Raw genomic sequence first — 250157 nt, 5'->3', positions numbered from 1 at the left:
CACTGCAGAGATTCAGACCAGATTTGGATTTATTTATTTATTTATTTTTGTCTGCCTATCAAGTTCTTCCCACAGATTTATAATTACGATCGGATGACAATGACGACAAGGGAGATTTGGCTCTGCTGAATTTGAGAATTTGAGTTTCTTGAATTTGAGAAAAAGTTAGGGTTTTTTTTGTTTGTTTGTTTGTTTCCCCCCCCCAAAATTTAGACACTTTTAAATCCGCCTTCGGTCTCGCTGGGAGATTATTTATTTAATTATACATGGCAGGCTCCAGCCTGTGATTGATGGCCTGACGGTAGGGTGAGTTTTCATCTTGCTGAACGCGAAATAAGTCATCCGTTAATGCTTTCCCGTCGGAAGGAAGAAAAGGCGTAGAAATTCTTTTAATAAACGAGATATTCTTACCAAAATGACTCAGGTCCTGTTTTTTTTTTACAAATGGCCAATTAAAAACATCCGCCGAGGATTAAAAAGGGCAACGGAGCGTCAAATCTCTTCCAGGCTTGATTGTGTATAGGCAGTCCCAACATGATCCTGAATAGTACAGTTGTTATAATACTTACCCGGTGCCAAAATGCCAGAATTTTGATCACATGGGACGCTACAATGGTCGTTAAGTGTGAAAACTGGACATAAGTTACGTTATTTAGTACGGGCAGTCCTCGACATACAACAGTTCAGTTCAGTGACCGTTCGAAGTTACAACAGCACTGAAAAACATGACTTAGGGCCGTTTTTCGCACTTACGACATTGGCCGCATCCTCGCGATCGTGTGATCAAAATTCAGACTCGTGGCAAGCGGTTCATATTTACGACGGTCGCAGCATCCGGGGGAGGGGGTGTCACGTGATCCCCTTTTGCGACCTTCCGACAAACGAAGCCAATGAGGGAAGCCGGATTCGCTTAACGACCGGGTGACTAAGTTAACAACTGAGATTCGCTTAACAACCGAAGCAAGAAAGGTTGTAAAATTTACTCAACAAACGTCTCTCTTATCAAGGGAAATGTTGAGTTCAGTTGCAGTCGTAAGTCGAGGACTACCTATTGTAACTTCGAACGGTTGTAAGTGGAAGACAGCCTGTATTGGGTGGGAAAATGCTTCACAAGATTCACGCCGGAAAAGTTGGCCACAGTGATTGAAAACCAGAAAGAGAAACTTCAGCAGATCTTCAGATAACGTGGAAAAGATCGGCTTGCTCTGACTACTAACCACCTCAGTTTCGGTGTGTTTTTATCCACAACCCGCAAACAACAGGAGTTGTTCCCACACACCTCCTTCAGACACTAGGAAGCAAGCCAAAGCAGATCCTTATCTAAACCGATTGACCTAATTCTTTGGATGACAACTTGCAACACAAAATCAGTGTTTGCGTCAAAGATCTCGATAAGAACTACGTGAATTCTAGCAAAGGGAAGGAAGGAATACAAAGTTGGCTTATTTGATCAAGATTAAAATACAGGTACGCCTTGACTTTCGACCCTCGTGGAGCCCAAAGTTTCCGTGGCTGAAGCGAGACAGCCGTGAAGTGAGTTTTGCCTCGTGGTACGACCTTTCCTGCCCCAGTTGTTAAGTGAATCACCTGAGCCGCTAAGTTAGTCAACACGGTCGCTAAGTGAATTTGGCTTCCCCGTTGACTTTGCTTGTCGGAAGGTCACAAAAGGGGATCGTGTGACACCCCCCACGCCCCGGGGACGCTGCAAATGTCATAAATATGAGTCAGTTGCCAACCATCAGAATTTTTATCGCATGGCCGCAGAGATACTGCAACGGTCGCAAGTGTGAAAAATGGTCACAAGTCACTTTTTTCAGTGAGGTGTGCTATGAGAAGGAAAGATTGTTGTATTTTAACAAAAAGTGAGAAGTTGCTGACCGATGGCAGTCCAGTCTCTTCTTGAAAGCCTCCAGGGATGAAGCTCCCACAACTTCCGAAGGCAACTTCTGTTCCATGGGTTGATTGTTCTCACTGTCAGAAAATTCCTCCTTATTTCCAGGTTGAATCTCTCCTTGGTCAGTTTCCATCCCTTGTTTCTTGTCTGGCCTTGGAAAATAGCTTGACCCCCTTCCTCCTCTCTGGGGCAGCCCCTCAAATATTGGAAGACTGTTATCCTGTCTCCCCTGGTCCTTCTCTTCCCTAGACCAGCCATGCCCAGTTCCTGCAACCGTTCATCCTATGTTTTAACCTCCAGTCCCCTCGTCATCTTGTTTGCTCTTCTCTGCACTCTTTCTAGAGTCTCGACATCTTTTTTATAGTGTGGTGACCAAAACTAGATTCAGTTTGGACTCTAGGTGTGGTCTTACTAAGCCTTTATAAAGTGGTGTTAGTCCCTCACTTGATCTTGATTGTATCCCTCTGTTAATGCAATTTAGGGTTGCAATGGCTTTTTTGCCTGCAGCAACACACTGCTGGCTCATATTTAGCTGGTTGTCCACTAAGACTCCAAGATCCCACTCACGGTCACTGCTATTCAGCCTGGTTTCACCCAATATATATATGCACTTTAGGTTTTTCTTACCTAAGTGTAAGTCTTTATTTTTCTCTACATTGAATTTCATTTTGTTAGATAGAGCCCAGGGTTCAAGTCTGTCAAGCTCCATCTGGCTCTTGAGCCTATCTTTTAGGGTCGCAACAGGCTAATGCAGCCTATTATTAACAGCAACTGCTTGCAATATTGCAGGTTCAAGTCCCACCAGGCCCAAGGTTGACTCAGCCTTCCATCCTTTATAAGATAGGTAAAATGAGGACCCAGATTGTTGGGGGGCAATAAGTTGACTTTGTATATAAGTATACAAATGGATGAAGACTATTGCTTAACACAATGTAAGCCGCCCTGAGTCTTCGGAGAAGGGCGGGATATAAATGCAAAAAAACCCAAAAACCTGCCAGCTTAACGTCAGGGTTCCAAGGAACACCCCCAACGAAATAAAGCTCTGAGGCTTGAGGTTCCTCAAAGTTCCAATTTATTACAGATGTCATGTTGGCACAGCTGGGAAAACCCGAAACTGAAAGCTTCCAGGTTTTCCGCATCCAGTTGACAGTTCACAGCCCTGCCCCACACCCACAAGTTCATCACATTGTCCAATCAACTCTTACACACTCAACTGGATACAATCTTCAGGCAGTCTCCATCAGACGCAGGCAAAAGACCTTGAATACGGAATGTTGTTATGACTAACTTTCTACCGCTCCAACAACAACCCCCTCCCAACTTCCCCAGCTAAAATATGTGGCAGTTAAGAAGCAAAACAGAAAATTGCCTTCCAAAACTGACACTCAGTATCATCTGCAAATTTGGTAAGTTCCCCTTCTATTCCTTCATCTAAGTCATTTATCTAAAGAGGGAACTTAAAACAAATAATCAAAATACAACAAAGACAGGAAAACCATCGATCAGTGAAAGCAGATGATTTATTGACAGAGTGCCACCTTGAAGGGTTGCACCGTATTTTAGGGAAAAAAAGGCCCTCTTACTCGTAAAAGTCTACAAACAAAAGGCAACTACATTTTGAGAGTATTTTAGAGACTGCACAATACTTTTCTTAAAAAACACGCACGAACCCAGACAGACAGCAGACCCATGCGAAGCGATTAAAATCCCAATTTGCTAGACTTCCAGATAACAAACAAACAAAAAAAAGTATTATTATTATTTTTTTAAAACAGACACGAGATCGCACAGGGGAGGAATGGCGGCTTGTGTGTTCTGTCTGGTTAGAGATTTTGCAATCCCTGTACAGTATCTTATCAAACAGAAAGAAAGAAACAAGAAATAATAATAATAAAAATAAAATAAAGTTGCACATGTAAAACGATGGGCTCAAAGCAATTCCTTTTATTTGTACCGGTATATCTAAATTGCCCATTCTTTTTACCTTTGGAGTTTCTTTATGACAAAATCTTTCAACGAAATTGCAGCTGGCAGAGATTCCAGCAGATTTGGTCCATTGGTTCTGAATATATAGATATGTGTGCCGCCAATTCTTTTCTTTCTTCATCACTAGTGCAAATCCAGGAATTTCCAAGATAGATTAGACGGATTTTGCAACCACTAGTGTTTATTTTGGACTGCGCCCACGCTTTTCAGAATAGGAAGAAATAACTGCACTGTAAATGCATGGACTGATTAGGAGGCTGGGAGACAATTTTTTTTTCTCCATTTCCAGGGGCAGCTACTCAAATAATCCAGTTTGGGTGAGTATATAGACGAATGGATTTTGCCAGGAGTGAAATCTAGCAGGTTCTGGAGAACCGGTTGTGGAAATTTTGAGCAGTTCGGAGAACTAGCAAATATCACCTCTGGCTGGCCCCAGAGTGGGGTGGGAATGGGGATTTTGCAATATCCTTTCTCCAGGAGTGGGGAAGGAATGGGGATTTTGCAGTATCCTTCCCCTGCCACGCCCACCAAGCCACACCCACAGAACCGGTAGTATAAAAATTTGGATTTCACCATTGGATTTTGCTCTGGGGCCAGGTTGAGCTTCCGACTCTGGTTTTGCAAGGGGTGATGGATCATCACTCGCTGATTCCCGCCCCCCCCAAAAAAAGTAAATCCTAAAATTGTGGGAAAATGAGGGGGGGGGGAAAACAAACATGCAGGCAGGTATAAATTTCAGATTAAAATTAAATTAAAAGTTAATCTAATTCAGGGTTTTTCAAACCGTGTAATTCCAGGAGGAGCTTTTTAAAAAGGGAAAAAAATAGAGTAGTAGTTACTTTCTACAGGTTTTTCCCTTTAAAAAAAAAAAAAAACTTACTGGATCCATTCTGGGGATGTTCCCCCCTCCCTTTTTATGAACAGATTTGAAAAAGTTTGAAATCCAATCATCTACTTTTGAATGGAGCTGACTGGATCAGCCTGTTTTGCATTGCAATATAAAAAAATATCTTTAGCACGAGATTCTCCAAACTGCCGTATTGCATTTGCAGCTGAATGAATACTGCTGTTTCCCACGCCTGCTACTGTTTGTTTTTTGTTTTTTACAAAAATCCTTTTTTCTTTAAAAAAAAAATTGTTGCTAAAGAGAGCCAGCCGAATCTTGCTCTCGAACGATCGGTGCATTTAAAGTATGGTAACTTATGTTTCTCTAATGCTCAGATCTTCTCTGAGTGCTGGTGGGTTGCCTTGAGGCAAGCAGGTTTTTTTCTCGCTCGGAATTTGGCTCTTTTATGACAAAAACACAGCTTGAGCTCCAGGCCTTAAAAAGCAAATAAATGCAATTTTTTCCTCAATTTTGCAAGGGAAAAACGTTCGCCCTTTAGGGGTGCGCTGAGCAGGCAGGCATCCAACGTGAACCCTCTGTTCACATCGGGCCAACCTTTGCTTGGATCAAATAAATATTTCAGGCAGGCTTACTTCGGAGTAGAGATTGATAAAAATCGCGCAGGTTGTATTTTCACGCAAGATCCGGCTGTTCGTCTGGAATGGTACAGGCAGGTCTCCTGCTCGAGTGGGGGGGTTGGACTAGATGACCTCCAAGGTCCCTTCCAACCCTGTTAACTCTATTCTTAATGTCGCCAAGGCTGCCCAGAAAGGTCTTTTACTTCTATAGTAGGCTGGCTCATTTCTACGGGAGCGTCGGAGTCAGGAAATAAACAATGAGGGTGACGTTTTAAGGATTCTGGGTTCGGCAGGCCAAATCTACCGTCTTTTGAGCGTGAAAAATCCCCATCCGTCATCCCTAAAAAGCAGGGGGGTTGGACTAGAAGACCTCCAAGGTCCCTTCCAACCCTCTTACTCTATTCTTAATGTTACCAAGGCTTGCCAGAAGAGTCTTTTTCTTCTTTAGCAGGCTGGCTCATTCCTACGGTAGCATCGGAGCCGGGAAATAAAGAATGAGGGTGACGTTTTAAGGATTGTGGGTTCAGGAGGCCAAATCTACCGCCTTTTGGGCGTGAAAAATCCCCATCTGTCACCCCTAAAAGGCGAAGGGTTTGGCCTGCCTCCTTGTTCGTGGGGTGGAGATGTCTGGATGGAGAAGGACGGATGGTCCTCATTGCTCGCCTTCCCCCCTTCTCTCTCTCCCCACCCCTAATCCCCACCCACCCACCCCCCGTCTCCGGCTCATATCAAAAGACCATCCCTGCTGGAAGAGCGCATCATCAGCACCGCACTCTTATACTGCCGGCTGTTTCCATCCTTCCAACGAAGCCCGGTGGGATCCGAGCAAGCCGAGGTGTAATTATGTGGATCGCAGTAGATTTGGGATCGGGAGCCTTTGACATTATCGACTTTGATCTGTTCGCAGCAGGGGTCTGGGTCAGAGTACACGGTGCTCCCTTTGGGGGGGTAGTAAGGCTCGGAGACCTCCCCTTGTTCCGAATCAGGGGGCGAAGGGATTTCGAGAGGCAGGACCACGCTGACATCACTGTCCGGAGGTGAGCTCATCTTGACCTGGACGATGGGAGGGGTGTACTTGCGGCCTTGAGGGTACGAGACGCCCTTCGTTTGATAGCCCAGCAAGGAGTGGAGGCTGCTTGCCCGACTGATGACCTGGCTGCAGGGTCGGCTGGGGGGGGCGTCAGCATCCACACTGGAGCGGGAAGGAGCATGGTCAGTCCAGGTAGAGAAAGGGGCAGAGAAAGGGATGCAAGGTCACTCCAGGGAGGGGAAAGGACCAGGATCAATCCAGGAGGAGGAAGGCCCACAGTCACTCCAGGGAGGGAAAAGACCACGGTTTAAGCCAGGGAGAAAACAATCATGATCCATCGAGGAGGAAAAAGGACCATGATCAACCCAGAAAGATAAAGGACCGTGATTATTCCAAGAAGCGAAAGGAACATAGCCCAGGGAAAGGAGAGCAAAGCTATAGAAAAAGGGGGTAATTTTCAGTCGAGACAGAGAAAGAGCTGCAACAGGTGCAGGAGCGGTTCACGAAGAGCCGGAAGCCTGTGGGAACTGCCACAAAATATTAAAAATGTAGTATATCCATTTCCAACCAGGAGCTCGTGTGCCTTTTTTCAGGGTGCTCCATTACATACCTTGGTCTCCCTGTCTGTCCGTCTGCCCCCCCCCCACATCCTTAAACTGCCACTTGGTCTCTATACCCACCGACTTTTCTCTTGGAGGTTATTTCTGGGACCCCCCTAAGGGTTACCTCTGGATGGGTGAGAAATGGGATTTTGTGGGGAGGCTGATGGGGGGCGGGAAATGCCAGCTCAGCATTTGCTGGGCTGCTAGCTACTTTTCAGGTGCCAGAACTGGTCTTGTTGTGCCTCACCTGCCCAGGTTGGAGAAGAGGGAAATAATTTTTGGAACTAGCAATGAAGTCAACAAATTTCTGCCATTTCCTCTTTTTGCAATAGGGTGCAAAGCTTGTATAATAGTTATGGACTGAATTAGGATCAGGGAGACCCAGATTCATTCCTCCCTCCCTTCCTCCCTCCCTCCCTCCCTCAGTTTTCTTCCTTCCCTCCCTCGCTTTTCTTTCTTTCTTTCTTTCTTTCTTTCTTTCTTTCTTTCTTTCTTTCTTTCTTTCTTTCTTTCTTTCTTTCTCTCTCTCTCTCTCTCTCTCTCTTTCTTTCTTTCTTTCTTTCCCTGCCTTCTCCTACCTCACAAAGGTGTTGTTGCAAACCTGGCAGGAGAAAAGTCATACTACGGTAGGTAGGACCAATTTTCTTTGTTCTTAAAAAAAAAAGAAGAAGTCCAGGATATAAACTGAACTAACAAAGTCGGCGTGAGTCATTTAGAATATAAAAAGGCACTCTATTTGGACCGAATTTGGATTCCACCTAGCCGGTCTTCTAGGCTTTTTCACCATCTCATGAGGCGGTGAGTTCCACAGATCCTTTAAATCCTCACCTTTGCTCCGAAGCAACCTCCTTCGTTGCCTTCTGGTGTTGGAAGTGACACAACTTTAAAGGCAGGTGTGTTTCCATTGGGGAAAGGTTGTTCCTTGGGTCACCCTGCGCATTTGTGCAGTGATGATATCCATCACTACGGGGGAAAAAAATAACCAGCGCATCTTGCCAGGTACCTATTATAACCTCTCCGAGGAAGGAAATTTAATTTTGCTAATGGTTCCCTTTCTGGAGCCTGCAAGAGCTTGGAGGAAACGGTGAAACTGGAATTGTGATTTAAGAATATACGTTTCGCCCTCTTCCGCGCCTGCAAGCCACGCCAAGTTAATGGCTTGTATTAGTCATCTGTTTATTCTACCATCTACTAGTTCAGGGGTCTCCAACCTTGGCAACTTTAAGACTTGTGGACTTCAACTCCCAGAATTCCGTGGAGGCTTTGGGTTTGATTAAGACCAGTGTGAGGCTGCAGCTCACACTGGGGGTGACTCTAAGTCACTCCCAGTTGTAGTCCCCCAAGGGAGGACTACAACTCCCATTGGCAAGGCACCCAGAAAGTGAGCTCCGAAGTAGCGCTTCCCAAAGGGAACTCATTGATGGAGAGGAGAAAAAAATGGAGGGAGGGAGAGAGAGAGGAAGGAAGAAAAGAGGGAAGAAGAAGGGTGGGAGGGAGGGATGAAGAAAGGAAGGAAGGAAGGGATTGGGAAGGAAAGAGAAGTGAGCAAATGAGGGAGGAAGGGAGAAAGGGAAGAAGGAAGGAAAAAGAAAGGAAGGAAGGAAGGAAGGAAGGAAGGAAGGAAGTATTGGGAAGGACGAGGAAGTGAGGGAGGGAGGAAAGAAGGAAGAAAATAAGGAAGGAAGGAATTGGGAAGGAAGGACAAGTGAGGAAATGAGGGAGGAAGGGAGAAGGGGAAGAAGGAAGAAAAAAGAAGGAAGGAAGGAAGGAGAAAGAAGGAAGGAGAGGAAGGAAAGAAAAAGAAGGAAGAAATTGGGAAGGAAGAGAAAGACGAAATGAGGGAGGGAGGAAAGAAGGAAGGAAGAGGAAAGAAAAGAAGGAAGAAAAGAAGGAAGGAGGGAAGGAATGAGACAAAGAGAAGGAAGAAAATAAGGAAGGATGGAATTGGGAAGGAAGGACAAGTGAGGAAACGAGGGAGGAAGGGAGAAAGGGAAGAAGGAAGGGGAAAAAAGGAAGGAAGGAAGGGAGGGAGGGAGGGAGGAAGGAAGGAGGAATTGGGAAGAAAGAGGAAACGAGGGAGGGAGGGAAGAAGGAAGAAAATAAGGAAGGAGAAAAAGAAGGAAAGAAGGAAGGAGAGGAAGAGAAGGAAGGAAGGAAGGAAGGAAAGACGGAAGGAAGGAAGGAAGGAAGGTTCTGGACCCTCGGAAGAGAGCTTTCGGTCCAGTGTAGACTAGAAGACGAGATCTCGGCTGGCCCCCTGGGGCTCTTGGGGGACCCCGTGCCCCTCCCCCCCCTCCCCGGGGGGCCGAGGGGCTCACCAGATGTCGCTGGCCTTGGTCTGGGAGTACTGCTGATGCTTCTCGGAGGTCTCGGAGCCGTAGTTACAGCAACAGTCCCAGCAATACTCCTTCCCGCAGTAGCAGCTGGGGCACTGGTCCCCACAGCAGCCCCCGCCTTTGCCCCAACAGCACCAGCAGCACCAGATGACGCCCCCGATGATGAGGGCCATGCTGAGCAGCGCGATGATGATGGCGCCCGTGATGATCCAGCCTCTGCTCCAACCTGCGGCAGAAAGGCAAGCGGGGCAACATGGGCTTCGGAGCGCCAGACGGGCGACCGTTTGCTTAGCGGCCGTCCGAAGCGACCTGGGAAAAAGGGACTTAGGAGCGGTTTTCACACTCACGACCGTTCGCTTAGTGACCGTTTGAACTCACAACGGCCCTGAAACAAAGGGACTTAGGAATGTTTTTCACACTTACGACCACAACACAGCCCTGAATTTCCATGCCTAAGCAAGGCAATTGTTAAGTGCCTTTCTCTCCTCCTCCTCCCACTCCGGTTTTTTCAATCTTTTTGCCACGGTTGCTAAGCGAACCACCTGCCGCCATTAAACAAATCCTGCGATCCTTAACGCCAATCTGGCCTTCCCTTATTGACTTGGCTCATCGGGAGGTTACAAAGGTCAAACACATGACCCCAGCACGCTGCGACCGTCATAAATACGAGTCAGTCGCCCAGCGCGTTCCAAATTTTGATCGCGGGCTGCTGCAAACGGTCATATGTGTGAGAAGCGGTCCTAAATTGCTTATTTTACCAGGACGGCACGTCGTAACTTCAAACGGTCACTAAGCAAATGGTTGTAAATGGAGGAACTTTTGAGCCGGGTGTGCTGCCAGCCTCCAGGATGGAAACGTTTCGAATTTGCCGGTTTTCCGCATCCCAACTTCGCCTTACCTCCTCCGAACTGAATTTCCACCGAACAATAAGCCACGCCCACGTTGTTGCCCACGCTGCATTGGTAGGTCCCCACGTGGTCATCGCACAGGTCGTGGATCTGGAGATCCCCTGGAATGACACCTGGAGGAGGGAGACATAAGAGATTTACAAGGTTGCGGGAACCAAGAGGTTGGATCTGGTTTGGTGTTTTTTTTTTTTTTTTTTTAAATCTTGGCATTAAAGCACAGCTCCTGAGCATGTACAGATAGATTTCCATCCATGCGCAAAGTGTTTGGGCTGACAGGGGATTCTGGGTATTGAAGTCCACCCGTCTTAAAGCACACTGGCTGGAGGATTCTGGGAGTTGAAGTCCACCCATCTTAAAGCACACTGACTGGGGGATTCTGGGAGCTGAAGTCCACTCATCTTAAAGCATGCTGACTGGGGGATTTTGGGTGTTGAAGTCCACCCATCTTAAAGCTTGCTGGCTGGGGGATTCTGGGAGTTGAAGTCCACCCATCTTAAAGCATGCTGGCTGGGGGATTCTGGGAGTAGGAGTCCACCCATATTAAAGCTGCCACGGTTGAGAAACACTGTCCTAGAGCCATCTTTGATATCTTTTTTGTCATGTGGTGACCAAAACTGGATGCAATAATCCAGCTGTGCTCTTACTAAGGTTTTTCTATCTAGTGGCAGGGTGTTCCATAAGCTGGATGTCTTATCTCCCCACCTTATTTCTTCTTTTTTTTTCCAACCACCCCAAGGTGCTGTGAAGGCTGACACTCACTTGCGGAGGGCATCCAATCGTGGTAATTGCCACTGGCCATGGACCAGTGGTAGCTGAGCGGCGGGGTTCCCGTCGAAGTGAAGCAACGGAGAGTGATGTCTCCCCCATAGGCGACCTCGCCGATGATCCAACAGCGGGGCATGGCTGGTTTTTCTGGATAGGTCAAGGAGAGAAAATAAATCGGTATTTTCTTTTTTTTCTAATTTGGGGGTTTTAGGGCCCCTTTGTAAATATGGCTGCCGTCGAGGGGTGGGGCTGCTGGGGGTTCGCAGGAGTTCGGGAGAACCTCTAGCTAAGATTCTGTGCAGTTTGGAGAATCCCCCAAATCTCACTCCTGACTGCCCCCCCCCGCCTCCATCCCCTCCCAGGAGTCCCCACACGGCCTGTTTTGGATGCAGGCAAGTGCAGGGCGCGCACGGAGACTCAGGGAGGGTGAAAAATGGGCCTCCGGCAGTTCAGGAAGGCCAAAAAAGGGCCTGTTTCCAGCCTCCAAAGGGCCTCCAGAGCCTGGGGAGGCCATTTTTACCCTCCCAGAGGTTCGAGGAAAACCTCCGGAGCCCAGAGAGGGCAGAAACGCTCCCCCCCCCACTATGGTGCAGGAGGCTGACTAGGCCACACCCACCTTGGCCACGCCCACCCAGCAACCGGGGAGAAAACCCCTTGTTTTGGGTCGCCAAAACACAAAGCACCCTCCGAGCCTTTTGCTGTCAATTCTAAAAATTCTTTGGATGAACTATCGATAAGCATTCCCTGCCCCAAACACCCCAATTCTCTCTTGCAATTCGACAACCGGGGATCCTCGTCTTTACGACCAGCGTACCCCGCGGTTCAACAAAGCCGCTGTTATGCGAGTGGCGCCCGAGTTTAGGGACCTACGGCGCGATTCGCTTGGTGGGCCGTATCGAAAAAGCCGTCGAACCGGGTGCGCGATTCGCTTGGCGGACCAAAGTCCTTCGCCGTCGGCCTTTTTTAGTCCCAACCGTGTTTGTAGGTCGAGGGCTCCCTGGATCGATCAGCGCATACCCTCCCATTCTCGACGAGGGGTTGCGAAACTTGTCGCATCACAAAAACTCTGCTGCGTGGGTATGGGTGCAATTGGTTCAGGGAGAAACCCAGAGTGAAAAGACACATTACTTTATGATCCTATAAAGTCTGGTGGTTCCCGCCCCCCCGCCTTCCACGGTTTTGCAAATGCCGGGAGTCCCATTAACGAATCGTCCCTCGTTAAATGAGGACTGAGGTGAAATGTTCATTCATGTTAATCCTGCCCCCAGCTTGGAAAGTCAGCCCGGCGCCTTCACAGGGGTGGGAGTTGGGGAAGCTGAGTCTTACTGAGTCATCTTTGGACTCAGAGCAACTAATAGATCGGGGGTCACCAACCTTTCGGACCTCAGGGACCACTAAATTCCCAATTTTTAAATCCCGCGGACCACGTATGAATTTTTTAAAAAGATAAATAGTATTTAGTGCGATATAAAAAATGCAAATAATTTTTCTGCGGACCACCAAAATTTTCTCACGGACCACTTGCAATAGATGATCAAAAGGCCTGGAGAGTAAAACAAGAGGAAAAACTCCTGCAGGATTTGGCCTTGGCTGGTCTAGAGAAAAAAAGGAATTAAGGGTGACACGATAGCAGTCTTCCAATATCTCAGGGGTTGCTACAAAGAAGAGGGACTCAAGCTATTCTCCAAAACCACCCGAAGGCAGGACAAGAAACAACGGCTGGAAACTAATCAAGGAAGGAAGCAATCTGGAATTAAGGAGAAACTTCCTAACAAGCAATTAGCCAGTGGAACAGCTTGCCACCAGAAATTGTGGGCGCTTCATCACTGCAGGTTTTTAAGAAGAGACTGGACAGTCATCTGTCTGAGATTCTGAGGTTCTCCTGCTTGAGCAGGCGGCTGGACTAGAAGACCTCCAAAGTCCCTTCCTATCCTATCCTATCCTATCCTATCCTATCCTATCCTATCCTATCCTATTCTTCTGTCCTGTCCTGTCCTGTCCTGTCCTGTCCTGTCCTGTCCTGTCCTATCCTGCTCTAATTCTATTCTATTCTATTCTATTCTATTCTATTCTATTCTATTCTATTCTATTCTATTCTATTCTATTCTATTCTATTCTATCCTGCTCTAATTCTCTTCTCTTCTCTTCTCTTCTCTTCTCTTCTCTTCTCTTCTCTTCTCCTCTCCTCTCCTCTCCTCTCCTCTCCTCTCCTCTCCTCTCCTCTCCTCTCCTCTCCTCTCCTCTCCCCTACCCTACCCTACCCAATCCTGCTCTAATTCTTTCTCTTCTCTCTTCTCTTCTCTTCTCTTCTCTTCTCTTCTCTTCTCTTCTCTTCTCTTCTCTTCTCTTCTCTTCTCTTCTCTTCTCTTCTCCTCTCCTCCTCTCCTCTACCCTACCCTACCCTACCCTATCCTATCCTGCTCTAATTCTCTTCTCTTCTCTTCTCTTCTCTTCTCTTCTCTTCTCTTCTCTTCTCTTCTCTTCTCTTCTCTTCTCTTCTCTTCTCTTCCCTTCCCTTCCCTACCCTACCCTACCCTACCCTACCCTACCCTACCCTACCCTTCTCCTCTATACTCTACTCTACTCTACTCTACCCTATTCTTACCTTGAACGGTGATGGTGACTTTGCGAGTTGCTTCCGTGGTCTTCTTCACCGTGCATTCGTACGTGGCGGAATCGCTCATCTGCAGATCCCGGAGTTGCATGGAGGCATCGTAGAGGCTGGGGTCGGAGGAGATGAACCCCACTCGTTTCTGGAGATCAGGGGGTCCCGGGTAGATGATACGGTGGTCGTGATAACCCAGGAGCTGGCGAAAACACCAGAGGAGAGAATAGAATAATGGAATTCTTTATGGGACAAGTGTGATTGGACACACAAGGAATTTGCCTTCGGTGCATAAACTCATGGTGTACTCATCAAGAATCGTAAGACACAACACTGAGTGATAGTCATAGGATACTAAATAAGCAATTATCTCAGACTAGGAAACTAAAACAATATAATTGTAAAGATACAAGCAACAAAGTTATAGTCAGAGATAGGTAATACGAAGGATGAGAAGGGTAATAGTAATATAGTCTTAGTAAATAGCTTGATAGTGTTGTGGGAATTAGTTGTTTAGCAGTGTGATGGCAGAGAGGAAGGAAAGAAGGAAGGAAAATTGGAGAGAAGAGAAGAGAAGAGGGAAGAGAAGAGAAGAGAAAATAGAACAGAGGAATATAACAGAACAGAACAGAACAGAATAGAATAGAATTCTTTATTGGCCAAGTGTGATTGGACACATACCAATTTGTATTTGGTGCATAAAGGTAAAGGTAAAGATTCCCCTTGCACATATGTGCTAGTCGTTCCCGACTCTAGGGAGCGGTGCTCATCTCCGTTTCAAAGCCGAAGAGCCAGCGCTGTCCGAAGACGTCTCCGTGGTCATGTGGCCGGCATGACTCAACGCTGAAGGCGCATGGAACACTGTTCCCTTCCCACCAAAGTTGGTCCCTATTTTTTTCTAGTTGCATTTTTTACCTGCTTTCGAACTGCTAGGTTGGCAGAAGCTGAGACAAGTAACGGGAGCTCACCCCGTTACACGGCAGCACTAGGGATTCGAACCGCTGAGCTGCCGACCTTCCAATCGACAAGCTCAACGTCCTAGCCCCTGAGCCACCGCATCCCAAAATTTGATGCATAAGTGTACATAAAAAATACATTCACCAAGAATCATAAGATAAAACACTTAGCGATAGTCATAGGATACTAAACAAGCAATCAAAATCATACTGGGAAACTAACTAAAACAATATAACTGTAAAGATAAAAGTAACAAAGTTATAGCCATAAGAAGGAAGGAAGGAAGGAAGGAAGGAAGGAAGGAAGGAAGGAAGGAAGGAAGGAAGGAAGGAGGGAGGGAGGAAGGGAGGGAGAAGTAAGGAAGGAAGGAAGGAAGGAGGGAGAAGGAAGGATGGAGGGAGGGAGGGAAGGAGGAGGAGGAGGGAGGGAGGGAGAAGGAAGGAAGGAGGGAGGGAGGAGGAGGGAGGGAGAAGGAAGGAAGGAGGGAGGGAGGAGGAGGGAGGGAGAAGGAAGGAAGGAGGGAGAAGGAGGGAGGGAGGGAGGAGAAATTTGGAAGGAAGAGGAAACGAGAGAGGGAGAAAAGGAAATAGAAGAGAAGAATAATAGTAATACAGTCTTAGTAAATAGTTTGTCAGTGTTGTGGGAATTAGTTGTCTAGCAGAACGATGGCATGCGGGGGAAAAAACTATCTTTGTGTCTAATTGTTCTGGTGTAAGGTAAAAGGAAATGCAGAATGCTGGATGCGTTTGGTGCCGAGGCGCGCAAGAACCAAGTCCCTAGTCCTCCTGAGTCAAAAAGGAAATTCCGGGCAACAGGTAATGCCTGCTTAAACTTCCAGCAGCCCAGCCAGGTGTTTCCAGACGAATTCCCCAGGATTGAGATAGCTCGTAGCAGTCCACCCACATTTATCACCAACCCCAAAATGATAATTATCTAATTGAAATTGCAGATTGCCAGATGCCAAGGAGAAGAGGCTGGAAATGTCACATTTTCCTATCTTCCCTATCTTTGCTCCATCGTTATTTTAAAAAAAGAGGACGCGGGTGTGCAGACGGCCTGCACTTTTCGCCTCGATCCCTTGCTTATCTCACCCAAACCAGGGAATCACCATATTCCCGGGTCGGTTCCTGGTCTGTTCGCAGGAACGGGACATTTTTTCTCCTTTTTTGGAACGAGAGATAAAAAATCCTGACGTGGCCCATCATTTTTTAATTTTTTTTTTAACGTATTAAAATTGTGCCTCCCCTCGCGCTACGCAACGACTCTGGACGGCTTGCTTACGATGCCAATTATTTTATAGGGGCCGGGATAGCTCAGGCAATAGAGAAGCCTGTTATTAGAACACAGCAGCCTGCAATTACTGCAGGTTCGAGCCCGGCCCAAGGTTGACTCAGCCTTCCACCCTTTATAAGGTAGGTAAAATGAGGACCCAGATTGTTGGGGGGGCAATAAGTTGACTTTGTAAAAAAATATACAAATAGAATGAGACTATTGCCTTATACAATGTAAGCCGCCCTGAGTCTTCGGAGAAGGGCGGGATATAAATGTAAACAAAAAATAAATAAATACAGGTACTCCTCGATGTACGACCACAGCCGACCTCCAAAATTTCCGTCGCCAAGCCGGACCAAGTTTACGATCTTTCTCGCCACGGTTGTTAAGTTAATCTGGCTTCCCCATTGACTGCCATCTGTCAGAAATGGTGTAGCGTCTCCTGCTTGGATGGGGGAGGTTGTGGGGTTGGACTAGATGACCTACAAGGTCCCTTCCAACGCTGTTTTTGTTTGTTTGTTTGTTTACATTTATACCCCGCCCTTCTCCGAAGACTCAGGGCGGCTTACAGTGTATAAGGCAATAGTCTCATTCTATTTGTATATTTACAAAGTCAACTTATTGCCCCCCCCAACAATCTGGGTCCTCATTTTACCTACCTTATAAAGGATGGAAGGCTGAGTCAACCTTGGACCTGGTGGGGCTTGAACCTGCAGTAATTGCAGGCAGCTGTGTTTTAATAACAGGCTTCTTACAGCCTGAGCCACACCGCGGCCCACCGCATTCACCTGTCTGACCCTACTTTGTCTGACTTTGCTTCTCAGAAGGTCGCATGAGGGCATCACGTGACCCCAGGGACACTGCCACTGTCATAAGTACATGCCAGTTTCCCAGCCTCTGAATTTTGATCACGTGACCAACGGCGAACGCTGCAACGGTCCTAAGTGTGAAAAACGGTCATAAGTCGCTTTTCCCCCCCCGAGACGTTTGTAATTTCCAACAATCACTAAACGAACGGTTGTAAGCGAAGGATTACCTGTATTCTATTAATAATTATACGGATTACAATTAGAATAACAAGAGTTGGAAGGTTACTAACAAGTAACAAGTAACAAGAGTTACTAAGGTTGGAGACCCCTTGGAGGTCTTCTAGTCCAGGGGTCTCCAACCTTAGTAACTTTAAGACTTGTGGACTTCAACTCCCAGAATTCCTCAGCCAGCTTTGCCAGCTTTGCTGGCTGAGGGATTCCGGGAGTTGAAGTCCACAAGTCTTAAAGTTTCCAAGGTTGGTGACCCCTGTTCTAATCCAACCCTTTGCTTAAGCAGGAAATCCTACACCGCTACACCACAATTATGCAAGGACTTCAAAAAGGATAAAATCTCCGACTTACCGGGTTGTACTGGGGATGTACTCCAGGTTTCACCTGCTTCCACTGGATGTCCCAGTCGTTTTCCGGGGTGTTATCTTCAGGGTCTGAAGAAAAAGGGCACCCCAATTTCACGGACTCCCCTTTAGGCAGATAAATGATTTTATGCCCATCTTCGTTTATCCTCACAGCAAGACCTGTCCCTGAAAAAAAAAGGAAGACGCACGCATTGTTGCAAATCGCACCTCGCTGTGCAATTCCTTCCCAAAATAAAGTTGCCTTCCCGACACAACTGCCTTCACGTTACCCGATTCGACTTCATTTCATTTCATTTATTAAATTTCTATACCGCCCTTCTCCCGAAGGACTCAGGGCGGTTCACGGCCAACGTAAAACAGAATTCATACAATATATATAAGATAAATTAAAAACACTGTAAAAATCTGATTCAATTTTGGCTAACAATTAAAATTAAGTTATTAAAATCAAATAATAAAACCCCAGTTGAAACACAACACATTAGGCTAGCCCTGCGCGATGAAACAAGAGAGTCTTGAGCTCGCGTCGGAAGGTCCGGAGGTCGGGGAGTGATCGTAACCCCAATGACTTACGACCGTCATTGAGTAGGGAATCACGGTTGTTAAGTGGAAGTCTACCTGTACGTTCATCCAGACTTTGGCATGAAACTGCAGGTCTGACTACTCAAAAAAAAAAAAAAAACCTAAATAAAAATGAACAAACCCATCTAAATTAGGTTGCATTCCTTTTTCCGGGGCGTGGCCCTACCTTGTCTGAATTAAGCGTCAAGTTTTTATTTTTATTTTTTTGGCTCCTGGCGTGTCTCTAAAGGTTATCACACCATTCCACTGCAGCATTGTGGGTTCTTGCAAAGCCATTTGAGTTGGTGTGTTGGCTCAGCATGCTGTGTGAACTCCTTATCACAAATGATCAGTCTTTGGAACTGCCACAAACAGGAGGGGGGGGGTGTTTGTCAACCTATTCTCAGAATTCCCCAGCCAACTTTGGGACTTGAAGTCCTCCAGGCTTAAAGTTGCCAAGGTTGGAGATCCCTGCTCCAAAGCACCAGAAGGCAGGAGAAGAAACAATGGATGGGAACCGATCAAGGAGAGAAGCAATCTAACTAAGGAGGAATTTCCTGACTGTGAAAACTATTAACCACGGAACGACTTGGCCTCCAGAAGTTGTGGCTGTTCCATCACTGGAGGTTTTTAAGAAGAGATTGGACAGTCCTTTTCCTGAAATGGTACTATAGAAAGTCTCCTGCTTGAGCAGAGGGGTTGGACTAGAAGACCTCCAAGGTCCCTTCCAATTCTGCTATTTTGTTCACGTAACATAATACGTTAAAATCCTGGCTGGGCTTCTGAAGCAAACCAAAATTCCTTGCTAGTGTGCGGCGTAAAATTTTGTGCACCTACATAAGGGGTAAAAGTTTTTTTTCTTTTTTTTTCTTTTACATTTTTTAAAATTGATTTTACAACAACACCAACATGCATAACGCAAACACATAACATGTGTTTTCTTTTTACATGTCGGTTTCATTACACATACTTTCTACTTTATATATCCCCCATTTTCCCCCTTCTTTTATTATCTTTATCGTCCCTTTATATCTAGTTTTCTTCGTTTACAATATTGTCCTACCCAGACTTTTATCGTTTGAGCTCTCCATCTTGCCCTTGCTCCTGCAGTTGCTTATCAAACAATATAATCAAATCAAGATAAACTACATCAACTAAATTCCTCCAATCTACCAGCAAGACAATTTATGGAAAAATAGAAGCTGGTGATATATTCAGATATACGACATATTCTTCCCACCTCTTCATAATCAATGCATGCTTTCCCAGATAATAAACAAGCCAGCAGTTTAATTATCAGTCCTACAACTTAAGCTAGCATTGAGTTAGCTTTCCGGTCTATAATTTCTCTTTCCCCTCCTCCCAATTCCCACCCATCTTCCTGTTTCGGGAAATCCTATGTCCATTTCTGGTTATTTGACATCTCTTAAAGTTCTCATATTCCTTCCTTATAATGGCGGGCTCTTTTTTTCTCACCGACAAACGGCTGATTTTGCTGCTAAAGCTGGTTATTCGGTGGCTTTTATCCCTGGTTTTTTTGTTTTTTTTTTTGGAGGGGAGGCTGATTTGGGTTGGTTTCAACTGGTTTACAATTCGATGAATGTCAGGTACAAGGAAACAAGTTCAGAGCCGTCACCGACGTTTTTTTAAAAAAATATTCAATGTTCCTTCAATTCCCCAGCCAGGTATATTTGAAACTGTACAAATCTGATTTATTCCGAGTCCGACATTGTAAAGTCCATCATCATCATCACCGTTGGAAGGGACCTTGGAGGTCTTCCAGTCCAACCCCCTACTCAAGCAGGAGACCCTATACCATTTGAGACAAGCGGCTGTCCAGTCTCTTTTTTAAAAACCTCCACTGATGATGGAGCACCTAGAACAACTTCTAGAGGCAAGTTGTTCCGTTGGTTAATTGTTCTCACTGTTAGGAAGTTTCTCCTTAGTTCTAAGTGGCTTCTCTCCTTGATTAGTTTCCACAGTCTTTGGATGATCCCGCCGCGATGGAGAAGAAGGCTGCGATTCTTGGCAAGGAGCAATTCGGGAGGTCCGGTTTCTTCCATCAGCTGCTCTTCTTCTTAAGTACGCCTTGTTTTATAATTGCACTTTGCCTTACAGTCTCTTGATTTATGACTTCTTACCTATTCTTACCTTCTTACCTTGCCATCACTCTGCTAAACAAATAATTCCCTCAACACTGTCAGACTATTTACTGAATCTGCACTACTATTAATCCTCCCATCGTTCCCATCACCAATCTCTTTCCACTTATGACTGTATGACTATAACTTGTTGCTGGCAATCCTTATGATTTATATTGATATATTGATCATCAATTGTGTTGTAAATGTTGTACCTTGATGAACGTATCTTTTCTTTTATGTACACTGAGAGCATATGCACCAAGACAAATTCCTTGTGTGTCCAATCACACTTGGCCAATAAAATTCTATTCTATTTTATTCTATTCTATTTTATAACCCCTTGCTGGATATCTCTGAAGGAGAAAAATTGATCAGTGTTTGTTTGAGTGTGAGCAACTCTCTTCTATCTGGAGAGAGTCAAATTTTGCTGGCTGTTTACGCATTGTTTACGCATTGCATTTAAGAGTCTCCCTTCCTTCCCCCCCTCTCTCCCCCAAATATTCCTTCCTTTTGCTCGATAAAAAAAATGGCCCTTCTCACCATCCGGATAATCTTGATCAAATATCTTCAAGGCTTTTTGAAACGAGGCCAGGTTGCTTATTTATTTATTATTACTTTTTAATCCCGTCTTTCCGTTAAAAGCCAAATCACTTGTGGGCTTGCCAAGCCAAATTAAAACCTTATCCCCGAATATGCCAATTATCTCGCTGCTCCAAAAAAGAAAAGGAAAAAAAAAATTCCAAGGGAGAAAACTCCACGCCTGTCGAGATTGTGGTTTTAGCTTGTCGGAGTGACGGATCTCCTTCTGTTCGTTTGTTTTGCTCCGCTTAGTCATTCCTGACTTCCACAAGCGAGATAAAGCTAATGCCAGCCTTACAACCGTCATTAGCGATTGCTCGCTAACTCATTTCTCCGTGTCTAATAATTAAGATGATGGCAGGGTATATCCCCTTCCAAAGCCTTTGTTTACAGGAATTCGGTCATTTTCTCCTTCGGTGACGGGTGAGGAAGGATCTGCGGCTTCCCCGAGGGCCTTAGCCCGTAAATGGAGAACTATGCTTGTTCTTTGTGGTTTATCTATTTAGCTTTATCTAGGTATCACAGTAGAATATTTGCAGCTCGGGATTGCAAGGAGGGGTCCTTGTGGAGAGGAGGAGGAGGAGGAGGAGGAGGAGGAGGAGGAGGAGGAAAACGAGAAGATGGAGGAAGAGAACTAAGGGGTTGTTTTCTTGCATGATGTTTCATGACCCAGCTAGGTAACTTCATCAGTGCTAGAAGGGAATGGAGTTAGGAAGAGGAGGAGGAGGAGGACTGTGGAGTCCTTGGTGCCCTCTGACCAGGGGTGGTATTTGCTTACTTTCCCTACTGGTTCGCAAATTTGAGCGCACGCGCCACGTCCGTGGCTGAATATCACTTCTGCCTCTGAGCTTTCCTTGTTTTCTTGCAGATGTTTCATGACTCAACTGGGTAACATCATCCGTGCTAAAAGGGAAGGGGGAGAAGGAGGACGAGGAATATTGTGAGGTCTTTAATGTTCTCTGAGCTTGGTTCGTTTTCTTCCAAACGTTCCATGACCCAACTAGGTAACATTATCAGTGCAAACCTTCTAGCACGGATGATGTTGATCTAGTTGGATCACGAAACCTCTGCAAGAAAGCGAGCGTAGATTGGACCCATTTCACAGAAGTCATGGAAAGTAGGAGGCAAATTTGGAGGTGGCAGCAGCAGCAACAACAACAGCAGGATTTGATGTCACACGCACAAAAAAAAGGACGGGAATAAAATCCACTCCGAACGGATGGTTGTGAATGGATCGTAGTTCATCCGTTGCGTGATTCTTAAAAACGCAATTTAAGGGATTTAACACAGTGAGGGCTCAGTCGGACCTGGTAGCTTTCACCTAGGATAAACCTCTGATAGATTCGAGAGGGAGAAAAAAAAACACGAGTAGGAAAATATTTCAATATCTGATCGTGGAATCGAAGCTGTTGGAATGAGGCAACATCCTAGCTAACCTCGGCTGACCTTGGGAAGGTAAACAGGGACAAACTTGGGAAGCTGCAACAGAGATTGAAAAAAAGCCAAGACAGAAGACACTTGCCAAGAAAACAAGAGGAACTAGCAGGATAATTAAAATAAGAAGAGTTTCCCCCAAAATAAGATATCCCCTCATAATAAGCCCAATCAGGCTTTTCAGTGCATGGCAATAAGGCTAAGCGCTTATTTCAGGGTTCAAAAAAATATAAGACGGGGTCTTATTTTAGGGGTAGAATAGAACAGAAATTAGAATAGAATAGAATAGAAATAAGAATAACAATAGACTAGTAAAATGAATAGAATAGAATATAGAATAGAATAGTAAAATGAATAAATAGAATAGAATAGAATAGAATAGAATAGAATAGAATAGAATAGAATAGAATAGAATAGAATATTCTTTATTGGCCAAGTGTAATTGGACACACAAGGGATTTGACTTAACTTTTTAAAAAGAAGAAAAGAGAGTTCAAAAGTTGCTTTTCTTTTCTTTTTTTCATCTACCCAAAGACAAACAAATCAAGGAAGGAAATGGCTGTGCCAGGAAAATTATGATATAATAATCCCGGCAGATTCAAGTAAGATATCGAAGGTTGAACATAACTAATCCCTTAAAATAGGGACAGCTATCAAGTTATTCCTCAATTATTTACTCCTAATTCTCTTGTCTAAACGTTCTCTGTATTTTGTCCGTGTCTCAGGTCCCAACGCGAAAAAGCACCGAATGTAATCATAATATGCAGACAATTGTTCTGGAATAACAATATTCACTATAATCGTCCTTTTGAGGGAGATAAAAGGAAATGGAATGAAATCTTTCTAATCTAGCACTCTAATCACTACTCCGCACTTTCTCCAATAACAGCCTTTCTTATTGCTTGTCCTAAGACAGGACCTTGGGGGTGTTGGCCCCATTCCATTCCAACCGTTTGCTCCTCTTTCCAGGTTTTGTTTGCAACCAAATAAAGGAATCCAAGCATGATTAAATTAGTGTTTTTCAAACTTGGCTATTTTAAGATGCGGAGGGGGGAGGACTTCATCTCCCAGGATCCCCCAGCCCGGATGCTGGATGGAGAATACTGGGAGTTGAAGTCCGACTATTTTTAAAGCATACTAGTTGGGGTTGTGTGGGAGTTGAAGTCCACCCATCTCGAATCAAACTGGGTGGAGGATTCTGGGAGTTGAAGTCCGCCCATCTCAAAGCATGCTGACTGGGGGATTCTGGGAATTGAAGTCAAACCATCTCAAAGCAAGCTTGATGAAGGATTCTGGGGATTGAAATCCACCCATCTTAAAGCGTGCTGGCTGGGGATTCTGGGAGTTGAAGTGCACCCATCTTGAACCATGCTGGCTGGGGGATTCTGGGAGTTGAAGTCAATCCATCTCAAAGCAAGCTCGATGGAGGATTCTGGGAATTGAAACCCACCCGTTTTAAAGCATGCAAGTTGGTGTGATGTGGGAGTCGAAGTCCACCCATCTCAAAGCAGACCTAGATGGAGGATTCTGGGAGTCGAAGTCCACCCGTCTCTAAAGCAAGCCGGGCAGAGGATTCTGGGAATTGAAGTCCACCCATCTCAAAGCTGCCATCTTTTGAAAAGCCCTGACTTCGGGAAATAGAGACATCACGAAGGCATGAATCCAGAACGACGCGTCTTACCTAAAAGCAGGCAGGAAATTAGAAACCGTAATCCTTTGCTGCTCCCCATGCCCAAAACTAGATGGTTGCTGGATCCAAGGCGGGTACGTTTCTTGGCACAGAAACCTGGAGCCCCACGACGTTTGCACTCCCCCAGTTCGGTCCCTTGTGCGCTGGTTTCGGACGGGCGAGGGAGGCACCTCCAAACTGCAAAAACTAAGCCACAGAGATCAGCCTCAGTTTCCTTTGATGTCGTTGACACACTCGGCAATTAAGCAAGACTTTCATCCCAACTGTTTTTTTTCCCACCCACAGCCAATCCGGTCCTCTGAGGTTTCCCACAGAGGGAAGACCAAATCTGTCAATTCCCTTTGGGTTGAGTCAGTCAATTCCCTTGGCCGGTCAGTCAATTCCCTTGGCCCGTCAGTCAATTTCAGTTTCTCGGTTTTTTTTTGTTTTTTTTTAAAGGATATGGTTAAGGGGAGGGAGGGTCTCTGCTTTTTGTTCATTTTTTTAAAAAAGAATTCTTCCTTTCTCCCCCCCCCCAATCTCCCTGCATGACTGACTTGGCGGGCATCGCAGCTTGCGAACTTCGAAAATGTCTGGATTGCACAGATCGTATGAGGTTCGGCCGTTTCGCGAAGCCATCGGTTGCTGGTGGTGCAGAGATCTGAACCGAACGGAGGTTTCGTGCGGTTTCGATTTTTTGGAAGGAAAAAAAAAAAAGTGGGTGGGCCCCAGTTTGGGAACATAATTTTCGTCGCTGTTAACCACTGGGATAAAAATACGAGGTGAAGTCAGATTGCATTGAAATGCAAATGATACCGGTTTCTCATACCACGCCTAGGTGAGAGAGAGAATTCGGCTGACAAGGTCCCAGATGTTGAGGGTTTGGGTAGTTTCATTTCGGAAGTTTAGGCGAAGTTGATGAAGAGACCCTGGCTTGTTGTGATTTCACACCAAGTCAGGGGCATTTCAAGGCAAATCTGCAACCAGGGTGAGTTTGGGCCAGTCCCGTCTTCCCTCCTGTCTCTCTTTCCCTCCCTCTCTCCCTCTCTCCCCCTCTCTCCCTCCTTCTCCCTCTCTCTCTCCCCCTCCCTTTTTCCTTCCCGATCTGTCCCCCTCTGTCCCCCCTGCTCTCCCTTGTTCTTTTCTTCTCTCCCATTCCTCTCTCTCCTTCCTCTCCCTCCCTCTCTCCTTCCCTTTCCTTCCTGTTCTGTCCCACTCTGCCTCTCCTCGCTCCCTCCTTCTCTCCTTCTCTCTCGCCTTCTTTCTCCTTCCCCTCTCCCTCTCCCTCTCTTCCTCTCTCTCCCTCCTTCCTCTCCCTCCCTCTCCCACCCTCCTTCCTCTCCCTCCCTCTCCCTCCTTCCCCCTCCTTCCCTTCCTCTCCCTCTCCCTCTCTCTTTCCCTCCCTCTTCCTCCCTCTCTCCCTCTCTTTCTCTCCCTCCTTCCCCCTCCCTCCCTTCCTCTGCCTCTCCCTCTCTTCCTCCCTCTTCCTCCCTCTCTCCTCTCCTTCTCTCCTCCTTCCCCTCCTTCCTTCCTCTCCCTCTCCCTCTCTCTTTCCCTCCCTCTTCCTCCCTCTCTCCCTCTCTTTCTCTCGCTCCTTCCCCCTCCTTCCCTTCCTCTGCCTCTCCCTCTCTCTTTCCCTCCCTCTTCCTCCCTCTCTCCCTCTCCTTCTCTCCCTCCTTCCCCCTCCTTCCCTTCCTCTCCCTCTCCCTCTCTCTTTCCCTCCCTCTTCCTCCCTCTCTCCCTCTCCTTCTCTCCCTCCTTCTCCCTCCTTCCCTTCCTCTGCCTCTCCCTCTCTCTTTCCTTCCCTCTCTCTCTTTTTCTCCCTCCCTCTCTCTCCCTCTCGCTCACACACGGCCCAGCCTACCTTGCAGGATGGGTCTGTTAGCAAAAACTTAGGAGGAAGGCATATTATTTATGCTGCCTTGATTTCCGGAAAGGAAATGAGCGATATTATAAACTAATGAATAACTATAACGGGCACATGGGCAACATTCTTTTCAATATGCATTTTCTCTTCCGTCCCAGCTAGTTTGATCCTTCTCAGTTCTTCTATTTAGTTTCACGTCATTTCGCTGACCAATGAATTTTTGTGGGGGTGGGTGGGGAGGGGAGGCAAAAATATTATTCGTGCGGGTGCAATAGAAGAATTGCACTGGACCCAAAAAATTCCTTTATGCCTCCTGTTATCTATATTTCGTTTCTAGATAGAAAGATAGTCCTCGACTTACAACCATTTGTTTAGTGACTGTTTGAAGTTACAACCGCCTAACAAAAGTGACTTATTTATTTATTAAATTTCTACGAAGTCATAAATATTTCTAAATTCCCATGACTTAGGACCGGTCGTCGCACTTAATGACCGCCGCAGCAATTCCCAAGGTCACCTGATCAAAATCTAGCAACCCTCGAGTATTTATGACGGTGGGGCGGCCTGGTCGCTATTTGAGAACTTTCCCAGATGGCTTCCGACAAACAAAACCAATGTTAACGTCTCATGCAACGACTATAGTGCTTCGCTTAAGGACCGCAGCAGAAAAGGTTGTAAAATTACGTGCAGTCACATGATGCCTTGTTTAACAACTGCACGTTTTCCAATCCCAAGTGTGGTCATAAGTCGAGGACTTATATATCCAGCTATCGATCAGCTGGGGAAATCGATTTGTCCCCAAACCGTCAAAATGTGGAAAAAAATAGAACTAAAAATTAAACCGGTTTCGTTCCTTATAGCATTAGCACACATCGGAATCTGGGTACCTAGAACAAAAAAAACCCCACCATACAGCTTTACGTCACAACCCCAAAACACTTGCGCCGTTGTTACGAAAAGTTGTGTCCGCTACAGGGACCATTTCTGAATAAACCGAATAAACAAAAACCGCCATTAAAATAAACCCAATTAACCTGGAAAGTGGAATCCCATTGGTTTAAATTTAGGTTTCCTGATGAATATACCCAGATCAAATTTCAGGATCAAATTACAAGAATGCCCGAAATAAAATTCTACCTACGCCTCCTTCCACACAAACACACACACACACACACATAAATGTACAAACGCACACCCTGTTTTAAAGAACCGGATTGCAGAGAATTAATTTGATTATATTTGCAGCAGCTCCACTAGCATCCATCATTAAATACGACTAATAAGTTTTTTAAGTGACTGCTCCTAAATCATATCAGCCCAGCCTGTTTGGGCTCAGCAGATCAACTCTTCCCCCGCCCCCACCCCAGTAATCAAAATTAATATCCAAAATCCTTGCAAGCAGAAAGCTAGAGTATCAGGGGAAAACGGCTCGCCTTGAGCTGCTGCGTTTCTACATCTCTTGCTCACAAGGGATTTTCTGCGCCCAACGTGCCTCGCCAGGATCGGCAAGCGGGTACCTTATTTCCACGCCGGCGATGCGGTGCTCAGCTTTCTGCCTTGCCAGGACGGATGCCACCAGCCTTCTAAGATCCTCATCAGGAAGGGAGACGGGAAAAACACACCTGCACCTTGCAATTAGCTCGACACCCTGGAGCGAAGAGGGCGGCGCCTTTAAAAAAAAAAACACACACCAAATCAAGATATGATTTATGGAGCAGCAGAGGAAATCGGGCGTTTTGAGGATGCTGGGCAAGCGGGATAAGGTGTGAAGCTATTTTTTTTTTTTTTTTTGGTCCAAGCCTTCCCCGTCATGTCACAAAACTGCACGCCAAATTTAGCAGGCGTGCGACACACTGGGCGCCCTACCCACGCCGCCCAGCCCTACCACTTGCAAATTAGACCGTGCCCTCCATCAGCCTCTCTCTCTCTCTTTCTTTCTGCTTACAACTGCCCTAACAGGTAGGCCCGAAATACAGGGTGTCACCGTTTCCTCGGCTGTGTTTGTGAACTTATGTCGGCCTCGGTAGGCAAAAAAAAATCGACTTGACCGATCAGTGCAGGAAAATGCACGAGGCGATCAAATTATCTGCATTGTCAAATGTCCGTCCGTCTAAACCCGGTTCCCTGGTTTAGAACTTCACACATTTGCATTCTTTTTCTTTCTTTCTTGAGGACTAGTAACTTGCTTGGTTTAAAAAAAAAAAGCCTTGTAAACGTACATGTTAAAGGCGCACGTTTCTCAACCTGCCAAATTCCAGGGCTCAGACTGCATGACTTGCTCTGTGCAATTTGAGGAAGGAAGGAAGTTAGCATGAATAAAAAATTGCTAGCCAGGTAAGCGATCCAGGATGTCTGGGAAACTGGAAAACAACTGTCCGTGCAAATGCTGCTACGGTAAATTAGCGTGGTACCCCGTTTGCTTCTGATGCCTACAATTGTCCAACAGGATGCAGTCCGCAAAATCAGGAAGAGAAGTTGAAGGGAAACGTTGATTAAAAGTCCTTCTCAACTTGCAACCGTTCATCTAGCATCCGTAAGAAGTTATTCATGGAGTTGAAAACAGCGGCTTATGACCGGTCCTCGTATTTACAACCGTCCCAGGCAGGGGTGGTATTCACTTATCTTCGCTGCCGGTTCGCCAGTGTGCGTGCGCGCATCTCCGCGCATGCGCAGATCGTCAAAAACGTGACGTGATTGACATCTGGGCAGGTGGGCGGAGCCTCCCGTAGCTGCTGCTACCAGTTTGCGCGAGCCGGATAGAATTGGTTGAATACCACCATTGGTTCCAAGGTCCCCGTGGTCGTGCGATTACGACTGGCGTGTAGTTATGACAGCTCTAGCATCCCGGGGTCATGTGATCCCTATTTGCGACTTCCGACAAGCGAAGTCAACCTGGGGAGGGGGAAGCTGGGTTTTGTTTACCGACCGCATCATTTACTGCAGGGGTCTCCAACCTTGGCAACTTTAAGCCTGGAGGACTTCAACTCCCAGAATTCTGGGAGTTGAAGTCCACCAGGCTTAAAGTTGCCAAGGTTGGAGACCCCTGATTTACTGAACAACTGCAGGATTGGTTTAACAACCACCCCACGACCACCACCACATCGTGGTCATAAGCCGAGGACTAGCTGCGCCCGCTTTCTCTCTAGATCTCAAGACCTCAAATGTCCGATGAAGCTAGTTTGGTTATTATCGGCGTACGTTTGCGGCGCGAGGATAACTTCCACAGCCGTTCATTTATTTAATTTGGTCCCGATTGTTCCCTTCTCCCTTCGTTACGGCACTCAAAAGGCCTTTAACCAAACCAAAAGTTAATTGTTTCATGGTTTGCAGGTTGTTTACACAATTGCACAACCGCCTCAGCCCTGTTTCCTAAGCCGTATATTTTCATGCGGTTCCCTTCGGCTTAATGATTTACATATGAATGTTGCTAAACGTCTGGCACAGCCTCACCAGGGCATAAACCTTTTGGGCTCTCTTCGTAGCTGACACATGTCACCATTCGAACACGACACTCCTATGTTTTTCTGCCTCTTGAGTTTTACACACACACAAAGGGGTGACAAATCTGAAGGTCCCACTCAAACTAACCGGGGTGTTTATGTGTCGAAGGGCCCAGAACTCAAAAACACAGAAAACGGCAAAGGTGCTTTATATTCGTCTTCTGTTACCACATGCCTCCCACCGACCGGTGCGCTCCCACAGAGAGGGTCTCCTCAGGGTGCCGTCAGCCAAACAATGTCGGCTGGCAGCCCCCAGGGCGAGAGCCTTCTCTGTGGGGGCACCTGCCCTCTGGAATGAGCTTCCCCCAGGACTTCGTCAACTTCCTGACCTCCGGACCTTCCGCCGCGAGCTGAAGACTTATTCTTTCGTGCGGGACTGGCATAAAATGGGTTTTATTTGGATTTTAATGGGGTTTTATATTGCTATGTATTTTATATTAATTATCAGCCAATTTGAATAAGTTTTTTAATTTTGATTTTATTGTATTATTTATTTATTTATTTATAATAATAATAATAATAATAATAATAATAATAATAATAATAATAATAATAATAATAATAAATTCCTATTTAAATTATTTATTTGATATGCCACCTCATCTCCTTGTTGACTGACTATGATATAAGAAGATCGTGGCCTGAATTAATTTTGAGCATAGAATCCTAGGGCTGGCCTGGAAAAAGGGACCTTAGAGGTCTTCTAGTCCAACCCTCTTTTTCAAGCAGGAGACCCTATACCAGGGGTCTGCAACCTTAAACACTCAAAAGAGCCATTTGGACCCATTTCCCACGGAAAAGAAAACACCGGGAGCCACAAAAAAACCTTCTTGTGCCTGTCTATTTCTTCAGCGGCCACAAAACTAGCAGATGTAGTTGAATTAAACGTTCTGTTTTCTTCTGAAACTTTTTCTTTTCTTGGATTTATCCATGGTTGGCCTACCGGGGGTTGAAAAGCTCAATAAATTGCTTGTCGGCGGGTGTGACACATATTTTTAGTGACAGGGCACCGCAGCAGAGGGGTGAAAGAACAACAATGTGGCTCCAGAGCTGCAGGTTGCGGCTCCAGAGCTGCAGGTTGCTGATCCCTACCCTATACCTTTCCAGTCAAATGGTTGTCCAAACTTTTCTTGAAAACCTTCAGTGATGGAGCTTTCACAACTTCTGGAGGCAAGGAGTTCCACTGGTTAATTGTTCTCACTGTCAGGAAATTTCTCCTTAGTTCTAGGTTGCTTCTCTCCTTGATTCCTTTCCATCCATTGCTTCTTCTCCTGCCTTCAGGTGCTTTGGAGAGTAAGTTAAGTTTTTGGGGGGCAGCTCCTCAAATATTAGCTGTTATCATGTCACCACCTTCTTTTCATTAATGTAGACATACCCAATTCCAGCAATCATTCTTCATATGTTTTCGCCTCCAGTCCCCTAATCGTCTTGGTTGCTCTTCTCTGCACTTTTTCCAGAGTCTCAATGACTTTTTTTTTCTATCGTGGTGACCAAAACTGGACACAGTATTTTCCAAGTTAGGTATTATAAAGTGGTATTAATTCTTCACGTGATCTTGATTCTATCCCTCTGTTTATTCAGCCTAGGATTGCGTTGGCTTATTGTGGCAGCTGCAGCACACACAGCTGGCTCATACGTAAGTGATTGTCCAATATGATAGAGAATTATCTACAGTTCATTGAATATTAGTTTGCTGATTAGGCAGAATTTATGCAACCCGCGCGGCTGACCACAACAGGAAATCTTAGCCGGACAGGAAGGCAGGCGGATCGCCTGCTAACAATGGCTAGATGTAAGATTTGGGCTGAGTGGCCATTGAGTTTGCATTTATACGATGCAAACAGGTACCTTGTTAGCTTGCGGAACTCATTGCCACAAGAGGCGGTGAGGGCACCGCTGATTTGGAAGGATTGATACGAGAATTTATATGCGTAAAGGTACACTAACTATTCCCACAAGGAAAGAACGGATGGTAAAAGGGGCGGAGTTGGCAAAATTAGTTGTTTTAATTAAAGCGAAGAATTTATCTATTTGGAAACCGCTTCGGGATTTTTGCACTCGAAATTGAGGGGGAGAGGGAATTCTAACTCTAATTTTTAGATTTGCAGGATTAAAACGATCTTTTTAATAGAGAAGGCTTGAAATACGGATATTCCTCGACTTGCGACCGTAATTGAAACGAGATATTTCCGATGCTAAGCAAGGCGATGGTTAAGGAAGTTGCTGTGCCCAGTTTTATAACCTTTCTTGACGTGGTGGTGAACCGAATCGCTGCAGTCGTTAAGCAAATTCCGCGGTCCTTAAGCAAATCCAGCCTCTCCCATTCGTTTTGCTTGTCGGTGATCACGTGACCCCGGTGATCACGTGCAAATATCGTCATAAATACATGCCAGTTGGCAAGCAACAAAATTTTGACCATGTGACTTTGAGGACGCTACGGTGTACGTACAAGGGCTGGTCCAAAGTCCCCTTTTTTTCCAGTTCTGTTGTAAATTTGAACGGTCACTAAACCAATCATTGTAAGTCGAGGACTATCTGTATTTAGAAATGTAAAGGGAAAGGTCGAGGCTGTAATTTTTTTGGTATTCTACTATGCAAAAAAAGTTGGACTTTCCTTCCTTCCTTTCCTCCTTCTCCCCTCCAATTTTCCTTCCTTCCTTCCCTCCCTCCTTCCTTTCCTCCTCCTCCCCCCAATCTTCCTTCTTTCCCTCCTTTTCTCCCCTCCAATCTTCCTTCCTTTCCTCCCCCCCCTTCCCTCCTTTTGCACCTCTTTCTCTCTTTTTAACTTCGCTAAAAATTTTTTTTTCTTTTTCTTCTTTTTATTTCTTTCTCAAAACCCTTCCTTCCTTCCTTCCTTCCTTCCTTCTCTCTTCCTCCCTCCTTCCTTCCTTCCTTCCTTTCCATCCATACCTCATCTATCACCCATCTTCCTTCTTTCCTTCCTTTCCATCCATACTTCATCTATCACCTCCCTCCCTCCCTCCCTTCCTTTCCATCCATACCTCATCTATCACCTCCCTCCCTCCCTCCCTTTCTTCCTTTCCTCCCTCCTTCTCTCCCTCCCTCCCTCCCTCATTTTACACCTCTCTTTCTCCCCTTTTAACTTCCCTAAACTTTGTTCGTCCTGTCATTGTACCTTAGCACAAACTTGACTAAAACTTTTCAGGGCGGAGAGGGGTGGGGGCTGGAAAAAAAAACCAAGGATTGCTCCATCGAGAGAAAGACCCTCTCTATCCAGAGTTCACGATCTTGGAAGATCCAGAATTATTACCGGGGTTGCAGAGAGCCACCCACAGACAGACGAAGGCAGCTCCGGCCCTTGTTGGTGGGCACCTCAGAGGGAGCAAAGACTGACCTGGAGAACATCAGCCTGATCTATTTCGGGCTGCATTTTTTTTTGTTCCCAGCGGAAATCCTAAAATGATTATTTTTTTTTTTTTGGGTTGTACTGCCTTGGGCATCAACAGCTGGCCGTTTACGTCGTTCCCTTTGCCTCCTGGGGTGCATTTTTCTAAATTGGGGTGAAGCAACCTTGAAAACAATGGTCCCGCTGCAGTCATCACGGTCCGTGCAAAAAAAATAGAGAGAGAGAGAGAAATATCAGGTGTGAGGTAACTTCCAGCCTTCTTAAAAACTTGCTGCGTTTAGCTTTCCAGGAAGACTGCATTCCATACTTTTGAGCAGCAGGAGGAAGGGCTGGGCCAAAGGATGGCGTTGCCAATTGCAACCTCCTTAAAAGAGTTCATTTTAATTAAACTTCCAGCTCTAATTAGAGCTTAGGAACCAGCGAGTCAGATCGCTACAAGCTTGGGTGAGGGCTTCAGACACGCACTTCCCAAAATAAACCTGGGGGGGTGAGGAGATCAAACCCCCCCCCAAAAAAACCACACCCTCCTGTAGCAGAAATAGCTTTATTTTTGATTATTTTTTATTTTTGGAACGCACCCGAGGTCCCCTTCAGCCTGTTTCTAGAAAAGGGGTAAAAAAAGAAGAAGAAAGCAAGCAAGCAGGGGGGGAAGAAATGTTTAAAAAATGAGATTACAGAATGAGAGGAGGGATGAGGAAATTCCCGCAGATGAAAATGCAATTAGAAAAAAATACTAGACTGGGCAGAAACGGAGAGTTTAGGTTAACGCTAAAGATCAAGGACAAAGAAGACATGGAATTTTTTAAACATGGGATTTGTTTTATCAACGGCTAGACAATAGAGGTAGAAATTTGATTACTACGACCGTGTTTCCCCGAAAATAAGACCCTGTCTTATATTTTATTTGAACCCCAAAATAGGTTCTTGGCCTTATTTTCGGGGACGTCTTATTATTTTGGGGCGCATGGTGCAAGACGGGGCTCCTCTTGCCGTCTTACTTGATTTCCAGCTCTGTCTCTCTAACCCTAACCAGAGGAAATGGCAGGGAACGGCTGCGCATGTGTTTAAATATTTTTTCAGGGAGGGCTTATTTTTGGGGAGGACTTATTTTCGGGGGGGGGGTTTATATGGGGGGGCTTATTTTTAGCGCATGCACTCAAAAGCCTGATTGGGCTTATTATCAGGGGATGTCTTATTTTCGAGGAAACACGGTAGGTATAAGGGAATATTATTATTATTACTACGATTATGTACAAGTGAACTGACCCAGACAATACACTGTTTTTTAAAGCACTTATGTATGTTAAAGAAAAATGTATAAATAAAATTAAAAAAATTAGATTACACGGCTGGGTAATCTCAGATCAACGTAGTGGGGTGGGGAGAGAAAGACAAAGAGAGAGAGAGAAAGAGAGAGAGAGAGAAAAAAAGAGAAAAAAAGAAAGAGAAAGAGAGATTGAGAGCGAGAAAGAAAAAGAGACAGAGAAAGAGAGAAAAAAAAAGAGAGAGAGAAAGATAGAAAGACAGAGAAAGAAAAAGAGAAAGACAGAGAGAGAGAGAAAAAAGAGAGAAAGAGAGAGAGAGAAAGATAGAAAGACAGAGAAAGAGAATGAGCGAAAGAAAGAAAAAGACAGAGAAAGAGAGAGAAAAAAGAAAGAGAGAGAGAGAAAGAAAGAGAAAGAGAGAGAGAGAGAGAGAGAAAGAAAGAAAGAAAAAGAGAGAAATTTTAATTCCACCATCCTCAACATGTCTGTGAGTTGCTAGGTGGAACCTCTGAGGTTGGGTGGCAAAAATTGGCAATGCTGTTTTTTTGGCTAACCGCGTTTCCCTAACACCTTAATTACAGCTGGATGGATCAGGCCCAGTTTCCTTAACTCAGTTGGCCGGTTCTCCCCAAAAAACCCCAACCATAGCTTCTCAAGAAAACCAGATCAGGATAAGAAGTGAATCAGAAGTATTGTTTACCGCCTGTTTTTTGTTTTTTTTTGGTAACTGGCAGCTTGGTTGGCAATTAAGATTAATTGGCTGATGGCCGAGGAATGGATTTAAGGCATTCTGGCTGCCCACTCCTCTTTGAAGCATTAAAGAGGGTGTGTGTTTGTGTGTCTTTACACCAACAAGTGTAGTGTGCAAACTCTTTTTAAAGCGGGGCATTTGATTATAATCGCTAGGGATAAAAATGGGGGGGTGGTCACGGTCGGTTAGGTGGAGTTTCCATCTAAAGTATCGGTTAGCTTCTGGTTTCATCAAATATCCAGAGCTGATAAACTGGGAGACGATTTTAAAAAAGAGTTCGCAATTAAACAAACCCTGAGCTCGGGTGGGTGTTTCCGGATGCGAAAGTTGAATTGAATTTCAGAATTCAGATGAAAGCATAATTTTTTAAAAAAAGAACCATTAGACCATGCAGAAATGGATAGGTTAACATGAAAGATAAAGAATAAAGAGGATACAGGATATTTTTAAATCAATTTGTTTTATCAATGGTTAAGCAGAGTGGAGGTAGAAATTAGAAGTTGGACGAATACTTCTATAGGCAAGTTAATATTGTTGTTATTATTGTTGTTAGTTGCGAAGTCGTATCCGACCCATCGCAACCCCATGGACCACGTTCCTCCAGGCCTTCCTGTCTTTTACCATCCTCTGGAGTCCATTGAAGCTCCCGCCGACTGCTTCAGTGACTCCATCCAGCCACCTCGTTCTCTGCCGTTTCCTTCTTCTTTTTCCCTCCATCGTTCCCAGCATTCGGCTCTTCTCCAGGGAGTCCTTCCTTCTTGTTAGGTGGCCAAAGGATTTGAGTTTCCTCCTCAGGATCTGGCCTTTTAAAGAGCAGTCAGGGTTGATGTCCTCTAGGACCGACCGGTTGGATCGCCTTGCAGTCCAAGGGACTCACAGGAGTCTTCTCCAGCACCAGAGTTCAAAGGCCTCCATTCTTTGGCGCTCAGCCTTCCTTATGGTCCAACTTTCACAGCCATCCATTGCAACTGGGAACACCATCGCCTTGACTATACGCACTTTTGTTGGCAGGGTGATATCTCTACTTTTTAGTATGCTGTCTAGGTTTGCCATAATAAAATAAAATAAAATAAAATAATAAAGAAAACAAAACAGTAAAATAATAAAATAAAATAAAATAATAAAGAAAACAAAACAGTAAAATAATAAAAATGAAATAAAATAATAAAGGAAACAAAACACTAAAATAATTAAAAGAAACAAAATAATAATAAAATAAAACACTACAATAATAATAAAAATAAAATAATAAACTAAACTAAATAATAATAAAATAAAAATAAAGTAATGAAATAAATAACATAATGAAATAAAATAATAAAGATAACACCTGGCATTTCCGTGCACCTTAAACTTTTGTAAAGAACCGAAATAATGAGTTCCACACCGATACATCCAGAAATAGATCTATTTAATTAAGGATAAGAAAATAAAAATCTAGGCTACACGTTGAGAGTTAACTAGTGAAAAAGCATCTCTGCGGCTCAGTGGACGGACTGAACGAAAGCTTTGCGTTCCACCTGCACACAGTATTTCTCAGGGAGCCCGGCAGCCCTGCAGAGAGAGAAAGAACAAGGAGAAATGTCATCAACGGTTGAAACAAGGGCCTAGTCCTCATGGAGGGACAATGTGCAGGTAGCCCTTGACTTAGGCTGCTTAGGCGACCGTTGAAATGTAGGATGGACCCAATAAAAGGCCCACGTATCATTCCAGACAGGCCCCATCCTTAAGTAGCAGCTGCCAATTGGCCGGGAGTCTGCTTGGGCGCGGGGGTGGGGTGGGGGTTGGACTAGATGACCTACAAGGTCCCTTCTAACTGTGTTTAAATCTGAACTTTTCCATGGTCTCCGGGAGTCGATCGCTTACCGCAGCTCGTCCAGCTTCCTCCGCTTGATCTCGTTCAGGCGATCGCTGCGCCGGCGGGCTTCCTCCTTGAGTCGCTTGCCCTCTTCAAAGATGGCGATGCGCTCCTGCACCTGCTTCTGCTGGTGTTCTCGCACCTGGCGCCGGAGCTCGTCCGCGTGGGTCATCTGGAGGGCCACCCGGCGTTCGTGTTCCTTTCGCTCCTTCTCGATCTGCTCCCGCTGGATTCTGGAGGGAGTGGGGGGAGAAAAGACGGCGGGGGCTGGAGGTCAGCCCGATAGCAAGCGAGGACTTAAGAGATGGTCTGCCCAGGGGGAGCCTCGACTTATGGCTACAAGGAAGCCCACAATGAGTGCTGCTAAGCGAGACGCCGGTTAAATGAGTTTTGTCCCATTTTACGAGCTTTCTTGGCCACGGTCGTTAAGTTAATCCTTGTGGTTGTTCAATTAGTAACCTGGTTGTTAAGCGAGTTTGCTTGTCCATCGGTCGCAAAAGGGGATCACGTGACCCTGGGACACAGCAACTGTCATAAGTAATATGCCAGCTGCCAAGCCTCTGAATTTTGACCACGTGACCATGGGGATGCTGCATCAGTCGTTAAGTGTGAAAAATGGTCGTAAGTCACTTTTTTCAGTACTGTTGTAACTTTGAACGGTCACTAAATGAAAGGTTGTAAGTTCTTAAGAGATGGTCTACCCAGTGGTTCTCGACTTACGGCCACAAGGGAGCCCAGAAGGACTGTTGCTAAGCGAGACACCGGTTAAATGAGCTTTGTCCATTTTACCACCTTTCTCGCCACGGTTGTTAAGTGAATCACTGCACTTATTAAATAAGGAACCTGGTTGTTAAGTGGATTCGGCTTTGCCTGTCCGTTGGTCGCAAAAGGGATCAGGCGACCTCGGGACGCTATAACTGTCATAAACCTGAGTTGCCAAGCCTCTGAATTTTGTTCCTGTGATCACAGGGATGCTGCAACGGTCGTGTGAAAAATGGTCGTAAGTCACTTTTTTTCAGTGCCGTGGTAACTTTGAATGGTCATTAAACGAACAGTTGTAAATGGAGGACTATCTGTAATGTTTTTTTGTGGTGGGGGAGAAAGACAGAGCAGATGGATATACACCCAGCACACCTTAAAAGCCAGCTTAAAGGAGTAGCAGAATAACAGATGGAAGGGACCTTGGAGGTCTTCTGGTCCAGCTCTGTGCTCGAGCGGGACAAAACTCTTCTGGACAAACGAGATATGGTTCATCTGTCCTCACAGCGCCTGAAGACGTTCAAATGCTTCATCTCCAAAGTTCTCGGAGGGGGGAGACCTTCTCTGCCTCCCCCCCACTCCCGTGGGTTGAACTCAACGCCCTGGGAGAATCTACGGGCTCCCTTTTACAATGTGTCATCGTATGAGGAAAACCTAAATCTTATTCAACCCATTGATTAGATACCTTGTCATCCGGTGACTGTTGCTAGTCTACTTGGTTTGAGGATCGTTCTTAACTCAATTCCCTCCCCAATCCGAAACCGATGCGTGATAACTAATTCATCGTCTTCTTGATTGATGCCAATGGGTGGAACCAAATATTTGCATAGGGTCAAATTTTGTTCCCCGGGCAGTGCCACCAGTGGCGGGAAAGAGGAACTGCAGCTCATAGGAGTTAGCCCAAGGTGGATGGCTTTATAAGGTAAAGGTAAAGGTTCCCCTCACAAGTATGTGCTAGCCATTCCCGACTCTAAAGGGCGGTGCTCATCTCCGTTTCAAAGCCGAAGAACCAGTGCTGTCCAAAGACGTCTCTGTGGTCATGTGGCCGGCATGACTTGATGCCAAAGGCGCACGGAATGCTATTCCCTTCCCACCAAAGGTGGTCCCTATTTTTCTACTTGCATTTTTTTACGTGCTTTCGAACTGCTAGGTTGGCAGAAGTTGGGACAAGTAATGGGAGCTCACCCCGTTACACGGCACTAGGGATTCGAACCCGCTGAACTGTCGACCTTTCGATTGACCAATGTCTTAGCCACTGAGCCACTGCATCCCTTCTTAGCCCAAATTAAGAGCATATAAATCTATATTTTCGGCTCTAAAAAAAATTGACAGTTCTGCTGGAGTACCTTACCATGAGCAGTTAAGTTTGTTTTAGGGCAGAGGAAGATGGATGCAAAATTCCTATTTGTCCTCTATAGCTATCGGTCTGGGTTGGCGTTCATCAAATTTTAAGGTGTGAGGACTTCAACTCCCAGAATTCCCCAGCCAGTGGGAAAGTGTAGAGTTGAAGTCTACACTTCTTAAAATGTGTCTAGCATCATGTTTCTCAACCTTAGCAACTTTTAAGAGGTATGGATTTCAACTCCCAGAATTCCCTAGCTGGCATGGATATCTGGGGAATTCTGAGAGTTGAAGTCCACACTTCTTAAAGTTAAAGAAGTTGAGAAACACTGATGCTAGACCAATCCTTCCCCCTTCCTCAGGGTTTATTCCCACCAGTCAGAGGTGAGCTTCACATATTGTAGCAACCGGTTCGCCCAGCAGAAGCACAATGTTAGCGTGCCCATGCGTGCGACATCAAATTACATGGCCATTTGCTTGTGTATGGCATTCATGCATGTGTGCGGCGTCAAAAACACAGCGATATAGGATGGGATTGCGCCCCGGTGGAGTGTGGGGCCACCTGCAGGTCGCCACTTCCAGTTTCCCCCCCAACCGGTCTGAATTGGTTGAATGCCACCTGTGCCACCGGGACTAATGGAAAGAATTTACAGGAAGGTGACCCAGTGCCCCACCTGACGATCCTTTCGAATTCAGCCCGGTCGCGCTGCACTTGGACGGCCAAACTGTGTTCCTTCTGCGCCACCTGCTCCAAACGGCTCTGTTTCAACATGGCTTCCGTCTGCAGCTTCTTCTGCACGGCGTCCTTCTCCTTCCGTCGCCACTCGCGCTCGGTGGCCTCCTGGTTGCGCTTGGCCCTCAGGGCGTGCTGGAGGGGCAGAAGAATAACGGAAGGACAGAGTTGGACGGGACTTTGGAGGTCTTCCAGTCCAGCCCTCTGCTCAAGCAGGAGACCCTAGACCCGTGGTGGCGAACCTACGGCACGCCCTGCTCTAGCCAAAATTATTGGATTTCAAAAATTACTGGATTAAACAAAAACTGGGTTAGAGATGTCAAGTGTCTTCACTTCAAAAATGTATGACAGACATTTTTGGATCCATGGAGCGGGTCTGACTGGCCCACAAGCAGGGGTTCTCTGCCCGGTTGCTAGGTGGGCGTGGCCATGGTGGGCGTGGCCTAGTCAGCCTCCCGCACCACCGGGGGATGGGGGGCTCATTTTTGCCCTCCCTGGGCTCTGGAGGCTTTCCTCGAGCCTCCGGGAGGGTGAAAACGACCTCCCCAGGCTCTGGAGGCCCTCTGGAGGCCAGAAATGGGCTCGAACTTCCGGTAGGCCCGTTTTTCGCCCTCCCCGAGCCTCCATGTGCACCTTGCACTTACCTGCATCCAAAACGGGCCGTGTGGGGACTCCGAACTGCACACCTCTGCCCACAAGGTTTCGTTGCCCCCTTTTTGGGTGGGCAAGGGTGGGCAATCGAGGCGGAAGACCGTGATACCAGACCGTACCTGTTCGGCTTGGTGATCCTGGGCTTTTTCTTGCAGGGCCCGCAGACGGGCCGTCTCCATTTCCTTCTCCTTACGGATCTTCTCCTGCTCGGCCTCAAATTCGGCTTCCCGTGCCTGCATTCAGGGAGGAGATGCAGAAAAACAGAGTTGGAAGGGACCTTGGAGGTCTTCTAGTCCAACCCCCGCTGCTCGAGCAGGAGAAAATCCGTGAGATTTTTTTTTCACCTCGGCAGCTCACCCTTTGTGGGAAGGGAATTCCGCCCTCCAGGGGGGCCACTTCAGAAAAGGCCCCGTTGAGCTTTCCCAACAATGGGGGCTCTTTTTCGGGACATGGTTCCTCGGGAGAAGCCGCTGATGTCTAGGAGGGCTGGGCGGCTTCCTGCGACCCACACCGTACCATTTTCTTCCGCTGGTACTCCAGCACCCGCATGTCGGCCATCTTTTCTTGGTTCAGCTTCTCTTCTTTGCGTCTCTGGTTTTCGTCGTTGATGTTCCGGATATCAGCTTGGATCCTCAAGCGCTCCAATCTACGGCGTTCCATTTCCTGCACAATACCCAAGAAAGAAAGAAAGAAAGAAAGAAAGAAAGAAAGAAAGAAAGAGAGAGAGAGAGAGAGAGATAGGGAGAGAGAGAGAGAAAGAGAAAGAAAGAAGGAAGGAAGGAAGGAAGGAAAGACAGAAAGAAAGAAAGAAAGAAAGAGAGAGAGACGGAGAGAGAGAGAAAGAAAGAAAGAGAGAGAGAGAAAGAAGGAAAGAAGAAAGAAAGAAAGAAAGAAAGAAAGAAAGAAAGAAAGAAAGAAAGAAAGAAAGAAAGAAAGAAAGACAGACCTCATGATAGGTCCTCACCTGTCCTTAAGTCTTTTAACACCTGGTAATGCCATTTCCCTTAAAAGTTCAAACAAACCGGTTTTTACGAGTTTTCTTTCCACCTGCCTGAAAAATCCACATCCACCCACAATCTGGAGTTCCACCTCAGCCCGCTTCACAAGGGTTTCACTGCTTGCTTCTAATTTTGAAGGGAAAAAGTCTTGCTTGGGGGGCCACGTTGATTTACTCATTTCATGTATTCATTTCTATCTCACCTTTATTATATTTACAAATAACCCGAGGCGGCGAACATATCCAACGTGGCTTCTTCCTCCTATTTCCCCCACAGCAACAACCCTGTGAGGTGGGCTGGGCTGAGAAAAAGAGACTGGACCAAAGCCACCCAGTGGGCCTTCATGCCGAAAGCCGAACTAGAACTCCCTGTCTCCTGGTGATTGGCCCAAAGTCACCCAGCCGGCTTTCACAGCAGGACTAGAACTCATCCCCCTCCCCACCTGCGTCTGGGCCTCACCCTCTCATCTTCAAACTGCAGCCGTTCTAGGTAGTCCAGCATGTCCTGGGCCTCTTGGTCACGTTGCTCTGCCTTCATCGCTCGCATTTCCTCGTTTTTCTCAATCTGTTCGATGAGGTGGCGCTTCCCCCTAGAAAAGACGAGAGAGAGAGGGAGGGAGGGAGGGAGGGAGAGAGGGAAGGGGGCTTCAGGGAAGCCGCTTGCCAGTTCCCAGAATTCCCCAGCCAGCGTGCCTTAAGATGTCTGGACTTCGATTCCCAGAATTCCCCTGCCAGCATGCTTTACAATAGGTGACCTTCAACTCCCAGAATCCCCCAGACAGCTTGCTTTAAGATGGGTGGACTTCGACTCCCAGAGTTCCCCAGGCAGCTTGCTTTAAAAATGTCTGCACTAAACAAGCTGGCTGGGAGTTGAAGTCCACCCATTAGAGAGGGCTGTAAAGCACTGTAAAGCGGTATATAAGTCTACATGCTATTGCTATTTTCCTTCCTTCCTTCCTTCCTTCCTTCCTTCCTTCCTTCCTTCCTTCCTTCCTTCCTTCCTTCCTTCCTTCCTTTCCTACGCTGACTCTGTAAACCGCTTAGAGAGGCGGTATATAAGTCTAAGTGCTATTGCTATTTTCCTTCCTTCCTTCCTTCCTTCCTTCCTTCCTTCCTTCCTTCCTTCCTTCCTTCTTTTCCTACGCTGACTCTGTAAACCGCTTAGAGAGGCGGTATATAAGTCTACATGCTATTGCTATTTTCCTTCCTTCCTTCCTTCCTTCCTTCCTTCCTTCCTTCCTTCCTTCCTTCCTTCCTTCCTTCCTTCCTTCCTTCCTTCCTTCCTTCCTTCCTTCCTTCTTTTCCTACGCTGACTCTGTAAACCGCTTAGAGAGGGCTGTAAAGCGGTATATAAGTCTACGAGCTCTTGCTATAGCTCTTGATTGGCAGGCTTCCCCCTGCCAGACGCTGGCTAGAGGGAAGAGCAGCATCAGTTCCTTCACCTGTGGAGCTCTTCCTTCCTCTTCCGTTCCAGCTCGTCCTGCATCTGGTTGGCCTTCTGCCTCTCGACCTCCATCAGGTGGGCCACTCTCCTCTCCTCTCCCCCCATCTCCTTCTCAATCTGCTTCTTCTCCAGGATCTGAGCATCCCGAATGGCGTGGCACTTGGCTTCGAGGATAATCTGCCGAGAGACGGTAGCCCTCCACTTACGGCGGTTCGCTGAGCGGCCGCTTGAAGTTATGACGGCGCAGGAAAAAAGGACTGTTTTTTTCACCCGAACGACCGTTGCAGGATCCCCGTGGCCGCGTGATCGAAATTCAGAGCTTTGGCCACTGACTCGCATTTATGAAAGTTGCAGTGTCTCGGGGTCACGTGATCCCCTTTGGCGACCGACGGACAGGCAAAGTCAGTGGGGGAAGCCGGATTCATTTAACAACCGTGTTTCCAATTTAAGCACTTCAGTGGTTCACTTAACAACCGAGGCAAGAAAGGTCTTAAAATGGGGCAAAACTCACTTTTAACAAATGGCTCGCTTCACGACAGACGTTTTGGGCTCTACTGCGGTCGTAAGTAGAGGACGACCTGTACACTATTCAACGGGATCTTACAAAAGACGGAGGGAGGGCGGTGGGGGGGGGGAAAATCCCATTATGGTGACCGTCCCATTGGAAGGAAAAAGCATATGTTGTTAATCCTGCTTTGAATAGAAAATATTAGTAGAAGCCTAAAGTCGCTTTAAAAACAGCTTTATTCATTTCAAAACACCGTATGAAATGGGGAGGATGTCTAAGTGCAGACTGCTCCGTAGTCTGCACTGGCTTCCTGTGGTCTTTCGGGTGCGCTTCAAGATTTTGGTTACCACCTTTAAAGCGCTCCATGGCTTAGGACCCGGGTACTTGCGAGACCGCCTGCTGCTACCCTATGCCTCCCACCGACCCGTGCGCTCTCACAGAGAGGGTCTTCTCAGGGTGCCGTCCGCCAAACAGTGTCGGCTGGCGGCCCCCAGGAGTAGGGCCTTCTCTGTGGGAGCATCGACGCTCTGGAATGAACTCCCCCCTGGCCTACGTCAAGTGCCTGATCTTCGGACCTTCCGTCGTGAGCTAAAAACATACTTATTTACTCAAGCGGGACTGGCATAAATAGATTGATTTTAAATTGGGGTTTTATTAATATTCTTAAATATTTTAAATTTAAATTTTAATTATTAGCCGTTTTTGTAATTTTGCTATGTTTTAATTTGTTTTAATTGTACATATCTTGTATTTTATTTCTGGCTGTACACCGCCCTGAGTCCTTCAGGAGAAGGGCGGTATAAAAATTTAATAAATAAATAAATAAATAAATAAATAAATAAATAAATTTAAGATAGGTGGACTTCAACTTCCAGAATTCCCCAGCCATTATTATTATAATAATATAATTATTATAATAATAATAATTATATTAATAATAATAATATAATAATAATAATTATTATTATTATTATTATTTCCCATCTGCCAGCATGAATATTTATACAGGCAGTCCCCGACTTAGCAACAGCACCGAGAAAAGTGACTTGTGACCGTTATTCACACTTACGACGGTTGCAGCATCCCCCTCCCCAGGGTCATCAAAATTCAGACGCTTCATATTTATGATAATCGCAATGTCCCCGGGAGTGGGGAGGTCACGTGACCCCCTTTTTACGACCTTCGGGCCTCTGGTGGCTCAACACCAGAGGTGGTTATTAACAGCAGCTGCTTGCAATTACTGCAGGTTCAAGTCCCACCAGGCCCAAGGTTGACTCAGCCTTCCATCCTTTATAAGGCAGGTAAAATGAGGACCCAGATTGTTGGGGGGGCAATAAGTTGACTTTGTATATAAATATACAAATAGAATGAAGACTATTGCTTGACATAGTGTAAGCCGCCCTGAGTCTTCGGAGAAGGGCGGGATATAAATGCAAATAATAATAATAAAAAAAAAAGAGAAGTCTAATGGGGAAGCTGGATTCACTTAACAAACCGTGTGACTCGCTTAACAGCTGCGGCAAGCAAGCAAGGCCTTTACACAGGGCTCAATTCACTTAACGAACTCTCTCGCTTAGCTGTTTGGGGGCCTCCACTGTGGTCGTCAGTCTAAGGCTAAGGGGCCGTGGTAGCTCAGGCTGTAAGAAGCCTGTTATTAAAAAACACAGCAGCCTGCAATTACTGCAGGTTCAAGCCCCACCAGGCCCGAGGTTGACTCAGCCTTCCATCCTTTATAAGGTAGGTAAAATGAGGACCCAGATTGTTGGGGGGGCAATAAGTTGACTTTGTAAAAATATACAAATAGAATGAGACTATTGCCTTATACACTGTAAGCCGCCCTGAGTCTTCGGAGAAGGGCGGGGTATAAATGTAAATAAATAAATAAATAAATAAAAGGCTGGCGTCTATAAAGTTTTCCGCCCTTCGCCCTGTCGCCCACCTCTCCCAGCGTTTTGATCTCGTCTTCCTGCTCCATCCGGAGGTTGTTCGCCCGCTCCAAGAGGTACTGGGCTCGCTCTTTGGCCTCCTCTTCCAGGTCGTTGAGCTTCTCGTTTTTCTTCCGCAGGATCTCCTTCAGCTTCATGGATTTCTTGCGCTCGTTCACCGCCACCTGGGGTGAGGAAAGCGAGAAAGATGTTTTGGGTGCGTGCCCCCCCCCCACCGCGACTCGGGTTCGTAAGCCGAGGAACTCGTACCAGGAAAAAGAAAACACCTCCGACTTCCTTTTGGGTGGAGGGACCAGCCCTGTTCCAAGGAAAGGCTTCTAAGCCGGCGTCGCAATCGATCAGGCCGGCAATGAAGTCAGATGGAGAGGCAGAGGCGGCATTAAACACATGCGCCGAAATTGATTAGAGGGTGGAGAAAAAAAAAAAGACTGCAAAAATTATGTTCCTTCCTCCATTTGGCACCTACCTTATCTTGGAAGGCAAAACTCACCCAAAATTCACCCCAAAGAGGGGCTTTCAAGAGGGATGGATGGATGGATGGATGGATGGATGGATGGATGGATCTATCTATCTATCTATCTATCTATCTATCTATCTATCTATCTATCTATCTATCTATCTATCTCCTCATCTATCTTTTAATCTACATCTTAATCTATCGCTATTTATCCATCTCTATCTGTCCGACAGAGATGGATAGAGATAAAGAGATAGATTAAAAGATAGATGAGAAGATAGATAGATAGATAGATAGATAGATAGATAGATAGATGGATGGATTAAAAGATAGATGAGGAGATAGATAGATAGATAGATAGAGAGAGAGAGAGAGAGAGAGAGAAACGGATGAATAGGAATAGGAATAGAATAGAATAGAATAGAATGACAGAGTTGGAAGGGGACCTTAGAGGTCTTCTAGTCCAACCCCCCTGCTCAGGCAGGAAACCCTACACCACTTCAGACAAATGCTTATCCAACGTCTTCTTAAAAACTTTCAGTGTTGGAGCATTCACAAAATAGAAATAGATTAAGAGATAAATAGATGAGTTAGACAGATAGATAGATAGATAGATAGATAGATAGACAGATAGATATAGATAGATACAAAGGGATAAAGAGATTTATTTATTTATTTATTTAATCAAACTTTTATACCGCCCTTCTCCCAAAGGACTCATGATACATGGATTAATAGATAGACGATGAGATATAGCTAGATATAGATGGATAGATAGACATATGGACAGATAGAGAAATGGGTAGAGATAGATATTAGGTAAGTAGGTAGATAAATAGATGATAGATAGATGATAGATAGGTAGGTAGATAGATAGATAGATAGGCAGGCAGGCAGATAGATATAGAAGTGAAGTGAAGTGAAGTGAAGTGAAGAGAAGAGAAGAGAAGAGAAGTGAAGAGAAGAGAAGAGAAGAGAAGAGGAGAAGAGAAGAGAAGAGAAGAGAAGAAGGGAACACAATACAACAAATCTAATTTAGATGGGACGTATTTGAACATCGGCCAATGTGAAATATTATTCATCTGTCAAATTAGCGTATTGGTGGCAGGACACCTTGCCTGCAGTTTATTTTAATTGCTGCCTCATTGAAACACACGATAATCGCCGCCCTCTTTCTTCTTTTGCTTGCCGTTGAAGTTTGTTTCCACTTGACTACAGCCTGGAATAAACAAACATTGACATGAACGCTACCGATGATTGAGTGATGATTGAGCACGGAGGAATGCGAGGGACAGCAACATCAACCGGCTCTCTCGGGAATAACCTGCCAATTAGCTTCCTGACAGCTCAGAGACGGCTTATAAAATGGGAAATGGGAGAGGCCCCCAAACAGGCTTTGTTCCTTGGCTTTAAAAAAAAATAAAAATAAGCTTCTTTCAAAAAAATAAATAAAGCCAGGGTCTTGAGAGGTGGAGGAAAAGGTGGTTAGGGTCATTAAACAGCTCAGAGTGACTGACTCCAGAGGACGATGAGCCAGCAGCCCCAAAATAAACTAATAGGATCCTCGGTTGCATCAACTGAGGCGTAGGATCAACATCACGTGAAGTATTAGTACTACTTTACAAAGTCTTAGTAAGGCCACGCCTGGAATACTTGCATCCAGTTTTTGGTCCCCCCCACGTTAAAAAAAAAAGATGTTGAAATTTTGGAAAAAGTACCGAGAAGAGCAACTAGGATGATTAAACCATACGAAGAACGGCTGCAGGATTTGGGTTTGGCTAGTCTAGAGAAAAGAAGAACTGGAAGTGGGGGGACATGATAGGAGAGTTCCAGTATTTGAGGGGCTGCCCCAAAGAAGAGGGGGGTCAACTTATTTTCCAAAGCGCCAGAAGGCAGGACAAGAAGCAATGGATGGAAATTAACCAAGGAGAGAAGCAACCTGGAATTAAGGAGAGATTTCCCTAACAGTGAGAAGGATTAACCAGTGGAAAGGCTTGCCACTGGAAGTTGTGGGTGCTCCATCACTGGAAGTTTACAACAAGAGACTGGACTTCCTTCTATCCATCCATCCATTCTTCCTTCCATCCATCCACCATCCATCCACCATCCTTCCATCCATCCTTCCTTCCATCCATCCACCATCCATCCACCAGCCTTCCATCCATCCTTCCTTCCATCCATCCATCCATCCATCCATCCATCCATCCATCCATCCTTCCTTCCTTCCTTCCTTCCTTCCTTCCTTCCTTCCATCCATCCATCCATCCATCCATCCATCCATCCATCCATCCATCCTTCCATCCATCCATTCTTCCTTCCATCCATCCATCCATCCATCCATCCTTCCTTCCTTCCTTCCATCCATCCTTCCTTCCATCCATCTTTTCATCCATCCATCTTTTCATCCTTCCTTCCTTCCTTCCTTCCTTCCTTCCTTCCTTCCTTCCTTCCTTCCTTCCATCCATCCATCCATCCATCCATCCATCCATCCATCCATCCAGGAATCAACTAAACTAGTCACTAACTTCACTGGTTGACTCAACCTTCTAGCCTTGTCTGGAATGGTACTATAGGGTCTCCTGTTTGGACTAGAAGACCTCCAAGGTCCCTTCTAGATCTATTCTGATTGATTTTAGAATAGAATAAGAGAGCTGGAAGGGACCTTGGAGGTCTTCTAGTCCAACCCCCCTGCTTGCTTGATTGACCCCCTAAAATGGGCAACTATCAAAGTCCCTTTGAAGGAGCATTGAGACCACCATCACTGCAACCTCAACTCTACAAGCAGTCCTCGACTTACAACAGTTCATTCAGTGACCGCTCCAAGTTACAGCGGCACTGAATAAAGAAACTTAAGACTGTTTTTCACACTTACATTCGTTGCAGCCTCCCCAGTGGTCACGTGATCAAAATTCGGACGCTTGCTTGGCCGCTAACTCATATTTATGGCGACCTTCTGACATAGCCGAGTCAAGGGGGAAGCCGGATTCACTTAACAACCGGGGGACTTGACTTAAAACGGCAGGCCAGGCATTCGCTCCCTGACTGTGAGCAGGACAGGTTGTGAAACTCATGTAACGTCTCCCTTAGCGATGGAAACGTTGGCCTGGATTGCGGTCGTAAGTCGAGGACTGCCTGGGGTGGGTTCTCTGAAGCTTTTGAAGAGTTGGAAGGGCACCTCAGAGGTCGTCTAGTCCAACCCCCTAAGGTGATTTTTTAACAGACTTACAATGGTGGCTTCTCGCTCCGCCCTGGCGGCCGCTTGCTGGTTGTCGCGCTCCTCCTTCGTCAGGACGCGAGAGGATTCTTTAATCCTCCGAAAATCCTCAGGGCTGATGATCAGAGATTCTCCTGAGGGATCCACCGTGGGGACCCTGGGGAGGGAGGGGGGAGAGAGAAAGACAGGATCAGCCAAGCATTGCAACCATCAGGGACAAAGCCCGTCCAACGCAGCTAGTCCTCCACTTACGACCACAACGGAGCCCCAAAATTTACGCTGCTGAGTGAGAAATCTGTTAAGGCAGTTCTGCCCCATTTTACGACATCTCTCGCCGCGTTCGTTAAGCAGTTGTTCAATGAGCAAGGCGGTTGTTAAGCGAATCTGGCTTTCCCCATCGACTTTGCTTGTCGGAAGGTCGTAAAAAAGGGGATCCGGTGACCCCAGCCGGGACGCTGCGACCATCATAAATGTGAGACGGTTGTCCAAGCATCCGAACGTCAATCACATGACCGTGGGGGTTGCTGCAACGGTCGTAAGTGTGGAAAAAAATGGTCGTAGCTCACTTTTCCCAGCGACTTTGTAACTTTGAACGGTCACTAAGCAAACCGTCTCAAGTCGAGGGCTCCCTGTATCTTCTCCAGAGTGGATCTTCTCATTTAACATCCGTCCCCAGCATCTCTCAACCCAGAGACGCTCCAGGTTGAGCAATTAGAAATAAACAGGTAGTCCTCGACTTACGGCCGTTTGTCAAAAGGCCATCCAAAATTGCTGAAAAATGGGACATACAGGTGACCGGGGCAATTAATTTTCCCAAGGAGCCATAGGAGAAATTGGGGGTTGTTGTGGAGGGCTGAGCCCATAAGATAAAAGGTCAAGGTTCCCCTCGCACCTACGTGCTAGTCGTTCCCGACTCTAGGGGGCGGTGCTCAGCTCCATTTCAAAGCTGAAGAGCCAGCGCTGTCTGAAGACGTCTCCGTGATCATGTGGCCGGCGTGACTCAACGCCAAAGGCGCACAGAAGGCTCTTCCCTTCCCACCAAAGATGGTCCCTATTTTTTCTACTGGCATTTTTTACGTGCTTTCGAACTGCTAGGTTGGCAGAAGCTGGGACAAGTCACGGGAGCTCACCCCCGTTATGCGGCAGCACTAGAGATTCAAACCGCTGAACTGCCGACCTTTCGATCGACGAGCTCAGCATCTTAGCCACAGAGCCACCTTAGCCCAAGTCTCTTGTTGGTGTCCAGGTGTTGAGGGAGGAGGAGGGAGCACAAAGGCTCACCTGGCGGCCGGTTTTCGGCCACAGGTGTACAAAACCTCTTCCTCTTGCCTCAAGGTACATATCTGGCTTCTTCCCCTGCGGCACATTTATTTACATTTTATTTCCTAACTGCCAATTGACTTCACGCGGGCCAGACACGGATAGCCGAAGGGCCGGATGTGGCCAGAGGCTGCGAAACATCCCGGTCTGTTATATTTTCTTCCTTTTCGTTATTGGAAGCCACTTAGGGCAGCCCCAGAGTGAGACAGGCAGCAAATAAATTTAACAGTTAAATATCCACAGCGGTGCCACGATGGTAGTAGGTTTGTGGCACCTCTGTGGATATTTATTTTTCTGTTTATCTACTTCCTAGAGGGAGCTGCAGAGGTCCCAAACAAAGGTGTTTTTTTCAGGAGACAACTGGACTTTCTTAGTTTTTTTTAATTTGGAAGATGTTTTGCTTCTCATCTAAGAAGCTTCTTCAGCTCTGACTGGATGGTGGGGAAGGGAAGGATTTATATTCCTTGCAGACAGCTGGTCATTTGCATCCTTTTAGAGGGTCGTTGAGGCCACTTGGAGGTTTATCTTTGTCCTCAGGGTCCCCTGACTGGTGCAAATGGTTCCTGTAGTCTGCAATTTTTCCTCTGGAAATCCATTCTTACTTTAGCTATACAATCCTAGAGAAAAATTGAGGACTACAGGAACCATTTGCACCACTCAGGTGACCCTGAGGACAAAGATAAACCTCCATGTGGCCTCAACGACCCTCTAGAAGAATGCAAATGACCAGCTGCCTGCAAGGAATATAAAGCCTTCCGTTCCCCACCATCCAATCAAAGCAGAAGAAGCTTCTTGGATGAGAAGCGAAACGTCTTCAAAAGAAAAGAAAAAAACAAGAAAAGTCCAGTTGCCTCTTGAAAAAAAAGCACCTTTGGGACAACCAGGACCTGGGATGACGGAGAATCTCTACAGACTTGTAGAAAGGAGGAGTAAAGCCAGAGCTGGAAGTGGGGCGCAAGACCCCGGTTGGACTTACACCAGGTCCCGAATGAGGTCTCGAGTAATAAGCCGGATCGTCTCGGGTTTGCGACCCCATCCCAGAGGCTTCCCTCTTGCTGAACCCACATCATGGAGGACCACAATGGGGCTGCCGGGATGGGAGAGCTGCACATTCTGTAAAGGAAGGAGAGATGCTCAGAACGGTTTCGGAAATTCACGGGGAAGGATTTCAAAATGTGTTTAATTATATTTTTTTATTAGATTTACAAAGAACTCGAGGCAGCGAACATATCCAACGCGGCTTCCTCCTCCTATTTTCCTTACCACAACAATCCTGAGCTCAACACTGGGCTCAGAAAAAGGAACTGGCTCACCCAATGTCACCCAGCTGGCTTTCATGCCTAAAGCAGAACTAGAATTCACTGTCACCCGGTGATTGGCCCAAAGTCACCCAATCAGCTTTCATGCCTAAGGCAGGACTAGAACTCACGGTCTTCTGATGATTGGCCCAAAGTCACCCAATCAGCTTTCATGCCTAAAGCAGTACTAGAACTCCCTGCCTGTGGGTGATTGGCCCAAAGTCACCCAATCAGCTTTCATGCCTAAAGCAGGACTAGAACTGTCCCCTGGTGATTGGGCCAAAGTCATCCAATCAGCTTTCGTGCCTAAAGCAGTACTAGAACTCACTGTTTCCAGGTGGTTGGCCCAAAGTCACTGAGCAAGTTTTCATATCTAAGGTGGTACTAGAACTCTCTGTCTATACACGGGGAGGGATTTTAAAATATACTTAAACATCATTAGCAATTTTATTCACTTCCCTTCCTTTTGCAGTTTGTACCCTGGTGGGCGCCTCTTAGAAGAGAATGAGCAAGGGGAGCGTAAAAAGAGAGTAGTCAAGTTGGCCCACTTAAGGGAACAAGAGAGATGGCCAAATTTTCGGACAAATAACCATGTGGTTTTTGCTAGAAGACCCCCAACTAACATGCCTCTCCACTCATTGTGGGAGACTACAGGTATAGTCCTCGCCTTACGACCACAACTGTGCCCAACATTTCGGTTTCTAAGTGAGGCAGGCGAGTTTTGACCCATTTTACGTCGCTTTCCACAGGGGTTAACCACCGCAGTTGTTAAGTTACTAACACGGTTTCCCCCCCTGACTTAGCTGGTCAGAAGGTCGCAAAAGGGGATTATGTGGCCCTGGGACGTCATAAATATGAACCAGTTGCCAACCGTCTGAATTTGGATCACAGTGAAGAATGGCTGCAGGTTTTGGGTGTGGCTAGTTTAAAGAAAAGAAGAATTAGGGGTGACATGATAGCAGTGCTCCAATATTCAAGGGGTTGCCACAAAGAACAAATTATTTAGCAAAGCCCCTGTAGGCAGGATAAGAAACGATGGTTGGAAACTAATCAAAGAGAGAAGCAATCTGGAATTAAGAAGAAGCTTCCTAACAGTGAGGACAATTAACCAGCGGAACAGTGGCTTGCCACTGGAAATCATGGAGCGCTGCTCCATCACTGGAGGTTTTTAAGAAGAGACTGGACAGCCACTTGTCTGAGATGGTATTGGTTCTCCTGCTTGAGCAGGGGGCTGGACTAGAAGACCTCCAAGGTCCCGTCCAGCTTCCATTCTATTCTAAAGACCTCGGATCCCAGCGGCCTTCTCGCCTTCACCTTGGAAACTCCAAAGAGGCTCTCGTCGACTTCTGAACTCGCAGCCTTGGTCCGGTAACGGGTGCGAGAATGAGACCGGGATCTGGCTGAGGAAGCGTTGGACGAGCTGCCCAGCGAACAGACACTGCTCGGCTGCGGGGAAGGAAGAACGAAGGTGTGAATACACAAGACACGTGTTCGAAAGACACGCATGAATCCGAGTCGCTCGGCAAGAATTCCCCCATAAGTTCATAAGTCTTCTTAAAAGGCAGGACGGCTAATATACAAGCGGTCCTCGGTTTGAGACCAGAATTTCCACTGCTAAGTACGACGGTTGTTAAGTGAGTCAGGCCCAATTTTTTTTTTTGCCACGGTTGTTAAGCGACTCACTGTAGTTGTTAAGTGAGCCATGCCGTCGTTAAGCAAATCCCATTCTGGCTGGGAAGGTCCCGAATCACATGGCTCCAGAACGCTACAATCGTCATTAAATACAAGTCAGTTGCTAAGCGTCTGAATTTGGATTGTGTGACCGTGGGAATGCTGCAACGGCCGTAAGTGTGAGGACCGGTTGTAAATCACTCCCCCCCCAAACCCAGTATTATTATTAATAATATTTGTGGTCGGTTCCCAGCCCAGGAAAATCACAACTGCCAGTTCTTCAGAAGTCCTGCCTTCATTTGCATCAAAGATCAAAGATGCTGTAATGTAATACTGCACAAGTAGCATATCTATGGATCTAAGCGGTGTCAGCTTTTGCAACTGGCAGATGGAAATCTTGTCCACACACAGATTTTGTAAAGGCCATTCAAGGTTTATTTATTTTAATATGGTCTTTAGTGTGCCGATAACTTTATCAGCACACTAAGTTATTGGTTTATGAAATCTGTGAATCGTGGATAGGGGTTTGGGTGAATGCAACCCTTAAATCTTTTATTAACCAAATGGGATTTTCTCTTTCTTTCTCTTCTTTCTTTCTTTCTTTCTTTCTTTCTTTCTTTCTTTCTTTCTTTCTTTCTTTCTTTCTTTCTTTCTTTCTTTCTTTCTTTCTTTTTGCAAATTGGCTCTGCCACCAAGAAATAAACCAACATTCATCTTGTATCTTTCTATTGAAGGCAACAACTAGCTACTGTTTGGCTGGCTTGGTTACCCCTGTGACGCTTGCTCCCAGCCACAGCAGATCTACAAAGCGTTTAAAACATCAAAGTTAAATTAAATTATTAAATTAAATTATTACATTATATTAAATTAAATTACAGTATTAAATTAAATTAAAATCACCCAGAGCTACCTTGTGGTAGGATGAGTGGCCAATAAAATGAATGAAGGAAAGAAGGAAGGAAGGAAAAGGGAGAGAGAGAGAGAGAGAGAGAGAAAGAAAGAAAGAAAGGAAGGAAGGAAGGAAGGAAGAAAAAAGGAAGAAATGAAAAGGGAGGGAGGGACGAGAGAGAGAGAGAGAGAGAGAGAGAGAGAAAGAAAAGAGAAAGAAGGAAAGAAGGAAAAGGGATGGAGGGAGAGAGACAGAAAGAAAGGAAAGAAAAGGGATGGAGAGAGAGAAAGAAATATAATAATAATAATGATGATAATAATAATATGATTTTTTTAAAAAAATCAATGATTTGGTACTAAGGAAAGGGCGGGGGGTTGTCTCTGAGCATGTGCAGAGGGCTTAGGCGGAGCTTCTCCTGGGATAGGCACCCCGTGTTTAACGGTACCCCCCCCCCGGGGTCGGATGAGCCGATCAGCCCGGGGTTTTTCGGGCGAAGAGAGGGGATGGCGGAAAATAAAGCCCCCGGCGGGTCTCACCATCTCCGCCACCGCCGTCGCCTCCTCCGCCCGGCTCCGCGTCTTTACCGGTCGCCATGGCGACGGCGCTCTCGGCCGTACGTCCCGCCATGGCGACGGCGCTCTTGACCGTACGTCTCGCCTTGATGACGCAAGGCGCGGCGCGCGGCGGAAGTGACGTAACCCTCCCTTTCTCTCTCTGTCCCCCCCTTCACTCTTCCCTTAGGCCTTGCTCGCCTCGGCCGCGGCTTCGCTCCCGCTCCGAACGGGACCGGGAGGGAAAAGCGAGCGATGGGGTGACGGGGGTCTCTCTCTCTCTCTCTCGAGTGGTTTAAAATCCCGTCGTTTCTCCGTCGGGACGGTAAACCGCTTTTTAACGGCACTTCCGGCTCCGAAACGGTGTTTTTCCCCCAAGTCCGCATAGATCTACTAATGGTAAAGAGGTGTATTCCCTGCTGGTCGGGAGGCGGAGTTTCCGAGATGTTTGCTTTGATCTCCAAAGCCACGTGGGTGTTGTTTACGTGCGAGGCGCCTAATAGGTAAGTGTATATGCAGAGCCTGTTTCTATTGCATATTATGCACGTCCCAAAAATGCCTGTATAAATGCGTGTTAAGAATAATAAAAGGGCTGAGTATGAGCTAATGGGGATTAATCCCTTTTTAATGATTTCTGTATAATGTCTGTACAAGTTTACATAAAATGTACATTTCGATTTAATCCAATTAAAATCTAGGCTTTTGTATTTTAACACTTTGGACACCTAGAAAACAACACTCTTCAATATAGAAATGGAATTTGTGATGCAAAACAATAAAAAAAATATTTATGTATATAAAAAAAGCAGGTGTTTGTATTTTAACACTTTGGACGCCTAGAAAATACACTTTTCAATGTAGAAATGGAATTTGTGATACAAAACAAAAAAAATTATGTATAAAAAATAGGCGATCCTTCACTATCTCGCTGCTATATATATATATATATATATATATATATGTCTGTCTGTCTGTCTGTCTGTCTGTCTTTGGCCATTCGGGTTTTCTCCTGCGTAAGATTGGAAGTGTCTTGGCGATGTTTCGACGAAGTCCCATTCGTCATCTTCAGGCTAGGTGTTTACAGCTTCGTGCTTCTAGGAGAAAAAGCAGCACTTCCTAGCAGCACAAACCTAGCCTGAGGATGACGAATGGGACTTCGTCAAAACGTCGCCAAGACACTTCCAATTTTACGTGGGAGAAAATCCGAATGGCCAAAGACCTACATACAAACACCCGCGAAAACCTCAGAATATATATATAGACCTACATACATACATACATACATACATACATACATACATACATACATATATATATATATATATATTTCATTCCCCATCTTTTTCTCTCTTTTTTCTTGGTTCCTACCTTTTACTGGTTTATATAATTTCAGTGTATTGAAAAATTGATATTGATACATTATACATATATCTATCGCCCCGACTCCACCCCAAATTAAGGCATTATAGGGGTATGTAATATTGTTATATATAATATATATATTGTATATTTATATATATATGTGTGTGTGTGTGTGTGTGTGTATGAGTTTCCTCTAAGCAAGATGGGTGGCATATATATTTAATAAATAAATTAGAATTTTTCAGTGCAGTAAAATATATACAAAGCAGAACAAAAAATAAAGTAAGACAAAGAGAAAAAGAAAGAACGACAACATGTTATATCTTCTCTCTTTCTTTTTAATGATGCATTTATGTTTTTTTTCTTTAACCCTATATGATTGCTTAGTAAACAGTACATTGTCCGGGTCAATTTACTTTATACAAAATACTACTACTAATAATACTGTTTAGGTAAACGTGATGATAATTGTTCAAGTTCTAAGATTTAGGTACATATACATTGTAGTTATAATGTATTATATTTTGTAGCAGTGTACATAGTAATGTTTTCCCAGTTTCTACTTTTTGACTCTTTTTTCTAACCTCTAATACAACAATTCCCATATTGAGAAGTATTACGTATCTATCCATCATCTCTTAACCGTTACTATTTAAGCATGCGTAGTAGTGGTCTTTCAACTTCTAACCTTTACATATACATAGTAATTATACTAACTTATAGTAACTTATACCATGTGACAGTCTGTATAATAACATTTTCCCAATTTCTAATTTCTAGCTCTGATTTCTAATCTTTAGTAAGACAAATCCCATATTAAGAGGTATTCTGTATCTATCCATCATCTTCTGCCTTTCTTCCTATCGAGTACTGTAATTATCATTCTTTTCCCAGCCTCTTTGTCCTTTTTTAATCCTCACATACCCAGAAATGATCTTTCATTTGCTTCTTTCAAGCAAAAAAGCCCCTATAACTAATGAACTGTTATGAATGCGGCCTGTGCATTATTCTGTTTCCTCGCTGTTTTCATGCTCTATAACAGTTCCACCCTTTGGAACGAACTTCCCCCTGGACTTCGGCAACTGCCGGACCTTCGGACTTTCCGCCGCGACCTGAAGACCTATTTGTTTGTTCGCGCAGGACTGGCATAGGATTTTAATTAGTTTTAATGTTTTAATATTTTATAATTTATGGGGTTTTATTCTAAATGTTTTAATTCGGCCATTTGTGTAATAAGTGTTTTAATTATGGTTTTATGTGTATATTTCTGTTGTTTTTACTATGGCTGTAAACCGCCCTGAGTCCTTCAGGAGAAGGGTGGTATAAAAATTTAATAAATAAAATAAAATAAATAAAATAAAATAAAATAAATAAACAAACAGTGGTCACCCTCTGCTTGGAAAGCCTATGCTCCTAGTCCTCAGTGAGGTGCTTCTGCTGAGCCTCCTTCTCGGTCAGACCCAATTTGAACTGAGCTGTTTTGCCCACTTCTTTCTCATGGTGGCTGCTTAGCTCCAACAACTGCTTCCTGTTGGGGCCCTAAGGAGCCTTGGCGGGCAGGCAGGGAGGGGAGGGGCAAGTAGAGACTGGCGAGGCGCCCGTCAATTTGAGTGACATCGAGTTTACCGTGCCCACCCAGTCAGATGACCCCCTAGCCAGGTCCACCCAGCCGGTCATTAGGCAGATCATATTAGTGGTCCGTGGGATTTAAAATTATGAATTTAGTGGTCCCTGAGGTCCGAAAGGTTGGGGACCCCTGGTCTATATAATATATGAAGCTTTCCAAATCGGAGTGGCTTGAGAAGTTGTGATTGAAAACAAAGCAGAGCATTATTTTAAAGTTTGTGCGCTGGCGCTTGTAGTGGCAGGAATTTTTTACTGCAGTTCAGTAAAACCCAGACTCCTGTTATTATCAACATTACAAAATGTGCATTGCGTCGGTGAGAAGTGAGTTATACAGCGAAGAAGTGTTTGTGTACTTTGTGCAAGAGCTGCATTTAATTGTGTGTGATGCCACTCTGCTTCACGTCCTAACTACCGTTTGTAGTTTACAAACACGTCTGATGCTTCAGTTTGAGGATGTTTGAAGTGGAAGTGAGGTAGAGGTTGAGGGTTTTAATTTGAGGGCAGTACAGGTAACGCTAGTGACGAACGATGACAAGGCCAAGAATTAACGATAACGAACAAGGGGGGAAAAAAAATCACGGTGCAGAGAGAAGGGAAATGACCTTATGGGAAATAAGAAAGATTTGATTTCACGAATAAATGTCATGTGGTGGTATAGGGTTGGATAGCGATGGTGAAATTCAGCAAAGCATTCTCAGTTGCAAACAACAAATCTGTTTAATTTAATTTAACGGCATCTCCAGTGGATAGCACAAGTGGATAGCGATGTTCCTGTCAAACAGGCAGCAAATGGTCAAAATAGGGATTAAAATCAAATCCAGTAGCAGTTAAGATCCCTTCCAACTCTGTTATTATGTTATGTTAATAGCGATGTCCCCCAGGCAGTGTCTTAAGACTCACAACAGGGGTGAAATGCTCCCGGTTCAGACCGGATCGCTCGATCCGGTAGCTATGGCAGCGGGTGGTTCGGAGAACCGGTAGCAAAAATCCTTGCCCCCCCCCCACTCCCGCCCATGCCCAGCTGAGCCGCGCGATCATCAGAGGTTTTTTTTTTTTAAAAAAAACTTTTAAAAGCATTTTTTTCTTCGGCTGAAAAAATGCTTTTAAAAGTAAAAAAAAAAGCCTCTGATGATCACGCGGCTCAGCTGGGATCGTCAGAACCTTTTAAAAGCATTTTTTCTACAACCTCTTTGGCTGGGGAAAAAAACAATCCTTTTGGATGATGCGACAAAAATGGTTAGTAAAACAAAGACCAGTTTGCTCAAGAATGTTTTTTTTTTTAAACATATGAAAACCTGGTGGAAGAGGTGACTGCACCCTAAGAAACGGAGGGTTCAGGAGAACTCATTTGAGCTCATTCTAAAAAAACTAATTTTAGAACTAATAAAAGTTGTAGCTCAGGTTTGAACTAGGAAATCCTTGCCTCTCTCCGAGCTTCCACAATACGCGGCCAGTCCTAACTGTCGTTTCAAAAACTGCTAGTAAAATTGTGTAAAAATCTATACACTGTGCACCAGAGATAAATTCCTTGTGTGTGTCCAATCACACTTGACCAATAAAGAATTCGATCCCGTTCCACATGGCACTCAGGACAAATCTGCTATCCACAGGTACATAGAGATAAACAACATTTCCTCCATCCTTCAGTAGAGACAATAAACAAGCTAGAAAGGAAACGAAAACACCAGGATGCGTCCTCCATCAGCAATCAACAGCTAGATAAGCAGGGCTTAATACCAGACAAATAATCAAGCAGTTAACAATACCCTAATCAAGGAATGATCAACTCTGACAAACAAACAAGCAGTAAATGACAGTCTAATCAAGGAACTACCAAGGAAAAATACCACACCTCCCACCAACACATGAAACTACCGTATATAAACAGAGAGCAACCCCCCTTCCTTCTAGCACTGAAGATGTTACTTAGTTGGGTCATGAAACGTCTGCAAGGAAACAACCAAGCACAGAGAGCACCAAGGACCCCACATTCCTCCTCCTCCCTTTCTCCTTCCTCCTCCTTCCTTCCTTCCTCCTCATCCTCCTCTCCACAATCCCCATTCCCTTCTAGCACTGCTGATGTTACCTAGTTGGGTCATGAAACGCCTACAAGAAAACAACCAACCTGCCTTACATTGAAGACCTGTATACTGCACGAATCAAGAAGAGGACTGTGAAAATATTTACAGATCCCTCACGTCCTGGACATAAACTGTTTCAACTCCTACCCTCAAAACGACGCTATAGAGCACTGCACACCAGAACAACTAGACACAATAACAATTTTTTCCCGAAGGCCATCACTCTGCTAAACAAATAATTCCCTCAACACTGTCAAACTATTTACTAAATCTATTTATTAATATTAATCTTCTCATCGTTTTCATCACCAATCTCTTTCCACTTATGACTGTATGACTGTAACTTTTTGTTGCTATCATTAAGGGTTAAATTGCAACCTATGACCATCATTTGTGTTGTAAATGTTGTACCTTTGATGAAGGTATTTTTTTTCTTTTCTTTTATGTACACTGAGAGCATATGCACCAAAACAAATTCCTTGTGTGTCCAATCACACTTGGCCAATAAAATTCTATTCTATTCTATTCTATTCTATTCTATTCTATTCTATTCTATTCTATTCTATTCTATTCTATTCTATTCTATTCTCCTTCCTCCTCCTTCCTCCCTCCTCTTCCTCCTCTCCACAATCCCCATTCCCTTTTAGCACTGATGATGTTACCTAGTTGGGTCATAAAAACGTCTGCAAGAAAACAACCCACAATTTTAGTACTAATAAACAACCTCGTACTTAGTCCAACGAATGATGCAATTTGGTTAAAACAGCACAGAATAGATAAGTCGGGGTGAATTATATAGATAACCCTTATTATCTGCTGGGGCCAAGGTCCGTTTCAGTCGCAGCTCACTATGAAACTGCTGATGTTGTTACACCTTATAGGACGTTGCTATGGAAAGGCCGCCATGCGCAAAGGTAAACTTTGAGGGGAATTTTCCACTTGTGGTAGAAAGGGCCACAAAGCAATTGTGTGAAATCGACTTCAGGTCGTCCTTGACTTTATTCTGTTCTTTCTTTCTTTATTTTTAATTTTCAGTCCTTCTCCAATCATTTCAGGCCAGCCTTGTTTTCTTAGGGCAAGAATACTGAAGCGAATTTTTCCTGGCATTCACCCCACACAAAACCTCTGGCTGGAATAAACTGTTTTGACGTCTGAGCTTCAATCCCTCTTCACTTTTCGATCAGAAATGTCCAATTTTCGGCCATGAGGTGGCACCAGAATTCATTTCCTTTTCGACAAAACTCTGCAGCTCTGAAGTTGGCCGAAGTTCTCAAAAGTTGGAAGAAATATCTCCAGTGTTGTTTTCTAACTTAAGATGAAGCTTCCTCTTCCTCCTCCTCCTCCTCCTCCTCCTCCTTCTCGCTGTATAGCCTGCAGTCAAATATTTTCTTTCCCCCCCCCTCCCTCTCATATTCTCCAGCTCCTTAACTCCACCAGGGAGCTCTCTAATCTTATCTAGTGTGTCTAATCCAAGACCAATCTTGGAATGCATGAAACAGCTGCAGGAAGGGGCATTGGTTGGCCGGCCGGCTGGCTGCTGCTTTGGTGCCCTTCTCTACCGAAGATCTCCTAGCTACAGATGAAATATTATTTGCGTTATTGTTCTTCGGTGGCTAATGCAAGGATCCACGTGCAGAGAGCTGCCGAACACAGAACTTAAGAACGTAGGCCTGGAAGGGACATCGGAGGCCTTCTAGTCCAACCCCTGCTCAAGACTTTACACCATCCCGATCAAAAGATTGTGCAGTCTGTTTTTTAAAGCCTCCAGCGATGGAGCACCCACAGCTCTGGGAGCTGAGCTCTTTCGTCGATCAATTGTTTTAAATTAAATATATACGGCTAAATATACAGGTGGGTCCTTGACTTACAACAGTTCATTTAGTGACCGTTCGAAGTTGCAACATCACTGGAAAAAAAAACCCTCCTAGGACTGTTTTTCCACACTGTTGCGGCATCCCCACAGGTCAGGTGATCAAAATTCAGGCGCTTGACATGTATGACTCACACTTATGACGGTTGCAAATGTCCTGGGGGTGTTGGTGTTGGTCACGTGATCCCCTTTGGCGACCTTCTGACCAGCAAAGGTTCACTTCGCAACCGTGTGACTAACTGCAGCGATTCGCTTAACGGCAGTGACAAGACCGGTCGTAAAAATGGGGCAAAACTCCTTTAAACGTCTCACTTAGCAACAGAAACCTGGGGGAGGGGGAATTATTTAATAAATAATAATAATAATCAATTGTGGTCGTAAGTCGAGGGCTAGCTGCATCCTGCATGTGAGCCGCTGGTAGGAAAGATGTTTACAGATTAACCAGAGTTGGAAGGGACCTTGTAGGGTCATCTAGTCCAACCCCCTGCCCAAGCAGGAGACCCAACTCCATTTCTGACAGAGGGCAGTCCAGTCTCTTCTTGAAAGCCTCCAGTGATAAAACTCCCGTAACTGCTGAAGGCAACTTCTGTTCCATCGAATATAGAACAATGGAGTTGGAAGGGACCTTGGAGGTCATCTAGTCCAACCCCCACCCCCGCCCAAGCAGGAGACCCGACACCATTTCTGACAGTCGGCAGTCCAGTCTCTTCTTGAAAGCCTCCAGTGATGAACAGCCTAAAGACAGATATAAAGCAAGATTAGCCCCCTCCCTCAAACACAAACACACACAGACTTACTTCTCTTTATTTAATGAACCACAAACGTGGGTTTATTCATTCTCTTTCCTCCTTAATGGAAAAAACGGCAAATAAAAGAAGAAGAAGAAGAAGAAAAAAAGGGGTTTTAGCAAACATTGTCCTTTAAATCTCTCGGTTTATTTGCCAGCTTTTGCAGTGGCTTGAAATGACAAGTCAAGTTTGGCTCGATAACCGGCTTGGGCAGTTGAAAGCTGAGCTAGCTCTCTCTCTCTCTCTCTCTCTCTCTCTCTCTCTCTCTCTCTCTCTCTCTCTCTCTCTCTCTCTCTCTCTCTCTCCCTCCCTCCCCCTCCTCCTCCTCCCTCCCTCCTCCCTCCTCCCTCCTCCTCTCTCTCTCTCTCTCTCTCTCTCTCTCTCTCTCTCTCTATATATATATATATATATATATATATATATATATATATATATATATATATGTAGGTCTTTGGTTATTCGGGTTTTCTCCCGCGTAAAATTGGAAGTGTCTTGGCAACGTTTCGACGAAGTCTCATTCGTCATCTTCAGGCTTCAGCTTCGTGCTTCTGGGAGCAATGTGTGATTGCAGCTGTTTCTTCCTTTTTAACTGCTAGTGAGGGTTTGAACTGATTGGGTGGGAGCTTGGCTGTGCTCTGATTGGATGGTTTTTTGTTTTTTTTGTGCTCTGATTGGCTGGGTGTGTGTCCTGTTTGGGTGGGGGCTTGGTTGTGCTCAGATTAGTCTTGAGTTGCAGGGGGATTTGAGCTGGTGAGCTGCATAGCTGTTGTTTGGCTTTGTGGTGGTGCTACATCTTCATAGTGGGTGTCAGTCTGCTGCATATATGGATTGGAGGGGTTTGAAATGGCTAATGTTGCAGCTGCGGTCTGGCTTCTGGTCCTTGGTCGTGCTTCATGATCAGTGTGGGTTTGGGTCTGCTTTCTGGGTGGATGTGCGGTGGTGACATCCTGTGTGGACCTCGTGAGTGTGGGTCTGGTGTCATTCCTCGTGTTAGGGACTCGTTTGTCAATAAGGGCGGGTTTCCAAATGGCTGGTAGGCGGGAGGTATCATCTCGTTTGTTCATGCTGTGTGGGCGTTTTTCTATCTCGATGGCTTCTCTGATTATTCTGTTGTTAAAGTGTTCAGTTTTGGCGATAGTTCTGGTCTTTTTAAAGTCAATATCGTGTCCTGTGACTTTAAAGTGTTGGACCAGGGAAGAAGTTGGTTCCTCTTTTTTGAATGAGTTCTTGTGTTCTTCAATGCGTGCATTTATTCTTCTGTTGGTTTGTCCAATGTATGTGGTGGGGCAGGCGGTGCATGGGATTTCATACATACATACATACATCCATACATACATCCATACATACAGCAGACAGACACCCACTATGAAGATGTAGCACCACCACAAAGCCAAACAACAGCTATGCAGCTCACCAGCTCAAATCCCCCTGCAACTCAGACTAATCTGAGCACAGCAGCACCAAACAGGACACACCCCAGCCAATCAGAGCACAAACCTCCATCCAATCAGAGCACAATAGCTCCCACCCAATCAGTTCAAACCCCACTAGCAGTTAAAGGAAGAAACAGCTGCAATCACAATTGCTCCCAGAGCAAGCTGAAGCCTGAAGATGACGAATGAGACTTCGTAGACACTTCCAATTTTAGAAAACCGAATAACCAAAGACCTACATACAAAAACCTCAGAAAACAAATATATATATATATATATATATGTTTTCTGAGGTTTCATGTTTGTAGGTCTTTGGTTATTCGGGTTTTCTCCCGTAAAATTGGAAGTGTCTTGGCGACGTTTCGACGAAGTCTCATTCGTCATCTTCAGGCTTCAGCTTCGTGCTTCTGGGAGCAATGTGTGATCGCAGCTGTTTCTTCCTTTTAACTGCTAGTGGGGGTTTGAACTGATTGGGTGGGAGCTTGGTTGTGCTCTGATTGGATGGGGGTTTTTTTGTGCTCTGATTGGCTGGGGGTGTGTCCTGTTTGGGTGGGGAGTTGGTTGTGCTCAGTTTAGTCGGTGTTGCAGGGGGATTTGAGCTGGTGAGCTGCATTGCTGTTGTTTGGCTTCGTGGTCGTGCTACATCTTCATAGTGGGTGTCAGTCTGCTGCATGTATGGATTGGAGGGGTTTGAAATGGCTAATGTTGCAGCTGCGGTCTGGCTTCTGGTCCTTGGTCGTGCTTCATGATCAGTGTGGCTTTGGGTCTGCTTTCTGGGTGGATGTGTGGTGGTGACATCCTATATATATATTCTTTCGCCTTCCAACTTCTACCTCGTATATATAATATTTTGGCAGCCAACGTCATGTTTGGCCTCGGTGCAGAATAGTGAAAGGTGGAGCTTGGAGAGGGTTCAAGGGCAGGAATTCAGGTACGAACTGTAAACAGGGCGGCACAGTTCTGGTGCAACGTTGCAGAACGTGGACAAGTCTTTCTGTTTTTCTCAGAGCATTGCAGCCCAAGCTGCCCTCTGCCATTTCTTTTTTTAAAAAAAATAAATAAATAAATATATTTTTATTGCTTACATATAAATATATTGAATACAGAGTCATTGTCCTGGCGGTTCCACTTGCCATGAAACGAAGGTTAAAAACAAAATAACATATTTACTATTTTAAACAGTGCTAGTGTTGCATAAAGGTGGCTTAGTGGCTAAGATGCTGAGCTTGTTGATCGAAAGGTCGGAAGCTCAACGGTTCGAATCCCTAGTGCCACGTAAAGGGGTGAGCTCCCGTGACTTGTCCCAGCTTCTGCCAACCTAGCAGTTCGAAAGCAGGTAAAAAATGCAAGTAGAAAAATAGGGGCCACCTTTGGTGGGAAGAGAACAGCGTTCCGTGTGCCTTTGGCGTTGAGTCATGCCGGCCACATGACCACGGAGACGTCTTCGGACAGCGCCGGCTCTTCGGCTTTGAAACGGAGATGAGCACCGCCCCCTAGAGTCGGGAACGACTAGCACATACGTGCGAGGGGAACCTTTACTTTTAATGTAGTACAGTAATTTCTAACCATCATATTCCAGTATGTCAACTTATCTTTTTCTAATACCTACATTCGAATACCTACATAATGTCTCTTTCCATGTCCACTTAACCCGATTCTTTCGCCTTCAAACTTCTATCTCGTGTTTCTAACCCTTGATGGAAGCTGTCCCATGTAGCATAGTATTCTGTCTCTCCTTTATCTTTTATTTTTAGCGTTTGTCCATTTCTGCACAGAAATTTCTGCAATTTCTGTCCCCTTGCCAGTGCGATATTACCGCCCCAAAAAAGGAAGTTTTTTTTTCTACAGATGTCCACAGTTTAGGAAATTCAGAGAGGGCCAAAGGACTAGGGGTGACGTGATAGGCGCCTTCCAATATTTGAGGGGCTGTCACGGAGAAGAAGGGGGGGATCTACCTGTTCTCCAAAGCACCTGAGGGCAGGACAAGAAGCAACGGATGGAAACTCCGTTTTTTCTGTTAAGTCTGTTAAAGCCAAAGAGGGCCAAATAACTAGGGGGAGGTGACTTGATATCAGTGTTCCAATATTTAAGGGGCTGGGGTCAACCTGTTCTCCAAAGCCCCTGAGGGCAGGACAGGAAGCAACCGATGGAAACTAATCAAGGAGAGAAGCAACTTTAGAACAGAGGAGAAATTTCCTGACACTTGCGGGCAATTAACCAGTGGAACAACTTGCCACCAGAAGTTGCGGGTGCTCCAACCCCTGGAAGTTTCCAAACAGACGTTGGGCAACCCTTTGTCCGGAATGAAATCGGGTCTCCTGCTCTAGCAGGAGGTTGGATCGGATGACCTCCAAGGCCCCCTTTTCTACGTGAAAAACTCAAAAACTTTCGGACTGTCCGAGGTCACCCTTGGTTCTTTCCTTAAGCAACCTGGATTAAGGCCCAGCTATCCTGTTTTGTCTTGTTCCTACTCCTCCGTCTATCCAGACGGGTCTCGGGCAGGACAGGAAGCAACCGATGGAAACTAATCAAGGAGAGAAGCAACTTTAGAACAGAGGAGAAATTTCCTGACACTTGGGGGCAATTAACCAGTGGAACAACTTGCCACCAGAAGTTGCGGGTGCTCCAACCCCTGGAAGTTTCCAAACAGACGTTGGGTAACCCTTTGTCCGGAATGAAATCGGGTCTCCTGCTCTAGCAGGAGGTTGGATCGGATGACCTCCAAGGCCCCCTTTTCTACGTGAAAAACTCAAAAACTTTCGGACTGTCCGAGGTCACCCTTGGTTCTTTCCTTAAGCAACCTGGATTAAGGCCCAGCTATCCTGTTTTGTCTTGTTCCTACTCCTCCGTCCATCCAGACGGGTCTCCCTCTACTCGGCCCCCTACATACCCTCTTACCAATGTCCACTCTATGAATGGCCGGAAGTGACTCATGAAGTCTGCAGCCCCTGTCCTGGTTTTCTGTCCGAGGCGGCTGCCCTCTCTCATCAGCTCTTGGTTCCTTCCTGAGATTAATTAGTCGGGACGTGATTTGATTTTAAAACGAGCTTTTTTTCATTCGAAAGCTAAGCGGTGCGCCGAGGGCACCTTGCTTTCGAACGCGAAACACATTGAATGCCGACCTGACATAGAAGCATTTTTCCCTGTGTAAGGGATCAAATCTTTTGCCATCCAGGATACGCCTTCAGGACTGTATCACTAGCCGCCCCGTCTTTTAAACGAAGGAAACTTTGATCCAAGTGCAAGGCCCGGCCAACACGCACGAACACACTCACACACCCCAAAGCACAAACAAAGGCACGCCTTCATGGGACAAACACGTCTCAAATTATGATAATCACCCCACCAAGCACCTGGGCGTAACCTTCCACATAACTGTTTGGTCACCGGGATCGTTCCATCCGATTTAATTCCTCCGCCGCCTTCTTCTGAAGAAGAAGGATTTTGCAAACCAAGCGGGGCGAGGATCAAAAGCAGAGAAGGTTTCCCATCCAGCCTTCCAATTTAATATCCCTATTAATTAGGGTCAGTGGCCAGAGGTCCTAGCAAAGGATTGTGCTGAGCAGGGGCATAGCTAAGGTGGAACTCACGGCCACTTGAGGCGGGACAGCAGCGCGTCGAAACAGCATCCCATTAGAAGAAAAGTCGCGATTAGATAGAGGAACGCTCTTCGTTTTTTTTTTTTTTAAAAAAAACAAGGCATTTTTATTTAAGTTTCATTTTGAGGCAGGTATGCAGAGAGGAAAAAAAAAGAAAAGTTAGAAAAGTAGAAGAAAGAAGGAAAAATACGGCACAAAAGGCTGGGAGGGGGAGATAATAGCTGCTAAGCAGATGACGGTTTAGCTTCCAACCAGCGTGGCCAGTGGTAAGAAATTCCGGGAAGGATAGTTTAAGAATCTATGGATTTAAAACAATTGATGGTTGTTAGTTGCGAAGTCAAATCGCGACCCCCATGGACCACATTCCTCCAGGCCTTCCTGTCCTCTACCATCCTCTGGAGTCCATTTAAGCTCCTGCCACCTCCTTCTCTGTTGTCCCCTTCTTCTTCTTTTGCCCTCCATCATTCCCAGCATTCTTCTCTTCTCCTTCTCATTGGGTGGCCAAAGGATTTGAGTTTCCTCTTCAGGATCTGGCCTTCTAAAGAGCAGTCAGGGTTGATGTCCTCTAGGACTGACCGGTTGAATGGCCTTGCAGTCCAAGGGACTCGCAGGAGTCTTCTCCAGCACCAGCGTTCAAAGGCCTCCATTCTTTGGCACTCAGCCTTCCTTGTGGTCCAACTTTCACAGCCATCCATTGCAACTGGGAAAACCATCGCCTTGACTCTACGCACTTTTGTTGGCAGGGTGATGTCTCTGCTTTTTAGTATGCTGTCTAGATTTGCCACGGCTTTCCTCCCTGAGGAAGCCTCTTTTAATTCCTTGGCTGCAGTCCCCATGTTCGGTGATCTTAAAACGATTAGTCCCCTTTAATAATTTAAACAGTCCAATTAAGACGACCAGTGGTATTGTACTGTTTAAATTTATGGATTGTCAAGGCTCGTCCCTGGATGTTTTCGGATTCACTGATTTGTCCGGAATGGTATTGGTCTCCTGCTCGAGCTGGGGGTCGGACTGGATGACCTCCAGGGTCCCCGCCAACCTTGATACACGTCCTGTTCCTTGCTTCCTGGAAGCGGAACCTCCTGGTTCAGCCACTGTTTTATCAACCTTGTGAACTCTCAAAACTTCCTTTTTTCTGCTATGCATTCAGGATGGATAGTGATTAATATTTATATGTATTTACATATTAGGGTGTAGCTATACACCTATGTATGCATATCCCTTATCTATATTTGTGGTATGTATGCGGGTACTTTTGAGAGCAGGCAGCAGCATTACGTTTTTAATGGGCGCCAGAGTCCCACGGGGGGGGAGGGGGGGAGGGAATTGACAATAAAGAATAAAATGACATTTTTTATGCTATGTTCTGTGAGGCGTACTTTGCAAGGCTTTCTCCCAGAGGTGGTAAGACCGGATCCAAACCCCAAAGGAGCCACAAGAGAAGGTCACGCAAGAGAAGACTGTGTTTTCCAAGAACCAAAGTTCACAAGCTGGATGCAAGTGCCAATTAATCATGGCCTCAGCCGCCCCGGAGTTACCTTGCGATAAGTTGGGCGGCCCATAAATTCGATAAACACCTTCACTTCCTGGTTGAGGACAATGGGGGGAAAAAATGTACAAATAGGGAACAGCCGAGCGAACTCAAAAAATGGCATAAGGTCTCCCGCTTGGGATGGGGTGGGGGGTGGGGCTGGACTAGATGACCTACAAGGTCCCTTCCAACTCTGTTAATCTGTTAAAAACCTTGGGCTGAAGGCAACACCTCCTACCTTTGCCCCCCACCTTCCCAGTGACTCCAGTGGGCAGGCTTTGCACACACACATATGTGTGCACGTTAATTCATATATTCGTTCAGTTGTTGTACCTGAAATATCTCCCACCTAGGAAGGAAAAACACACACACACACAAACACAAAACTCTGGAAAGTTATGCGTTAAAGTTATTAACAAATGGGTTATTTGAAAGTTAATTTGCAGTTGTGGGAATCCTTAGAAGCAGGGCTACACGGTAAAGCTGCAACTTTTTAGCAGCTGAACTTGCCAAATAAGTCTTAATTTTGCCCATTTTCGGGGTTCATACAATGCACTGAATTTTAACCACCAGCTTGGTTCGGTGGTTTGGGCTATAAACCAGGTGACTGGGAGTTCTAGTTCCACCTTAGGCATGAAAGCTGACTGGGTGACTTTGGGCCAATCACCAGGTGATGGGGAGTTCTAGTCCCACCATAGGCATGAAAGCCGACTGGGTGACTTTGGGCCAATCACCAGGAGACTGGGAGTTCTAGTCCCGCTTTAGGCATGAAAGCCGACTGGGTGACTTTGGGCCAATCACCAGGAGACTGGGAGTTCTAGTCCCGCCTTAGGCATGAAAGCCGACTGGGTGACTTTGGGCCAATCACCAGGAGACTGTGAGTTGTAGTCCAGTCCTTCTCTCTTTCTCTTTGAGCCCAACCCACCTCACAGGGCTGTTGTTGTAGGAAAAATAGCAAGAGAAAGATACATAATTAGATACGTTCACCGCCTTGAGTTGTTCATAAAGTAATACAGTCAGGATCAAATTCGTCACTAAACATGCTGGGTTTGTAGATTCATCCCCCCCCCCCATTTCAAAGATGGCCAGAAAAGCAGCTTACATTTGAACCAGACTTTTCCATGGATTTGTAGGTTAACAGCTTGAAAGTTCTTTAACCTGGTTATGCAAATACAGCCATTGCAGGCTTATTGCAACAGGTTGACAGAGCGCGATGAGAACAGGAATTAATTGGCAAGCGGGAGCCCTCAGATTAAGCGCCGGGGGAAAGTTTTGATGGCGCCTTTATTGAACAAGTATTAAGCACGGCTAATAAATCTATCAGTCCTGTGATTAATTGGGCTCCTGCTGAGAAGACTTCTGGGTCAAAAGCAGAGCCGAATCACGCCAGCTAGTTTGCAACCTAGTCGGTGCGTTGAAAAACACAAAAAGTCCTTGGCTTTACAGCCGTTTGTTTAATGACCGTTCCAAAGTTACGCCGCCACTGAAAAAAAAACAGTGCCGATTTTTATGACCGTTTTTCACACTTACGACCGTTGCGGCATCAGCCGCTTGGCAACTCTTTTTGCGTCCTTCTGACGAGCCATCTCAGTGGGAGAAGCCAGATCCACTTAACAACTGCGTTCGTCGCTTAAGAGCTGTGGCGATCCACTTCGCAGTTGTGGCCAAGAAAGGTCGTAAAACGGGGCAAAACCCGTTTAACTGCCCTGCTTAGCAACAGAAATCTTCAGCTCCATTGTGGTCATACGTCAAGGACTGCCTGTAGAGGCTGTTCCTTGAGGCACAATTGCATAGCAAAAATCAGAATAGAGCTGGAAGGGACCTTGGAGGTCTTCTAGTCCAGCCCCTTGCTCAAGCAGCAGATACCATTTCAGACAAGTGACTGTCTAGTTTCTTCTTAAAAACAAGTTTGTGCAGGCGTGTCAAAAGACAAGATACACATATACAAACTTGGTCATTTTGTGAATAAAGGCAAAGCTTCCTTTCGCACAATACAGTGCTAGCCGTTCCTGACTCTAGGGGGCGGTGCTCATCTCCGTTTCAAAGCCAAAGAGCCAGCACTGTCCGAAGACGTCTCCGTGGTCCTGTGGCCGGCATGACTCAACGCCAAAGGCGCATGGAATGCTCTTCCCTTCCCACCAAAGGTGGTCCCTATTTTTTCTACTTGCATTTTTTACCTGCTTTCGAACTGCTAGGTTGTCCCAGAAGCTGGGAAAAGTAACGGGAGCTCACCCCGTTATGCGGCACTAGGGGTTCAAACCGCTGAACTGCTGACCTTTCCAGCGTTTTAGCCACTGAGCCACCGTGTCCCTCTTTGTGAATTTATTCATTTGTGAATAAGGACGGTTAAAAAAAACAACCACCTATCGTCTTAATAGATCTCAAGCTAGGATTGGGTTGATGAATGATCTACGAAGGCTTCAAAATTCTTCCCGCAGGCATTACTCAAAGCTCCCCCCAAACACTTTCCAGACAACGCCCCTCCCTGCATTCCTCCACCACCACCACCTTGTGTATCCTGTTTTCCTATTGATTGTTCCCATCGGAAACAGGAAGCCGCTGCAGTTGCAAATCAAATGGCTCGTCTTTTAGCAATTGCACCAACGCTGGCTTGGGTTGCACAGGGACGGCAAAATTAAATCCGCCGAGACTAATTTGACTTTTTCATCAGGAGGGTTGTTTCCCCCCCCCTGTTCTCTTAACCGCCACACCCCACCCCACCCCAGATCGCCTCTGCCTGACCCTCTTGGCAAACTGGGATTTCAGCTTTTCACTTGAAAGGGCTCTCCTGGCCGGGACGGGTAGTCGAACCACGAACGACGGGCATGGAGCTCTTATTCGAGCAACAGATCCAAAGAGAACATTGTGACTCCAGTCCCGGAACCTGGCCCCATGCCCGAAAGTGACTCCGAGAGTGAGGGGGAAGGGCCGGTAAGGCTTACCTCGGGAGCACCGATTCCTGTGGCTCGGCTCCAGGAGCCAGAACCAGACCAGTCGGAGGACGTAATGAGGCCGTCATCCCCTGATTCCTCCCTTCCCCAGGCTACGCCTTCAGACCCAGCTGATAATAATAATAATAATCAAGCTTGGCTTGACCCACACTTCAGAAGATTAGAGAGGCGGCGTCATCAAAAGGAAGGGTGGGGCAGGAGCCCCACCCCACAGGATATATAAGGAGCTTTGGGACTGCTCTCACCACGGGAAGCAAAAGTTTAACTGAACCGTTTCACAAAGAGCTGAAAGTCTTGCTACGTGAGTCATTTGTTTGAACTTTGGCAGGCAGCTACGATTTCTCTGCCAGGACTGATAAGAGCCGGGAATCCACTGGCTCGTGGGTCTGAAGTGGGGAAGGAGACAGAACAGAGAAGGAGGCAGGCCCGTCCACAAAAGAATTGAGCAATCTTTATTTCTTATCAAGAGCCTCGAGGCAGAATACTTTCCACACGCCGCCACCCCACCGTTTCAAAGTTCAGGGTAGTTATATCGCTTCTGGCTTTGCCTCCATTCTCCCCAAAAAAGCTGCGGGACTCAACAAAAGCTCCCGAAGGCCGAGACCAAAAGGCTGAGCGGAGCTACGGAGGAGTGAATACAGAAAAGGCAGCACCATGGTCCTTGGGTATCCCCTAAGGCTGGTTTCCCTCTCCTCTCCCCCCCCCATTACCCCTTGATTGATTTAAGGATTTTTCTGCAAGGGAAACAGATTAGAGCAGACTCCGCTGCATGGATGTGTCCTCTCTAAACACCGTCGCCCCCTTCTCAAACTAAAAGCTGAACCCAGGAAGCATAGATAGGGGTCTTCCAAGAACCCCGTTCCCCAGGGGGATATTTTTTTTTGGGAGAAAGGGATCAAATCCCCTGATTTTTCCTGTCCTTTCCGATTGCGGTGGGCGTTGAGTGCAGGGCCATCCAGAATGCACCCAAAATTATAGAAACGGCAGTAGTTGCAAGCTCACCATCTATCCTATAGCATCTCGTGGGTCTTTTTTGGGGGATGATGAAGCAAAAAAAACAAAACAAAAAAAACAAACCCAACAACCCTGAAACTTTAGATACAAGACTTTCTTCAAAAGTGATTATTTTGGTCCAGAAGAGAAGAGCGAAACCTGAAAAGTTTCGATTCCAAAGTAGCTGCCCTTCAAAAGGCCATTTTGGGAGGTTGGGAGGTTTAGGATCTTTTCAAAATATTTGGAGAAGAAGGGCAAACGAGGGTGGGGAGGGGGGGAGAAACACACACCCTCTTGTCTTTGGACATGAATTGGTCCCAAGTGGATGGAAGAGGTGGGGAACGTATATCAAGATTTGAGCCGGGAAGGGCCGGGAGATGATGGAGAGGCAGGGAGAAAATGTAATTCTCAGCTGAGACAGGAAAAGCAGGAACGGGGAGATACGACCGAAAGAAACCCTTAAGAGTAAATGTCTTCACGCTTGGCCGCTTTAAGACTTGTGGATTTCAACTCCCAGAATTCTCCAGGCTGGAGAATTCTGGGAGTTGAAGTCCACAAGTCTTAAAGCGGCCAAGTTTGAAGACATCTGCCTTAGAGGGATTTTTGTTTTAATACTTTAAAAAAAAAATATGGCCGAAAGTCTGGAGGAAAAATGGAGTTCTAATCCGGAAGGATTGTTTCTTGGAGAAAAGAAACTCGGAAAGTTCTCGGGGGTGTGTGTGTGTGTGGAAACAAAGGAAGATATTGGAGGAGGCGAAGGGGAAGGCCGGGACGGTGGGCTCAAAGGATCTGACGGGGCATCCCGTAACCCGTCATGCCCGCCTGGGAAGCCCCTCGGTTTGTGCCCATCTGCAGCCCGATGACGTTCTGTCCCTCTCGGAGTTTGTCGTCCGAGAAAGCCCGGCGATTCTCCTGGGATTTCCTAGTCAACACAAAAGGAAGAAGAGAAGAAAAAAAGTCTGAATGAAGACGGGGAAATTCCCAAGGTTGAAAAGCAATGCTGGTTTATAATGGTAGTTTAAGCAAGAAACGCCCCCCCCCCCCGGGCGAGGTTGACACCTCAAGGGACAGCAATACAGGTGGTCCTCGATTTAACAATCGTTCGTTTAGGGACCGTCTGAACTTAACGACGGCACCAGAAAAAGTGACTTATGGTCGTTTTTCACACTTGACGGCAGGGGCGGGCTTCGAAAATTTTAGCAAGGGGTTCTCTGCTTGGTGGGCGTGGCCTAGTCAGCCTCCTGCACCACGACTGGGGGGGAGTTGTTTTTACCTTCCTTGGGCTCCGGAGGCTTTTCTCGAGCCTCCGGGAGGGCGAAAACAGCCTCCCCAGGCTCCGGAGGCCCTCTGGAGACCAGAAACGGGCCCAACAGATTTGAGTTTCCTCTTCAGGATCTGGCCTTCTAAAGAGCAGTCAGGGTTGATCTCCTCTAGGACTGACCGGTTGGATTGCCTTGCAGTCCAAGGGACTCGCAGGAGTCTTCTCCAGCACCAGAGTTCAAAGGCCTCCATTCTCTGGCGCTCAGCCTTCCTTATGGTCCAACTTTCACAGCCATCCATTGCAACTGGGAAAACCAGAGCCTTGACTCTACGCACTTTTGTTGGCAGGGTGATGCCTCTGCTTTTTAGTATGCTGTCTAGATTTGCCATAGCTTTCCTCCAAAGGAGCAAGCGTCTTTTAATTCCTTGGCTGCAGTCCCCCTCTGCTGTGATCTTGGAGCCCAGGACTTAATAAAATAAACATAATAAATACCCCGGTAGACCCTTGTGCGTCCGCTCGGCTTTCCAATCAATTGCAAAACCTGATCGACAAGCCCACTTACTTCGGGAACCAGTTGGGGTCTCCCACGAAGAAGCCATCTTCTTTAGAGACTGCCAAACCGCCCAGGTTCATCAAAGTCCTCTGAACGCAGGCCATGTTCTTCCCTGCAGGATGGGAAAGAGGTCAGGAAAGGGTCTTCTGGTGTCGCTTCCAGGCCATTGTCCCAAAGGTGCTTCTATTCCTGGACTTATCTTGTTTGTTTGTTTTTTAAGACGTTTCGCTTCTCATCCAAGAAGCTTCTTCAGCTCTGACTGGATGGTATCCAAATCTTCTCTCCCAAGTTGGGCAATGAGAGGTTAAATTTCCTGCTTTTTTTTTTTAAAGAAAACTTTAACAAAAGAAGTTCTCTTAGTGCAGGGGTCTCCAATCTTGGTCCCTTTAAGACTTGTGGACTTCAACTCCCGGAATCCCTCAGCCAGCAACAAGTCTTAAAGGGATCAAGGTTGGAGACCCCTGTCTTAGTGGGTTTGAGTTTAAAAGGATAGGTGGTGTTTTTTAAAGGGTGCCTCGCTCATCTGCAGCCATCAGAAACCGGAAATTGGGAGGGGGGGGGGGAGAAGGAGTTTGGTGTTGTTGTTTTTTAAGTTATCCCGAACACACACAAAAATGGCTCTCAGATAAAGAGAGGTTGAATTTACATTGGTAAATCTTCCTTTATGACATTTTGAGCAGCTATTTCAAACTGATGGGTGATTTCTACTGTTAAAAGTGCACATCTCTAGGAATTGCATGGTTCTATTCTATGACAGTGACTAGGGAATTCTGGGAGTTGAAGTCCACCCCGCTTAAATTATGCTGGCTGAGGGATTCTGGGAGTTGAAGTCCACCTTTCTTAAAGCAGGCTGGCTAGGGAATTCTGGGAGTTGAAGTCCACCCATCTTAAAGCAGGTTGCCTGGGGAATTCTGGGTCCATACATTGGAAAGCAGTCATAGTTGAGAAATCATGCAAAAGTCTCTTTTGACCTATAGTTGGGTATCTTTATTTTGCAAATCCCATTTTTCTTGACATTTAGGAAGATGCGGCTGCCTGTTAAAAAACTGGCATAATTTACTCAGCTTTCTGTTAGTTGTTTACCTGCCAAGTTATTTTTGTAGCATTAAATGTTTTAATACTCACTTTTTTTTCCAAAGGGTTTTTAGTGAATGTTTCAAAACTACAATACTGTTTGGTTTTTGTGTTGCAACAATGGGAGGAAATAAAATGTTTTATTTTTGAAGGATGGCTACAAACTATTTTTTTTTCCTTTTCACTGGAAATGTGAGAACTGGGGATATAAGAGTGGACAGAGGTGAATATAGATAGTCCTTGTTTTACTGCCATAATTGAGCCGAAAATTGCCATTGCTAAGCAAGACTCGGTTGCTCAATGACTTTTCTTGCCGCAAATTGTTAAGGGAATTACTGCAGCCGTTAAGTGAGGAAGGCAGTAGGTTAAGTAAATCTGGCTTCCTTTAGTGACTGTGCGAGGTTACAATGACACTGAAAAAGTAATAATAATAATAACAACAACAACAACAACAACAACAGAGTTGGAAGGGACCTTGGAGGTCTTCTAGTCCAACCCCCCTGCTTAGGCAGAAAACCCTACACCACTTCAGACAAATGATTATCCAACCTCTTCTTAAAAACTCCCAGTGTTGGAGCATCCACACCTTCTGGAGGCAAGTTGTTCCACTGATTAATGGTTCTAACTGTCGGGAAATTTCTCCTTAGTTCTTAAGTTGCTTCTCTCCTTGGATTAGTTTCCACCATGCTAGGTGGCTCAAGTGGCTAAGACACTGAGCCTGTCGATCAGAAAGGATCGGCAGTTCAGCGGTTCGAATCCCTAGTACAGGCCTCCTGCGTGAGCAGAGGGTTGAACTAGATGACCTCCAGGGTCCCCTCCCAACTCTGTTACTGTTACCCATTCCTTCTTGTCCTGCCCTCGGGTGCTTCGGAGAATAGCTTGGACTCCCCCTCTTCTTTGGGGCAGCCCCTGAGATATCGGAAGACCGCTATCATGTCTCCCCTAGTCCTTTTTTCCATTAAACTAGGCATACCCAGTTCCTGCAACAACCGTTCTTTATATGTTTTAGCCTCCAGTCCCCTAAAACAAAACAGTGTCTAAATAGTCGATGGGTTTTCTAAGTCCCAGCCAGCTCGTTGCTAGAAGTGCCAGTGCCTGCATGGCCTCTGCTCTTTCCTTTTCGAAACATACCTTCCCATAAATCCACGGTTTGGAAAATATCTGACGCCAAGATGCCGTAATTCTCGGCCGCGCGTAAGAACTGAGAGATCATCTCCATTTGTTTGAAGGCCATGGTGAAAGGCTGGATCTTGGCCACTGGTCCCTTGCCCTTAGGATACAGGCTGTTGATCAGCAGGCAGAGTACCTAACAAAGAACAGGAAGCACCGCACGTTTAATTTCCTCGTTTCCCCTTGCCGATTGTCTTAACTTCTCTGTTTAAGGGTCAAAAACCAGATGGAATTGGTCTCCTTGAGCCAAAAAAATACGATGCATAATGCAACCCTGGGGGGGTGATGCAAAGCAGATTGGAGGTCTCTGCCATAAAGCTTCTTACAAAACCATTGGTCAAATGGTCATTTTGTGTGTGGGTGTGTCTAAATATCAAGGAACAAGTTGCTAGTCCCTATTACAAAAAACATCCGTCTAAAAATCTTTTCTCTACTAAACGATCCGTCAAACGGTGATTTTTGTGTGTAAACGTCAAAGGAACAAATTGCTAATCTCTATTAGAAAAACTATTTAGTAAAAATCTTTACTAAAGGATCGGTCAAACGGTGATTTTGTGTGTAAATGTCAAGGGACAAGTTGCTAGTCCCTATTACAGAAACATACATCTAAAAATCTCTCTTCTCTACTAAATGATCAATCAAATGGTGATTTTGGTGTCTAAATGTCAAGGAGCAAGTTGCTAGTCCCTATTAAGAAAACCGCAGATTTAAAAATCCTTTCTGTGCTAAATGATCAATCAAATGGTGATTTTTGTGCCTAAATAAAATTGCTAATCCCTATTAGAAAAGTGTGGATCTAAAAAAAAAAACAACCTCTGCTTTTCTCTACTAAATGATCAATCAAGTTTTGTCTCTTAAATGCCAAGGAATAAGTTGCTAGCCCCTAATAAAAAAAAGCGTGGCTCTAAAAATCTACCCTGCTTTATGGCTTCTACTAATCCTTCCATATAGTAGCCTAACTATTTTTTTAAAAAACTTTATTTTAAAAAGCTCACAAGAGAGTTTTCAAACTTATTATTATTTGCATCAACATCTGCAGTCTTTTCTAGGCCTCTCCCCTGACTTTATATAACTAATTTAACAAGAGCTGTTAGAACTTTTTCTTGGAATGCAAATTCTTCCCTTCAGGCCCTTAACAGTTTCCCGACGTGGGTGGGCTTCATTCATATAATTTTATTTTATTTATTTATTTATTTTTGCTTTCAATCTTCCACGCCCTTTCGCCAACTCCACGGTAGATTTGACCAAAACAACACTCTGAAATAATTTTTTGACAGCCAGTTTTGCTTCATCCAATACAGCGAGAGCAGGCAGAAAAAAAATTAGAGGCGACAGAGCAAAAACACAAAAACAAAACACACACACACACAAATCCTTACCGTGCCATCTTTCAGCCATTTCTGGAAATTGTCTTTACCCGGCTCAGGCTCCCCAATGTCTGGTCCACACTGGGCCTTGATCCATTGGATGAGAATCTGTTCCAGTTCAGGATCATACTGTCGGTCGATCTTTTGTTGAACCTCCCGACTGAGTCCGTAAGCAGGGCCTCGGTTTGCCATGACGGGTGATGGATGGGTGGGTGGGTGAATGGATTTCCAAAAAAATGTGATCTGGGAGAAAGAAGGCCAGACAATTTTAGGATTAATTGACTGGATACTCCAGAATTTGTTAAGGTCCAAGGCAGTGTTTCTCAACCTTAACAACTTTTAAGATGGGTGGACTTCAACTCCCAGAGTTCCCCAGCAAACCTGCTTTAAGATGGTTAGACTTCAACTCCCAGAATTCCCAACCAATGTACTTTAAGATAGGTGGATTTCAACTTCCAGAATTCCCCGGCCAGCATGCTTTAAGAGGAATGGACTTCAACTCCCAGAGTTCCCCAGCCAGCATGCTTTATGATGGATGGATTTTAACTCCCAGAATTCCCTAGCCAGCCTGCTTTAAGAGGGGTGGCCTTCAACTCCCAGAATTCCCCAGCCAGCATGCTTTAAGAAGGGTGGACTTCAACTCCCAGAATCCCCCAGCCAGCATTATTTATGATGGTTGGACTTCAACTCTCAGGTTTACATCCATGCTAGCCAGGGAATTCTGGGAGTCAAAGTCCACAAAGTCTTAAAAGCTGCCAATTTTTGGACCCTCCTGTTATTAAATCAAAGGATATAAAATCAAAGCGCAGCAAAGAAGCTCAAACGTGCAAAATAAAACTTTCCACGTTTCGGCAAGGTAACTTTTGATCTTTTGCCGATTGCAGGTTAGCGGATGAAGGGACTCAGGTCAAGGAAAGCTGACAGGTCTGGATCTCAAACCACCTAGTCCTTGATGTGTCTCTTGGTACAGTAGCTGGAAATCAGGTGAGAATAGCTCTCCGTACGTGCTTAGGGTCATCTTTCTGACACCATTCAGATTGGCATCAGGAGCCAAGGGGATTAAAGGAAACACTTCCACCAAAGCTGTTGAAAAACGCTTCGGCCTGGATTCCTATCTCTCCAAGCCTGGCAACACCCCATCTTCTTACTCAGCAGGGTGCGGCAAACCCTCCGATGAGATTCGAAACCGGATCTCCGGGCTCACTTTTAGACCCTGATCAAAAAACAGCTCGTTCGGACCCAGCTGGAGAAACGAAGCTGGCCCTGTTTCTCTTCTCTTAGCCAAGTCTTGAATCGGTTCCTCCTGGAGCGGGCGGGGGGGGGGGGGGCGGGAGTTGCGCCCACCTGCTTGCCAGCCATGAGGCCAGAAATGTGAGTTCGGAGCACAGGTAAAGTCCTTGACTTACGACCACAACGGAGCCCCAAATTTCCCATTGCTGAGCAAGACGGTCGGCAAGTGAGTCTCGGCCAATTTTACAACTTTTTTTTTTTTTTTTAAACAAAATGAGATTTTGGGACAAGCAACTAAGACGGGGGTCTCCAACCTTGGCAACTTTAAGACTTGTGGACTTCAACTAGGGCCGGGGTGTGGCTCAGGCTGTAAGAAGCCTGTTATTAAACACAGCTGCTTGCAATTATTGCAAGTTCAAGTCCCACCAGGCCCAAGGTTGACTCAGCCTTCCATCCTTTATAAGGTAGGTAAAATGAGGACCCAAATTGTTGGGGGGGCAATAAGTTGACTTTGTATATAAAAATACAAATAGAATGAGACTATTGCCTTACACAATGTAAGCCGCCCTGAGTCTTCGGAGAAGGGCGGGATATAAATGTAAATAAATAAATAAAAAAAATAACTCTCAGAATTCCCCATGAGCAAAGCTGGCTGGGGAATTCCGGGAGTTGAAGTCCACAAGTCTTAAAGTTGCCAAGGTTGGAGACCCCTGAACTAAGATGGTGAAAGGCCCGGAGACCAAAACATACAAAGAACTGTTGCGGGAATCGGTTATGGCTAGTTTAATGGAAAGGAGGACTAGGAGTGACACGATAACACTGTTCCAGCCCTTGAGGCGCTGCCACAAAGAAGAGTGGGGGTGGTGGTGTTTCAACTTATTCTCCAAAGCACCAAAAGGCAAGACAAGGAACAGTGGATGGAAACTAACCAAGGAGAGAAGCAACCCGGAATTAAGGAGAAACTTCCTAACAGTGAGAACAATGAAGCCGTGGGAACTACTTGCCTCCAGAAGTTGTGGGTGCTTCATCATTGGAGGTTTTTAAGAAAAGGCTGGACGGCCACCTGTCTGAAATGGTACAGGACAGTGATGGCTAACCTTTTCGCCACCGTGTGCCAAAAGCGGGGAGGAGCGCGGGTGGGGGCATTGTGCGTGTGCATGCCCACACCCGTAATTATATGTGCCCCACCTCCCGCGCGCGACTCCCTCCACTCCCCCTGCTTTTGGCACGTGATGGCCCGGTGGGCCAGGTAGGCCCATTTTTTGCTGTCCCCAGGCTCCAGAGCCTCTCTAGGAGCCTGGGGAGGGCGAAAATGCCTTTCCCCATCCCCCCCCAGAAGACTTCTGGAGGCCGGAAATGGCCCGTTTGCTGACTTCTGGTCCCACCAGAAGTTGGCAAACAGGCCCTTTCTGGCCTCCAGGGAAAGGGGGAAGGCCGTTTTCGCCCTCCCCAGGCTCATAGAGAGGCTCTGGATCCTAAGGAGAGCAAAAAACGGGCCTTCCCCATCCCCCCAGGCCCTCCAGAGGCAGGAAAGAGCCTGTTTCCCTACTTCTGCTGGGCCCAGAAGGCCCGAAAATCAGTTGGCTGGTATGCACATGCACGCCGCAACTGAGCTCGTGTGCCCACCGATATGGCTCCGCATGCCACCTGTGGATCTTCTGTTTGAGCAGGGGGCTGGACTAGAAGACCTCCAAGGTCCCTCCCAAAACGATTATTCTGTGTTCTAATTTCCTGATAACTAGAACAATTAACCAGTGGAACGGCTTGCCTTTCCCATGTCGTGGGCGCCCCATCACTGGAGGTTTTTAAGAAAAGACTGGAGGGCCACCTGCCTGAAATGGTAACGGGGCTCCTGCTTGAGCAGGGAGCTGGACTAGAAGACCTCCAAGGTCCCACCCACCCCCTTACAGGACAAAAAGGATTCCAAGTCTCAAACTTGGGGCAGGCCAGATGGGTTACATCAGCCTTACCTGGGGCAAATCCAAGGTGTTTTTTCCTGTAACTGGAGGGAATACCCGTTAATGGCTCCTCTCAGCCCCTCCCTCCCTCCTTCCGCAGTCCAATTCTTACATCATGAGCCTTGTGGCTTTGTTTAAACGTTCCTCCCTATCCAGTTCCAAATCTGATAAACGGTGAACCAGTTTCTCCAAGGGTAGGAAAGCAGGCTAAAGGCAGAGATGCTTCGGCTAATTGTCTTTAAAAAAAATTATTATTACGAGCGGCAGATAAATCTTTCTAATGCTGTTTGATTGAGTGGGTGCGGAAGTCTGAAAGACCTCAAACCACCCCCCACCCCCAATGTCTCCATGAGTGGATTTCCCATCAGAAAGTTCCGGTGGGAGTTGCAGTGGGGCAGGAGTGTCTACACCGTTTTGCGGCCCCTGTTCAGAAGATCAGCCTGTGGGAATTTTTCCAACATTTTTCCCGGGCCGTCCCCATCGAGGCGCAGGTGAGGGATCGTGGGAGGGAGGCAAGAAAAAACCCCCAGCTAATTGCCTTAGCCATCGAAACTGGCTGGGTGACTTTGGGCCAATCACCAGGAGACGGCGAGTTCTAGTCCCGTCTTAGGCATGGAAGCCAGCTGGGTGACTTTGGGCCAATCACCAGGAGACGGCGAGTTCTAGTCCCGTCTTAGGCATGGAAGCCAGCTGGGTGACTTTGGGCCAATCACCAGGAGATGGTGAGTTCTAGTCCCGCCTTAGGCATAGAAGCCAGCTGGGTGACTTTGGGCCAATCACCAGGAGATGGTGAGTTCTAGTCCCGCCTTAGGCATGAAAGCCAGCTGGGTGACTTTGGGCCCAGTCCCTCTCTCTCAGCCCAATCCACCTCACAGGGTTGTTGTTGTCGTGGGGAAAATAGGACGAGGGTGTGTTGGGTAGGTGTATGTTCACAGCCTTGCATTATTTGTTAAATAAATAAATAAAGGCAGGATACAAACAAGCAAACAAGTTAATCATCTGAAAGGACATACTATCCTTTTAGGCAAAGGTTTCTCAAACTTTGAACTGGGTGGATTTCATGTCCCGGAATTGGGGGGGGAGGGGAAAGGGGGGGGGGAATATTTCTTTGAAAGGAATCCTCCAAGCAAGCAACTAGCAGCATGTGTGGGTGTGGAGAACCCAGGAGAGCGCCACACAAAAATTTTATAAAGGGAAACGGAAATATTTAAGGGATGGAGAAACGCTAACTCCTCTGGCCAAGATGCAGTCGGATTTTTTTTTTAATATATATATATATGCAGGTCGGTTCCCACAGCCATGCCAACTTTCCAGCCCACCCCACCCCTCCTCAGGGGCCTACCGAGACCACCCGCTGGCATCCATTGTCCCTCCTTCAGACAACACTACGGTCTTTGTGTGTTTCTCTCACCCAAAGCAGAGGAGGCCCCTTCTGGCTCTTGCAAAAAGGCCCCAGTTCCAAACACCACTCTCCTCCTCTAAGAAAAGCCGGGCTGATTTTAATATCCTGAAAAATAACTCTACGCTTTCCCGTCCCCCCCTTCAAACTGGGATCAAATTAGGCAGCAGCTGAATTATGAGAACGTAGAATTGTAGTAGTATGAAATGTTTTATAGGTGGCATCTTCCGCCAGCGAGACTGGCCAAAATGTTCCCCCAGTACTTCCATCAACTTGTTGGAAATGTAAAACAAAAATCAGAGAACATATTACCACATGTGGTGGACATGCCCCAAAGTAAAACAGTATCGGAATAGAATAAGAATATATTTTAGAAGAGATAACCAAAGAGCGAATAGATACGAAACCAGGATTATTTTTGTTAGGAATAAGGTAAAGGTTCCCCTCGCACATATGTGCTAGTCGTTCCTGACTCTAGGGAGCAATGCTCGTCTCCCTTTCAAAGCCGAAGAGCCAGTGCTGTCTGAAGATGTCTCCGTGGTCATGTGGCCGGAATAACTCAACGACAAAGGCACACGGAACGTTGTTCCCTTCCCACCAAAGGTGGTCCCTATTTTTCTACTCGCATTTTTTACCTGCTTTCGAACTGCTAGGTTGGCAGAAGCTGGGACAAGTCACGGGAGCTCACCCCCATTATGCGGCACTAGGGATTCGAAACGCCCACCTTTCGATCGAAAGCACAGCATCTGAGCCACTGAGCCGCCGCGTCCCTTTGTTAGGAATACTTCCAGGGAATTATGACCCCCATAAAAATACAATATTTAATTCTACACATCACAACAGCAGCGAGAATAATATACGCACAAAATTGGAAGAATAACAATATACCAACAGAGGAAAATGGGATAAGAAAAGTTTTAGAGCGCGCAGTGATGGATGAACTCACAAAAGAAATACAAGATATGAGGGAAACGGAGTACTACATAGTATGGGATAAATGGTATGAACGGTTAGAGGAGAGGTATAAAGGGTAAGGGAAGATTAAATAAGGAAGATACAGGAGTTTGAACGTAGTAACAAACTTGTAGAAATGGAATTGACACATAACATAATTTAACACATTGATATATTTATATGTATGCATAAATAAGACTCCTGCAAGTCCCTTGGACTGCAAGGCCATCCAACCGGTCAGTCCTAGAGGAGCTCAACCCTGACTGCTCTTTAGAAGGCCAGATCCTGAAGAGGAAACTCAAATCCTTTGGCCACCTAATGAGAAGGAAGGACTCCCTGGAGAAGAGCCTCATGCTGGGAATGATGGAGGGCAAAAGAAGAAGAAGGGGATGGCTTTTTTTGGCCGCTGCAGCACGTGGCTGGCTCATACAGAGTTGGGAAGGGACCTTGGAGGTCATCTAGTAGGGACCTTGGAGGTCATCTCTGCAACGGAGATTCAATCCCAGAGTAAAACAACAACAACGACAACAACATTACAAAAGAAGAAGAAGAAGAAAAATATGCTCAGAAGCAGAACTTAAGATATGAACAGGAAACTAAGAATTATGAGCAAAGTGGAGAACGGAGAGGGGAGGGAACGAACCAACCAGAAGTGGAGCAGTGTGCAAAACAGGATGTATGTGTGTGTGTATGTGTGTATATAGCCTGGGAGGTGAGAGATCACAACTGGTAGCTGCTGTTGTTGAAAAGCAATCTGCCGCCACCCCCCCTCCGCCACCGACCGTTGACAAACGTAACCCAGGCCTCCACCTACAGGCGCAGTATACCTGTCTTAGACTGTCCACTGTGTTAATCCACAGTGGGGCTCTGCTTTGGTTTCGAATTGGACCATGGCCTGTTTTTTTTTAAAAAAAAACAACAACAAGCCAACCCAGATTTTAGGGGCTTCAGCAGGGTGCAACCCAGACCACAGCTTTTCTGGAGAAAACCTTTTGATTTTGCATAAATCTGAACAAAAAAAAAAAAGTTCAGCAGAAGAACTTAACCGCATTGTGCCTGTTACGCAAAACAGACTTTGCATAGACTCTGGTTGGTGCTTTGGCATCGGTCCCGATGCTTGGAAATCACCTGGAACTAAGCCACCATTTTGTTTGGCGTCTGCGTGGAAAACAGCCCTTTTTGGTGGGTGTGGGTGTGTTTTTTTGAGGGGGGGGGGAAATCTCTGCAAACATTTACTAGTCTTTTTCAAAACCAAGGAGGCACAGAAGCCGGGGAAGCGTCTTGAAATGTGCCATCCCGCTTGTTAAGATCTCTGCATTTTTGACGACGACAATATAGGTAGTCCTTGAATTAGGATCACAGTTGGAACTTGAATGTCCATTGCTAAGCCACAGCAATAATACTTAGCACTTAGTACCACTCTATAAAGCCTTAGTAAGATCACACCTAGAGTACTGCACCCAGTTTTGGTCACCACACTATAAAAAAGATGTTGAGACTCTAGAAAGAGTGCAGAGACGAGCAACCAGGATGATGAGGGGACTGGAGACTAAAACATATGAAGAACGGTTGCAGGAATTGGGTATGTCTGAGGTCTAGGGGAGATGTGATAGCAGTGTTCCAATATCTCAGGGGCTGCCCCAAAGAAGAGGGAGTCAAGCTATTCTCCAAAGCACCTGAAGGCAGGACAAGAAGCAACAGATGGAAACTAATCAAAGAGAGAAGCAACTTAGAACTAAGGAGAAATTTCCTGACAGCTAGAACAATCAATCCGTGGAACACCTTGCCACCAGAAGTTGTGAGTGCCCCAACACTGCAAGTTTTTAAGAAGATGTTGGATAACCATTTGTCTGAAGTGGTGTAGGGTTTCCTGCAAAGCCAGACAAGGTATAAAATGGATGGAAACTGAACAAGGAGAGATTCAACCTGGAAATAAGGAGGAATTTCCTGACAGTGAGAACCATCAACCGATGGAACAGAAGTTGCCTTCAAAGGTTGTGGGACCTTCATCCCTGGAAGCTTACAAGAAGAGACTGGACTGCCATCGGTCAGAAATGATGTAGGGTCGGGGCGGGGTGGGTGGGTTGGACTAGATAACCTACAATGTCCCTTCCAACTCTGTTAATTAGATTCAGATCTATCTAAGATGATCGAAGACCTGGAGACTAAAACATACGATGAACAGTTGCAGGAACCGGCCCTGGTTAGTCTAGTGAAGAGAAGGACCAGGGGAAACATGATAGAAGCTTTCCAATATTTGAGGGGCTGCCTCAAGAGCGTCTGAATTTTGATCCCATTATCCTGGAGATGCTGCAAAGTTTGAACTGAAAAACAGTCGTTAAGTCCTATTTCTTGTAACTTTGACTGGTCACTCAACCAACTGTTGTAAATTGAGGACTCCACATCCTTGGTTGTAGAGAATGAAGGTGTTTAATCAATCAGGGTTAGTTAATCCCCATCCCAGCGGGCTTTCCCCACAAACAAACAAAAAAACAAACCAGCTGCAACCAGGATTCAGGGCTTTAGCAAACGGAGTTAAATTCAGCAAGGAAGCAAGGAAGTTTGAATTTGCAGAAAGATTTCAGGTTCTCATTTTAAGGCGTGGCTGGTCAGTTAATTGAAGAGAACATGCCAAGTGCAGAATGGCACTTGAGGTTTGAGTAGCTATTAGCAAAGTGACCTCAGAAGGTTCAAAATGTGGCATTGGGGGGTGGGGAGAAAGGAGCTGATGTTGGTTAACACCCCAAAACCGCAGCAAGGGCACGTTCTCATTTAGCAGGGACAGGAAGGAGTGGAGCAGCGAGATGTGTAAGTCAGAAGCCGCAACAGTTGGAGAGAAACTTCCTGAGTTTTGTTTTTTTTCCCTTTTTCTTTTCTTAAATATACAAAGCTTTGTTGTAGCAACGGAATTTTTATTTATTTTTTTGCAGGCTTCTCGGGATGCAAAAAAAAACACAAAACACAACGGTCCAAATCCAGCCACCGATTTCCGTTTCGCTAGCCAGAGAAATGCATTGGGGGGGTGGGGAGGCAGAGTTCACAGCAAGGACACAGTTGCAAATAATATTTTTTATCAGTTTGCCCCTCCGGGCCTCCGGTAATTGGAGGTAGACTGTGCCTAAGCTGGGAGGTTCCACCGCCGAAGAGCTTCAGCGAAACCTAACTTAGAAGAAGCAGCCTTATTTGAAATCCGACCGCAGTTATTTGACCTAATTAGGATTTTCGGTTCTGGTGTTCGAGGGACTTTAGGATACCGCAATTTGGGGTGTGTCTGTAAGATTTCGGATTTGGCAAACAAAGGGAAGAAAAAAAAATCAAATGCAAAATTGTGGGATGCAACCCCCCCTCCAAAACTGGGATCTTGCGATGGTCAGAAATGTGAGGACCTTGTCGTAATTCCCTTCTTTTAAGTGCGGTTGTAACTCTGAATGGTTGCTACATGAACGCTCATAAGTTGAGGACTACCCGTATCGTTTCCATCTCTACTTTGGCTCTGCTGGGTCTACAGGAAGAAAACTACAGGTAATCCTTGGCATACAACCATTTGTTTAGTGACCTTTCCGAAGTTACAGCCGCCCCGATAAAAAATTTGAAACGACCGTTTTTCATACTTACGACCACTGCAGCCTCCCCCACGGCCACATTCAGAGGCTTGGCAGCTGGCCTGTATTTATGACCGCTGCAGTACGTCGGGGTCTTTTTGCGACTTTTCCAACAAGCGAAATCAGTGGGGAAGTCAAGGCTCACTTAACGGCCGCGTGATTCATTTAAAAGCATTTCGACGGTTCCCCTTAGCAACTGTGGCAAGGAAGGTGGTACAACGGAGGGGGCAAAAAGCTCACTTAACAACTTGTCCGGCTTAAGCCATGGGAATTTTGGGCTCAGCCACGGTTCCTACGGGACCGTCTACTGCCGGCCTCTATCTCCCATCGTCCGGTGCGTTCCCACAGAGAGGGACTCCTCAGGGTGCCGTCAGCCAAACAGTGTCGACTGGCGGCCCCCAGGGGGAGGGCCTTCTCTGTGGGGGCTCCGACCCTGTGGAACGAACTTCCCCTCGGACTTCAACTACTACCTGACCTTAGGACCTTTCGCCGCGAACTTAAAACCAATTTATTTCGTATGGCTGGACTAGCTTGATTTTTTATCTTTAGATTTTAATTGAATTCGATGGGTCTTTTAAATTTTTATAATTTTATAGGGGTGTAAGTTATTTTAATATTTGGGCTAATTTAATCAGTTTTTTAAGGGTTGTTTTAATTATTGTGTATATTTGTATTTTACCTGCCTGTTCACCGCCCTGAGTCCTTCGGGAGAAGGGCGGTATACAAATTAAAATCTTATTATTATTATTATTATTCCTAAAGTCAAGGGCTTGCCAGCCGGTGTGGTTTTTTAAGTTACCCATTCATGAAAACACCCAAGGTTGTGTGAAGGCAAACCTATACCTGGGCATTTGGGGAGAACCAAAACAGGCTAGCAAAGTAAGCTTGATGCAATGGGAAACCCTGCCTGTCCACCCTTCTGCCAGTAGAGCTGAGTTGGCACACACACACAAACACACACACACACACACACAACTCAGAGTATAAATTCCCGCCTTGCCACAGATAAGGAAGCAGGAAGGATTAAACCCACACCCAGTTTTCTCAGCCTTGCAGCTCAAAAGATTTAAAAGAAGTTCAGGATTGGCTGATTACGCACACATTTGTGTGTGTGTGTGTGTGTATGTGTGTTGTGTATGTGTGTAAAATAAACCCTTCCATGCCTGAAAACAGAGAAAAGGACCAAGCTAGCAACCTCGCCCCTTCCCCAATTCTTCCCCCAAACCAATTTCTGTTCTTTTATTTTTGCTTTTCTTGATCCGGCCGATTTTTCCAAACCTCACCGACCTAAGATGGGTGGACTTCAACTCCCAGAATTCTCCAGTGACACCCCCTCCCCCCCCAGTGCAACCTCCATAGATAAAGGCAGTCCTCGATTTGCACAGTTCACTTAATGACCGTTCAAAATTTAACACCTGGCGCTGGGGGAAAAAAGTGACTTTTGAGCATTTTTTCCACAGTTAACAACTATTACATATAGCAAACCCCATGATTACGTGATCGGAATTCAGGCCCTTGGCAAGCGGTTCGTATTTATGACGGTTGCATCATCCCGGGGTCACATGACCCCCCCCCTTTGGCGACCTTCTGAAAAAGTCAAATTCGCTTAACAACCGGGTTACGAACTGATCCACTTAACAACTGTGGCAAGAATTCAGTATCGAGTGCCAGTGACTGCCTTAAGAACTGCGGCGAGAAAGTTCGTAAAACGGGGTCAAAACTCCCTTAACGAACATCTCAATTAGCAACAGAAGTTGTGGGCTACATTGTGGTTCCTGAGGTGAGGATTACCTGCGCACGCCAGTTGCCAAGTGTTCACATTTCAACAGCTCAAAAGCCAACACAGTTCTAGGCTGCATCAACAGAGGGACAGAATTAAGATCACGTGAAGGGTTAAGACCACTTTATAAGGCCTTGGTAAGGTCACACTTGGAATACGGCATTCAGTTTTGGTCGCCACGATTTAAAAAAAGATGTTGAGACTCTAGAAAGAGTGCAGAGAAGAGCAACAAAGATGATTAGGGGATTGGAGGCTAAAATATATGAAGAACGGTTGCTGGAATTGGGTGTGTCTCGTTTAATGAAAAGAAGGACTAGGGGAGACATGATAGCAGTCTTCCAATCTCTCAGGGGCTGCCCGAAAGAAGAGGGAGTCAAGCTATTCTCCAAAGCACTTGAAGGCAGGACAAGAAGCAATGGGTGGAAACTAATCAAGGAGAGAAGCAACTTAGAACTAAGGAGAAATTTCCTGACAGTTAGAACAATTAACCAGTGGAACAACTTCCCAACAGAAGTTGTGAATGCTCCAACACTGGAAGTTTTTAAGAAGAGATTGGAGAACCATTTGTCTGACGTGGTGTAGGGTTTCCTGCCTAAGCAGGGGGTTGGACTAGAAGACCTCCAAGGTCCCTTCCAACTCTGTTATTCTAAATGAAATTTTGACCGTGTGGCCCTGGGGTTGCTGCAACGGTCGTTAAGTGTGACAAACAAAAGTCCCAGTTTTTTTCAGTGCCGTTGTAACTTCGAAGAGTCACTAAACGGAGGGTTGTAATTCTACCTGTACTTTTCTAGTTGTACAGTTCAGGTAGAGAGCGACCAATTTATTATATGCTTAGGAAGGAAAAAAACAAACAACAAAGTGAGGTTGACTCAGCCTTCCATCCTTTATAAGGTAGGTAAAATGAGGACCCAGATTGTTGGGGGGGCAATAAGTTGACTTTGTATATAAATATACAAATGGATGAAGACTATTGCTTGACATAGTGTAAGCCGCCCTGAGTCTTCGGAGAAGGGCGGGATATAAATGCAAATTTAAAAAAAAAGTGATCCTTGTTTACCTTTGAAATGTGCGTTCAGCCGCCACCACCCTACCTTCTAACCGCAAACGATGCAAAAATGCAGAAGGCAAACAAAAGGTGGCGTCACATACCTCTTGTGCGTCAAACAGCAGCAACAAAAAAATCAGTTCAGGATTTCTGCAACCGTCACAAGGGGAAGAGAAAGCTTTTCAAACTAGAGATGCTTTTTGCAAACGCGACACATTTATTTATTTATTTATTTGCATTTATATCCCGCCCTTCTCCGAAGACTCAGGGCGGCTTACACTATGTCAAGCAATAGTCTTCATCCATTTGTATATTATATACAAAGTCAACTTATTGCCCCCAACAATCTGGGTCCTCATTTTACCTACCTTATAAAGGATGGAAGGCTGAGTCAACCTTGGGCCTGGTGGGACTTGAACCTGCAGTAATTGTAGGCAGCTGTGTTAATAACAGACTGTCTTTGTCTGTTTTACCTGTTATCTTTTACCTGTCTTTGTCTGTTGAGCCACCAGACGCCCCATTTATAGCTTTCTGACACAGAAAGGAAGACACAGAAAGCCGGTCATCCTGGGCTAATGACCACAATTTGAGCCTGCAATTCCGTTGTTGAGCGAGACAGCTGTTCAATGCATTTTGCCCCGTTTCACGGCCTTTCTTGCCACCGCTGTTAAGTGAGTCATCGCGGTTGTTCAGTTAGCGACCCGGTGGTTAAGTGAATCGTGTCTTTTCCCCCATTGATTTTGCTGGTCAGAAGCTCGCAAAAAAGGGACTGCATGGCTCTGCGGACGCTGCAACCCGTCAGTCGCCAAGCGTCTTGAATGTCGATCACGTGACCGCAGGGATGCTGCCACGGTCGTTAAGTGTGAAAAAAACAGTCATAAGCCACTTTTCTCAAGTTGCCGTCGTGACTCCGAACGGTCGCTAAATGAACGGCCGTTAAGTCGAGGCCTACCTGTACGGAATCCACAAACGGTAGCTGTAGCACCACGAATCCTGCAAAAAATATTTCTACCGATCCTGGTCTCTTGGCAATAAACCTTGAGGGTCACCTATCGTGTTAAATTTCCCATCAGGCCCTTTGCTGATGTAGCCTTGCTCCCAAGGGCATTATGGGAATCCAAACTTGCCTTCGGAAGCGGTGGGAGCTTCATCCCCAGAGACTTTCAAGAAGAGAACTGGACTGCCATCCGTCAGATATGGTGTCGGGTCTGCTGCTTGGGCACGGTGGGGGTGGGGGGTTGGACTAGATGACCTACAAGGTCCCTTCCAACTCTTGTCCATCAATGTTATCCCCCCAAGGGCCGGGTGCAGTTCAGCGACGATTGGACTGCCATCCGCTCCCCGCACTGAATAAAGACCTCGCCTTGCAGCCATTCATTTACCGGACCGTTCGGAGTTACTGCACAAAGCGGCTTGCAACTGGTCCTCACACTTACGACCGGTCCAGAATCCCAACGGGAATGCGATGAAAATTGGCAGCATGGTTACAGCATCCTGGGGTCTCCTCTGTCAGAGGGTTTGCTGCTTGGGCGGGGGTTGGGGTTGGATTAGATGACCTACAAGGCAGTGGTGAAATCCATTTTTTTTTTTACTACCGGTTCTGTGGGCGTGGCTTGGTGGGCATGGCAGGGGAAGGATATTGCAAAATCCCCATTCCATCCCCACTCCTGGGGGAAGGATACTGCAAAATCTCCATTCCCTCCCCACTCCTGGGAGAAGGATTCTGCAAAATCTCCATTCCCTCCCTACTCCTGGGGGAAGGATACTGCAAAATCTTCATTCCCTCCCCACTCCTGGGGGAAGGATACTGCAAAATCTCCATTCCCACCGCACTCCAGGGGAAGTGCCTCTCACCTCTCACCGACCCGTCCGCTCTCACAGAGAGGGACTCCTCAGGGTGCCGTCGGCTAGGCAGTGCCGTCTGGCGACACCCAGGGGAAGGGCCTTCTCTGTGGGGGCTCCCACCCTCTGGAACGAACTCCCTCCAGGACTTCGTCAACTTCCGGACCTCCGAACCTTTCGTCGCGAGCTCAAAACACACCTATTTATTTGCGCGGGGCTGGGTTAGTTTTTAAATTTATTGGTTTTATGGGGTTTTTAGTATTTATATTGTTTTTATCAATCTGGCTATTGAATAAGTTTTTTATGTTTGATTTTAAATTGTATGTATATGTCTGTTTTTTAATTGCCTGTGAACCGCCCTGAGTCCCTAGGGAGATAGGGCGGTATATAAATTTGAACAAATAAATAAATAAATAAATAAATTCCCACCCCACTCCTGGGAGAAGGATTCTGCAAAATCTCCATTCCCTCCCCACTCCTGGGGGAAGGATTCTGCAAAATCCCCATTCCCTCCCCACTCTGGGGCCAGCCAGAGGTAGCATTTGCCGGTTCTCCGAACGACTCAAAATTTCCGCTACCGGTTCGCCAGAACCTGTCTGAACCTGCTGGATTTCACCCCTGCTACGAGGTCCCTTCCAACTCTCTTCATCTATTAACCACCATTTGTCATCTTCCCAGCCAGCTTCCGACAAGCAAAGTCGATGTGTGTGTGTGTGGGTGGGGGAAAACCGGATTTGTTTAATGACCACCTGATTCTCATTGAACAACCGCCTGATGTCGTAAAACAAGGCGTGACTCACTTAACAACTGCCTTGCTTAGCAGGGGGGAATTCCGCTCCCAACTGTTGCGGTAAATCAAAGATCGCCCTGCCCTGCTCCTGATCAATATGGGTGTGTGTGGCTTTTTAACAAAAGGTCCAACTCTGCATGGCTTACACAACCCGGCTGTAATTATAAAAAAGGGAGGGGTAGCCTGCCGGGCCTAGCACGACCCAACCCATGCGGGTTTGTTCAGTAAGCCACGATGAAACAAACCACGGTTTGACTGCGTGAAAAATGCAAGCGGCCGAATCCCCCCTCCACAAACCCAAGCCGTTTTCTTCCAAACCCTGCAAAGGGGAAGGAGGAGGAGGAGGGGAAATTCCTTCATTTCGTTTTATATTATTTTTGAAAGCTTGCACAACAGGCAGTCAGGGAGATATTTATTTAAATTAACTTCGGACTTTATCAGAGCCTCCTTGGAAGGACTCCGATCCCGGGGAATTGTACGTCAGCAAAAAAAGTGGTGGTTTCGTTGTGTGTGCGTGGTGTTTTTTTTGTTGTTGCTCTTTCGAGGTCGAAAGTTTTAGCGTTTAGCTCTCGAGCTGTAAGTCAAGAAGAAATTCCTTTTTTTTGTTTTTTTTGGCACCGAAAAAAATTAAAAAATAAAAAAATGACAGGGCCTCCAAGAGATTAAGTAAATGCCATTTTCGGCACAGTTTCGGATACAGCAAAGGCCCGCGAGAGTTCGTTCAGTGACCGTTCCAATGTTACAACGGCGCTGAAAAAAAACGGGGACCGATGGCCGTTTTTCGCAGTTTGCAGAACTATGGCAGCGTCCCCAGGATCTGGAGCCATATCAGCGGGCACGCGAGCTCAGCTCTGGCACGCATGCACACGCTGGCCAGCTGATTTTCGGGTCTTCTGGGCTCACTGGAAGTAGGGAAACAGGCTGTTTCCGGCCTCCAGAGGGCCTCCGGGTGTGGGAAGAGGCTGTTTTTGCCCTCCCCAGGCCCCTAGAATGGCTCTGGAGCCTAGGGAGAGCAAAAAATGTTCCTACCAAGCCCATGTGCCAAAAGTGGGGAGTGGGTGGGTTGGACTAGATGACCTACAAGGTCCCTTCCAACTCCGTCTCGCTTAACACCAGAAATTTGGGGCTCAATTGTGGTCTCAAGCCGAGGAGTACCTACAGACTGCTGAATTTGCTCTCCCCCCTCTCTCTTCGTTTCCTGAAAATGAAAGCTGAAAATTTTTCCCCCCTGCCGATTATGGTCAATTCCATTTCTAGACAGGAAAAATTTATAGGCGGGAAAAATTAACCCAAATTGCTAGAACCTCCCATCTTCCTGCTGTGTTTAGGGATAGAAAGGAAATTCAGCCTAAATTAGTTAAGAATTTTGTTTTAGAGCAGGGATCTCCAACCTTGGCAACTTTTAAGCCTGGAGGACTTCAACTCCCAGAATCCCCCAGCCGGAATTCCGGGAATTGAAGTCCTCCAGGCTTAAAGTTGCCAAGTTTGGAGATCCCTGTTTTAGAGCCATATAAGATGCTCCACAACCGTCTTAAATGCTTCAGGCTTAAGGATACACAGGCACCCCTCGACTTATGACTGCAATTGGGACCCTGATTTCGATGGCTAAGCAAAGTGGGTGCTAAGTGACGCCTGCCTGGTTTTATGAACTTGTTTTTTGGGGGTTTTTTTTGGCCTACAGTTCATACAGTTAAGTGAATTCGCCCAGGGATAGAAAAAAAAAAGCATAAAAACTTTCTCTGCCCGTCATATTAAAAGCCAAGGTGGCAGATGCAAGGATTTTCTTCCTACTACTGGGTTGCCGCTCCAGCTATGGAACTCCCTGCCACAAGATGGTAATTTTGGACAGCTCAAAAAGGGCCAGCTCCCTTCAAAAACAGCCGTTCAGAGAAACTGGACGCAAAAGTGGAGAATTTGCAGCTTGGTACATAGCATGTTTGCCATTAGCAAACCCCTATCCAAAGAACAAAATGGGTAATAAAATTTAAACTGTGCTGTTTACCCGTTAACTCTCTTTTCTCATATGTAGTGGATAGAGGACAGGTTCAATTGGTTAGAAGTTTATAAAAAGTAGGCAACGAAGGTGGGGGAGGGGGAAACTATTATTCCTGCTATTTATTTATCAGTCTTCAACTGGGGGGGGGGGACGATGACAAAATATGTATATGTGTTTTTGTGTCTCGTCTTTTATAATGCGCTTTTGAAATGTCCTGTTCCTTTTTTTTTTTTTTGCAAAATTTCCTTTTTGCTTGCAGCTTGCCTTTTCTGACTAAAATTAATTATTGGGGGAAAATAAAAATTAAAAAAAAAAGAACAATGCAACAGATTACACGTCTCTCAGCTTCTCAGCTTGCAACGGTTACGACGACCCTGCGGGGCAGACCGCACCCTCCCCCCAAGCGTAAGCCGACCCACAGCCAGCCAGCTAGCAGGGAGTTGCCCCCAGTGACGCCTCCCTCTTTCTTTCAACCACCTTAATTTCCCGAGGAGCTGCAGAGACAAGCCAGGATGGGAATCGGTTGGGTCAGCGACCCCCCAGCCCTTCCTCCACATACAACCCGCCCCCCAGCAAGTTTAAGCAGGTTTTGTCATCCTTGAATTCCAGAGTCTTGCCAGAGATCAGCCGAGGACGAGAGAGTCTCGGTGGAAAGAGCCAGAATACAAGAACCAGAGGAGAGAAAAATTACCCTGGGAAAGTTTCCAAATTGTCTTAACTTTCCAGAAGGGTCCGGCTTGGCAGCCTACACTGGGCCGGTTTTGGGGGCCATAAATAACCAGAATTACTCCGTTTTCTCACCCTTCTCAAGCACCAGGCAAAACCGTGTTCTCTGAGGGTTTTTTTTTGGGGGGGGGGGTCTTGTTTCCTGATTTGTGGAGCTGTTCCTAGCCTCAGATTGCTAAATCCCCGCCCCCCACCCCCGTTTCCGTCTCTGTAGCTTTGCAAAACGATTTTGCAAACTAACGGAAGGGACTTTGGAGGTCATCTAGTCCAACCCCCTAGGATGCCAGAGTAGGAGACCCTACACCAGGGGTGTCCAAACTGGGCCCCTCGAAGAGCGGTTGGACTTCAACTCCCAGAATTCCCCAGCCAGCATGAGCTATAAACATGAACAAGTTGCTGGCTGGGGAATTCTGGGAGTTGAAGTCCAACCACTTTTCAAGGGGCGAAGTTTAGACATGGCAGTCCACTTCTTGAAAGCCTCCAGGGATGAAGCTCCCACTTCTGAAAGCAAGCTTAAATTCCCACAATGCCCTGGGAGCAATGCTACATCAGCAAAGGGCATTATGGGAAATTTAGCTACAGCAATAGTGTCCAACTTTTAAGACATGTAGACTTCAACTCCCAGAATTCCCCAGCTGGCTTTGGCTTGGCTGGCTCTGGGAATTCTGGGAGTTGAAGTCCACAGGTCTTCCAAGGAGTTTGGACACCCCTGTTCTACAATCTTCTTACGTCAGGTTCTCTAAGGCCAACTGACCAGAAAATAAGAGAGAGGGGATAGGGATGGTGGATAAATTAGAAGCATTATTCCTATTTAATTATACTCTTGAGGGCCTTCGAAGGGGCCTGCTAACCAATTCAGGCTGACTGGCGGTGAAGGAGGGTTGGGGCTGTACAGATGTTCACAAACCACAAGTCCAGAGCCAGGGCAAAGAAGGCTGGGAGTAATGCACATCTGGGCAGGGAGCTCAGAGATCCTACCTCCCCCCCACCCCCGCCGGCCCCCAAAGGCAAGGGGGCACATATAAAATTATCTGACTCTTGAAAAGACAGCTGGCTGACCAACATCGAAGAGCCGGATAGCAGTTTCAGAAGAAAAAAAGCTGGGTTTTCACTCAATCGTAGCTTGTTTGGCAACCCTTTTAACTGCACAAACCCAACATTGGCTTGGGGGTGGCGCCAGATGTTAAATCAGCCATAACAGTGGGGTGCAGTGCAAAGGCAGTTTGTGGGTGTGGGTGTCAAACGGCAGCAAAATCAACTGTGGCCCTTAGAACCAAAGAAAGCCTGCTAACATCCCGACAGCCCCCAGATGGCGCCAAAACCATATCTTTACGCAGCCACCTAGTGGCTGTCAGGAGAATCGCAGCCCACACGCGTTCAAAACAGCTTTTCTCTCGGGACACAAGAAAGATCATGGCAAAAGGGGTCAAGAGAAGACTCTCCCAACGCTCCAGGATTACAGTTCTCATCATCCCTTTAGCAGCAACATGGGAGTTGCAGTCCCAACAGAGAAGGCCAGGCTCCAAAAGCCAACAGAAATGGGAGAGGAAGGGAAAGAAAGAAAAAGAAAGAAAGAAAGGAGGAAGGGAGGAAAGAAGGAAGGAAGGAAAGAAAGAAAGAAGGAAAGAAGAAGGGAGGGAGGAAGGAAGGAAAGAAGGAAGGAAGGAGGGAAAGAAAGAGAAAGAAAGAAAGACAGAAAGAAAGAAAGAAGAAGGGAGGGAGGGAGGAAGGAAGAGAGAGAAAGAAAGGAAAGAAAGAAAGAAGGAAGGGAAGGAGGGACGAAAGAAAGAGAAAAAAAGAAAAAGAAGGAAGGAAGAAAAGAAAGAAGGGAGGGAGGAAAGAGAGAGAAAAAGAAAGGAGAAAGGGTGGGGGAAGAGAAGAAAGAACGGGAACATCGAGCGAGGCGGAGAAGGGCGTGGGAACCCTGGAGATCATCCACGCGGCCAGCCCAGAGCTTTTGCAAAGCCACGTGCGAAAAGGAATATCTTCCCCACCGCTCCGCGTAAAGAGAGAAGCAAACCCACAGGCTTGGGCGTTTTCCAGAAGGGCCCCCCGGCCCCCCCCCACTCCCAGATCACCTGGGGGGGTCCCCTTTTCTCCCCTGTCGGTCCCCCCCACCCAACCCGACTTACCTTCCTCCGCGGAGAGTGGCTGGGAGCGCCGCCGGATTAAGCCAAAGCCGCGCCTTACTCTCGCCTCCCACGCCCGGCGCTGGCTTTTAAGGCTGATGTCAGCGCTCCTCCGAGGGGAGGCGGCGACGCCTCCCCCGGGGGCAGGGAAAAAAGAAAAAAAGAAAAAAATGAGAGAGAGAGAGAGAGGGAAAAAGAAGAAGAAGAGAAACTCAAAGGGAAGAATCGGGAGAGGCTTTAAAGGCGCAAAGAGCCAATATCGGAGTCGATCTTGACTCCGTCCCTGGAGGAAAGCCTCTACTCCGGAATAAGCCCTTACTCCGGAGAAAGCCCTTATTCCGGAGTAAGCCGCAGGAGAGCCTTTGCAGCGGCGCTTTGTTTTCGAGGAGAGGGATTTGAGTCGGGGTCCCGATTCCCGGGTAAAGGAAGGATGGACAGTTGGTCAGAAATGGGGTATTGGCTTCCCTGCCTGGAGCAAGGGGTTGGACTAGAAGACCTCCAAAGGTCCCTTCCAAATTCTGTTACTCTGTTAAACGCGTTTAACCAGGAATTTAATTCCTTGTAGGTCCAATCACGCTTGGCCAATAAAGAATTCTATTAATTCTAAATCTATTTAGTGCTCCCGAAGTTGCTGAACTACAATTCCCAGCATCCCTTAACCGGAGGGGGGGGGCGCATATTCTTGGGGAATTGGGGCAAGGCGTGGGTCAACCACATCTGGAAGGGGTGGGGGGGCTGACAACCCCTCCCCAAGACTCAACCTACAGCTTTGCCGCCCCTCCCTTGTTTTCTCTGGCCAAATCGACTCGTCCCCCTCCAAAGTTTCTAGTCCATACGGTTGCACAATTCGACTCCGATGCCTGGCATTCTTCAGAAATGATGTCCCTGCGCCAACATTAAACCGCTTTGTAGCCTGAAGTGATGCAACCATGGTTGCCTCAATAAGAGATAAGAAGACGAGTTTGTGTTATCTCTTCTTTTCCAATCCAGAAGCGGTGAATTTTTACTTAATCCATGCATGGGCAGTAAGTATTTATTTTATTTTATTTATTTAATTTATTTATTTGATTTGATTTTTATACCGCCCTTCTCCCGAAGGACTCAGGGCGGTGTACAGGCAGTATCCTTGTCTTCTGCCGGCAAGGATGGGATACGAAACCTCGATGTCTCGACTATCTGGCCACGGATCGTTTAAATTCCACCGTCACTTTCTCTGGACAGCCATTTATCCGGAATGGGATGGGGTCTCCTGCCTGAACAGGGGACGGGGGTCGGACTAGAAGACCTCCAAGGTCCCTTCGAACCCAGCATTTCTGTTGCTATGTAAGTTAATATTAACGGCGTTTCGCCCCATTTGTATAGACTTTTCTCGCCACCGTTGTTAAGCGAATCACTGCCGTGGTTAAGTTAGTAACACGGTTGTAAAGTGAATTTGGCCTTCCTCACCGACTTGGCTTTGTCAGGTGGTTTGCAAAAGGGGATCACGCGAACGCGGAACACGGCAGCCGTCGTAAATATGAGTTCAGTTGCTAGATGTCTGAATTTTGGTCACGTGACGTGACCACGGGGAGCCCGCAGCGGTCATAAATGTGAAAAACGATCGTAGGTAACTTTTTTCAAGGTGATTTTGGTCCCTAAACAAATAGTTGCCAAGTCAAGAATTATACACATGTTGTATGACTTCTAGGGAGGCCGGTCTATTTTCATCTCTAGCACAAGCCTCTCCCTTAACCCCCCCTCCCACCGGCCTTCCAATTTCTTTCATTTTGTACTACTTCTATTTTTAATCCTGATCTTTTTTTCTTTTTTTTACAAAAAGTATTTTTTGAGTCAGGCTCAAATCCCATGGGGCCTAGCTGAATATGTGTGCGTTTGGCTTGTGTGCGTATTTGCCAGAATAAAGCGGTTCACTTCCCGGAAGGAATTCTTGGTGGTCCCCTTTCCAATCAATAAATTAACCGCCAGCTCTCAAATGGCTGAAAGATCTGATTTACCGGTTTGGGGCCCTTTCAACAGTGGGACAAAACACAGGGGCAGCCTGTGTGGGTCATGGATATGTGACGTACATAAAGGCACAACGGGAAGACCCGAAGACCAGGCAAGCCTATCCCGCACAGGTTGTGTGAATGCAATCATTCAATCTTCCTCCGAGCCGATTGAAACGCCTTCACACAACAACAGCAAGAATCCTCTCTGCACAAAAATGGAGTTCTTTTTAATTCCCACAATTATGGAATTACTGGTTGCAAAAGCTGATGTGAGCTATCAGAAGTGGCTACATTGTTGGCTTTAAAGAAATACGATTCATTTTGTTTCTGCTTGGGAAACCGCTTCTGGACTTTGTGCTTGAGGTGGGAACAAAAAAATATGAAAAATGTTGATTTTGGGTTCTGCGGATTAGATAGGTTTGCTGATGTGAGTTATCAGAAGTAGCTAAATTGTTGGCTTTAAATTAAAGAAATATGATTAATGTTGTTTCTACTCAGGAAACCGCTTCTGGACTTTGTGCTTGAGGTGGGGGGGGGAAGGAAAACTTTGAGTTTGGGTTCTGCGGATTAGATAGGTTTGTTGGTATAGAAATGGCTAGTACATATTACTATGCAAAAGTAAAAGTTGAGGTGGCAAGTTGCTATTTTCCTGCTAAAAAGAATCGAAAGTCAATTTTTTTTCTTTCCTCCCTGTTTTACCCAACACTTCTTTCTCTTCCCTTTTTCCTACCCTACTCTTCCCATTTTCCCCCCTTTGTATTTAATGTTTCGATAATTTTATACATATATATATATGTATATAAAAAGTAAAAGTTGAGGTTGCAAGTTATTATCTTATTTTACTGCTAAAATGAATCGAAAGTTGATTTTTTTCTTCCCTCTTTTACCCGACACTTTTTCTTTTTTTTACAAAAAGTATTTTTTGAGTCAGGCTCAAATCCCATGGGGCCTAGCTGAATATGTGTGCGTTTGGCTTGTGTGCGTATTTGCCAGAATAAAGCGGTTCGCTTCCCGGAAGGAATTCTTGGTGGTCCCCTTTCCAATCAATAAATTAACCGCCAGCTCTCAAATGGCTGAAAGATCTGATTTACCGGTTTGGGGCCCTTTCACCAGTGGGACAAAACACAGGGACACTCTGTGTGGGTCATGAATATGTGACATACACAAAGGCACAACGGGAAGACCCGAAGACCAGGCAAGCCTACCCCGCACAGGTTGTGTGAATGCAATCATTCGATCTTCCTCCGAGCCGATTGAAACGCCTTCACACAACAACAGCAAGAATCCTCTCTGCACAAAAATGGAGTTCTTTTTAATTCCCACAATTATGGAATTATTGGTTGCAAAAGCTGATGTGAGCTATCAGAAGTGGCTACATTGTTGGCTTTAAAGAAATACGATTCATTTTGTTTCTGCTTGGGAAACCGCTTCTGGACTTTGTGCTTGAGGTGGGAACAAAAAAATATGAAAAATATTGATTTTGGGTTCTGCGGATTAGATAGGTTTGCTGATGTGAGTTATCAGAAGTAGCTAAATTGTTGGCTTTAAATTAAAGAAATATGATTAATTTTGTTTTTACTCAGGAAACCGCTTCTGGACTTTGTGCTTGAGGTGGGGGGGGGAAGGAAAACTTTGAGTTTGGGTTCTGCGGATTAGATAGGTTTGTTGGTATAGAAATGGCTAGTACATATTACTATGCAAAAGTAAAAGTTGAGGTGGAAAGTTGCTATTTTCCTGCTAAAAAGAATTGAAAGTCAATTTTTTTTCTTTCCTCCCTCTTTTACCCAACACTTCTTTCTCTTCCCTTTTTCCTCCCCTACTCTTCCCATTTTCCCCCCTTTGTATTTAATGTTTCGATAATTTTATACATGTATATATGTATATAAAAAGTAAAAGTTGAGGTTGCAAGTTATTATCTTATTTTACTGCTAAAATGAATCGAAAGTTGATTTTTTTCTTCCCTCTTTTACCCGACACTTTTTTCTCTTCCAATTTTTTTCCCTTTGTATCTGATGTTTCTATAATTATACATATACATACATACATATATATGTATGTATGTATGTATGTATGTACGTATGTATGTATAAAAAGGAAAAGAAATGCGTTTTGCAACAAGGGCTGAATCCTCCCAAGGAAACCTCTTTCCTTTCTCCTCCAGGACAGCTCCGGCCTTCCTCCATCCCTTCTGGGATGCACGTCACTTTGCAAGACAAAACCAAATTTGGGAAGACAGGAAACCAGTTCAAAAAATACAACCCCACCCCCTCTTCCCCCAAGCGCCGGGGTCATCCAACCTCAATCCTGTCTCTCCACTGAGCGGCGAAGAAACCGATTCAGCCATGAGAAAAACTTTCCCAGCAAAAATCAGCGCTGTAAATGTTCCCAAGTTTCTAAAAGTTTTGGGGCAGCTTTAAAAGTTTACTAAAACTGTTTTTTCCTTCCCCCTGGCTAAAGGGGAGGGCGAGATGAAGGGAAGAAGAATTAAGCTAAAAGCCAAGAATTAAGCTAAAAACAAAACAAGAAGTACCACCCTTTTTCGAACACTTGCATTCCTTGAGGCAGACGTCAGCTTTCAGCTATGCAATTCCCAATGACATAATTGTGCCCCCACCCCCACCCTCCTTTCCCAGATGCCAGGGGGGGACCAGCTCTGGCGATTAGGTTGTCTCTGGTGCAACCCCCTCCCCAAATCAGAAGATGCTGGCTGGGAACAGAGGAGAAAGGGACAAAAAAGGAAGTTTATCATTGCTCTGGGTTAAAAAGTAAAGGTTGCCCTCGCACATATGTGCTAGTCGTTCCCGACTCTAGGGGGCGGTGCTCATCTCCGTTTCAAAGCCGAAGAGCCAGCGCTGTCCGAAGACGTCTCCGTAGTCATGTGGCCGGCATGACTCAACGCCAAAAGCGCACGGAACGCTCTTCCCTTCCCATCAAAGGTGGTCCCTATTTTTCTAATTGCATTTTTTTTTTACCTGCTTTCGAACTGCTAGGTTGGCAGAAGCTGGGACAAGTCATGGGAACTCACCCTGTTATGCAGCAGCACTAGGGATTCAAACCACCGAACTGCTGACTTTTCAATCAACAAGCTGCTAGGAGCCTCTGAACTTAGCAATTTTCAGATTGGTGGACTTCAACTCCCAGAATTCCCTAGCTTGGCAACCATCCTTGCCGATGGCTGGCCAGGGAATTCTGGGAGTTGAAGTCCACAAGCCTTAAAGTCACAGAGTTTGGATACACCCCCTCCTCTCCCCCCCCTCCCCAGCTTTGGGTCATCCTATCTGTCGAGCCTGCGCAAAAAAAATAGATTCCCACCCCCCCCCGGATCAATTTTGTCTGCACATTAGGATCCACTTGGCAATGGGCACGTCGCACTGTCCTGGGATTGAGCGATCCCCCGTTCGCAGTCTTTTCAACCTGCTTCCGACAAGCAAAGTCAAGGAGGGAAGGCGGATTTTCTTGATAGCGGCAAGATTCACTTAACGACGGCAGCGGTTTGCCTAATGACGATGGCAAAAAAAAAAAAAAAGTTGTGAAAAGAGGCAGAGCTTCGCCGAACAACTTGCCTTCCAAAAATTGAGTCTCGACTGTAGTCGTTGAGCTAAGGATGACCTTGTAACGTTCACTGGAAGGATGAAGCAACCTACCCTGAAGCAGCAGCTTTTGTGAGTCAGAAATAAGTCACACTCCCCCCCGACCGACAACCAAAAATGGCAGGATCCTTTTTTTTTTTTTTAGAGCTTATCACCCCTGATTCATATCTGGCCAGCAGCTGGTGACGTCCTGCGCAAAGGGGAGAATTCCCCATGAACTCTTGGCGCCCTTTTGATGGTCTCCAACCACAGTGTAGGGCACCTTTGTGGGTCACCTTAGTTTAGGTTCTCCCGCTTGAGCAGGGGGCTGGACTAGAAGACCTCCAAGGTCCCTTCCAGCTCTATTCATTTGCAACCGTCCAACTTTTCTGCATCTCTGGGGTCCAGAGGACACAGTTCTGACTCTCTACAGCAGGGGCGGTCAAACTCAAGGAAACAGCGAAGGATCCGCGGTGCCTCTGCTGGCAAAGAGTGCCCCTTTCGCTGGTGGTTTAACAGTAACCAGAGTTGGCAGGGACCTTGAAGGTCATCTAGTCCAACCCCCTGCTCACGCAGGAAACCTGTACTAGGGATTTGAACCGCTGAACGGCTGACCTTTCCTTCTTTACAGGTTTGCATGGGCAGAGTGTCAAAAACGGGACGTGATGACGTCTGGACGGAGTCTCCTACCAGTTCGCTCGAACCGGATATAACCGGCTGAATACCACCACTGGATTTGTTACCTTCGTTACAGGTTTGCATGGGCAGAGTGTCAAAAACGGGACGTGATGACGTCCGGGCAGGTGGGCAGAGCCTCCCGCAACCGCCGCTACTGGTTCGCCCGAACCGGATATAATCATCTGAATACCACCACTGGATTTGACCCATGGTTCTAAGTCCTTGGGGGACTGGGAACCTGCAGCTTTCCCAGATGTTGTGGGACTACATCTCCCATCATTGCTGACCACTAGCTAGTGAACTGGAGCTGGGGGAGGGGGGACCGATCTCCTCCACTCATTTTATTTCCCTCCTTCCCTCGTCAGCCTTCCCGCAAGTCCCAGCCCAGCCCAATTCTCAAGTTACTTTTTACACTGAACACCTTCAGTGGTCGTTTTGCAAAGCAGCTCTTAAATTACTTGCTGTTTTGTGTTTAAGAATTTACAAGACACCAACATTTGAGAAAAGTGGTTTTTTTTCCAGCAAAGCCCCGAATATACCAAACATCCCACCACCTGCTTCTTCTGATCTAGAATCCGGCTGAAAATAAATCACACGTGCGTTCACACACGCAGAGACACACCCACAAGGGTGGCGTGAAATGTATTTTTCTTCCTACCTGGATAAAATACTCCAGCGATTTGGAAAAAAGTTTAAAAAAATAAAATAAAAATTGTCTGGTATCTTTGGAACTTTGAAGTTACAAAGCAGTTCCCTTCCATGCCTCTAGAGGGCAGAGTGAGCATTCGAGTTGTCCCAAAGCTGCCCTCTTATGGACAGAGGGAAAATTGTCCTGCCAAAAAAAATCCCAGGGAAGGGATTTTTTTAGAATAAGGTGCCTTGTTCAAATTGCTCGTCCTTCCCGCTGGAGTCCCTCTTCTGCCGCCGTTGCTGAATAATTTCTCGCCGGCGGCGATAAGCGAGGAATTCCTTGCGCAGGGCAGCGCAACGCTCCTCCGGACTGGCCAAGGGTAGCGGAGAGTTAGACCCATCCAAGGCGCTGACCGACTGTGAATTAGTAGGAGACGTTCTGCTGGATTCGGTTGAACCTCTGAAGCCTGCAAAGGAGAGGCAGAGGAAGACATGGGTTCAAGTCACTCTAACCGCATCCTTTGGGAGAAGGGGGAATGAGGTCAGTTTCCTTATTTAAAAAAATAAAATAAGTAATTTAATCATTATCATTAGGTCCTGTGCAGGAAGTGATGTGGTGGCCTAGAGGTGGGAGCTCTCGCCTCACAATCAGGAGGCTGTGAGTTCAATCCTAGGTAGAGGCAGATATTTCTCTCTCTAGGCATGATGAGAACATATCTGCTGGAAAAAAAAACTCTGCACTGGTGACAGGAAGGGCATCCGGCCATTGAAACACACTGCTAGCTGTATTCAGTTGCCCAGACTCCACCCTGCAAGGGATTATGGGGTCATTAAACAACGATAGCAGGGATGCAGTGGCTCAGTGGCTAAGATGCTGAGCTTGTCGATTGAAAGGTCGGCAGTTCAGCGGTTCGAATCCCTCGTGCTGCCGCGTATTGGGGGTGAGCTTCCGTGACTTGTCCCAGCTTCTGCCAACCTAGCAGTTCGAAAGCACGTTAAAAAAAATGCAAGTAGAAAAATAGGGACCACCTTTGGTGGGAAGGGAAGAGCGTTCCGTGTGCCTTTGGCGTTGAGTCATGCCGGCCACATGACCACGGAGACATCTTCGGAGAGCGCTGGCTCTTTGGCTTTGAAATGGAGATGAGTACTGCCGCCTAGAGTCGGGAACGACTAGCACATATATGTGAGGGGAACCTTTACCTTTACCTTAAAAAATGATGATTAGGTCCCGTGCAGAGTGCATGGGGCACCAATTGGTTATTTGCAGCAGCTTCAGCACTATTCCCAAGGGCCATTCATAATCTTAACACCTCCTTTAATTTTGGGGGTGGGGGCAATCTAATTTAATGCATACATTTCATGAATAAAAATCCCTTTCGGAATTTCGCCCTTTCCGACATGCTGGGGAGGTCTGCTTACTCTGTTTCTCCAAATCGTGGGCCGCGATCGTAGAAATGGGTCTTTTGGGGTCTCCGCTCCGATAGAGCTGCAAGGCATCCAGTAATTCTGACTCCAGAGCGAACTCCGAATCCCATTCATAGTTTTCATCCACGGAGGTGTTCCTTCTAGAAGAGACCAGTTTAAGAAAGCTTAAGCCAGACAGGTGAGAGAAATGAAAATGTAGAGATGGGTTATCGCTCGGTGAGCCACTGTGGTGGAGTGATTGAAGGCGGAAAACCCTGAGTTCCAATCCCGCCTGGATACCAAGCTAACTGGCTGCCTTTGGGCCAAGAGATGGCGAGTCCTAGTCCCGCCTTAGGCATGAAAGCTAGCTGGGTGACTTTGGGCCAATCACCAGGAAACTGTGAGTTCTAATCCCGCCTTAGGCATCAAAGCTGGCTGGGTGACTTTGGGCCAATCACCAGCAGACAGTGAGTTCTAGTCCCGCCTTAGGCATGAAAACCAGCTGGGTGACTTTGGGCCAATCACCAGGAAACTGTGAGTTCTAATCCTGCCTTAGACATGAAAGCCGGCTGGGTGACTTTGGGCCAATCACCAGCACATAGTGAGTTCTAGTCCCGCCTTAGGCATGAAAACCAGCTGGGTGACCTTGGGCCAATCACCAGGAGACGGTGAGTTCTAGTCCTGCCTTAGGTATGAAAGCCGGCTGGGTGACTTTGGGCCAATCACCAGCACATAGTGAGTTCTAGTCCCGCCTTAGGCATGAAAACCAGCTGGGTGACCTTGGGCCAATCACCAGCAGATAGTGAGTTCTAGTCCCGCCTTAGGCATGAAAACCGGCTGGGTGACTTTCGGCCAATCACCAGCAGAAGGTGAGCTCTAGTCTCAAATTTATGAAGGAGGAATGGCAAACTTCGCCTGAAAAACCTGGCCAAGAAAAACGCAACGACTTATCCAGGCAGTTGCCAGAAATCAAGACTAACTTTTAATTTTGCAACTTTTTTTTTTTGCTGCAATCCGTTGCTGAGCCAATCACCACAATTGCCGTGACATCACATGCCTGTAACTTTCCCTGATTGGCTTCCCCCATTGACTTTGCTTGCCGGCTGGGAAAGTTTGCAAACGGCAATTATGTGATGCTACATGCCAGTTACCATGCACCCAAATATTTTTTTTTTGACTCGCGCAGCAACCATCGTAAATGTGAGATGGTTGCTAAGCACCCAGATTGCAATTCCAAGACGGGGTGGGGGCGGCAGGAGTTCTGTGGGCGTGGCTTAATTGGTGGGCGTGGCTTGGTGGTCAGGTGACTGAATGGGCATGGCCAATAATAATAAATAATAAAAATAATAAAGTATACAAAACTTGGGAGCGCACCGGTCTACCTTCTTTAAAAATAGAGGCACCGGTCGACTAATTGCCTTTTTTAAGGAGCGCACCGGTCTCCCTTCTTTAAAAATAGAGGCACCCGTCTACTAGCCGCCTACGGCGCTGATCAGCTGTAGTGCGGCCCTTTGAAGCGCCGCAACGGTCATTTAAGGCCGTTTGCAGCTATATCACCACCGAGAGCTTCAGGGACAGAGAAGAGGAACAGTGAGGCGTGGGTGGTGGTGGTAGGGGGGGCAGGGATTTTTGCTACCGGTTCTCCGAACTACCGGCCCCCATCGCTACCGGATCGTACGATCCGGTCCGAACCGGGAGCATTTCACCCCTGGGTGGGGGGTTATGACACTGCGATGGTTTGCGAATGCAAGTTGCACTTTTTTCCCCCCAGTGTCACCGTAACTTCGAACGGTCACTCCCAAACAAACTGTCGTAAGTCAAGGACTTTGACTTGGAATCTGGGAGCACTTAAAACTTTCCATGAAAAGATGCTTTACAAGGAACAGCCCCACCTCATGGATACATTGAGAATAGCAGCCTCCTATCCATCTGAATGGATACTCCCTGCCAAGATTCGGGATACAAGAGTGGGATTCAAAAATTTTAGCAACCGGTTCTCTACCTGGTTGCTGGGTGGGTGTGACCTACTCAGCCTCTTGCACCATGGCATGGGGGTGAGGCGTTTTCTCCCTCCCCAGGCTCCGGAGGCTTTCCTCGAACCTCCGGAAGGACAGAAACGGCCTTCCCAAGGCTCTGAAGACCTTCCGGAGGCTGGAAACACACCCGTTTCCGGACTTCCAGTAGGCCCATTTTTGGCCCTCCCCAGGCTCTGAAGGCTTTCCTTGAGCCACTGGAAGGGCAAAAATGGCTTCCCCCCGGGCTCCGAAGGCCCTCCAGATGCCGGAAACGGGCCCATTTCCAGACCTCCGAAAGGCCCGTTTTTCGCCCTCCCAGAACAGGCCCTGCACTTACCTGGCATCCAAAACGGGCTGCGTGGAGACTCCTGGGAGGGGCGGGGTGGGTAGGCGGGACCAGCCAGTCCTTGCAACTACTGATTCAGCGAACCAGATGTAAAATTAGCATCCGGTTCGCCCGAACCGATCCGAACCAGCTGAATTCCACTCCGGGATAAGCAAAACTTTGTTTTGTTTTGTTTTGTTCCAAAGGCCCTCAACGCCTCCCAAAACACAACTGGGCTGCTTTTAGCAACTGAGCCGAACTCTAAAGGGAACTGAAGCAGGGTTGCGTTCACACCACCATACCAGACGAGGCGGAAAAAAGCAGGGGAAATTCTGACGCAAACCAGTGTAAGAACCTGACGGTGTGAACTGCTGTCAGAAAACCTGAATAGGGCTGCTTTGCACATCATGGTTGGATCAAGTCAGTCATTGGCGGTGGGGTCCGGGTTAAATTGCAAAACTGCATCCACTTTTTCAAGGCCGATTATTTTAGGGAAGGGCAGAGATGGTGCTACTTTCTCTTAAAAAACTGAAATTCCTCAAAACGCTTTCTGAAATTCAATGCTGGAGCTAAATAATACCCTCCCCCCAAAAAATTCTGTGTTTTCTGTAACCGTGTTTTCCAAGTTCAGAACGCAAGATAATTTGCTTCCTCTTCTGGCCTGGATCATGACAGCTGAGTACCAGACAGATTCCGGTCTTCTGTGATTAAACCAAGATTGTTCAAAGCTGGCCAACGCCAGGTTAATTAAAGCTTAAACGAATAATTCCCTCTCCTGGCAGAACCTAGCTCTGGAAAAATGCCTTGAATTGACTGAGAGGTTGCAATTCCACTAGAGGTCGCCTCTGATTTCCTACTGAGGGAAGCCCAGTCTTAAGGACTAGAAACCTGTTAAAAAACTTCCTTTTATTCAGTTTTTGAACCTCGCACCCCCTTCTCCTTAGGATCATCTGAAACAGATTCCTACAAAATGCTCAGGCTCTTGAGTCCCAGGGGTGAGCTTAAATTTTTTTAGCAAGGGGTTCTTTGCCCCTGTTGCTGGGCGGGCGTGGCCATGGTGGGTGTGGCCTAGTCGGCCTCCTGTACCACGGCGGGGGTGGGTGGGCGTTTTTGCCCTCCCTAGGCTCCTGAGGCTTTCCTCGAGCCTCAGGGAGGGCAAAAATGGCCTCCCCAGGCTCCGGAGGCCCTCTTCCGAAATTTCTGGTAGCCCCGTTTTTCGCCCTCCTTGAGCCTCCGTGCATGTCCTGCATTTACCTGCATCCAAAACGGGCCGCGTGGGGACTCCTAGGAGGGGAGGGGCATGGGGGGCGGGGCCAGCCAGGAGTGGGATTTGGGGGTTCTCCGAACTGCACAGAATCTTAGCTAGAGGTTCTCCCGAACCTCTGCGAACCTCCAGCAACCCACCCATTCACAACCCTCCCGGGATTCGATCTCACCTTTTCTCCAACACAGCCGCTAAATTCTCCTTTTTGTATCTGTTCTCTTCTCCCTCGGAGCTGCTTCGGCAGCTGGCCGCTTCTCCGAAGGGGGAACTGAGGTAGCTGCCCGCCACGGAGGTTGCCAACGATGACGGTCTTAGGAAAGAAGCACTGCCCCGCCCGCTGCTTTGGCTGGTCAAGCTGCCCCTCAGGAATTTCTCCGAGGGGAGGGCTGGTGGGAAATTGGCAGGGGGCAATTTGTGTTGCTCGGAGGGCAGCTCGGGCAAGGGGAGGACCAGGCAGGAGAGCTCAGCCTGGGGGCAATCCGGAAGGGGCTGGGAGGAGAGCGAAGGGGAGGATGAGAGCGTCCATAACCATTCTTGATCCTTCGGTGGTGGGCTCTCGGTCCTGGAACAGAGGTACAGTGGGCAAGCCAGGGACCCTGGCAAGGGCGTCTTCGCTGGACCCGTATTGGGATCCGGAAGTCGGAGGAAAGACGTTTCCACGAGCTGATCCTGAACGGAGCTCGAATCGGGCTCCATGTCCATGTAGATCGGACCAGCTGGCCTGTCCTGGTCCGGAATAAAAGACCTCCTGGGGCTGCCCGGAAGACCGGGTTCATGGTTGACAGTCTCCACCAAGCGTCCGTCTTCCTTCTCGTTCTCCTCCGGCGGCCAATCGCCGTCCACATTCATCTCTTTGAAGAAGGGCAAACTCAGATACTGGAGAATCCCACTCTGAGCCGAATTACTCGCACCGGGGTGGACTATCGGAGATGTAGATCTGGATGTATGGCGAGATGAGGAGGACGGAGAAGACTCTGCAGTGTCCTGGAGCCACTGGTTATCCGGGATAGCGCTGTACAGCGCAGCAGCCACCGGGCTGATATTGACGATACACAAGGGCTCGCCTTCCTCCATCAGGCTACTGCTGCTGTAATCGAAATAGCGGCCTTGGCGATGTCCAGAGGCCTTAGCTTCCTGCTGGGTCTGGCTGGCGTTCTTGGCTCTGAGATGGACACTCTGGTGCCACCCGGCTTCCTTGGGAGAGGAGAAGACTTGGAGATAGGGCTCCGGCGGGCTTTCGCCGTTCTCCAGGTGGGAGAAGGAGCTCCGGTGTTCTCGGGACTCGTCCTCGCTTTGCACCACAAAGCGGCCGTCAGGACCACGGGAGATGCGTTCGAGAGGGAGCGGTTGGTCCACATGGCTCTCGTAGAGGATGTAATTGCTGCTGTTGACGGTGTGGCCGCCGGAGAGATCGAGGCTGAGGTTACGGCCGGCTTTCTCGCCCCACAAGAGGGTCCGGCGAAGACTCTGATAGGGAGACCCCTGAAATTTCAGCTTCATGATGCTGTCTGGGCTAGCTGTACCGGTTGAATGCCTGTGGGCAGAATAAAGAGAGAGAGACATGGCTTGTTTTACTAACAGCAGCAAGTGGTTCTTCTACCCAATCACAACGTTCCCCACAGTTGTTAAACAAACTGCTGCAGTTAAGATACAGATTAACAGAGTTGGAAGGGACCTTATAGGTCATCTAGTCCAATCCCCCCGCCCCCCCCGAAGCAGGAGACCGTACACCATTTCTGACAAATGGGCAGTCCGGTCTCTTCTTGAAAGCTTCCAGGTATGAAGCTCCCACAACTTCCAAAGGCAACTTCTATTCTATTGGTTGATGGTTCTCACTGTCAGAAACTTCCTCCTTATTTCCAGGTTGAATCTCTCCCGGATCAGTTTCCATCCATTCTTCCTTGTCTGGCCTTCAAGTGCTTTGGAGAATAGCTTGACCCCTTCCTCCTCTCTCTGGCAACCTCTCAAATATTGGAAGACTGCTATCTGAAGTCCTCAATTAGTAAACATGGTTGTTAAATGAATTTGGCTTCCCCATTGATACCGCTCATCAGAAAGTTGCAAAAGGTGATCACATGACCCCGGGAACTGTTCAAGTCCCACCAGGCCCAAGGTTGACTCAGCCTTCCATCCTTTATAAGGTAGATAAAATGAGGACCCAGATTGTTGGGGGCAATAAGTTGATTTTGTATATAATATACAAATGGATGAAGACTATTGCTTAACACAGTGTAAGCCGCCCTGAGTCTTCGGAGAAGGGTGGGGTATAAATGCAAATAAATAAATAAATAAATAAATAAACTGCAACCATCAAGAACTACCTGTAAAGGTTTATTATGGAAAAGAATAACCCCCCATCGCATTATAGCCCCCCTTTAGTAAAGAAAAAAACCTCTGTGAGGTCCTTGCTACCCTCTGAGCTTGATTATTTTCTTGAGGACGTTTCATTACCCAACTAGGTAACAACATCAGTATGAGAAGGGTGTGGGGTTTGCTGAATGATGGAGGAGGGCTGGGGTCCTTGATGCTGATTTTCTGAACCCAACTAGGTAACGTCATCAGTGCTGAAGCCTGAGCTACAAATATTCTTGTCCATCAGGAAAAAAAGAAAACAGCTGATAAGAGGGAAAAGGAGCTGCCGAAGGAACCAGGGAAAGGAAGGGTAAGTGCCAACTTACTGTGTAGAGAGAAGCTTCTTGGTGGAGGAAAACACAATGGGTAGATCTGGAAGGTCATGGGAACACAAAAGGGGAAATTATAGAGAGAGGAACACAAAACCAGGCAATTAATAATTGGACGACTCGGGAGTAGGGCCAAGAGATGATTGGCCCCTCCCATGAGGCTTAAAAGACCAGCAACCGTATTTGGGCTCTTTGCCGGAAAACAATGTTGATAGCTTCGTCTTGTTGCATTTGTTTTGTATCGATGTCTTCTGAACTTTTGCCAAGAAAGGCCTTTGACAGTTTGCCTAATTGGACTAAGGTTGGTGATAGGACTGAGGAATTGTGTTGGGAGGAATTTGTTTTAATTTGAGTTGAACGACGCTGGGAATGAGTTAATTCTCAGCTGTTCGAATAAAGTTTGTTTTTACACTGACCGAGTTTCTTACTACCTACTTGGGCCTGGGTCACAACACACACTGGCTTTCCACTGATGGCTCTTTTCCCAAGGGGAAACCAAGGCACAAAACAGATGCCACCCTACCTAGCGTTCACAAGCGGAAAAACTGACTGTAATATTGCTAACTCCAAATTCTCTCTGCTTTCTTACGAAGGGAATAAACATGGCAGAGATGATCTGGGTCTCAAAAATCCACATTACGCCCAAACTCCTTTCCTCAGTTAATCCTCAGATTACAGAAGGGACAGCCTGGTGAGCTTCTGCACTCCATAACCTCGTTCTTCTCCCATATGTACATAGAATGTAGAATAACAGAGTTGGAAGGGACCTTGGAGGTCTTCAAGTCCAACCCCCTGCTTGGGCAGGAAATCCTACATCACTTCAGACAAATGGTTTGTCCAACCTCTTCTTAAAAACTTCCAATCTTGGAGCATTTACAACTTCTGGTGGCAAGTTGTTCCACTGATCAATTGTTCTAACTGTCAGGAAATTTCTCCTTAGTTCTAAGTTGCTTCTCTCCTTGATTAGTTTCCACCCGTTGCTTCTTGTCCTGCCTTCAGGTGCTTTGGAGAATAGCTTGACTCCCTCTTCTTTGGGGCAGCCCCTGAGATATTGGAACACTGCTATCATGTCTCTCCTAGTCCTTTTCATAATTTTCATGTCCATGAAGATTCAATCATCCAGGCCAAAAGTATCTCAAAAGGTGAAACCATGACAACTAGACCAAAGTTTATTAAAACGGAGAAGGTTTCATTACTCATCCAAGTAACGTCTTCGGTCAAAATGAAAGTTTTGAGGAAGCCGGAAAGTCATTGGAAGGTACTAACTCTTGCCATACCGACAGTAAGAAAGTCCTTCCCTAAAAGTCAAGAGAATAAACTTTTTAGATACATTCGGTCTAGATCAGGGGTCAGCAACCTGGGGGCTCTGGAGCCGCATGTGGCTCTTTCATCCCTCTGCTGCGGCTCCCTGGTTGCTGGTCGGCTCCACAATTGATAGGACAGGTAGAGGAAAAAGGATACCGGACTAGGAAGAGACTATGATGGGGAACCGGACTTCTGGTCAGCTCCAGAATTGAATGGGGACTTCCAGTTAGGACCTTTGTGGCTTTTCCTCTGTTTAAGGTTGCCGACCCCTGGTCTAGATGACTGACCATTTTTACACATTGCTTTTCATTTTGGGGAGAAACGCCCCTGCGGTCGATAGGGCAAGAGTTGGTCTACTCCAACGAACTTTCTGCCCTACCCAAAATTTTCATTTTGACCGAACAAGTTACATGGATGAAGTAAAACAAATGCCTCAATTTTACCCTGTTTCCCCGAAAATAAGACCCATCCAGAAAAATAAGTCCTAGCATGATTCTTCAAGGATGCTCGTCATATAAGCCCTACCCCCAAAATAAGCCCCAGTTAAGATTGTCTGCCAGATGGATGCATTTAGTACCGTATTTCTCCCCCAAATAAGACTCAACTGGAAAATAAGTCCTAGCATGATTCTTCAAGGATGCTCGTAATATAAGCCCTATCCTCAAAATATGCCCCAGTTAAGATTGTCTGCCAGATGGATGCATTTAGTACCGTATTTCCCCCCCAAATAAGACTCAACTGGAAAATAAATCCTAGCATGATTCTTCAAGGATGCTCGTAATATAAGCCTTATCCTCAAAATATGCCCCAGTTAAGATTGTCTGCCAGATGGATGCATTTAGTACCATATTTCCCCCCCAAATAAGACTCAACTGGAAAATAAATCCTAGCATGATTCTTCAAGGATGCTCGTAATATAAGCCCTATCCTCAAAATATGCCCCAGTTAAGATTGTCTGCCAGATGGATGCATTTAGTACCGTATTTCCCCCCCAAATAAGACTCAACTGGAAAATAAATCCTAGCATGATTCTTCAAGGATGCTCGTAATATAAGCCCTATCCTCAAAATATGCCCCGGTTAAGATTGTCTGCCAGGTGGATGCATTTAGTACCGTATTTCCCCCCCAAATAAGACTCAACTGGAAAATAAGTCCTAGCATGATTCTTCAAGGATGCTCGTAATATAAGCCCTATCCTCAAAATATGCCCCAGTTAAGATTGTCTGCCAGATGGATGCATTTAGTACCGTATTTCCTCCAAAATAAGACCTAACCAGAAAATAAGCCCTAATGCATCTTTTGGAGCAAAAAATTAATATAAGAGCTGGCCTTATTTTCAGGGGAACACGGTAATAAAACTTTGGTCCACTTGCCATGATTTTACACCTTTTGAGATATTCTTCTCCGGTTACTGCTGTCGCTTTTTTGGGTGTGTGTGTGCGTGGGGTTCTGCAGCCAGCTTACCTTGCCTGCGTTTGCGGAGACGGGTTGCTCTCCTCCGGTTCATGACGCAGGCGGCCATGGTGCTGAAAATGACCGCCGTGCTCAGGAAGCAGATGCCCCCAATCACTCCGGCCAGCACAGGTTGGGGTAGCATCTCCGGGAGCTGGATGCGGGATGGGTACACTTCCATCCCTGCGGATGCCAAAGCAAAGCAATGAAAAATGATGTCGTTTGGAGCAAAACCTGAGGGATAATCTGTTAAATATAACATGTAGAAGGTAAAACTGCTGAAGAAATATAGGATATGAAATTGAATGATGAATAGATGTTACTGTAATTCAAATAAGGATGTAATTTAAAATAAGAGATATATAGAATTAGAATTTTTGTAACTATGTCTGTTAAGATAGCTATAAAGGTAAAGGTTCCCCTCGCACATATGTGCTAGTCGTTCCAGACTCTAGGGGGCGGTGCTCATCTCCGTTTCAAAGCCGAAGAGCTGGCGCTGTCCGAAGACGTTTCCATGGTCATGTGGCCGGCACGACTTAAATGCCAAAGGCGCACGGAACGCTGTTCCCTTCCTACCAAAGGTGGTCCCTATTTTTTCTACTTGCATTTTTTACCTGCTTTTGAACTGCTAGGTTGGCAGAAACTGGGACAAGTCACGGGAGCTCACCCCATCTTTGTTTTTGTGGCTTCTGGACGTTTGCCAGGAAGGGCCTTTGGCAGTTTGCCTAATTGGACTAAGGATTGTGAGATAACTGAGGAATTTGTGTTGGGAGGCATTTGTTTTACTTTTGAATTGAACAACACTGGGTATGAAATAATTCCCAGCTGTTCGAATAAAGTTTGTTTTTCCACGGACTAAGTTTATTACTACCTACATGGGCCTGGGTCACAACAGACAGTTAGAACAATCAATCAGTGGAATAACTTGCCGCCAGAAGTTGTGAATGCTCCAACACTGGAAGTTTTTAAGATGTTGGATAACCATTTGTCTGACGTGGTGTAGTGTTTCCTGCCTAAGCAGGGGGTTGGACTAGAAGACCTCCAAGGTCCCTTCCAACTCTGTTATTGTATTCTATTATAATTCCATTCCATTCCATATTTTTTCTATTCTATTCTATTCTATTCTATTCTATTCTATTCTATTCTATTCTATTCTATTCTATTCTATTCTATTCTATTCTATTCTATCCTATCCTATTCTAATTGTATCTGAAAAGGTTCAATTTTAGCAACTGGACCAAATTTTGTTAATCTGAGACATTTTTGTTATTCATCCAAATAACTTCATCAGTCAAAATAAAAAATTAGTTAGGCAGAGACTCAAGAGAATTGTTGGCAAGAGTAAGTAGATTCCAACGGCTTTCTGCCATTAAAAAAAAAAACTATTTTGACTGATGAAGTTACTTGGATGAGTAACGAAACATCTCAGATTAATCAATTTTGGTCCAGCTGACATGATTTATTTTTGGATTGGATGATTTTCGATATTTTTGGCCTGGATGATTGAGTCTTCATTTACACACTTCTCATTAGGTGTCCAAAGTATTTGAGCTTCAGCTTCAGAATTAAAATACGTAGCATTCATACAACATGCCAAGCTTGTTTGACACTCGATTCGGGCTATTTCTCGTCCGAGTTCAGCCTATTTAATAAATTAATAACTAAAGTGATATCAATTGCAGAAAATATTAACTAACTAAAGCATTATTGAAATTATATCCCCTATGGCGAAATTTAGGATTGGAGGCAAAGCTACACCAAAAAAAAGAGGTTAATTATTGCAAACAAGGGAGGAGTAGAATAAAAAAATAAAGAGAGGGATAAAATTTTCTGAGCTAATCTAGTCAGAAACTGTTAATATTTCTGTTCAGAAATTTAGGAAATGAAGAATGACTCCTATTTCAAGGCCAGACAAGGTTCTTTTAGAACAGCGTTATATCTCAACCCTAGAAATTTTCAGGTACAAGGACTTCATTTCCCAGAATCCCCCAGCCAGCATGCTTTCAAATGGGTGGACTCCAACTCCCAGAATTCCCCAGCCAGCTTGATTTACGATGGCTGGACTCCAACTCCCAGAATTCCCCAGCCAGCATGGTGGCTGGTTGGGGAATTCTGGGAGTTGAAGTCCACTCCTATAAAAATTGCCAGGATTGAGAAACAAAATCTTTAGATTCAATTCTCAACGACAATTCAATCAGGTTGAATCGCATCCTTGGCTAGCCCACCCTATGTCAGAAGTTGTGGGACTTACCTGTGGTTGAAACATTGACCACATTACTGGGGTAACTGATGTAACTACCGGCAAAGGCCATCAGGCGGAACTCATAGAAGGTATCCTGTGTTGGGAAGGGGAAGAATTAGCCAATGGACGTTAGGTCTGCCCGCCAAAGTGGATGCTCTCCCACCATGATGAGCAAGCAACAGACTAAGGCATTATGTATGCATAAAAAAATAAACCTTGAAGGAATAGGGCCAGCAGAACTGGATAAAATACTCGTTTTGAGGTTTTATTAATGTTCTCAACCTTAGAAACTTTAAGACGGGTGGACTTCAACTCCCAGAATTCCCTAGTCAGCCACAGGAATTCTGGGAGCTGAAGTCCACACAGTTTCAAGTTGCCAAAACTGAGAAACGCTTCAACTCCCAGAATTCCCTAGCCAGCGTGGTTTAAGAAGGGTGGACTTCAACTCCCAGAATTCCTCAGCCAGCATGCTTTAAGATGGGTGGACTTCAATTCCCAGAATCCTCCAGGCAGCATGCTTTAAGAAGGGTGGACTTCAACTCCCAGAATCCCCTAGCCAGCATGCTTTAAGAAGGGTGGACTTCAACTCCCAGAATCCCCTAGCCATCATGCTTTCAGACAGGTGGACTTCAACTTCCAGAATCCCCCAGCCACCATGCTTTAAGAAGGGTGGACTTCAACTCCCAGAATCCCCTAGCCACCATGCTTAAAATGGGATGGACTTCAACTCCCAGAATTCCCTAGTCAGCCACAGGAATTCTGGGAGTTGGAAGTCCACACAGTTTCAAGTTGCCAAAACTGAGAAACGCCGTGCTAAAATAATACACTTTTCTCCGTGCAAACCCCACCGGTCTGGTCTGAGGTTTCTCCAGGGCTTGGAAAGCTACAAGTGGGACCAGACTCACCTTGATGAGTCCAGGCACCAGGAATTGGGTCTCGGAGCTGGGAATGGCCCCACTCAGCACCTCCCACTTCCCCCGGTTCTGGCGCAGCTCCAAGGAATATCCCATCAAGGCTGAAGGGTCGTGGAGCGGAGGTTCCCACAGGAGGAGGACCCCGCGCGTGGTCTCGTTGGATCTCAGGAACTGGGGTGGGGGAAGGAAGACCAGGGAGGCCGTGGTTGGAAAGACGGGGAGCACAGTCTGAGTGGGGACTCCTGAAAACAGAAGAAGAGAACCAGGGGGGGAGGTTGTCTTCAGGAAGAACGCAGGTTGCTTTGGTCTTCTTAGATCCGCGATGGCGAAGTTATGGCACGGAGGCAGGAAGTGGCACGGAGAGCCATCTCTCCGGGCACGCAAGCTGTTGCCCGTTATTCTGGCGTGCTGGCCAGCTGGTCTTCACGTGCGCCAGAAACTGCAAGAGCATCCGCCGGGCAGCTGCTCTTCCAGTTTCCGGGGCGCCACCTGGTCTTCTGATTTCTGGTATGCATGTGCGTCCGAAGACCAGCTGGTCGGTACGCATGCGCACACTGGAAACCGGAAGATCATTTTCCAAGAGCACGCATGTGCGCCGGGCGGCTGCTCTTTCGGAACCCTGGGGTTTGGAAAGACACAGCCTCCCATCCCGAGGAAAAGGGGTTTATAACTTCTTACCCAGAGGCGCGATGGAGATGATTTCGCTGAAAGGACCACTGCCGAGTTTGTTCTGAGCCAAGACGCTGAACTGGTAGCTCATATCTGGCCGGAGGTTCTCCACCAGGATGTGGGAAGCACCCACAGGCACCGGCAACGAGGCCCAGTCGTGGTGGGGCCGATTCAGGCGCCTCAGACTACAGTTCAAAACAAACAATTGTGTGTTATGGAAGGACACTTCTGCACATGCGCCCGGCCTCAAAAACGTGCCTAAATAGGACAGCATAGATGCCGTAATTTCCACTACCGGTTCGCACGAACCGGTACAAACCGGCTAAATACCACCTTTGGAAGAATGGTTGCAGAAGTTGGCGGAAATGGCAAAACTGACTACTTCAATTGAAGAAAAGGAAACCGCTTCTGAACTTCATGCTTGATGTGGAAAAGAACATAACTCTGACTTTTGGGTTTTACAGATTAGATCGACAGATCTTTATAGAAACGAATTGATTATACTATTATGGAAAAGCAAGAAGCTCTGATTTGATTTCATGCCTTATTTTACGGTAACAGAGAGAATCGGAAGCCAATGCTTCTTTTTCTCTCCCCCCTCCCATCTTTCCTCACTTCACTTTCCCCTGCCCCCGTTCTTGTATTTACTTTTGTATTTTGTATTTTATAACACTCTATAACCACAATGGCGAACCTATGGCACGTGTGCAACAGCTCTCTGCGGGTACACGAGCTGTCGCCCAGCTCAGCTCCACTTCCGCCGACCAGCTGATTTTTGGGAGGCGGGGCGCATGCAGGAGATGCGCATGCCTGCATAGGGGGAGTTGCGTGCATACGCGCCAGTTTTTGGGCCCAGGAGGCTGCAGGGAGACTTGCTAGGCCCAAAACAGGGTGTGTGTATGTGGGGGGGTTAGGCCCGGCCCCCCATGGCCCGTTTTTGGGCCCAGGAGGCTGCAGGGAGACTTACTACGCCTCTGGTGGCTCAGCAGACTTTGTCTGTCTGTTATTAACAACACTGCTTGCAATTACTGCAGGTTCAAGTCCCACCAGGCCCAAGGTGGACTCAGCCTTCCATCCTTTATAAGGTAGGTAAAATGAGGACCCAGATTGTTGGGGGCAATAAGTTGACTTTGTATATAATATACAAATGGATGGAGACTATTGCTTAACACAATGTAAGCCGCCCTGAGTCTTCGGAGAAGGGCGGGATATAAATTCAAATAATAATAATAATTAAAAAAGCGGTGGACGGGTGTGTGTGTCGCGTGTACATGCATGGGGGAGTGGGGAGGTCGCATGTGCATGCACGGGGGAGCGTGAGAGAGGTTGTGCACGCATGCACAGCCCCCCCCAGTGCATTGCATTATGGGTGCCAGCACATGCGCGTGCTATTGGCACACAACGAGAAAAAGGTTAGCCATCCCTGCTCTATAATTTAATTTAAAAAAAAATTAAAACAATGTGTGTTAAAAACAACAAAAACAACGGAGGCCCCAGAATGCCCGCTTAAAACAGAGGGGTGAATTTCATGCAACAGAAATACAGATGAATTTTTTGGACGAAACATCTGGAAAGTATTTTTTAAATATTGATGGAAAGAGAGAGGGGGGAAAAAGGGAAAGCCGAGAAACACACACAAGAGAACGGCTCCAAAGACCTACATTGGCGTGTACCAGATGCTGAATCTCTGGAAATAACCTCCATCAAACCCTGGGTCCCAGGTCACATTGACTGCTTGTCGTAGGGGCCACACGGAGACGTTGACCGCAGCATGGGGACTGGTACCTAAGTGGGAATGGGGAGAAAGAGAGTTACGTTAGTTTAACTCGATTCAATGGAAAGGACATCAATAAAGAGATTTAAGGGCGTGATTTTGCCAGGCAGAATTTGGGGTACGAAATTCTTGACTTACAACCATCCCTTTAAGTGACAGTTTGAAGTTACAATGGAAAAAGTGACCGATTCACAGTTATGACCTTCGCAGCATCCCCAGGAACACGTGATCAAAAATCCAGATGCTCAACCACCGACTCGTATTTATGACGGGTTGTAGCATCCCAGGAAAACGCGACTCCCTTGTTGATCTGGGGTTTTGTTGTGTTGCGCATTGGTTTGGGATCGATTGAGAAACTGTAGGGTGAATTTAGGGCAGGTTTTTATGAATCAAATCGATCAGATTTGTTCGGTTGCCTTTTTTTTTTTTTTTTTTTACAAAAAAGTAACTCTCTTATTACCTTCCTGACTCGCATTTAAAAATATAAAAAATCAAAATCACGGCATCCGCAATTTGTAGATGAAAATAAGCTGTCCGCCAAATGTTGGAAATGCAACCAAACCCCCAGGTACCTATTACCATATGTGGTGGATGTGTACAAAAGCAAGAAAATATTGGGAGAAAATACGTAGCTGGCTAGAAAAGATAACTAAACAGAGTATAGACTTGAAACCAGAAATATATCTCTCACAATACTAGACAACACAGTATCAACAGTAGAAACCTTCAAATTTCTAGGTTCTACCATATCGCAAGATCTAAAATGGACACCCAACATCAAAAACCTCATCAAAAAAGCACAACAAAGAATGTTCTTTCTGCGCCAACTCAGAAAGCTCAAACTGCCCAAGGAGCTGCTGATCCAGTTCTACAGAGGAATTATTGAGTCTGTCATCTGCACCTCTAGAACTGTCTGGTTCGGTTCTGCAACCCAACAAGAAAAACACAGACTTCAGAGGATCATTAGAACTGCAGAAAAAACAACGGCTACCAACCTGCCTTCCATGGAGGACCTGTATACTGCAGGAGTCAAAAAGAGGGCCGGGAAAATATTTACAGACCCCTCGCATCCTGGACCTAAACTGTTTCAACTCCTACCCTCAAAACGACGCTATAGAGCACTGCACACCAGAACAACTAGACACAAGGACAGTTTTTTCCCGAACGCCATCACTCTGCTAAACAAATAATTCCCTCAACACTGTCAAACTATTGACTAAGTGTTCACTACTATTAATCTTCTCTTCGTTCCTATCACCCATCTCCTTCCAAACAACAAACACTTTTTTGATAGGGTCCCTAACGAACACTTTTTGGGGACCTCTGCCACCCTGCCTTCTGAGTTAAGAACTCACCCAACACGTGGACAGTGGTGGTGGCACTAACCCTGGCCACGCCGTTGTTGGCGGCACATTCCCACAAGCCGTGCTGTTCCTTCGTCAGGGGCCGCAGGTTGAGGCTACCGTTTGTGTCCACCTGAGCGTTGGCCAATGTCTTGCTACCCACCTGTGCAGCGAGACACCAAACAAAGCAACCAGCTCATGTTGCATACAAGCAAGTCCTCACTTAACAGCCCGAATCGGGACCGGCAACTTTGTCACTCTGCAAAGTCATTAAGTGATTCCCTCCCCCCACCCACCCAAGTTTTTATATTCTACTTTGAGAGCTGAAGGGTAGGTTTGGCATGCAACAGGCAGTCTTAAAAGGTAACTTTTTTTTAAAAAAAAAATGCAAGCTACCGAATCTATCAGGAATTGTCCGGTTTGGGCAAAACCGGACTGCGACTCACTTTTGTCCAAGAGGTGATGGGTATGGGGTCTCCTTGGGCCACGCATGGAATTAGCAGCTCCCGGCCCACCTCCTGGAAATATTCCTCTTTGGGTCGAAGAGTGAACGTGGGAGGATCCTGAAAAAATAGAATACACCACAGAAAATACACACCACCGTTAATACAGAATAACAGAGTTAGAAGGGACCTTGGAGGTCTTCTAGTCCAACCCCTGCTCAACCAGGAGACCCTAGACCAGGGCTGTTAAAATTCCCGGCCCCTGGGCCGAATGCATCACGGGCTGGCCACACCCACGCCCAGTTTAGCAAAGGGGGAAAAAAAATCCCGATACGTCATGTGACGCCGCCGTGCGATTGACCCTACACTATTTCAGACAAGTGGTTGTCCAATCTCTTAAAAACCTCCAGTGATGGAAGCACCCACAACTCCTGCAGGCAAACCTTTCCGCTGATTTAATTGTTCTCATTGACAGGAAATTTCTCCTTATTTCTAAGTTGCTTCACTCCTTGGTAAGTTTCCATCCATTTCTTCTTGTCCTGCCTTCAGGGGCTTTGGAGAACAGGTTGATCCTCCTCTTCTCTGGTGCTTTGGAGAACAGGTTGATCCTCCTCTTCAGCCCCTCAAATATTGGAACACTGCTATCCTATCACCCCTAGTCCTTCTCTTTATTGAACCAAGTTCCCATTTCCCACAACCGTTCGGCACATGATTTAACCTCCAGATCCTCCTTAATTTCTCTCGCTCTTCTCTGCACTCTTTCTAGAATCTCAGCAACTTTTTTGTATATCGCGGCGACCAAAACCGGATGCAGTATTCCAAGTACGGTCTAACCAGGGCAGTAGAACACTTCATAACATTTCACAGAAAAGCCGCCTAAAGTTGCCGATAAATGGCTTTTAACGGGAGTTGAAATCCACCCATCTTAAAAGTTGTCAAGGTTGAGTGACCTAGAACCCACACATCTCTGTCGGCACAAGAAGAGAGGGAGACGCCTGGATTGTTTTATGGAGAGTTCATTTTGTCCTGCCTCCCTAATTTCTTACTCACTTTGAGGAGGGTCCGCGTAGGTGCCGAAATACCAGCTGTTCCAAAACTGTTGTACGGAGTGCAAGCATACACGCCCAAGGCGTCATCGTTGCTTGTGGCGATGATAATCGTCCCGTCAGTTTTCAAGGACCAACCTGGGAACTACAGAAAGAGAGAAGCGGGAGCTATTCTGACCTAGGCGTTCCCAAAAGCATGAAGCAGACTCCTTGTCCCGACAAAAAAACCCTTTTTATTAAGTTACTGTGAATTCCTCTCATTCACATCCGGCAAAGTCTTTCAAGGGAGAATTTACAGTCACAGACCTTATCTGGCTTGGAGAGCTGCCAGGCCGATACCTTCAAAACTTGGCAAGGAGTCTTGGAAAGTCAGGAACCAATTAAGCGAACTAATTGTCTCCTGCAAACTCCATTCCCCTTTCGCTCCTCTTTTATTCCCTCTGGGAAGGGCCATTCATTGTCCACCTGTGGCTTTACTCCTGAGTCGACCCTTCTTCTTTAGCTGTTCCCTTCCTCTGGCAACTCTATGCATGTGCACACTGGAACAGGCTCCAGCTGTTCATCTGCCTTACTGATGTCTGAAGGCAGCTGATAACTCTCAGATGCCCCTGGTCCCCTCTCTGCCTCCGATGCAGAGCCCTCATCAGAGCCTTCCGCAGACTCCAGGACTGGCCCATGTTCCGCCCCAACCACCTCACTCTCCGAATCTGCTGCCACAACAGGGACTCAGAAAAAGAATGGGAGAAAACACCAACAAAGCTGCGGGGGGAAGGGTCAGGGGGTTCCTCAGTCTTCCAAAACGTACCTTGCCAATCTCCAGTGGCTGCCCGTCTTTGATCCAGTTGACCGAAAGCAGGGGAGGGTTGGCTCTGCTGGGGCACCGGATTATGCCTTGCATGCCGATGGGCAGAAAGGTCTCTGGAGGCATCTTAGCTACTTGAGCTGGATCTGTCAGGTGGAGGACAGCTTGGTGTCAATGGTGGGATGGCGAGATCAGGGCACTGGGAAGGGAAGCTAGAAGGGCGGTAACGAAGGAGGGGCTTGGGGTTGTGGATCCCTGGGACTAGGATTGTGAGATGAAGAGGTGGACCAAGAAGCCCATAAAGAATCTAGGGGGCAGCACAGGAGAGCATGTGATTGTGAGATCCCTTGGACTGGGACCGTGAGGTCAAGGGGTGGACCAAGAAGACAGAAAGAAAATAGGAGGGGCTTCTTTTCTGAAACTCTGTTTGGGGGCTTTTTTCCTGAAGCTCTGTTTGGGGGCTTCGTTTCTGAAACTCTGTTTGCGGGCTTTTTTTCTGAAGCCGTTTGGGGGCTTTTTTTTCTGAAGTTCTGTTTTGGAGGCTTTTTTCTGAAGCTTTGTTTGCGGGCTTCTTTTCTGAAGCTCTGTTTGGGGGCTTCTTTTCTGAAGCTCTGATTGGGGGCTTCTTTTCTAAAGCTTCTTTTTTGATGCTTTTTTCAGCCTCTGAAACCTTCGTTTGAGAAGCTGGGCGGAGCTACATTCGGAGTATAAGACGCACCCAGATTTTCACCCTCTTTTTTGGGGGGGAAAAAAGTGCGTCTTATACTCTGAAAAATACGGTATTTTTCTACCAGCTAATGATCTGAGTTAGCGAAGACGCAATCGTAATTAAGCAGCACTTACACAGAACCGTAAGGAAGGCAGAAGCCGAGGGCGATTTCCGAAGCCCATTGCTGGGAATGCAAGTATATTTTCCCGAATCCTCCGGGGTCGTTTTCTGCACCAAAAGGCTTCCGTCCACCAGGATTTGAATCCGTGACCGGAGATGGCTGGAGGAAAAAAGGAAGTCAAACAAAGAAACGTCGAAAGACAGCTGTGTTGCCATTCTAGATCAGGGGGGGTCTCCAAACTTGGCCACTTGAAGACAGAATTCTCTTTTTTCCCCCCTTTGCCTTTTCTTCTGGTGGCTTGTCGGCGGCCAGCCCCTCCAACAGCCGAATCAGAGAAGGAGGAGGAGGAGGCATGGGGGTTGGGGTCAGCATCAAGGCAGCCTGAGAACTCCGAGGGGGAAGAGGGAATGGAGCTGGCAGAGAGAGAGGCGGGGGGAGGGAGGGAGGGAGGGAGAGAGAGACGGAGCCTGGGCCGTCCATCAGCCCTCAGATGGAGAGTCAACAGCCGCCAGGTCTTGAGGTGGCTGATGAAGAGGAGGAGGAGGAACAGCTGGTTCCAGTGGATGCCCAGAAGGCAGAGGAGAGGAGAGCAGTGGAAATCTATGGGCCGGCCCTTGGGATGGAAGAGCCACCGCTGCTAACAAAGCCTCACCCTAGCTCTGGGGATAAAAGGCAGGAGGCGGAGAGGAATAGACGTGGCAGACAACTGCGGTGAGATAGAAACTCTTTGCTGGGGCTGCCGGCGCTCCTAATAAAAGAAACATGGATTTAAGGGTTTTTTCGCGTTTGGGGAGCCGGGTCAGAGCCCTTACCTGAGATGGAAGACGTTGGTGCCGCCCTGAAACCAGCTGTAGGTGAGGTTGGCAGGATAGGCTTCAGCTCGGCAAGCGAAAAAAGCATCTTGGCTGAGGTTGACCGTGACGTCCTTTGGAGGGACCACGATCACCGGTGGCCCTGGAAGAAACAGAGGACAGAAAACTCCCTCGTTTTTTTGCAGACGACTGAGCAGAACAGAGGAGAGGAGAGCAGTGGAAATCTATGGGCCGGCCCTTGGGATGGAAGAGCCACCGCTGCTAACAAAGCCTCACCCTAGCTCTGGGGATAAAAGGCAGGAGGCGGAGAGGAATAGACGTGGCAGACAACTGCGGTGAGATAGAAACTTTTTGCTGGGGCTGCCGGCGCTCCTAATAAAAGAAACATTGATTTAAGGTTTTTTTCGGGTTTGGGGAGCCGGGTCAGAGCCCTTACCTGAGATGGAAGACGTTGGTGCCGCCCTGAAACCAGCTGTAGGTGAGGTTGGCAGGATAGGCTTCAGCTCGGCAAGCGAAAAAAGCATCTTGGCTGAGGTTGACCGTGACGTCCTTTGGAGGGACCACGATCACCGGTGGCCCTGGAAGAAACAGAGGACAGAAAACTCCCTCGTTTTTTTTTGCAGACGACTGAGCGGAACAGAGGAGAGGAGACCGCCAACTTCAAGTCATTAAATGAACGGTCGTAAGTTGAGGACAGCCTCTTAGCCCTACCCAGAATGCTAGCCACTTAAAAGTGAATTCCTACGACGCTCCAGATGTTTCTTGGATACAGGTAATCCTGGACTCACAACAGTTCGTTTAGTGACCGTTCAAAGTTACGACAGCACTGAAAAAAAGTGTTTTTCACACTTACGACCATCATGGCATCCCCATGGTCACGTGATCAAAATTCAGACGCTTTGCACCGGGCTCATATTTATGACGGGGCTGCAGGGTCCCGGGGGTCACGCAATCCTTTTTTTACGACCTTCTGACCAGCAGGAGTCAACGGGAGAGCCAGTTGCGTTTAAAGAACCGTGTTATGAATGTACTAACCACACTGATTCACTTAACGGCGGTGGCAAGGAAAGGTCGTAAAATGGGGAAAACTCACTTAGCAAATGTTTCTCTTAGCGACAGGAAGTTTGGGCTGAATTGTCGCTAAGTCGAGGATGACCTGTAATGCAACTGGCCACCCATTTTTTTAAAAAATGATTTTTTATTTTCTTCAAGAAGTTAAAATGCAAATCTATAAATAATCTATAAACTTCTACATTTATTTAAAGCCAACCTAGCCTGTCATCTATTTACTACTCTAGGTAAAAAACAAAACAAAATAGTTTACAGGTAAATTAACAGCAAAGCTAAGCTTCAAAGCCCTGTATTAACAATCTGTCCTTATACTTAATTTGTAGAAAGTCTACAATGGCTTTTTATGTGCCGCAAACCATCACAACCATTATCGACCTTTAAAGTCCCTTCCGACTGATTGTATGATTCCTCTTTCAGTTTATTAGCCTCTCCAGGTCAGAAATGACCTACCTTGGACAAGGAGGCGGGTTGTGTGAATGAGCGCGCCCTCTTGATTGGTGGCGTGGCAGGAGTACAGACCAGCAGAGGTCCGTTCGACTTTAGCGATAAAGAGAGTCCCATTTTTCACCTGAGAAAAAACCCACAAACACATGTAGACAATTGAAGACAACCCAGGAACAACGCTCTGATTTAACACAACATTCTGATTTAACGGATCTCCATTTAACGGACTTCGGATGCGGCAGATCAGGTGTCCACCATAGACTCACTTAACAACTTCCTTGTTCCTGCTGAAGACAACCCAATCATCAGGCCACTGGGCGGAACAACGCTCTGATTTAACACAACATTCTGATTTAATGGATCTCCATTTAACGGACTTCGGTTGCGGCAGGTCAGGTACCCACCATAGACTCACTGAACAACTTCCTTGTTTAGCACTGGAAATTCTGATCACCACTATAGTTGTTAACTCGAGGACAACCTGTGTGCCATTTTCTAAACGGATGCTAAGTGTTGTGACCCAGGCCCAAGTAGGTAGTAGGAAACTCAGTCCGTGAAAAAACAAACAAACTTTATTCGAACAGCTGAGAAGTACTTCATTCCCAGCGTCGTTCAAGTCAAATTAAAACAAATGCTTTCCAACACAAATTCCTCACTCCTATCGCAAACCTTGGTCCAATTAGGCAAACTGTCAAAGGCCTTTCTTGGCAAACATTCAGAAGTCACAAAAATAAATGCAAGACGTAGACGAAGCAGAAGACGAAGCTACCATCGTTGTTTTCCGGCAAAGCTCAAACGCCAGTGCTGGTCTGTTTTAAGCCTTATGGGAGGGGCCAATCATCTCTTGGCCCTACTCCCGAGTTGTCCTTTTTTCTTGAGCTGCTCTTGCCTTCTGACAGCTCTTCTCATGCGTGCATTAGGAACAGGCTCCTCCTGTTCCTTTGCCTCACTACTATCAGGCTCTGGAGTCCACACCTCACTCCCCAAAGGCCCTGGTCTCACCTCAGTCTCATCGCTGTCCGACTGTTGCCAGCTCCCTAGGCTGCTGACGGACCCCAAAAACCAAGGACGTACTTAACGGACCACTGGAAATATTCAATTAGGTTGCTCAATCCAGGTTTTACTGTAAACAGAGTGATCCCTAACCTTTCCAGCTTGGAAGACTGGTGGGGTGTGTGTGTGAAGGGGAAGAGTCCTGCCGCTTGCGCAAGTAAAGAGTTCCGTGCACGCTTGCCTGCTGTTTGCGTGGCCCGATTCTGAACAGGCCACGGCTCGGTTGTGGGCCACGGCCTTGGAAGGTTGTGGTCCCCCTGCTGTAACAGACTCGTCAAAAACAACATACCTGTATTTCATTGCCATCGTCAATAGTTTGGCTGTCTCTTTCCCAAGAGACGACAGGCGGTGGGTTGCCGCTGGCCGAACAGGACAGGGTCAGCGATTTTTGCTCCTGGATCTCAATCAAAGCCGGTGGGGTGCTCTTGAAGACGGGGGCAGCTGTAAGACGAGATTGAGAAAAACATAGGCGCCGCGGTTTTAAGATTCCCACGCTCCGTTCTTTCGTTTCTGTCTCTCTCTTTCTCTCGCTTGCTTCAGTCTCCCCACTGTGCCGCTCAAAATCCCAAATTTTTTTTTTTTTTGGGGTGTGTGTGTGTTTAACATTCCCACGGAAGAGACTTTTTCGTGGATGTTAAAACCTTACAAGGCGTAGCACGATTTCCTACTTAAAACGTTGAAGTGCTCTACAGAGGAATTACGGAGTCTGTCATCCGCACCTCCATAACTGGCTGGTTTGGTTCTGCAACCCAACAAAGACATTTGGGAGGGTGACGTTTCTGGAGAAAATGTGGGCAGTTTGATTTGTTGGGGGCCTGCAAGGAAGGTCGACCAGCCTTACTGGTTCCCCCCCCCACCCCCCCGTTAAGATTCCAGCATTTAAATTCAGTTTTAGGAAAATACTTCCTGCTGGTCACAGTCAACAATCTTCTGCTCTGTGGAAGATTTTAACCCAAGGCGGTCGCCCACCCACTGAGAGGGGTTTTTCTCTCCCCCTCCCCCTGTTCAAGGCGGGCCATCCACAAAGCGACAATTAACCAGGAAGGAGATTACAAAGGAGGTTTAGCAAAACAGCAACCTACGAGAGAAACCGGATTAGGTTCAAAAGCACCACGGGACGGCAGATGGAATGGCAGGTGAGGTCAATCATCAGCTAAGAAAGAACGACATTTGTAGGGCAAGAGATCCTTGGGATCAACATGCTTGTGTCTCTCTGTGTGGGTGTGAGAGGGTCACAATCTTTGCTAAGGCCCTTTCTGGTCTGCTCTGAAAGAAGAAAACAGTCACTATATATATATATATCGTATTTTTTGGACTATAAGAAGCACTTTTTTGTCTCGCAAAAGGGGGTGAAAATGTCTGTGCGTCATATAGACGGAATACTGCCGAAGCTCCCTGCCCCCCCGCCAGCTGTTTTTTGGCCTCTGCACACTCTGTTTTTTGGGGGGGGGGCTTTTATAGGCCTTTTTTTGGCCTGGTTTCGGGGCTTTTGTGAGCCCGTTTTTGAGGCTTTTTTGGACGATTTTTTGGGGGAAAATGGGCCAAAAAAATCCTCAAAAACAAGCCGAAAAAAGCCTTGAAAACAGGCAAAAAAAGCCTTGAAAACAGGCAAAAAAGTGCCCCCAAAACAGGCCGAAAAAAGCCTCAAAAACAGGCCAAAAACAGGCCTCAAAAATGGGCTGAAAAAAGCCTCAGAAAAATTCCTTGGGCCTTATCACAAACCTTTGTTTTTTTTTGGCACCGTGCCAAAGGCTTTTCTTGGCAAAGCCCCACAAAGTTCAGAAACAAGAGACGCTGACTAGAAACCAATGTAGCAACAAAGAGCCCAACAGCCTTTGCTGCTCTTTTAAGCCTTATGGGAGGGCCCAATCATCTCCTGGCCTTACTCCCGAGTTGTCCTTTTTGCTTTAGCTGCTCTTGTCTTCTGTAAGCTCTTTGCATGCATGCACTAGGAACAGGCTCTTCCTGTTCCCCTGCCTCTCTGCTGTCCACCTGTGGAGGCTCCGGAGTCCACGTATCACTTCCAGATAGCCCTGGCTCCCTCTCTGCCTCCAACACAGAGCCCTCGTCCGGCCCTTCCCCTGACTCCAGGACTGGCCCATGTTCCTCCCCAGCCTCCTCACTGTCCAACTCTGCTGCCAGCTCCGCAGGCTGTTGGTGGATCACAACAGTCATGGGATCACAACCTTTTGCGACTTTCCCAGTTGGCTTCCAACAAGCAAAGGCAATGGGGGGGGGGGGAGAGAGCCAGATTCGCTTAACAATGGTGGGATTCACTTAATGACCCCAGCAAAAAAAACAGACACGACTCTTAACAATGGAAGTTTCGGTTTCCAATTGTGGATGTAAACTGAGGACTACCAGAGGAGAGGCACGACCACGGTTCTATTGAATTTTTTTCCACTTACTGTCTGAGCCCAGACAGACTTTGATCAGGGCCAAAAAAAAAAAAAAAAAGGATATTCAAGACTTACAGTTCACAATGAGGTGAATCCAGGTGCCGTTCTGAAATTCATCATCATTGTTGGGGCGGTTGAGGAACAACACCCGGCATTCGTACCAGCCCTGGTCCTCGGCACGCAGCCGGTCAATCTGTAGGGAAGCCCCAGCTTGGATTCGTACACGACCTGCGTTGTAAAATGAGGAAACAGAATCATCATCTTCGAACCCCCCCATAATCCTTTGCGGGGGTGGAGTCTGGGCAACTGAATGGAGCTAGCAGCGTTTTACTGGCCGGATGCCCTTCCTGGTTGCCAATGCGGAGTTTTGTTCAGCGAATACATTCTCATTGAGCCCAAGAGAGAGAAATATCCACCTCTACCTAGGATCGAACTCACAGCCTTCGGATTGTGAGGGGAAAGCGCCATCTCTAGGCTATGCACCACTCATCATCATCTTTTAATGATCCCATAAAATCCCTTGCAGGGTGGAGTCTGGGCAACTGACTGGAGCGGAGTGTTTTATTGGCCGGATGCCCTTCCTGGTTGCCAATGCGGAGTTTTGTTCAGCAGATATATTCTCACTGAGCCCGAGAGAGAAACATCTACCTTCTACCTAGGATGGGGGGGTTCATGCGCATATGGAGGAACACACACGCATGAGCAGGGGCGGGCACTGTGGGGGTGTCACACACAGCATGCAGGGGGTCATTGCATTATGGGTGTGGGTATGCTCACGCACAGCCCCGCTCCCCTTGCTTTTGGCACACGACGGCAAACAGGTTTGCCATCAGCGGCCTATTTGGTGCAGCTATGGCCAAGTGGTCCTGGATTCAAATCCTGAGTCCCGTTGCCAGGAAAGCGTTGCAGTATGGAGCCTACAGATATTTCGTTGCCCCCCCCCTCCAACGTAAACCATGGGAGGTAAAGACGGTGGTTTTGCAAGGCAGAACACGTGGAATATGTTTCTTTCTTCAAAAACAGCGGTGTTGTTGTTTTTCGGCAACGTGTGGCCTTTAAAATGCGTGGGGCTTCAACTCCCGGAATTCTTCAACTCTGGGGAATTCTGGGAGTCGAAGTCCACCCATCTTCAAGCGATCAAAAAACACTGCTTGAAAAGGATTCAAAATTAAGGAGGCGAATTTGGAGGCAGCAAGTTCCCTGAGCTGCAGCTTTCCTGGTAAATTATGACCCGATTTTGAAGGTGTGTACCCATTTGTGTGTATACAGGCAATGGAGAACAAACAAACTGAGGCCAAACAAACTGTTTGGAGAACAAACAGAGTTTGTTTAATTTCATCCTATCTGCTTGCTACCACCCCGCTTATCAAAGCTCAACGCCTGTTTATACAGTAGTCTGAACTGCGAGCCAAGATTTAATATTCTCATATCTTTGCATGCTTATTCCTAGGAAACAGACAGTTGGACAAAGAAAGTGGATTATTTCCAGTCCAGCTATTTGGGGGTTCTTACAGCCCTGACAATATTAGCAATATGTGAGCAGATCAGTTTTCTATATTACTTATCTGCCTGTTGTTATTGATTGGTGATGATCTATTGTATTTGTTTCTAGTTATATGGTGGGTTTTCGCCCCCCCCTTTTTTTGTTTCTTTACATTGTATTTAGTTTCTTGTTAGGTGGCAATTTTGTTCCTTTTTAAAATTTATTTTTCTTATATTGTATTTGTTTCTTGTTATGTAGCAATTGTCTTCCTTTTTTAATTTGACTTTCATACTATATTTGTTTCTTGTTATATGGTGGTGTTTCCCCCCTCCCTTATTTTGAATCCAGATCCAGAATCACATGGTTTTTGAGTGGGAGAAAGAAGGGAGAGAGAGAGAGAGAGAGAGAGAGAGAGAGAAAGAAAGGAAGAAAGGAAGAAAGAAGGAAAGGGAAAGAAGAGAGCGAGAGAGTGAGAGAAAGAAAGGAAGGGAAAGAATGAATGGAAGAAGAAAGGAAGGAAAATGGAGAAGGAGTGAGGAAGGAATGGATGAGAAAAGGAAGAGGAGGGAGAAGGAATGAAGGAAGAAAGAAAGGGAGGGGAAGGAAGTTTGCATAGGAAGGAAGGAAGGAAAAGATAAGTGAGGGAAGGAAGGAAGGGAAGGGAAGGAGGGAGGGAAGGAAGATGAGAGGGAGGAAGGAAGAACAGAAGGAAGAAAGATGGGAGGGAAGAAGAAAGATAGGAAAGGAAGGAAGATATGAGGGAAGAAGGAAGGAAGATAGGAGGGAGGAATGGAAGGGACGGAAGATGGGAGGGAGGGAGGGAGGAAAGAAAGGAAGATGGGAGGGAGAATGGATGGCTGGAAGGAAGGAAGGAAGGAAGGGAAAGAAGGCAGGGAGACAAACAGAAAAAAAAAAGGAAAAAAAATTCACTAAAGACTGAATCTCCAATTAACTTAGTTTAGGATTTCAAGGGACCCCTGACAAAACTCTGAAGAGAAGCCAGCTCTAAGCTATAATCTGAATTTTTCCCAATTCCCCGCCTGCTTTCCTTTCCTCGCAAACCATGAACTGCCTTAATAAACCCCCTGTTTAAGCCTTAGATTTCGGGTTGGCCAAACCCAATTGTCAGGTATTTTGAGAGCTCTGACGAAAAAGCAGGCAGCAATTAAAGGAGGACAATTTCCAGAGATTCATAGGCAACCAGTCTCGGCAAGTCGGCAGGAGCTCACAACCCGGAGAAGGATTCCCACCCTCGGTTGTTTAAGAGAAGAAAAGGGTTCAAAAGTTTGGCCAGACAATCGGGCAGAGGCAGCCTCTTAAAAACCCCTGACCCGGAAAAAAGGAAGCAAAGAAAAGAGCACAAGAGGGGATAAAGAAAGAGGGGGGGAAAAAGAGGGGGGGGGGAGAAACGGCGTCTTTGGGGCCACCGTCACCACCCAAGAGGTTTTCTGAAGTAGATCTTTGGTCATCACCGCTACACAACACCCAAAAAGCTTCCCCAGAAATGACACAAAATTCTAGGATTTTAAAAAAGAATTTAAATTTTTTAAAAAAATTTTTTTTTAAATTAAATTTTTTAAAATTTTTTTAAAAAAACCTTAAAAAAAAGAATTCCCCCCCCCCCCGGAGAATGCTGGAACATTCTGGAGAATGCCGGAACTTTCTGGAGAATGCTGGAAAAATCCTTTCCCCCCTCACCTTCTTTTCCTTACAGAACCTATGAAATTTCCCAACATTTAGAAGCACTTTGGGGCTTTCTCAAAAGGTTTATTTCCCCGAACAAGAAAGGGAAAGTTGTTTCTGAAAACAACCAACGATGTTAAATCGATATAACTGAAGAAAGAAAGAAAGAAAGAAAGAAAGAAAGAAAGAAAGAAAGAAAGAAAGAAAGAAAGAAAGAAAGAAAACATTCTGAACGTTCATGGATACTCTGGAACGTTCTGGAGTTGGGATTTCCCACAACTCGGCTTCTTTTTGGGCCCCCGAGAGTGGAAAAAAAAAAAAAAGAAGAAGGATGCAAGAACTTGTTCTGAGTCTCCATCACAATCAAATTCAACAGCTTTTTAAGTTCAGCTCCCAGAATTCATGCTGGCTGGGGAATTCTGGGAAGCGACGTCCATCCATCTTAAAAGTTGCAAAGCAAGCATTGCTAGATGGGGAATTCTGGGCGTTGAAGTCCACCCATCTTAAAGACGCTGAAGTGGAGAAACTGCGGTCCATAACAGGGCAACAGAGTTGGAAGGGACCTTGGAGGTCTTCTAGTCCAACCCCCTGCTCAGGCAGGAAACCCTATGCCATTTCCGACAAATGGCTGCCCAATGTCTTCTTAAAATAGTGACTGCCCAGTCTCGTCTTAAAGACCTCCAGTGATGGAGCATACACAACTTCTAGTGGCAAGCCGTTCCACTGATTAATTGTTGTTAAGTGTCAGGAAATTTCTCCTTAGTTCTATGTTGCTTCTCTCCTCGATTAATTTCCACCCGTTGCTTCTTGTCCTGCCCTCAGGTGCTTTGGAGAATAGCTTGACTCCCTTTTCTTTGGGGCAGCCCTCAAATATCAGAAGACTGCTATCACATTCACCCCTAGACTTTTTATCACACAATTTATTGATTACACAATTTATTACACAATTCCTGTGAGAAAGGGGAAGAGGGGAGCTGACTTTAAAGAATATGTTATACTTCTTTGCTTGGGTTTCTCTACTTCTCAAAACAAACACGCTCTGCAGCTCCATTGCCCCTAAATCAATCTTGCCATCACTATCAATAAATAAGGGCCAAACTGCCAACGCCTGTCTGCAAACACAAACACACCCTCCTGGCCGAGCCCAGTCCAATGTCTATATATTAAACATCCTTTTTCCCTTTGCAGGAGAACCACGGTTCTCAAATGTCAAGGGTTACTGCGGCCCTTAAAAAAAAAAAAAGAGAAAGGTATAAATCGAATTTGCAATCCCATCGAATTAAAACGTGTGGTTTTTATTCATCCGCAAGCCACCATTTGACCCATTTTAACTGCGTTTCTCCAAATTATCCTACGGGTAATTTGCAATTTGAAACAAAAGGCCCAGGCTGGCTGAACTTTGCTTCTTGCCCTCCAAACACGGGAACTGACTGTTTGCTTTATCATGGCTAAATAAGTTTACGATGGGAGGGTCAGAAGATATCCAGAAGGAAAATTTTTTCCTTTCTAAAATCAAAAGAAAAGACATGTTGCTAGGATCGCTACAACCATTTCATCAGACTTAAAAAAGAATATAGAATATGGATACCGTATTTTTCGGAGTATAAGACGCACCGGAATATAAGACGCACCTTCGTTTTTGGGGAGGAAAATAAGAAAAAAGCTGATTGGCCGGTGGATCGGCCTCCCGGAATACCCCCAATCAGCTGTTCCCAGAGGTGAATTTTAGCAACAGGTTCCTTGGTTGTGAGCTCCTGCCTTGCTTTTTTTTCTGCCTCTGAAAGCCTCCGAAACAGCTTCAGAGAAAAAAGCCTCTGAAGCTGTTTGGAGGCTTCTTTTCTGAAGCTCTGTTTGGGGGCTTTTTTTTCTTCTGAAGCTCTGTTTGGTGGCTTCTTTTCTGAAGCTCTGATTGGGGGCTTCTTTTCTGAAACTCTATTTGGGGGATTCTTTTCTGAAGATCCGTTTGGTGGCTATTTTTCTGAAGCTCTATTTGGGGGCTTCTTTTCTGAAGCTCTATTTGGGGGCTTCTTTTCTGAAGCTCTGTTTGGGGGCTTCTTTTCTGAAGCTCCGTTTGGGGGCTTTTTTTCAGAAGCTCTGTTTGGGGGCCTCTTTTCTGAAGCTCCGTTTGGGGGCTTTTTTTCAGAAGCTCTGTTTGGGGCTTCTTTTCTGAAGCTCTGTTTCTGATGCTTTTTTCAGCCTCTGACACCTCCGTTTGAGAAGCTGGGCGAGCTTCTACATTCGGAGTATAAGACACACCCAGATTTTCACCCTCTTTCTTGGGGGGAAAAAGGTGTGTCTTATACTCCGAAAAAATACGCTAATTCCTGACTTACAAACAGTTCATCGAGGGATTGTTTTGGAAATGAAAAGAAATGGTGAAATTAAATGCTTTTTCTACTTTTTCTCAACAGCTGTGGCACGCTAAGTTTGCCATCACGGCCCTATACAATTCCAGACAAGTGGCTGCCCCATCTAAACAGATACTATTAAAATAACATTAAAACTAAAACGGACGAATATTTTGCCAAAGATTCAGGCGCTGTCCCATACTGTGCCATCCATACGAGACCAGGGGAAAGCTTTCCCCGTTGAACTCCCGCCACCATTCACTCACCAACGTAGTCTGGATCCACCCGGGGGGAATACAGCCCGAATTTGATGAAGATGGGAAGCAAGAAACCGAACCGCACCCACTCAATGACGTAGAGAGGGGGGCTCGTCGCGTTCGGCTTCAGCAGGTTGCAGCGGAGAAGAGCGCTCTCCCCTTTGCGGCCGACCACCGTGCGAGATTCTGCTTTGCTGTTACCTGTTGGGAATAACATTGAGAGAGAGGGCGACCAGCCACTCTGAAGGCCAGATTTTTTTGAGGCTTCCGTTTTTCTGCCTCGTTTTTGGAGGCTGCCCTGAGCTTGCTTTTCTGATCTAGGCGTTCCCAAGAGCACGAAGCAGACTCTTCTTTAATCAAAACACCCTTTTGATTAAGTTACTCATTCACATCCAGCAAAGTCTTTCAAGGGAGAATTTACAGTCACAGACCTTATCTGGCTTGTAGAGCTGCCAGGCCGATATCTTCAAAACTTGGCAAGGAGTCTCGGAGGATCACGAACCAATTAAGCGAACTAATTGTCTCCTGCAAACTCCACTCCCCTTTCGCTCCTCTTTTTTTCCCCACTGGGAGGGGCCATTCATCGGCCACCTGTGGCCTTACTCCTGAGTCGACCCTTGTTCTAAAGCTGTTCCCTCCGTCTGGCAATTCTACACTAGGAACAGGCTTCAGCTGTTCATCTGCCTCACTGATGTCTGATTCTGAAGGCAGCTGATAACTGTCAGACGGCCCTGGTTCCCTCTCTGCCTCTGACGCAGAGCCCTCCCCAGACTCCAGGACTGGCCCAGGTTCCTCCCCAACCTCCTCACTGTCCAAATCTGCTTTCTGAATCAAATTAGTGTCAAAATCCCTTCAAGGGGAAAAGGGGGATTCTGTTTTTCTACCTCATTTTTGGATTCAGAGGTCTACCTGAGCTTGCTTTTGGACCAAAATAGTCTCCCAATTCCTCTCTAAAGGGCTTCTGTTTTAAGAATTACCTGCACGTTACTGGCAAAGCACAGAGCTGAGAGGTTACAAGGGGACTGTGGGTTGACCCTGACTTTATTCTCCGTATCAACGGAGGGGTGGGGGGGTGTCCCTGGGTGAATCCCCAGCCCCCTCCCATCTAGGAAACCAATTTACCTTCAGCAAGGCTGCTGCAGACCAGGGTAACGCAGGCAAGTCTCAGCAACCAATTCATAGCACAGCTACCCAGGCCCAACGTTGCGTAGGATGACCGCTGTACCGAGACCCCCCCAGCACGAGATATTTGGGGAGCGACCTCTAAGGGAAAGGGAAGGAAGATGCCAGCTTGCAAATCGCACCGTCCTTGTGCGCCAAGCCCACGCTGGCTTTTCAACACAGCCTTACAGAGACGCCTGCGAAGTGGGGCATCTCACACCCGAGCCCTGCCGGGCTGCCTCGCACCCGAGCCCCACTTTTCATCTCCCGAGATCTGTCCGTGAAAATCCTGCAGCATTTTTCGGCGGGAAAATGTCTCCTTCAGCATCGACCTGGGTGGAGCGAAGTTTGCAAAAGGAAAGAAAAGAGGGATAAACTGAGAATCTTCGCAAAAGAATGGCTTTCTGGAGGTGGACTCTCCCTTTTTAAAACTTTCGTAAACTTATTGTAGTTCCGAAGAAAACCCAGTATGGGCGAACTAAAATAGCTATTTCACCTTGTTTTGGAAAGACACTTTAAAAATTTAGACAGTTTTCACCGTTTTAAAAAGCTTCTGTCCTATTCCTACAATGGCATTTAACCCAAGGTTGTCCAACTTTGGCAACTTTTAAGACCTGTGGACTTCAACTCCCAGAATTCCCCAGCCAAGCTTGAGGAATTCTGGGAGTCGATGTCCACAGGTCTTAAAAGTTGCCAAGGTTGGATAATCTTGGATTAACTTAATTCCAAAACCGTACACTGAACGGTTACACCGTACACCAAATTACAAACTTCTTAAATCTACAGCTAGTCCTTACCTTACGACCATTTGAGCTTATGAAACCACCCCCCCTCCAAAAAACAGCATTTACAACCCTGACAGTTGGGCCTCCCCTGCGGTCCTGTGACATTTGTGGTGACTGAGATACGACAACGTGACCACAATCTACAGCCTTTTGACGGGAAAATTTACTTCGGGTTTTTCAGCAAAAACATCCCATAGCAATCAACAGATTCATCTGACAACCACTGCAAAAATAAAAAATAAAAAGTTATAAAATCAGGTTGGTCAGTTGCTTAACAACTGTCCTGATTTATGTCGGTAGAGGGCAGGCTCCATCTGACACGTTCTATTTGTATTTTTATCATAGTCAATGTTGTGATTTTTACTGTTGTTGTTTTGTTTGTTTGTTTTAAAAAAGCCAGCCAGGGAGAATTGCTTTTTTTGCAAAAAGAGGCAGATGTACAAATTTGATTCAAAAACTCACTCTAAATTCACTAGAATTGATCTCAATCGATGCGCTAAAGTCACCAGACAAACCCCAGATCAAATCGGGCCCGGTGTGGAATTGCAGCCACAGAGTTTGGAACTAACTTGGTTAACGGGACCATCATCATGTGCTTGAACATAATAAACTCCCCCCCCCCCCCCACAATTTCATCTCCTTTCCTTCCTCACTCTATTTTTTTTTTGTCACAGTATACACAAACATCGTCATAAATAAAAACAAGATATCATGAAAGAAAAATACGTATATATAAGTAGAAACAACAACAGTTATGTTAATTTGATATAATGAAGGGAACAATAGGACAGGAACGGTAGGCACTTTTGTGCTCTTATGCACGCGTCTATTGTTTTTCTTGTCTTTCTCCCCTTAGCAATATTATTATTTTTTGCCTTAGGAGTAGGCCAGTTTGAATTAAATTTTACTTCAAGCTCCATTTTTGCTTTTTTAAAACAACAACAACAACAACAATCCACTGTGTCAACCCCACGAAATTCCTTTTCTTTCTGCAAAACTGGTCCAGCCTCCATCACTGGCTGCATTTAAACTTTAGAAAAACAAGCCAATCGCGGGGGTTATCTTCCATTCAGCTCTGTTGAAAACAGGAGGTAATTCCACTTCTTTGACCTGTGCGCACAACACATGCATCAAAGCATTTGGCCAGCTCTGTAGCATTTCCCACTAGGGAAAAGTGCAAAACTTTAAAGACCAGCTGGAAAAATTATTCCCATTCTTTTTTTTTTTTTAAAAAAAGATATTCCTTTAAGGGAGAAGGCAGGAAAATTCAGATTAAACTGCAGAGCTGAAGAGTATCCAATAATAGGCTTGCCCCCAGCTTGAAAATTAGCGCAAATAAATCCTTCTGTAAAACTGGACAGGCCTCTGTAAGCCGCTTAACCTGGGAAACGGTCCTCACCCTCTCTATTTTATCCTCACAAGAACCCTGCAAGGTAGGGTAGGCCAAGCCACGAGTGACCGGCTTCGGGGTCTGTTGCAAGCTTAGCAGGTAAACGCATATAAATTTGCAAATATTGCCAACATTTTCTCGCACATTTTTAAAAAACTTATTCTCAAAGACCATCTTCCCAGCAACCTTTACAACTGGAAAGAGCCAGAATTTAAACTTTTAATGTGCTAATTTCACAAGAAGTGGAATTATCAAATTAAGAATTACCAAAGCAATCTTTGTCTTTGGGGTTGGCTATTTTAGGTATTAAATTTGCATTATTTGCTGATGATGATGGTCAAGATAAAATATCCCATGTAATTCTCTAGCAATTAAATTAATTAAATTTAATTAAAAATTAAATTAAACCTTTGGAAGATGCATCAGAATTTTAGTTATTCCATTGTAGGCTTACAAGAAACAGATACGGGCATTTCCAAAAAAGAGAGGATTTATTCCCGCAGCCATACCACACTGCTGTGAAATAAACCCACCTACATCCATTAAATCCAACTTGATTTAGTAAAAAACTTAGTATCCAATTAAAAAACTTGATTTGGTAATTTTATCCCTTCTCTGCGTCTTCTTCATTTTTTTTTTTTTTTGGCACCACTTTGGATGAACGAAAAGGAAAAATGAGACGTATATGTCTTTAGATGCAAAGGAGCCTTTTAAAAAACACTTATTTTATTTATCCAATTTCTATAGCTGTCCAAACTCAACAAAGTGAATTACAACATTCACCCCATTTTTAAGGGGAAACTCTTAAACTGGCATCTACCACCAAGGGAAGATCTCACTCCCTGCCCACAAAATACAATATAATTCTTCCTTGTTCCCTAGCCAAGCCATCCTTTTCTGGCTGTTGCCTACAGGAGGGTAACATTTCATGTTTCTTTTCAAATTTAAAGGAACAATAGTTTGCCAACTTCCGCTTCCTTGGCTCAATTTCCAAATGCAAAAATAATATTTTTTTTTTTAAATTAACTTTTGTTTTGCAAAACAATGGTCCCGAAAATCAGGGATTTTTTCTCTCTCTCTCTCCATCCTCTCTTAAGTCCCTTTCCTGGGAATTTTTTTAAACCTAGGAGGACCATAGGTCAGATGACCATCTGGTTGGGGGCTGGAAGGAGAAATGGGAATTGTCGTCCAATATGAGAAAATATGAGAATTCTGGAGGGGCCAATTCACACAACCTCTTCAATGAAGTGAAAGGCCCAGAGGTTTTATTCATTGGCACAAGATGTGCCAAGTTGGGCATAGTGTAAATAAATAAATCGGGATTTATTTGGCAGCAATCAATCAATAAAATAAAATAAAATATAAATAAATAAAATAAAAGGCAGCCCCTCTCTCGACAGTTGACGGCTAAAATGCTTTTTAAAAATGCTTTTATATTTATGATTTGAGGGCCCTGAATTTAAGCAGCTTCAAAGTAACTCTGGCCAGCGGATACATTTCATAATAAACAAAAGTTAACCATAAGCAAACAAAGAGGCTGCGGAATGCAGAGGAGTGGAGAACCCGGGTTCAAACGTGTTTGTGTGAACGGAGCCACTGTGGATACCCCATCCCACCCCGATGTCTCTCGTGATCGCTACTCTTCTTGATAGCTTCGTGGGATCAATCAATCAACCCACCCACCCAGGAGTCCGGGTTTAAGCGGCCAAGCGCTTCCCGGGCCCAGGGAAACATTTCAAGAGACTGGTCCTCATTGAGGCCGACTCTTATTACGATCCCGAAAAAAAAACATCGGAAAAAATTCTTGCTTCTTTCCGTCTCTTGGGATGAGCCGCTTAAACCCGGGTTTTAGCTCCCCGCCACGGGTTCAGAGCCCACGCCGTGTCCGCGGAAGTCGAGTTTCTTTGCACAAGCGGGGTTTAAATTCGCACGGGTCTGGTGGTTCCCACGAAGCGCAGAGGGATGAGGATGGCAGGGCTGCTGGGGGAAATCTTACCTGGGGCGGTGGGATCTTACCTGGGGATCCCGGCCAGGGCTCTCGGTCCGGTCCGGACAGCCCCCGACCCTCCGCAGCCCCCGCCTCCATCCGCGGCTCTGCAAGCGCCCGATGGGGGTTAACTAACTTGGCGCGCCGTGAGCTTTTTGCAACGCGGCGCCCAGGGGCGCCCGGCCGCTGTGCTCCCTCTCCTTTTCGCAATTTACTTCGCCGCTGCTCCGAAGCGCAAACCCAATTCTTTACTTTTTTTTTTTTTTGCATCTGCAGCTCCACGGATTCGGAGCGACTTCGCTTTCCCACGGCTCTTGGAAACCAAACCAGGCGCTCACAAAAAAAAAAAAAAGTGGAAACTGCTTCCCGTCCAGGGAAAACTTCCCAACACAATGGAGGGGCGGGGGCTTTGCTCTGCTCGCCCCCCTCCCTCCCACTCCCCCCAGCCTCTGGGTTGCCCAGGGCAACGGCCAATCGCCTGCCCGAAAGCGCTTCCTGCGCCTTCCAAATGGACCAATCGCCGGGAGGCCAAAGGCAGGACCTGGATGCTTTAAAAGAAGGGGGGGGGGAGAGATGGAAAGGGAGGGGGCGTGTCTTGGTACCTGGGGAGAGATTTATGTCGCAAAGGTGTCTGGGATGTGTAGTTTTTTCTTCTTCTTCCCACGGGGAAGTGGTGGGGTGGGGAAGCAAAAACTCTGGAGCGGTTCCACTGAAATCAAGTGGTGGCTGTTCTTTTTCTTTCTCAACTTTTAAGCAACTTTTCAGACAGGTGGAGTTCGGTTCGCGGGATTCCTCCAAATTTGGAAATGGCTAAGGTTGCAAAAAGGAACTGCGCTTAAAACGAAGTGGGGCGTTTTGTTGAAATGTACCAAGTATAAATTAAACAAACAAACCAATATATAAATGAGAAGGGTCGCCAGCGGCTTAAAGGTGGGTGTGCTGGGGAATTCTGGGAGTTGAACGCTTTCATTTGGGGCAAAAGTACACAGTAGTTTTTGATGTTGCAGTAGTCCTTCCTTCCCGTTTTCCTTCTCTTTTCCTTCCTTCCTTCCTCACTCCTCTTTTCCTCTCCCCTTTTCCTTCCTTCCTTCCTTCCTTCCTCACTCCTTTTTTCCTCTCCCCTATTCCTTCCCCTTTTTTTCTTCCTTCCTTCCTCCCTCCTCTTTTCCTCTCCCCTTTTCCTTCCTTCCTTCCCTTTTTCCTCCTTCTTTTCCTCCCTCCCTCCTCTTTTCCTCCCTTTTCCTTCTTTCCTTCCCCTTTTCCTTCCTTCCTCCCTCCTTTTTTCCTTCCTTCCTTCCTCTTTTCCTTCCTTCCTTCTCCTTTTCCTTCCTTCCTTCCCTCCTTTTCTTTTTCCCTCCCTCCCTCCCTTTCTTCTCTTTCTTTCTCTTCTCTTCCTTCCTTCCTTTCCTTCATTCCTTCCTTCCTTCTCTCTCCCTCCTTTTCTTTCTTTCGTTCTTTTTTCTTCCTTCCTTCCTCCCTCCCACCCTCCTTTCCTTCCATATAAAAACATATTGTTCTAATTTCTTTCTTTCTTTTTCTTTCTTTCTTTCTTTCTTTCTTTCTTTCTTTCTCTCTTTCTTTCTTTCTTTCTCTCTCTCTCTTTCTCTTTCTTTCCTCTCTCTCCTCCTTTTCTTTCTTTCGTTCTTTTTCTTCCTTCCTTCCTCCTCCCTCCCACCCTCCTTTCCTTCCATATAAAAACATATTGTTCTAATTTCTTTCTTTCTTTCTTTCTTTCTTTCTTTCTTTCTTTCTTTCTTTCTTTCTTTCTTTCTCTCTTTCTCTCTTTCTCTTTCTTTCCTCTCTCTCCACCCTCTCTTTCTTCTCCCTCTCTATTCCTTCCCCAGAGCAGGCCCTACTAATGCACTGATGTCGTCCCCCCTCCCACCCCCATACCGTAACCGAATGCAAGGAGCCATACAATGAAGTCATTTAATACTCCACCTGTTGCTTCCAAACCCCACCCCGACCCGTTTCCTGCATATTTTTTCGGCCCTCCCCCCTCATCCCGAGGCAGGAAGCCAACATTCATGGGTTGAGGGTATCCCAAAAGATGAGATTATCCCTCCCTCCCCCTCCGCCATCCTTTTATAATCAGCACCTTGGAGGGACGGAAACAAGATACGGCTTGAAGGGGCCTTTTAAGATAATCCAGGCCTCTGTGCAGGAGACACCGGATCCCTCCCCAGAGAGAGGCTGCGCTGGGGTGGGGTGGGGACCTGCTGGTACTTGAGCCCCGCTGGGCCCAAACGGGTGGATTTTCAGGGCAACGCAGGAAAAAAAAAAGTTTGGTGTTTTATTCATTTCCCACCCCCACCCCCCAATTCCAGAAGAGCTAAAATATACACCACGATGTAAAAAAAGATGTTGAAACTCTAGAAAGAGTGCAGAGAAGAGCAACCAAGATGATCAGGGGACTGGAGGATAAAACATATGAAGAACGGTGGCAGGAACTGGGTATGCCTAGTTAAATGAAAAGAAGGATTAGAGGAGACATGATAGCAGTGTTCCAATATCTCAGGGGCTGCCCCAAAGAAGAGGGAGTCAAGCTATTCTCCAGAGCACCTGAGGGTAGAACAAGAAACAATGGGTGGAAACTAATCAAGGAGAGAAGCAACTTAGAACTAAGGAGAAATTTCCTGACAGATAGAACTATTAATCAGTGGAACAACTTGCCTCCAGAAGTTGTGAATGCTCCAACACCGGAGGTTTTTAAGAAGAGGTTGGACAACCATTTGTCTGAAGTGGTGGAGGGTTTCCTGCCTAAGCAGGGGGTTGAGCTAGAAGATCTCCAAGCCAGGGGTGAAATCCAGCAGGTTCTGACAGTTTCTAGAGAACCAGTAGCCGAAATTTGAGTAGTTCAGAGAATGGCAAATGCCACCTCTGGCTGGCCCCTGGAGTGGGGTGGGAATGGAGCTTTTGCAGTCTCCTTCCCCTGCCACGCCCACTGAGCCACGCCCACAGAACCGGTAGTACAAAAATTTGGATTTCACCACGCTCCAAGATCCCTGCCAACTCTCCTATTCTATTCTATTCTATTCTATTCTATTCTATTCTATCCTATCCTATCCTATCCTATCCTATCCTATCCTATCCTATCCTACTCTAGTTCTGGTTCTGCCCTTTAAGCAATAAAAATCCCCCCTGCACCTCCCCTCTCAAAACTGGTCCAGAATATCCAAGCTATAATCACAACGGTGTATTTTTTCCCCGCCCCTCCTCCTCTTCCCTTCTTTTTTAAACCTATCCTCCGGCTTTCCTCCGTGCCTTGCGGCTTGCACCACGACCCTGCGAGGTAGGAAGAGCCAAGCAGGAACAAGTTCCGTCGCTGAAGGCAACCGCAACGGGCCCGTTGCACAAAAGAACCACAAATGAACGATCTGTGCTTTCTTACAAGACCCTCCCTTCTTCCCCCGTGGTTGTCTTCATTAAAAAGACCTTTGCCATCTTCCATTGTTGTTTTTTTTTAAAAAAGTGGGTCTCTTGCACACACACACACACACACACACACACAAACACACACACACGGGAAAAGCTGTCTTGCAAACCAGAATGCCTGTCAGTTTGAGTTAAGAGACCATCACTCTGACAAGCTGTTGATCTAACATTGATATCGAAGGCTTGGGGTGGGGGGCGAGTTCTGATGGGACCATCGCCCCCCCCCCCCCCAAATTGCTTGATGATGCAAACCCGGCTGCTCAGTGGCGAATGGGGCCTGATTCTCACAAAGAGCTGGAACCCCCCCCCAATTCAGGGGAGGGGCAAAAATTCTACTGTGCGGGGAGGGGGGGGAGTGTAGAATTTCTCAGATTTAATCCCCAGGCGGAAGATTCAACTTCTCTTTTGTGGCTGGGATTTCACCCGTGAAAGGTTTTGATCCCAGGGCTGGGGCTGCGGAGGCGGGGGTGGGTGGGCTGGGCTTGCGTGGGAACGGCACCCTGGCCCATCATCCTGGCTGGGGATGGGCAGACCCAGAAGTTGAGGAAAAATTTGGGAGGGGGGAGTGTAGAATTTCTCAGATTTAATCCCCAGGCGGAAGATTCAACTTCTCTTTTTGTGGCTGGGATTTCACCCGTGAAAGGTTTTGATCCCAGGGCTGGGGCTGCGGAGGCGGGGGGGTGGGCTTGCGTGGGAACGGCACTGTGGCCCATCATCCTGGCTGGGGATGGGCAGACCCAGAAGTTGAGGAAAGATTTGGGGAGGGGGGGCAGTGTTTTCATTGTATTAGATTAAGAGGTAAACAGCTGGGCATTCTTCCTGTAATTTATAGGTAACAGATTTAACAAGAGTTGGAAGGGACCTTGTAGGCCATCTAGTCTAACCCTCTGTCCAAAACTGCTCTCCTGTCTCCCCTGGTCCTTCTCTTCACTAGACTAGCCATACCCAGTTCCTGCAACCGTTCGTCGTATGTTTTAGCCTCCAGGCCTTAAACTATCATCTTAGATAGATTCAGATTAACAGAGTTGGAGGGGAGAAAGAGAAAAGAGGAAGGAGGGAGGAAGGAAGGAAAGAGAGAAAAGAGGAAGGAAGGAGGGAGGGAAGGAGGAAGGAAGGAAGAAGAGAGAGAAAAGAGGAAGGAAGGAAGGAGGGAGGGAGGAAGGAGAGAGAGAGAAAAAGGAAGGAAGGAAGGAAGGAAAAGAGAGAAAGAAGAAAGAGAGAAAGGGAAGAAGAAAGAAAAAGACAGAGCGATTCATGCTAGGGCTTGCAAGATTCTATCTGTAGATGATTTTTGGAAGTATTGTGGCCCCTCCAGACCTGCATTTAGGATTTTTTTTTCCAATAAGAAGAATCCACAAGGAACATTCAACTCAATATGGCACCAAAAAAAACCAAGCTAATTTTATTGATAAACAAACTGGAATGCTTTTCAAACATGGATCGCCTGCCTGTAATTCATTAACAGCCACTTGAGCTATTACAGAAGTACAGATTTTTTCCCCCCCAAAGAAAATGTTTTCCTTTCCTTTTTTCTTTCTTTTTCCCTTCCTTCCTTCCTTCCTTCCTTTCTCAGATGCACGCATTTTGGGGAGCCAGGAAATCCTCCACAAAGACCTCACTCTTGATGTAGCTCAGGGACCCCCAGTTAAGCAGAGGGCCAGAAACCACCACGTTGTTCTTAGACAACCTAACCTCAGCAGGGCTCAGCACCCGGGGCCACAGGTTGACTTCCGAAATCTCCCCCACGAAGGACTGGTTGATGTCAAAGCCCGCTCCGAAGTTATCCTGGTCCTGCCCCACCACGATGGAGGCCTCGGGGCTGATGCTGTAACCCTTTTTCAGTCCCTGTCGAGGGAGGGGTTCTCCGTTCAGCCACAACCGGACTAGCCCGTTGCTGGAATCCCAGGACACGCAGATGTGGTCCCAGCTCGGTTTCTCCTTCTCAGGGACCTTGAAATTTGCCGCTGAACCACCGATGTAAATGGAATACTCGTTGGGTTGGTTCTTGAAGATCAGGAAATCGTTGTCGCTGGAGCGGGTGGCGTAAGAGAAGAGGCCGTACGGACGGGCCAGGAGGGTGTAGTATCTCAAGCAGACGGTCAACTTGGTCAAGGGTTGCTGGTTGGAGATGTGGAGAACCACGGCGGCCGTGGCTGAGGGTGCTGGGAATGCAAAGACCTTGTTCCAGAGATCTAGAAAGGGGACAAAAAGGATCCTGGTCAGCAGGACACCAGCCTTGTAGAGCAAGGGTTGGTGTCACATGGCCCGTTTTATGCCCAGTAGAGAGGCCATCAAATTACGTTCTTCCATCTAGGAATCACTGGCCCTAGCATGAAAGCATGAAAATAGGCCGAGCTGAGGAAGGGAGGGAGGGAGGGAGGAAGGAAGGAAAGAAGGGGAGGAAGGGAGGTGATAGATGAGATGAGGTGTGGATGGAAAAGGAGAGAAGGGAGGGAGGAATGGAAGGAAGGAAGGCAGGAAGAAAGAAAGAAAGGAAGGAAGGAGGGAGGGAGGGAGGGAGGAAGGAGGAAGGAAGGAAGGAAGAAAGGAAGGAATGAAGGAAAGGAAGGAAGGTGATAGATAAGATGAGGTGTGGATGGAAAGGGAGGGAGGGAGGAAGCTAGGAAGGAAGGAAGCTAGGGAGGGAGGGAGGAAGGAAGGAAGGTAGGTGATAGATGAGGTATGGATGGAAAGAAAGGAAGGAAGGAAGGGAGAGAGGAAGGAAGGTGATAGATGAAGTATAGATGGGAAGGGAGGGAGGGAGGGAGGGAGGGAGGAAGAGAGGGAGGGAGGAAGGAGATGATGGACAGGAGTTCAAGTCCCTCCTTACTCATGGAGATTCCTACCTCGGCTTGGGCTGAGGCCACCCCAGAAGGATCTTGTGAGGAAACCAACCCACAGCCTTAGCATTCGACCTTCTCCCTGACCAACCAGCTCTCCCATGAACAGAAGATCCAATGGCTCCATTGAGAGCAATGCCAGTGAAAAGCTCAACAGATTTCGCCCAGCTTCTGGAGACCAGAGGATCTTCCATGGACAGATGGAGCCGCTCCTACACAGGTTTGAGCCTCACCTTCATAACCAAAGGACCCTGACAGGCAGGCGAGGATAAGAAGGAAGGAAGGAAGGAGGATCATCCTGGTGGACGATGGAGGAACCGGCTGGCAACAGGAACTCTGGGCAGCTCTCTTGTGCCAATATCCTTGGGTGCAGAGCTGTGTCCTCCTCACAGGACCAAGTCAACTCTTCAAATGGTGAAATTCTGGGACATTCCTCAGATATTGAACCCAGAACAAAAAGGAGTATTTACCGTAAATTTCGTCCTGGGACTTTCCCACGAGAAAGTATTTGCATTGTGTCGTGCTTTCTAATCTCCATAATATATTCGTTAACTATTACCTGTGGAGAGGTATATTAGGAGCTCGATTTTTATCTTAACTGATTAGATGCACCATCGAAATAGCTCGGAGGGCCCTTCCGTTGTGTTTCCCTTCACTCTCGGATGTGTTTCGGTTGCCATTTTTGGGATGTCCTGGGTGGGAGGTTCCTTTGAAGGTCAGAAAAAGACTAGACCTGGGGTGTCCAGAATTGAGGTCCTCAGACCTTGCCAAGGTTGGACATTCCTGGTCTAGAAGACGATGGGTGGAGAAAGAAGGGATGGCTCAGGTCTTTTGAAGGCCCTTCGATCTTGGGCTTTGGGACGCTCAGTCGTTCAAGCCTAAACGGAGATCATTGCGCCGTTTCCTAGACTGGCCGTTTTGTCCCCATATCCTTCCCTAAAGAGGGCTGGGTGGCTTTGAGGAAGGAGAACCTCTCATTCAAGGACAGAGAAGGGGGCAAGCTGGAATCCCATACCGGAGAGTTCAAGAGGTTTATGGGGGGCAAGCAAGAGAACAGGCTGAGATGAGGAAGGCAGGGAGGGAGGGAGTAGAATTGGAAGAGGAAGGGAAGGAGAGAGGATTGGAAGGTGAAGGGAAGGGAAAGAGGGGGGAGGGAGAGAGGGAGGAAAGAAAGGAAGGAAGGAAGGTAAAGGAGACGGGAAGGGGGATGGAGGGAGGGAAGGAGGGAGGAAGGAAGGAAAGGAAGGAAGGAGAATTTGAAGGGAGGAAGGAGGAGGAGGAAGGAGAATTGTTGGGGAAGGAGAAGGAAGGGAGGGAGGGAGGGAGAGGAAGGAGAATTGTTGGGGAAGGAGAAGGAAGGGGAGGAGGAAGAAAGGAGAATTGGAAGGAAGGAGACGGGAAGGGGATGGAGGAGAAAGGGAGAAAGGAAGGAAGGAAGGATAATTGGAGGGAGGAGGAAGATAGGAAGGAAGGAGAATTGGAAGGGAGGGAGGAGGAGGAGGAGGAAGGAAGGAAGGAGGAGGAAGGAGAATGGAAGGGAGGAGGGAGAGGAAGAAAGGAGGTGGAAGGAAGGAGACGGGAAGGGGATGGAGGAGAAAGGGAGAAAGGAAGGAAGGAAGGATAATTGGAGGGGGGAGGGAGGAAGATAGGAAGGAAGGAGAATTGGAAGGGGAAGGGAGGGGGGAAGGGGTTGGAGGGACAAAGAGGAGAAGCTGGGAAGAAGGAAGGAAGGAAGGAAGGAAGGAAGAAGAGAAGGAAAGAAGGCAGACAAATTTGAAGTGAAAGGAGGAGGAGGAGGAAGAAGAAGGGGACTACAGTTATGAGCAACTTCTTTGGAAAAATCATAATGTCTTTCAAAGGGGGCCGGTTTAGCTCACGCTGGTAAAAGCCTGTTATTAAGAACACAGTAGCCTGCAATTACTGCAGGTTCGAGCCCGGCCCAAGGTTGACTCAGCCTTCCATCCTTTATAAGGTAGGTAAAATGAGGACCCAGATTGTTGGGGGGGCAATAAGTTGACTTTGTAAAAATATACAAATAGAATGAGACTATTGCCTTATACACTGTAAGCCGCCCTGAGTCTTCGGAGAAGGGCGGGGTATAAATGTAAACAAAAAAAAAAAAAATTGCTTTATGACTGTTCACTGCATAGTCGCTTCCTTGAGCCGGGCAGCTGTAGAACCTGAATGATTTATTTTATTTATTTATTTATTTATTTATTTATTTTGTCACAACAATATATGTAGGCATCGTACAAAAATATTATATAGTATATAAACACATATATGAGTAAATATTAGGAGGTATAAGCATATATATATATATATAGGAAGAAGAAAAGAAAAACAATAGGGCAGGAACGGTAGGCACGTTTGTGTGCTTATGCACGCCCCTTATGGTCCTCTTAGGAATGGGGTGAGGTCAATAGTAGAAAGTTTTTGGTTGAATGACCTTCACCAACTGTACACAACGGCCGCAACATGCCTGAGCATCAACTGCGAAGGAGACACAAGGAACTTCGAGTGTTTTATTTTTCTTTATTATTATTATTTTCAATGCAACACCTCCATTATTATTATTATTATTATTTTTTTAGGAAGGCTGATTTTTCCAGATTCGGTGCCGTATCTTTGAGGCTCACACAAAATGACCCTTCAGGGGCTTAACCACCACGTAACCCTTGATCTGGTAGAACAACGCTCTCCAGCTAATGATGGCTTTGCCTGCAAAGAGATTTTTCCTCAGTAAAGCCATTTCTCGGGGTGTCAGCACCCGGTCGAAGAAATATAAAACATTGAGTTCCCCCACCAGAGATTCTCTGCTATCAAACCCACCCCCCACAAAATCTTGATCCTGGCCCAGGACGATGGACGCGTTCTGACTGACGGCGTAACCTTTCCCGATCCCCTTCCTGGGCAAAAGGACCCCGTTCAGCCACAGTTCCGCTATCCCACGTAGACATGTTCCCACCCACACTGGGAAGCCGGGACCTTAAAGGTCACCTTGGACCTTCCCAAATAAAACTCGTAGTCGGTGGGGCTGGCCTTGTAGACGATGATATCGTTGTCGCTCGCTGCGGTGGCGTACGAAAACGTGGTGTAGGCCCGCGTCAGATCCGTGTAGAGACTCTCGCAAACGGTGAAGCTGGTCAGGGGATTTTTCAGGTTGGCTTGAAGTACCACGTGGGCTGTGTTGGAAGCCTCTGGGAACACAAAAACCTGGTTCCTGAGATCTGCGGATGGAAACATTTATTTTATTTTATTTTTGTCACACAGTATATATAAGCATAAGCATGAAATAATTATACAATATATAAGCATATATATGAGTATGAGTATGTAAAAACTATATTAATTGGATATAACGAAAGGAAAACAATAGGACAGGAACGGTAGGCGCGTTTGTGCTCTTATGCACGCCCGTTACAGACCTCTTAGGAATGGGGTGAGGTCAATAGTAGACAGTTTTTGGTTAAAGCTTTGGGGATTTTGGGAAGGGACCACAGAGTCAGGTAGTGCATTCCAAGCATTAACAAACTCTGTTACTGAAGTCATATTTTCTGCAATCAAGATTGGAGCGGTTCACATTAAGCTTAAATCTATTGTGTGCTCGTGTATTGTTGCGATTGAAGCTGAAGTAGTCTTCGACTACTTCATAATAGTCAAACATAGGTAAGTTGAAGGGATTGCAAAAGAGAGCGAATTGAGCTGTGTGCGCGTAACGCGCCGGTCTTGCCTCTCGCATGGTCCGGTTCTAAATAGACCATGGCCGCAACCCGGGGGACCTCTGCCCTCCGCCATTCAGATAAATGGTTGTCCAGTCTTTTCTTAAAAGCTTCCAGTGAACAACTTCTAAATATAGGCTGTTCCACTGGTAGATTTTTCTCACTGTCAGGAAATTTTTATTTATTTATTTATTTATTTGTCAAACGCAACAATACATATATAAGCATGAAATAACCATATGAATTGGATACAACCAAAGGGAACATTAGGACAGGAACGGTAGGCACGCTGGTGCTCTTATAAAGGTAAAGGTTCCCCTCGCACATACGTGCTAGTCGTTGCCGACTCTAGGGGGCGGTGCTCATCTCCGTTTCAAAGCCGAAGAGCCAGCGCTGTCCGAAGACGTCTCCGTGGTCATGTGGCCGACATGACTCAACGCCAAAGGCGCATGGAACGCTCTTCCCTTCCCACCAAAGGTGGTCCCTATTTTTTCTACTTGCATTTTTACGTGCTTTCGAAACTGCTTAGGTTGGCAGAAGCTGGGACAAGTAATGGGAGCTCACCCTATTACACTGCAGCACTAGGGATTCGAACCGCCGAGCTGGCCACCTTTCGATCGACAAGCTCAACGTCCTAGCCCCTGAGCCACCGCATCCCACTCGGTGCTCTTATGCACGCCCCTTAATGTCTCCTTAGTCCCTGGTTGCTTCTCTCCTTGGTTAGTTTCCACCCATTGTTTCTCATCTTACCTTTTTTGGTACTTTGGAATATAGTTTGACCACCTCATCTTTGCAGTAGCCCCTCAAATATTTGAATTTTGCTATCATGTCTCCCCTAGTCCTTCTTTTCATTAAACTAGACATCCCCAATTCCTGCAACCATACTTGTTGAGCCAAAGCTCTCAGGTGGCAAGAATGAAGAGAAAGGGGCATACCGAAATCCTGTAACCATTTATCGTATGCTTTAACCTCCAGCCCCCTAATCATTCTTGTTGCTCTTCTCTGCATTCTTTCCAGAGTCTCAACATCTTTTTTATATTCTGGTGACCACTGCAATGTGCAGATTCCCCAGACATAACTCTTCAGTGCATGTGCATGATTTCCAGGAGGGGGTAATCTCCTTGGTCAAGATTTCACTCACCTTGTTGAGCCAAAGCTCCCAGCAAGGTGGCGGGAATGAAGAGAAAGGGACGCAGACTCTCCATGCTGAAGGTCTGGTTAAGCACAGATCTCTTCTGGATCGGTCTGTTCCCCAGACGTCTCTCGTCCTCCAACGAGCTCGTGGTTGTGGGCATCCAACCTGCACGTGTGAAATTTATACATGCTTGGAGAAAAACACAGCCAGATTATCTTGTCTAGCTGGTTCCAACAGGATATTTTTTTTAAAAAAAAACTCAGAAATGAGTTTTCCCGTTAAGCAGCATTCCTCAAAATCCTATAAAATGTTCGGTTTTTTTATCATGGCATCAATAAAGCCTCTTGCAATATAAAACCACATTTTTTCTCTCTATTAACTTGTATAAGAGGGATGCAGTGGCTCAGTGGCTAAGATGCTGAGCTTGTCGATCAAAAAGTCGGCAGTTCGGCTGTTCGAATCCCTCGTGCTGCTGTGTAACGGGGTGAGCTCCTGTTCCTTGTCCCAGCTTCTGCCAACCTAGCAGTTCGAAAGCACGTAAAAACAAATGCAAGTAGAAAAAATAGGGACCACCTTTGGTGGGAAGGGAACAGTGTTTTCTGTGCGCCTTTGGCATCGAGTCATGCCGGCCACATGACCACGGAGACGTCTTCGGACAGCGCTGGCTCTTCGGCTTTGAAACGGAGATGAGCACCGCCCCCTAGAGTCAGGAACGACGAGCACGTATGTGCGAGGGGAACTTTTACCTTTTTATAACCTGGTTAATCAGTTTAAACCATTTAGCTATTTTTTTAGAATTCTATTCCTTGTAGATAAAAGGTTTAGCGGCCTGCGTCGTTTTATTTACCTTTGCTGATGTTCGATAAAATGCTTTTTTTAACTTGAGCCTCATAACAATTTAATGAGAATTTCATAAACCCTGGCAACCTAACCCCTGATCTTTGTAATCTCAGTGGAAATATTGCCATAAAATTTTTAACAAAATAGCGATCGAATGATAAAAGCAGCTGAGATTTTCAAAAAGAGGGTCGAAGTCCTCAATTTACAACCACAAATGGGAACTACCTAGAATTTCCGTTGCTAAGCAAGGTGGGTGCTGGGATGCGCCCCATTTTACGATCCTTTCGCCGCCGTTGTTTTTTTGTTTTTTTTTAAGCAAACCACTGCAGTTGCTCAGCGAGTCACGCGGCCATTAAGCAAATCTGGCTTCCTCTTTTGACTTGGCTCGGTTGTAAGTGCGAAGACTGTTGGTTTTCAGTAATTGCACACGAGAGACTCGAGAGATGGTTATCAGTGTGCGAGCAAGCGTGTTCCCACATCCTTTATTGAGCAAGAGTTTGTTTTCAGCGCGTAGCGTTCATTTCAAAGCGTGTCCACACAGTTTTGTACTTTCCCTTATATTCACACAAGCATTTGTATATAGGAAAAGTTTACATCGTGCGATGGGAAGGGCTGTGTCACAGGTGCGAGATATGCACTTTAGCTGAACTCTCCCTCAGACCGCGCAGGCATGACCGAAAGTACACGTATGTAGGAAAGAGAGAACGAAACAGCTAAAAATACAGTGGTTATGCTGATGTGCAGTGAAGCATCAAGGGTGGTGCCCCATAATTTCTTGACTCTATTACTGAAGCAAGTTTTGGTAGAATTATGAGATGGGCCAGGATGGCCATCTTAATGACCATCTACTACTCTACGGAAGACTGGTTGCAAGTTGCCTTTTTTTCAGTGCCGTTGTAGCACTGAATCGTTACTAAACAATTGATTGTCAGCGGAGGACTGCCTCTTCCTACTATCTAGAGGTAACCCTGCTTTAACTTACTTCTCAGTTGCTCCTGGCTTTAGAATTCACCATTGGAGAAACCATTGTATGTTAGTTGTCCATCACAGTGCTGAAGAGGTTGTGAGAGTATAATAATATAATATAATATATATAATATAATATAATATAATATAATATAATATAATATAATATAATATAATATAATATAATATAATATAATATAATATAATATAATATAATATAATATAATATAATATAATATAATAACAGAGTTGGAAGGGACCTTGGAGGCCTTCTAGTCCAACCCCCTGCCCAGGCAGGAAACCCTACACCATCTCAGTCAGATGGTTATCCAACATTTTCTTAAAAATTTCCAGTGTTGGAGCATTCACAACTTCTGCAGGCAAGTCGTTCCACTTATTAATTGTTCTAACTGTCAGGAAATTTCTCCTTAGTTCTAAGTTGCTTCTTTCCTTGATCAGTTTCCACCCATTGCTTCTTGTTCTACCCTCAGGTGCTTTGGAGAACAGCCCGACTCCCTCTTCTTTGTGGCAACCCCTGAGATATTGGAACACTGCGATCATGTCTCCCCTAATCCTTCTTTTTATTAAACTAGGCATACAGAGTTCCTGCAACCGTTCTTCATATGTTTTAGCCTCCAGTCCCCTAATCATCTTTGTTGCTCTTCTCTGCACTCTTTCTAGAGTCTCAACATCTTTTTTACATCGTGGCGACCAAAACTGGATGCAATATTCCAAGTGTGGCCTTAGAATATTGCATCCAGTTTTGGTGTTGGATTTGGTGTTGGACTCAGTGTGTATTTCAGATCCTCAAAGGGCCTCTGGAACTCCTTGGAAAGACACAAGGCCACCTTCTCCTTCTCAACTAAGACCAGGCTGGTTGAGAAGAGAAGATGCCACCAGACTTGAAATCCTGGGTTTAGAAAATTTAGAACTATGCCGCCTTCGACAAGACCTGAGTTTAACTCATAGAATCATCTATTTCAATGTCCTTCCTGTCGAAGACTACTTCAGCTTCAATTATATTGAAATATCATAATATTATTATATGATTAATATGATAGTGATGACTAAAGATAACGAAGATGTATAAATACGACTATCAAAATATAATTGTATCCAGAATATACACTGTTTGATGAAAATCGAGTGTGATATAAATAAAATAAATAAAACATGGAAAAAAAATATGTCAGGCATGAAGAATGTAAAACCAAGTGACCTAGGTCACTGGTGTGAAAAAAAAAATTGTCGCGGGTTCCTGTTTTTCAGTGCCGTCGTAACTCCGAACGCTCACTCACCGAACCGTCCTAAGATGGGGCTCCACCTACCCTCTATTCTCGGGATTCTTTTTTTCAGTTGGAAAAAAGTAAATAAAAAGAAACCGTTCGACGTAGCATGAATAAGCGGCTAATTTTATTGCAAGGTTATCAAAGGCCCACTTGTGATTTGCGGGCGTGGATCGTCTACAACTCAATCACGATCAGCTATTTGCAACACATTGCAAAACTACACATTCCCCCCAACGCACACACACACACAATTCTTTTTTCTTATTTTTTTCTCCTACATCTCTACATTTCCAGAAACTCAAGAAACCTGGTGCAGAGCCTCTTCAACGTGGATGTCACCCTGAACGGTATAGTTCAGGGCCCTCCAGCTGACCAGCGAATCAGGGACTTCGTCTTTTTTCTTAACCAAATTAATTTTGTCGGGTTTCAAGACCTGCCGCCACAGGTTGACGTCCGCCATCTCCCCCACGAAGCACTCTCTCTTCCCCCACGAATCGCGGTCGTGCCCTAAAAAGATGGTCCCGTTTTCGCTGAGCTTGTAACCCTTTTTCATCACAAAGCGAGGGAGAAGCTCACCGTTGTACCAAAAATGGACCAGTCCAGTGGTGGAGTTCCAGGCCACGCAGATGTGCTGCCACTCCAAAGTTGACGCCTTCTGGAGGGCGACAATTTGGGTCATCCCACCTATTTGGAGGTTGAACTGGCTGGGGTTGGGCTTGGTGATCTGGAAGCCCTTGCCGTTGGGCTTGGTGGAGTAGTAGAAGAGGGTATAAGGACGGAACTGGAGGGGGTTGAACCTCAGGCAGACGGTGAAGGTGGTTAAGGGATCCTGAAGGGAGGCGTTCACCTGCACAATGGCCTTCTTGTTACCGGACGGGAAAACGAAGACCTTCTTGTGGAGATCTGGATGGAGACAAAAGACCTCTCGGTTAGCGGGAGACCTGCCTAAGATGGAGGAAGCGGGAGTTGAAGGAAAGCTGCCAGCAGCTACACAACGGACAGATGAGAGGCGTTTGAGGCCTGAGCAAGTCAAGTGGGAAAAACAGCTTTCTGACAAATCCCTGTTTTGACAAGTGTCAGGGCGATGATTAGGTGCCCCGGCCATTGTTTGTTTTGGATCCAGAAACATCCAAACCTGGAACAGAACAGAACAAAATAGAATAAGGGAAGGGAAGGGAAGGGAAGGGAAGGGAAGAGAAGAGAAGAGAAGAGAAGAGAAGAGAAGAGAAGAGAAGAGAAGAGAAGAGAATTTCTTCATTTACTTTCCCTCTTTCCTTCCTTCCTTCCTTCCTTCCTTCCTTCCTTCCTTCCTCCCTCCCTCCCTCCCTCCCTTCCTCCCCCCTGTCCCTCCTTTCTTCCTTCCTTCCTTCCTCCCTCCCTGTCCCCCCTTCCTTCCTTCCTTCCTTCCTTCCTTCCTTCCTTCCTTCCTTCCTCTCTCCTCCTTCCTGTCCCTCCTTCCTTCCTTCCATGTCCTTCCTCCCTCCTAACCTTGTCCTTCCTTCTTTCCTCCTTCCCTCCCACCCTGTCCCTCCTTCCTTCCTTCCCTCCATGTCCTTCCTTCCTTCCCTCGCTCCCTTCCTCCTCCCTCCCACCCTGTCCGTCCCTCCCTCCCTCCCTCCTTCCTTTCTTCCTTCCTTCCTTCCTTCCTTCCCAGTGGTCAGAATGCAGTACTGCGGGCTAACTCCCTGCTCACTCCAGGCGTTCGATCCTGACTGGCTCAAGGTTGACTCAGGCTTCGATCGTCCTTCCGAGGTCGGTAAAATGTACCATACGTGAACAGCTCTGACCACAGGCAACGTTTCCATTTTATTTAATTTCACAAAGTTTGTGTTTGCCACTCTTATTGCATCCGTTTTGATAGTCAAGCAAATCCGAAGCTGATGTATATATATATTTTCGTCTTGCGTTCATTTAACTGGAACCGAAGAGGCCGCTTCAAATTTCTAATTCAAATTTTATTTTGATGATAATTCCAGGGCTACTCTGAAGATTCTTTCTCGTTCTCTTATGCTTTTTAATCGATTGCTGCCCAGTTTTAAATTTATGTGCTCTGTAAGGTTGTCATAAGTTCCTCCTAAGATGATAAATTTATAGCCCCTTTATGTCCGACCCAAATGGCAACGTGGAAGTGACACACAAAGGGCAAACTTGAGCCTGGAAAAGAGAAAAGTGCAACTTTTCCACTTTAAAGATCAATACCAAGATTTGGGGTTCATGTTTAATGCATTCCTTTTTAACAGAGGAGGAAAAATTACTCAACCGCTACTCCAGGTCAGCAGCCTAAACCCTGATCTTTTGTAATCGCACTGGAAATATTGCTGTCATAAAATGTTTCACGAAATAGCGACAGAACGATAAAAGCAGCTGAGATTTTCAAAAAGGGGAAGATCCTGGATTACAGCAAGTCCTCGATTTACGACCACCAATGGGAACTACCTAGAATTTCCGTTGCTAAGCAAGGTGGGTGTTGAGATGCGCCCCACTTTACGATCCTTTCGCCAGGTTTTTTTTTTTATATATATAATAAGGGGAAACTGCAGTAAGAAAATTCAATATATTATATTGCACATAACAACTGCGGCCAGAGTTGCCTCTGAGCAAAACTAGAAACAGGACAGCATGCCCTCCGATGGAATGGTGATCAAAAAGGTATTAGATTGTGTGGAGATGGACAGGCTAAAGTTGGAATTAAAAGAAAGAGGGGACTCAGAATACTATTTAACTTGGGAAAATTGGTACCAATGGATAAAAATTAAAAATAAGGAACGTATAGAATAAAATAAGATACAAAAATGTGTTTAAATACATTGATTAAGTAGGAATATTTGGGAATAGATGTACAAAGTTAAGAATTAGGTACTGTCAGAATGACGTTGAATTGTATAATTATTACTGATGTATTTTTTGTTATAGATGTGTTTTAACTTGTATTTTAGGATTTAAAATGTTAATAAAGGTTAGAAAGAAAGGAAGGAAGGAAGGAAGGAAGGAAGGAAGGAAGGAAGGAAGGAAGGAAGGAAGGAAGGAAGGAAGGAACCGGAATACTGTTTGGTCTGGGACACATACGTAGTACAAATAGTTAGAGAATAGAAGTACAGGCTAAATATAAAGGTAACTTAAGAGTGTATACTAAAATTCAAAGATAATGTGTATAGTTAAAGGAAGAATAAGGAATGTGATTGTTATGTGTGTATGAGTATTAATGATGCTGGAGCGCTGTAAAGATTGTAAATGTGATATAAGATGGTGAAATATGTTCAATAAAAATATTTTTTCAAAAAAGAAAGAAAGAAAAGTTCAGCAGATTTCACCCAGCTTCTGGAGACCAGAGGACCTTCCATGGACAGAGGGAGCTGCTCCTACATGGGTTTAAGCCTCACCTTCATAACCAAAGGATCCTGACAGGCAGGCGAGGATGAGAAAGAGGGAAGGAAGGAGGACCATCTTGGTGGACGATGGAGGAACCAGCTGGTTGCAGGAATTCTTGTTCTGATGTCCGTGGGTGCAGAGCGATGTCTTCTTCAGCTTCTCCAATGATGACACCTGTCTTGATGTTCCTCTTGAACGTAGAAGAAGAGGCAGGCCGAGCTGTCACTTCTGTTTTCCCAGTTTCCCCATGAATGAAATGATAACATTTAATCAGGACTCAATCAACCATTTCAGCAGCTCGCAAATCTGATGGATTGACCCACAGATTAAAAATAAAACACCTCAAAGCCACGTCAACTTTTGATGTTTTTCTTAAATCTGAAACAAAGGCAGTTATTATTCATTGTCGCCATTCTGGATCCCCTGCCCGGGTTATTCTGAGCTTTCCCCTGGTTTTGTCTACGTCAATATGTCACCCGTCCCTTAAAGGTAAAGGTAAAGGTTCCCCTCGCACGTATGTGCTAGTTGTTCCCGACTCTAGGGGGCGGTACTCTTCTCCGTTTCAAAGCCGAAGAGCCAGCGCTGTCCGAAGACGTCTCCATGGTCATGTGGCCGGCATGACTCAACGCCAAAGGCGCACGGAACGCTCTTCCCTTCCCATCAAAGGTGGTCCCTGTTTTTCTACTTGCATTTTTTTTTACCTGCTTTCAGACTGCTAGGTTGGCAGAAGCTGGGACAAGTCATGGGAGCTCGCCCCCTTACACGGCATGACGGATTTGAACTGCTGAACTTTCGATCGACTTAACTGGGCCCAGTGTCAAATATGTGGGTTCCACATGTCCACTTCGAAACTTCGGAAATAGAGAAATAGAAAACTGAAAATAGAAAATAGAAAATAATAGACTAGAATAGAAAATAGAATATGGAAATAATTAGAATAGAATAGAGTAGAATAGAATAGAATAATAGAATATGTAAATAATTAGAATAGAATAGAATAGAATAGAATAGAATAGAATAGAATAGAATAGAATAGAATAGAATAGGGAAATAATTAGAATAGAATAGAATATGGAAATAATTAGAATAGAATATGGAAATAATTAGAATACAAAAGAGTAGAATAGAATAGAATAGAATAGAATAGAATAATAGAATATGGAAATAATTAGAATAGAATAGAATAGAATATGGAAATAATTAGAATAGAATAGAATAGAATAGAATAGGAAATAATTAGAATAGAATAGAATAGAATAGAATATGGAAATAATTAGAATAGAATAGAATATGGAAATAATTAGAATAGAATAGAATAGAATAGAATAGAATAGAATAGAATAGAATAGAATAGAATAGAATGAATGGATGGGATGGGATGGGATAGAACAGAACAGAACAGAACAGAACAGAACAGAATAGAGATGGGATGGGATAGGTAGAATAGAATAGAATAGAATAGAATAGAATAGAATAGAATAGAATAGAATAGAGCCTCACCTTCTTGGCCAAAGGATCCTAACAGGCAGACGACGATAAGAAGGAAGGAAGGAAAGGGGACCATCATGGTGGACAATGGAGGAACCGGCTGCTTGCAGGACCTCTGGGCAGCCCTCTCTGGCTGATGTCCTTGGGTGTGGAGCCGTCTCCTCCTTGCAGGATCAAGTCAACGTCTCAATTGAATGACCCGTCTGATATTTCTCTTGAACTTTAGAACAAGGGTCACGTTGAGCTGTCCCTCCTGTTTTCCCAGTTTCCCCTGGAATGAATGAATTGACTTCATTTAATCGGGACTTAATCAACCATCCTAATCGTCTGTCAGTCTGATTGACGGATGCATAAATCAATAAACAAACCTCTTAAGTCACTGGTTGCCGTTGCTCTGATATTCTTCTTAAACCTCAAACAAAGACAGTTATTATCCAGCTTTGGATCCTTGACCAGAATATTCAAGCGCTTCAAGTCATGTCAACTTTTTGACCGGATCCAATTTTACGCTGGCTTTGATTTGTAATTCATGTTACGATCGCTTTTATTTTTTATTTTTTATTATTATTTATTATTATTATTTATTAGATTTCTATACCGCCCTTCTCCCAAAGGACTCAGGGCGGTTTACAGCCAAAATAAAACACAATCAATATACAATTAAAAACAAAATTAAAAAACTTATTATACAATTGGCCGAAACTTTAAAACATTTAAAATCTAAAAAACCCATTAAAATTCATATAAAATTTTATATAAAAAGGGCCGGATAGCTCAGGCTGGTAAGGCCTGTTATTAAGAACACAAAAGCCTGCAATTACTGCAGGTTCAAGCCCGGCCCAAGGTTGACTCAGCCTTCCATCCTTTATAAGGTAGGTAAAATGAGGACCCAGATTGTTGGGGGGGCAATAAGTTGACTTTGTAAAAATATACAAATAGAATGAGACTATTGCCCTATACACTATAAGCCGCCCTGAGTCTTCGGAGAAGGGCGGGATATAAATGTAAAAAAAGAAAATTTTTTTTAGAAATTTTAAAAAATTTAAAAGTTAAAAAAAGTTTAACAGAAACTTAAGCCAGCCCCACGCGAGTAAATAAATACGTTTTCAATTCGCGGCGAAATTTTAATTCGAGGGAGATCACGTGGCTCTTCTCTGGGGGACAGCTGTGACTTCGGACCCCAGTGGAAGCCATAACTTACATGGCAGTTCATTCCCAATTTTAAAATCTTTTTTTTTTCTCCCGTTGTTAAGCAAATTGGGCAAGGAAAACCAAAAATACACATATAGACTTTGTGAAATAGCAGCAACTGTGAGAGGGATCTTGGACTCTTAGTGCACAACCAGCTAAATATGAGCCTGCAGTGTGCGGCGGCAGCCAAAAAAGCCATTGCAACCCTAAATTGCATTAACAGAGGGATACAATCAAGATCAAGGGAGGTACTAATACCACTCTAGAAAGTCTTAGTAAAACTGCACCTAGAGTCCTGCATCCAGTTTTGGTCACCGCACTATAAAAAAGATGTTGAGACTCTAGAAAGAGTGCAGAGAAGAGCAAGCAGGATGAACGCATCGCTTACTTTTCGGTGGCTCCGCTTCCGTGAAGCAGGCGAGGAGGAGTAGCAAAAATATCTCCATTTTTCTTCTTGGGTAAAAGAAAGCCTGCTAGAGTAATCTGTGTATTTGTGTGTGTGTGTGTGTGTGTTTGTGTGTGTGTGTGTGTGTGTGTGTGTGTGTGTTTGTGTGTTTGTGTGTATATACCCTGGTGTGCAACAAGGGAAAATGCCAGTCCTCAGTCTTTCTCGGTTTGGAAACAGATCCGCAGTCCTACAATTACCGGTAATACTTTTCATGCCGGGTTAATAAGTAAGCTAAATAAGGAAATTAAACCCTTGTTTTTCCAGGCTCAGGATGAGGGGCTTGGAGGTCTTTTAAGGGCTTAGTGGGAAAAAAAAGATGGCAAGCGAACCAAGCAAATCAATATTTGCTTCCCCGTCTTTTGAAATCGATTATTTCCGAGCAGGGAGGGAGTTACAGTAAGTGACAGGGGCAGGATCCCTGCCAAACCGCGTTGGGTAACCAAGTTTAAATATAAAGGATCAGGAACAGAGTTTAACAAACTGCCCACTGTTAGACAAAAGTAAAAAACGGGGGGTGGGTGGGTTTAAAATAAAAATGAATAAACTGTAAAAAAACAATAATAATTAAAAATAATAAATACATTAATTAAAAAAGAAAACAAGAAACATACTCGGAGGGCAGGTTCCAGTGATCACTAGATCTGTTTCTAGTCCTCTTGAAGACTGGTATTTGTCTAGTCCTGGTATTTGTCTAGTCCTTTTGAACGTTCTTTTCCTCTTGAAGGTGACTCCCGGCATGATTCTAGTCCTCGTATGTTTCTAGTCCTCTTGAAGGTCCCTCCTTGGAGTGTTTCTAGTCCTCCTGAAGGTCACTCTCTGCGACAGCTTGTGTAGAAGAGAGGATCACAAGGAAGGGACGTTCTGACAACATGCTCCAACCGAAGGAATGGTTTTTTGCTCCAAGAGGCCAAACTAAGTTAATCTGATGTAATTTTTCTGTGACTGGATCGCTGACTTCTCGAACCAAATATTCATGGGCTGAACATCTGCATTTAGCCAGTTGTGGTATGAAACCAACAGTTGGGAAGGAAAATCCATCTGGTTCACTTCCAAGTTGTGAGAAAGAAAGACTCTGGAAACAACATGGAGACCGATTGGAAAGAAGGTTTATCGATGAAGCAGCAGCACCAGCCACACAGCATGCGGTTCTGGGGCAGCTGACCAAATGGTTGAATGAGGGGATGGATCTTCATAGGTTTCTGTGACTTTTGAAGTTTGAACTGTTCTTGGGGTGGCGCAACGAAGGGGGCTTGTGTTCTGAAAGGGTGTTGGGCAATTCCTATCGTGGCTTAACGGCTTTTGGCCTGTGTTTGGATCTTTTGGGCGAGGGGCTGCTTGTTCTAATCCTACCATTCTGCTGCAAAGGAGTTTCGGAATATCCTTGTCTTGAATGGGTTTCCGGCCGGCAGCATTTTGCTTTGCTTATGAATCGAGCCATCTAGACAGTTGGTTTCTTCCTTCCTTCCTTCCTTCCTTTCTTTCTTTCCTCTTAATTTCTTCCTTCCTTCCTTCCTTCCTTCCTTCCCTCTTTCTTTCCTCTTAATTTCTTTCTTTCTTTCCTCTTAATATCTTTCTTTCTTCTTTCTTTCCTCTTCATTTCTTTCTTTCCTTCCTTACTTCCTTCCCTCTTCCTTCCTTCCTTCCTTCCCTCCCTCCTTTTCTTTTTTCTTTCTGCTGTTTCTCTCCTTAAGGGCTGGCATCTGCTATGGGCTATTAAGAAAGATAATGGGTGGGGAGGTTGCTTCCTGCCTCTTAAAATCAAGTTTCTCCATTTCTCCCTTTGGGGAAATAGAATATTCTGCCTTTTTTTTTTTTTTAAATAGTTCACAAACATTTCACTCTTCTGGGCTGGGAAAGTTGAGAGTTTGGCGACGGTCCCCTCCTGCGATTTTTTTTTTTTTTGGCGTTTAGGATGGAGAGCGGCGTTTGGAGACGCTCCCTCCGTCGTTTGTCTTGCCCGCTGTTCTTCTACACGTGGGAATTCCCGGCCGGCTGGTTCCGGGGCAAAGCGAGCACGTGGGAACGGGGCGTTTTGCACCTCCCTTGCCTTTATCTCAGGTAGATCGCGGGTTTAAATCAAGCCGTCGCCGTCTGTGCATGCTTGGAGAACCAAATTGGGGGAGGAAATCGTGTGGGGGGGGGTATCAAAGGGGGAGGGGGTGCGGAAATCTTGCAAATTGGGGTGCAGAGGGGGCGGGGCTCGCGCGGCCCTTCCCGGGTCAGCCAGGATCGTTTGGAGGAGGTGCGTTCGCACAAGGCCACCAGCCCCCAGGTCAGCCGGACGGACACACCCACACACCCTCCTCCCCGCCCCGGCTGGCGTTTATTTTTAAGCAGGTTTTGCAAGGCCGAAGCTGCAAAAAAAGACCCATGGGAGGTTTTTTTGCTTTCTTCTGGCCTCGCCTGCAATTGCTGGGGTCGACCACAAGGGGGCGGACAAATGCCAAAAATGCAATCAATCTCTTCCTTCCTTCCTTCCTTCCTTCCTTCCTTCCTTCCTTCCTTCCTTCCTTCCTCCCTCCCTCCCTCCCTCCTTCCTATTTCCTTACTTCCTCCTTCTGTCTCCATTTCTTTTCCTTCCTTCCTTCCTTCCTTTCTTTTTCTTGTTTCCTTCCTTTCTTCTTATTTCCTTACTTCCTCCTTCCGTCTCTCCATTTCTTTTTCTTCCTTCCTTCCTTCCCTTTTCTTCTTATTTCCTTCCTTCCGTCTTTCCATTTCTTTTCCTTCCTTCCTTTCCTTCTTTTCTTCTTATTTCCTTCCTTCCTTCCTCCTTCCGTCTCTCCATTTCTTTTCCTTCCTTCCTTCCTTTCCTTCCTTTCTTCTTATTTCCTTCCTTCTTATTTCCTTATTTCCTTCCTTTCTTCCTCCTTCCGTCTCTCCATTTCTTTTCCTTCCTTCCATCCTTCCTTCCTTCCTTCCTTCCTTCCTTCCTTCCTTCCTTTTTTTACTCTTAACATTTCTTCCATTCCTTTGTCAAATGAGGAGTACCAGCAGAATCTCGGTATCCATCTATTCAGGATACTTTAATTTAAATTCTTGCACCGAGTAGGAATTAGACTTGATGGCCTCAAGGATTCCTTATTGCTTCCTACTTTCTTTCATCATCATCTCTCTCTCTCTATCTATCTATCTATCACCTCCATCTCTCTCTCTCTCTCTCTCTTCCTATTACAGTTGTTCTGTTCTCTCTGTGGACTTCAACTCCCAGAATTCCCCAGCCAGCATGCTTTAAGATGGAGTCTCCAACCTTGGTCCCTTTAAGACTTGTGAACTTCAACTCCCAGAGTTCCTCAGCCAGTCATGCTTTAAGATGGGTGGACTTCAACTCCCAGAATCCCCCACCCAGCTTGCTTTGAGAAAGATGGCCTTCAACTCCCAGAATTCCCCACCCAGCATGCTTTAAGATGGGTGGACTTCAACTCCCAGAATTCCCCACCCAGCTTGCTTTGAGAAAGATGGCCTTCAACTCCCAAAATTCCCCAGCCAGCATGCTTTAAGACGGAGTCTCCAACCTTGGTCCCTTTAAGACTTGTGAACTTCAACTCCCAGAGTTCCTCGGCCAGCCATGTTTTAAGATGGGTGGACTTCACTTCCCAGAGCATGCTGGCTGGGGAATTCTGGGAGTTGAAGTCCACCCATCTTAAAGTGGCCAAGGTTTAGAAAGACACTCATACAATATTACTCTTTCCGTGCACCCTAACCCCTTACCAAGCCATAGTCTTCTTCTCTGCCCTGGCAGGATCAATGGCATCAGCGCTGCCCCCCAATTTCTCTTGGGTCGTCTCAGGCCTGTTGGCTGGGCTGGCCATGCCCCGGCTCCCTGCTCACTACCAGTATATGCATGACCATGGGATCCGGCATCTGGTGTCGCTAACCGAGCGGAGCCCGCCTTACCACGATACCTGCCCGGGCATCCAAGTGCATCGCCTACGCATTGCCGACTTCTGCTCCCCCTCGACCGAACAGATCCAGCGGTTTCTGCAAATTGTGGAAGACGCCAACGCCAAGCGGGAGGTAAGGGGGTTTGCGAGGTAGGCCAGTCCAAGAAACGGATGTGGCAAAGATTTCTAAAAACGTGATAGTGTTTCTCAACTTGTTAATTTTAAGAGGGGTGGACTTCCACTCCCAGAATTCCCCAGCCAGCGTGCTTTTAGATGGATGGACTTCCACTCCCAGAATTCCCCAGCCTGCATGCTTTAAAATGGATGGACTTCCACTCCCAGAATTCCCTAGCCTTCATGCTTTAAGATGGATGGACTTCCACTCCCAGAATTCCCCAGCCTGCATGCTTTAAGATGGATGGACTTCCACTCCCAGAATTCCCCAGCCTGCATGCTTTAAGATGGATGGACTTCCACTCCCAGAATTCCCCAGCCAGCCTGCTTTAAGATGGGTGGCCTTCAAACTCCCAGACTAAGCCATGCTGACTGGGGAATTCTGGAAGTTGAAGTCCACACCTTTAGGGTTTTAAAAAAGACCCATTATTTTGGACAGTACAGATAGTCCCCAACTTATGACGATTCATTTAGTGACTGGTTTTATATTCATTTTTAATTCTTTCTCTCCGTTTTTGCTTTTCTCTTTGCTTTCTTTTTCTCTTTGCTTGCCTTCGTTTTTAATCTTCCTTTTTAAAAAAAAAAAAAAAGTTGTAATGAAAAACCCAACCCAAGGAAATATAACCCTTGACATGTGGTTTTTCTTTCCGCCAGGCTGTGGCTGTTCACTGTTTGCTGGGCTTCGGACGGACGGGAACCATGTTGGCGTGTTACCTTGCCAAGACCCACAAAATTACCGGGGTGGAAGCCATCCAAAAAATCCGTCAGCTGCGGCCGGGCTCCATCGAGACTTACGACCAGGAGAAAGCCGTCATCCAGTTCTACCAGCGTACAAAGTAGCTGCTGGAAAAGACGAGAACTTGCCCCTGAGAAACAACACAACGATTGTGTCTCTTTCCGCTTTCTGGGGGGAGGGGGAAGCAAGCTGGCTTTAGAGAGTGGATCCAGCAGGGATCCAGTCCGACTGGAATCCCAGTCTGTTCTGACCTAGGCTCCCTTAAAAAGCAGGAAGCAGAGTCTTGATCTTGGCAAAACCTCTTTTATTGACACGACTGTGAATTCCATCCATTCACAGTCAGCAAGGCCCGTCCAAACAGTCTTTCAAAGGAATATTCATCAACACAGACCTTATCTCGCTTGGAAAGCTGCCATGTAATTAGTTTCCAAACGCAGGGCAAGGCCAAACTTGGCACAGAGTTTCTTAGAGTCACAAATGGAACTTTCCACTCTTGAAATGAATTGTTTCCTGCGAAAGCCCCCTCCCCGTTCGCTCCTCTTTTGTTTCCTATGGGAGGGGCCAATCACCTCCAAGGTGTGGCTTTACTCCTGAGTCGACCCTGCTTTCTGAGTTTGTCTTCTGGCAGCTCTGCGCATGCACATACTGGGAACGGGCTCCAGCTGTTCCTCTGCCTCACTGCTGTCAAACTCCCTCTCTGCCTCCGAGGCAGAGCCCTCGTCCGAGCTTTCCTCAGCCCCCAGGGCTGGCCCATGTTTCTCCCCAACCTCCTCAATTTCCAACTCTGCTGCCAGCTCTGCAACACAACACAAACACACATAACACAGACACGCACAAACACACAGTCCTTTTATCTTATCTATTGGTTCTCTCCGAGTTAGTCGAAGTTAACTTTTTCAAGAGTGAAGCATTTGCATCTCCAGTGCCGTTTTGCAAAAAATTAACTCAACTCCATCCCACAGTTGAAAAAGAGACGCCTTCGGAAACCTGGCGAATCGTGTCTTTGGATGGAGGAAAAGGAAAATATTGGGGGAGAAATTATTCAAGACCCCGTTCGCACGAGAAAATCCTGAATTTTAAGGTTTAGAACCTCGCGTTTCAGGGAGGGAGATGTTTCTGGTTAAGGATAGCCTTGGCGATAAAGAAGCCATCCTAATAATAATAAAAAAATACCAGATGGTGCATCTGCCTGCCAGCTTATTTGTTTATTTATTTGCAGGTTGTCCTCGGTTTACGGCTGCCATAAAGCTCATTGCGGTTGTTAAGCGGGTTGCCATGTGGTTGTTAAAAAAAAAATGCAGCGGTTGTTAAACGAACAAGATGGGCATTCAGTGAATCTGTTTTATCCGATTTATTGACAACCGCCCTGAAAACTTCGGACTTATGGCTGTTTTTCACCTTTGTGACCGATGCAGCAATTTTGATCATGGGATCGAAATTCAGATGGCGGGCAATTGATTCGTATTTATGACAGTTGCATGAACTCCGGGGGGGTCACGTGATCCTCTTTTGCAACCTATTTTTTAAGGTTCTGGTGCTGAGGAACTCGGGTGGGATCGCCAGAGGAGCCTTTTGAAACCTTTTTTTGTTTTACAACCTCTTCGGCCGAGGTTCTGACGATCTCAGCTGAGCTGTGGGATCATCAAAGGCTTTTTTTTTTACTTTTAAAGGCATGTTTTCGGCTGAAGAAAAACTGCTTTTAAAAGTAAAAAACAACAACAACAAACCTCTGATGATGGCGAGGCTCAGCATAGGCCAGGGATTTTTGCTACCGGTTCTCCGAACCACCAGCCACCATCACTACCGGATCGGACAAGCCGATCCGAACTGGGAGCATTTCACCCTTGCTCCTCCCTCCTCCCTCCCTCCCATTCCCGGCTTTCCCAAAGAGTGGGAAAATTCTGCCCCCTGGTGTCTTACCTTAGCATTTGCACCTTAAAAGAAAAGGCTGGGTATACCAAAAGTCTGAAATAGGGGCGCCCTCTGTTGGCTCAGTTCAGCTATTCTTCCAAGAAAGGGAAGTTCAGGAAGTGTAGCATCCGATTGATGTTAGTTACCAAGACTAAAGGTCTGTTCCTCCAACCTCTTAGAAGATTCTTTGCTGTTGTTAGTTGCGAAGTCATGTCCAACCCATTGCGACCCCATGGACCACGTTCCTCCAGGTCTTCCTGTCTTCTACCATCCTCTGGAGTCCATTGAAGTTCATGCCGACTGCTTCAGTGACTCCATCCAGCCACCTTGTTCTCTGCCATCCCCTTCTTCTTTTGCCCTCCATCGTTCCCAGCATTCGGCTCTTCTCCAGGGAGTCCTTCCTTCTCATTAGGTGGCCAAAGGATTTGAGTTTCCTCTTCAGGATCTGGCCTTCTAAAGAGCAGTCAGGGTTGATGTCCTCTAGGACTGACCGGTTGAATGGCCTTGCAGTCCAAGGGACTCGCAGGAGTCTTCTCCAGCACCAGGGTTCAAAGGCCTCCATTCTTTGGCGCTCAGCCTTCCTTATGGTCCAACTTTCACAACCATCCATTGCAACTGGGAAAACCATCGCCTTGACTATACACACTTTTGTTGGCAGGGTGATGTCTCTGCTTTTTAGTACTCTCTCTAGGTTTGCCAATTCTCTTCCAATTCTCCTTCCTCCCTCCCTCCCTCCCTCCCGCCTTCTTACATAACTATCAATTGCTTACTATATCTTTTTTCTAACCAATGGTAAAATTGATCCCATATCTTAAAAGTATTCTGAATCCTCCCTTTCTTTGATCACCAAAGTTAATCTATTCATTTCTGCATAATCTAAAATTTTTTTAATAACTTCTCCTTCCAGGGGTATTTTCACTGTTTTCCAATTTTGTGCCAAAACAATTCTTGCCAGTTTTAAGTCAATGTGTTGCTGAGTCACTTCTTCTAACCAACCCTTCATCCAATAGGTTTTAGTTTCTGAGCATGTCTGAGAAGATTCTGGTAACTGGTGACATTTCCAACATTTAGTTCCTTGTTGATCCTTGTAACGGCATGTTACGGCCGTTGTTTACAGTTGGTGAAGATCATTCAGTCATTCAGGTTCTACAGCTGCCCGGCTCAAGGAAACGACTATGCAGTGAACAGTCATAAAGCAATTTGAAAGAGATTATGATTTTTCCAAAGAAGTTGCTCATAACTGTAGTCCCCTTCTTCCTCCTTCTCCTTTCACTTCAAATTTGTCTGCCTTCTTTCCTTCTCTTCTTCCTTCCTTCCTTCCTTCCTTCCTTCCTTCCTTCCTTCCTTCCTTCCTTCCTTCCTTCTTCCCAGCTTCTCCTCTTTGTCCCTCCAACCCCTTCCCCCCTCCATCCCTTCCCCTTCCAATTCTCCTTCCTTCCAACCTTCCTCCCTCCCCTTCCCCCTCCAATTATCCTTCCTTCCTTTCCTTTCTCCCTTTCTCCCTCCATCCCCCTTCCCATCTCCTTCCCCTTCCAATTCTCCTTTCTTCCTTCCTTCCTTCCTCCTTCCTCCTCCATCCCCTTCCCATCTCCTTCCTCCTTCCTTCCTTCCAACCTTCCTTCCTTCCTTCCTTCCTCCTCTCTCCCTCCCCTCTCCTTCCTTCCTTCCTTCCTTCCTTCCTTCCTTCCTTCCTTCTTCTCAGCTTCTCCTCTTTGTCCCTCCTCCTCCTTCCCTTCTCCTCCTCCTTCCTCCTTCCTTCCAATTCCTTCCTTCCTTCCTTCCTTCCTTCCTCCTTCCTTCCTTCCTTCCTTCCTTCCAACCTTCCTTCCTTCCTTCCTTCCTCCTCCTCCTCCCTCCCTTCTCTCCTCCTTCCCCTTCACCTTCAATCCTCTCCTTCCTTCCTCTTCCAATTCTACTCCTCCTCCCTCCCTTCTTCAACTCAGCCTATTTTCTTTCTTGGCCCCAAATCTCTTGAACTGTCCAGTGTGGGATTCCAGCTTGCCTCCTTCCCTGTCCTTGAATGAGAGGTTCTCCTTCCTCAAAGCCACCCAGCCCTCTTTAGGAAAGGATATGGGGACAAAACGGCCAGTCTAGGAAACGGCGCAATGATCTCCGGTTAGGCATGAACAGCTGAGCGTCCCAAAGCCCAAGATCGAAGGCCTTTGAAAGACCTGAGCCATCCCTTCTTTCTCCACCCATCGTCTTCTAGACCAGGAATGTCCAACCTTGGCAAGGCCTGAGGACCTCAATTCTGGACACCCCAGGTCTAGTCTTTTTCTGACCTTCAAAGGAACATCCCACCCACAACACCCCAAAAATGGCAACCGAAACACATCCGAGAGTGAAGGGAAACTCAACAGAAGGGCCCTCGGAGCTATTTCGATTGTGCATCTAATCAGTTAAGATAAAAATCGAACCCCTAATATACCTCTCCACAGGTAATAGTTAACGAATATATTATGGAGATTAGAAAGCACGACACAATGCAAATACTTTCTCGTGGGAAAGTCCCAGGAAGAAATTTACGGTAAATAACTGCTCTTTGTTCTGCGTTCAAGATAAATAACTGAGGAATGTCCCAGAATTTCACCATTTGAAGAGTTGACTTGGTCCTGCGAGGAGGACACAGCTCTGCACCCAAGGATATTGGCACAAGAGAGCTGTCCAGAGTTCCTGTTGCCAGCCGGTTTCTCCCTCATCCACCAAGATGGTCCTCCTTCCTTCCTTCCTTCTTATCCTCGCCTGCCTGTCAGGGTCCTTTGGTTATGAAGGTGAGGCTCAAACCTGTGTAGGAGCGGCTCCATCTGTCCATGGAAAGTCCTCTGGTCTCCAAAAGCTGGGCGAAATCTGTTGAGCTTTTCATTGGTGTTGCTCTCAATGGAGCCATTGGATCTTCTGTTCATGGAGAGCTGGTTGGTCAGGGAGAAGGTCGAATGGTAAGGCTGTGGGTTGGTTTCCTCACAAGATCCTTCTGGGGTGGCCTCGGCCCAAGCCCAGGTAGGAATCTCCATGAGTAAGGAGGGACTTGAACTCCTGTCCATCATCTCCTTCCTCCCTCCCTCCCTCCCTCCCTCCCTTTCCCTTCGTTGCTCCCTTCTCCTCCTCCTTCCCTCCCTCCCTCCCTTCTCTCCTCCTTCCCATTCTCTCCCTCCCTCTCCCTGCCTATCTTCCTATCTTCCTTCCTCCTTCCCTCCCTTTTCCTCTTCTGTCCTTGCTATATCCCCATTCCCACACTCCCTATCTTCCTTCCTTCCTTTTTTTTTAATAAAAAGTTTTTTTTTTAACACACACACAAACATACAATACATTTTTTCTGAACAGAATATTGGCCAGGTTTCAGATTTATACAACTTTTAGTTCTCTTCTCTGTTTACATTAATATATTTTTTCCTTTTCTCTCTCATTTTTATTTTCTTTCCTTTATTTATGTTGTATATCTAATCTTTGCCCAGAATTCTAATCATTTTTCAACTTTTCTTCCCCGCCTCTAAATTAACCCTTTATTTCCAAATCAATTGTTATCAAAATTAATATTTGTAATATTTTATATATACTACTTATCAAACGTTAAAGTCATTCATATATTTGCAATTCAAAACAATTCATAAAATATCCATTTATAAATTTCTAACTCTTTATAGTAAACCATAATCAACAAAGAAAAATAAGTTAATCTTCATAACATAATATCATTTCTAATGCTTTAAGTGAATTCCATAATTACAATTAAAAGACTTTTTATATTGTCAAATTGCATTATTAATATTTAAGCCGTTCAATATATTGTCAGTCCCTTTCTCCTTTTTTCTTCTTTCTCTTAAAATCCCTTACTCTCTTTATTTGCCCTGTATCCATTCTTCTCTTTTCCCTTTCCCTTGTTCTTATGTTGTCATTGTGACTCCCAAAGTGGTCCTTTAACTTTGTATATTTTTTCCTCCCCCGCTTTTTCCCTCCTTGTCTCTTTCTACCATCTCTATTTTTGTCTGTTCTCCTAGTTTGCAATATGTTTCCAACTGCTCTCCTTATTCCCCTTTCAACAGAATAGAATAGAATAGAATAGAATTTTATTGGCCAAGTATGATTGGACACACAAGGAATTTGTCTTGGTACATATGCTCTCAGTGTACATAAAAGAAAAGATACCTTCATCAAGGTACAACATTTACAACACGTAATGATAGTCATAGGGCACAAATAAGCCATCAGGAAACAAGCAATATCAATATAAATCATAAGGATACCAGCAACAAAGTTACAGTCATACTTATTTATTCATAAGTATACATAATTATTCTTCTTTTGCCATTGTTAATCCCAGTGTTTTTAATTTAATTTTTTCTCTTCCCCCTTTTTCTCCCTTTGTCTCTTTCCAAACTTTCTATTTTTATCATCATTAATTTTTTTCATCATTACTCCCCACACAATCATTTAATTTTTCACAGTATTTTTTTCTTTTGTCTTCAGTAACACTCTCTTGCTTCTTCTTCACAATTTCCATGTCTTCTTGGGTATATCCCAACACAGTTCCTAGTTCATCCGATTTCAATTTTCCATGAGACATTGTATATATTTCCTTTATTTCCCGTTTTAAAGAGATATGCATCCTTTTCATTGTTTCAATTATTTCCTGTGCCATTCTGTATTTTCTGGGTTGTATTTCATCTTCCTTGATCATCAAAGTCAAAGGTTTTTTTTCCTTCTGCTGTTTTGGGTAGCTCCACAAATTATATTCCAAAAAAACCAAATTCCCTTTTGGGTTTTAGGGCTTAATATTTCCATTTTATTTTTTCCTTACTGCATTCACGTTCCCCACACAATTTAGCTGCAATTTCACCGCTGGGACATCTTTTGCCAAATTAAAGTTATTCATTTTCCTGTGAGTTGGTATTCACTCACCCGGCTTAAATGTTCCGTCCAGATCACCGCTCCTGCTTAAAATTTTGGTCCGGTTGCCCCAGCTTAATGATGACCACTATGGCTACCTCCCCCACCACAGAGTCAAAGAGTGTTCTCTGACCTATGAGGAACTTGCCAGTTCCTCTTGGTCTTCCGAGATGCCTCTCTTTCTTCACTATCCCTACAGGATAGATGTGTTCCAAAGACCTCTCGGCATCGATTCGTCAGCCCGAGATTTCGTGAAGCTCATCAGAGCTCGCTATTTCCCGACTGTCTCGCTGCGACGCTTCCGGTTAAATACCCCTTCCCTCCTTCCTTCCTTTCCCCTTCCCTCCCTTTCTTTCCCCCTCCCTCCTTCCCTCCCTCTCATTCCCTCCTCCTTCCCATTCACTCCTAACCTCCCATTCTCTTCTTCCTTCCCTCCTCCCTCCCATTCCCTCCCTCCTTCCCTTCCTCACCCAGAAGACGCTTAGAACTTGAGACCTGCTCTTCTGCTTGGCACCCAGACCTCTGGGAGGGTCCAATGTGTGATTCAAAGCCCCCCAATTCCCTGTACTGAAAAGAACCTCTTCTTCAAGACCCCCTAAAAACGAAGTCAGTGATTCCAAGTTTGATGACTTAATTTGCCCTTACTTTGTTGCTGGGCATAAAATGGGCCATGTGACACCAACCTTTGCTCTGCAAGGCTGGTGTCCTGCTGACCAGGATCCCTTTTGTCCCCTTTCTAGATCTCTGGAACAAGGTCTTTGCATTCCCAGCACCCTCAGCCACGGCCGCCGTGGTTCTCCACATCTCCAACCAGCAACCCTTGGCCAAGCTGACCGTCTGCTTGAGATACTACACCCTCCTGGCCCGTCCGTACAGCCTCTTCTCTTATGCCACCCGCTCCAGCGACAACGATTTCCTGATCTTCAAGAACCAACCCAACGAGTATTCCATTCAAGTCGGGGGCTCAGCGGCAAATTTCAAGGTCGCTCCGAAGGAGAAACCGAGCTGGGACCACATATGTGCGTCCTGGGACTCCAGCAACGGGCTAGTCCGGTTGTGGCTGAACGGAGAACCCCTCCCTCGACAGGGACTGAAAAAGGGTTACAGCATCAGCCCCGAGGCCTCCATCGTGCTGGGGCAGGAGCAGGATAACTTCGGAGCGGGCTTTGACATCAACCAGTCCTTCGTAGGGGAGATTTCAGAAGTCAATCTGTGGCCCCGGGTGCTGAGCCCTGCTGAGGTTAGGTTGTCTAAGAACAACGTGGTGGTTTCTGGCCCTCTGCTTAACTGGGGGTCCCTGAGCTACACCATCAAGAGTGAGGTCTTTGTGGAGGATTTCCTGGCTCCCCAAAATGCGTGCATCTGAGAAAAGAAGGAAGTGTAGGAAGTTAGCACATCCCCCCACCCCCGAAGAATGAAATATTTTAAGAAAATATATTAAAAAAGGGCAGAAGATTATATTTCCCTGGATAAGAAATGGAGAAACATATTTGAAAGACAAAGCAGCTTCCTGCCTCCCCCCTCCACCTTTGTCAATGGGCCAGAGACAGAAACTCATTCTCCCCACCTTTGTCAATTGGACCATCATCTGCAACACAATAGGACCCATCTAGCAACAGAAACTCATCACATGCCACCTGCGAAGATTACATCAGCCAGCAAGGCTAGCTAAGACCCCCCACCCCCTGGGAGTCTGACAACCAATCAGGATATTCCTCCTGTGCCCCGGGAAATTCAAAGCTCAGAGAAAGCATAAAGCCAGGGAGCGCACAGCATCTCAGCCTTTTTTCTGTTTAGGAACTCAAGCCATGTGATCCTGACCACCATTAAACCATTTTTCCAAGCAGTCTCCTTGTTTCCAATGTCTTTTTCCCCACTTGGAACTGAAGATGGATGTTTTCTTCCAACAGAAGGAAGGAAGGAAGGGAGGGAGGGAGGGAGGGAGGGAGGGAAAAAGAAAGAAAAAAGGAAAGGAAAGGAAATTTTCTTTGGGGGGAAAAAGAAACTATATCTCTGTAATAGGTCAAGTAGCCATTAATGAATTACTGGCAGGCGATCCATGTTTGAAAAGCATTCTAGTTTGTTTATCAATAAAATTAGCTTTTTTTTGGGTGTCATGTTGGGTTGAATGTTCCTTGTGGTTTCTTCTTATTGGAAAAAAATCCTAAATGCAGGTCTGGGGGACCACAATACTTCCAAAAATCATCTACAGATAGAATCTTGCCTTGGCATGAGTTTCTCTGTTTTTTTCTTCTTTCTTCCCTTTCTTTATTCTTCCTCTTTTTTCCTTCCTTCCTTCCTTCCTTCCTTCCTTCCTTCCTTCCTTCCTTCCTTCCTTCCTTCCTTCCTCTTTTTTCTCTCTCTCTCTCTCCTTCCTCCTTCCCTCCCACCCTCCTTCCTTCCTCTTTCCTCTCTCCTTCCTCCTTCCCTCCCTCCCTCCCTCCTTCCTCTTTTCTCTCCAACTACGAGTTTTATTTGGGAAGGTCCAAAGTGACCTTTAAGGTCCTGGCCTCCAAGTGTGGGTGGGAACATGCTTGCGTGGCCTGGGAGTCTTCCACCGGGATAGCGGAATTATGGCTAAACAGGATCCTTTTTCTTATATAACTATCAATTGCTTACTATATCTTTATTCTAACCAATGGTAAAATTGATCCCATATCTTAAAAGTATTTTGAATCCTTCCTTTCTTTGATCATCAAAGTTAATCTATTCATTTCTGCACAATTTTTTTTTTAATAACTTCTCCTTCCAGGGGTATTTTCCTTGTTTTCCAATTTTCGGCCAAAACAATTCTTGCTGCTGTTCTTACATGTATAATCAAATAGATATTTTCTTTACTGGTTCTCTCTGGGAGAATCCCCAATAAGAACAGCTCCGGTTTTAAGTCAATGTGTTGCTGAGTCATTTCTTCTAAACATACCTTTATTTTAGTCCAATAATTTTTAGCTTCTGAGCATGTCCACCACATATGATAATAAGATCTTGGTAACTGGTGACATTTCCAACTTTTAGTTCCTTGTGTCTCCTTCGCAGCTGATGTTTGGGTATGTTGCGGCTGCTGTTTACATTCCTTGTGTGTCCAATCACTTGGCCAATAAAATTCTATTCTATTCTATTCTGTTCAGTTGGTGAAGGTCATTCAATCATTCAGGTTCTACAGCTGCCCGGCTCAAGGAAGCGGCTGTGCAGTGAACAGTCATAAATTTGAAAGAGATTATGATTTTTCCAAAGAAGTTGCTCATAACTGAACTCCCTTGTGCATATAATCAGTTAAGATAAATATTGATCCCCTAATATATCTCTACGCAGGTAATAGGTAACAGATATATTATGGAGATTAGAAAGCACCCACAATGCAAATATTCCCCAGAAGACATTTATGGTAAATACTCCTCTTTGTGCTACGTTCAAGATAAATATCTGAGGAACGTCCCAGAGTTTCACCATTAGAAGAGTTGACTTGGTCCTCAGAGGAGGATACGGCTTTGCACCCAAGGATATTGGCGCAAGAGAGCTGCCCAGAGTTCCTGTTTCAAGCCGATTCCTCCATTGTCCACCAAGATGATCCTCCTTCCTTCCCTTCTTCTTGTCCTCATCTGCCTGTCAGGATCCTTCAGCCAAAAAGGTGAGGTTTTAAACCCACGTAGGAGCCGCTCCATCTGTCCATGGAAGATCCTCTGGTCTTCCAGAAGCTGGGCGAAATCTGTTGAGCTTTTCATTGGCGTTGCTCTCAATGGAGCCATTGGAACTTCTGTTCCTGGCAGAGCTTGTTGGTCAGGGAGAAGGTCGGATGGTAAGGTTGTGGGTTGGTTTCCTCACAAGATCCTTCTGAGGTGGCTTCAGCCCAAGCCCAGGTAGGAGTCTCCATGAGTAAGGAGGGACCTAAACTCCTGTCCACCATCTCCCTTCCTTCCTTCCTTCCTTCCTTCCTTCCTTCCTTCCTTCCTTCCTTCCTTCCTTCCTTCCTTCCTCCCTCCCTCCCTCCCTCCCTCCCTCCCTCCCTCCCTTCATTCTTTTCTCCCTCCCTCTCTCCCTTTCCATCCATATCTGATCTATCACCTTCTTTCTTTCCTCCCTCGCTCCCTTCCTAGCTTCCTCTCTCCCTTTCCTTTCCATCCACACTTGATCTCACCTATCACCTTCCTTCCCTCCTTCCCTCCTTCCCTTCCTCTCTCCCTCAGCTCGGCCTCTTTTCATGCTTTCATGCTAGGGCCAGTTATTTCTAGATTGATGAACTTAATTTGATGGCCTCATCTCTTTCCTTCCTTCCTTCCTTCCTTCCTTCCTTCCTTCCTTCCTTCCTACCTACCTTCCTTCCTTTCCATCCACACCTCATCACATTTATCACCTTCCTTCCTCCCCTTCCTCCCTTTCTTTCTTCCCTTTCTTTCCTCCCTTTCTTTCCTCCCTTTCCTCCCTTCCTTCCTTCCTTCCTTCCTTCCTTCCTTCCTTCCTTCCTTCCCTCCCTCCCTCCCTTCTTCCCTCCCTCCCTCCCATCCTTCCTCAGCTCGGCCTCTTTTCATGCTTTCATGCTAGGGCCAGTTATTCCTAGATGGATGAACTTAATTTGATGGCCTCATCTCTTTCCTTCCTTCCTTCCTTCCTTCCTTCCTTCCTTCCTTCCTTCCTTCCTTCCTTCCTTCCTTCCTTCCTTCCTTCCTTCCTTCCCTCCCTTCTTCCCTCTCTCCCACCCTCCCTCCCTTCCTTCCTCAGCTCGGCCTCTTTTCATGCTTTCATGCCAGGGCCAGTGATTCCTAGATGGAAGAACGTAATTTGATGGCCTCTCTACTTTGTTGCTGGGCATAAAACAGGCCATGTGACACCAACCTTTGCTCTACAAGGCTGGTGTCCTGCTGACCAGGATCCCTTTTGTCCCCTTTCTAGATCTCTGGAACAAGGTCTTTGCATTCCCAGCAGCCTCAGACACGGCCGCCGTGGTTCTCCACGTCTCCAACCAGAAACCCTTGACCAAGCTGACCGTCTGCTTGAGATACTACACCCTCCTGGCCCGTCCGTACAGCCTCTTCTCTTACGCCACCCACTCCAGCGAAAACGATTTCCTGATCTTCAGGGACCAACCCAATGAATATTCCATTTACGTTGGTGATCTAGGGGTAATTTTCAAGGTGGCTCCGAAGGAGAAACCGAGCTGGGAACAGATATGTGCGTCCTGGGACTCCAGCACTGGGCTAGTCCAGTTGTGGCTGAACGGAGAACCCCTCCCTCGACAGGGACTGCAAAAGGGTTACAGCATCAGCCCCGAGGCCTCCATCCTCCTGGGGCAGGAGCAAGATGACTTCGGAGTGGGCTTTGACATCAACCAGTCCTTCGTGGGGGAGATTACGGATGTCAATCTGTGGCCCCGGGTGCTGAGCCCTGTTGAGATCAGAATGGTCAGGAACAAGATTGATCCCCGTGACCCTGTGATTAATTGGAGGTCCCTGAGCTACACCATCAAGAACAATGTCTTTGTGGAGGATTTCCTGGCTCCCCAAAACTCTTGCGTCTGAGAAACAAAAAAAGAAAGGAAGGAAGGAAGGAAGAAAGAAAAATTCTTTGGAAAAAATAATCTATTTTTCTGCAATGGGATGCAAATTGCTTAAAGAATCACATTACATTATAATGAATTACATTAATTAATGAATTACACTAATCAATGCTTGAAAAGAACGTGTGAACATTATAGTTTCTTTAGCAATAAAATTAGCTTTTTTTGGTGTCATGTTGGGTTGAATGTTCCTTGTGGATTTTTCTTATTGGAAAAAAAAAACTAAATGGAGGTGTAGGGGATCACAATACTTCCAAAAATCATCTACAGATAGAATCTTGCCTTGGCATGAGTTTCTCTGTTTTTTCCTTCTTTCTTCCCTTTCTCTCTTTGTTCTTCCTCTCTTTTCCTTCCCTCCCTTCCTCCCTCCTTCCCTCCCTTCCCCTTCCCGTCCCCTTCCTTTCTTTCCTTCCTTCCTTCCCCTTCCCTCCCCCTTCCCATTTTTCTCCTTCCCTCCCCCTTCCCTTCTTCCAATTCTCCTTCCACTTCTCCTTCCTTCCTTCCTCCCTCCTTCCCTCCCCCTTCCCTTCTCCTTCCAATTCTCCTCCCATCCTCCCTTCTTCCATTCTTCCCTCCCTCCCACCCCTTCCCCTTCCAATTATCCTTTCTTTCTTTCTTTCCTTTCTTCCTTCCTTTCTTCCTTCTTTCCTCCCTCCCTCCCTCCCTCCCTCCCTCATCTCAGCCTGTTCTCTTGCTTGCCCCCCACAAACTTCTTGAACTCTCCGGTGTGGGATTCCAGCTTGCCCCCTTCCCTGTCCTTGAATGAGAGGTTCTCCTTCCTCAAAGCCACCCAGCCCTCTTTAGGGAAGGATATGGGGACAAAACGGCCAGTTTAGGAAACGGCGCAATGATCTCCGTTTAGGCTTGAACGGCTGAGCGTCCCAAAGCCCAAGATCGAAGGCCTTCGAAAGACCTGAGTCATCCCTTCTTTCTCCACCCATCGTCTTCTAGACCAGGAATGTCCAACCTTGGCAAGGCCTGAGGACCTCAATTCTGGACACCCCTGATCTAGTCTTTTTCTGACCTTCAAAGGAACCTCCCACCCAGGACACCCCAAAAATGGCAACCGAAACACATCCGAGAGTGAAGGAAAACTCAACGGAAGGGCCCTATGGCTGAACGGGGTCCTTTTGCCCAGGAAGGGGATCGGGAAAGGTTACGCCGTCAGTCAGAACGCGTCCATCGTCCTGGGCCAGGATCAAGATACTATGGGGGGTGGGTTTGACAGCAGAGAATCTCTGGTGGGGGAACTCAATGATTTATATTTCTTTGACTGGGTGCTGACACCCCGAGAAATGGGTTTCCTAAGGAAAAATCTCTTTGCAGCCAAAGCCATCATTAGCTGGAGAGCTTTGTCGTACCAGATCAAGGGTTACGTGGTGGTTAAGCCCCTGAAGGGTCGGTTTGTGTGAATCTTTTTTTTAAATATATTTTTTATTTTATTTTATAAACAAACAAACATTTAATACATCAGTCATTCCTTCTGTGTGAAGGAAGGAATCTTGGTCTTTTCTTCATGGCTCCATCTTTTTCTTGTTTCTTTAATCTATTACAGTTTTTTCACAAATACAATATTCTAATTATACCATTTTCTCACATAACTATCAATTGCTTACTATATCTTTTTTCTAACCAACAGTAACATTGATCCCATATCTTAAAGTATTCTGAATCCTCCCTTTCTTTGATCATCAGAGTTAATCTATTCATTTCTGCACAATCTATTTTTTTTTTAATAACTTCTCCTTCCTGGGATATTTTCTCTGTTTTCCAATTTTCGGCCAAAACAATTTTTGCTGCTGTTCTTACATGTATAATCAAATAGATATTTTCTTTACTGGTTTTCTCTGGGAGGATCCCCAATAAGAACAGCTCCGGTTTTAAGTCAATGTGTTGCTGAGTCATTTCTTCTAAACATACCTTTATTTTAGTCCAATAATTTTTAGCTTCTGAGCATGTCCACCACATATGATAAGAAGATCCTGGTAACTGGTTACATTTCCAACATTTAGTTCCTTGTGTCTCCTTCGTAGTTGATGCTCGGGCATGTTTCGGCTGTTGTTTACAGTTGGGGAAGGTCATTCAAACATCCAGGTTCTACAACTGCCCGGCTCAAGGAAGCGACTGTGCAGTGAACAGTCGTACAGCAATTTGAAAGAGATTATGATTTTTCCAAAGAAGTTGCTCATAACGGTAAGTCCCCTGTGCATCTAATCAGTTAAGGATAAAATAATTGATCCCCTAATATATCTCTACACAGGTGATAGTTAACAAATATATTATGGAGATTAGAAAGCACGCCACAATGCAAATATTCCCACGTGAGAAAATCCCGGGAAGAAATTTATGGTAAATACTTCTCTTTGTTCTGTGTTCAAGATAAATAACTGAGGAACGTCCCAGAGTTTCACCACTGGAAGAGTTGACTTGGTCCTGAGAGGAGGATACGGCTTTGCACCCAAGGATATTGGTGCAAGAGGGCTGCCCAGAGTTCCTGTGTCCAGACGGTTCCTCCATTGTCCACCAAGATGGTCCTCCTTCCTTCTTCCAATTCTCCTTCCACTTTTCCTTCCTTCCTTCCTCCTCCTTCCTCCCCTTCCCTTCTCCTTCCAATTCTCCTCCCATCCTCCCTTCTTCTATTCTTCCTTCCCTCCCTCCCTCCCACCCCTTCCCTTTCCAATTATCCTTTTTTTCTTTTTTTCTTTCCTTCTTTCCTTCCTTTTTTCCTTCTTCCCTCCCTCCCTCCCTCTCTCCCTCATCTCAGCCTGTTCTCTTGCTTGCCCCCCACAAACTTCTTGAACTCTCCGGTGTGGGATTCCAGCTTGCCCCCTTCCCTGTCCTTGAATGAGAGGTTCTTCTTCCTCAAAGCCACCCACCCCTCTTTAGGAAAGGATATGGGGAAAAAACGGCCAGTCTAGGAAACGGCGCAATGATCTCCATTTAGGCTTGAACATCTGAGCGTCCCAAAGTCCAAGATCGAAGGCCTTCGAAAGATCTGAGCCATCCCTTCTTTCTCCACCCATCGTCTTCTAGACGAGGAATGTCCAACCTTGGCAAGGCCAGAGGACCTCAATTCTGGACACCCCTGGTCTAGTCTTTTTCTGACCTTCAAAGGAACCTCCCACCCAGGACACCCCAAAAATGGCAACCAAAACACATCCGAGAGTGAAGGAAAACTCAACGGAAGGGCCCTGTGGCTGAACGGGGTCCTTTTGCCCAGGAAGGGGATCGGGAAAGGTTACGCCATAAGTCAGAAAGCATCCATCGTCCCGGGCCAGGATCAAGATACCATGGGCGGTGGGTTTGACAGCAGAGAATCTCTGGTGGGGGAACTGAATAATTTATATTTCTTCACCGGGTGCTGACACCCCGAGAAATGGCTTTCCTGAGGAAAAATCTCTTTGCAGCCAAAGCCATCATTAGCTGGAGAGCTTTGTCGTACCAGATCAAGGGTTACATGGTGGTTAAGCCCCTGAAGGGTCGGTTTGTGTGAATCTTTTTTTTAAATATATTTTTTATTTTATTTTATAAACAAACAAACATTTAATACATCCGTCATTCCTTCTGTGTGAAGGAAGGAATCTCGGTCTTTTCTTCATGGCTCCATCTTTTTCTTGTTTCTTTAATCTATTACAGTTTTTTCACAAATACAATATTCTAATTATACCATTTTCTCACATAACTATCAATTGCTTACTATATCCTTTTTCTAACCAATGGTAACATTGATCCCATATCTTAAAGTATTCTGAATCCTCCCTTTTTTTGATCATCAGAGTTAATCTATTCATTTCTGCACAATCTATTTTTTTTTTAATAACTTCTCCTTCCTGGGATATTTTCTCTGTTTTCCAATTTTCGGCCAAAACAATTTTTGCTGCTGTTCTTACATGTATAATCAAATAGATATTTTCTTTACTGGTTTTCTCTGGGAGGATCCCCAATAAGAACAGCTCCGGTTTTAAGTCAATGTGTTGCTGAGTCATTTCTTCTAAACATACCTTTATTTTAGTCCAATAATTTTTAGCTTCTGAGCATGTCCACCACATATGATAATAAGATCCTGGTAACTGGTGACATTTCCAACATTTAGTTCCCTGTGTCTCCTTCGTAGTTGATGCTCGGGCATGTTTCGGCCGTTGTTTACAGTTGGGGAAGGTCATTCAAACATCCAGGTTCTACAACTGCCCGGCTCAAGGAAGCGACTGTGCAGTGAACAGTCGTACAGCAATTTGAAAGGGATTATGATTTTTCCAAAGAAGTTGCTCATAACGGTAAGTCCCCTGTGCATCTAATCAGTTAAGATAAAATAACTGATCCCCTAATATATCTCTACACAGGTGATAGTTAACAAATATATTATGGAGATTAGAAAGCACGCCACAATGCAAATATTCCCATGTGAGAAAGTCTCCGGAAGAAATTTATGGTAAATACTTCTCTTTTTTTCTGAGAAACATCTCAGAGTTTCACCACTGGAAGAGTTGACTTGGTCCTGTGAGGAGGACACAGCTCTGCACCCAAGGATATTGGCGCAAGAGGGCTGCCCAGAGTTCCTGTGTCCAGACGGTTCCTCCATTGTCCACCAAGATGGTCCTCCTTCCTTCCCTTCTTCTTGTCCTCATCTGCCTGTCGGGATCCTTCGGCCAAAAAGGTGAGGTTTTAAACCCACGTAGGAGCCGCTCCACATGTCTATGGAAGATCCTCTGGTCTTCTAGAAGCTGGGTGAAATCTGTTTAGCTTTTCACTGGCGTTGCTTTCAATGGGGCCGTTTCGATCTTCTGTTCATGGGAGAGCTTGTTGGTCAGGGAGAAGGTCGAATGCTAAGGCTGTGGGTTGGTTTCCTCACAAGATCCTTCTGAGGTGGCCTCACCCCAAGCCCAGGTAGGAGTCTCCATGAGTAAGGAGGGACCTGAACTCCTGTCCACCATCTCCCTTCCTTCCTCTCTCCCTCCCTTTCCCTTTTCCTTCCTTGCTCCCTTCTCCTTCTCCTTCCCTCTTTCCCTCTCTCCCTCCCTCCCTCCTTCCTTCCTTCCTTCCTTCCTTCCTCCCTCCTTCCCTCCCTCCCTCCCCTTCCCGTCTCCTTCCCCTTCCAATTCTCTCTCTCTCCTTCCTTCCTTCCTTCCTTCCTTCCTTCCTTCCTTCCTTCCTTCCTTCCTTCTCTCCTTCCTTCCTTCCTCCCTCCCTCCCTCTCTTCCTGGCCCCTAGTCTTGAGTTCTGATGGGTGATTCAAACTTTACCCATTGTCTGTACTTGAACTGAGAGGAACGTCTTCTTCAAGACTTCCGAAAAAAAACGAGGTGAGCAATTCCTAGATGGATGAAGTTGATTTGATGGCCTCTCTACTTTGTTGCTGGGCATAAAACAGGCCATGTGACACCAACCCTTGCTCTACAAGGCTGGGGTCCTGCTGACCAGGATCTCTTTTGTCCCCTTTCTAGATCTCTGGAACAAAGTCTTTGCATTCCCAAGATCGTCTTCCACAGCCACCGTGGTTCTCCATGTCTCCAACCAGCAACCCTTGACCAAGCTGACCATCTGCTTGAGATACTACACCCTCCTGGCCCGTCCGTACGGCCTCTTCTCTTACGCCACCCGCTCCAGCGACAACGATATCCTGATCTTCAAGGACCAACCCAATGAATATTCCATTTACATTGGTGGTTCAGTGTCAAATTTCAAGGTCGCTTCAAAGGAGAAACCGAGCTGGGAGCACATCTGCGTGTCCTGGGACTCCAGCAACGGGCTTGTCCAGTTGTGGCTGAACGGAGAACCCCTCCCTCGACAGGGACTGAAAAAGGGTTACAGCATCAGCCCCGAGGCCTCCATCGTGGTGGGGCAGGACCAGGATGACTTCGGAGGGGGCTTTGACATCAACCAGTCCTTCGTGGGGGAGATTACGGATGTCATCCTGTGGCCCCGGGTGCTGAGCCCTGTTGAGATCAGAATGGTCAGGAACAAGATTGATCCCCGTGACCCTGTGATTAATTGGAGGTCCCTGAGCTACACCATCAAGAACGATGTCTTTGTGGAGGATTTCCTGGCTCCCCAAAACTCCTGCGTCTGAGAAACAAAAAAAGAAAGGAAGGAAGGAAGGAAAAAGGAAAATTCTTTGGGGAAAAAATAATCTATATTTCTGCAATGGGATGCAAATCGCTCAAGTAGCTGTTAAAGAATTACATTACATTATAATGAGTCACATTAATTAATGAATTACACTAATCAATGCTTGAAAAGAACATGTGAGCATTATAATTTCTTTGTCAATAAAATGAGCTTTTTTTTTTTGGTGCCAGGTTGGGTTGAATTCTTCTTATTGGAAAAAATCCTAAATGCAGTTCTGGGGGACCACAATACTTCCAAAAATCATGTACAGATAGAATCTTGCCTTGGCATGAGTCTCTGTTTTTTTTCCCTTCTTTCTTCTCTTTCTCTCTTTGTTCTTCCTCTCTTTTCCTTCCTTCCCTCCCTCCCTCCTTCCGCACTCCCTCTCTCCCCCTTCCCTTCTCCTTCCAATTCTCCTCCCGTCCTTCCCTTCTGTTCTTCTCTCCCTCCCTCCCACCCCCTCCCCTTCCTATTCTCCTTTTTAATTTCCTTCCTTCCTCCCTTCCTTCCTTCTTCCTCCTTCCCTCCCTCCCTCCCTCCCTTCCTCAGCTCAGCCTGTTTTCTTGCTTGCCCCTCAAACCTCTTGAACTGTCCGGTGTGGGATTCCAGCTTGCCTCCTTCCCTGTCCTTGAACTGAGAGGTTCTCCTTCCTCAAAGCCACCCAGCCCTCTTTAGGGAAGGATATGGGGATAAAACGGCCAGTCTAGGAAATGGTGCAATGATCTCCGTTTAGGCTTGAACAGCTGAGCATCCCAAAGCCCAAGATCGAAGGCCTTCAAAAGACCTGTATCATCCCTTCTTTCTCCACCCATCATCTTCTAGACCAGGAATGTCCAACCTTGGCAAGGCCTGAGGACCTCAATTCTGGACACCCCAGGTCTAGTCTTTTTCTGACCTTCAAAGGAACCTCCCACCCAGGACACCCAAAAATGGCAACCGAAACACATCCGAGAGTGAAGGGAAACTCAACGGAAGGGTCCTCTGAGCTATTTCGATTGTGCATCTAATCAGTTAAGATAAAAAATCGAGCCCCTAATATATCTCTACACAGGTAGTAGTTAACGAATATATTATGGACATTAGAAAGCACGCCAAAATGCAAATATTCTCTCGGGGAAAGTCCAAGGAAAAACCTTATAGTTAATATTCCCGTTTGCTCGGTAGATAGACAATGCAATGGAAGTTTTGAAATTAATATCAATAAACGTTAATGGACTAAACACAGTGGCAAAAAGGAGAGAAATATTTACAAAGCTAATTAAACAAAAAACAGACATGGTATGCCTTCAGGAGGTACACCTCCGAAAGCAGGATGAAAAATACTTGGAATACAATAAACTAGGGAAACTTTAGGCAGCATTGGCAGAGAAGAAGAAGAAGAAAGGGGTGGTGATATATATTAAGGAAGGAATAAAGGCCAACCAAATTTACGTCGATCCAAAAGGAAGAAAGTGTTGGAAATAAAGAGAGGGCATACACCAATCTTGTTGGTAGTTATTTACGTGCCTAACAAAAATCAGGGGGAATACTATAAGAAACTACATGAAAAGACAATTACGACAGGCTATAGGAATATATGCATTGTGGGTGACTATAATGGGATAGTGGATACCATGCCTCCCACCGACCGGTACGTTCCCATAGAGAGGGTCTCCTCAGGGTGCCGTCAGCCAAACAGTGTCAGCTGGCGACCCCCAGGGGAGAGCCTTCTCTGTGGGGGCACCTACCCTCTGGAACGAGCTTCCCCCAGGACTTCGACAACTTCCTGACCTCCGGACTTTTCGCCGCGAGCTGAAAACATACCTATTCTTCTGAGAGGACTGGCTTAATAGGGGTTTTTAATTCGTTTTAAACGGGGTTTATTTTTATATTATGTATTTTATATTTAAATTTAGGCCATATGGAATAAGTTTTTTTAATAGTTTTTATTGTAATATATTGTATTGTTTTACTTGGCTGTTCACCGCCCTGAGTCCTTCAGGAGAAGGGCGGTATAAAAATTAAAATATTATTATTATTATTATTAAAAAAGACTATGCCAGCAATAAAAATAATAAGAAAAAAAGAAATACATTACCCAAAACTTTCTTTAATATGGTGGATGAACTAAATTTGATAGATATGTGGAGAACTCTACATCCAAAAGAAAATAAGTATACCTTTTACTCCAATCCCCATGCATCTCGGTCCAGAATTGATATGATGTGGATGAATAAGGAATTAGGTTTAGAAATAGAAAAAATTGAGATCTCCCCAAACACGTTGGCAGACCACAATCCCCTTGAGATAATATAGAGAGGTCAAAAAGAAAATAAAACAAAAAAAACCCCCTCAGAAGATGGATGTTAAACCCCCAAATCTGAAAGGAAAAGGAATATATTGAAAGGAATTGATATTATTTTTTAAAGAAAATAAAAAACACCATACTTCCCTAATAAATTTATGGGATACTATGAAAGCTTATATAAGGGGAATAACAATAGCTTACAATGCAAAGAAAAATAAGGAAAAATGGAAGCAGCATAATACCATATCAGAAGAAATAGGAAATTTGGAGAAGCGGCCCCAAACAAAACCAGGAGATGAATCGGTTGAAGAAAATTTGACCCTTGCGAGACATAAATTAAATATATTAGAGCAAGAGGAGATCGCAAGAAATTTAAAATATTCTAAACAATTTTATTTCCGAACACGCTAACAAAATCGGAAGGTGGCTGGTCTACAAGCTGAAAAAAGAGGAAGAAGGATGGATTATCCAACAATTAGAGGACGAGATGGGGAATCACACAAAACAATGAAGAAGCAACAAAGAAAAGAGTACAAGATTGCTCTGCGGATCTTTATAAACAAGAGGAAATATCGAAGGATAAAATTGATAATTATTTACTGGAAGAAGGGATCATACCACTTGAGGAGGAAAAAAGGGAATTGTTAAATAAAGGAATAACACTAGAAGAACTGACAGGGAGTGAAGGAAAATGCAAGGGAAGGGCCCTAGCCGAGCTGTTTCGATTGTGCATCTAATTGGTTAATAACAAAATAAAATAAAAATTGAGCCCCTAAATATATCTCTACACCTGCAGTAGTTAACTAAGACGTTATGTATAGTAGAAAATAATGTTGCAATGTAAATAGTGTCTCTTATGTACACAGTAGAAAATAATGTTGCAATGTAAATAGTGTTTATTAACCGTAAGGTTTTTCCTTGGAAAGTCCAAGGAAAAACCTTACGGTTAATACTCCCGTTTGTCCTTGGTTCAAGAGAAACGGGCAAGCGACATCCCAGAGTTTCACCATTTAAAGAAGGGATTTGCTCCTGCCAGGATGACCCATCTCGGTGCCCAAAGACAACAGGAGAAGAGTTCCTGCAGCCACCCGGTTCCTCCATCGTCCACCAAGATGGTCCTCCTTCCTTCCCTTCTTCTTGTCCTCATCTGCCTGTCAGGATCCTTCGGCCAAACAAGTGAGGTTTTAAACCCAGGTGGGAGCAACTCCACCTGTCCGTGGAGGGTCCTCCGGTCTCCAGAAGTTGGGTGAAATTTGCTGGTCTTTTCATTGGCGTTGCTCTCAATGGGGCCTTTGGATCTTTCTGTTCATGGGAGAGCTGGTTGGTCAGGGAGAAGGTCGAATGGTAAGGCTGTGGGTTGGTTTCCTCACAAGATCCTTCTGGGGTGGCTTCAGCCCAAGCCCAGGTACAAGTCTCCATGAGTAAGGAGGGATCTGAACTCCTGTCCACCATCTTCCTTCCTTCCTTCGCTCCCTTCCCATCCATACTTCATCTCATCTATCACCTCCCTCCCTTCCTCCCTTCCTTCCTTCTTTCATGGCTTCCTCCCTCCCTCCCTTTCCATCCATACCTCATCTATTACCTTCCTTCCTTCCTTCCTTCCTTCCTTCCTTCCTTCCTTCCTTCCTTCCTTCCTTCCTTCCTTCCTTCCTTCCTTTCCATCCATACCTCATCTATCACCTTCCTTCCTTCCCTCCCTTCCCTCCCTTCCCATCCATACCTCATCTCATCTATCACCTCCCTCCCTCCCTTCCTATCTTCCTTCCTTCTTTCATAGCTTCCTCCCTCCCTCCCTTTCCATCCATACCTCATCTATTACCTTCCTTCCTTCCTTCCTTCCTTCCTTTCCATCCATACCTCATCTATCACCTTCCTTCCTTCCTTCCCTCCCTTCCCTCCCTTCCCATCCATACCTCATCTCATCTATCACCTCCCTCCCTCCTTCCCTTCCTATCTTCCTTCCTTCTTTCATAGCTTCCTCCCTCCCTCCCTTTCCATCCATACCTCATCTATCACCTTCCTTCCTTCCTTCCTTCTTACCTTCCTTCCTTCCTTCCTTCCTTCCCCCTGCTTCACTTTGCTGCTGGGCATAAAACAGGCCGTGTGACACCAACCCTGCTCTACAAGGCTGGTGTCCTGCTGACCAGGATCCCTTTTGTCCCCTTTCTAGATCTCTGGAACAAGGTCTTTGTTTTCCCAAGAACATCTTCCACGGCCGCTGTCGTTCTCCACGTCTCCAACCAGGAACCCTTGACCAAGCTGACCGTCTGCTTGGGATATTACACCCTCCTGTCCCGTTCGTACAGCCTCTTCTCTTACGCCACCCGCTCCAGCGACAACGATTTCCTGATTATCAAATTCCGCCCCAATGAATATTCCATTTACGTTGGTGGCTCATGGGTAAATTTCAAGGTCCCTGAGAAGGAGAAACCGAGCTGGGACCACATCTGTGTATCCTGGGACTCAAGCAACGGGCTGGTCCAATTGTGGCTCAACGGAGAACCCTTCCCTCGACAGGGACTGAAAAAGGGTTACAGCATCAGCCCCGAGGCCTCCATCGTGCTGGGGCAGGAGCAGGACAAGTTCGGAGGGAGCTTTAACGTCAACCAGTCCTTCGTGGGGGAGATTTCGGATGTCAACCTGTGGTCCCGGGTGCTGAGCCCTGCTGAGGTTAGATTGGCTAAGAGCAATATTCAGCTGGTTGGTCATCTAATTAACTGGAACTCCCTGAGCTACACCATCAAGAACAATGTCTTTGTGGAGGATTTCCTGGCTCCCCAAAATGCATGCATCTGAGAAAGAAAGAAAGAAAGGAAGGAAGGAAGGAAGGAGGGAAGAAAATTCTTTGCAAAAAAAATCTATATTTCTGCAATGGGATGCAAATTGCTCAAGTAGCTGTTAATGAATTACATTACATTATAATGAGTTACATTAATTAATGAATTACACTAATCAACGCTTGAAAAGAATACGTGAGCATTACAATTTCTTTGTCAATAAAATTAGCTTTTTTTGGCTTCATGTTGGGTTGAATGTTCCTTGTGGATTCTTCTTATTGGAAAAAAAAAATACTAAATGGAGGTTTAGGGGACCACAATACTTCCAAAAATCACCTACAGATAGAATCTTGCCTTGGCACGAGTTTCTCTATTTTTTTCTTCTTTCTTCTCTTTCTCTCTTTGTTCTTCCTCTCTTTTCCTTCCTTCCTTCCTTCCTTCCTTCCTTCCTTCCTTCCTTCCTTCCTTCCTTCCTTCCTTCCTTCCTCTTTTCTCTCTCTCTTCTTCCTCCCTCCCTCCCATTCCCAGCTTTCCCAAAGAGTGGGAAAGTTCTGCCCCCCCCCAGTCCTACTTTAGCATCTGCACCTTAAAAGAAAAAGGCTCCGTATACCAAAAGTCTGATATAGGAGCGCCCTCTGTTGGCTCAGTTCAGCTCTTCTTCCAATTAAGGGAAGTTAAAGAAGTTTTTTCCGGACACGGGGGCTCAGCGGCTAGGATGTTGAGCTTGTCGATCGAAAGGTCGGCAGTTCAACGGTTCAAATCCCTAGTGCTGCTGTGTAACGGGGTGAGCTCCTGTTACTTGTCCCAGCTTCTGCCAACCTAGCAGTTTCGAAAGCAAGTAAAAATGCAAGTAGAAAAAACAGGGACCACCTTTGGTGGGAAGGGAAGAGCTTTCCCTGCGCCTTTGGCGTTGAGTCATGCCGGCCACATGACCACAGAGACATCTTCGGACAGCGCTGGCTCTTCGGCTTTGAAACGGAGATGAGCACCGCCCCCTAGAGTCGGGAACAACTAGCACGTATGTGGGAGGGGAACCTTTACCTTTAAAGATGTGTAGGATCCAATTTGTGTCAATCACCAAGACTAAAAGTTTAGTGTTCCAAGGTCTGAGAAGAAACTTAAAAGATATCCAATCTAATCGAGAACTGAAGTCCATCTACGCTGGAGCCCATCCTCAGGGAACTTCTCTCTTTTTTGTTTTTGTTTTGCATTTATATCCCGCCCTTCTCCGAAGACTCAGGGCGGCTTACACTATGTCAAGCAATAGTCTTCATCCATTTGTATACTATATACAAAGTCAACTTTTATTGCCCCCAACAATCTGGGTCCTCATTTTACCTACCTTATAAAGGATGGAAGGCCGAGTCAACCTTGGGCCTGGTGGGGCTTGAACCTGCAGTAATTGCAAGCAGCTGCTGTTAATAACAGACTGTCTTACCAGTCTGAGCCACAGAGGCCCTCACCAAAATGTGTACGTAAAGTTTTTTTTCCAAGAGGCAACTGGAGTTTCTGGTTTTTCTTTGAAGACATTTCGCTTCTCATCTTAGAAGCTTCTTCAGCTCTGCAGAAGAAGAAGAAGAAGAAGCCTCTTGGATGAGAAGCGAAACATCTTCAAAGAAAGAACAAGTCCAGCTGCCTCTTCAAAAAAGCACCTTTGGAACAATAATGCCAGAGAATCTCCATAGACATATGTGTAAAGCGGTAAACGTTTGCCCTCTGGTGGTTCGGTGGGGCAGCTGCACCTTTAAACAGAACCGCAACAATTCGGCCCTCTGGTGGATCTGCTTGGCTATGGCACCCGTAGAACGAAAATCAGTCTGCTGCTTGCCCACGACTGGTTGTGAAAATAATACCGAGGCCAGAGGATTGTGGTTTTCCTTTTCAGCAGCTATCTTTCCTGCATAATTCTTCTTTTAAAATTTTAAAATTAAAAGAGTGCATCTACCTGATACACTCATATATAAAGGGTTCAGTGGCTAAGATGCTGAGCTTGTCGATCGAAAGGCCAGCAGTTCAACGGTTCGAATCCCTAGTGCTGCCGCGTAACGGGGTGAGCTCCCGTGACTTGTCCCAGCTTCTGCCAAACCTAGCAGTTCGAAAGCACGTAAAAAAAAATGGAAGTAGAAAAATAAGGACCGACTTTGGTGGGAAGGGAACAGTGTCCCATGCGCCTTTGGCGTTGAGTCATTCCGGCCACATGACCACGGAGACGTTTTCGGACAGCGCTGGCTCTTCGGCTTTGAAACGGAGATGAGCACCACCCCCTAGAGTCAGGAACGACTAGCACATTTGTACGAGGGGATCCTTTATCTTTATCTACCTTTGTATCGAAAGATCATAAATCTAAAAAATGTCTTTTGAAACACACAAATTGTCCTCACTTAACAACCGTCTACTTATCAATTGTTTGAAGTTGTAACAGGCCGCTCAAAAGCTATTTAGTACTCTGTTCCAGAACTTCCAGATCTATACACACACACACACACATACACACACACACACGTTTTGGGAGCTTGGCCATCAGCTCACCTTTACAACCAGTTGCAACGTTTGGTGGTCACATAATCACAATTTGTGTCATTTTTGGATTTAAAGACCTCCAGGGTCCCTTCCAATTCTGATATTCTGATACTTATTAATAAATCTATCCTTTGAGTCAGGAGACTCATGGGAACTAAATTGAAAACACCTAGAAAGAGAAGAAAACGGAGTTTCAACTAGAATAGAATAGAATAGTTGGAAGGGACCTTGGAGGTCTTCTAGTCCAACCCCCTGCTCAGGAAGGAAACCCTGCACCATTTCAGACAAATGGTTGTCCAACCTCTTCTTAAAAACTTCCAGTGTCGGAGCATTTACAACTTCTGGAGGCAGGCAGTTCCATTGGTTAATTGTTCTATCAGGAAATTTCTCCTTAGTTCCAAGTTGCTTCTCTCCTTGATTAGTTTCCATCCGTTGCTTCTTGTCCTGCCCTCAGGTGCTTTGGAGAATAGCTTGACTCCCTCTTCTTTGGGTCAGCCCCTGAGAGATTGGAAGACTGCTATCATGTCTCCCTTAGTCCTTCTTCTCATTAAACTAGACCAGGGGTTGGCAACCTTAAACACTCAAAGAGCTAGTTGGACCCATTTCCCGCAGAAAAGAAAACACCAGGAGCCACAAAATCTGGGTGGGCGTGGCCAACTCAATGTCACTCACTTCCAGCAGTCACATGACTCCCTAGCCACGCCTACCCAGCCAATCATTAGGGCAGAGAACCTGTTGTTAAAAAACACCGGGAACCACAAAACCCTTTTGACTTCTCTCTCCCTCCCTCCCTCCCTCCCCCTCCCCACCCTCTCTGTATCTCTCTGTCTCTGCCCTGGCTGTTTCTCCATCTCCCGCCATCGCCCTTGTCTTCTCAGGCCAGGCGAGGAGTGACTGGGTGGGGAGGGCGAGCGGCGGGGCCAGCAAGTGGTGGGAGCCACAGCAGAGGGCCCAAAGAGCCACATGCAGCTCTGGAGCCGCAGGTTGCTGACATCCGAACTAGACATACCCAGTTCCTGCAACCGTTCATCGAATGTTTTAGCTGCCGATTCCCTAATCCTCTTTGTTGCTCTTCTCTGCACACTTCCTAGAGTCTCTGCATCTTTTTTTACATCGTGGCAACCAAAATGGAATACTGTTCAGTTCACGAAACAGTTCACGAAACGGCTGAAGCGCAAAGGGAAATGGGACGCCAGAAGCATTTGAAGCCCTAATTCCCATCCTCATCTGCGATGATCAAGGTGGACCTTCCTTTGTTTGTTTTGAGCACTCGTTGTATCCAAACATTGCACCGAACGTACAGTAATGCCCGTTCCGTTGACCCGGAGTACCAAAGGCCAACTTGACAGAAGATCAACAACACCAGTGTCAACTGATAGGACAAAAAGCCTCAAGAGAATTAATGAAATTGTTCAAAAAGTAGGCAAATTGGGTGTTGTGTTAGTTCCTGGTGGTTGGTCTGGATTGGTTTCAAACTTCCAAGTCCCAGTGGGATGTCCGACGTCAAGACGGACTCCGGTTCTCCGTCAGATATCTTCTAAGGTTCTCCATAGGTTGAAGGAATGGGTCGTCTTCTGAGAAAGGGTCTCAGGATGATCTTCTCCTGGGACCTAGTAGAGAAGGTGTGGAACCAGGGAAGCTGCAGATCTTCAGTGAAGATCGTAGGAGTTTATGCTGCTCCTTGGTGACCTCAACACTACGCAAATCACACGCTGCATATCTGAGGGTTGAATTTTGGGAGAATTGGCTTCTCTTCCTTCTTCTTTCTTCTCCTCCTCCTCCCTCCTTCTTTACTTCTCCTTCTTGCCACTCAGTGCCTTCTTTTCTACTTTCCTTCTTCCTCCCTCCCTCCCTCCCTCTGTCTTCCTTCTCTCCTTCTCATTCTCTCTTCTTTCCCTCTCCCCTCCCCTTCTTTCTCTCCTTCTCGGCAACTCACTGCCTTCTTTTCTACTTTCCTTCCTTCATCCCTCCCTCCATCTTCCTCTCTCCTTCTCCTACTCTCTTCCCTCCCCTTCTCCTCCTCCCCTTCTTTCTCTACCTCTCCTTCTCACCAACTCACTGCCTTCTTTTCTACTTTCCTTCTTCCTCTTTTCCACTTTTCTCCCTTCATCCCTACCTCCATCTCCCTCCCTCCTTCGCTCTTCTCTCCCTCCTCCTACCCCTTCCTTTCTTTTTCTCCTTCTCCTTCTTCCTCCCTCCCTCCACTTTCGTTCCTTCATCTCTCCCTCCCTCTGCCTTCCTCCATCCTTCTCATTCTCTCTTCTTTCCCTTTCACCTCCTCCTCCCCTTCTTTCTCTACTTCTTCTTGCCAGCTCACTGCCTTCTTTTCTACTTTCCTTCCTTCGTCCCTCCCTCCCTCCCTCTGTCTTCCTCACTCCTTCTCATTCTCCCTTCCCTCCCTCCCTCCCTTTCCTCCTCCCCTTTTCCTGAGGAGCCGGGATAGCTCAGGCTACAGCTCAGGCTACAGAGAAGCCTGTTATTAGAACACAAAGCCTGCAATTACTGCAGGTTCGAGCCCGGCCCAAGGTTGACTCAGCCTTCCACCCTTTATAAGGTAGGTAAAATGAGGACCCAGATTGTTGGGGGGGCAATAAGTTGACTTTGTAAAAAAATATACAAATAGAATGAGACTATTGCCCTATACATTGTAAGCCGCCCTGAGTCTTCGGAGAAGGGCGGGATATAAATGTAAACAAAAACAAAAAAAATTGCCACACTCACAACTATACCCTTAGTTCCATAAAATAAATACCCAGTTTGGAGGCTGCACAAATCTTTGGGTTTGTCTCCCTGAAATAACCACAATGCCGGATGAAGATGTTATATACACGGATGAATTTATTAAAGGCTGCTGATGTATTTTGCTAGAAATCAGCATTTACTTCCACTTTCTTGCAAAACAAACAAACCAAAAATGCTTCATGGTGAACAATGGCTTTGCTTAAAGAACCAAAGACTTCACTTAATGACCATCTTGCTTAACACTTTATGACCATTGTATTTGGTTAACAATTGCCGCAAAAAAGTTAATAAAATTAGGTCTGGTCATGTGATGATCTGATTTACGACCATCATGACTTCGAACTCTAGTTGCAGGACTCAGTTATGGTCGTAATTTGAGGACTGTTCCTCTAGGTTTATGCATTGAGTGGGGGGAAGCTTCTTCCTGGATACTTGAAGATTTCGCTGTCTTTTCTCACCTGACTTTGATTTTTCTGAGGTTGACTTATCCACAATTATTCTTGCGCAAAGCTGAAGGGATTAATTTCCTTCAAAAACTTCAAAAAACTTATTAATGTATCAATAAGGATAGCATGATATATTACGAGCCTCTTAATCTAGAGGTGCCTTATTTTATATCGTGATGTTATAATTGATTAGTACGTTATAATTTTACTGCTGTTTTTAACGCGATGTCTATACTGGCTTTAACTGCAGGCACATAATACATTCATTTAATGCTTACTACCAGGAGAACTAACCACGCGATCCATGCCTATAAAAACGCAGGAGATGATTGGGGAGTGAGGAAGAAAGGACAAGATAGAAGAGAATGCTTGTAACTTATGGTTGAAATAAGGAGTCGACAAACTCACAAAGAATCCCTGGCTTCCTCTCGAGTTGCCCTAGGCCAGAGGGGATGGGAAATCAGTGAAATAGCACAGCAGCCAAAGACAGATGCACATCCCATGCTTCTTTCTCTCAAGGCTGTCTCCCAGGGTTACCTACAGCAGTCGGAGTCGAATGACCGAATTATTTTTTTTCCAATTTTTTTTTCCAATTTTTTTTACTGCCGGTTCTGTGGACATGGCTTGGTGGGCGTGGCGTGGCTTGGTGGGCGTGGCTTGGTGGGCGTGACAGGGGAAGGATACTGTAAAATCTCCATTCCCTCTCCAATCCAGGGGAAGGTTACTGCAAAATCCCCATTTCCCCCCAATCATCTGGGATTTGGGAGGCGGAGAATAGATGGGGGGGTGGGGCCAGTTAGAATTTTTACTACCGGTTCTCCGAACTACTCAAATTTTCCACTACCAGTTCTTCAGAACTGGTCAGAATGACCTTTACAACCCGGGAAATTGCTCCGTTGGCAAATGTGATTGATGACACACCCTGGGGGCAAGGGGGGAAACAGGGTCATGACTGGGGCATAAATTATGTAGGGTCAGAGCTGGCTTCACTTGGGAAGTTGCCGACATGAAGCTCCTAATAAATAACTGGATTTCTTTTGAAGCTTGGCTGGAGGCTCATGATTTAATTAGGGCATCCATTGGAACCCTGACAGAGTTCTTGGTGTGCTCCGAACTTGGTTATTCTCTTGAAGACGTTTCATGACCCCAACTAGGTAACATCATCAGTGCTAGAAGAGAGTGGGGTTTGCTTGCCCTGTCAGTGTTGGTAGGAATGACTCCTTGGCATTGAAAGTTGGCAAACAATCAGGGAAGGTATTGTTTATTTCTTGAAACTTGGACTATTGTTAATCTCAAACTCTGTTCATATATAGTGTTGACTGCTGGTGAGGGGGTGAATGATATCCTAGCCAAGGAACTACCAACAGGCTAACATCAAACAATGGCTTAATCAAATCTTTTCTTTTCTTTTATGTACACTGAGAGCATATGCACCAAGACAAATTCCTTGTGTGTCCAATCACACTTGGCCAATAAAATTCTATTCTATTCTATCAAGGACATGCCCACCCACACTGTGACAGGGCAAACCATTAGTGTTCTGTCCCCCCTCGCTTCCGTCTGAGTGATGGCTTAATTAGCCGGCACTATCAGCTCTGGCAGCAAACTAGCGAGCGTCTGCCAAGTGACTCTGTTATCTCCCTTGATGCCGATGAGTCACCCAGGAACAAACAGTACTTCAGCTCTAGTCAAGCAGTTGATTTGCCTGCTACGAAGAGGCCTAGCAGCCCTCGCTGGTTTTATATCCTGTGGGGTGTGGCTCCATGACTCAGCACTTCCTAGGCCTGCCCCACCCCTGCTTCTGTTGTTCCCGCCTCTCCTGCCTACGAAACCTAGGGTGCAGCCAGGCCTGATTGCCATCAGCTGGGTCTGGAGGCGTGGCCTGGGGGGGGAAAGAGTCAGGGGACGGAGGCCTCGTTATCTCCTCCACCTGGCCTGCCTCTGGCTCCTGGAGCTGAGCCAGGGAAGCCGGTGCTCCCGAGGTAAGTCCAAATGGGCCCTTCCCCCTCACTTTCCAAGTCACTTTCTGGCAGGGGGCCCGGCTCGGGGGGGGGGGCGCAGACACAACAACTAGTATATAAAAGTAAAAGCAAACCCCTTTCTCTTTTGGCACTGATGATGTTATCTAGTTGGGTCACGAAATGTCTGCAAGCAAGCAACCAAGCTGAGAGGGCACTAAGAAAGCCACAGTTCTCCTTCTCTGGATGGATTTTGAAGGACCAAAGATGACCGGAGTAAGATGTGAGGTGGAGAGTTAGTACACCTGACAGGTATTTGCTGGCCAGGAAAGATAATCCACAACCACGTTGCCTTGAGTTTCATAGCTCAGGTTGGACCACCCGATCATGGCTGGAGCGTACGTAATGTAAGTAGTGTTCCACATGTTCACTTGCTGGATCTCTCCGTGGAAGGAAACATCCTCGTGGTGGGCTCGTCCAAGCTGGACCAAAGCGTGGGGTTTGATGAAGTAACCTCGACGTACCATTTTCCTGGCCAACGATCTTCCATTGAACTCGAAGGTTAGGACTCCCGTCTCCGATGCCCATTGGATGCAGATCTTCTGCCAGTCTTGGTAGGAATCGGGGACTCGGAAGCGCTCAGGCACACCGCCGATGTAGACCGTGTACCACCAAAAGCCATCCGCCGGGTTATGAACCTTATAGATCAAGATTTCCTTGTCTTGGTCTTTGGTGGCGTAGGAGAACAGGGCCTGCTTGGACGGCGAGTCAGAGAAAGAACAGAGGCAGACGGTGAGATTCTGGAGAAGGTCTTGAGGTTGGTCCACCTCCAATGTGACATAGCCTTTGTGGGAGAAAACGAAGGAATAGCCCTGCAGATCTGGGGGAACAGAAAGAGAGAAGGCAGATTGATTAGGGTTGTGTCTTAGGACACTTCCACCACACTGTTTCTTTGGAAAACTCAAGAAGGAAGGAAGGAAGGAAGGAAGGAAGGAAGGAAGGAAGGAAGGAAGGAAGGAAGGAAAGGAAGGAAGGAAGGAAGGAAGGTTATAGAACAGGAAGGAGGGAGGAAAAGAGAAGTAAAGGAAGGAAGGAAATGAAAAGGGAAGGAAGGAAGGAAGGAAGGAAGGTTATAGAACAGAAGGGAGGGAGAAAAAGAGAAGTGAAGGAAGGAAATGAAAAGTAAAGGAAGGAAGGAAGGAAGGAAGGAAGGAAGGTTATAGAACAGAAGGGAGGGAGGAAATGAAAAGTGAAGGAAGGAAGGAAGGAAGGAAAGGAGAAAAAGAGAGGGAGAGGGAGGGAGGAAGGAAACGCAAGTTGAGAGAATGGCATTCTTTTTATTTTATCCCCTTGTCGGCACATCTCTTTGTGGTGCCAGGCGCTAAATAAACTACTACTAATAATAGATTAATTTGCCGTTTTGCTACGGGTAATTCTCGACATACCACCAACCACAAGCGAGGCGTTTTACAATTCTTTCTTGACATTGTTGTTAAGTGGATCGCTGCCATTGTTAAGTTAGTCACACCGTTGTTAAGTGAACCTGGCTTCCACACACCCCTTGACTTCGCTGGTGAGAAGGCCGCAAATGACGATCGCCTGACCTCAGGATTCCGCAACCGTCATAAATACAGGCCAGCGGCCAAGTCCCTGAATTTTAACCATGTGGCCGTGGGGGATGTGGTGAGTGGTGCGGTGGCCTAGAGGTGGAACTCTCGCCTCACAATCAGGATGCTGTGAGTTCAGTCCTAGGTAGCGGCAGATATTTCTCTCTCTGGGCACGATGTGAATATTATTTGCTGAACAAAACTCCGTATTGGTGACAGGAAAGGCCTCCGGCCAGTAAAACGCTTTGTTAGCTCCATTCAGTTGCCTAGACTCCACCCCGCAAAGGATTATGGGGTCGTTAAAAGACCCTGGAGATGCAGCGATGGTCATAAGTGTGAGGACCAGTCTCTTTTCTCAGTGCTATTGTGATGTCAAAAGGCCGCTAAAGGAAGGGTTGTAAGTTGAGAACTGCAGAGGGCTGCCTTTGGGGTGTGGCCTAAAAAAACCAAGATGGACGCCATGAGAGGATGGAGCTTCCATTACCTTGCCATGGCGGCCATCTTTGTTGATCATACCCCATATCTCTGAAAAGCTACCCTCTTGGCAACGTTCCTTCATGGCTTCTTGCAACATACCCAGCAAAGCCAACAGTGTTGACCTTCTCTTTACACTGGTCATTCTGTCTTTGTCCAGCTAAGATTGCCAGCTGGCTGGATCTCTGTGTGCCAATCTCAGCCCTGGCATTAGGACCATTAAATGCTCAGGGCATTTCTCTCCTTCTTTCTCTCTCCCTTTCCTTTGTGTTCTTGGTTTGTTTGACACCTGGCATCTTGGTGATCCACAGAGAGAGCAGAGAATACAGAATAACAGGGTTGGGAGGGACCTTAGAGGTCTTCTAGTCCAACCCCCTGCTCAAGCAGGAAACCCTACGCCACTTCAGACAAATGGTTGTCCAACATCTTCCTAAAAACTTCCAGTGTTGGAGCACTCACAACTTCTGGAGGCAAACCTTTCCACTGAATAATTGTTCTCAGTGTTAAAGAGTTCTTAATTTATTAATTCCTAATTAATAAGAATTTCTCCTGAGTTCCAGGTTGCTTCTCTCCTTGATGAGTTTCCATCCATTGCTTCTTGTCCTGCTTTCGGGTGCTTTGGAGAATAGGTTGACCCCCGCCCCCCCGTCTTTGGGGCAGCCCCTCAAATATTGGAAGACGGCCGTCGTATCACCCCTAATCCTTCTCTAAGCCGTGATAGAAGGAACTGAGCACCTGTCAATCCCACCCCTCTTGCAAACAATAAAAGAGACTTCTGACCCTGTTCTGTTAAGCAAACTTTGGGCTTTGCAGAGAAAGAGAGAGCAGGGGGAGGGATGGAGGGAGAGAGAGGAAGGGAGGGAGAGAGGGGAAAAAAAAGAGGGAATGGGGAGAGAGGGAGAGGGAAAGAGGAAGAGGGAGAGAGAGAGGAATAGAGAGAGAGGGAGAGCGAGAGAGAGAGAGGGAGAGAGAGGGAGAGGGAAGGAGGGAGAGAGAGGGAGGGAGAGGGGCAGAGGGAGAGAGAGAGGGAAAGAGGGAGAGAGAGAGAGGAAAAGTGGGAGAGAGAGAGATGGAAAAAGGGAGAGAGGGAGGGAGAGAAGGAGAGGGGCAGAAGCAGAGGGAGAGGGAAAGAGAGAGAGAGAGAAACAAAGATAAAGAGAGAGAGAGAGAGAAAGAGAGACAGAAAGAGTGAGAGACAGAGAGACAGAGACAGAGAGGAAGAGAAAGACATGAGAGAGAGAGAGAAAGAGAGAGAGAGAGACAGAGAGAAAGATAAATAGAGAGAGAATGAGAGAGAGAGAGAAAGAGAGAGAGAAAGAGAAAGAGAGGGAGGGAGAGAGAGAGACAGAGAGAAAGATAAATAGAGAGAGAATGAGAGAGAGAGAGAGAAAGAGAGAGAGAAAGAGAGAGAAAGAGAGAGAGAGAAGAGAGAAACCAGCTGGAGGGCAGAAAGGGGAGGGGTAAAAGACACCTGGGCATAACAGAAAATACAAAATATTCCCTTTATCTGGACCGGCAGGGAATTTAGACCCAACCCCCTTTAACTTCAGGATAAAAGTCCAGGAGGTCGGAGGCTGCCCTCTGCAAACAGGCTTGGCTTCAGCTGGATTTGACCGACTCTTCCTGGTCCTCCTGGTGTTGTCCATCCACATGAAGACCTTCTCCTCCTTCCTTCTCCTTCTGCCGGGCCTGCTGGGCACGCTCTCCCAGGAGAGTGAGTATTTGGCGCAAACGTTTTTGGAGATGCTCCGTCATCCAGGTCCAGGGTTTGTCCCAATGGTGCTTTCTTCAAGAGGCAGCGGGAACTTTCTGGTTTTCCCTGGAAGATGTTTCGCGTCTCATCCGAGAAGCTTCTTCAGTTCTGAGTGAATAGTGGAGAATGGAAGGACATCTTCCATTCCTTGTAGAGGTTGTTAAAAAAAAATGCTTTTAAAAGGCTCCTCTGACGATCCCAGCTGAGTTGCCTGATGGTCAGAGGGTGTTTTTTTCTTTTAAAGGCAAAAAAAAAATGCTTTTAAAAGAAAAGAAAGGCCTCTGACGATCAGGCAACACAGCTGGGATCGGCCACAGAGGTTGTAGAAAAGATGCTTTTAAAAGAAAAGAAAAGCCTCTGACGATCAGGCGACTCAGCTGGGATCGTCAGAGGAGTTTTTAAAAGATTTTACAACCTCTTCAAGAGGTTGTAAAAAATTGCTTTTAAAAGTAAAAAAAAAAGCCTCTGAAGATCAGACAACTCAGCTGGGATCGTCAGAGGAGCCTTTTAAAAGCATTTTTTTAAAACCTCTTCGGCCGAAGAGGTTGTAGAAAAGATGCTTTTAAAAGAAAAGAAAAGCCTCTGACGATCAGGCGACTCACTGGGATCGTCAGAGGAGCCTTTTAAAAGCATTTTTTTTACAACCTCTTCGGCCAAAGAGGTTGTAGAAAAGATGCTTTTAAAAGAAAAGCCTCTGACGATCAGGCAACTCAGCTGGGATCGTCAGAGCCTTTAAAAGATTTTACAACCTCTTCGAAGAGGTTGTAGAAAAAATGTTTTTAAAAGGCTCCTCTGACGATCCTAGCTGAGTTGCCTGATTGTCAGAGGGTTTTTTTTTTCTTTTAAAGGCAAAAAAATGCTTTTAAAAGAAAAGAAAGGCCTCTGACGATCAGGCAACACAGCTGGGATCGGCCACAGAGGTTGTAGAAAAGATGCTTTTAAAAGAAAAGAAAAGCCTCTGACGATCAGGCGACTCACTGGGATCGTCAGAGGAGCCTTTTAAAAGCATTTTTTTTACAACCTCTTCGGCCAAAGAGGTTGTAGAAAAGATGCTTTTAAAAGAAAAGAAAAGCCTCTGACGATCAGGCAACTCAGCTGGGATCGTCAGAGGAGCCTTTTAAAAGCATTTTTTCTACAACCCCTTTGGCCGAAGAGATTGTAGAAAAAATGCTTTTAAAAGAAAAGAAAAGCCTCTGACGATCAGGCAACTCAGCTGGGATCATCAGAGGAGTTTTTAAAAGCATTTTTACAACCTCTTCAAGAGGTTGTAAAAAAATGCTTTTAAAAGAAAAGCCTCTGACGATCAGGCAACTCAGCTGGGATCGTCAGAGAGCCTTTAAAAGATTTTTACAACCTCTTCAAGAGGTTGTAAAAAAATGCTTTTAAAAGAAAGAACAAGCCTCTGACGACCAGCCAACTCAGCTGGGATCGACAGAGGAGCCTTTTAAAAGCATTTTTTTACAACCTCTTCGGCCGAAGAGGTTGTAGAAAAGATGCTTTTAAAAGAAAAGAAAAGCCTCTGACGATCAGGCGACTCACTGGGATCGTCAGAGGAGCCTTTTAAAAGCATTTTTTTACATTTTTTAAAAGCATTTTTCGGCCGAAGAGGTTGTAGAAAAAATGCTTTTAAAAGTAAAAAAAAAAAGGTGGCCATGCCCACCCAGTCACATTACCCCCCCACCCCATCAAGCCCACAGAACCGGTAGTAACAAATTTTACATATCACCACTGCTACAATTCATTGATGCTTATAGATCTTGCTTCAATTCTTTTATAATTCTAAGGAATTTTCCTCGGTTGCTTTATTTATTTGTTTGTTTTGTCGAGTACATATTAGATAATATATATAAGAATAAGCATGAATTGAATACATAAAATGAATACAATGAAAGGGAACATTAGGACAGGAACGGTAGGCACGCTGATGCTCTTATGCACGCCCCCTTACAGACCTCTTAGGAATGGGGTGAGGCCAACAGTAGACAGTCTTAGGTATCTTATTTTTTATTTGAATTTATATCCCGCCCTTCTCCAAAGGCTCAGGGCAGCTTACACTATGTCAAGCAATAGTCTTCATCCATTTGTATATTATATACAAAGTCAACTTTTCATTGCCCCCAACAATCTGGGTCCTCATTTTACCTACCTTATAAAGGATGGAAGGCTGAGTCAAAATTAATTATTAATAATAAATATTAATGAATAATAATAATAATTAATAATTAATAATTAAGTAATTGCAAGCAGCTGTGTTAATAACAGACTGCTTAGTCTGTTGAGCCACCAGAGGTTAAAGTTTTGGGGGTTTTGGGAAGAGACCACAGAGTCTGGTAGTGTAGTCCAGGCATCGACAACTCTGTTACTGAAGTCATATTTTCTGCAATCGAGATTGGAGTGGTTCGCTTTAAGTTTGAATCTATTGTGTGCTCATGTATTGTTGTTGTTGCTGCTGTTGTTGTTGATTTCCTCCCAGATCTTGAAGGGAAAGCCTTTGTCTTCCCGTTGGCTTCCAACCTGGTCTTCGTGAAGTTGAAGATGGACCTCCAGAAGCCTCTGACCAGCTTCACAGTGTGCGAGAGGTTCCAGACGGACGTGGTCCGCCCGTTCGTCCTCTTCTCTTACGCCACCAAGGAGGATGACAACGAATTCTTGCTCCACACTAACAAGCAAAACCTCCTGAGCGTCTTCATGAAACATGGGATCGTCAACTTCGACGTCTCCAAAGCACCCGCCTCGTCCAGCTGCAAGGAGCATCTCTGCTTCACCTGGGAGTCCAAGACTGGATTGGCCGGTTTGTGGTGGAACGGGCAGCCCTTGCCTCGAAAAATCCTCATGAAGAATCTCGTTGTCCAAGGCAACACCTCCATCGTCCTGGGACAGGAACAAGACTCCTTTGGTGGCCAGTTTGATGCCAACCAGTGCTTTGTGGGAGAGATGGAAGATGTCTACTTCTGGGACCGGGTCCTGCAACCGGATGAAATTTGCCGCGTTTGGCACAACCGGCTGGTGCCCCGTCCGCTCATCGATTGGCGAGAGCTGTATTACGAAATTCACGGAGAGGTGATCGTGGCACCGTCCAGCATTTGTGCCTGCCGGATTGAGAAGGCGTGGACTCCCAAACGGGCGTGAAAAAATTAGCCGATGGACGAAAGTACCCTCCCCGTACATAAAAGCTGCTGGTTTGCTTAATTTGTCTAGAGAATGTTTTGGTTGTGTTTTGGAAGTGCAGGTGTTGTGTGTGACTTTGTGTGTGTGTGTGTGTGTGTGTGTGTGTGTGAGAGAGAGAGAGAGAGAGAGAGAGAGAGAGAGAGAGGAGAAGAAGGAGGGAAGGAAGATGTGAGGGAGAGAGGAGGGAGGGAGGAAGAAAGGAAGATGTGAGGGAGGAAGGAGGGTGGGTGGGAAGATAGGAAGGAGGAAGGGGAGGAAGCAAGGAAGGAAGGTGGGCGGGAAGGAGGGATGAAGATGAGAGGGGAAGGAAGAAAGGAAGATGGGATGGAGTGACGGAAGAAGGAAGGAAGGAAGATGAGAAGGAGGAAGGAAGGGAAGGAAGGAAGGAAGGAAGATGGGAGGAGGAGGAAGAAAAGCTGGAGGAAGGAGGAAGGAAGGAAGGAAGGTGGGAGGGTGGGAGGGAGGGATGAAGATGAGAGGGGAAGGAAGAAAGGAAGATGGGATGGAGTGACGGAAGAAGGAAGGAAGGAAGATGAGAAGGAGGAAGGAAGGGAAGGAAGATGGGAGGGAGGCAGGAAGAAAAGAAGGAAGGAAGATATGAAGGAGGAAGGAGAAGAAGGAAGAAAGGAATGAATGAAGGAAGGTGGGAGGGAGGGAGGGAGGGAGGTTGGGAGAAGGGAGGGAAGAAGGAAATGTAGGGCTGGAGAAGCAGACACAGCCCCCTCTGTGAATATCTACTGTAAATGTGCTGGACTAGATTATTTCTGAGAAATAATTTTAAAAAATCAGGTAGGGAGCAAATCTGAGAACCGCCTCTGCAGAATCTTCCAGAAATCCTTCTTGACTTTCCCTAGTCAAGGACCAATTATTTGGGGGTGGGTGGGATGGGCTCACCCCAAATCCTGGGTCCTCTTGCACTCAACTCTTCCACGGACGCCGTACGTGAAAAACAGCCAGCTTTGCATCCGCCCCCCCCACTGCTCTTTGCGATGCATACAACGAAAGGAAGTCGAAAAAACAAATGATTTTTTGACAGACCGTTTTTTTTAATTAATGTTACAACATCGCTGCTGCCTCCTGTTCCAAGTGGAAAAATGAAATATTTCTTTATCAGCATCTGCCCAAACCAGCTGACTCTTCCTCTGCTTCCTTTATGGCTACCAACTAATTAAATAATTTGTATCACATAAATCATTTTCCTTTCCCATTAACCTCCTATTAAAAGGAAATGTCATTTATTTTCCACCCGTTATTTGCAAAGGTCCCACCGCCTTTCAGCTACCTACCGGTCGTTAACCGCCTCCGAATTCCAAGCATATATAATCCCGGGCGTTGACGTGGTTTCTTAAAAAACATGACAGCGCTCATAATTCCAACAATATATGCCTTTTATGAGCAACGCTGTTGCATCTAAGGGCTATTTCCCTCCCCCAACAGCTCCCTTACGATGGGACTTCCACTGACTTGAGAGGAAAAAGAAAGAAAAAGAAAGAGAGAATGGGAGGGAGGGAGGGAGGATTAAGAGAGAGAATGAAGGGAAGGGAAGGGAAGGGAAGGGAAGGAAAAGAAAGGAAAGGAAAGGAAAGGAAAGGAAAGGAATGATAGAATGGAAGGGAGGGAGTAAAGATTAAGAGAGAGAAGGAAGGGAAGGAAAAGAGAGGAAAAGAAAGGGAGAATGGGAGGGAGGGAGGACTGAGAGAGAGAATGAAGAGAAGGGAAGGGAAGGGAAGAAAGGGAAAGATAGAATTGGAGCAAGGGAGGAAGGAAGGACTAACAGAAAGAGGAAAGGAAAAGAAAGGAAAGGAAAGATAGAATGGGAGGGAAGAAGGAAGGACTAAGAGAGAGGAAAGGAAAGGAAGTAAATGGATGGAGAACGGAAGGAAAGGAAAGGAAAACACAGCCTAAAGTAAAATGCAAAGTAAAGAGTAAGTTTAAAAAAAAAAGTAAAGTAAAAATTAAAGTGTAAAGTCAAAAAATCAACTAGAAAGTTGAGTCGAGTAGCCCACTTTTCTGGGCCAGGATCTTTAGCCCTGCCAGTCGGTTTGAAGTCTTGCCTGGCGATCTACTTTTGGAGAATCCATCGATACTCACTTTCCTGGAGAGAGGTTTTCGAGAGACTGGCGAAGAGGATCAAACAGACCCACCACGGCGCCATCTTCTTCTCCTTTCCCGGGCAAATGAAACGGACGAGAAACTGAGCTCAGCGGTGGCTGCAAAGTGGCTTTGGAAAACCAGCAGCTCTGCAAATATGTAGCCTCCAGGGTTGGGTCTCAATTTTATCTTGGAATGTGATTGGGGTGGAATCCAAACCACAACTATTTGGGGTGGGCTTTTAGGGTGTGTAGAAGGCATCCAGATGTGGCCAAAGAGGCTCGTCCTTAACTCAGTGTCTATGGAGATTCTCGGCCATCCAGGCCATGGTTGTCCCTGAAAGTGGGTTTTTATCAAAAATCAAGCATTTTTTCCTTGAAGACTTTTTTCCTTTCTCGTCCGAGAAAGCTTCTTCGGTTCTGACTGAACAGGGTCGGGTGAATGGAAGGATTTATATTCTTTTGCAGTCCTCTGGTCGTTAGTATTCTCTCTGAGAGTCGCTGAGGCCACTCGGGAGGTTTATCTACGCCAGGGGTCCTCAAACTTTTTAAACAGGGGGGATAATTCATGGTCCTTCGGACTGTTGTGGTGAAGGGGTGGGGTGGCCGGACCTGCTGGGTGGGTGTAGCTAGGTTGTCATGTCACTAGGTGGGTGTGGCCAATTTAGCAGTCCATTAAACAATACTGTTCTGTCCCCCCTCGCCTCCGTCCGAGCGATGGCTTAATTAGCCGGCACTATCAGCTCTGGCAGCAAACTAGCGAACGTCTGCCAAGTGACTCTGTTATCTTCCTTGATGCCGATGAGTCACCCAGGAACAAACAGTACTTTAGCTCTTAGTTAAGCAGTTGATTTTGCCTGCTACGAAGAGGCATTGCTGGTTTTATATCCTGTGGGGTGTGGCTCCATGACTCAGCACTTCCTAGGCCTGCCCCACCCCTGCTTCTGTTGTTCCCGCCTCTCCTGCCTACGAAACCTAGGGTCCAGCCAGGCCTGATTGCCATCAGCTGGGTCTCGAGGCGTGGCCTGGGGGGAAAGAGTCAGGGGACGGAGGCCTTGTTACCTCCTCCACCTGGCCTGCCTCTGGCTCTCTGTCTCTCCCTCCCTCCCTCTCTCTCTGGAGGCTGGGAAGGCCAAAAATGGCTCCATTTTTGGCCTCCTGGAGTGTCCGTGTGTCCCATTTTTGGCCTCGGCTTCCAGAAGGCAAATGGGGCCAGCGGGTAGGTGAGGCGATGGTGGCAGGGCAGCCTCATGGTCCTGCATGGGCTGGATTAATGACTTTGGTGGGCTGTATTCAGCCCCCGGGCCATACTTTGAGGACCCCTGATCTGCGCCCTCAGGGCATGGGTGAAATCCAGCAGGTTCCAACAGGTTCGAGAGAACCGGTAGCGGAAATTTTGAACAGTTTGTAGAACTGGCAAATACCACCTCTGGCTGGCCCCAGAGTGGGGTGGGAATGGGGATTTTGCAGTAACTTTCCCCCAGGAGTGGGGAGGGAATGGGGATTTTGCAATATCTTTCCCCCAGGAGTGGGGTGGGAATGGGGATTTTGCAGTATCCTTCCCCCAGGAGTGGGGAGGGAATGGGGATTTTGCAGTATCCTTCCCCCAGGAGTGGGGAGGGAATGGGGATTTTGCAATATCCTTCCCCTGGAGTGGGTGGGAATGGAGCTTCTGCAGTATCCTTCCCCAGCCATGCCCGCCAAGCCAAGTTCGAGGAGGTGAAAAATCTTCACAAAATGACTGCCGGTTCATTCTTCCCATTGCCAGTCAGAAAACTCTTCCTGAATTGGAAGAGATGGCTCACCCTCGACTTATGACTGACTTAAGGAAGGTGAATTACATCCCAGTTCTGACATTCGAACAATTGTACTCTCATCGCATGACTTCTCAGTGACACAATCACATTTTATGGGCATTTGCAGCGTCCCGTGGTCACTTGATTGAATTTTAGGAAAGTTTTGCCAAAAAACCCGGGCACTATATTTCTGGGTTGAGGAAAAAAAATCGCACCAGGCCGAACAATGGGCTCATTTAATTTTTTGCAAAAGAAATTAGGTCGGTCATATGAACAAATCGCGGGTAAAATGCACTTATCTTCGCTACCGAATTGGAAATGTGAGAGAGCCTTCTGCGCATGCGCAGAGGGTCAAAAACGGGACGTGATGTCGTCCCGGGGGTGGGCAGAGCCTCTTGCTGCTAGCCCTACCGGCTTGCATGCGCCGGATCGATTCAGCCAGATTTTACAGCTGGAACAAATCCATTCTGTGACAGTTATGACTTACGACGGTAACGGGCAGGCTCTATCATAACTTGAGGACTACTTGGAAACTAACACAGAAAAATAATTGCTTTTCATTCCATGTGGGCTTGTTTCCTGTTTCATTTCTCTTCTATGGGGAGGGGGTCAGGGTCCTACTGCATTTCCCGAACATTTATTTTTTTGCCCACCGATGGTTCAGTTAATCTGTAGAATTGACCTCCATAACTCTGAGCTTTCCAAAAAAAAAAAGAGGAAGGAAAAAGTGCTAACATACAACCTACCACTAGTTGGAGACAAAGAGTTCATTTCCCCCCCTTCCCATCTCTTGTTCCTGCCCTCTAGTGGCTCTTTAGATCTTTGCAACCCAGATCTGGAAATCTTCTCCAGGATCACGGATGGCTGGTTTGGGCTGGATTGATAAGGTCCTTAAATTGTCTTTGATGGATTTGTTTCCTGCCCAAGGAACAAAATCAGTGCTTTGTATGTTGATCCTGGCAAAGAGTTAAGAGTCAGGCGCTTCACAGCTGAAGCCGCCTGTCAGGTGCTTCTCCTGGAGAAATTGGATGACTCGACAACATGTTGTTCCCCGGAAAAAAGTCAGCTATTTGGATTCTGCCTTGGGGGCTGAATGAATGTTGATCTTGTTTTGGATGGTCAAGGGGTGAAATGTATCTCAGCTGGGTTGACGTCCCGCTGGACAGAGTGGCTTTGTTGTTCTCCAAGCCGGCGGAACAGTCCATCTGGAATAACACAACCACCATTTGTGTTCCTGCAACGAGCTGCTATGCGGAAAATGACCAACGTATTGTTTCGTAACATGATGGCCTCTTTCAAGGCAACGTGTGGTTGGAATTCAGCTATTATCTTACAAAATTGGAGATGAGCCTTGATTTGCAAAGTTTGACAAGACTTCCTCCCTCCCTCTCTCCCTCCCTCCCTCCCTCCCTCTTTCTTTCTTTCTTTCTTTCTTTCTTTCTTTCTTTCTTTCTTTCTTTCTTTCTTTCTTTCTTTCTTTCTTTCTTTCTTATTTCTTCCCTTCCTTCTCCTCCTTCCCTCTCCTCCTCCTCCTGTTCTCCTTCCTTCCTTTTCTCTCCTTCCTTCCTTCCCTCCCTTCCCACACAATTTCCCTTTCCTCCCCTTCTCCCTTTCTCCCTCCCTGCCTGCCTTTCCCCTCCTTCTCCTGTTCACCTTCCTTCCTTCCTTTCCTCCCACCTCCTGTTTGTTTGTTTCTTTTTTCTTTCCCTCCTTCCTCCCTCCCTTCCTTCCTTCCTTCCCCCTTCTCTCTCCTTCTCCTCCTGTTCTCCTTCCTTTTTTTCTCCTCCTCCCTTCCCTCCCCATACAATTTCCCTTCCTTCATCCCTCCTTTCTCCCTTTCTCCCTCCCTTCCCCCCACTCCTCCTGTTCACCTTCCTTCCTTTCCTCCCACCTGCCCTTCCTTCCTTCCTTCCTTCCTTCCTTCCTTCCTTCCTTCCTTCCTTCCTTCCTTCCTTCCTTCCTTCCTTCCTTCCTTCCTTCTCTCTCCTCCTCCTGCTTTTCTCCTTCCTTCCTTCCTTTTCCCTCCTTCCTTCCTTCCCTCTCTCCCTTCTCACACACTTTCCCTTCCTGCCTTCTCCCTTTCTCCCTCCCTGCCTGCCTTTCCCCTCCTTCTCCTGTTCACCTTCCTTCCGTCCTTTCCTCCCTCCTCCTGTTTTTTTCTTTCTTTCTTTCCTTCCTTCCTTCCCCTTCTCTCTCCTTCTCCTCCTGTTCTCCTTCCTTCTTTTTCCTCCTCCCTTCCCTCCCCATACAATTTCCCTTCCTTCATCCCTCCCTTTCTCCCTTTCTCCCTCCCTTCCCCCACTCCTCCTGTTCACCTCCTTCCTTTCCTCCCACCTCCTTCCTTCCTTCCTTCCTTCCTTCCTTCCTTCCTTCCTTCCTTCCTTCCTTCCCCTTCCTCTCCTTCTCTCTCTTCCTCCTGCTTTTCTCCTTCCTTCCTTTTCCCTCCTTCCTTCCTTCCCTCTCTCCCTTCTCACACAGTTTCCCTTCCTGCCTTCCCTTCCCCTCCCCTCCCCTCCTTTCCCCTCTTTCTTTTCCCCTCTAATTCCCTTCCCTTTTGTCATTTTCTTAAATAAGAAATGAGGGGGTGACAGAATGAGGGGTTCACTCTCCTTGCCTCCCCCCCTCTCTCTCTCCAAGCCAAGATCCATGCCACGTCACCCGATCCAGCCAGGGGACAATTACAGACCACGGATGACCGTGTCACATTTTCTCCAGACTGACGCTATCTTTCATGAGAGGGAACTGCCAAGACTGGGAAGCCCTAGGACCGAAGGCAGGAGACGAAGTGCTGCCTTGTTTAATAACTTGTCAACTGCCCAGTCAGCTGTGAAAGAGCAAATAGGGGCGAGACGTTCTCGTATAATAACAACAACAACAACAACAACAACAACCGAGTTGCTAAATTAATTCACTGGTCATTATGTAAAAAAATACGACTTGCCTGTATCCAAAAAGTCACGGGAACATAAAAGTGGAAAAAGTTATAGAAAATGAGAAGGTGAAGATCTTGGGGGACTTTCGAATACAGACGGATCGTCACTTGGAACACAACCAGATATCACAGTTGTCGAAAACCGAAACGTACCGTTTATTGACACTGCGGTACCAGGAGATGCCAGAGTCGAAGAAAAAGAACTGGAAAATATCACGAAATATCGCAACCTGGCCATCGAAACTACACGGCTGTGGATGAAACATGCCACAGTGATACCCATTGTCATCGGGGCGCTTGGTACCATGTCCAAGAATTTTATAAGATACATCAGCAAATTGCAGCTTCCTGCAATGACACCAGCGGACCTGCAAAACACTGCGTTACTTGGAACATCGTACATCTTAAGGAGGTACGTGGTTGATACCTAGGACGCTGACAGCAACCCGTATCAACCATTAGCACCAATCAATATTATTTGTGATGTATTTTTAAATGTTCAGTTGACTGAGTTTCATGTTTAATGAATAAAGATTAATAATAATAATAATAATAATAATAATAATAATAATAATAATAATAATAATAATAATAATAATAATAATAAATCCTGTGATATCTGGCATGTTCCAAATAACAATCCGTCTATATTCGAAAGTCCCACAAGATCTTCACTGTCTTTTTCCATTTTTTTTAAAATTTGCATTTATATCCCACCCTTCTCTGAAGACTCAGGGCGGCTTAAACTATGTTAAGCAATAGTCTTCATCCATTTGTATCTTATATACGAAGTCAACTTACTGCCCCCAACAATCTGGGTCCTCATTTTACCTACCTTATAAAAGATGGAAGGCTGAGTCAACCTTGGGCCTGGTGGGACTTGAACCTGCAGTAATTGCAAGCAGCTGTGTTAATAACAGACTGTCTTAGCAGTCTGAGCCACCAGAGGCCCATGACTTTGGCACTTTGTGCTCCCATGACTTTTCCGATACATGTATGTCGTATTTTTTTACTTCTACTACTACTACTATTGTTATTATTTACTTTATTCTTTAAACATGAAGCTCAGTCAACTGAGTATTCAAAAATGCATCACAAATACCATTGACTGGTGCTGATGGTTGATACGGGTTGCCGCCAGCGTCCTAGGTATCAACCAAGTATTATAACCAACTATTATTATTATTATTATAGTGGTTCTTGTTGTTGTTTCAAAGTTAAGTTTTCCTGGCCTTCACTTGCTGGAATCTGGTTGGACTTGCTGTTTCCTGCGCATGAGAAGATGGCGAAGGGATTAGAAATTCGGCCAAAAATGGATCGCCAAGTCCGCTCCAATTCAGGACAGAAAATATATCACTTTGACAAGCTGATCTGATTTGCATTACCTTCGACTCTAATCATCCCTCCCCATCAAAGCTTGCACATGTCTAAGTGATTATTGTCAAACTCTATTAAAAGCAGGCAACGGAAACATGACAAATTAGCGAGGCAGCCAGGCGAAGAGGCGGACAGAAATCCACGCTGCTAAACGGGGGCTGTCACTTCCACTGGGTAGGGGAGGGGAAAAAAATCAGGAAATCAACTCCGCAGGAAAGCTAAAATAATGTTTCTGGAGATAGTAGGCTCTATTGTGATACAGGTAGTCCTCGACTTACAACCACAACCGAGCCCCACATTTATGTTGCTAAGCGAGACAGTTGTTAGGTGATCACGTGACCATGGGGATATCTTCATCAGTTGCTTGCTTGCTTATCTCTCTTCTCTCTCTCTCTCTTTTCTTTCTTTCTATCTATCTATCTACCTATCTATCTATCTATCTATCCATCCATCCATCTATTTATCTATCTATCATCTTTCTCTCTCTCTCTCCTCTTCTATCTATCTATCCATCCATCCATCCATCCATCCATCCATCCATCCATCCATCCATCCACCCACCCACCCACCCACCCACCTATCCATCCATCCATCCATCCATCCATCCATCCATCCATCCATCCATCCATCCATCTATTTATCTATCATCTCTCTCTCTCTCTTTCTCTCTCTCTCTCTCTCTCTCTCTCTCTCTCCATCCATCCATCCATCCATCCATCCATCCATCCATCCATCTATCTATTCATCCACCTATTTATCTATCATCTTTTTCTCTCTCTCTCTCTCTCTCTCTCTTTTCATTTATATCCCGCCCTTCTCCGAAGATTCAGGGCGGCTTACACTATGTCAAGCAATAGTCTTCATCCATTTGTATATTATATACAAAATCAACTTATTGCCCCCAACAATCTGGGTCCTCATTTTACCTACCTTATAAAGGATGGAAGGCCGAGTCAACCTTGGGTCTGGTGGGGCTTGAACCTGCAGTAATTGCAGGCAGCTGCTGTTAATAACAGACTGCATTAGTCTGTTGAGCCACCAGAGGCCCCTCTCCTCTTCTATCTATCCATCCATCCATCCATCCATCCATCCATCCATCCATCCATCCATCCTTCCAATCTAAATAAACTAAACTAAACATCCATCTATCTATCTATCTATCTATCTATCTATCTATCTATCTATCTATCTATCTATCTATCTATCTATCTATCTATCTATCTATCTATCTATCTATCTATCTATCTATCTATCTATCTATCTATCTATCTACCGTGTTTCCCTAAAAATAAGACATCCCCTGATAATAAGCCCTCCCCAAAAATATTTAAATGCATGCACAGCCGGTCCCCGCCATTTCCTCTGGTTAGGGTTAGGGAGACAGAGCTGGAAATCAGGTAAGACGGCAAGAGGAGCCCCGTCTTGCTCCACGTGCCCCAAAATAATAAGACCTCCCTGAAAATAAGGCCACGCGCTTATTTCGGGGTTCCAAAAAATATAAAACAGGGTCTTATCTTTGGGGAAACACGGTATTTATCTATCATCTATCTATCTATCTCATTTGTATGTGTCTCTTTCTTCCTCTCTCCCTCTCTCTCTCTCTCTCTCTCACACACACAATCTATCTTCTTAATAAACTGCCCAGAAGTCGCTGAATAGTGAATCTAATGTCACACTCCTTTACTCTGAATTAAACAGTTCTTTTAAAAAGGAACCATTTGACCCCATCAATCTATTTATCTATCGTCATATATCATCATCTATCAATCCTATCTATCAATCCTCTCTCTCTCTCCCCCTCCTTCCCTCCCTCCCCCCCCTCTCTTATCCATCTATCTCTACAGCACTACCGTAGGCTACTTCTGCTGATCACCGTCTGCCAGCAGTTTGGTAGTTCAAATCTCACCAGGCTCAAGGTTGACTCAGCCTTCCATCCTTCCGAGGTCGGTAAAATGAGGACTCAGATAGTTGGAGGACAATAGGCTGACTCTGTAAACAGCTTAGAGAGGGCTGGAAAACACTGTGGTATATAAGTGGTATATAAGTCTAAGTGCTATTGCTGCCTGCCTGCCTCCGTGCCTGCCTGCCTATCTTACCTATCAATTTATCACATCACATCACATCACATCTATCTATCTATCTATCTATCTATCTATCTATCTATCTATCTATCTATCATCTGATTTGTTTGTCCAAAGCACCAGAGAACAAGACAAGAAGCAACAGATGGAAACTAACCAAAGAGAGAAGCAACCTAGAACTAAGGAGAAATTTCCTGACAATGAGAACAATTAATTACTGCAACAAGTTGCCTCTGGAAGTTTTGAACGCTCCGACACTGGAAGTTTTTAAGAGGAGATTTGGACAACCCTTTGTCCAAATCCGAAGACGAGCTTCCTTGCGAGCTGAAGACGTACCTATTTTTCCGTGCAGGACTGGCATAGAATTTTTAGATGTTATTATTGGGTTTTTAATTTTTAATTGGGTTTTACGGTTTTTAAATGTATTTTAAATTGGAGCCAAATTTGAATAAGTTTTTTAGTTATTGTTTTATCTGTATTGTGTTATTGATTGTAGTTTTTACTTGGCTGTAAACCGCCCTGAGTCCTTCGGGAGAAGGGCGGTATACAAATTAAATTATTATTATTATTATTATTATTATTATTATTATTATTATTATTGTTGTTGTTGTTGTTGTTGTTGTTGTTGTTGTTGTTGTTGTTGTTGTTGTTGTTGTCTGAAATGGGATAAGATCTCCTGCCTGAGCGGGGGGTTGGACTAGATGGCCTCTAAGGCCCCTTCCAACCCTGTTATTCTTTTGTACTGTTTATCACCCAGCTTGCCTAGATGGGCCTCCGAGGTCATCTCCCTTACTCTCGACACGTTTTTGGCGTGCAGACCAAAAAGTTTCCTTCTGCTTCCTTGCTTTCCTCCTTAGAATTACAATTTTCGCTCCCGAGACTGCATTGCAACGAAATTTCGTAAGCCGTTGTCATCGGCAATTCATAACCCGGAGAGGATGCGAGGAGGATGTTATCTTTTCAAGCTGCAATGCCAAGGGTTTTTCCTTTCCTCCCTGGGGCGCCAGGCTCCCTCTGCGAGCATTTCCTACCACTACCCTACGCTGCCAAGCCAAGGATACTCATTACGAGTTCTCCCGCTAAAATAATTAAAACCCCCTGGGGAGTAATTGCTGGGAAATGGGAGCTTTCACCGGCTTCCAAATTAGAGAGGAAAGTTAATAACATCGGAGGAGATCTCGGAGCTATTAGCGGGAAGATGGCGCGACTTAAATCAGGCATCCCAAGGACTTTTAAAAACAGATCCCTGTTTATTCTGGCTAGGGAATGAGAACTAGGTCCGGAAAAAGGCAAAAACAAGACTACGTTATATGGACCTTAGCTTACCACAGTTCATTTAATGACTATTTGAAGTTACAAGGGCACCGAACAAGTGACTTATGACCGTTTTTCACACTGATGACTGTTGCTGTGTTCCCATGGTCATGTGATCAAAATTCAAGTGCTTGGCAACTGGCATGTACTGATGCCAGTTGCAGAAGGCCCCGGGGTCATGTGATCCCCTTTTGCGACGTTCTGACAAGCAAAAGTTCTCTTCTCTTCTCATTTCTTTCTATTCTATTCTATTCTATTCTATTCTATTCTATTCTATTCTATTCTATTCTATTCTATTCTATTCTATTCTATTCTCTATTCTCTCTTCTATTCTATCTTCTCTTCTCTTCTCTTCTCTTCTCTTCTCTTCTCTTCTCCTCTTCTCGTCTTGTCTCTTCTCTCTCTCTTCTCTTTTCTTCTCTATACTCTCTTCTCTCTTCTATTCTATCTTCTCTCTCTTCTCTTCTCTTCTCTTCTCTTCTCTTCTCTTCTCTATTCTATTCTATTCTATTCTATTCTATTCTATTCTATTCTATTCTATTCTATTCTATTCTATTCTATTCTATTCTCTCTTCTCTATTCTCTCTTCTATTCTATCTTCTCTCTTCTCTTCTTGTTTTGGGCCGGTCTTTATTGGGGGGCGGGAACCCGCAATGCTCACGCCAGACAGCAGGGGACAGTGCTGACTCGCAAAAGGCTCTGCCGCCCCCCCCTCTCCCCAATTTTCATAAGGGCACATTAATTTGATGCACATTTAAGTTGATGGAGCAACAGTCAATAAAAGCCTGCGGAGAATGAATGAATGAATGAATGAACGGGGAGAGAGGCCACTTTCTCTGTTCCATCCTGGTTAAAGCATCTCATTTTTTAAAAAGTACAAAGAGATTAATAATCCAGCCCGTCAGACGCCTTCGAGGAGCGCCTCGCTTAGGAAGGAAGGCAACTTTGCAACAGTGTGTGTGTGTTTGTGTGTGTGTGTGAAGTCGATGCGCTGAGTGCATCGATCCGATGGCCTTCTAACTCTTATCCTTGCGTAAAGCCGACAGCGAGGGAGGCTTGAATCACAAAACAGACAGGCATTTGGCCAGGATGGGCAAAGGATCTCTCAATCCAAGGACAGCGCAAACCGCATTTTCTGGTTTGAAAGTGGTTACCATATTTTTTGGGCTATAAGACGCACCTAAATTTAGAAGAGGGAAACAACAACAACAACAAAAGTTTTTGGCCTCACTTTTTTCAGGCCTTTTTCAGGCTTTTTTCCAGGCCATTTTTGAGGCTTTTTTTCACCCCGTTTTGGAGGCTTTTTCCAGCATGTTTTCAAGGCTTTTTTCGGCCCATTTTTGAGGCTTTTTGTGGCCCATTTCGGGGGCTTTTTCCAGCCTGTCTGTCAGAAAAAAAACGGCCTGAAAAAATCTTCAAAAATAGGCCCAAAAAGCCTCAAAAACAGGCCAAAAAAAGCCCCCAAAGCAGGCAAAAAAAGCCTCGAAAATGGGCCAAAAAAAGGCCAAAAAAAGGTCCCAAAAAGGGCGTGCAGAATCCAAAAAATGGCCGGTGGGCAAGTGGGGCTTCGGCAGTATTCAGTCTTTACATTTCTGCCCCCTTTTGGGAGACAAAAAAGCACGTCTTACAGTCCGAAAAATACGGTAAATCTTCGAGGGAAGGCGAGTGATGTTTAGGGAAGGGGAGAATTTTAAGCGGTTTGTTATTCCGGAGAGCGGTTTAGTTGGATTTCACATTAGAAATGCCAGTTAGTTACAAAATCCTACGACTTACGACCGTTCATTTAGTGACTCGGTTCACGACCGCCTTGCTCTGCAGTGGGAATTGTAATTGTCATAAGTGGAGGACTATAAATGCCTCCCATCTCACTATCCAAAGCGATTCTGGGTGGCAAATTTTGGCAAAGCTGGCTGGTGAATTCTGGGGAGTTGAAGTCCACCGGTCTTAAAGTTTGGTCTTAGTTTGAGAAACCCTCACTGGACACTGTGGGAATCTCAGCAGTCAAAGGCGAAGACCTGACAATTCCCCAAAAAGAATAAGAGAACACAGAATTACAGAGTTGGAAGGGACCTTGAAGGTCTTCTAGTCCAACCCCCTCCTCAAGCAGGAGACCCCATCCCCATTCCAGACAAATGGCGGTCCAATCTCTTCTTTTGTTTTCGAAAACAAGTCGACCCTTTCCCCTCCTCTTTGTGGCAGCCCCTCAAATATTAGAACAGTGATAAACATTAAACGAGAAGGTCAGCTCTGTTATTATTATTATTTTTTTCCCCAAAATATGGATTGTTCTGATTTTCCTACAATTGTCTTGGAGGGAAGTCATAATCAACTTTGGTTTAACTCTTCCCAGAAACAGAGGTGTGTTTGTGTGTATGACCCCACTTGGTTAACAAAGACTTCCGGATGCCTCACTCTGCCCGAAACGAGTGTTTATTTTGGCATCTTGCAATCTGTTGCTTCCCGAAAGTCCGATTTTTATCACTTGGTAGTTTGAGAACGATTAACCACTGATCAAACTAAGGGCTTCCTTGGAATACAGATTTCAGGATTTCCCCTAATTATGCCACTTGTCATAATAATCACTCCGCTTGTCAGGAACGGTCTCCTGCATCAAATTTGCAACGACCCTTCCATGGCTCCTGCTTATAGGTTTTGTAGTCACACACGACTTACCCCCAACCTCTTTCCTACCAGCAGGAGGGAATCCGATATAATTCCAAACAGGAAGTGATTAAAGCCCTGGAGGCCAGATATTAGAAGATGAATGATGAAGCCTCTAGCTCAGTGGTGGGATTCAGCCAGTTCGCACCACTTCGGTAGAACCGGTTGTTAACTTTCTGAGCAGTTTGGCAAACAGGGCAGAGAACCGGTTGTTAAATTACTTGAATCCCACCACTGCTCTAGCTCCCTAATCAACGAAGGTGATTAGGGGGCTGGAGGCTAAAATATATGAAGAACGGTTGCAGGAATTGGGTATGCCTAGTTTGATGAAAAGAAGGATTAGGGGAGACATGATAGCAGTCTTCCAATATCTCAGGGGCTGCCCCAAAGAAGAGCAAGTCAAGCTATTCTCCGAAGCACCTGAAGGCAGGACAAGAAGCAATGGGTGGAAACTAACCAAGGAGAGAGGCAACCTGGAATTCAGGAGAAACTTCCTAACAGTAAGAACAATTAACTAGTGGAACAACTTGCCACTAGAAGTTGTAGGTAGCTTCATCACTGGAGGTTGTTAAGAAGAGATGGGACAACCGTTTGTCTCAAATGGTATAGGGCAGAGGTGGGTATCAGAAAGGTTCTGACCAGTTCTGGAGAACCGGTAGCGGGAATTTTTGAGTTGTTCGGAGAACCGGTAGTAAAAATTCTGACCGGCCCCGCCCCCATCTATTCTCTGCCTCCCGAGTCCCAGCTGATCGGGAGGAAATGGGGATTTTGCAGTAACCTTCCCCTGGAGTGGGGCGGGAATGGAGATTTTACAGTATCCTTCCCCTGGAGTGGAGCGGGAATGGAGATTTTACGGTATCCTTCCGCTGCCACGCCCACCAAGCCACGCCCATCAAGCCATACCACAACCCACCAAGCCGGTAGTAAAAAAATTTGAAACCCACCACTGGTATAGGGCCTCCTGCTTGAGCAAGGGGTTGGACTAGAAGACCTCCAAGGTCCCTTCCAGCTCTATTCTGATTGGATTGGGACCATGCCTGAAACTCTAGCGTTCAAAGTCCTTTCTGCAAGGAAGCGCCAGACTCGATTCAGCCAAAACATGCAAGAGGCCCCATTTCAAACATCTTTATTTGCAATAAAAAAAAAACAACCCAAAAAAACACCACACACATATACTTTTATTGATTTGTTCAAATAGCTAAAGTTCAGTTGCCAACGCACCGGAAATGACCGCGGTGGCTTTGTCGTGGGAAGTAAAGGAGACTGTTGCGCAGATTGCTCAAGGGCCAGGTAGCCCTCGACTTACGACCGTTCATCTAGCGGCCGTTTGAAGTGACGACGGCGCTGGAAAAAGTGGCTCGCGTTTATGACCGTTGCATCCTTTGATCAAAATTCGGACTGGGAGGGGAGGAGGGGCGTGTCCCCGGATTGCCGTCTGAGACCTTTCCCCAGCTGACACCGGTTAAGCGAAGTCTGTGGGGAAGCTGGATTCGTTTAATGACCGCTGTGTGTGATTCGCTGAACGACTGCACCGCGAATCGCTTCACAACCTCAGCCAAAAAGTTGTAAAAATCGGGCACGGTTCATTTTTCACGACCGCCTGGCTTAGCAAGAGAAATTGTGGCTTCAAATGGTGGGTCCTAAGTCGAGTACTATCTGTAGGAATGTTCTCTCGGCTCTTTATCGTCTAGGCCGTCTTTCGGCGATAAAAGCCCAACCCCAAAATGAAGAAGGGGCTCAGGTAACAGTGGAGCATCCCCCATCCTTCGGACAGGCCCAGGAAAGAGTTGAGGTGTTCGAGAAAACGGCAACTTTGGGAAAACGTCGTTTCCTCCTGAAGCATGTCCAGAAACACGGCGACCCCGTAGGGACCCCAAAAGAGATAAAATACCCAGCTGATGTTCCAACGGGGGTGCCCCCTCTTTCCACACCCCTTGAGACACGCCGTGGCTGAGACCACGATGAGCGGGAGAAGGGACAGAAAGACCAAGCAGAAGGCCGCGTGGACCAGGGACCAGGCGTGAAGCTCGGTGAGACGATCTGGGACGCAAAGCCCATCGGTGCTGCTCACCAACACGGCCGGGGTGGCGCAGAGGAAGCCCATCATCCACAGCAGGGTGGGCAGAAGCGGCTGAGGGAGACCCCAGGGGCTTCGGCAGGCGGTGCCAGCCGCCAGCAAGCCCTGAGCGAAGAGGCTCCCGAATTTGAGTCCGCGGATCACTTGGCAGAGGCGGTCTTCAAAGGCCCACCTCCAGCCGATGCCCAGGGCGAAAAAGGGCAACGTGGAAGCGAAGGTGACCCCTCCGACGACGAGCAGGATAAGCTCCACCTTGCCTGGCTGGCACCGATCCCAAAACCGAGGGCATTTGGTCAAGGCAATGCCGAGCGCCACGTTGCCTACGATTCCCAGGAGGCAGGCGATCCCTAGGAAAACCGGAATCCCGGCGGTAAAACTGGAGCAAAAGGTGTAGTGGCACGGTTCCGCGAAGTCTTGATACCCGTCGTCTGCCACCGTTTCGTTCTGGGTGAAGTTGTCCAGCTCCCAGAATTCAGAGCTGGTTGTGTAATCGTACATGGTGCTGTTGGCTAAATCCTGCCGGTTGGGAGAGAGAAGATGGAGAGGGGAGGGGAGGGGAAGGGGATAAATGGAAAACATGAAAGAATTATAGAGATTTGACAGAGTTGGAAGGGACCTTCTGTTGTATCATTAAGTGTTAAATTGTACCCTATGATCATCATTTGTGTTGTAAATGTTGTACCTTGATGAACGTATCTTTTCTTTTGTGTACACTGAGAGCATATGCACCAAGACAAATTCCTTGTGTGTCCAATCACACTTGGCCAATAAATTCTATTCTATTCTATTCTATTCTATTCTATTCTATTCTATTCTATTCTATTCTATTCTATTCTATATTGATATTGTTTCTTGATTGCTTATTTGTACCCTATGACTATCATTAAGTGTTGTACCTTATGATTCTTGATGAACGTATCTTTTATGTCCACTGAGAGCATATGCACCAAAGACATTCTATTCTATTCTATTCTATTCTATTCTATTCTATTCTATTCTATTCTATTCTATTCTATTCTATTCTATTCTATTCTATTCTATTCTATTCTAGGTCAGGGGTCTCCAATCTTGGTCACTTTAAGACTTGTGGACTTCAACTCCCAGAACTCTGGGAGTTGACGTCCACAAGTCTTAAAGTGGCCAAGGTTGGAGACCTCTGTTGTAGGTTATCATGGCTAGCTGGGGAAATCTGGGAGTTGACGTCCACAAGTCTTAAAGTGGCCAAGTTTGGAGACCCCTGCTCTAGATTACCCAAGCCCAAATCCTGCAGCTGGTCTTCCTAGTTTTTACCCTCCAGGCCTTTAAAATCATCTTAGTTGCTCTTCTCTGAACTTTTCCCAAAGTCTCCACATCTCTTTTTTTTGGGGGGGGTGGGTAGTCTGGGGACCAAAATTGATTGCAGTTATTCCAGGTGTGGCCTTACTAGGATGATGATACAGCTGAGAATATAGGAAGGGTAACATGTGGAAGATGTCATTTCTCAAAATCTGGTATATAGGGGGCGGGTGGGGTGGGGGTGGGAATTATGGGGCCTCGGGGAGTTTTTGCAGAATCCCAAGGTGGCAAAACTGCAGGAGGATTTGCGGGTGTTTGTGTTTAAGCTTTCAAAGCGCAGCGGATTCATTTGGCTCAGAAAGAAACGGGACAAGAGTTACTACTGAAGGGCAGACTTGCTCGGCATGTGAATTTGTTTGCCTCCCAGTCGTTCCCTTTGATAACTTTATGCCTCCCTTGCTAGGCTGCCACTCGGAATTAATGGGAATTTATCTCTCCACCTTAGCCTTTCCTTAAACACATTTATTATCGGGGAGTGATGTCGATGGCTCCGCCAAACAGCGTGGGGAGAAAGAAACCCAACTTTTGGGAGGCTGAGAGAGAGAGAGAGAGAGAGAGCTGCCCAAGAGAGGAAGAGCTGAGAGCGAAATGTTGGGAGGAGAAAGAGAAGGAGAAAGAGAAAGAGAAGGAGAAGAGAAGGAGAAAGAGAAGGAGAAGAGAAGGAGAAAGAGAAGGAGGAGGAGGAAGAGAAAGAAGAGAAAGAGGAGGAGGAGAAAGAGAAGGAGGAAAAGAAGGAGGAGGAGGAGAAGAGAGGAGGAGAAAAGGAGAAGAAGGAAAAGAAGGAGGAAAAGAGGAGGAGAAGGAGGAGGAGAGGAGAAAAAGAAGGAGAGGAGAAGAGAAGGAGAAAGAGAAAGAGGAGGAGGAAGAAGAGAAGGAGAAAGAGAAAGAGGAGGAGGAGGAAGAGAAGGAGAAAGAGAGAGGAGGAGGAGGAAGAGAAGGAGAAAGAGGAGGAGGAGGAAGAAGGAGGAGGAGAAGAGGAGAAAGAAGGAGAAAGAAGGAGGAGGAGGAGGAAGGAGGAGGAGAAAAGAAGAGAAAGAGAAGAGGAGGAAAAGAAGGAGGAGGAGATGGAAGGAGGAAAAGGAGGAGATGGAGGAGAAGCAAAAGAGAGAGAGAAGGAGAAGCAAAAGGAGAAAGAGAAGGAGAAGAGAAGGAGAAGGAGGAAGAGAATAAGGGGGAGATGAAACGGAGAAAGAGGAGAAAAAAGAAGAGAAGGAGAAGAAAAGAAGAAAGAAGAAGAAAGAAGAAGAAAATAAGGGGAGAAAAAGAAGGGGAGGAGAAGGAGGGAAGGAGAAGAAGAAAGAAGAAGAAAAAAGGAGAAGGAGAAGAAGAAGAAAGGAGAAGAAGGAGAAAAAAGAAAGAGAAAGAAGAAAGAGAAGAAGAAGAAGAAAGGAGAAGGTGAAAAAAGAAGAAGGAGAAAGAAAGAAAGAAGAAGACCTTTAGTGTGATGGGGCAAATCCTTCCGTCTGACAGCTGAAGTGTGGGTGGCAAAAGGGGGCCGGTTGTGGTGCGTCTGTTGTGTGTCTGTGTGCAGGAGAGGGCCCTGCCCAGAGCGGGAGATTTTGATACGTTGAATAATTCTTCCCTCTGGCCGCCGCTAAGGAGACGAGGCCATTTTTCACCCTCTTTCTTTAGGTGACGATAAGATCGCAGGCTTGAATTAGAAAGAGACGCCGCTCAATTTTTCCCTCCCCACCCTCGCGGTTTAAGGAAGCAGAGATTTCAACTTCTTCTAAATATCCCTCCCTCCTTCTCTCTCTCCCCCTCTCTCCCAACTTCCTTCCTTCCTTCCTTCCTTCCTTCCTTCCTTCCTTCCTTCCTTCCTTCCTCCCTCCCTCCCTCCCCCAACCTCCTCCCTTCCTTCCTCCTTCCCTCCCTCTCTCCCAACTTCCTTCCTTACATCCTCCTTCCTTCCTCCCTTCCAACTTCCTTCCTTCCTTCCTTCCTCCTTCCTCCCTCTCTCCCAACTTTCTTCCTTCCATCCTCCTTCTTCCTTCCATTCCTCCTTCTTCCTTCCAATTTCCTCCTTCCTCTCAACTTCTTTCCTTCCTTCTCCTTCCTCCTCCTCCCTCCTCCCTCCCAATTCCTTCCTTCCTCCTCTCCTCCTTCCAACTTCCTTCCTCCCTCCCTCTCTCCCAACTTCTTTCCTCCCTCCCTCCCTCCCTTCCTTCCTTCCTTCCTTCCTTCCTTCCCTCCCTCCCTCCCTCCCTCCCTCCCTTCCTCCTTATTCCTTCGCAAATATATTTCCACCCCATCTTTTAATTTAAAAAGATCTCAAGCTGCTTTCCCGAGGAGGAACATCATTAAAACACAATAAAATTGCTAAATTGCAAACCTAATAAAAACAGTAAAATAGAGAACGCAGCATAAAATAATAAAGAGCTTTACAATAACATTCCAGAAGTCTCGGCAGAACGTCATGAAGATTAAGTCTCGTTCTGGGCCAGACAGGAGCTCCTCTTAGCTCAACGTCTTCCCTTTCATGCCAATCTGCCTGGAGGCCAAAACCGGCAGCTTCTCTTCATATTTCTTCTTCTGGTAAATGACACGCTAAGGTAAACTGCTCCTGGGCATGGAGGTTCCACCAAGAAACCCCAAAACGTATGGCTAGAGCCATATTCCCTGCCTTTCCAACTGGTCAAAAGTTACATTACTGGGATTTGCGATCTCATCTGGAATCGGTGGGGGAACCAGCAGGAGTGAAATGCTTCCGGTTCGGACCGGATCACCTGATCCGGTAGCAATGGCGGCGGGTGGTTCGGAGAATCGGTAGCAAAAATCCCTCTTCCCCCCTCCCCCCCGCCCATGCCCAGCTGAGTCGCTCGATCATCAGAGGTTGTTTTTTTTTAACTTTTGAAAGCATTTTTTCTTCAGCCGAAAAAATGCTTTTAAAAGTAAAAAAAAAAAGGCTCTGATGATCGCGCGGCTGGGATCATTGGAGCCTTTTAAAACCTCTTCGGCCGAAGAGGTTGTAGAAAAAAAATGCTTTTAAAAGGCTCCTCTGATGATCCCAGCTGAGTTGCCTGATCGTCAGAGGAGCCTTTTAAAAGCATTTTTTTTCTACAAGCTCTTCGGCCGAAGAAAAAAATGCTTTTAAAACTTAAAAAAAAAACAAAAAACTTTGGACACGCCCACCCAGTCACATTACACACCCTCCCACCAAGCCGCGCCCACAGAACCTATAGTAACCAATTTTACATTTCACCCCTGGGAACCAGGCTCGATTTTTACACGCTAATTTGCACATCCTGCAGACCGTCTCTCCTAATGCTTTTGCAAAATCCAAGCCTATCCTTTAGCCAAACTAAAATAAAAATTGCTCCTCTCTTGCCCCCCGCCCCCCGTGGGTTCCCCTTTGCGCATTCGTTCATGTGCGAAAATTTAAGGAACTGTTGGCAGACAGTCCTCGACTTACGACAAATTGCTTAGCGACTGCTTGACGTTCCCAACCGACCTATCGGGGCGGTTCCTTACAACCTGGGATCGGCAGCTGAGCAACCGAGCTGCGTTTTACGGCCGTTTGCAGCGTCCCGCAGTCTGTGTTTTACGACGGTTGTGCTCAAAATCACACCGTCGACTTCTGAATTTCAGCCCACCGATTCGCTGAACGACCGTAGGTGTTTGCTTCCCGCACGAGGATCCACTTAATGACAGGTGCAAAAAAAAAAAAGGGGCATCCAATCAGGTTGGTCATAAAAAGTGACTCGCTTTATGACCGTAATGAGTTATAACCGTGGCCAGCAGGCTCTATGATGGTCGTAATTTGAGGACTACCTGGAATTTTGCTTTGTTTAAATAATATCATATCATTTTGTCTATTGATATTTTAGGCTTTTATTAGATCGATTGTCTAGCTTCTCTTTGCAGTTTTGGTGTTACTGTACATCAATAATGTTATTTCTGGGAGATATTTTTTTGGGGGGAAAAATACTTTTCTTTCTTTCAGCTCCTCACATATAACATTTCCATTTAAATTCCGATTTGGAAGCGCCATATATTCTGAAAGTCTGCTACAATTAAGGGCAGATATATACCTGCCTTGTATCAAGTTGCGTATTTCTTTCGTTTTTATTGTCTGCAAGGGAAGGTCTGTGGGGCTCCCGAGAAAGAATTTTGCCTTCCTTTCGTGATTATTTTGCAAGCTGATTTCTGCTCCAGAAAAGGTTAATGTCAGATTTGAAAGAAGAGATCCAAACATAAATGAATTTACGGGATGGTTTGAGGCGAGCGGTGGAATTTGACTTTTTAAAAGGTTCAGAATTCATTTTTCTTTTTCTTTTTTGTCTAAGCAAAAATAAATAAATATCCCACATATGGAGAGAGATGTGGGGGGGGGGAAGAGAGAGAGATTGAATGAGAGAGGGACAGAGAGGGAGGGAGAGAGAGGCAGAAAGAGAGAGGGAGAGGGAGAGAGGAGAAATGGAATAAGAGAGAGGGAGAGAGAGGGAGGAAGAGAGGGAGAGAGAGGCAGAGAGAGTGAAGGAGAGAGAGGGAGGGAGAGAGGAGGAATAAGAGAGAGAGGCAGAGAGGGAGGGAGAAAGGGAATGAGAGAGAGGCAGAGGGAAGGAAGGAGAGAGAGGGAGAATGAGAGGGAGAAAGGCAAAGAGAGTGGGAGAATGAGAGAGGGAGGAAGAAAGAGAGAGGGAGTGAGAAAGAGAGATGGAGTGAGAAAGAGAGAGAGAGGCAGAAAGAGAGGGAGAGGGAGAGAAGGAGAAAGGGAATAAGAGAGAGGGAGGGAGAGAGGGAGAGAGGCAGAGAGTGAAGGAGAGAGAGGGAGAGAGGAGGAAGAAGAGAAAGAGGCAGAGGGAGGGAGAAAGGGAATGAGAGAGAGGCAGAGGGAAGGAAGGAGAGAGAGGGAGAATGAGAGGGAGAAAGGCAAAGAGAGTGGGAGAATGAGAGAGGGAGGAAGAAAGAGAGAGGGAGTGAGAAAGAGAGATGGAGTGAGAAAGAGAGAGAGAGGCAGAAAGAGAGGGAGAGGGAGAGAAGGAGAAAGGGAATAAGAGAGAGGGAGGGAGAGAGAGAGAGGCAGAGAGTGTGAAGGAGAGAGAGGGAGGGAGAGAGGAGGAATAAGAGAAAGAGGCAGAGAGGGAGGGAGAAAGGGAATGAGAGAGAGGCAGAAGGAAGGAAGGAGAGAGAGTGAGAAGGAGAAGGAGAAAGGCAATGAGAGACAATGGGAGAAAGAGAGAGGGAGTGAAAGAGAGAGAGAGGGAGGCAGAGAGAGAGGCAGAGAGAAGGAAGGAGAGAGATAGTGGGAATGAGAGGGAGAAAGCAAAGAAGAGGGAGGGGGAGAGATACAGAGGGAAAGGGCGGGAGGGAAGGAGAGATTTCCTTTCTTTCATTTGTACTCACCACAATCCTGCGAGGTGGGTTGGGGGGGAGAGGGGAATGAGAGCGAGAGAGAGGGAGAGCGAGAGAAGGAGGGAGAGAAAAAGGGAGAGGGAGAGAGAGAGACAAAGTGGATTTCCCATGGCCAAGGCAGGAGTCGAACCCGGGTCTCCAGGCTCCTAGCCCCGCTCTTTCACCGCTACGGTTAGTTCTCGACTTATGACTACAATTGGGACCGCCGGGACCTTCTGTTGCTACGTCGTCGCCCCCTGATTTTGCCACCATTTTTTTTGGCCGCGGTTGTTAAGTGAATCCCATGGCCGTTAAGTGAATCCGGCTCCTTCCCCCCCCCCCCGCACCCCTCACTGACTTTGCTTGTTTGGAAGACCCCTGGAAAGTGGGGGGGGGGCAAATGGGGATCATCAGGTGACCCCCTGGGACGCAGCAACCAATGTAAATACATCCAGGCTGTCAGTCACATGAATTGTGGGTGGACTGTGCCAGTCATAACCATCTCCACCATTATATTAGTGTCTCCCCCTCTTCCTCCCAGCCCCCTCCCCTCCCCACCCCACCCCATAAAAGACCTCAAAAACCTTGGATGGACTCACCGCGTGAATGCAGTTACCCATGATGATGTCTACAGCAAGCCCGGTTGGCTTCTCTTGAAGTCTGTGTCACTTGGTAGCTCCAACAGTCTTCGGAGGTGGCATCTGGTCTTCATAGATAAGATTGGGGAGGGGGGGGAGAAGGAGAGGAGGGGGAGGGAGATTAGCAAGGTGGGTGTGTTCTTGGACAGGAAGCACCGAGTGGACTCACTCCAACTTCTGGGGGGGAAACGGAAGGCGAGGGCGAGACGGACGCTTGGCAGGAACTTGAGGAAATATCTCCAGAACGTTTGAGAAGGCACGTCAAATCCCCCTGGTTTGGACCTTCTTCCTGTCCTCGGTAGACCTCTCCGAAGCGGGCCAACAGCAACCAAGAGGTCAAAGAAGAGGTTCCTCGGGGGAGACCCAGGTGTGGTGGGTATGATAACCCACCGCAACGTGCCTTGCGTGGTGTCTTGGAGGCCAACCCTTTTCTTGAGGAGGGTCTGCGGCAGTGCGAGGTCTTCCTCATAAGAATAAAATGGAGAGAGAAAAACCGAGCGTTGCGTAGGCCCACCCAGTGTTGAAGACAAAGGAAAGAGGATGGGGTGGACGGACGGTGGAAGGAGACTTATCTACAGGGTTTCTCAGCCTTGGCAACTTTAAGAGGGGTGGATTTCAATTTCCAGAATCCCCCAGCCAGCATGTTTTAAGATGGGTGGACTTCAACTCCCAGAATCCCCCAGCCAGCATGTTTTAAGATGGGTGGACTTCAACTCCCAGAATCCCCCAGCCAGCATGCTTTAAGATGGGTGGACTTCGACTCCCAGAATTCCCCAGCCAGCATGCTTTAAGATGGGTGGACTTCGACTCCCAGAATTCCCAAGCCAGCATGCTTTAAGATGGGTGGACTTCAACTCCCAGAATCCCCCAGCCAGCATGCTTTAAGATGGGTGGACTTCAACTCCCAGAATCCCCCAGCCAGCATGCTTTAAGATGGGTGGACTTCAACTCCCAGAATCCCCCAGCCAGCTTGCTTTAAGATGGGTGGACTTCAACTCCCAGAATCCCCCAGCCAGCATGCTTTAAGATGGGTGGACTTCAACTCCCAGAATCCCCCAGCCAGCATGCTTTAAGATGGGTGGACTTCAACTCCCAGAATCCCCCAGCCAGCTTGCTTTAAGATGGGTGGACTTCAACTCCCAGAATCCCCCAGCCAGCAATTTTTAAGAGGGACGGACTTTTCCAGTAACTGCCATTCACTTCCCATCTCCACCACAAAACACCCATAGGTTTGCTGAACGACTGCGAGTTTGCTTAATGACTGCTGCAAAAAAATGAGGTCGGTTATGTGATGACCCACTTAACGACCAGGTTCAATTACAGTCGTACATCAAGGACTAGCAGTCCTCTCTTCCCTCCTTTGACAGCACATCCAGTCAGAAAAAAAAGTCCTTTTCTTCCCGCAGCTCCATTGCCTTTCCCCCCCACCCCGTTGGTCTGGGGCATTTTTGGTATTGTAAGGTAGGCAGTCACTGCCCAGGGAGGCTCCACGTAGATCCCACGTGCCTGTTGTCTATCATAAGAGCCTCTCCGCCAAGCACTTAGAAACTGTCGGAGTCTCTAGCAGGAGTGATTGATTGCCTTAAATCCTTTTGAGGGGAAACATGTCAGAATTAGGGACCAGAAAGAGTTGATCTGACTGTTTATTATACTTTCCTCGCTTCTATTACCATGATGAGGTTCTATTGCTTTTATTCTTATCGGTATGGTAATTTTTATCACATTCTCTGACAGCTTTCGTTCTTTCTTCTTTTTTTTCTTTTCTTTCCTTGTACTGGCAAAGCGTTGCTTTCTCAGGTCCCCCCTCCCCTCCCCGGTTGTGTTGTGTTTTCAGGACGTCCTCGATTTACGACCGTAATGGAGCTCGGTTCTTCCGTCCTATCATCCGGTTAAGGAGATCCTCATGTGACCCTGCACCTCATTTTACGACCTTGTTTGAGGTGGTTGTTGAATGAACTCATTCCCCATAATGGTCCTTTTATTGGGGGGTGGGGTGGGGCAATGAGAAGTAAGTGCCAGGAGTAGTGGGGTGGCCTAGAGGTAGAGCTCTCGCCTCACAAATCAGGAGGCTGTGAGTTTGAGTCTAGGTAGAGGCAGATATTTTTCCCTCTGGGCACAATGAGAATATTATCTGCCGAACAAAACTCCGTACTGGCAATAGGAAAGGCATCTGGCCAGCAAAACACTCAACTCCATTCAGTTGCCCAGACTCCATTATGAGGGTGTTAAAAGAAGAAGAAGTAAATGCCAGAAATCAGGAAAAAAAACATGTTATAAATCACGTTCATATGATCACAGGATGCTGCAAAGATCTTTTAAATGCAGACCAGTTGCCGTGTACGCAAAATAGCAAACACTGGAATCTGGCTGTCAGATCTTCAAATCCAGATTATAAACATCTTTTTTTTTGGGGGGGGGGTGGTCTGGCGTAACTTCAGTCACCAAGCAATTAGTTGTAAATTGAGGACTATCTGTATCTATTTACTTGGAAACCTTACTTTTCCCATGCCAAACTATCTCAAGAGCTGGAATGAACTATGCTCTTTTGTTCTTCCCCATCCTGGCTGGGGAATTCTGGGAGTTGAAGTCCATTCATCTTAAATCATGCTAGCTAGGGAATTCTGGGAGTTGAAGTCCATTCATCTTAAATCACGCTAGCTGGGGAATTCTGGGAGTTGAAGTCCATTCATCTTAAATCATGCTAGCTGGGGAATTCTGGGAGTTGAAGTCCACCATCTTAAAAATAGCTCTCTGGGGAATTCTGGGAGTTGAAGTCCACCCCTCTTAAATCATGCTAGCTAGGGAATTCTGGGAGTTGAAACATTCCTTTTAAATCATGTTAGCTAAGGAATTCTGGGAGTTGAAGTCCGCCCAGCTTAAACTTGCCAAGGTTGAGGAAGACTGCAGTAGAAGGACCAACCCTCATTGCCAACATCATCCTACCATGTTCAATGAAACTTACTCCCAGGATACCAGGTGCACGATTGTAATCTCGATCTTTAATTTAATTTGCCCCGTGCGTGGCTCAATATTAACAATATTAATAACACCAGCGCCTTTATAGTCGACGCACTTCCCATCCCCAATGCATGTAGATAACAACTGTGGGTAACCTCCTCGAGTTGTTTTGCAAAGCTTATTTCACGGTTACGTGTTAGTATTAAAAAAATTTTTGGGGGGGAAGGTCTCTCTTTTTAGGGGGCAAGAAAACCTTCCACATAACACCATCTCCAATTGTGAGGTCACACACACACACAACTGGTTTTCTTGCCAGTTCTTCGCAGGTGACGCTACAAGAGGGCCCCGTTTCCATTAACCCCCACCCGCCGGCTAATCCCTGCACCGTTTTAGTAATTACTCAGGATCTGAATTATTCAGCAATAATTTTGTATAACAAACGAAGTTTCACATTCTTTAATTACAGAAGTGAAGTGCCGGAGAGTGTGTGTGTGGTGTGCGCGCGCGTGTTGGCACTAAATTATTCATCGCTTATCATCTCCACGAGCAACTATTAAGACAGATTACTCAGGGGACAAACCAACCTGTTTGGGGGAGAATGTGCTAAATTATTGATTTTTTTTTCCTCCCACTGATTTATCTCTTCTTAAGACGTCACAACATGTCTTAGAGCTTCTTTTGCCTTCTCCAAAAGGAAGATCTCGGAATATCTTGGAAGCAAACATAAAATGCCCTCTTTCGCTTTAAAGCTGAAATCAAAAGGAATTAGCCCAGCTTCCCCACCTCTCAAAGTTTAATCAGGAAACGTTGAAGCTTCGACGTGGTGACGTGATCAGGGGAAATGCTGCGATGGTCGTAAGTGCGGGGATCTGTCGTAAGTCACTTTCTTTCAGTACAAGGTAGCCCTCGACTTATGACCGCCGTTGAGACCCCCCCAAAATTTCTGTTGGTCAGGGAGACATTGCTTAATAGAATAGAATAGAATAGAATTTTATTGGCCAAGTGTGATTGGACACACAAGGAATTTGTCTTGGTGCATACGCTCTCAGTGTATATAAAAGAAAAGATACGTTCATCAAGGTACAACATTTACAACACAATTGATGATCAATATATCAATATAAATCATAAGGATTGCCAGCAACAAGTTATAGTCATACAGTCATAAGTGGAAAGAGATTGGTGATGGGAACTATGAGAAGATTAATAGTAGTGCAGATTCAGTAAATAGTCTGACAGTGTTGAGGGAATTATTTGTTTAGCAGAGTGATGGCCTTCGGGGAAAAACTGTTCTTGTGTCTCGTTGTTCTGGTGTGCAGTGCTCTATAGCGTCATTTTGAGGGTAGGAGTTGAAACAGTTTATGTCCAGGATGTGAGGGATCTGCAAATATTTTCACGGCCCTCTTCTTGATTCGTGCAGTATATAGGTCCTCCATGGAAGGCAGGTTGGTAGCAATTATTTTTTCTGCAGTTCTAATTATCCTCTGAAGTTTGACGACCTTCCTTGCCACATTCGTTAAGTGAATCCCTGCAGTTGTGTCAAGTTAGTGACACGGTCGTTAAGCGAATCCCGGCTCTTCGTGGACTTGGCTTGTGAGAAGGTCGCAAAAGGAGATAATGGGGCACTGCGCACCGTCGTAAGTATGAGCCAGTTGCCAAGCGTCTGAATTTGGATCATGTGACCCTGGGGATGCGGCCACGGTCGTAAGTGTGAAAAACGGTCGTAAGTCACATTTTTAGGGCCACTGTAATTTTGAATGGTCACTAAATGAACTGTTGTAAGTCAAAGCCCACCTGTCCAGTTGTAAGTTTGAACTATCATTGACTGAACAATGGTAAGTGAAGGGCTACCGTATTTGCAGTTCCCCTTAAAATAATAATAATAATTAATAACAACAAGAAAAAGAACAAATGGATGTTGAAAGAGCTGGGCTGCCATGCTAATTCCCTCAGGCCCATGCTCCTCAAGAAAAACCTCAGAAAACCATTTCTTTTCCTTACTTTCTTTAAAATTGTCTTTATTCAACATTTACATCTTTAAATCATAATTTATTTATTTTTTTTATTTACATTTATACCCCGCCCTTCTCCGAAGACTCAGGGCGGCTTACAGTGTATAAGGCAATAGTCTCATTCTATTTGTATATTTACAAAGTCAACTTATTGCCCCCCCCCAACAATCTGGGTCCTCATTTTACCTACCTTATAAAGGATGGAAGGCTGAGTCAACCTTGGGCCGGGCTCGAACCTGCAGTAATTGCAGGCTGCTGTGTTCTAATAACAGGCTTCTAACAGCCTGAGCTATCACGGCCTAATTACATTTTTAGGTAAAGGTAAAGGTTCCCCTGGCTCATACGTGCTAGTCATTCCCGACTCTAGGGGGTGGTGCTCATCTCCGTTTCAAAGCCGAAGAGCCAGCGCTGTCCGAAGACGTCTCCGTGGTCACGTGGCCGGCATGACTCAACGCCAAAGGCGCACGGAACGCTCTTCCCTTCCCACCAAAGGTGGTCCCTATTTTTTCTACTGGCATTTTTTTCCCGTGCTTTCGAACTGCTAAGTTGGCAGAAGCTGGGACAAGTCACGGGAGCTCACCCCGTTAGACGGCGCTAGGGATTTGAACTGCTGAACTGCCGACCTTTTGATCGACAAGCTCAGCGTCTTAGCTCCTGAGCCACCGCGTCCCCTAATTACATTTTTACAGCTTTCCAATACCGGCATTTTTAGTAATATCCACGTTATCGTTCAGCCGATTATATACATATGCATTTTGTTTGTTACATACTTATCTATATAATCAATACGTTTTATATCCATACCTACTACACATTAAATCGAACACTCCGTTATGATATCTTCTCTTTTACTCTACACTATCCATTAATTTTCTATTCCTTTTCCAGCCAATCATACCACCTGTTCCATATTTCATAATAATTCGTTTCCTTTCTGTCCTTAAGTTCCATCGTTAATTGATCTGCTTCTGCACACTCCAACACTATTTTAACAATTGTTGGAGCATGCTGTTTGCTTCCAGTTTTCAAAAAACAAAACCATTCCTTTTCTTTTAGGGTCTCCTGCTTGGGCGGGGTGGGGGTTGGACTAGATGACCTACAAGGTCCCTTCCAACCAGGGGTGAAATCCAGCAGGTTCTGATAAGTTCTGGAGAACCAGTAGCGAAAATTTTGAGCGGTTCGGAGAACCGGCAAATTCCACCTCTGGCTGGCCCCAGTGTGGGGTGAGAATGGACATTTTGCAATATCCTTCCCCCAGGAGTGGGGAGAGAATGGGGATTTTGCAGTATCCTTCCCCTGGAATGGGGCGGGAATGAAGATTTTGCAGTATCCTTCCCCAAGCCACACCCACAGAACCGGTAGTAAAAAAATTTGGATTTCACCACTGCTTCCGACTCTTGTTTATTCTGTAATCTTCCAAAACAGTAAAATGATAAATAGCTTTAATTGCTATTTCTTGGCCGTCCCCTCCTTGGCCAAGTGGCCGCCAGGTGGCACTGTGGAGCTATCGATCCCAGCCAGACACTCATATTGCTGAAAAAATTGGGGTGTGTGCATAGGGGGTGGGTGGGTTTAAAGGTAAAAATCTGGGTTTCTCTGTTAGCAAAAAGAAATGCACTTCTCTCTTGACTGACATCTCCCATCTGCCTGTCATCTCCCTTCTCTGTTTCAAGAGATGCTTTCAAGTTTCTTCTCGATATCCCCTGTTCCTTAATATTGAGGCTGGAGAACTATTCGTCTCCCATTTCCTGGCTGGGTTTTGGGAAGGGGGGGTGCAATGGCTATTGGGGTGGGGTGGGGTGAGAGTTCCCGGGAGAAATCTGGCTGTCTTAAGCGAGGAAGCCCTGCGGGAGAACAGACCTCGATGGATGTCGAGAAGATGGTAGAAAGAGTTCGACAGGCAGAACTCTCGGAGCCAGCGGTCCCCAACTGATGGTCCGTGGACCACTGGTGGTCCGTGAGAAAATTTTGGTGGTCTGCAGAAAAATTATTTGCGTTTTTTATATTGCACTAAATCAGGGGTCCTCAATCTAGGGCCCCTGGGCCGGATACGTGCAATGAACACTTGTGTTGCTGCAGAGAGTCTCCCCTTTCGGGGTCTTTATGTGGGGGTCGGAGGGGGGCAGAAATTCTGACTTGGGGTCTGCTTCAGCCTCCTGGTGCGGGGCTTTGGGCGAAGGCTGGAGGGAAGCGCTGCTGGTGGCAAAGAGCCGGAGGGTTTTGTTCCAGTGGGACTGCATCACGGCCTGGAACTGGCTGACCATCTCAGCCCGCTGAGCCTCCAGGCGCCAGTACCTGGCCTTGCAATCCCGCAGGTCTTCCCTCTGCTTGGAAAGCCTATGCTCCTAGTCCTCAGTGAGGTGCTTCTACTCAGCCTCCTTCTCGGTCAGATCCAATTTCAACTCAGATATTTTGCCAATTCTTTTCTCATGGTGGCTGCTTAGCTCCAACAACTGCTTCCTGTTGGGGTCCTAAGGAACCCCGGGTGGGCAGCGAGGAGTGGCAAGTAGAGGTTTGCAAGGCACCACTCGTCATGAGTGACATTGAATTGGCCTTCTCATCCAGGAAGGTCTCATATTCTGCCTTTTGAATATTTCCGAGAATATTTCGTTTTTCTAGGAGAGGGGTGAGTGCTAACTTCCTACTGTGGGAAGAGAGAGCCCCCTTGGGAAATGGCACTGAGGCGGGGGTCTGTCTGGTTTGCCCTCTCGCCCCCCGTCCTCTCCAGGGTAGCAAAGGAAAGGGATGGGAAGAAGAGAGCCAAACGTTAGAAGTAGCCAGGATAATGTAGAGTTTTGTCTTCTTTAGACTTCCGGTGCGGGAAAAGTTGGAAGATGGATCACCTTCTTGGGAATGGAGACAGTTAAGGTGGCCGGCCTTCTAATCACCTCTCAGGGCTCTCTGTGTGCCAATCTGTGGCATGGATCATGGGATGCCAGTGGAAGGAAGGAAGGAAGGAAGGAAGGAAGGAAGGAAGGAAGGAAGGAAGGTAGGTTATAGAAAAGGAGGGAGGAAGAAAAAGGGAAGTGAGGGAAGGAAGGAAGGAAGGAAGGTTATAGAACAGGAGGGAGGAAGGAAAAGGGAAGTGAGGGAAGGAAGGAAGGAAGGAAGGTAGGTTATAGAAAAGGAGGGAGGAAGGAAAAGAGAAGTGAGGGAGGGAAGGAAGGAAGGAAGGAAGGAAGGGAGAAGGGAAGGAAGGAAGGTTATAGAACAGGAGGGAGGGAGGAAAAGGGAAGTGAGGGAAGGAAGGAAGGAAGGGAGGTTATAGAACAGGAGGGAGGAAGGAAAAGAGAAGTGAGGGAGGGAAGGAAGGAAGGAAGGAAGGAAGGGAGAAGGGAAGAAAGGAAGGTTATAGAAAAGGAGGGAGGAAGGAAAAGGGAAGTGAGGAAAGGAAGGAAGGAAGGAAGGAAGGTTATAGAACAGGAGGGAGGGAGGAAAAGAGAAGTGAGGGAGGGAAGGAAGGAAGGAAGGAAGGAAGGAAGGAAGGTTATAGAAAAGGAGGGAGGAAGGAAAAGGGAAGTGAGGGAAGGAAGGAAGGAAGGAAGGAAGGTAGGTTATAGAAAAGGAGGGAGGAAGGAAAAGGGAAGTGAGGGAAGGAAGGAAGGAAGGAAGGTTATAGAAAAGGAGGGAGGAAGGAAAAGGGAAGTGAGGGAAGGAAGGAAGGAAGGAAGGAAGGTTATAGAACAGGAGGGAGGAAGGAAAAGGGAAGTGAGGGAAGGAAGGTAGGAAGGAAGGAAGGAAGGAAGGTTATAGAAAAGGAGGGAGGGAGGAAGGAAAAGAGAAGTGAGGGAGGGAAGGAAGGAAGGAAGGAAGGAAGGGAGAAGGGAAGGAAGGAAGGTTATAGAACAGGAGGGAGGGAGGAAAAGAGAAGTGAAGGAAGGAAGAAAATGAAAAATGAAGGAAGGAAGGAAAAGAAAAGTGAGGGAAGGAAGGAAGGAAGGAAGGAAGGACGGAAGGAAGGAAGACCTCGTCCGAGCCTTCCCCAGACTCCAGGACTGACCCCCGTTCCTCCCCAACCTCCTCACTGTCCGAATCTGCTGCCAAATTCGCTGGCGGGCCACAACAGGCGCATACGGGAAGTATGGCGCGTATGCCAGCAAAGCACATAAACGGAAGGCCAGGCGCATACGTGGATGGGTGCTCACATTTGTGAACCGGTAGATGAATCCCCACCCTTGGTCCAAAGTCGCTTTTTTCCCCCCAGTGCCATTGTAACTTCAAACGGTCACTAAACGGACTGTTGTAATTCGAGGACGACCTGTACTGGACTGGATAGTTTTCCGCCCGGTCTTTCAGGTACCCACCGACATTCTCCCTCCTCTTTTTTGTGAGGAGGAATAAAAGTTATTGCGTCTTTCACGAATGATCTGCCCGTATTATTCCTGAGTTCAATTCCCCTTCTTGTTTTATTACAGTGGATGACAGATGGAGTCCCTGCAGGTCATGGAAACGGTAAGCGGTTATGAGCGTAGTAACTGATGAGTAACTTCACGCGGCGTCTAGGAAGAGCGAGGCGGGGTTATCAATCTTGGAGGTAAGGGGAAATTTCCGCTGAGTGGAAGAGAGACTGTTTACGGGTTCATACTTTATGACGATGATTATTTTTAACATGAGGAGAGCCTGGAGCGTCTCCCCACCTCCCCTTGCCAAGATAGGGAATCCCCCATTTTACGACCTGTTTCAGCCACCGTCGCTAAGCGAACACCAGCCATTGTTAAGGTTGCGACGTGGATCCGGCTTCCCCATCGACTTTGCTGGTCTGGAGGTCCGCAAAAGGGGATAGCAGGAACCCCGGACACCAACGCCGTCGTAAAGGGGAATCCGTTGTCGAGGATCGGAATGCAAAATCACGGGGGAATGCTGGGACGGTCGTAAGTGTGAAAAACGGCCGTAAGTCACTTTTTTTCAGGGCTGTTGTAACTTCGGTCGCGAAGTTGTAAAAGGAGGATTAGCTGTAATTTAAGCCGGGATAGTCCTCCCCCTGGCTCCTTCGTCTGCTCCCCTTTCTCCAGCCAGATGTGCACCCCGCCGTACCCCATGGGAAGGAAAAGAATCGGGGGGGGGAGAGGCTTTGGGGGTTCGGTTGGCGGTTCAGCAAGGTACAGCAGGGCCTGGTTGCGAATCCCCGCAACGTGATTTTTTTGCAGCGCTGTGCTCTCCCGTGCATGTTAACTGCCTTGGCAGCAGCTGTTTGGGTAAAAGTTAATTAAAAAAACCATCGTAGCCCATTTAGAGGCGAGGGCTAATTCGGGGTGGGGGTGGGGAAATCAAAGAAGTGTAATTGGGGAGGGGGGAGGGAAGAAGAGGCTCCTGTAGGATTTGCAGCGCATTCCGAAGCAGCTCACCCCACAAATGCGGTTGTGAAACAAGGGAAGGGTGTTCTCTTTCTTTCTTTCTTTCTTTCTTTCTTTCTTTCTTTCTCTTTCCTTCCTTCCTTCCTTCCTTCCTTCCTTCCTTCCTTCCTTCCTTCCTTCCTTCCTTTTTTTCCCTCCCTCCTTCCCCTTTCTTTTTCTTTTCCAATCTTTTTTCTTTCTCTTCCTTCCTTCTTTCTTTCTCTTTCTTTCTTTCTCTTCCTTCCTCCCTCCCTCCTTCCCTTTCTTTCTTTTCCAATCTTTTCTTCTTTCTCTCTCTCTCTCTTTTCCTTCTTTCTCCTCCCACCCACCTCCCTCTCTCCTCTTTCTTTCTTTCTTTCTTTCCTTCCTTCCTTCCTCCCTCCCTCCCTCCCTCCCTCCCTCCCTCCCTCCCTCCCTCCCTCCCTTCCATATGAAAAATATGAATTCCTTGATCTCGAGTTGGTAATCTCTCATCCAGCCAATTTGTTTCTCTCTTTTTTTTTTCCTGGAGCTCCTTCCAAGCAAGATACAGAAGCTTTTTGACACTCATGTTTATTTTTCACCTTAAAAAAATATTTTACAAACCTACCTGACAGGTTTTTTTTGGTGGGGGGGGTGTTATCCGAAGCCATTCATGTGGATTAATGCCTGGCTCTTTATAAGAAGGGACAGCAAGAAAACTTAACCTCAAATTACCTTCACTCTGTGCAGCGACTTGGCATAAAATGGACCAATTTTCAACCGATTTACTTAATGACATTATTATGCAATGATGTAAATGACATAATTTGGGTAATGGTGTCATTCAATGGTTGTGGGTGACATACTTTCCGATTTAATGGATCTTTGAGAATCACAGATGCCCAGTGAATCGATTAAGATCTGTTTTCACTATATATGGCTGTTTATTTTTTTAGTCGAAGAATGACACACTCAGAACGAAATTTAAAACATTAGTGGTACACCATCTTATCTACATCCATATCTATCTATCTATCTATCTATCTATCTATCTATCTATCTTTTTTTAATCCAAAAAGTTTTTATTGGTCAAAAAAGGTTTATACAAATACATATCAGGTATGGTAAATTTTCATTTTTCTTATACAAGATAAGAATTTTACTCAAAATTTTAAACACATACAACAGCCATATGGCAAGCAGGTGATACGAAGTAGCTAAGTTTATCAATCTTACATACGCAATAAAGAAGGGTCAAGAATAATCAGAATATCATACAAAGGAGAATAAGGAAAACCAACACAATACCAAATATCATTGTCACTTCCTAGTTTTGGATCTCAGAACTCTGGGTTCAGCCTGACCCAACTCCAGGGCCGCAACAGCGGCAGCCGCCTCCTCCCATGGTCTATAACCTCCCTTCTTCAACTCCTGGGTCATCTAATTCCAGGAGGGCTTTGTGTTCCTCCACGTAGGCCGCAGCCTCCGCAATTGTACTAATTTTTTCGTAATGCCCTCCCGGAAAATCATCAATCCCTCTGGCATCAGCCATCTGAAGCCTACTCCTTCTGGTACAATTTGCTTGACAAAAGTAATATTTCTTGCTCATTTCACGTACCTGTCTGGGAATCTGCCTCAGAATGGCTATCTCCCTGCCCCTATAAGTCAGTGCCCCACTCCTATGTTTTCTAAGAATTTCATCTCGTCTCTCTTCTCACAAATTTGACATGAACCTCTCTAGGAACTGCATGCGTGCGTGCATATTTTGAATTAACTCTATAAGCTCGATCCACATCCCAATTCATAAAGTCAACACCTCTCCCAAGAAATTCTCCCAACAGTTTAGTCACAACATCTCTCAAGTCTTCTTGGTCCACTTCTTCCAGATTTTGAAACCTAAGGAAATAAGACATTTTATCCATCTGTAGTCCAAGCACAGCATTGCCTGTCGCCTCCTCTCTTTTCTGCACTGCCCGCATCTCACCCTCCAGACCTTCCACTTTCTGCTTGTTTTCTGCTGAGACTTGTTGAGTGTCCTTTAAATCCTTTTGGATAGTCACAATTTCTGCTCTTATTTCATCCAGTTTCTTGTCCATATTAGATAACTTTTCCAAAATTCTCTCCATTTCTCCAGCAGTTGGTCTCTGACCTTTGCCATTTAAAAAATTTTTAAAATCCTCAGGCAAGCACAGTATCCTTGTAATTTCCTCCGGATCCACCAGGGGCACTCACAGGAGCAACGAGTCCAGAGTACAGTTAGTCAACCAGGAAGTCAAGGGAAGTGATGTCATCAAGATTCTCATAGTGAAGGCGGAAGCTGGACGCCACCATTGTTCCCCAGAGGAGGGGCCTCAAACCTCCCTCCTAAATTTCTCCATCACCTCTTCTCTCCAGAGCTCCACAAAACCCGTAATCTTGTTATTTTAAGTTCTCCTCTCTCCAAAGTGATTCGTGCTCCTTCCAGTCGCAGGGGAGAGAAACCCCCCCGCACTCCGGAGCACTCCACTCACATTTGCCGATATCTCCTTCCCTTCTCCCTTCCTCAATTCTTCTCCGTTCCCTGTTCGCCACCAGGCTGCTGCAATTATAAATCCAAAGCCCCGGTGTCACCGGGCACAGCGGCCCAGGCGACGACCAAAATAATGGCCGCGGCCTGAGGCCTCCGAACCCCTCCGAGCCTAGGACGCGCCAGCATCGGTCCCCCCAGTCCTGTATGTCGGCTGGGAGACCCCTGGCGAGCCGTCCGTGCGGCAGGTGTCCTTTTCGGAACACCTGGCCCCTGAGGGCCTCGGAGGCGGCCGGATTCGGACACTGGAGGCAGGAGAGGCACCTCCAGATGTCCGTTGCCGCCGGATACCGGAAGTCGTCTCCTATCTATCTATCTATCTATCTATCTATCTATCATCTATCTATCTATCTATCTATCTATCTATCTATCTATCTATGTACTGTATCTATCTTCCTTCCTTCCTTCCTTTCTTTCTTCCTATCTCTCTCTCTCTCTCTCTCTCTCTATCTATCATCTATCTTCCTTCCTTTCTATCTATCTATCTATCTATCTATCTATCTATCTATCTCTATCTATCATCTATGTCTGTCTGTCTGTCTATGTATCTATGTATCTATCTATGTATCTATCTATGTATCTATCTATCATCTATCTATCTATCTATCTATCTATCTATCTATCTATCTATCTATCTATCTATCTATCTATCTATCTATCTCCCCACTATGTGCTAGCTCCTTGCTGCTGAATATGAAAGACACACACATATACAAGTAGTCCTTGACTTACGACAATAGGGATCAGAAAATTCATTGTTGAGTGGCGTGGTCATTAAGTGAGACATCACACGACTGTGATTTGTGACCTTCCTGCCTTCCCCTCCCCGGAAGCTTCTGGGAAGGTCAACAACAGTGATCATGTGATTGCAAGGAAGCTGCAGTGGTCATAAATAAGCACAAGGACCGGTCGTAAGTTAAGGCAGGTTTTCCCCAACACTGTATAACTTCAGACGGTCACTAAGCAAATGGTTGTAAGTTGAGGCTTACCCGTGTGATGGACATGTAAAATTGATTGTCACCTAGGCAATCAATTTACAATATAATACAATAGTGTAAATTTACTACAATAGTGTAAAGCAGTGTGTTTCTCACTCTTGGCCTCTTTTAAGACATGGGGACTTCAACTCCCAGAATTCCCTAGCCAGCACAACACAGCTGGCTGGGGAATTCTGGGAGTTGAAGTCCCTACATCTTAAAGTAACCAAGGCTGAGAAAACACTGGTGTCAAGAATGGAGCCGAGCTGGTTCTCCCTTCCCCATGCCAACCTTGGCTTTTGAGACTTTCAAACCTGCCTTCTTATTTTCTTATTTTTCTATATAATTTGGGCCGACATGAGGTCTAGGATCTTGTTAAAGGAGGAAGATAAGACTCTCAGCTGGTTTTAGCAATTGGCATGAAATTAAAGCAAGGAACGGCAGTGGCGACAAATCCCATGAAAAGTGGATTGTTGGATAAAATCAACTTTAGGGTCCAGCTATTCACTCTTAGGAGTGAATCGCCAAAAATTCAATGCGAGCGGTTATAAATTAATTGGGTTTTTCAAATACTTTATCTCCTTCAGTCATCCCCCTTTCTGGGCCTTGGATATTTTTAGATTCCTATTTTAACTTTGCAAATAATTTTTCCCCCTGTCCCAGGGCTCGCTTGCCCTCCCCAGCCTCCCCAGCCTGTTCAAATCCCCCCCCCCATTCTTTCCTCTGTGGTTAAAGATGAAAAAAGAACACGAGCTTTTATCAAGATGACGATTATTATTTTTTCTTTCTTATTGGACTAAGGAGAGCATGGCAGCGTTTCCATATGTATTCATGAACGGAGAAAGATTTTGAGAGGGGAGGAACAGTACCATTGAGAGAGAAGGAAAGAGAGAGAAGAGAGAGAAAGACAAAGAGAGAGAAAGGAGAGAGAAAAGAGTGACACAGAGAGAAAAGAGAAAGAGAGAAAGAGAGAGAGACAGAGAGAGACAGAGAAAGAGAAAGAGAAAGAGAGACACAGAGAGAAGAGAGAGAGAGAGAAAGATAAAGAAAGATAAAGATAAAGAGAGAGACACACACACAAAGATAGAGAGAGAAAGAGAGAGAGAAAGAGAGAGAGTGAGACAGAGGCAGAGAAAGATAAAGATAAAGAGAGAAAGTTAAAGAGACAGAGAGAAAGAAAAGAGAGAAAGAGAGAGAGAGAAAGATAAAGATAGACAGACAGAGAGAGACACCCAGAGAGAGAAAGATAAAGAGAGAGAAAGAGAGACAGGAAAGAGTGAGAGTGAGAGAGACAGAGAGAGAAAGAGAAAGAGAGAGAGAGAAAGAGAAACAGAGAAAGAGAGTGAGAGAGACAGAGAAAGAGAGAGAAAGAGAAAGATAGACAGACAGCGAGAGACACAGAGAGAAAGACAAAGAGAGAGAGAAAGAGACAGGGAAAGAGTGAGAGGAGGAGAGAGAGAGAGAGAGAAAGAGAAAGAGAGAGAGAGAGAGAAAGAGAAACAGAGAAAGAGAGAGAGGAGAGAGACAGAGAAGAGAAAGAGAGAAAGAGAAAGAGAAAGATAGACAGACAGAGAGAGACACACAGAGAGAGAAAGACAAAGAGAGAGAGAAAGAGAGACAGGGAAAGAGTGAGAGTGAGAGAGACAGAGAGAGAGAAAGAGAAAGAGACGAGAGAGAGAGAGACAGAGACAGAGAGACAGAGAAAAAGAGACAGAAAAAGGGAGAGAGACAGAGACAGAGAAAGAGAGAAAGACACGAGAGAGAGAGAGAGAGAGAGAGAGAGATGAGACAGAGAGAAAGAGAAAGAGAGAGAAAGAGAGAGACAGAGAGAGACAGAGAAAGAGAAATGGTTGTGTTGAGGCTTACCGTGTGATGGACATGTAAAAATTGATTGTCACCTAGGCAATCAATTTACAATATAATACAATAGTGTAAATTTACTACAATAGTGTAAAGCAGTGTGTTTCTCACTCTTGGCCTCTTTTAAGACATGGGGACTTCAACTCCCCGGAATCCCTAGCCACCCCAACACAGCCGGCTGGGGGGTTCTGGGAGTTGAAGTCCCTACATCTTAAAGTAACCAAGGCTGAGAAAACACTGGTGTCAAGAATGGAGCCGAGCTGGTTCTCCCTTCCCCATGCCAACCTTGGCTTTTGAGACTTTCAAACCTGCCTTCTTATTTTCTTATTTTTCTATATAATTTGGGCCGACATGAGGTCTAGGATCTTGTTAAAGGAGGAAGATAAGACTCTCAGCTGGTTTTAGCAATTGGCATGAAATTAAAGCAAGGAACGGCAGTGGCGACAAATCCCATGAAAAGTGGATTGTTGGATAAAATCAACTTTAGGGTCCAGCTATTCACTCTTAGGAGTGAATCGCCAAAAATTCAATGCGAGCGGTTATAAATTAATTGGGTTTTTCAAATACTTTATCTCCTTCAGTCATCCCCCTTTCTGGGCCTTGGATATTTTTAGATTCCTATTTTAACTTTGCAAATAATTTTTCCCCCTGTCCCAGGGCTCGCTTGCCCTCCCCAGCCTCCCCAGCCTGTTCAAATCCCCCCCCCCATTCTTTCCTCTGTGGTTAAAGATGAAAAAAGAACACGAGCTTTTATCAAGATGACGATTATTATTTTTTCTTTCTTATTGGACTAAGGAGAGCATGGCAGCGTTTCCATATGTATTCATGAACGGAGAAAGATTTTGAGAGGGGAGGAACAGTACCATTGAGAGAGAAGGAAAGAGAGAGAGAAAGAAAGAGGAACACAGAGAGAGAGAAAGGGAGAGAGAGAAAGAGTGACACAGAGAGAAAAAGAGAAAGAGAGAGAAAAAGAGAGAGACAGAGAGAGACAGAGAAAGAGAAAAAGAGAAAGAGAGACACAGAGAGAAAGAGAGAGAGAGAGAAAGATAAAGAAAGATAAAGATAAAGAGAGAGAGACACACACAAAGATAGAGAGAGAGAGAGAGAGAAAGAGAGAGGGAGTGAGACAGGGGCAGAGAAAGATAAAGATAAAGAGAGAAAGTTAAAGAGACAGAGAGAAAGAAAAGAGAGAAAGAGAGAGAGAGAAAGATAAAGATAGACAGACAGAGAGAGACACCCAGAGGGAGAAAGATAAAGAGAGAGAAAGAGAGACAGGGAAAGAGTGAGAGTGAGAGAGACAGAGAGAAAGAGAGAGAGAGAGAAAGAGAATCAGAGAAAGAGAGTGAGAGAGACAGAGAAGAGAGAGAAAGAGAAAGATAGACAGACAGCGAGAGACACAGAGAGAGAGACAAGAGAGAGAGAGAGAGAGACAGGGAAAGAGTGAGAGGAGGAGAGAGAGAGAGAGAGAAAGAGAGAGAGAGAGAAAGAGAAACAGAGAAAGAGAGTGAGAGTGAGAGAGACAGAGAGAGAAAGAGAGAAAGAGAAAGAGAAAGATAGACAGACAGAGAGAGACACACAGAGAGAGAAAGACAGAGAGAGAAAGAGAGACAGGGAAAGAGTGAGAGTGAGAGAGACAGAGAGAGAAAGAGAAAGAGACGAGAGAGAGAGAGACAGAGACAGAGAGACAGAGAAAAAGAGACAGAAAAAGGGAGAGAGACAGAGACAGAGAAAGAGAGAAAGACACGAGAGAGAGAGAGAGAGAGAGAGAGAGAGATGAGACAGAGAGACAGAGAGAAAGAGAGACAGAAAGAGTGAGAGAGACAGAGACAGAGAGAAAGACACGAGAGAGAGAGAGAGAGATGAGAGAGAGACAGAGACAGAGACAGAGACAGAGACAGAGACAGAGACAGAGACAGAGAGAGACAGACAGAGAGAAAGATAAAGAGAGTGGGGGTAATGACTTCTTTTCCTTTGCAAATGGAGCTTGTAAAAAAATTGACTTTCAGTCTCAACCCATTCAACCATGTTACACCGAATTAAAAGCAGTGCTCTAATTGGCTTTTTTTAAAAAAAAGAAAAGATAGGGCTCTCCAAGTTATGCACGAGAGGAAGGGGTGAGCTGTACAACTTCCTGCAAAGGTCTGTGTTATTTTTTTTAATTTGTTTTGCTTTTCTGCTACAGATAGTCTTCCACTTACAATAGTTCATTTACTGACCGTTTCAGGGTTATGTCGGCAGTGAAACTATGACTATGGTGGCGCAGGGGTTAGAAATGCAACATTGCAGGCTAATTCTGCCGACTGCCAGGAGTTTGATCCTGACTGGATCCAGGTTGATTCAGCCTTCCGTCCTTCCAAAGTCGGTAAAATGAGGATCCAGATTCCAAGGGCAAGACCCTGTAAACTGCTTAGAGAGAACTGTAAAGCACTGTGAAGTAGTATATAAGTGCTATTGTTTCCTTCCTTCCTTCCTTCCTTCCTTCCTTCCTTCCTTCCTTCCTTCCTTCCTTCCTTCCTTCCCTTCCTTCCTTCTCTTTCGAGTGGTTAGAATGCAGTCTTGCAGGCTAACTCTGCTAACTCTCAGGCCGATATCTTCAAAACTTGGCAAGGAGTCTCGGAGAGTCACGAACCAATTAAGCGAACTAATTGTCTCCTGCAAACTCCACTCCCTTTTCGCTCCTCTTTTATTGCTTCTGGGAGGGGCCACTCATCGGCCACTTGTGGCTTTTCTTCTGAGTAGCCCCTTTTTCCTTAGCTGTTCCCTTTGTCTGGCAACTCAGCACATGAGCACACTGGGAACTGGCTCCAGCTGTTCTTCTGCCCCACTGATGTCTGACTCTGAAGGCAGCTGACAACTGTCAGAAGGCCCTGGCCCCCTCTCTGCCTCCGACGCAGAGCCCCATCCGAGCCTTCCCAGAGACACAGAGAGAAAGAGAGAGAGAGAAAGATAAAGAAAAGATAAAGATAAAGAGAGAGAGACACACACACAAAGATAGAGAGAGAGAGAGAGAGAGAAAGAGAGAGAGTGAGACAGAGGCAGAGAAAGATAAAGATAAAGAGAGAAAGTTAAAGAGACAGAGAGAAAGAAAAGAGAGAGAGAGAGAAAGATAAAGATAGACAGACAGAGAGAGACACCCAGAGAGAGAAAGATAAAGAGAGAGAGAGAAGAGAGACAGGGAAAGAGTGAGAGTGAGAGAGAGAGAGAGAGAAAGAGAGAGAGAGAAAGAGAATCAGAGAAAGAGAGTGAGAGAGACAGAGAAAGAGAGAGAGAAAGATAGACAGACAGAGAGACACACAGAGAGAGAAAGACAAAGAGAGAGAAAGAGAGACAGGGAAAGAGTGAGAGTGAGTGAGAGAGACAGAGAGAGAAAGAGAAAGAGAGAGAGAGAGAAAGAGAAACAGAGAAAGAGAGTGAGAGTGAGAGAGACAGAGAAAGAGAGAGAGAAAGAGAAAGAGAAAGATAGACAGACAGAGAGAGACACACAGAGAGAGAAAGACAAAGAGAGAGAGAAAGAGACACAGGGAAAGAGTGAGAGTGAGAGAGACAGAGAGAGAGAAAGAGAAAGAGACGAGAGAGAGAGAGACAGAGACAGAGAGACAGAGAAAAAGAGACAGAAAAGGGAGAGAGACAGAGACAGAGAAAGAGAGAGAGAGAGAGAGAGAGAGAGAGAGATGAGACAGAGAGACAGAGAGAAAGAGAGACAGAAAGAGTGAGAGAGACAGAGACAGAGAGAAAGACACGAGAGAGAGAGAGAGAGATGAGAGAGAGACAGAGACAGAGACAGAGACAGAGACAGAGACAGAGACAGAGACAGAGAGAGACAGACAGAGAGAAAGATAAAGAGAGTGGGGGTAATGACTTCTTTTCCTTTGCAAATGGAGCTTGTAAAAAAATTGACTTTCAGTCTCAACCCATTCAACCATGTTACACCGAATTAAAAGCAGTGCTCTAATTGGCTTTTTTTAAAAAAAAGAAAAGATAGGGCTCTCCAAGTTATGCACGAGAGGAAGGGGTGAGCTGTACAACTTCCTGCAAAGGTCTGTGTTATTTTTTTTAATTTGTTTTGCTTTTCTGCTACAGATAGTCTTCCACTTACAATAGTTCATTTACTGACCGTTTCAGGGTTATGTCGGCAGTGAAACTATGACTATGGTGGCGCAGGGGTTAGAAATGCAACATTGCAGGCTAATTCTGCCGACTGCCAGGAGTTTGATCCTGACTGGATCCAGGTTGATTCAGCCTTCCGTCCTTCCAAAGTCGGTAAAATGAGGATCCAGATTCCAAGGGCAAGACCCTGTAAACTGCTTAGAGAGAACTGTAAAGCACTGTGAAGTAGTATATAAGTGCTATTGTTTCCTTCCTTCCTTCCTTCCTTCCTTCCTTCCTTCCTTCCTTCCTTCCTTCCTTCCTTCCTTCCCTTCCTTCCTTCTCTTTCGAGTGGTTAGAATGCAGTCTTGCAGGCTAACTCTGCTAACTCTCAGGCCGATATCTTCAAAACTTGGCAAGGAGTCTCGGAGAGTCACGAACCAATTAAGCGAACTAATTGTCTCCTGCAAACTCCACTCCCTTTTCGCTCCTCTTTTATTGCTTCTGGGAGGGGCCACTCATCGGCCACTTGTGGCTTTTCTTCTGAGTAGCCCCTTTTTCCTTAGCTGTTCCCTTTGTCTGGCAACTCAGCACATGAGCACACTGGGAACTGGCTCCAGCTGTTCTTCTGCCCCACTGATGTCTGACTCTGAAGGCAGCTGACAACTGTCAGAAGGCCCTGGCCCCCTCTCTGCCTCCGACGCAGAGCCCCATCCGAGCCTTCCCCAGACTCCAGGACTGGCCCACGTCCCTCCCCAAATTCCTCACTGTCCGAATCCGCTACCAGATCCGCTGGCTGCTGGCGGGCCACAACATGTTGTAAGTAGTGGCCTATCTGTATTCTTACATGTGGGGAGCCCCTCCCCATGTGCTCCCCTGCCCCTTTCCCCATGGTTTTCCCTGTTGTTTGATGATGGGCATTGTTGAAAGTCACACCGAGCAGCCGAGCGGAGCCAACAGGGCAGGCGGCACACGCCAGGTGCTAATGCCGCACCTGGGAGATTGATGGAAGGTCCCGGGTTTAATAGAGAACACCGGCTATTCTTTTGTCCGCGGAGAATAGGTCCTTCAAGGTCCAAGCCAGGTAATTACTTTTGCAAAGAAGAAAACACACACATGCATACACACCACAGGGGCACGGCTGTTGTGGTCCGTCAGCAGCCTGCGGAGCTGGCAACAGAGTCGGACAGCGATGAGGCTGAGGTGAGGCCAGGGCCATCGGGAAGTGAGGTTCGGACTCCAGAGCCTCCAGAGCCTGATAGTGGTGAGGCAGAGGAACAGGAGGAGCCTGTTCCTAATGCACACATGAGAAGAGTTGCCAGAAGGTAAGAGCAGCTCAAGCAAAAAGGGCAACTCAGGAGTAAAGCCAAGAGATGATTGGCCCCTCCCATAAGGCTTAAAAGACCAGCAAAGGTGTTTGGGCTTTGCCAGAAAACACTGTTCCCTTCCCATCAAAGGTGGTCCCTGTTTTTCTATTTGCATTTTTTTACGTGCTTTTGAACTGCTAGGTTGGCAGAAGCTAGGACAAGTCACAGGAGCTCACCCCCGTTACGCAGCGGCACTCGGGATTCGAACCGCTGAGCTGCCGACCTTTCGATCGACAAGCTGGGTATAGGCATGAGCACAAATAATCTTAACTGGAATTTAAAGTCCTTATTCTTTGTGCCTGACATTTCTAAAGTTGTGGTGCATCTTGCATTGAATGGGAGGTTGGGTTGGA

General features: G+C 46.0%; 15 protein-coding genes and 1 long non-coding RNA gene across 19 annotated transcripts; 7 read left to right on the top strand and 9 right to left on the bottom strand.

Annotated features, from left to right (window-relative positions):
• Nucleotides 1-6066: 6066 nt before the first annotated feature.
• On the bottom strand, nucleotides 6067-27059 carry LOC131186369 (V-set and immunoglobulin domain-containing protein 8-like). 2 transcript variants are annotated; one of them, XM_058159858.1, is made up of 8 exons: nucleotides 26996-27059; nucleotides 23624-23818; nucleotides 17211-17389; nucleotides 13591-13792; nucleotides 10980-11132; nucleotides 10211-10333; nucleotides 9295-9538; nucleotides 6067-6536 (listed from the first exon to the last, which is right to left on the bottom strand). In XM_058159858.1, exons 2-8 carry the CDS (start codon nucleotides 23670-23672, stop codon nucleotides 6068-6070), a joined length of 1419 nt encoding a protein of 472 aa, XP_058015841.1. In that variant the 5' UTR covers nucleotides 23673-23818; nucleotides 26996-27059; the 3' UTR covers nucleotide 6067. The 2 variants fall into 2 exon arrangements, with proteins under 2 accessions (XP_058015841.1, XP_058015840.1); XM_058159857.1 differs by lacking the exon at nucleotides 26996-27059 and adding an exon at nucleotides 24169-24287.
• Nucleotides 27060-35802: 8743 nt separating this feature from the next.
• On the bottom strand, nucleotides 35803-54086 carry CFAP45 (cilia and flagella associated protein 45). The gene is made up of 12 exons (XM_058159855.1): nucleotides 53984-54086; nucleotides 52202-52333; nucleotides 50566-50702; nucleotides 48282-48426; nucleotides 44592-44762; nucleotides 42143-42321; nucleotides 41161-41290; nucleotides 40220-40366; nucleotides 39823-39936; nucleotides 38994-39187; nucleotides 36228-36452; nucleotides 35803-35915 (listed from the first exon to the last, which is right to left on the bottom strand). Exons 1-12 carry the CDS (start codon nucleotides 53984-53986, stop codon nucleotides 35846-35848), a joined length of 1647 nt encoding a protein of 548 aa, XP_058015838.1. The 5' UTR covers nucleotides 53987-54086; the 3' UTR covers nucleotides 35803-35845.
• A 167-nt stretch (nucleotides 54087-54253) lies between these two features.
• LOC131186376 (uncharacterized) lies at nucleotides 54254-136056 on the top strand. Its single transcript, XR_009152367.1, has 5 exons — nucleotides 54254-54501; nucleotides 78542-78641; nucleotides 103297-103419; nucleotides 111531-111643; nucleotides 135839-136056. It is a non-coding gene; the product is annotated as an uncharacterized LOC131186376 (long non-coding RNA).
• TAGLN2 (transgelin 2) lies at nucleotides 71669-97262 on the bottom strand. Its single transcript, XM_058159863.1, has 5 exons — nucleotides 97112-97262; nucleotides 77670-77900; nucleotides 76252-76426; nucleotides 74056-74158; nucleotides 71669-73154 (listed from the first exon to the last, which is right to left on the bottom strand). Exons 2-5 carry the CDS (start codon nucleotides 77847-77849, stop codon nucleotides 73013-73015), a joined length of 600 nt encoding a protein of 199 aa, XP_058015846.1. The 5' UTR covers nucleotides 77850-77900; nucleotides 97112-97262; the 3' UTR covers nucleotides 71669-73012.
• IGSF9 (immunoglobulin superfamily member 9) lies at nucleotides 104041-141854 on the bottom strand. Its single transcript, XM_058159867.1, has 21 exons — nucleotides 141385-141854; nucleotides 137155-137525; nucleotides 136042-136233; nucleotides 130337-130489; nucleotides 128152-128303; nucleotides 126816-126933; nucleotides 125731-125872; nucleotides 124496-124641; nucleotides 123656-123798; nucleotides 122855-122995; nucleotides 121808-121924; nucleotides 121374-121524; nucleotides 119906-120029; nucleotides 118254-118429; nucleotides 117567-117817; nucleotides 116671-116755; nucleotides 114432-114602; nucleotides 111660-111705; nucleotides 109154-110515; nucleotides 105393-105538; nucleotides 104041-104440 (listed from the first exon to the last, which is right to left on the bottom strand). The coding sequence occupies exons 2-21, from the start codon at nucleotides 137210-137212 to the stop codon at nucleotides 104208-104210; spliced, it is 4107 nt and encodes a 1368-aa protein (XP_058015850.1). The 5' UTR covers nucleotides 137213-137525; nucleotides 141385-141854; the 3' UTR covers nucleotides 104041-104207.
• A 4372-nt stretch (nucleotides 141855-146226) lies between these two features.
• Nucleotides 146227-148010, bottom strand: LOC131186371 (serum amyloid P-component-like). Its single transcript, XM_058159861.1, has 2 exons — nucleotides 147864-148010; nucleotides 146227-146982 (listed from the first exon to the last, which is right to left on the bottom strand). Exons 1-2 carry the CDS (start codon nucleotides 147925-147927, stop codon nucleotides 146360-146362), a joined length of 687 nt encoding a protein of 228 aa, XP_058015844.1. The 5' UTR covers nucleotides 147928-148010; the 3' UTR covers nucleotides 146227-146359.
• Nucleotides 148011-150251: 2241 nt separating this feature from the next.
• Nucleotides 150252-152647, bottom strand: LOC131186819 (mucosal pentraxin-like). Its single transcript, XM_058160744.1, is given in 3 exon segments — nucleotides 150252-150585; nucleotides 150588-150860; nucleotides 152494-152647. Coding segments are annotated over 3 exon segments (747 nt in total). The 3' UTR covers nucleotides 150252-150265.
• A 3055-nt stretch (nucleotides 152648-155702) lies between these two features.
• On the bottom strand, nucleotides 155703-160648 carry LOC131186372 (C-reactive protein-like). The gene is made up of 4 exons (XM_058159862.1): nucleotides 160452-160648; nucleotides 159653-159826; nucleotides 158963-159179; nucleotides 155703-156485 (listed from the first exon to the last, which is right to left on the bottom strand). The coding sequence occupies exons 3-4, from the start codon at nucleotides 159024-159026 to the stop codon at nucleotides 155881-155883; spliced, it is 669 nt and encodes a 222-aa protein (XP_058015845.1). The 5' UTR covers nucleotides 159027-159179; nucleotides 159653-159826; nucleotides 160452-160648; the 3' UTR covers nucleotides 155703-155880.
• A 3369-nt stretch (nucleotides 160649-164017) lies between these two features.
• DUSP23 (dual specificity phosphatase 23) lies at nucleotides 164018-168051 on the top strand. 2 transcript variants are annotated; one of them, XM_058159865.1, is made up of 3 exons: nucleotides 164018-164136; nucleotides 165818-166092; nucleotides 166788-168051. In XM_058159865.1, exons 2-3 carry the CDS (start codon nucleotides 165823-165825, stop codon nucleotides 166971-166973), a joined length of 456 nt encoding a protein of 151 aa, XP_058015848.1. In that variant the 5' UTR covers nucleotides 164018-164136; nucleotides 165818-165822; the 3' UTR covers nucleotides 166974-168051. The 2 variants fall into 2 exon arrangements, with proteins under 2 accessions (XP_058015848.1, XP_058015849.1); XM_058159866.1 differs by lacking the exon at nucleotides 164018-164136 and adding an exon at nucleotides 164257-164350.
• A 2813-nt stretch (nucleotides 168052-170864) lies between these two features.
• LOC131186886 (C-reactive protein-like) lies at nucleotides 170865-175510 on the top strand. Its single transcript, XM_058160858.1, has 2 exons — nucleotides 170865-171551; nucleotides 174405-175510. Exons 1-2 carry the CDS (start codon nucleotides 171488-171490, stop codon nucleotides 175028-175030), a joined length of 690 nt encoding a protein of 229 aa, XP_058016841.1. The 5' UTR covers nucleotides 170865-171487; the 3' UTR covers nucleotides 175031-175510.
• A 1492-nt stretch (nucleotides 175511-177002) lies between these two features.
• On the top strand, nucleotides 177003-179205 carry LOC131186641 (serum amyloid P-component-like). Its single transcript, XM_058160444.1, has 2 exons — nucleotides 177003-177289; nucleotides 178549-179205. Exons 1-2 carry the CDS (start codon nucleotides 177226-177228, stop codon nucleotides 179172-179174), a joined length of 690 nt encoding a protein of 229 aa, XP_058016427.1. The 5' UTR covers nucleotides 177003-177225; the 3' UTR covers nucleotides 179175-179205.
• Nucleotides 179206-182817: 3612 nt separating this feature from the next.
• Nucleotides 182818-185279, top strand: LOC131186817 (serum amyloid P-component-like). Its single transcript, XM_058160743.1, has 2 exons — nucleotides 182818-183866; nucleotides 184654-185279. Exons 1-2 carry the CDS (start codon nucleotides 183803-183805, stop codon nucleotides 185277-185279), a joined length of 690 nt encoding a protein of 229 aa, XP_058016726.1. The 5' UTR covers nucleotides 182818-183802.
• A 3327-nt stretch (nucleotides 185280-188606) lies between these two features.
• On the top strand, nucleotides 188607-190804 carry LOC131186887 (C-reactive protein-like). Its single transcript, XM_058160859.1, has 2 exons — nucleotides 188607-188780; nucleotides 189775-190804. Exons 1-2 carry the CDS (start codon nucleotides 188642-188644, stop codon nucleotides 190398-190400), a joined length of 765 nt encoding a protein of 254 aa, XP_058016842.1. The 5' UTR covers nucleotides 188607-188641; the 3' UTR covers nucleotides 190401-190804.
• Nucleotides 190805-195713: 4909 nt separating this feature from the next.
• Nucleotides 195714-207305, bottom strand: LOC131186682 (mucosal pentraxin-like). The gene is made up of 2 exons (XM_058160523.1): nucleotides 207141-207305; nucleotides 195714-198927 (listed from the first exon to the last, which is right to left on the bottom strand). Exons 1-2 carry the CDS (start codon nucleotides 207202-207204, stop codon nucleotides 198344-198346), a joined length of 648 nt encoding a protein of 215 aa, XP_058016506.1. The 5' UTR covers nucleotides 207205-207305; the 3' UTR covers nucleotides 195714-198343.
• LOC131186681 (C-reactive protein-like) lies at nucleotides 198952-205225 on the top strand. The gene is made up of 2 exons (XM_058160522.1): nucleotides 198952-201842; nucleotides 204355-205225. Exons 1-2 carry the CDS (start codon nucleotides 201779-201781, stop codon nucleotides 205008-205010), a joined length of 720 nt encoding a protein of 239 aa, XP_058016505.1. The 5' UTR covers nucleotides 198952-201778; the 3' UTR covers nucleotides 205011-205225.
• Nucleotides 207306-220416: 13111 nt separating the features above from the next.
• Nucleotides 220417-228757, bottom strand: ACKR1 (atypical chemokine receptor 1 (Duffy blood group)). 2 transcript variants are annotated; one of them, XM_058160801.1, is made up of 3 exons: nucleotides 228646-228736; nucleotides 226125-226352; nucleotides 220417-221893 (listed from the first exon to the last, which is right to left on the bottom strand). In XM_058160801.1, the coding sequence occupies exon 3, from the start codon at nucleotides 221873-221875 to the stop codon at nucleotides 220988-220990; it is 888 nt and encodes a 295-aa protein (XP_058016784.1). In that variant the 5' UTR covers nucleotides 221876-221893; nucleotides 226125-226352; nucleotides 228646-228736; the 3' UTR covers nucleotides 220417-220987. The 2 variants fall into 2 exon arrangements, with proteins under 2 accessions (XP_058016784.1, XP_058016783.1); XM_058160800.1 differs by lacking the exon at nucleotides 226125-226352 and having other exon boundaries at nucleotides 228646-228757.
• Nucleotides 228758-250157: the final 21400 nt, after the last annotated feature.

Source organism: Ahaetulla prasina, chromosome 17 (genome assembly GCF_028640845.1).
Source record: "Ahaetulla prasina isolate Xishuangbanna chromosome 17, ASM2864084v1, whole genome shotgun sequence".
In the NCBI taxonomy this organism is placed as follows: Eukaryota; Metazoa; Chordata; class Lepidosauria; order Squamata; family Colubridae; genus Ahaetulla; species Ahaetulla prasina.
Note: the sequence above shows the minus strand (reverse complement) of the source record. Positions and strands in the feature narration are given on the sequence as shown.

Bases quoted from the DNA above. Each gene is read 5' to 3' on its own strand.
- LOC131186369 (XM_058159857.1), bottom strand. From the start codon at position 24,250: ATGGCTTCGCGAAACGGCCGAACCTCATACGATCTGTGCAATCCAGAC. The intron at 17,390-23,623 runs GTAAGACGCGTC...TTTTTTTTTCAG, and splicing joins AATTTCCTGCCTGCTTTTAG to GGACAGGTCTTGCTGTGAGG. The intron at 13,793-17,210 runs GTAAGTCGGAGA...TGTTTTCGCCAG, and splicing joins TACATCCCCAGTACAACCCG to CTCCTGGGTTATCACGACCA.
- CFAP45 (XM_058159855.1), bottom strand. The intron at 48,427-50,565 runs GTAAGTCCAACC...CTCCCTCCCCAG, and splicing joins GACCTCATTCGGGACCTGGT to GGTCCCCACGGTGGATCCCT. The intron at 41,291-42,142 runs GTGAAGGAACTG...CGTCTTTTCTAG, and splicing joins AGGAAGGAAGAGCTCCACAG to GGGGAAGCGCCACCTCATCG.
- TAGLN2 (XM_058159863.1), bottom strand. From the start codon at position 77,849: ATGGCAAACCGAGGCCCTGCTTACGGACTCAGTCGGGAGGTTCAACAA. The intron at 74,159-76,251 runs GTATGTTTCGAA...CCCATCCTGCAG, and splicing joins AACCGTGGATTTATGGGAAG to GGAAGAACATGGCCTGCGTT. The intron at 73,155-74,055 runs GTAAGTGGGCTT...TGTGTTGACTAG, and splicing joins GACCCCAACTGGTTCCCGAA to GAAATCCCAGGAGAATCGCC.
- IGSF9 (XM_058159867.1), bottom strand. From the start codon at position 137,212: ATGAATTGGTTGCTGAGACTTGCCTGCGTTACCCTGGTCTGCAGCAGC. The intron at 111,706-114,431 runs GTAAGCTGGCTG...ATGACCTTCCAG, and splicing joins TCTCCGCAAACGCAGGCAAG to ATCTACCCATTGTGTTTTCC. The intron at 110,516-111,659 runs GTAAGTTGGCAC...TTCTGCCCACAG, and splicing joins AAGAAGCTTCTCTCTACACA to GCATTCAACCGGTACAGCTA.
- LOC131186371 (XM_058159861.1), bottom strand. From the start codon at position 147,927: ATGATCCTCCTTCCTTCCTTCCTTCTTATCCTCGCCTGCCTGTCAGGG. The intron at 146,983-147,863 runs GTGAGGCTCAAA...TCCCCTTTCTAG, and splicing joins AGGGTCCTTTGGTTATGAAG to ATCTCTGGAACAAGGTCTTT.
- LOC131186372 (XM_058159862.1), bottom strand. From the start codon at position 159,026: ATGGTCCTCCTTCCTTCCCTCTTTCTCATCCTCGCCTGCCTGTCAGGA. The intron at 156,486-158,962 runs GTGAGGCTTAAA...GTCTCCATCCAG, and splicing joins AGGATCCTTTGGTTATGAAG to ATCTCCACAAGAAGGTCTTC.
- DUSP23 (XM_058159865.1), top strand. From the start codon at position 165,823: ATGGCATCAGCGCTGCCCCCCAATTTCTCTTGGGTCGTCTCAGGCCTG. The intron at 166,093-166,787 runs GTAAGGGGGTTT...TCTTTCCGCCAG, and splicing joins ACGCCAACGCCAAGCGGGAG to GCTGTGGCTGTTCACTGTTT.
- LOC131186886 (XM_058160858.1), top strand. From the start codon at position 171,488: ATGGTCCTCCTTCCTTCCTTCCTTCTTATCCTCGCCTGCCTGTCAGGG. The intron at 171,552-174,404 runs GTGAGGCTCAAA...TCCCCTTTCTAG, and splicing joins AGGGTCCTTTGGTTATGAAG to ATCTCTGGAACAAGGTCTTT.
- LOC131186641 (XM_058160444.1), top strand. From the start codon at position 177,226: ATGATCCTCCTTCCTTCCCTTCTTCTTGTCCTCATCTGCCTGTCAGGA. The intron at 177,290-178,548 runs GTGAGGTTTTAA...TCCCCTTTCTAG, and splicing joins AGGATCCTTCAGCCAAAAAG to ATCTCTGGAACAAGGTCTTT.
- LOC131186817 (XM_058160743.1), top strand. From the start codon at position 183,803: ATGGTCCTCCTTCCTTCCCTTCTTCTTGTCCTCATCTGCCTGTCGGGA. The intron at 183,867-184,653 runs GTGAGGTTTTAA...TCCCCTTTCTAG, and splicing joins GGGATCCTTCGGCCAAAAAG to ATCTCTGGAACAAAGTCTTT.
- LOC131186887 (XM_058160859.1), top strand. From the start codon at position 188,642: ATGACCCATCTCGGTGCCCAAAGACAACAGGAGAAGAGTTCCTGCAGC. The intron at 188,781-189,774 runs GTGAGGTTTTAA...TCCCCTTTCTAG, and splicing joins AGGATCCTTCGGCCAAACAA to ATCTCTGGAACAAGGTCTTT.
- LOC131186681 (XM_058160522.1), top strand. From the start codon at position 201,779: ATGAAGACCTTCTCCTCCTTCCTTCTCCTTCTGCCGGGCCTGCTGGGC. The intron at 201,843-204,354 runs GTGAGTATTTGG...ATTTCCTCCCAG, and splicing joins GGGCACGCTCTCCCAGGAGA to ATCTTGAAGGGAAAGCCTTT.
- LOC131186682 (XM_058160523.1), bottom strand. From the start codon at position 207,204: ATGGCGCCGTGGTGGGTCTGTTTGATCCTCTTCGCCAGTCTCTCGAAA. The intron at 198,928-207,140 runs GTGAGTATCGAT...CTGTTCCCCCAG, and splicing joins GAAAACCTCTCTCCAGGAAA to ATCTGCAGGGCTATTCCTTC.
- ACKR1 (XM_058160800.1), bottom strand. From the start codon at position 228,666: ATGGGTAACTGCATTCACGCG. The intron at 221,894-228,645 runs GTGAGTCCATCC...CCCAACCGGCAG, and splicing joins TGGGTAACTGCATTCACGCG to GATTTAGCCAACAGCACCAT.